Genomic DNA, 288358 nt, shown 5'->3' with positions numbered 1-288358 from the left:
TTCCCCAAAGTCAGCTGGAGACTGTCTGGATGAAGCGTACAAGTAAATCAGCTACCTTAAGTCCGTCACCACTCTGGTCAGCAGAGTCTAAGGCTACTCTATTGTCTTCACCAGAGCCCTCTGCAAGGCAGGTTGGATTTGGCTGCATAGAACTCAGGTTGCTTTTACAGAATAAGGTGTTGGACAGGAGGTGCAATTGCAGGCAATACCAGAACGGATAACCAGAAAGCCAGAGGGGTGATCAACAAGCAGAGTTCAAACCAGGAGAGACTAAAAGTCCAAATCGCAAAACAGAAGTATACCACGGGTTGCAGAGGTCGAAACCAGCTGTGAGCAGAATATCCAAATCAGTGAGCAGAGGGTAAGTCTAAAGACAAAGCCAAAGTCCAGTTCAAAGAGTCCAAGAAGTCAAGGTGATTCAGGGTGTAACCAGGAGCTTGATCAGACACATGCATACACAAGAAAATCCCAAGCAACAATGAAAAAACTGAACAGACTCAAAGACTCCACCCTTGACCCTGATACGTTGCAGACAGAGAAGTAAGATTGGCTCTGCATCGCCAACCAGGGCCACCCAAAAGCTTGGCTAGTAGTCATGACAACCTAAAAGTGATGGACGTTTCCTAACAGGGGTGGTGGGTGGCTGTATGGCACTATCTACAAGGAGGAGGTGTGCGGCTGTATGGCACTATTTACAAGGGGGAGGTGGGGGGCACTGTCTACAAGGGGGAGGTGGGGGCAGTATGGCACTGTTATGTCCATGGCCGCGGACCGTTTGTTTTACTCACCCCCGGCGGCCGCAGCCATGGATCTTTGAGCGCTGGCTTGCATCTCCTTCCCAGGAGACGCCAGGGCTCACTTCCGCTCTGGCCCGCTGTGTCCCGTAGCAATCATCATCATCAACTGCCCATGATTCCCTGGACTATATAAAGGGCCCTGCCCTTCTGATCCTTGCCAGAGCATTGTTAGTGTATCCCATGTCAGTCTTGCAAATGGTCCCCTAGTGTTATCCCGTTCCTTTGTTACACGTGCTCTGTTTCCTGTATCCCGTGCCGTGTTCTTGTTCCTGAGCCTGTAGTGTTGGAGTCGTGTTCTCACTGCATTTGCTGTCGTCTGCCACATCCTGTGTCATCTGCCACGTCCAGTGTCATCTGCCTCATCCAGTGCCATCTTCCACGTCCAGTGTGATCCGCCACGTCTGGCGCAAACGTGCGGCACCTGCTGTCATCCGCCACGTCTGGCGTAACCTGCTGCACCCACCTCCATCGGTGCCAAAGCCTCGGCTACTGTCTGGACTATTCAGGTACCCTAGTGCGGGACTTTGTATTGCTGGGGTGCTCTGTTGTTTGGCCAGCTGCCTCCCCGCTACGGCGGTGTGGCCTAGTGGGTCCACATAGCCACAGACCGTGACAGGCACTATGTTTAAGGGGGAGGTGGGGGGCACTGTCTACAAGGGGGAGGTGAGGGGCTGTATGGCACTATCTACAAGGGGTAGGTGGGGGCACTGTCTACAAGGGGGAGGCACTAAAAAGGGCATTATACTGTGGGGGAGCATTATACTTTTTTATGGGGCATTTATTTTATCATGGGGGTGGGGCACTGACAAAAAATCTTGCATGGCGCCTATCCTAAGGCCGGCCCTGAGTGCCGCACATCCCCCTTGTAGATAGTGCCACATAGCCCTCCTTGTAGATAGTGCCACATATCCCCCACTTGTAGATAGTGCCACATTGCCCCCTTGTAGATAGTGCCACATACCTTCTTGTATATAGTACCACATAGCCTTTCTTGTAAATAATGTCACCTAGCCCCCCCCTTGTAGATAGTGCTACATAGCCCCCTTGTAGATACAGATGTAGCCAACTTTAACTTGATTCTGATAACTTGCTGCAGTGTGATATCACGCAACAAAAGCCATTGAAAAGTCATTGAAAAATTCAAGATAAGAAATCTAGACATTGTTTATTTAATGCATTAAAAGTCAAGATACTGCCACTCAGCTTCGGGAGTCCCCCCACGTAGATAGTGCCACCCCAACCATATAAAAAAATGTATACTCACCTAGCCCTGTTCACTCGACACAGCCTCCACAGCCTCCTTAGCAGCCTGAGGCCTTGCGTAGGCCTGCATGATGATCACGTCATTGCTCCGCCCTCCGTAGGGATCCTGTCCCAGCGCCATATAGGCTGCAGGCCTAATGTCTTGGCCTGTAGACTAGTAAACGGTTAGCTCTCTGCTCTGCAATAGTGTTCAATTGTCTCTGCATCCTAAGGACGCAGATACAATTACACATAGCAGTCGCCTGGGGCTATGACTGCCCGGTGTTATCGATGCAACCGGAAATTATATTTTATGTGTCGGGCCGGGTGGCACGGGCTCCCTCATGCCGCTATGGCTGCTACAGCGGCAGTTACACCACTGATATGTATATTTACATATGGATGTGTAACTTTTCGTTAATATACTATATCTAAGATGTCAGGTCAAATCTACATCATTTTCATGGACAAAAAAACATTTTTTATTAGTGTTTCCAAGTATAACCAGTAGGTGACACTGCAACACTAAAATATGTATAATATCTAGTAACCATTTTCTTCATCTTGTCATCATTTAACTACGTTGTCAGATATTATGTTTTCCATAAAGGAGTTGTCTCATGTGCCCTATTAGGGAGAATGGATGTCATAGAGGGGGGGTCCCCAGCTCAGGATTAGCCAGATCAGAGAGCTACTAACAAGCAACGGCTTTTGCTATGTCAGACTTGAGCTATCCATGTATTACATCGATGGCCATTGATTTAAATGGCCCCCATGTGATACTACAATTCCCCCGGCCCTGCCTTCACCTGATCTGTGGTAAGACAATCCTATTAAATTTATGATGCGCTGTTAAGAAACACTGGAAATTGTGCAAGATTTAGGTCAGATCTATGTAAATATAGCCTACTTAAAATAAAGGTTAGCCATTTTCTTAATATATTCAAGGGTAGACAGGGGGCCAGATATGACTCTGTTGCCCAAAGGCCCACACACACCTGTCCCCTATGATTTATTATAATTAGGAACCAGATGCAGCACTTGCCATTCAGGATTCTGGGTAAACATCTGTAAAATTCTAAATAGCCATACAGGTTGTGACTCCACTTTTAGCAAAAAAAGATATAATATTTTAAGGTGGGGACAACTCAATAATCCATCTTGACTGTTGAGTATATGAATCATTTTACATTATGGTTGCTATGGATACACTTTCACAGCTTTTTATATAGGTTCCTCATGCAATGTTTCCCTAGCAACAAGTCTGTCTCAGGTGAGATTACTCAGGTCTTCAGCTCAAGACCAAAGTGGCACTGAGGAAAAGCAAAAGAGCAGCAAAGAGTTTGACAGTTTTCAACCAATGTATTTTTCTGCATCTTACAGCTTTTCTGCTTTAACACCTTAACTACACAAATTCATCCCGTGTGATCCCGCAAAAAATAAAATAAAAAAATTTAACATTGCAGATTATGGGTGACATATGTCACTGTATGGCATACTTCACAGGCATCCATTTAATGTATATGTCATGGGCTTTTCCAAAGCTTTTCATGATGTCTATGTTAAACAGATGCCATTATAGTCTATGATGACGCATCCTTCACAGACTACGTTTAACATATACATCGGGAGCTTTGTCCGGCGTATGGGAATAAAACGTGATATGCACAGAGCCTAAGTTAAGGCATATGGCTATGATGTAATTTACCATACTGAGCTTGGTGGTCCTAACACCATACCTCCCAACCATCCCGGATTCAGCGTGACAGTCACGGATTCCGGGCGGTGTTTTTACGCTTTCCTGGGCGGCCGGTGGTATTTCCCGGTGTTAACTGTATCTGCGTCCTCAGTTGAATCCAATGCTCAAGCAAGGGACTGTGAGCTCCCAGTGTAAAGGCAGGAAGGAGGTGAAGGGAAAGTGAGCCCTAATCTACCCACCGCCCTGTCCCTGCCTACTTGCAACGACCCGCCCTAGGCGACGGGGTACAACTGGGCGGCGGTCCCTACGCTGTCTAAGTGCACGGGAGAACAAACAGGGAACACGCAAGGGAAGGGGCAGTAGCCCACGGAACGCCGCGAGGAAACAGAGCGGTGAACGAATAGTCAGGACCAGGATGAAGTGGAGTATACCAACGTGAGCACGGAGAAGGAAGCAAGCCAGGGGCAAGCGAAGCAGGTAAAGCGGAACTGCAGCAAGGCAGAAGCACGGCAGAAGCAGGCTGGAGCAAGCAGCAGTGGGGCCAGGAATCCAGAAGAATTACAAGCACTGAGGAAGAGAACACGGCAGGTAATAAAGGACAGGGGGCGGAGCTAACTCTGACTGACCAGGCCGCGATAGGCTCTCCCACTCCTGAGCCTGCCACCCTGGTTGGTGGGAGACGGTGTCAGTCTAACAGGTCTGGCCTCAGGTGTGGATTGATTAATCCCAGGAGTATACCTAGACGTAGTACCTGGCAGATCCCTAACACCCAGCTTCAGCATTTACTGTGTGAAGTGGCTGTGAGCCTCACAGACAGGCACGATGCAATGACGTCATCACGCCTTTCTGCAGTGAGCCATTTATAGTACGGAGCGGAGGAGCAGAGGGATCTCCTCCACTCGCCGAGAACTCCCTGGGCACAGCGCTACTTTAAGCGCTGAGCCCGGGGAAGCCCTTGATGAAACTGTCCATATATGGACAGTGATATCGGGCTGTCAACTATGGACTCCCCAGCCAGAGCCAGACTTCTGTCTTGGGAAAGAACTTGCGTTGCCGATGCTTTGGCTGAGGATTCCGGCATCTCAAAGTCCATAACATTGTTGTCCATATTTGGATAGTGATGTCAAGGGCTCCCTCCAGGACCAGAATCCCCGACCAGAGTGTTGCCAACACTCTGGCCAGGGATTCCGCTCTTAGACGGAGCCCTTGTCCAGGAGTGGAATCCCCAGCCAGAATGTTGCTGACGCTTCCTAAGGAAAACAAATTTGAAACGTGCGTCGAGGTGAGTCGACCAGGCACACTAGTCACTTTCATCCAAGTGAGCTTTCAGATTATTTTGCACAAAATCCTGGGGTAGAAATATATGTTTTTATTATCTCATTAGCTGCATTACTTAGTGGATCACAGGTTCCCATTTACATCCATTTGCACACCATTATGTTGCTTTTACATTGAGTTTGGTTACATGCATCATCTTTGGGGAACACACTGCATATCTTTCATGTGTTTAACTTGGCAGCTGTACAAATTTTTCCTTTTTTAACACATATTGCTTCCAGTGATACTTGTACTATATTGTTACATTATAAATTAGCTCTCTATTGCATTGTTATAACATTGCTTTTGTGCATTCTGGTCATATGGTTATCTATCACTTATTTTTACTCTTTTTTAATCATGTGTTATATTTATTATACAGTACATCTCCAAAAAAAAAATGATATTGTATTTGTTCAAAATCATGGTTCTACGAATCCCTTTTTTTCAATTTCGGTTGGATCTCTGGCTGGGGATTCAGCTCCTAGAGGGAGCCCCTGACATCAGGTGCCTCTCCAGGAGCGGACCCCTCGGCCAGAGTATTGCCAACTGTAGTAGTGATGTCAGTGGCTCCCTCCGGCCAACGCTCTGGTCGGGGATTCTGCTCCTAGAGGGAGCCCCTGTCCAGGAGTGGAATTCCCGGCCAGAGTGTTGCCGACGCTCTGGCCAGGGAATCTGCTCCTAGAAAGAGCCTCTGATGTCACTGTCCATATATGGACAGTGACGTCAGGGGCTCCCTCTGGAGCAGAATCCCCGGCCAGAGCGTTGCCGACGCTCTGGCCGGGAATTCCGCTCCCGGAGAAGCCACTGGCACCCCTGGCTATGGACAGTGATGTCACGGGCTACTCCTGGAGTGGATTCCCTGACCTGAGTGTTGCCGATGCTGTGGTCAGAGGTTACGCTCCTAGAGGGGGCCCCTGACGTCATTGGCCATATATGGAGAGTGACGTCAGGAGCTCCTGCTGGAGCGGAATTCCTGGCCACAGTGTGGCCGATGCTCTGACTTAGGATTCCGCTCCTAGAGGATATCTACAATATCTACAGGGGGAGTAGTGATATCTACAGGGGGTGGCACTATCTTCAAGGGCGTGTGGCACTATCTACATGGGCACTGTGGCACTATATGGGCACTATCTACAGGGGACACAGTAGCAGTATCGACATGAACACTGACTGCGTAGCAGTATGTGGGCACTGGATCTAGGGCAGCTAAGGGGGAGTTATACTGTATGCAGGCAGCTAGGGCGACATTATACTGTATGGGGGCAGCTAAGAGGGCATTATACTATATGGCGGCATTTGTGTGGGCATTATACTGTATGGGGCAGATATGGGGGCATAATACTGTACAGGGACATCTGTGTGGGCATTATACTGTATGGGGCAACTATGAGGGCATTATGCTGCATGGGGCAGCTATGGCGCATTATACTGTATGGGGGAATTTGTGTGGGCATTATTCTTTATGGGGCCATCTGTGTTGGCTATATGCTTTATGGGGGTAACGCCAAGGTTCTTCGCTTGGCAAATCAGCTGTTGGGCCGCAAGGGGCCCACATATCTTTCTTGCACCATGGCCTTCTGCTGTCTATGTCCGTTGCTGGCTACTAGTAGGAACTTCCAAGATATAAAAAAGTCTGGCATAAATTCTGATCTGTTTTAGGAGTAACATACAAATGACGAGCTAAAGGGGTTGTTCACTTATAATTTGTTTTATTAATTAATTTATAGAATAGGAAATCATACAGATTTCGGATATATATGTATTTATATCAGTGTAGTTGCCTTTGACTAAAAAATAAAAATAAATGTTATAGCCCACAGATTAGTTCATAGAAATGCACCCATAGATAACTGAATGGACTAAACATGGCATCAGTCATGTGACCCACATCATGTGACCCCCTGGCTTTCAGGTAACACTATCCAGGTATATAACAGGTGAACAATAGGTTATTGAGGAGCAGAAGTTATAAAGTATTTCTACCTCCGCAACATCTCATCATGTCTGTCAGTGTCTGAGGAGCAGCTCTTACATGGGATTACAAAACATACCATTCCTACTTAAATATATAATAAAACTCTATATTATTTATTTATATGGAAATAAAGATAGACACAACACTGGATTATTTCGGCCTTTTTATTAAAGTTAACATAAACCATCAATTCAATTGTAACAATAAAACTTTTAAAACGTATTAACATGAGTTAACCCCGGCTAAGCCATCAGCTCATATTGCTGAGCGACTTACCCCTTTCAACAAAGGGGCCGTGACATCTAAACAAGACAAAAATACATAAGATAGAACAATAGGGAGGGAGGGCGGGCAGCGTCACCTCTTCACAGGAATATACCAGACGGTCTGCCAAGAACACTTCATATTCTTACCTTATATCTAGCCTGTCAGCTGATCAAAACTTGCCCCCCAATCCCTAACTGTTACCTTGGCCCTAACTTTAACAGCTGTGGCCCAATAGCAGATGTCACCTTGCAGACTGATCCGTCTGCCCTACAACCCGTGGGAAAAACTCCCGACAAACTACTCTAACTTCTAGAAGGAATCCACAAGGGTCCAGGTTTTGTTTTTTTGTATTTAACATTTGCCGTATGGGTACGCCATGGAAAGCCATGACTTCCCGCAAATTGCCGTATCCACTGGAGTAGCTATAGGGGTCGCAGCGGTCGCAATTGCGACCGGGCCCCGAAGCCAGGGGGGCCCACAGCCCCCCCGCACCACATCAATAAAAAGTTACTATAGTAACTCGGGCCGCGGGCCCCTGTTACTATAGTAACAGACTTTACTTACCTTCCTGGTTCCGGATCGCAGCGGCGGTCCTGACGTCACAGCGCTATGCGCCGCGCACAGCATCAAGACGACAGAACTACCGCCACGGCTGAAGAGGAAGGTAAGATTAGCCCTGACTGGCGGGGTCCGACTCCCGGGACCCGCCAATCAGCTGTTTTGAAGGGGCTGCAGCACTCGTACGAGAGCTGCCTCCCCTTCATTCCTGTCACTTCATTCCGGTCACACTGTGAATCGGTGTCGGCGATTCACAGTGTGAGCGAGTAGTGAAATGAAGGGGGAAGCAGCTCTCGTACGAGTGCTGCGGCCCCTTCAAAACAGCTGATTTGCGGGTCCCGGGAGACACATCAGCTATTGATGGCCTATCCTGTGGATAGGCCATCAATGTTTAGGGACTGCACAACCCCTAAGCCTACGATGTAGCAGGCATAGGGGGCCCATGAGACAGGATCACAGATTGTGTGATGCTGTCTGCTGGGTCCTGTATCTAAGCCAATCACATGGTAGGCTTAGATACATGGCTCATGTGTGATCCTGTCTGATGGGCCCTGTATATAAGCCTACCACACTGTAGGTTTGAATACAGGGCCCCAGCACACAGTAATCTTATACTGTATAAGATTACTGTCTACTGGACCCTGTATCTAAGCCTACGTTGTGGTAGGCTTAAATACAGGGTCCCACAGACAGTATCACACATGGGCCCTGTATCTAAGCCTAACACATGTATTACTAATAGTTTTTCTTGTGTGTTTTCTTACAGGTTCGGTCGTTGGACTACGGCGGATTCCAGGACTACTTCGATGACGGCTTTTTTTTTATTATCGATAAAATGGTTAATGAGGGTTGTGTGTTTTTTTTTTTATTTCAATAAAATATTTTTTCTATGTCTTTGTGTTTTTTTTTTAAACTATATCACTACCGCCTTAGTAATGGCCGCCGGCTGATTGACAGCATCCATTGCTAAGGCGGGGCTTAGTGTTAGCCGGTGCAGAGGCTAACACTAACCCCTTTATTACCCCGGTACCCACCGCCACCAGGGGTGCTGGGAAGAGCCGGGTACGATCCAGTACCTGACCATCTGTAGAATATGGCAGCACAATTATTTTTTTTAACAAATAGTTTTTTCTTTGTAAAAGGAGTAGAACATTAACCCGTTAGTGACCGCCAATACGCCTTTTCACGGCGGCCACTAACGGGCTTTATTCTGATGCATATGCCTTTTTACGGCACTGCATCAGGATAAGTAAACAGAGCAGGGAGCAGAGCAGTGCCAGAGGCAGCTGAGGGCTGGGGGCGTCCCTGCTCTGCCGTGTGAGATCGATATTAGTATCGATCTCACCCGTTTAACCCCTCAGATGCGGTGCACAATAGCGTTTTGGAGAGAGGGAGGGAGCTCCCTCTCATCCCACCAACACCCGGAAAAAAGATCGCCGAGTGTCTGTGTCTGCAATGGCAGCCGGGGGCCTAATAAAGGCCCCCAAGTCTGCCTGTAGTGAATGCCTGCTAGATCATGCCGGAGGCATGACCTAGCATATGCCTGTCCGTTTTAAACGGACAGGCAGTAATACACTGCAATACAAAAAGTATTGCAGTGTATTATAATAGCGATCGGAGAATCGCATATTAAAATCCCCTAGTGGGACTAGTAAAAAAGTTTAAAAAAAGTTTCATAAAGTTCATTAAAAAAAAAATGTGAAAAAAAATTGAAAACCCACTTTTGCCCCTTACAAACTGCTTTACTATTAAAAAAACAAAATAAAGTAAAAAAGTTATGCATATTTGGTATCGCCGCGTCCGTAACGACCCCGACTATAAATCTATTGGCTCTTCAAATATGGAGACACAAAAAGAAATAATTTTGAAAAAAAGTGTTTTTACTGTTTAAAAGTAGTAAAACATACAAAAACTATACAAATTTGGTATTGTTGCAATCGTAACAACCCGCTGAATTTGTTGTTTTTACCAAACGGTAAAAGACGTAAAAATGAAACCAAAAGAAAATGGAGGAATCACAGTTTTTTCCAATTCCACCACACATAGAATTTTTTTCAGTTCCCCAGTACATTATATGGTACTTTAAATGGTGCCAATAGAAACTACAACTCGTCCCGCAAAAAAACAAGCCTCCACACCACTCCATTGATGGAAAAATAAAAGATTTATGGCTCATGAAAGGCGGGGAGTATAAAAATGAAAAAACAAAAAATGGCTTAGACTTCAAGGGGATCCAAATGAGATTACAAACATCCCAATGAATACCTCCTGAGGAATTTATGGTGGGAATATTTTCCTGCCAGAAGAATTGGTAGATTAAGTCCTCTGCTGGGTGACCATTATCATTTAGCCAGATGTTTGTCAGATGTGATACAGTGAAGGAAATAAGTATTTGATCCCTCTCTGATTTTGTAAGTTTGCCCACTGTCAAAGACATGAACAGTCTAGAATTTTTACGCTTGGCTAATTTTACCAGTGAGAGAGAGATTATATATAAAAAAAAGAAGAAAATCACATAGTCAAAATTATATATATTTATTTGCATTGTGCACAGAGAAATAAGTATTTGACCCCCTACCAACCATTAAGAGTTCAGCCTCCTCCAGACCAGTTACACGCTCCAAATCAACTTGGTGCCTGCATTAAAGACAGCTGTCTTAAATGGTCACCTGTATAAAAGTCTCCTGTCCACAGACTCAATTAATCAGCCTGACTCTAACCTCTACAACATGGGCAAGACCAAAGAGCTTTCTAAGGATGTCAGGGACAAGATCATAGACCTGCACAAGGCTGGAATGGGCTACAAAACCATAAGTAAGACGCTGGGTGAGAAGGAGACAACTGTTGGTGCAATAGTAAGAAAATGGAAGACATACAAAATGACTGTCAATCGACATCGATCTGGGGCTCCATGCAAAATCTCACCTCGTGGGATATCCTTGATCCCTAGGAAGGTGAGAGCTCAGCTGAAAACTACACGGGGGGAACTTGTTAATTATCTCAAGGCAGCTGGGACCACAGTCACCAAGAAAACCATTGGTAACACATTACGCCGTAATGGATTAAAATCCTGCAGTGCCCGCAAGGTCCCCCTGCTCAAGAAGGCACATGTACAGGCCCGTCTGAAGTTTGCAAATGAACATCTGGATGATTCTGAGAGTGATTAAGAGAAGGTGCTGTGATCAGATGAGACTAAAATTGAGCTCTTTGGCATTAACTCAACTCGCCGTGTTTGGAGGAAGAGAAATGCTGCCTATGACCCAAAGAACACCGTCCCCACTGTCAAGCATGGAAGTGGAAATATTATGTTTTGGGGGTGTTTCTCTGCTAAGGGCACAGGACTACTTCACCGCATCAATGGGAGAATGGATGGAGCCATGTACTGTCAAATCCTGAGTGACAACCTCCTTCCCTCCACCAGGACATTAAAAATGGCTCGTGGCTGGGTCTTCCAGCACGACAATGACCCGAAACATACAGCCAAGGCAACAAAGGAGTGGCTCAAAAAGAAGCACACTAAGGTCGTGGAGCGGCCTAGCCAGTCTCCAGACCTTAATCCCATCGAAAACTTATGGAGGGAGCTGAAGATCCGAGTTACCAAGCGACAGCGTCAAAATCTTAATGATTTACAGATGATCTGCAAAGAGGAGTGGGCCAAAATTCCATCTAACATGTGTGCAAACCTCATAATCAACTACAAAAAACGTCTGACTGCTGTGTTTGCTAACAAGGGTTTTGCCACCAAGTATTAAGTCTTGTTTGCCAAAGGGATCAAATACTTATTTCTCTGTGCACAATGCAAATAAATATATATAATTTTGACAATGTGATTTTAGTTTTTTTTTTAAATATAATCTATCTCTCACTGTTAAAATTAACCTAGCCTAAAAATTCTAGACTGTTCATGTCTTTGACAGTGGGCAAACTTACAAAATCAGCAAGGGATCAAATACTTATTTCCTTCACTGTATGTGTTAATGAGGTCTTCCGAGATCCCCCCAAAAAAAGATGATGAATCTATTTTTTATTCCTCCACAAAAAAATACTACTTACCATTCCTTGCGCGCTGTTTGTTTACATCAATGTTTGTTTACATCAATTTGGGGGGGTAGTTTTTTCAGCTTCCTGCTGAAGCTACATTTCCCTGCATGCCTTGCACGCTCTAAGGAGTGCGCATTAGGCTCCTCCCTCTTGTTCAATGCGTGTTAGATACAGAATATAACAGAGAATCGTGAATACACATTCCCCGCCAGTAAACGAAGACGCCCACATAAAGAAACATAACTAGTGACATGTCGTATACTGAGCTAGGACTATTGGCTCCTAAAACATGTGATTAGTATACGGCACGGTACTGGAGGATGCAGAAAATGGGACGTCTCAAGTCACATGACCAGCTGGGAGAGTCAAGAATGGGAGCACTTTCGGATTGTAAGAGTAAGATGTGGGAATCATATTCCCTAGAGAATATGGGCCATTGTATTGTTCTGCTGTATTAAACGTATGCTGTGCCTTTAAATGCTATCGTTGGACGTATTGCATTTTTGAGATGTGGTTGTGCTATGGTTTTTATAGTTATGGACTTTGTGCAGGAGAACCCTGGTGTTGTCTGACAGACTTCAGAGAGTATTTCTGAAGCAATGCCAAAATCGATAAACAGAAGAGTGGTCATTTATGCACGATAACACAGATACAAGTCAGGGTAGGCAGTGATCAGAAGTCAGGAAACAATTCGGGTAAAATCCAAAATAGCCGAAAACAAACACCTTCACAAATGGACAGGATCTAAAGAACCTTGTTGCTCAGACAAGTTGTGGCAGTTCTGTGTAGGTTAAAATAATCATGGGTGATCAGACACAGGCTGAGCGTTGACTAGCTGATATAGGCCTGTCCCTTTAAGATGTAGCAGAATTTGTGCGCACGCTGCTATGGAGAGGCCGGTGCCAATGAGACAAGTAGAGGGACGACCTCCACACAGGGCCATTCTTCCCCTGCAACAATATTTTGTTGCAGATTTTCCCCATGGAATTCAATGGGGACCTAAAACCTGCAACAAACAGTCAAGTGTTGCGACATTTGCTGCGGAATCGCAGCAAATACGCCGCAAAAATCGCAACTTTAAAAAAAACAAAAAAAAAACCTTATACTACCAGTCACAGGCTGCAGAGGTCTCCTGGGATGAAACGTCATACAGGCAGGCCGGCTAATGCTGCAGTTTTCTGCAACGGACATTCCGGCCGAAAAACTGCACTACAATTTGGTGCAGATTTTCGCCCGAAATTCCCCGAGCCACCGGGGCGGATATACTGTGTACCTTTATGCAGCGTATCCGTCCCGTGTGAACTTACCCGAAGTTGCACTGTTCCAGAAATGATTTGACAATGTCAAAGTTTGTTAAGACACAGCCCATTGATAAGAGAAATTGTAACATCCAGTTTTCAATATTTTCATACATTTCCAGGAAGAATATCGGAGAAATGGCGCATCACAGACTTATTTTCTTTGGAAATTTTTTTTTTTAGGATTTCCAAAAATACAGAACACAACTTATCAATCAACTTGCGCACAAGTCACAAGGCAGTTTCGAAACATAGTTGGAGAATAAAACGAGTAATTAAAAAATTGTGAACGCTGGAATTCAACATCATATATCCAGGACAGTAGAACAATACAATATAAACTTTAGGCGAAGAGGTCACCTGATACAAAACAAGAGCAGGTCATGAATCCAATATTGTGGAGGTTCCAAGGAGGATACAATGAGCTTCCAAGCAGGAGTTAGACCAGCCCAGAGAGGTTTATTAGATTCATCCTTACAGAGGACAAACCATGGCTTCCAAAGAAGTTTTAATTTGGGGTGTGTACGCAACTCTAAGTGCGACAATTTCTCCTTTCTCGCTAATTGAGACATTTTTGATCTGAGGAGGAGTAATAGAGAACCAATATAAAGGGATGATGGATTTTGCCATACTTAGAAGGTAGAGCCATAGGATTTTGGGGAAAACCTTAGGGAGTGATGGCCAAAGGTTTAAAAAAATCATATTCAAAGTAAGGGGATAAAATGACGGCAAATGCGAGACACCAGAAGTTGGACTTGTGTCTAAAAGGGTACAATCTTCTCACAATCTTTATATGGGAGTATTTTGACGACCCAAAACAGACAGCTGCTTGGCACAAAACACTACGAGGTCATAGACAGACATGACCGGGGATATAGAGAGTGGGATATGCAATCTGGCACGTACTTGATGCCAGATAGTAGTAGTCACAGGTAAGCGGGATATTCTTGATAAAAGGTAAAGAACAACGCTTATCCAGCCACAACAGAGAGCACAACACAGATTTCTAAGAAAAGATGACCAGGAGGTGGAAAATAAGTATTTTCTAAAACAGTCATATCAGAGGGAGAGCGAGAGCTGACAAGTCCTCTTTAATCTTAAAGGAGTTGTTCAGTCCTAAAAAATTGATGGCCTATTCTCAGGTTCAGCCATTAATATCTGATCGGTCGGGGTCCGAATACCGGCACCTCTGCCGATCAGCTGTTTCAAAGAGGCCTCAGCGCTCATACGAGCGCTGCTTCCCATTAATTTTCTTTACTGCTCACGCAGTAAATCGCCGACACACTTGTAGCAGAGGTCCATAGTATTACTCATTAATTTCAATGGGAGAAGGCTGTAATACTATGAACCGCCGCTACAACTGTGTTGGTCATTCACAGTGTGAACATTTGATCGGTTGTTGGGATTCGGACCTCGACCCATCATTTATTGATGTCCTATCCTGAGGATAGGTCATCAATTTTTTGGGACTGGAGAACACCTTTAAATAAAGAAGGATGTAGCCAATTTTCATCCCCCAAGATCATAGTGTTTTATCCTTTGTTTGATCACTTTAGTTTAATGAAGTTGCCTCAATAGAATAGAAGATATGCCCTGCAAAGGACCTTCCCTCTAATAGCCAGAATGGAGAGCCCCTAACAAAGGGGGAATCTCACATTGGAGGAAACAGCCCAGCAGAGTACATGGTCGGCCACTGATATCCCAGCCCCTGCAGGATTTAGGATTTATTAATTAACACTAAATAAAATAAGCGCTTTATCTTCCTAATATAAACTTTATGCCGGGACTAAGGTTGTCGAGAGGCCACATTCTTCACGAAAGGTTACACTTGCATACAAATAAAATTGTACAATATATTTTGTGATTTCTTTTATGAATCTTTGGTTCATTTTTGCCACTAGTTAAAAAAATAAAAATAAAGAATAAAGATCTTAAATGTTTTGGACAGGCTGCGCAGAGCAGTATAAACACATCAGAGATTCTGCTTAGCATCAAAGTCTTTGGAATAAGTTAGCTGCCACAAACCAGAGGCCATCCTGGGAGCAGAGACTCCCTGGGGCAACCTGATTTCCGCTCAGTGCACTGGCCTTTCTCAAACCGGAATGGAAACACATAACATTTTGACTTGGACTGAGGCATGAGGGAAAATATTATCTGAGTCATATCCACCTTATACAATAAACATAGAGATATTTTATAAATTGTGCAGTTCCATGGAAAGAAACCTCAAATAAAGACTAGAATTGAGGTCTTCTGTTCTTCAAACTTTTCTCCTTGATCCCTACATTTAATGGAGCCGGGAGCTTCATGGACTTGTGAGATAGTTGCTAAGCAGCTGCATGAAATGGTTGTTTGTGTCACTGAGGGCGCTGAGCTGCTGTCTGAGTTTTACTATATTGCACTTACAGCATTCAACCAGCGGAAGGTAAGTGGGGTTGGCAATCTATCAAAACATACAGTAGGAAGATTCAACATTAAAGTTACAGAAGAGTTTAAACATTTTTTTTTTATAAAGTTGTCTGCATCATTTAGTTGTTATCACTTAAAGGAGATTTCCACTTTGGACAATTCCTTTTTGTATGATGAATGTTAAAGGGGTATTCCCAAAATCCTAAATGATTACCTATTCACAAGATAGGTGATAATTTTCTGATCGCTAGGGGCCCCACTGCTGGGACCCCCACCGATTGTGAGAACAGGAGTCCCGAAACCCTTAGCTCCTCCTCACTGCACTCCCCATAGTGATGAGGAGCTTAAAAGTAGAGGCAGTCGAGCATGCGTCAACCGCTCTATTCCACTGTCTTTGAGAATGACGGAAACAGCTGTGCACTCTACTCTGTTGTTTCCGTCATTCCCATAGACTTTAAATGGAGCAGCAGCGCTTACTCAACTGCCACTCCATTTAATGTCCTCCTCACTGTGGTTGAGCAGTAAGGAGGATCTGGGATTTCGGGTATCCCCGTTCTCACGATCAGTGGGGGTCCCAGCGATCAGAAAATTATCACCTGTCCTGTGGAGATAATTTATGATTTTGGGATAGCCCATTAAGCTGCTCACAATATCCTGCAGCTGGGACTCCTCAGCAATCAGCTGTAATCTGTGGGAAACCCAACAGCAAGTGTTCACTTTTCGGGCAGCGCCACCGCAGGAGAAATGAAACATGACACAGTTCTCATTTAAATCAATGGCCTGTCTGTGTAAGACAAGGGTATCCCATGACCTCCAGAGTGAAACATGCCCTTATAGCTCCTCTCCACTCTATTGATGAAAGTCCTGAACAGGTGACCGTCTCCTTCAGGCTTCATGCACACGAACGTAAAAACGCCCGTAATTACGAGCCGTAATTACGGCCCGTAATTACCGGCTCATAGACTTCTATTGGCCATGGGTACCTTCCCATATGCTTACAGGAAGGTGCCCGATCCGTTGAAAAATATAGAACATGTCCCATTTCAGGCCGTAATTACGGCACGGGCAGGCCCATAGAAGTCTATTACGTAATTACGGGAGCGTTGCTAGGCAACGTCAGGAGATAATAACTGTCCAGGGTGCTGAAAGAGTTAACTGATCGGCAGTAACTCTTTCAGCACCCGAGAGAGTGACTACCACTAGAATTATTAGTATTAAAAGTTAACTTACCTGCTTCTTCTTCCAGTCCGGCCTCCCGGGAGGACGTTTCATCCCATGTGACCAATGCAAGCCAATCACAGGCCAATCACAGGCTGCAGCGGTCACATGGACTGCCGCGTCATCCAGGGAGGTCGGACTGGATGTCAAAAGAGGGACGCGTCACCAAGACAATGGTACGATACTTCTTTTACTTTCAATCGCTGCGGAAACTCTTGCCCCTTCTCTCTTTCCAGCACTGATAGAGAGAAGAGGCTGCCGATTAGTGCAGAGAAAACGGGTACGTAAATACAGGTGGAATACGTGTGACACTGAACCCGTATTTAAGGGCACGGGTCCGTAAATAATGGTGGAATACGGGTCGAATACGTGTGACAAAGGACCCGTATTAACGCCAGTATTTACTGGAGGAAAAAAATACGTTCGTATGCATGAGGCCTTAAACTCAGAATTTCCTTGGGGATTTGAAATGGAAACAACCCCTTTAAGTAAGAAAAAGATGAAAGATAACGCCCTGTATTATTGTTGGCAAATTATAACTATTCATAATTTACTGATTTTCTTTCCAACCATGTATTTAAATGGAATGATAAATGTCTGTAACAGAACCTGAAGTGCTACCTTTGTCAGCCTTAGGCGGGATTCACACGAGCGTGTGCGTTTTGCGCACAAAAAAAATACGCAGTTTTGCGCGCGCATAAGGTACTTAACAGCGCTGTGTGTCAGATGCGTATGATGCGTGGCTGCGTGATTTTCGCGCAGCCGCCATCATTATGACACTCTGTTTGTATGTTTGTAAACAGAAAAGCACGTGGTGCTTTTCTGTTTTCAATCATACTTCTTACTGCTGTTGCGCGAATCACGCGCGTCACACGGAAGTGCTTCCATGTGCTGCGCGTGATTTTCACGCACCCATTGACTTCAATGGGTGTGTGATGCGCGAACAACGCACAAATATAGGACATGTCGTGAGTTTTACGCAGTGGACATACGCTGAGTGAAACTCACGGACAGTCTGCACGGCCCCATAGACTAACATGGGTCCGTGCGAGGCGCGTGAAAATCACGCACGTTGCACGGACCTATTATACGTTTGTCTGAATAAGCCCTTAGGATCAGACCACTGGATATTCTTTTATTTGGATATATGTCCAGATTTAAAAGGGTCCAATTACATGTTCATCTTTAGGCGATAATTCACATGCCTGTATTGTGTTTTTTTTCTTTTTTCAAAAATAGGAGTAAGGGCTTATTCAGACGAACGTATAATACGTCCGTGCAACGCAGGTGATTTTCACGCGCCTCGCACGAACCTATGTTAGTCAATGGGGCCATTCAGACAGTCCGTGATTTTCACGCAGCGTGTGTCCGCTGAGTAAAACTCACGACATGTCCTATATTTGTGCGTTTTTCACGCATCACGCACCCATTGAAGTGTGACGCTCGTGATTCGCGCAACAGCAGTAAAAACTATGAATGAAAACAGAAAAGCACCACGTGCTTTTCTGTTTACAAACATAAAAACAGAGTGTCATAAATGGCGGCTGTGGGAAAATCACGCAGCCACGCATCATACGCTGCTGACACACGGAGCTGTTATGGACCTTTTGCGCGCGCAAAACGCCGCGTTTTTTTCGCGCGCAAAACGCACACGCTCGTGTGAATCCGGCCTTAATCTCATCAGAGAAGATCAGAAAACACATGTTTTACCACTATGTGATAAAACCCCACCCCACCCCCTCCAGAAAATAAATAAATCCAATAATTATAGCCATAGAGCTACACATAGACTTGGCAAGACTGCTGATTGTTTATATCAAAAACTTCAGGTACTCCAAAGACTTAAGCCATTTTTGGTGTATGCCATGATCGTGTCTGATTCAGACACAGCGGGCGATGAACAACTGGAATTTATGCTCTCGTCCTCCTCCAGTGACTCCTCACTACCGAAATGTGTACACATGAAATCATGTTACAGGCGTAGACTAGGTCCATTTTGTATCGCCGAGGCCGATTGTAATAATACGTAATTTAAAGTCATTTTGATGTGACATTCCCTAGCTCACACAAACACGCGCCCACACACATTTAGGATTTTACCCGCGTGATACATTTTGGGTAATGCTAAGACTGGCGGTAGCCGATAATGAAGATGATAACTTTAAATTTGAATATCTCAGCGAAAAAAAAATCCTATCTCAAAATCGCCATTGTTTTCGTATTGAAAAGAGCTTTCAAATGAGCCCCTACTCGACCCCCCCCCGTGCCATTTAAGATTTTGCTGCCCCCGCACACCCCACCACCCTCAAGGGGTTTGCCGTTAACTGGTAGATTTTATGACCCCATTAAATCCCACCAAATTTCAACCGTTCAAAAGTTATGAGGGTGTTCCGGAACTTTTGGTGGGCACTGTATACCAGTGCGACACTTGTCCCTCCAAACCCGGACTCTGCATAAAAGACTGCTTCCAAATCTACCGTACCTCCCTGGATTAAGAATGTGTTACTTTTAAATCCCTCACCCCCCATCCCTTTATCTTTCTGGTCTTTTACCCATTTTTAAAATTGAACACTGAAAAACCCTATAACTAAACTAAAAAAAATCTCATTATATTCCGATGAATACCTAATACTTTAACAAATGTGTATAATCTGCACTATTTTTTTTAGGCCTATGCTGGTGCCAAAATATCATCCAAGTAAAAATAAGGCCCCAAAATCCTTGTGGTGCTTCTTCACTTCCACGCATTGATATGTGTCCACACAACAGATTTGGACCACTTTGGGGGTATTTCCGAACTCAGAAGAAATAGCTCAATAGATGTTGAGGTGCTTTCCTTCTCTTACATGCTCTGTGTCTGAAAAATCTGTCCTATAAATGACGCATTTGTGAAAAATTGAAGATTTTAATTTTAATGCCAGATTTCCACTAAATGTAGCAAAAAAAAATAATTGGGTCACTTATTGGGGGATTTCACCATACTGGTACCTCAGGGGCTCTGCATGTCACCCGAAAACTGTGCCAGCAAAATATGTGCTCCAAAATCCAAATGGTGCTGCTTCTCTTCCCCACCCCGTCATGTGCCCATACAGCCGTTTATGACCACATATGGAGTATTGCCTTATTCAGGAGAAATTGTGTAACAAATTGTGTGGGGCTTTTTCTCCTATTAACCCTTGTATAAATGAAAAAATGTGGGGCTAAAGCAACGTTTTATTGAAAAAAATGCAATTCTTCATTTTCACCACCCAATGTTTATAACTTCTATGAAACACCTGTGGAGTCCAAATGCTCACTACGCCCCCAGATAAGTTAGTTGAGGGGTTTCGTTTCCAAAATGGGGTCACTTTTTGGGGGTTTCAAGTGTACTGGTACCTCAGGAGCTCTGCAAATGCAACATGGCACCCGAAAACCATTCCAGGAAAAACTGTGCTCCAAATGGCGCTTCTTCCCTTCTGAGCACTGCCGAGTGGGCAGGCAGCAGATAATGGCCACATGTGAGGTATTAGCGTACCCAGGAGAACCTGCTAACAATTTATGGTGGTGGTATCTTCGATAACTCAAGCTGGGCACAAATTATAATCACCAGCGGGCACCGCCCATGTATTGCCACATAAACTACAAGACTACAAAAATGAACCAATGGGTATGTATGAGGCAAAAAATAAAAAACTATATCTTACAAAAATATATTTTATTAGAATTACATGTACCACATAGACATATAAAATCATTTAAAATAGCAAAACCATGCTAAACCTAAGCTCAAGGGGGATGTCACCCTGATAAGTGACTGGACTAAAGAGCCCTCACAAGACCACCTAAAAACCCCTCAGATGCCATAGCAATAACATAGACATGAAATACAAATGATGTTGCATCAAACCGTTTGAATCAATTGAAGCATAAGGAGGGATTCACATGAGCGTGTTCAGTCCGTGATATACGGTCCGCCACATTTCCCGGACTGCGCACACTGCAGGGAGCCTGGCTCCTAGCATCATCGTTATCTATAACGCTAGAAGTCGCTGCCTCGCTGCGGGAAAACTGTCATGTACTAAAAAAAAAAATTTCAGTACGGGACAGTAGTTCCGCGGAGAGGGGATAACTATGATGCTAGGAGCCCGGCTCCCTGCAGTGTGCTCAGTCCGGGAAATGCGGCCGACCTGCGGACCATATATCACGGACTGAACACGCTCGTGTGAATCCGGCCTAATAGTGACACATGTCAGATTTGAAAAATGGGGCTCTGTCACGAAGTCCAAAAGTGGCTGTGGCGGGAAGAAGTTACTATTAAGTCAAAAGAAATAAAAAAATATAAAGGATAAAAAGTCTGAGAGATCTCCAGAATTCATAAATTTTGGATTTATTTACCAAAGAGTATCTGGGAATCTCTGTTCAGATTGTATCATACGTTAAATAAAAGTTTCAAGACATGATCACCTTTTATATTTGTTTTACTTTGGAGATTCTCTGTTCATCTTGCTATTGATAAGCATTACACAGATCCAGAGACCTTATGAGTGGATGTATTAGGACTATTAAAGGGATTCTCAGAAAATTGCCTATTGTTTACAGCAACTATTTATGTTATAAATACTTTTACAATTTTATTTTTGTTTTCAATGTTACCATTTTTGTTTAAAATAGAAATATCCTGAAATATTGCAATTTTCACACTGGCCTGTCCCTCAAAATAGAACTTTTCTCTTTTGTAGAGATCACATTTCAAAATTGGATTAACAATTACGTAGATTTGCAAATAATCTTGGTTATTTGAATGGCTAAAATGAAATAATGAATACCTTAACTCCTTAAAGGGGTATTTCCATCTCAAAGATCACATTTAAAGGTGTTCCTTACGTGAAGTTATGAATACCTGCCATTATATTTATTTTTTTGTTCCGTTCTTGAGATATTGTTTCTGTTGTATCCCAGGTCCCTTTGTGAGTTTACAATCTGTTTCCTATGGATAAGACCACCGCCGAGATTCTGAAGCGTTGGCCGCGCTTGCGCAGATGCTACTGAACAGTTTGAGGAGTATGGCCGGGTTCTCGGAAGTGAGCATTTGAAGAGCATGCGCAGTAGCTCCTGACCCGGCCCCCTCTCTGCTGTGCTATAGAAGTGAATAGGACAGCTCTCAGACATGCGCAGTAGTCAGAGAGTCGTCCTATTCAGAAGTTCAGCTAATGTCTGCATATCCCAGCTAAGACGGAGCAGAGTCCTCAGGGCTCTGAAGCACTGATTTCTCTATATGAAAATATAGAGATAACAGTGTAAACTTTGCAAATTAAGCTCATAGTAACGGCCCTGATAACGGGCTCTGCTACAGTCATCTCCTCACGGACGGACGTGCAGAGATCAGCTGAAACAGCTGCTGACCGGAAAGTCCACACCACCAATGTTTATTACTGACGTTATTACACTGAAACAGGAGATGGTAACGAGAGGGGAATGGGAAACCTCCTTTACCATTCCTGTTTGCACAGAATTGTACCCCATGATGTTGCATGTAGTAATATTCATAGCAGCAGTGTCGGGAGCGCGCGCACATCTACAAGCAGTGCTGTGATAATATCACAGCGCCACTTGCTGGATTTGTACAGAAAAGGGGTTTAGTACCGCCCACTAAGTCAGAAAACCCAGGGAACGAGGAGCAGAACCATGCCATGAAAAAGTGGAAAAGGAGAGGTACGAAAACATTATGAAGGGGTATAACATGTTTATTTTTAATATACAATTAGTTTTGGGGAAGATAATTTTTAAAAGTGAAGATTGGAATAACCCTTTAAGGATGTGGACTAGTTGGCATGTTCAGGACACAGCCCCATTTTTCAAATCTGACGTGTCACTTTATGTGGTGATACCTTTGGAATGCTCTCCAAAATCCAAGCAATTCCGAGACTGTTTTTTCGTGACACATTGTACTTTAAGTTAGGGGTAAAATTTCGTTGATGCATTGAGTGTTTATTTGTAAAAAAAAAAAACACCAAAATTTATGGAAAATTTGCAAAAATTACCATTTTTCAAAATTTAAATGGATCTGCTACTGAGACAGATAGCAAAACCACGCAAAATAGTTATTAGTTTACATATCCCATATGTCTACTTTATGTTTGTATAGTTTTTTGAACATCCTTTTATTTTTCTAGGACGATACAAGGCTTATAACTTTATAAATGTATCACATTTTCAAGAAAATGTCAAAAGCCTGTTTTTAGGGACCAGTTCAGTTCTGAAGAAGGCTTTGAGGGCCTTATATATTAGAAACCCCCTATAAATCACACAATTTTAATCCCTTCCCAACAATTTTCAGATTTTCATTTTAGTTTTTTCTTCCCCACCTCCCAAAAGCCATAACGGTTTCATTTTTCCATCGATATAGTCCTGTGAGGGCTTGATTTATGCGGGACAAGTTGTAGTTGTTTGTAGCACCATTTATTGTGCCATATAATGTACTAGGAAATGGGGGGGAAATTATTTGTGGGGTAGAAAATGAAAAAAACAGCAATTTCTCCATAGTTTTTTTGCGCTTCGTTCTTATGGAATTCACCGTGCAATTAAAGTAACATGTTAACTTTATTCTGCGGGTCAATACGATTACGGAGATACCGAATATATATATATATATGTTTTTTATGTTTTTCTACTTTTACAAGGAAAAAACTAAGTGTAAAAATAAAATTTATTTTGTGTCGCCAAATTCTGAGAGCCATAACTTTTTTATTTTTCAGTGTATTACGTGGTATGAGGGCTTTTTTTGCAGGATAAGCTGTAGGTTTTAATGATACCATTTTGGGGTACATGCAACGTTTTGATCACTTTTTAATCCATTTTTTGTGGGAGATGAGTGATTGTGGCGTTTACATATTTTTTTTTATGGTGTACACCGTGCGGGTTAAATAATGATATATTGTAATAGTTCAGACTTTTACAGATGCGGTGATACCAATTATGTTTAATTATTTTTTTTTCAGTGCTTTAGGGGGAAAATGGGAAAAGGATTTTTTTTAAACTTTTAATATTTTTTAAAAAAATGTACATAAAAAAACAACTTTATTTGACTAATTTTTACTTTTTTTTATTATTCCCCTAGGGGACTTCAACCAGCGATCGTTGGATCGTTTGCACTATATACTGCAATACTAATGTATTGCAGTATATCGTCTTTCTGACAGTCTTCCCTTAAGTCGTGCCAGAGACAGGGCTTAATAGGAGCACAAAGATAGCAGACCTGGGGGCCCTCATTAGGCTCCAGGCTGCCATAGCAACCATCGCTACCCTGCAATTGCATTGCGGGGGGGGGGGGCGCGATGAGCTGCTAGAGGGGTTCGCCCTCTCTTTCTAACGATTTAAATGCCACAGTCACTATTAACCACGGCATTTAATGAGTTAAATGAGCGAGATCGCGCTCGAGCGTGATCCCACTCGTTACTGTGAAGTGACGGCTGTAACATACAGCTCACACCCGCATTGTACACAGCCGACACTCCTACCCAGCTATGATGTAGCCATATGTCAAATGTTGGGAAGGGGTTAAAAACTGTACCCATCAAAGTATTCAAAACAGCATTTAGAAAGTTTCTTAACCCTTGTGTCACAGGAAGTAAAGCAAAGTGGAGGTGAAATTTACAATTAATTTTTTTTTGCTGAAAATATGTTTTAATCCATTTTTTTCTGTAACACAGAAGGTTTTACCAACGCAACTCAATAATTAATGCCCAGTTTCTGCCGTTTTTAGAAATATCCCACATGTGGCCCTAGTGTGGTAATGGACTGAAGCACAGGCCTGAGAAGTAAAGGTGCACCTAGTGGATTTTGGGACCTCCTTTTTATTGAAAATATATTTTAGGCACCATGTCAGGTTTGAAGAGGTCTTGTGGGGGCAAAACAGTGGAAACACCTCAAAAAATACCATTTGGCAAAGTGCACCCCTCAAGGTTTTTTGCTGAATTTAGTAGAATGAGACCGCTAAAATGAAAATCTATATTTTTTCCAATAAAACCTAGAAATTGTAAATTTTTACAAAGCATAAAGGAGAAAAAACACCCCAACATTTGAAAAGCAATTTCTTTCGATTATCGCAATACCCCATTTGTAGTAACAAACTCCTGTTTGTACACAGAGCAGGGCTCAGAAGGGAAGGAGCACCATTTGGCTTTTAGGGCTCAAATTCTGCTGGAAAGCAAAGCCTCTGAGGGACCAAATCCGTGGAAACCCCCCAAAAGTGACCCTATTTGGAAATCACACCCCTGAAGGAATTTATCAAGGTGTATAGCGAGCATTTTGACCCCACAGGTTTTTTGTTGAATTTACTGGAATTAGGCCATGAAATGTAACATTTTCTCTGATAAAACATGGACATTTTAAATTTTTACAAGGAATAAAGGAGAAAAATTACCCTAACATTTGAAAAGCAATTTCTCCCAGTTACGGCAATACCTTATAGGTGGTCATAAACTGCTGTTTGGAGACACGGCAGGGCTCAAAAGGGAAAGCAGCCCCATTTCACATTTGGAGCTCAAATTTAGCTATTTAGCTGTCACATTTGCAAAGCCCCTGCGAGGCCAAAACTACATCTTTCTAGGAGTATAGTGAGTATAGTGAGCATTTAGACCCCACAGGTCTTTTGCAGAATTTATTCGAATTAAGCCGTAAATATGAATATCACAATTTTTCCACCAAAATGTTTTTTTCATTTTTACAAGAGATTAAGTAGAAAAAGCCGCCCAACATTTATAAAGAGTACCGGAATACCCCACATGTGGTAATATACTGCTGTTTGGACACACGACATGGCTCAGAAAGGCAGGAGCGTTATTTGGCATGCAGATTTTGCTGGATTGATTTTTGGTCGCCATGTCGCATTTGCAAAACCCTAAGGTATCAAAGTACAGTGGAAGCCCCCAAGAAGTGAACCCCATTTTGGAAATTACACCCCTCAAGGCATTTATTATTGCCTGGACATATGACAGGGCTCATTTGGGTGATTTTCAGAGCATTGACCTACAGTTGCAGGGCTCTGAGGTCAAATAGTAAAACAATCCCCTTACGTGTGACCCTTATTTTGGAAACTACACCCCTTAAAGAGGCTCTGTCACCAGATTATAAGTGCCCTATCTCCTACATGGATTCCCTACTGGAGCCATGCTTGAGAACACAAATGACATAGCAGCTGAGTTTTGCTCCTTTTATCAATCACTGAACAATCTACGTCCTGGAGAGACACCGAAAAAGCTTGCGGACAGAACCATAATGGTTGAATCTTTCCTAGATTCCCTCTCTCTTCGTACCTTCTCTAATACACAATAAACCCTGCTCGAATCCCCTTTTACAATCAATGAACTCAGTGACGTGCTTTCAAGTATGACCTCTAGTAAGTCCCCGGGACGCTACGGTCTTCCAGCCTCATATTATAAACAGTTTGGAGACATCTTGCTGCCATTTTTCCTCAAGTGTGTAACTCTCTTAACGGTTCTCAACATTTCTCACCTCCAACACTCGAAGCGCATATTTTGATAATACCAAAAGAGGGAGCCTTCACTATGCGGTAGTTATCGTCCCATATCACTTTTGAATGTGGATGTTCAAATATATGCCAAAATCATAACTAACAGGATGCAATCATTACTAGCATTCCTGATTGACCCAGAGCAAACTGGTTTTGTTAAGGGTAGAGAGGGTAAACACAACACTATGTTATCCATCTGATCCAGTACACCAGGTCGAGAAAGATTCCTCTGGTTCTATTGTCTACTGATGGAGAGAATGCCTTTGACTGGGTTGACTGGACCTATATGTCAAGGCGCTTTCCCGTTTCGGCTTTCCACAACTCTTCATTCACAAAATCGTATCTCTGTACACTTCCCCACACGCCAAGTTTAGAGTAAATGGACACCTATCGCGCCCCTTCCAGATCAGGAATGGAACAAGACAGGGTTGTCCACACTCTCCCCTCCCTTTTGTCCTCACAATTGAGACCTTGATCCAGAGTCTGCTTCAGGAGCCACTTCTTACAGGGGTCTCCATTGGTGACCGAGTGCATTCCACAGCTGCTTTTGCTGACGACTTGCTTATTTTCATCACTAACCCCTCCACAGCTCTACCCCGACTTAAGGAGATATTTACCCAATTTGGTGATTTATCCAACTTTAACATTAACTCTAGCAAGTCCGAAGGCCTCTGTGTCTCCTGCACTCCGGCTCTGTTAAAGTCTCTGAAACTAATCTCCCCCTTCCTACTGCATTCGGATAGTATAAAATACCTAGGAATTAATTGACCTCCCTCACCTGATCACTGGTATCAAAGTTATTACGCACCGTTGCTCTCCGATATTAAAGCCACTATCTTGTCTTGGTAAATCCCATATATTTCCTGGATTGATAGAACCAACTTACTTAAGATGGTCATTCTCCTTAAACTCCTCTATCTATTCCAAACTCTCCCGATTCCCCTTCCAAAATTTTTTTTTTTGCTGCCATTAGACAACAGTTTTCTAAATACATCTGGAACAATACTAAACCCAGAATAGCATTTAGCACCCTTGCCCTTCCTAAACGCTCAGGGGGGATAGAACTTCCGGATATCGAATCCTACTACCACTCCATACAATTAGCCAGGATAACTGAGTGGTTTGATCACACTTCAAGTAGACTTGGGGTTCCTGTGGAGGAGGCTACCATAGGCATCCCCCTTACCTCCATTCTGTGGCTTGACAAATCTAATGCAGCCCCTTTTTTGTCTAGTAACTCTCTTACCTCTGCTTCCTATCAAACATGGAAAAAAGACGAGGGGATTAAATCCCTGCACCGAATTCCGTCTCCCCTGATGACGGTCCGAGACCTTGTGCAGTCACAGACTGAGGGATTTGGAGATTGTTCTGCCATTCGTAAAGCAGCATCCTGCAGCACATACGATTTCATACTGATTAACGGGGCCGTTCCTACCCTCCCTGAATTGAGTTCTCAGCCTGGATTCTCGTCATCCCTCAATTTTCTCTCTTACTTTCACCTCAGAAGGTGTTACCTGGGAGCGCTTAGGCAGGGACCACTTGACTGCCCGCCATCTTGGTTGGAAAAAACCCTCCTCCTTCGCCAACCACCTAAGAAGGCTATTATACTATACTATAACAATCTCATTAAAGTGAATGTGTCACGAATTAAAACTATTTTTTAAGTAAGTTACTTATTTTTATTATATTGTTTACGTTTTTTGCGGCATTTTTTTTTTTCCCACACGGTGGGAAGTATTATAAATTAAATAATAATTTTACATGTTTTCCTATGTTGGCCACCAGAGGGAGCACATCCCAGAATTACAGCAAGGTGAATAATGGAAAGCAAGCTGACTCACAGCTGCTGTAAATGTGGGAGGGAATTTCACCCCCCCTGCCTAATTTTGGCTACGAGACAGGAAAATGTGTCTTCAAATTGCTAAGCAGTGTCCGGCTCCCATTTTGGGAGTGCTTTTAAAATGTAGCTGGTAGAAGCTCTAGGACACACCAAATGGCTAATAATGATGAAAGTCAAGAGGGAAGCCCCTGTGGTGAATGACTTTTCAGTTGATAGGTTCACACGGCGTGTATTTGACACGTTTCTTTTACGCATTTTACGTGCCAACAACTGCATCAAAAAATGCTTGATTACGCTTTTCATTTACATAATTGGCAAAGCGCGCTGTTAGTACATACAACGCGCTTTTTTACACATGCGTTTTTAAAAAACGCGTTGTGTAAATAAAGACGTGTCGAGTAAATTCCTTTGCATGTAAAACGTTCCAAATGTTCCCATAGTCAATGGGAGTCCTAATTATGCGCCAAAAAGCGCACACAAAATGCATCAAAAATCACGCAAAAAAGCGTCAAATGCTTGATTAAGCTTTCCATTTACATCAATGGGAAAGCAAGTCTTTTTAAAAAACGTGTTGAGTAAACAAGAAGCGTTGGATCAATTCTTTGTGCCTAAAATGTGCCAAATGTTCCCAGAGTCAGTGGCAGTCCTAACTACGCGCCCAAAAACTTGAAAAAAGCACACACAAAAACTGCAACAACAAAAAAAATGCAAATAAAAAGGAATTGTGCATGGCCCCATAGAAATGAATGGGTCAGTATGCTATCCCTTAAAAAACCCGATAGCACACTGAAGCATTTCACTGAAGTGTGCTTGAGACCTAACTTTATTTTTTTTGTAGGTTCCGCTGGACCTATTGGACTACGTTGCAGGTTCGGTGGACTACTGCGATGATATACGATTTTTGTTTAAATAAAATGGTTAGCAAAGGATTGTGTGGGGGAGTATTTATTTCAATAAAAATATTTTCTTATGTCTCTGTTTTTTTAAAACTTTATTACCATGTTAGTAATGGCAGTTGTCTGACGACGTCCATTACTAAGGCTTAAAGGACGAGTGTCGCGAAAAAAAAATGTTTATAATAATTTGCTTTTAGTGTTCTATTCAAAGAAATTTTATTTATTTGTGTGTTTGTGTTTTACTTTCTTTCTTTTTTTCGAACTTTTTCTTCACTATGGGGGCTGCCATTTTTTTTTTCATCTCTGTATGTGTCGATTAACGACACATACAGAGATGGAATACGGCACATACATCCCCATAGAGAATACGAACGGGAGCTGTTCCATTCACTATGGTGTACGCCGTCTGTGTGGGAACGGCACATGCGCCGCTCCCATACAGTCCAAATGGAAGGTCTTCGGCCGAGCAACATCCGGCGCCATTTTCTTGTGGACCGGAATCCGCGGCCGGACAGTAAGATGACTACTTCCGGTCGCGGCTTCCGGACATGTGATTAGAAGCAGGGACTAGGAGCGGACGGAGCGGAGGGAGCGGTGGCAGCGGCGGCGGCAGGAGCAGGTAAGTTATTTCTGTGTATATACGTGTTTTAGTGTGTGATTACTGCTGTATGTAAGCCTACTACACTGTGTGTTCGCTCAAAAAATGGCGGCACACAGTGTAGGAGGTTTGAACATTCAATCCCCTCCTTTCTCCTGGCACTAGCCAGGATAAAGGAGGGGGGGGTTCTGAGAGCTCACTAGAGCGAGTGTGTCTTCTCAAATTTTGCAGCATAAAGCAATGTGTTGCTTTACCACATGCCAATGCTGCAATTTTGGGAATTGCTCCATCTAGTGACCAGCACAGGGAAATGTTATAAATTAGAATCTAATTTATAATATTTCCTGACTTGTGAAAAAATGTAAAAAATTAGAACAATGTCTAATCATGTATATAATAACTGTTTAACTAAAAAAAAAAAAATATTCTTTCTAGCGACACATTACCTTTAATGTTAGCCAGTAAAAAGGCTAATACTAACCCCCATTATTACCCCGGTACCCACCGCCACCAGGGGTATCGAGAGGAGCCGGGTACGATCACAACGCCCCCACAAGCACTGTGCACACAACCCCCCCACAGCTCTGCCGTGCACGCACACACAGCTCTAACATACACGCACACACACAGCTCTGCCACACATGCACACACAGCTCTGCCACATGCGCGTGCACACACACAGCTCTGCCACACGCACACACACAGCTCTGCCACACGCGCACACACACACACAGGTCTGCCACACGCACACACACAGCTCTGCCACACGCACACACACAGCTCTGCCACACGCACACACAGCTCTGCCACACGCACACACAGCTCTGACACACACAGCGCTCTGTACACAGACACAGCGCTCTGTACACACACACACAGCTCTGCTACACACACACAGCTCTGCTACACACACACACACACACACACACACAGAGCTCTGACACACACTCACTTACAGCAGGTGTGGGGTGGGTTCCGAGGGGGGGGTCACAAGAGGGGTTGGTCGTGAGGGTTGGGCCTGAGAGAGAGAGAGACAAACACACACACACCTTACCTGCATTGCGGCTGGTCTTCAAAACGACTCCAGCTTTACAAACCAGCTTCTATGCTGGGTCGCTCTGAACTTCACTTGCGCAGTACAGACTGAGACAGCAGAATCGGAGGATGCAATGAACGGGAGACGTTCATTTTGTCCTATGCACTGTAGCTGCCATATTCCATCTGTGTATGTGTCGTTAAGAGACACATACACAGATGAAATAAAACATGGCATTCCCCAGTAAAGTAAGAAAATGTTAATAAAAAAACATTGTGTGTGAAAAAATAAAAAAAGTCAATATAATATTTTATTAAATAAAAAAAATTATGACACCTTTCCTTTAAGATGAGTTCATCGGTACAGTCCTCCTTTCTTAAATCTTGGGTGGTGGAGCTGAATACTACTTTTACTGACAAAGACACCAAGGAGGTTTTTAGAAACTCCCTTGGGACTTCTAGATGTATTAAACTACAAGAATCCTAATACAAACTGACCTCTAGATGGTACAAGACTCCTTGGGTATTGAATAAAATGTTTAACGAAATCTCCCCTGACTGTTGGAGATGTCATAAAGCCCCAGGAACCTATTTACATTTATAGTGGGAATGTGAGAAAATATCCCCCTTTTGGGATCAGATAAAAAATACCCTTAATACCATTACTCATTCCTCTGTTGTTATTTGCCAACAAGCAGTGTTCCTAAATCTGTGGCAAACATTCCCAAGGGGGGCCCCAAGGAGCTATGGTTACAACTCTTTGCTGCCACCAAATCTTTGATACCGCTGTATTGGAAGACCGAAGCTGCGCCACCAATAAGCCACTGGCTTAGGAAGGGAGCGCAGCTTGCAAGAATAGAAGAGCTCTCGTATCTTGAGTATCACTCTCATGCCAAATACCAAAAGAACTGGGCACCCTGGTTTGCATTCTGTAAAAATTACTTGTTTAAACACCTTTGATGTGAAGACCCACCTATGTCTGACAATATCAATTGATATTTTGCTTTCGTTCTATTCTGAGACTAATTTCTAACAGACCCACACGACCTGGTGCTCTTGGAGACTTCTCCCCTTGTACGTTTGCTTTCCCTCCCCCCTTCCCCTTGACGTTCGGTGACCATGAAAAGACCATACACCATAACGTTCATACTACATTATTGATCTGTTTTTATGGTTTGTTTTGTCCATTGTAGAGATCACGCTTTGTACACACAAGTCTTCTAATTGTGAATCCTAGCAATTATTTGTATATTGTGTACACTGTTGCTCTTACACATATTATAATTACATTATTGCCTTTCTGTAAAACCTCAATAAAAAGTTCTTGGAAAAAAAAAGAGAAGGCAGATACTGTATTTTATCATTTGTGCCTCTCCAATAACTGTATACACAGAGCACATCTCTTCTTCAAACTACGCATTGTGCAGTTCCTCTGTTATTTTTCCTGGAAATCTATAACTAAATTGAAAACTGGATTCCGTTCCCTTTGTCAATGGGGTATGTCAATTTGCATTAACAAAGAGAATAATATTGCCCAGTTGTCAATTTATTCATAGATTTCCAGGAGGGATAACAAAGGAGCAGCACAAATCAGACTTCTAAGAAGAGATGCTCCAGAATTGTTATTTTATAGTGAGTACAAGTATTTACCAACACAAATACTTCAGGGGTACTGCCAGCTTCTTTTTAAACATTGTGCATGTAAGGGTATATATACATTTAAATACATTTAAACCTTCTGGCTTGTATACTTCAGGCGATAGCTCCCAAATAAACAGTGCACCCCAATCCCCACTCCCCTCCTTGTACACAGCACATCATGTATTTCTGATATTTTGACATTAGAACTGATATTCTCAGCAATTCACTTACACGGTGTTCCTTCAGGAACCTCACATGAGCACCCTTCCATTGTAGGCATCTACACTGCCTATGGGATGATCCCTCATCCCTGAAAGCAATTTTTAATTGTAGAATAAAGGAAATCATCCATTAATTCTTTAGCAACCATGAATACCCATGTGCATGCCAAAGATTTAAATACATGAAAAAGAAGTATATATTATTAATGGGAGGAAAATAACAACACAATTTTCATGGCATAATAGAATCTATAGAGCTCAGACTTGTCACTGTACAAAAGCAACACTGCCTGGATCACTCAAACTTACTTGTTGGATGAGGTAATTTCTTATTAAAGAGGCTCTGTCACCAGATTCTCAAATCCCTATCTCCTATTGCATGTGATCGGCGCTGCAATGTAGATAACAGTAACGTTTTTGTTTTTTTTTTAAACGTTCATTTTTGGCCAAGTTATGAGCTATTTTATATATATGCAAATGAGGTTTGAAATGGACAACTGAGCGTGTTTTTTTTCGTATGTCCAACTGGGCGTGTATCGTGTTTTTAACTGGGCGTGTTTACTTGTTTTACTAACTGGGCGTGTTTTACTATATGACCAAGTGGGCGTTGTGGAGGGAAGTGTATGATGCTGACGAATCAGTGACCAATCAGCATCATGCACTCCTCTATATTCATTTACACAGCACATAGTGTTCTTACTAGAACGATGTGCAGCCACATACACAAGTGTCCTGATAATGAATACACATGACCTCCAGCCTGGATGTCATGTGTACTCAGAATCCTGACACTTCTGAATCTTTTCTGAGATTCCAGCAAGAAGCGCGTAATCTCGCGAGATTACGAGGTAAACGAGAATTCGTTCCCTTGCTGGAATCTCACAGAAAAGATTCAGAAGTGTCAGGATTCTGAGTACACATGACGTCCAGGCTGGAGGTCATGTGTATTCATTATCAGGACACTTGTGTATGTGGCTGCACATCGTTCTAGTAAGAACACTATGTGCTGTGTAAATGAATGGAGAGGAGTGCATGATGCTGATTGGTCACTGATTCGTCAGCATCATACACTTCCCTCCACAACGCCCAGTTACTAAAACAAGTAAACACGCCCAGTTAAAAACACGATACACGCCCAGTTGGACATACGAAAAAAAACACGCCCAGTAGTCCATTTCAAAGCTCATTTGCATATATATAAAATAGCTCATAACTTGGCCAAAAATGAACGCTTTTAAAAAAGCCAAAACGTTACTGTTATCTACATTGCAGCGCCGATCACATGCAATAGGAGATAGGGATTTGAGAATCTGGTGACAGAGCCTCTTTAAGGAGACTGTCAAAATGTCAGCAGGGATACTACATTGTAACAGAAGTCCATATGCATGCACTGAAGGAGATCAATGTATCTGGGAGTGTATATATAAGACCTAAAACAACCATATGTATACAAAATTGTGCATTATACTAGAGCAGTGGTCATCAAGCTGTGGCTCTCCAGCCTTTGCAAACTACAACTCCCAGCATGTCTTGACTCAGAGGCGTAGCTAGGTTCTCCTGCACCCGGGGCAAAGATTCAGATTGGCGCCCCCCCCCCCAACTTATTTCCCGACATCTCCTTCCCCCTCGCCATGTTTGCTTTCCCTACCAATCAATGAGGTGTCATTTTTTTTCTCACTAATTTTTTTAATGTAACTCGAGTATAAAAGCATTTCTACATTTTACAAGCGATGTAGTTCTATAATGTAATTAACATAAAAATAAATTAAAAGAAAATAAATGAAAGAGGCCACACACAGCCGCCTGTAGCTAGTGCCACACACAGACCCTCTCTTGTAGATAGCGCACACACAGCCCCCCTTATAAATAGCGCCACACAGCCCCCCTTGTAGCTAGTGCCACATACATCCCGCTTCTCCCCTAGTAGATAGCGGCACACTACCCCCCCTTGTAGATAGTGCCACAAACAGCCCGCTGCCCCTTTGTAAATAGCGCCACACTCCCCCCCTTGTAAATAGTGCCACATTCCCCCCCTTGTACTTCGCGCCATACTGTGAACAGACCGGTGAGCGGTAGCCTACCGCTACCACTCTCCGCTCTGCCTGGTGTGACTTACCGGAGGAGCCGAGGAAGTCATTCGGCGTAGGCAGCGACGGAGTTCCTTCTGACTAGGGTTGGTGACATCCAGGGCCGGCCTTATCTTGGATGGTGCCCTGTGCGGGACTCTCTATTGCCGCCCCCTACACAAACCAAAAATTAACCACATATATGGACACGCTGAAACATTATATACTGTACTTACATACAGACAGATATTTAGACACACATCTGGAATATATACATACAGGTAAATATATAGATGTACAGACACATATACGCACACACCAGCAGATAAATACACAGACAGGAACATATACAAATACATAAAAGGCACAAATATACAAGCAAAAAGACACATTCACAAACAGACCCATATATACTCACACAGGCACATATGTACACAGCACAGATAATGTAGTAGATGTTACCTGCAGTCCTATGTAACACCACAGATAACACAGTGATAACTCTCTGAATACAGATAATGTAGTAGATGTTACCTGCAGTGCTATGTAATAACACAGTGATAACTCTCTGAGTACAGATAATGTAGTGGATGTTACCTGCAGTCCTATGTAACACCACAGATAACACAGTGATAACTGTCTGAGTACAGATAATGTAGTGGATGTTACCTGCAGTCCTATGTAAAACCACAGATAACACAGTGATAACTCTCTGAGTACAGATAATGTAGTAGTGTTGCCTGCAGTCCTATGTAAGACCACAGATAACAAAGTGATAACTCTCTGATTACAGATAATGTAGTAGATGTTACCTGCAATCCTATGTAACAACACAGATAACACAGTGATAACTCTCTGAGTACAGATAATGTAGTAGTGTTGCCCGCAGTCCTATGTAAGACCACAGATAACAGTGATAACTCTCTGAGTACAGATAATGTAGTAGTGTTACCTGCAATTCTATGTAAGACCACAGATAACACAGTGATAACTCTCTGAGTACAGATAATGCAGTAGATGTAAGAGACAAACACATGCAGAGACACAGACAGAGACACACACACACACACACACACACACACACACACACACACACTGTAACATATACACATACAAACACAGAGACACACACTGTATACACACTACACACACATACACACACAGACACTCACCATGTCTCCTTGCTGACAGCATCACAGGTCAGGACGGGCTGTGGGCGGAGCTTCCTCTCTGCTTCTCGGCTGTTATGTGTTTGTAACAGCAGAGCACAGAGTAAGGCCCCATGCACACGACCGTAAAAAAAACTCAGTTTTTGCGGACCGCAATTGCGGTCCGCAAAAACGGACCCATTCACTTTCATTGAACGCGGACACCTTTCCGTAGCACTACAGAAGGGTGTCCGTGCCGTGGAAATGTTCCGGGAATTATGGAACATGTCCGTTCATTTGCATTTTGCGGGCTGTGCTCCCATACTTTGTATGGGAGCACGTCCCGAAAATGCGGCTGTCAGTCGGCGGCCGGCCGTGCCCGCAAACCGTGCCGTGATTGCGGGCACAGTTGTGTGCATGGAGCCTAAGAGGCAGAGCTGGGAGACTGCAGCACGGGAGTGGACCTGTCCCCTGACCTGAGTCATCTGACCTCATGTCACTGACGTGGGGTCAGGTGACAGGTAAGGTGACTGGACTGGTCCACTCCCTGGCCGTCACAGACCCCAGTCAGAGTGCCGCAATTTCCTGGCTGTTCCTAAAGCTGCTGCAGGTGTCCGACATACGGGGCGCCTATCAGCAGCAATCAGCTGCTCTGCGGCGCCCCCCTTACCTACCACCTAGTTGCGCCCGGGGCACATGCCCCGCCTGCCTCCCCCCCTAGCTACGCCCCTGTCTTGACTGATAGGGTATGCTGGAAGTTAGCCTCAGAAAATTATAGAAAGCAGTATGTACATGGCACTGTAGAAGCTGACATTTCACTTTGAAAGCTGTAAGACTATGGAACTCTCCCACCAACAGTTGTAGTTATTGGTATACGTGTAAAAAAAAGATATCAGCAGCACATTCAACAGTCCAAATAACCATACGGTGCATGCCGTGTCGAGCCGTAGCCACTCCAACTCCTTTAGGGCATGACCACACGTGGCGGATTTCCTCCGCAACTGTCCGCATCAATGCCGCACAGAATCTGCGTTGCAGATTCTGCTGCGGATCTGCACAAAATGTGCAGTAAATTGATGCGGACTAGCTGCTGCGGACTGCGGGAAAAGTGCTTCCCTTCTCCCTATCAGTGCAGGATAGAGAGAAGGGACTGCACTTTCCCTAGTGAAAGTCAAAGAAATTCATACTTACCGGCCGTTGTCTTGGTGACGCGTCCCTCTTTCGGCATCCAGCCCGACCTCCCTGGATGACGCGCCAGTCCATGTGACCGCTGCAGCCTGTGCTTGGCCTGTGATTGGCTGCAGCCGTCACTTAGACTGAAACGTCATCCTGGGAGGCCGGACTGGAGACAGAAGCAGGGAGTTCTCGGTAAGTATGAACTTATATTTTTTTACAGGTTGCTGTATATTGTGATCGGTAGTCACTGTCCCGGGTGCAGAAACAGTTACTGCCGATCGCTTAACTCTTTCAGCACCCTGGACAGTGACTATTTACAGACGTCTCCTAGCAACGCTCCCGTCATTACGGGAGCCCCATTGACTTCCTCAGTCTGGCTGTAGACCTAGAAATACATAGGTCCAGCCAGAATGAAGAAATGTCATGGCAAAAAAGCAAGACGCATCCGCAGCACACATAACATGTGCATGACAGCTGCGGACTTCATTGCGGAAATTAGAATCTCCATTGAAGTCAATGGTGAAATTCCGCCATGAGTCCGCCACTGCTCCGCAACAGACAGAGCATGCTGCGGACACCAAATTCCGCTCCGCAGCCTATGCTCCGTAGCGGAATTTTACGCCTCGTCTAAACGAACACTGCTAAAGTAAAGTGTAAGTCAATGGACAAACGGCTCCGCTGCGGATTAACGCTGCTGAGTGTCCGCAGCGGAATTTAAGTGAATTCCGCCACGTGTGAACCCAGCCTTATAGTCTCAAATCCAAGGAGTACCATGGCACACGTTTTTTAAAGTATCAAAAAAGAGAAAAAACATTAATTTAATATTACAAAAGCTAAGTTTCGACCCAAGTGTGGGTCTTTCTCAGAGAAAGACCCACACTTGGGTCGTACAGACGCTTTTGTAATGGTGAAATAAAAGTTTTTTCACTTTTTGGATACTTTAAAAAACGTGTGCTGCGGTACTTCTTGGATTTGTATCGGTGTACCTGTGTGATCATTACATGCCCAGGAAAGATTTTTAATCCTATGACAGCAAGCAGTGCATGTACATATTAAATGCAAGCACAGAACTTGAAAACTATAAGGAATCGATACAGAAAGTATATTGGAAAATTGTACATCTTTTTATTATACAACCAATAAACTTTGTTTTCTGAAAAACTTTAATACCCATTTAACACGTCAGATACATTTAAAAGCTGTAACATTCAAACACCACTAGTGTTATGTACCTCAAAAGAAGTGAAGATTGGGAGTAGAATGGTAGATTTACGAACCCTAGAAAAATGTTGCCTGCATACTCCTGGGTATGAGTAAACACAGGAGTGGAGTGAATAGGACAATATGCCAGGAGCCAATGTAAAGCGGCTTTCACTCATGGACTGGCATAGAGTCAAATCAGAAGATACCTGGAGCAGAGACTAGTAGACAGCAGTGGCTGGCACTCACAGACTGGCAAGGCATAACATCTGAAGCAAAGAAATAGCATGAGCAGAATATGGGGTCAAGCAGGAGCTGGTACTATGGAGTGGCACTTATGAACTGGTGAGGCGTATCAGCTGGAACATAGAGACAGCCGGAGCAGAGTTCCTTGACAACAGTAAGGTCAGGGTCAAGCTGGGTAAGTAAAGTTAATCCATCTGAGAAATAAAAAAAATTCAGGAACACAACACCATGGAGCTTGTACAGCCAAAGTACACTAAAAGGCTTTGGTTTAAGGGTAAGGCCACACGGTGCGGCCACGTTGCGTTTATGTTGCGTTTTTAAACCGCATCAAGTCATTTTTCAATAGAAGTCAATGGTGAAATGTTTGTTATGGACAGACTGCTGCTATTATATTACAATGTGTTTTTTGTGCAGTTAACCGCATCTTCATAATGTCCGACTGCATGCAGTTAATGACCGCGCTTCTAATGTTGTTGCTGAACTGCTTGTGTTTTTACTAACAGTTCTGCAATGCATTGTAATGAAATATATACAATAGTTCATTAGAAGCACCTAACAATCTTCAACACCAGTGAAAACTATGTCCATAAACTACGTGCTTAAAAAAACGCAACAGAACTGCAGCATTACAGAGACAAAAAATTCATGCAGTTGGCCGTATGCGGTTTTCAAATGCATCAAAACCGCAACAAAACCGCGTCAACAATGCACCGTGTGGCCTTACCCTTAATGTGCTGTATCCTCATTCCCCGTGATCTTTTGCGAGGTGGCTTTCTCCCGTGGTTCAGACAACAATGGATTGCGGAGTGGTAAGTATTGCGAGAACTAGTTATCTCCAAATGGCTTTTGATTAGTGGTCAGGAATAGTTTGTTGAGAGGTAGGGGGGTCTGCCTAGGTATTGAATATGCAATTTGAAGGATAATGGCCCCCTAAACACCGTTCTACCTTTCTCGGTTCCCGCTGCCTCCTGGGCTTCTTCTTTATTGTGAAGAAAAAAAGAGGGAGAATTGATCCAGCGCTTTTTGGTGATTTAAAAGGGAATCACTGTTCCCACTTTTATTATAATAGAAAAGGGATAAAATGTAAACAGACGCAGTAGCGATGTGGTTTCAGGTAGTATGTGCTGGAGCCTACACGTTTCAAACACTATCAGTGACCTTACTCATGGCTAGTATTCGTTTGTAGTGTGGGTCTCCTGCGTTTATACTCTAGATCGCTGGTTAGGGCAGTATAGTGCAATCGAGCACCTGTAGCAATTAACGGTGCGTGTAGAAAAATAACCCTTGGTAGTCCAAGTTGATCCTATGTGTGTGGTACATATGCAAAAATTTAATATACAAATATTTGAGAATGTGCCTATTACATAACTGTACGGGGATCTGTACAATAGGAGAATATATAGAACCAAGTGTAATATTCTCTTGAATATACTGTGGATTACATTTTGAAAAAACGCAGATCAAGTGGTCTTTTGGCATAATGCCCATCTGTAATAAAGTACTAACACCCCAAAAGACGCACACGGCAATGAATACGATTAAAAATTCACATACAGTGAAGGAAATAAGTATTTGATCCCTTGCTGATTTTGTAAGTTTGCCCACTGTCAAAGTCATGAACAGTCTAGAATTTTTAGGCTAGGTTAATTTTACCAGTGAGAGATAGATTATATTTTTAAAAAAAACAGAAAATCACATAGTCAAAATTATATATATTTATTTGCATTGTGCACAGAGAAATAAGTATTTTATCCCCTACCAACCATTAAGAGTTCAGCCTCCTCCAGACCAGTTACACGCTCCAAATCAACTTGGTGCCTGCATTAAAGACAGCTGTCGTAAATGGTCACCTGTATAAAAGACTCCTGTCCACAGACTCAATTAATCAGTCTGACTCTAACCTCTACAACATGGGCAAGACCAAAGAGCTTTCTAAGGATGTCAGGGACAAGATCATAGACCTGCCCAAGGCTGGAATGGGCTACAAAACCATAAGTAAGACGCTGGGTGAGAAGGAGACAACTGTTGGTGCAATAGTAAGAAAATTGAAGACATACAAAATGACTGTCAATCGACATCGATCTGGGGCTCCATGCAAAATCTCACCTCGTGGGGTATCCTTGATCCTGAGAAAGGTGAGAGCTCAGCCAAAAACTACACGGGTGGAACTTGTTAATGATCTCAAGGCAGCTGGGACCACAGTCACCAAGAAAACCATTGGTAACACATTACGCCGTAATGGATTAAAATCCTGCAGTGCCCGCAAGGTCCCCCTGCTCAAGAAGGCACATGTACAGGCCTGTTTGAAGTTAGCAAATGAACATCTGGATGATTCTGAGAGTGATTGGGAGAAGGTGCTGTGGTCAGATCAGACTAAAATTGAGCTCTTTGGCATTAACTCAACTCGCCGTGTTTGGAGGAAGAGAAATGCTGCCTATGACCCAAAGAACACCGTCCCCACTGTCAAACATGGAGGTGGAAACATTATGTTTTGGGGGTGTTTCTCTGCTAAGGGCACAGGACTACTTCACCGCATCAATGGGAGAATGGATGGAGCCATGTACCGTCAAATCCTGAGTGACAACCTCCTTCCCTCCACCAGGACATTAAAAATGGCTTGTGGCTGGGTCTTCCAGCACGACAATGACCCGAAACATACAGCCAAGGCAACAAAGAAGTGGCTCAAAAAGAAGCACATTAAGGTCATGGAGTGGCCTAGCCAGTCTCCAGACCTTAATCCCATCGAAAACTTATGGAGGGAGCTGAAGATCCGAGTTGCCAAGCGACAGCCTCGATATCTTAATGATTTACAGATGATCTGCAAAGAGGAGTGGGCCAAAATTCCATCTAACATGTGTGCAAACCTCATCATCAACTACAAAAAACGTCTGACTGCTGTGCTTGCCAACAAGGGTTTTGCCACCAAGTATTAAGTCTTGTTTGCCAAAGGGATCAAATACTTATTTCTCTGTGCACAATGCAAATAAATATATATAATTTTGACTATGTGATTTTTTTTTTTTTTGATTTTTTTTTTATATAATCTATCTCTCACTGGTAAAATTAAACTAGCCTAAAAATTCTAGACTGTTCATGTCTTTGACAGTGGGCAAACTTACAAAATCAGCAAGGGATCAAATACTTATTTCCTTCACTGTATCTAGAAGAAAAAAGTCAGAAAGATGGAATATTTAAATTGTTTGCTACATGATCAGAAATTACGAAGTGGCCCGGGAGGCAGCGGGAACCGAGATAGGTAGAATGGGTTTAGGGGGCCCCGTTCTAGAGATAGGTGTGTGTCCCAGAGGTGGGATATGTGGATATGCCATAAATGTCCCTGATGGGCAAACCCCTTTAAAGTTCCTGGGCCCCAATCTGTACAAAATCCCCTACTTACCATGTGTCATTTATAATACTGGTGTTTTTTTTTTTACGTTTCAGAATGGCCTGCTACCTCTGCACCCCCATAACTATGCCCATAGATAAATGGTACTACTTTATTGGAGTGCATGAGGCATGTCTATTTTTTATTTTCCTTGTCTGGTAATCCTATCCTCTGGTATTACTTATTAACTATAAAACATAAGGTAATTAGCAATGATGATTCGGTGATGGGGCCTCTTGTGAAGAATGTCTTGAATTATTCATTACTTGTCATGATAACCATAACCCCCCACTGATCGATCCTAATTATTTTGATGGTAATCCCTTCCCTGTCTCCATTTAGCAAGTGTAATACACTGCCCAAATCTCTGGGTCACTAGTTTCCACCTATTCTAATTAGACCATGCATTTCATACTTCTTACACATAGATTACATATCTGTTTAATTGTTATATTATTTTTATAGAGCAGGCTACAAAATTAGGCCATTCATCTGGTATGAGAGACAATGTTACAACATTTGTGTGATTGGACAACCAATGTAGACAACAAAACAATTTGGATCCACATTAACTAAGACTGGCGCCACTCTAAGTAAAGGAGGTAGTTGGAGTGATTGGAATGTGCACACCTCTAAACCTCTTACCGCCACAGCCTATTTTGGCCTTTCTGACAGAGACCCACCTTTCAAATCTGACGTGTGTAACATTATGCGTGAATGACTTTGGAGTGCTTTTACTTATCCAAAGCGATCCTGAGATTGTTTTCTTGTGACACATTGTACTTTATGGTTGTTATACATTTTGGACAATTCATTCTGTGTTTATTTGAAAAACACCCATATTGATCAAAAATTCAGAATAATTAGCATTTTTCAAAACTGGAATTTCTTTGTTTGAAAGAGATAATCACACCACACAAAATAGTCACCAGTTTATAAATGCCCTATCTCCTACCTAATCTGATCGGCACTGTAATCTACATAACAAGAGTGGTTTTTATTTTGAAAAACGATCATTTTTTAGCACGTTATGAACAATTTTAGATTTATGCAAATTAGTTCTTAATGACCAACTGGGCATTTTTAACTTTTTTCCAAGTGAGCATTGGGGGGGTAGAAACACTGGCACCAGCACCAAGTTAATAAGATGATGTTTTAATAATAACAGGGATATGTACAAATTAAGTCTGCATCCAGAATTTTTTTAGATTAGATGGAAAAACATGGAACTGATATTCTGCTCAGCCATAATGATCAATACCTATTTCTTGCCAACTGAGACTCCATTCCAAGTTTTACGCCAATATCTCTTCCCCTGCTTCTAGGCCTTCAATCAGACATTTGATTATGACTACTCCACATACGTCAACATCCTGAGTTTCACACTACTGGGTTTGTTTTTTACATTTAGTTGACCTAAATGATATATTTGACGTTTATAACATATGCATTCTGACCAATAGACGAACACAGGTTACGGTGGATTGCTGGGAAGTACAAATTAGTTTACTGGGTGGAAGCGTTCATGATTAAAAGGGAATGTCCAATGTATTTAATATTAGTTTCATTAAAGGGGTTGTTTGACTTTATCAACTTACCCCCTATCCACAGTATAGGTGATAAGCGTTTGATTGCAAGAATGGGGCTCCCGAGTCCACATTCCCTATGGGACTCTATGGAATATAGCCAAGTATAGTGCATGCATGGCGGAAATGATTTATAAATATGTCACACAGCAGAAAATGACACTTTAAAAAAAATAAAAAATATGGCAAAAAAGGCAAATACATTGATAAATTTATTTCTTATTTATTTTTGAACTTTGAAGCTATGATTATTATTTTTTAAAGCTTTCCTGGGGCAGCCATGTTGGTGACACTCACTTCCCTCCTGTCATGTCTGTATGGACAGTGCAGCAGGGTATGTGTGCTTAATGGCAGCTGCAATGGTAATCAATTGATATAGAAATGTCACCGATTATTACAGTCTCCAGGAAGAAATGGAGTACAGTCCCCTCCCCCAGAGACCAGTGCTGGGCAGATGAGGGGGCTCTGGCCCAGCACGCAGTTTCCTGACACTGGCCAGCATCAGGAATTAATGCAGCGACGTCTGGAGGCGAAGAGAACCAAGGAATAAGGAGTGGTCAGTAAACGCTATGGTCTGATCTGAGGTCTGATTTTTTTTTTTTATTCTGATCTAGGGTCTGACTACATTTCGGGGTTAGGGTCTGATTTATTTAGGGGTCTGGTCTAAGATCTGAAGTAATTTTGGCGTCTGGGGTCTGATTTATTTAGCGGTCTGCTCAAGGGTCTGAATTAATTTTGTGTTCTTATCAGAGGTCTTTATTTAAGTGTCTGATCTGGGGTCTGATTTATATAATGGGTCTTTTCTGAGGTCTGTATTAATTTTGAGGTCTAGTTACAAAAACGAATAATGAAAAAAAATGTTTTTCAAAACAATATTCGTACCGCAACATGGTGCCATCCATTCTGCAGATGGCCAGAGCTCCTCAAGCCTGATGAAGGAATCTACGTAGTCTAAAACGTTTGTTTTTTTAGTTTTGTTTTGTTTTTTTGCTACAATGCCGCTTTGAATTTTGTGAAACCCAAATAAAGACTAACCTTTAGAACCACAATCAAAAGTCGCAAGTGCTAGTTATCCAGATTAATATAATCTAAAGATACATGTAATTAGTAGGTAATGAATTTAGGTAACTAACCATTTTCCTTGTGCCGTATTTACTTGCAGGGCTAATTCACATAAACAACAATGTTCAGTTTCATGCTAAAAGTTTTTTGTAGCTGGGGGGTATCACCACTAGAGGGCACATGCAGTCAATGGCATGTTGTGTAACAATAGCAATGTGAGTGTATTTTCTCATAAGAGGTGTGAACTGTCTTTGTGACAGTGAGTCAATATCACATCTAATGACACATGGGAGCTTACACCAGTGTTGTAGGAAACTGTTGCCATTACTTATGTATACAATAACATGCATACTAAGAATGTGTTTTGTTTTTTTTACCTGGATACATGGAAACCGAACATGTTAAGCCGATACATTTACAAGCTGCACAGGTTATAATGTATCTCTGATCTATATATTTATGCCCTACACTGACCTTTGTACCTAGAACAGCAAATTAAACAACCTGGTAAGTTGGATTGACAAATTTGCTTGCTAAGACTGGCTTTTAAGTTTTTAATAATACCCAACATGCGGCAAATAGTGGCATCCTACTGTAGATGTAATTAACATCTTGTACTATCTGCTCTGACTTCAGCAGAGAACAGAGGACGCCTCTTCCTGCTGTTCTGACTCTTGGGCAGCATTTCATTATAATTTAAATGTCACTTCCTTAATTGTGAGGAAGTCTTTACTTTATCCCTCCCACTAATTGCAATGCACTTTGAATGTAATTTATTAATCATATGTTGAAGGAGCAGAATAGAAAGGAGTCCAACTGTTATGTTGTATTTTTGTAAGAATAGCTCTAAAATGTTTAACAACAAAAAAGACAAATAATACAAAAATTCATGCGTTTAGCCAACACAAATACATGGTCACATATATACATACATACATACATAAATATAGAGATGTAGCAGATCTGACTTTGTAATTGAACTCTTCAGAGCCGCATGGTTTATGTATTATAATATTTTAGGTATTGCACTGGGTTTATCTGCCTTAAACACCCAGATAAAATATGTTGAATTCAAATGACACACCCAGTTCTACTACATCTGAAAAACACAGCTCTGCTTCAATTGTTGGGCAGGAGGTGTCTGGACTATAGTTTTGATGGCAAGTCTGCTGGAGAAATACATGAGGTTTAACAGGGTTTTAATGCACAGAGAGAGGGGATGTAGGCAAGTTGTTAGCAACAGTTTGCATTAGGATTTGAAGGCTTCATTCATTCTCACCACCCTCCCTGGTAGAGACAGATGGAAGAGTCCTTATGATAAAGAAGATTCCTGGCTGTGTATGTGTTTGTCTCCACCTCCCAAGCTTGCTGGGGCTCCACCTTAGCCAAACAAGTCTGTTCTCACTGCTCAGTTCAGCACCGTGAGCTGTGGACAGCTCCCTCCACCAACACAAAGGCGACATTCAGCACCTGGGAGTGCTGGACAGCGACACCTGCATCCTGCTTGGGACCACTTTCTTCTCTCTTCCCTTTCCTTGCTTTGACTTGCTGATTCGTTTGGAAGAAGAATAAAATAACTTAGAAGAATAGGCGAGAACAGGTAAGAGAAGCTTATTATACTCCACAGCTCTTGTATTGTGCGATTATAGGAACATGTTGCTGATACATTTTGTATTTAGAAAATATAAATATTTGTGGCATTGATACAATGAAAGTATTATATATCACCACATATTTCTTTGCCAGCAATGTATGGAATCCAGCCTTATCCTTCTATTTATGGTATAGTGTAGGATGTGTGTTTTAAAATTAACCCATGATTGTAGTTAACCATATCAGTTGAATTCATTTTGCTTTCTATATCAAGGTAAAGGAATAGAATTGTGTATGTGTATTAGAAGTGTATTTGTTTTTTTAGAATATAAGTTAAAGTTATTATTCCAGGGAAGTGACAACATGGCAACATGTGGCTCCTCGGTTCTTGAACTACAAGTCTAAGCATTTCCTTTCAGATAAAGATTGATGGTCATAGTTTGCATTATAGATAAAGATGCTGGCAGATATGCTGAGATTTGTAGTTCCCCATTGAGTGATATGCAGGTTGTCTGCCCCTAAAGTGTGATGGTAGATGACTTTAAATAAGGTGTGGCTTGGAGGTGATATTAAACTGCGATTATCATCACATTACAGAATTGAGCATGCGTTAAAGAGTATTGCCATGTATACATGTAGTAGATCATGTGAATTTTCATGCCTGACATCATTAGATGGTGGTTAGATTATATTGCTGCCTTGTAAGATGCCTTTTCCTTTATGTCAATTTCCTATTCTCCGGTGTATGAGTTTTAAGAGTTCAGTGAAAACGAACAAGTGATAATCAAAGTTTGTTGCTTGTTGACATCACAGTCATTAACCCCCCCATGTGTTTTTGCTGGAGCCAAGTCTAATGTATTAATATTAATGAGCTCAAGATGATTCTTATTTGCGTTGTACTGATTTGAGGTGAATGCTTATGGAGTGATATTACACAAAATGCACTTCTTAACGTGTAATCTCAATGATCTTTACATATTCGGATAATAAACACCAAAGCGCTATTGTATGACTCTAAATGGGAAAAGTCCTGTCAAGTAGAATCACAAGGGAATGCAAAGGTAATGGCTAAAATGCTATTGTTAATATTCAATTACTATCAGTCCTGAAAAAGAAAGCTGAAAAGTCTGATTAACCTTTTAAAGAACGTAAATACTTTTCAAATGCAGGAAAAAAAAGAGTAAAAGCAAAAAATAGCAATAAATATTTAATGGGTATTTAATGGAGTAATCCTGCCAAGCAGCAACAGTTCTATCCAGAACACACTTGTGGAAATGACTGCTCCTCAATATATCTCTGTGTTTTCTTTTCTGTGTATGGAAGATGACTTGCTGTAGTTATTAATAAGAAGACCTCTTTGTACTTGATTGGGTTAAGCTTTTGCATTTTTCCGCGCCTGTGTGCATTCATGAACTGTTGTTTTCAGGTGTATTGCTGTAAAGCGAACCAAACAATCACTTGTTTATGAGTTCATGGTGAAAATTGCTAGCAGATATCTCAGTTATCTCATTTGTTACCATGACTCCTCTTGGGTATGTAGAAAATTACACATTCAAATCTTAGATCTGACTAATGAAAAATACTATTGTGTCTTGCTACCCAATACTGATTTCGGTTAATACAATGGATTGTACAAACATTTTGTGCATTATATAATAAGGAGCGATAAATGTACAGTAATAATTCTGACATATACAATGCACACTATAGAAGTCATATGAGACTCCCAGGGGGGATTTATGCTTCTTATAGACAGATTCTATTTGTTATTCACATTGCAACATGGTATTCAATGAAGGCTGTATTGGTCCCAATAGAATCTCTACAATTCCAATGATGGCACTTACAGGCATTCATTAACACATTATGTTTCTTTGTGGAACAACTTATGATCTGCCATGTTTAAATATACTTTTGCAGCATACAGGAAACCAAAACCTGTTCAATTCATTATGTAAGTCATCATAGGGAGAGATTTGTTGGATATTCAATTAAACTCGGGGAAAATCTGTCGAGTATTGGACAAGGAAACACATTGCATTAATACACTTGAAATACGTAGGAAGAGAAAAACATCCTTTGTGCTGTAAATGAGTAAAATAAATAAATAATTACAATACATAAAAATGGGCTGTGGACTTCTCTATCCTCTGTTGTATATTAGAGAGTTTCTTTTGAAAAGTTTGCATTTGGGCATTTGAAGCTCTTTACAGTCAATCTGTTGTCTTTTCACTACTTGCCTTAATTATTGAACTGAAATAAATATGGTGTTTACATACATAGAGGGGAATTTATAAACGGAGCTGGCGTAGAGTTCACTTTGTGTGTCATAGCAAGGTAGAGGCCCGTGGCAGGCTCCGTACCACCCCCCCCCTGATCAGACTATGGTCCCCTTCCCCATCGGACAAAAAAAATATTTAAAAAAAAGGTATACTCACCTTACCGCATCTCTTCGATTTTACACTCCAGATTCATGCCACAGCCCATACATGATACTGATGGCGGGCAGCATCAGGACGTTGTATGTGATATAGCATTCAGGACCTTGAGTGTTGGTCGCATATAAGTCCCTGACACTGCTCAGCATCAGGACCTTGTATGAGCCGTGGTATGCTGAGGAAGACTAAGAGGACCCGGTGGAAAGAAGCAAATAAGAGCGGTGAGAATAAGTTTTTTTGTATGTACGATCGGGAGGGGGGAATGGATGGCCCATTGCCTTGGTTGTTACACCACAATTATGGAACATGGCCAGCCAAAAGCTGCAACACATTTATTAAGCGGCATTCAACTACTAATAAATGTGTTGCATTTTACTCCAACAAATAATTTATTAATACTTGCATATGAACTGCCAGTCTTAGTAAATTTCCCCTAATGTTTTTGCTTATATTTGTCCTTAAGAAATCCCTAACCTTCCTTTTAATAAGGTGCTTTGATTAGGAACTTTTCGTAAAGGGGTTATGTGGGGACCAAAAATGATTAGCAGTGTACTCACTGCAGTATGTGGGTGCACTCACTTACATACATTCTGATCCCCCGTCGCGCTGATTCTGAGATTTTCCTAGATTTTTATACTGCTGCTGAGGGATCGGAAGTCAAGTTGCACAGCCTTCTTGGATGACGATACGACTCTTCGTCACATGAGTGGCCCCGTTGTACTCTATGTAATCGATGTACTACTGCTACTGCTTGTACATAGAGTACAGCGGGGCCGGTCACATGATGAAGAGTTATATAATCTTCAAAGAAGTCTGTGCAACTAGACTTCCGGTCCCCCGGCAGCGCTATAAAAATCTATGAAAATGGCAGAATCAGCGCGACTGGGAACTGAAATGTATATTAGCGATTGTGTACTCACATACTGCAGTAAGTATACTGCTAATAATTTTTGGTCCCCACATAAGCCCTTTAATGAACCCTGCTGCGCTGTCCACTATTTACTATGATTCAGCTCAATCATGACCTTGGGTTATCAACCTTAAAGGGCTGTCTGTTTAAGAAATCAAATTTCTGATTACCCTATATAAGGGAACTTCTAGGTAAAAGAAGGGGCTTCTCTGTTCAGGTCACTCTTCTATTAGCTGAAGTGGAGAGGGGATACAAATGGAGTCTCCCACTCTGGAGAACCTGGCACATCCATGCATTACACGAACGGGCCATTTATTTCAAAAAAGGACTGTGTAATACAGAATTTCTCCTTTGGTGTTGCTGTAGCAGAATTTAACACTTGTTGTTAGGTTCCCTAACAGATTTGAACTGATCGCTGGGGGTCCTAGCTGCAGGGCACCCTGTAATCAGCTTAACGTAAGAGGATCTTCCAACAAAAGAGTATTTTCCTAAGTGAATAACCTCTTTAAGCTACTCATATCTTTTGGAAGCAGAAAAAATACAAAATGTGGCCCTCATCTATCTAAACTCTCCAACAGAAAGATTGTCCTTGTGGCTTATAGCAACCAATCACAGTCTCAATTTCATTTTTACAGATTAGATGCTAGAGGTTGCCAATGAGTATTTTCTATGAGAAAGAAATAAAAATCATGATAACCATATTGGTATGTAAAACCACCTATATATCGTATATTTTTTAGGTGGATCTGCAAAGAGTGTAGCCTGTATGGGAACTGCTCACCCCCCCCCCCCCTGAGTTCGATAAGAGCTGGCTATACACAGGACACTCATTGAAATACCAGCTATATCCCCGACCTCATACACATGATCACCATTTGTGCATGCTTATTTCAGTGAGGAGAGGAAGACAAACCACTGCCAGAAAACTGTATCTTCTAGCAGAACAAAGAATTGGAGATATTTAAATAAAACATACTCGATCCTCAGGAGGCCCCTATATATATATATATATATATATATATATATAAGACTGTAAAGATGTATGCATTGATCTCGCTTCAAGTATAAAACTAAAGTTTGTCCTTTACACTTTGAAATTTATTGACGTACCTGAGTAGCAGTCACTGATTTCAGACAGTAGGCGTAACATAATCAATGATACATGTGGCATGTTCAGCTACAATACATAGGATTTCACTTTTGTATTCCCCTTGATCATTAAGTTGTAATGCAATAAATTCCCATATACAGTCAGTATTAGGTTGATTTCTCCTGTTATAAATGTTATTTGCTAAATAAAGGGTGAATTATGTTGGGCTATAGCAATGTGTCTTCAGTTATAAAGAATTATTAAGATAATAGCATTCATGCACATGGCACTGCTGCATGCACATACCCTGAACAGTGGTACATGGAGCCCCTGTGAGTACAATATACGGACCTTTTGGCCCTCAGTGTGCCATTGTATGGTGCCTCCATGAAGGCCCCATACAGCATGCAAAAGAACATGCCACATTTGTTTTCCTTAGGGATTCACGTTGAATCCGTGGGTAAAAAGTAACCTCTCTCTGTATCCATATTAAGTGGTGGAACATAAAGCTAACAGTACACCCTGTACCAGTCATTGGGCATTGTATCACGGATCCGGACTACGTTCATGTCTGTGGGATGTGTGTAGGGTGGAATTTAGGATTTTGAAAGCTATACTTATAGGTTTTATTGATGTTTACTGAGGTTTTGTGATGTCATTTTTTGTATCTACTTCATGTTAAAGATTTAATTAACTAATCAGTGTCACATATAACAACTGTCAGTGACGGTAATGTACAAGTTGCTTGTTTTAACAGACAAAACATATCACTTTGATTATTTTTTATTTTTTTTAATATTTATTTGTTTTGCTCTGCTATTTCTGAAGCAACAGATTCATTTAGATATACAATAAATGACATTATATTTACCAGGCAAACAACACAAGTACAGATGCATGCATGATTGTTGATGTTATACTGACTATTTGAACATCTGTGTGTACATAGTAAATTAGCATTTATGATATTACGATTTCCAATGTAACCAGATACATAAAAACTAGAAATACATCTGGTCCCTAAGGAAGATCTCCTAATATTTATCCCACAAATCTCTGTTCTGTTAACCTATGAGTTTCTTGGAAAATAAAATATAATTAAATCACTGGTAAATACAAGTCTGTGAGTTTTCCTCTGCCAAGTTGTTAAATGGATACTAACTTTTCAAACATCTTATGGTAATCTAATAGTATACCTGATATATATACCAATTTTGCAATTTAACTACTGCTGAAATTTAGTTGTTTTATCCATGTTGTGTCTTCCTTCCTATAATCTGTTGTCCACTCCCTGTTGTCAAGCAAAATTAATTCCTAGTTACAGAGCAGAGGAGACGGGGGGGGGGGGTGTTTATTTACTGCCTGCCCATAGAAGTCTATAGCGAAGGAGGGGCAGGTGGAGTGAGCAGCGAGATAGAAGAGATACAGACATGCTGCCCATAGAAGTCAATGGAAAGGGGAGGGAGGAGCAAGAGCAGAGAGAAAACACAGGCTGCTGATAAGATTTATATGTCACCCCAGTGCAGGATTATCAGCTACATTGCTCATTACTGCTGTATAATGTCCTCCATGATAGCAGTTAGCATTCGCCCACTAGCTCAGAGAAAACTGAGAATTAGAGACAGAGCCTGCAGTGGGGAAAACTGCTAAGCAATGCCAGATACAAATCATATAATGGCCAGAAATAGTGTTATTCCTCATGTACACACAAATGGCAGCTTATTCTGAAAAGTCACCTGAAAAGTTAGGTATGCTTTAACATTCTAGTAAAAAATTTTTTTTTGTGTTTTGGAAAGCTGGATGGCAAACAGCATTGCCATTATTACAGCTCCAAAATGCAATACATTTCTAAGCGTACTTGTGCTTTACAGCATTACAACTTATAGAGGCCCCATCACGAGACAGATCTTTTTAGATCAGAATTTCTATTAGAACCATAAAATGTTCTACGAAGTACTGGCACTGAAATGTAGTGGGTCTTATTTACCAAAACGGTTTAACAGAGAAACTGGCCTTGATGCCCATTGCAGCCAATCCTTTTAGACATTTGTGATAAATGAGGTCGAGTTGTGTGCTATATGTCCCACTGATCAATTTTAAGTAACAAAGGAGGTCATGTGACTGACATCCCTTCAGCATGACAGCCTGAGTGCTGTTTTAGGGTGCAGTCATATGTGGCATAAATATGCAACAGTAATTCCACAAATGACGCAATTTGTCCTACATTTTTCAGTGCGGAATTTCACGTAGCATTGAAGTATAAGATAAAATTCTGCATTCAAAATCCGCAACACATACAGGAAACGCTGGGGAGCGTATTTCCACAGCAGCTGAATTCTGCACGGAAATTTACGGTCAGCCATGTATGTGTTGAAGATTGTATTTTCACCCATAGGAACACATAATGTAAATGTCCACAGCGGAATTACGCCACATGTGACTGCAATCTTATAAGTGCAGATGCACCCCATTAGCTAAACTCTAATAGGACATTACCCTAATTGAACAAAATGAAAAGTCTATTTTGTATGTCAATAACTGCATTTTTACCTGCAATAGCCTTTGAATCCACGCAGGGGTTATGTTTCAGAGTTCTTAAATTAACATATTGTTTCAGAACATTTGAAAATGGTAAAATGTACTATAAAATAAAATGTTTTTTGTTTTTTTTGCCACTTTGCTACCAATTGAAATGCTACCTGCTGGTTCCTTTAGGAGCAATTATTCAAAGTGCTTCTGGTCCTTCCATAAAGATGAAGTTGTGAGTCATTTGGATTTTTAATGTTACATTTCCATGTTGCCCTAGAATGTGCATTGCCATCCTTTTAGGTATGACTGACAGGTAGAATTAATGATCCCATTGAGATGCTTCAAGCAAAAAAAACATTCACATATACTCATGCATGTCTCTGTATGTCTAAAGTATCAGGAATTATAACCGTGGGTACAGTCACGATGGATTGAAGACATGGTAATTGAATACAACAAAATCTAATAAAATCTTTTAACATTTTTTGTGCCAATTAAAGAATCTTCCTAATGAAATTATAGATAATCTGCAGTTCATGATATGCTGTGAGACGGAAAACATAGCTTGTGTTTTATTTAATAGTAAATAATCAATGTCTAAAGTCTCCCTTGTATGGATATTTATTATTGCCTTTATTCTATTTATTATATCAATCATGAATCTGGAGACATTTAAAGCATATAAGAACAATATATACGTAGTTGTACGTCCTATATACACTTTGTGATATGACAGATCTTCTGTGGATTGTTCAAAAACAAAACCCTGTTGACTGTTGACATTTTGAGACATATAGTAATGATATGTCTAATAAATCTTTGCTAACAAAAATAAATAAATTGTGCAGGGATGGGAAGAGAGTTAGGCAAAGTACAGTTGTAGCCGTCTTTACCTTGACTTTTAAAGCATTAAATAAACAATGGCTAGATCCTTTATCTTGACCTTTTCAATGACTTTTCAATGGCTTATGTTGTGTGATATCAGGCTGAAGCAAGTTATCAGAATCAAGTTAAAGATGGCTACATCTGTAAGCAGCCACCTAGGGTGCCATTGAGTGGGATAATGGGAACAATTTACGGACTACAAACAACGCTCAGGAAGCTGTGTACATGTTGCTGATAATGCCATAGGTGCCAGGGTCCAATGAGCACTTCTCTTTAGTGCATGGTGTGGGAATGGCACCTGCCACACAGGAGTAGACTTCCACTAGGCGACACGTGCCCACTGTAAACTTACAGAGAGAAGTGGCTGATTGAAGAGAGCTTTATTTTCCCTTCTTTAGATTGTAAGTTCCTACAAGAAAAAGCCTATGTGACTTATTTACATAAACAATCCATGTCTCAGCTGTTTCCAGCTTCCCAAATCCTTCTTTTGCCTGACATACCAGTCTACACCAGTGGATTTAACAGTGAAATCAGTAAGTGATCATAGTATTTACCTTGATGCACCCAACTAAGGCAAACACATGTGTCAGTACAATGTCTTGTATACCACGATATACAGAATGAATCCATTTACATGAGTCTGTGACCCAAAAAGAGGAGCACACTTGTACACTCAGTTAACTTAGTTATTAGTATTTTTTTGGATTTGGGAGGAAGCGGGACAATCAAAAGTAAACCCACACAAACATGAAAGGAATATATCAACTCAATTCAGATGTTGCCTTGGTGAAATTTAAACTGAAAACCCAGGTGCTGCAAGGCAACAATGTGAACTTCAGAGCCTCCATGTCATCGTTTTTAGTTTTTTTTAAAATATATGTTAAATAGTTTTATGTAGATTAATTGTTTATTATCTAACTTATCAATGGCAATAATTTTTTTTAGAATGACATATATTTTTGCGTTTCTTACACACATCTGTTCATAGGGGTACACCTTCCTAAGCGTTGGATTTAAGCCCCCATACAAATACTATTTCATCTTGTTAGGGCAGAGATACAGACTGTTGTCATTGTTATCCTTGATTCCTCAAGCAGCATGATTATCCTTGATTCCTCAAGCAGCATGGTTATCCTTGTTCCTTAGGTAGTATGGTCATCCTTAGTTCTTCAAGTGCTTATGCTTAGTTCCTCAAGCAGCATAGTTACCATTGGTTTCTCAAGTTGCATTGTCCTCCTTGCTTCTTGAAGTAGTATCGTTATCCTTGTTCCTCAACTAGTATGTTCATCCTTCGTTGCTCATGCCATTATCATAGTTATCCCTGTTTCCTAAATTGCATTGTCACAATTAATTCTATGGTAATATGGACATCCTTGTTTCTCTAGTAGTATGGTCATTCTTAGTTCCTCATGTGGTCACCCTTAGTTCCTCAAGTAACATGGTTACCCTTGATTTCTTAAGTTACTCTGTCACCCTTGGTTCCTAAAGTAGTATGGCTATCCATGTTTCTCAATTTGTAGCTGCGCATTACAAGCAAATGAAAGCCTTGGCGTCCCATTGTCATGGTGATGCCACGACTCTGGACAGGCCAAAATGCTTCCCGGCGAGCAAAAGGAATGCAGCTGCAGCTCGACTCGGCTTTCGGCTGACACAATTAGTATGATTTGCCATGGTTCCTCATTATCCATATTTCCTCAAGCAGCATAGCTATCCATGATTTTTCAAGTTGCATTGTTAGCGTTGGTTTCTGAAGCAAAGATGTAGCCAAGTTTATCTTGACTCTGATAACTTGCTGCGGCGTGATATTACAAAACAAAAGCCATTGAAAAAGTCAAGTTAAAGTTTCTTGCCACTGTGTATTTAATGCATTAAGAGTCAAGTTAAAGATGGCTACATCTGTAGTATGGATGTCCTTGTTCCTCACGTAGTATGATCTAGGTAAAAAGCATTTGAAATGGTTTTTTTTTTCTTTTAGTGCCTTTCAAAATATTTTAACTTCATTTGTATACTTTTCTATTATTGGTTATGCAAAACCCTATTGTTTAACTCACCGGGAAAATGTACTAAATGGAATTGCTACATCTAAGAAAACAGTGGTATTTGTTTTATAAAGTCACTTCACTTGTCTTTTCTAACAAAATAAACTAAAGGTTAAAATATATCAATTTGCAACTCATGTAATATATTTTCCTGCCACTTTTCACAATCAAGCATTGTTTTTATTCAGTTTAATCTAAATAACATTTTGAGTTATTATTTTATATCTGGCCACAAAGGTCTGACACAATAATAATAATAATTCAACTGGTTTCACTGTTTTATTAGAGCCAATATCCATAGTTACACTGGGGACAGATTACCATTTTGAGATTTGTTCCTTGAAATGAAGCATTTATGATCAAATCATCAAATGATTCCATGGTAGAACAAGCAATTTATCATAAACTAATGTGTTGCTTTTGTTGGCAGCCAGTTTTAAACTGTACGGAGAGTTTTCCATATAGTAGAAGCTGTATAATAGAAAATACATGTTCTTTCCCAAATTCGTACTTCTAAAAATTATTATTAATAATGAGTTTTATATCTATAATATATATATACAAAAAGAAATAAGCAGCACTCAGCATCAAAATCCAGAATGGTGATGGCCGGGTGCAAGCAGGCAAACCCGATCCGAGGATTTTAGAGTATAAATAGAAGAAATCGCTCAGCACTCTAATAAAGCAAAAGGTGTAGTTTTATTCAGTCAACACAGAGCAGCAACATTTCCGTCCTACTATGGGACCTTTTTCAAGCATGGTGATACATCAACACACATAGTACATAAAGTATGTGCCTCATTTACATAATGAGAGATCATTAAACAAGCGAACATTCAGATATTGTACAAATATAAAAAATTCGAAAAAAAAGCATCCAGTACAATAATATAATAGTTTGACAGTGTGAAATATCCAGTGCTAAAAATATAAACGAACATTAAAAATAAGCGTCTATAAGCTTGATTTACACTTAATGAAAAATGCTACAATGTGTACAGGGATTGGGATTACAAGGCCACTCACCAATCTGGGAAGTTGTATGTAAATCCATGTTTTCAAGTTTGCGGCTAACATTCATGTGATGTCTAACTACCTGGCATCCTCCAGGCAACACCGCGCATACTCACGTAATCACAACGGAAGTATCTCATTGCCTAGCTATGTGTTGACTGAATAAAACTACACCTTTTGCTTTATTGGAGTGCTGTGGGATTTCTTCTATTTATTATATATATATATATATATATGTGTATATATATATATATATATATATATATGTGTGTATATATATATATATATATATATATATATAAAAATTATTTATGTCTTTTAAGACAAAGGTGTAGCAATAATGGTTGCAGAGGTTGCAACTGCTGCTCGGCCCCTATGTATGAAGACACAGCTATAAGTAAGACACGCAGAGGCAAGAAGGCATGCTAAATTCGTAAATATAGTGAAACAAAGTATCACACTGTCCCTATATTTCGACCATACAGTATAATCAATATACACACTCCAAGAACATACTTCTTAAGGGCTAGGCAATGTTTAAACAAACATCCCCCCATAATAATGCAGGCAACTCCATAAATATATGAACTATACCAAAGAAACAGAGCATATAACCATATGTATATAGGAATATAGCAAATTGATTTGACAGACAATGCTAAAAAAAAACATGAATAGACAAGGCTCTAGTGAAAATATATAGTACATTGGAGCGAGACCAAAAATGTGGATGGTATGTATAAGTTAGAAGGCTGTTGTAAGTTCACACAGAATATACGATTGATCCCAAATGGGTCTAAGTTTTAATAGATTCTAATCCCACATAGGTAGCTCTAATAGGAGGGGGGGGGGGGGAGAAGAAAAAGTGCCAGTGCAAAAAAGTGTACTTCAGTGAACAGCCTTACCCATTACAGCAGATAGGAAGAGATAACTCGCTCGACCACAACAACCCCAACACATGTTTCGCAAAGATGTGCTTCCTCAGGGGCTATATACTTCGACCATACAGTATAGTTTCTACAAAAAGATGCAACCTTGCGGCTATTCTCTTGAAGAATTTGACGCAACATACCAGTTCCAGAACATTAATACCATAAGCACAGAATTGCCAATACTATTATGCCTGACACACAAAATACCTATAATATTTTGCCAGGCACCTAGTACTATCAATAATATAATTGCAATCATATAACAGTACCCACAGAATCATTTTTGCTACATTGCCCATACAAATATGTGAGCCAAAGAATGGCTCAGTCATACCAATGTAGAAGCCGCAGCAGTCTGCTGCATACAGAAATGCCACCCAGAGTGCATCTACAATACAACACACTTATCCCCTTTATGGACTTGCATTGCTCCCTACTCCCCTAAAGAGAACTTACAGGCGAAGCCAAACAGCAACCAAAGTGTAAACTATCTCTTTAATCTCCGCAATCAGAAATCAGTTCTGGAAAATGCACGTTTAGCAGAAACGATTGCCGATTTAATGCTGCTGCAAGAAAGAGTCCTGCAAGCCGCATGAGCTACTTTAAATTAATGCTAGGGTATAATATTAGGGCATGACAAGGTATTATGAATCATAGGAGTGAGGCCATATTGCAAGAAAAAGGGTTGTCAGAAAAAAATAATAATAAAGCTTTTTGTGGATTTATTTAATCTTACCATTATTATCAATCCCCACTATTGAGTGGCATACAAAGAGGAGAGGGAGATTTAACTGGGTCCTTCTCATTAGGGTGCAGGTTTTTGCCACCCAGGACAGAAACCCTGGTGTTTATTTCCCCCTCCATGCCATTTCCATGTTCCTTGGGCCAATTCCACACCCCTTGTCTGATAAGAATTTAGTTCCTCTGGAAACGAGTGTAGCGGCCACCACCGCACCTCTCTCTCCTCTAATCATCCTCTTCACAGTACTGCTCCATTCACTCCAGGCTGCGGTATGGCCTCCACCCACACAGTGCCATCTATGCTACATCTACTATTCCTGGTACTACTGAGGACAGCTCACACTACTAGTTACTTAAGTCTCTGCAACTGCTGTCCTTGGCTCTGGAGTAGCAGCATGCACTGATTGGTCATCTTCAGCACCTGTTGTTTTCCTATATAAAGCTCTCACTCTCAGTTTAACTTTGCCAGAGCAATAAGGTTGCTCCCTCTTAAAGCCTTGTTCTGTGTCTGCTGTTTTTGATTTATTGGACTACATCATCGATTATTCTTGCTTGCCTCCTACCTACCGACCCTGGAATGTAATCCCTACTATTATTCAGTACCGCTGCCTACAACTACCGCTATGGATCTGCACTCTAGACTGTACACCTAAATAGTAAGTGCGCCATTTGTCACTTTTATTCCGTTGGTTATTTATCGGCTGTTGTATCGAGAGACTATTTAGTGGGTTCAGCGATCAGGGGATTCCTCACCCTGAAGACCAAGACCCTATACACGGGTTGGAGGGTGAAAAGCCGAGAGTCCCCTGGAATCTGCTCCCTGGTCTAGTCACCAGAAATACCGTACGACACGGTGGGTTCACTATACCCCCTGCCATCCAAAATTATTATTGCTACGCTATATTGGACAGAGACCGTCACAGTAAGAGTCCTACACATGTTCTTGACACTGAATAGTATAGGGGATGGGATTAACCAAGGCTGGGCACTCTTTCTCCAAGGGCCCCAAAGAAGTCACATGGGCTGGCCTTGCTTCCATTCCAATTCTATTTCCTCTCTGAGTTTCATTAATTTCCTCCTTCCTGTCTCTCCCTCCCTACTATTAGAACACAAGTACAGTATGTATAGGTAAATACGTAGAGAAGATTGAATATTGTGGGACAAATAGCCCTCTATTTGTTCAAGTAACTACATTTTCCACATAATGAACTGTGCTGCAGATTTCAACTCATTCCTATTGCTATAAAGCCATAGATTTAAAACGGCTACAAATCTTTTGCTTCAATCTCATTGTGTCTGAAAATGATGGCCTGCCTGTAATAACTACCACTTAAATGGGAATCTGTTGCGCTAGATCCTTGTAGCACCTAAAATAGCCTTAATCTCTAGCAGCAAGCAACAGCTGGAAGATGACTGGCAGAGAGACTCAATATCTACATGCAATTACTGGGACTCTCACTAAACTGTGTTTGTACATGATTCATACAGTAATAACTGGATGGTTTTTAATTCTATATACTGTAATAGCTTTGTGACTATTTAAACAAAACACCAATTCAAATCTTAACTCTTTTACTGTCTTTATGTCATCTTTAGCTGGGGAGGAATGTTATGTTATTCTAAACCCTTTTCCTTTAATGTTTTTAAATTAGAATACCCTTTTTATTTCCTTTCATAATAGAAAAAAAATCTCATTAATTCAATACCTACCTTGAAGGCATCTTACCGTTGAGAACACATTTGTAGATCAGGAACACTTGCAACACGAACTTTCATACTATAATCATGATAGTAAAAGGCAGCTGAAGCTCCGTGGCCCCAATGCTAAACACACTCCTCAACATTGAAATTGCAACGCCAAGAAGGGAAAATCAAGGTAAGGCTATGCAAATCGAAGGAGTAGCAGATGTCCCTAAGATCTTCAAATTATCAATTTTTTAAGCACCTAGCTCCAATCTGTGGAATGTGGGAGAGGCGTAAAAGACAGATTGAAAGCAAAGTTTCTTAGCCAAATGAAACCTCGAAATTCGGATTAAGTGGTGTGGGATGATTGTGCGATGCCCCCTGTTCATCAACGTGCCAGTTATCGCAACTTGTCACAAACTGATAGGGACAGAATCCTTGGTTTATCACTCCTACGCTACGCACCTAGGCCAATGTGTTAGAATTGTATAATGTTGCGTGTCCCGGATGTTGGGAAAACAACAACGAATGGGAATGACAGCAAGAGGTGCGCTGAGGCAAACCTCTGATTGGAAGAATGGCTCGTAGTGATCCATTCTGTACTGCAAGTAAAATTGGACGTCACATCCCAAGCCTAGGGCGGCAACCAGTGTCAACACAAACCATCAGTAGGCGTTTGCACGACATTCGGCTACGAGCCAGAGGTCCAGCTACTGGTGTTCCATTGACCCCACACCACCGCTCTCAAAGGCTATTATGGTGCACAGCAAGACGGCAATGGAGGCTGGAATGGAGGTCTTTTCCTCCTCTAGTGATGAGCCCGCTTTTGTCTTGGATGCAATGATAGCCGGAGATAGGTCGAGAGACCACGTGGGAAGAACTATGAAGAGGCCTTCACAAGTGAACGTCACGCCGTTCCTACTCCTGGGATTATGGTGTAGGGTGACAAAGTACGGCAGCCAGATCCCTCTTTTCTTCATGTCAACTTGGCGTTACATTGATTTGGTCGTGAAACCAGTGGTACGGCCATTTCTTCATAGTGTCCCAGAAGCCATTTTTCAACAGGACAATGCCAGGTCGCATGTTGCTCATGCTACTGTGAGCAGCCTGCGTGGCCTAAATGTGCTACTATGGCCTGCAGCTTTTCCGGACTTGTCTCCCATCAAGCACATCTGGGACGTCATTGGTCGGAAATTGCAAAGGGAGCTGCCAGCAGCCAATCTTGATCATTTGCATGCCCAAGTGCATTCATCGTGGCATGACATTACCAAAGAAAACCATTAATAACCTCAATGATAGCATGCCAAGGCATGCAAGTGTGTGTATTTCTGCGTGTGAAGTTTATACTCTATACCAAAAGTATCAAGATGTTTGGATTATTTTGTTTCCTTTTTTTATCATTTGCATCTCATTAACATGTCTACTGATCTTGTAATTTCCACAATTCCCAAACTTTTCCTTCATGGTGTTGCAATTTCAATGTTGAGGAGTGTATGTGTTGTGCCCGCAGTCGCTGACCAACGGCACGTCATACTCACCGGCAGCTGCGACCGCAGGACACTTGGAGCTTGCCAGCATCTCCCTCCCCGGAGACACCAGCACACACAGCTGCAGTTCTCTACTGCCACCCCTAAGGTGCGAGCGGTCGCTTAGGGCCAGGGCATTAAAATGTTCCATACCCAATCCCAATGCACCATGGACTATAGAATGGATTCTGCTCTCTTCCTCCTTGTCTGAGCGTTGTTGTGTCTACCCATACTTGTTTTGCAAATGGTCCCTTAGTTGTATCCTGTGTTCCTGTATGCTGTATCCAGTATCCTGTAATTGTGTTTGTTCTAGTGCTAAGTCTAGTGTCTGAGTCGAGTTCATTATCTGTGCCAAGTGTCTGCCACACCAAGTGCTCCCACCCCAAGTGTTTGCCACGCCAAGCGTCTGCCAAGTCAAGTGTCTGCCAAATCTTTTAGCCAGGTACTCTTGTCCAAAAAGACTATCATTGACTAATGTTTGTTCAGCTGCTACTCCGTAGTGGCCTAGTGGGTCCGCATACCCCTCAGCCATGATAGTATGCAGGGGTGGGATCCGGCTGGTTCGCCACGGTTCTCACGAACCGTTTGTTAAAATTACAGCGATTCGCAGAACCGGGATGAAGAAGGAACCCGGAAACCAGTCTAATGCACTCAACTGTATCTGCGTCCTTAGGACGCGGATACAATTGATTTGTCTAGCGCTGTGTGGTGAGGCACATTCGGCGATTTAGTAATGATGCAGTTGGCGCGATTGCATCATTGCGCCGCTGCGTTGTTCCGCAGGATGAGGCCTCGAATCGCTGGAGGACGGCGCAGGAACAGGTACAGGTAAGACTATAATGTTTTTTTTTTCTTTTTCTTTTACAGTGGGCAGTATTGGGGGCACTAAATCTACTGGGGACTCTATAGGGGGCCATATCTATAAGAGGCACTAAATCTACAGGGGGCACTAAATTTACAGGGGACCCTACAGGTGGCACTAAATCTACAGGGGACTCTATAGGGGGCACTATCTATAGGGGACTCTAAAGGGGCCAATCTACAGGGGGAACTATATCTGCAAGGGACTCTACAGGGGGCACTATCTACAGGGGGCACTACATCTACAGAGGACTCTATAGGAGGCCCTATCTACAGGGGCACTATCCACAGTGGGCACAACCTTCAGGGGACTCTACAGGGGGCCCTATCTACAGGGGCACTATCTACAGGGGGCACTATTTACAGCCTGTAGACTACAGGAGGCACTATTTACTGGGCACTCTATGGGGGGCACTATCTTCAGGGGACTCTCGGGGAGAAATATCTACAGAGGACTTTATGAAGGGCACTGTCTACAGGGGTTCTGTGAAACCCATAGCCGCGGACCGTCGGGATTACTCACCACCTGACGGCCGCAGCCATGGATCAGTGAGCGCTGGCCCGCATCTCCTCCTCAGGAGACGCCAGCGCTCACTTCCGCTTCACTCTGCTGTGTCCCGTAGGGTGAGCGCGCACGCTCGTGCCCGGCCTTAACCCGTTAGTGACCGCCCCATAGTGTTTTTTTATGGCGGCCACTAACGGGCTTTATTCCGATGCAATAGCCTTTTTACGGCGATGCATCGGAATAAACAAACAGAGCAGGGAGCCATTAAATCTCTCTGCTCTCAGCTGCTTTATTATTAACAATCAAAATAAAGTAAAAAAAGTTACACATATTTGGTAATGCCGCGTCCGTAATGACTCCAACTATAAACATATTACATCATTTAACCCGCATGGTGAACATCATAAAAAATAAAATAAAAAAAACATGCAAAGATTGCTGTTTGTGAATCCAGCCTTAAATTTTTTTTTTATAAAAAGTGGTCAAAAAGTCGCATGTACTCCAAAATGGTACCAATACAAACTACAATTCGTCCCGCAAAAAAAAGCCCTCATACAACTGCATCGGCGAAAAAATAAAAGTTATGGCTCTTCAAATATGGAGACACAAAAACAAATAATTTTTTTCACTGTGAAAAAGTAGTAAAACATACAAAAACTATACAAATTTGGTATCGTTGCAATCGCAACAACCCACTGAATAAAGTTATTGTGTTATTTATACCACACGGTAAACGGCGTAAATTTAGGACGCAATACGTTTGGCAAAATTGCAGGTTTTTTTCTATTCCCCCCCCAAAAAAAGTTAATAAAAGTTAATCAATAAATTCTATGTACCCCAAAATGGTGCTATTAAAAATTACACCATATTTCTACGGCAGCTGTTGGGAAGGGGTTAAAGTGGTTGTCCCACAAATAAATATTACATTTCTCTGTTACATCACACGAAACAATTTTTCAATTGGAATAATTACAAAAATTAAAAAGAGCTGGTACTGGACACATTAGGTTGATCTTTTGAGAGGCAATTAAAAGAACACCAGGGGCGCCTGTAACGTCCATGGCTGCGGGCTGTCAGCGCCAACTTCCCCCTGACAGCCGCAGCCACGAGTCGGCAAGCGCTGGCCCCTGCCTCCTCCTCAGGAGACTCCAGCGCCGGCATCCACTCACCTCTGCCAGATCCCGTAGCGTGCGCACGCACGCTCGTGCCCGCTCTTAGAGGGGCAGCGTGCGCACCGGACCTCATGGATGAACTTTGAGCCGTGAGTACCCTGGACTATAAGAGGGGTCCAGCCCCCTAGTTCTATGCCTGAGCGTCGTTGTGTTCCCTAGTTTGTCTATGTGATGGCCTCCTAGTGTGTTTCCTGTTCCAGTCCCAGTCCCTGCACCTATACCAGTTTCCAGTTCCTGTTCCTAGCAATCCATACCTTCCTGGTCTAGCACTGTGCTGTGCCAAAATCGTGCCGTGCTGCATTCAAGTCTGATCTGCTTCACCTCGCCTGACGTCCGCCTGCTACCTAAGTCCCAGCCGAGCCTGCCATGCTGCTGTCTGAGCTGCCACAGGTACCTATAGAACTATAGACATTCACCTGCTCCCTGTTGGCCAGCTGCCTTACCGTCAAGGCAGTACGGCCCAGTGGGTCCACAGACCCTTCGTGACAGCGCCATAACAAGTATGTAACAGCAATATTTAGACACATAGTATTTTTTTTTAACAGTTCGAATTGAGAATAATGTAATATGTAATATGTAATAATAATATTCAAGGGGAAAAAAAAAACCTTTAAATTGAAGTGTCCATGATCAGCAAATAATACGACACTCTGTAAACAGCCTTAGATCATCAACATTGAAATTTCGATGCAACAAAAGTTCAGTTTAAAAAATGATAAACAGGAGGAATTTGTAAAGGCAAGTATTACTAATTATTAAGTTTTATTATAAGACATTTTGGGTGAAAACAACCACTTGTTTGTGTTATTTATTTCTGCATTTCTTTTTTTATATCTACAAGAACTCCGTAGTACCTCCTCACAGGCGGGCTGTTACCATGTTACCAAAGACTTTTCAATGGTATCCAACTAAATACCAGGAGTTTTCGAGCAACCAGCCTTAGATGACTAGAACCAAAAGGAAATTGACAACAATAAAACTATTTATTATAGCAAAAATATATTATCAACTGTCATAATTTTAAAGCCTATCATTTTAGTTAAAATTGGAATGCTTTTGGGATACTTCTGTAGACTTGGGCCTTGGATAATTTTCTAATTTGCACACCATCCAAGTAGTATATTCTGTAATAACGGGGAATTGGTACTAGGTGAGTTCAATGTAACCTCATTACAAAGATTACTCCGTTCTGATCATTCCCAATCATCAATATTCTTCTAAAGATATAATTTACTCTTGACCCTGGAAGTTTGTAACATGCTCACTCTAGTTTTTGATCTGTTAAATTCTCGTTCTTCTTGTCCACAGGGATTAATATTATTAAATAGCAATTTGAAAGCATTAAAATGTTGTTAGCCTAATCGTATCTACTACAGAGAAAGAAAAATAATTGGAAATAAAAACGTAATGATGAGAAGAAAGGAGAGAACCAGTAGGAATTTAGTTGTGTTTTTATGTATTTGTATAGCACGTTTATATGTGTTACCTCTTGAGCAGCAGCGTAATGGTGGGAGGTTCAGCAGTTGCCCTCTTACATGGGCCCTGGAGCCTGAGCTTGCCTAATATAAAGAGACCGATACTATAAAATGACGCGTGATAGTTGGGGTCCCTGTTTCAAATATTGCATAGGGGCCCATTAGCTCCAAGTTATGCCTCTGCTCTGACAACAATAAATTATGTCCGCCGCCACTATTTAGTTAAACTACATTTTTCCCAGAGTGATTTACAATTCCTAGTAATAATCTAATTGATATAGGTTTTAGAGGAAAACAAATCATACTTGGAGGTGCAACAGGTTGTCTGTCATTTCATTACCAAATAACTGTTTTCTATACATGAACAGGTCTGCCATAAGAAGCATGGATTTTCTCCCACAGGAGAAGATTTTGAAGAGAAGTCCAAGAAAAATAAGAGGTTTTAGGTTTTCTAACAAGAAAGTGCGGGACCTTGTGAGTTAGAGTGCCTGGACAATAACCCTGTGTTCCTGTGCTAGACGTACAAAGGAAACCCCACTTCCACTCCACATCTTAAGCAAAGTGGAGAAAATTATTGATCACACTTTTGAGAAATTTGACATTTAGTTAGTCAATCAGTTGAGTGTCTCATAGTAAGGCCTCTTGCACAGGACCCTATAAAAACTCTATACAAGTTCCAAGTTGTATGGAACCGTAATACGGGACCCTTAGAAATATATTGACTACATCTTTATGCCTCTATATGATATTGAGAGATTTTTGTTTTTCTCATAAATTCATGGGATTGGTAAGAAAAAAAATTGTGCCATATTATATTGGATGCTGTATTACAGAGGTATTTAACCCTACATGCATTGCTTCTAGGGGAGAATACCTCCATAATATGGTGCTAATTCTCTCTCAGGGTCATGATTAAGGGCAGGTAAGTTGTATGTACCAGTGAAATGCTGCGCAACTGACTTTTTGCCATCTGTTATTGTGGGGTCCTCAACTGGCAGACCGTAATCCGAATTTAATATTTCAGTGGCCGGGGATCCACCTGGATGCCAGTTGTTTGGACCAGTTGCATGACCGCGTGGATCCCCGGCCACTGCAACATTCAATTGTATCTGCGTCCCCAGGATTGAATACTATAGTGGAGCAGGCAGCTATCCACGTTAGGCCTACAGCCTATAAGATGCAGGGACAAGAACCCTGCACAGAATGACGTCACTACATCGTGTTGGCCTATGCAGGAGTCCTGTCTCTGCTTCTCGTGGGCTGCAGGTCTAACATGGCTGAGGAAGCTGTGTAGCTCCATTCGTTGCAGGAACGGAGCTAGGTGAATACAATTTGTTTTATTTATTTGAGGGCACTATCTATAGGGGATGTGGCACTATCTACAAGGGGGTGTGTGGCACCATACACAGGGGGCTGTGTGGCACTATCTACAGGGGGCTGTGTGGCACTATCTACAGGGGGCTGTGTGGCGCTATCTACAAGTGGCTGTGTGGCACTATCTACAAGGGGCTGTGTGGCACTATCTACAGGGGGTACTGTAGGGCATGATCTAGAAGTGGCATTGTCTGGCTGTATCTAAAATTGGCATAGTTTGGAATTGTCTACAGGGCGCACTGTGTAGCAATTATCCACCAAGGGCACTATGTGCGGCACTATCTAAAGGGGGAACTGTGTGGCACTCTCTATAAGGGGCATTGTGGCAGATAAGCCTTGGATTTCTGCCACAGATCTGCGGGTCGGAATTGCCCAAGCCGAATCCGACTCGTATGAATATAGCCTTACTGTTGGTGTTCAGCTCGGACCTTCAGCTGACGGCAGACGAAGGTAAATGGACCTTCGCTAAAAGTAGTTGAGTACCCCTGATCTATTACATGTGATGTAATGTAGCACATTCCAAACTACAACGTATTGGCCACAGATGCTCAGCGAGCAGGGAATACAGTGGCCTCCTTTGAGGAGTAGTAGTTCAGTAACTGATTAAATGCAAAAGACCACGTATTCCAGCCACTGAGATTATTTCTGTTGTATTGTTTATATGAGCTCAGATGCTTGTCTACAAAATAAGCTTCAATATAGCACATAGGCTTATTTCTCTAATGCACTGATAACAGAAAAAAACATCGTAGCAGCAAAGATCCAGCTGTGCTATATTTCCATCAGGCCTGGAGGATAAGCCTTCCTTTTCTCTTGATCTAATTTCCTTACTTGGGTGATGGATGGGATTTAGCAAGCTGTGAGTGGGTGCATGGGTGTGGCGAAATAAGTCCTCTATATTAAATCTGTTATTATTACGTATTTCCAACTATTGTGTGTCCCTGCAGTCACAGCACATCCTCCATTAAACTGACAAAGGCTCTGCGCAATATCATGCAGAAAAGACCCATAAAATTGCTGGAGCCAGGTATTCGTGTGGCTTGTATGCAATGAAATAGCAGGGACCCTGTCAAAGACTTACTTATATCGGTAAGTGGCGCGCGGTGAAATAGCAGGAACAACACAAAGTACTTAGCGTGCCAATTTTCAATTAAATGTCAGGGAGCAGAAACTGTAAAGAGACAACGACTATTCCTTTATCATAAAATAGCAGGACGCTTGTAAATAGTTAGTCCGTTTAGTGGCAAAGTGTTTGAAAAGCAGCAGCATTTTACAGTCTGTGTGAATTAGCAAAATATGAATTGTTTTCTATTTCTTTCTTAAAATAGTCACAAAAATCTGCTAATTGATGAATTCATACAAATTCATTGGGCAATTAAAGGAGTCGCAATGTCCTAATACAGTGTTATTATCAGAACGGCGGCTTTTAGCACACAATACAGATGCACGCACGCCGTCACTGGACTCTGGGGTAGTGGAAACGTGTTCTCTGAGTGGATGAATATCTGACAGTCTGATGGACGAATCTGGCTTTGGCGGATGCCAGGAAATTTGCTACCTCATGAGAATGCATAGTGTATACATAAAAAATTTGGTGGAGGAGGGATAATGGTCTGGGGCTGTTTTTCAGGGTTTGGCCGCTTATTTCCAGTGAAGGTTAATGATAGTACCTCAGCATACAAAGACATTTTAGACAATTGTATGCTGCCAACAATGTGGCAACAGTTTGGGGAAAGCCCTTTCTATCCCAGCATGGTTGGTCCACACTACATGGCCAGACCTCTGTGCAGAAAGCAACTGAGATATTTTTACTTTAACTTTGACCCCAGAGATGCGGTTACAGTAGACTAAGGGCCCAGGCACACATTCATATCTCAGATTTGTGTTGCACAGATCCATAATACAGCGCTCAAAGACTACTGTGGTGCTATAATATACCAATGTATGCCTCTGGTATAATATGGAGGCATGCAAAGGTTTGAATCCATGTGAAGCTATGAAAAAAAATAAATAAATCCTGACATGTTACATATCATACCATATTATGGAGCTATTCCATCCTAGGGGCACTGCTTTCAGGGTAGAGTATGAAGCCTCATGGGAGCATCATATGGAAAGTGAAGCGGAGTGCATGTGGGCCCCTAAAAGAGACCCATAAGGACTCTATGTGCTGCTGCACAGGGTACGTGCACATGGTTTTGCTGTGTTCAAATGCCCATGTGTCATGTCCATGGATGCGGGCCGTCAGGTTCACTCGCCTCCTGACGGCCGCAGCCATGGGTCGGCAAGCGCTGGCCCCAGTCTCCTCCTCAGGAGATGCCAGCGCTCACTTCTACTCACCTCGACCGGGTCCCATAGGAACTTTATTGCTAAATTAGCCCATGAGCACCCTAGAATATAAGAGGGGCCCAGCCCCTTCCTGTAGTGCCTGAGCGTTGTTTGTCGTATCCTAATTTGTCTAAGCAAATGGTCTCCCAGTGTTTTCCAGTTCCCAGTATATCCAGTATCCAGTATCCTGTATCCCGTGCTATCCTGGTCAAGTGCCGTGCTGAGCTGAGGTCGTGCTGTGCTGTATTCCACGCCTGTCCTGCTACTTCACGCCTGACGTCTACCCGCTGCCTAGTCCCAGCCGAGCCTGCCTTGCTACTGTCCGAGCTGCCACAGGTACCCTATATGAACTATAGACTTTGACCTGCGCCCTGTTGGCCAGCTGCCATACCGCCAAGGCTGTACGGCCCAGTGGCTTCACGAACTTTACGTGATACCATGAAGGCCATTTGGAGAACATCTTCTATATCTAGTCTCCTTTAGACCATCTGGTCACTGGGGTCCCTGCTGCTACATAATGATAGCAGCATACGTATTCTCAGCCTTTGGTAAACCTGTATATTTTAGACATTGCTCTCTCATTATTTTATTCTGGAATGTGGAAGTAAAGGACTTGTAGACCAGAGCCAGTATCTTTATACATCTTTGTGATTAACTTAGTGTGCTGGATGAAGGAAATGTTTGGGGCAGAATGTCAGACTCAAAGACACGATGATGACTGAGAATGCTGATGGAAGTTTTCAGGTCTAGTGGGGGTTTGCTATTTTACCTTTTTGACCTCCTTCTAGAATCTGTTTAATCATCTGGGAAATGTTGTTTTTATCTGTTTGACAAGAATAGGAGATAGATGTCAATTTAACTGCAAGCAAAATGGTCAGAAAAAGGAAGCAAATAGAATCAGTGGTGAAACCGTCACATAAACTGGTCAAACCATGGTTATGGGGATATCGTGATGCTAAAAGCCATTCCCCATATATAGATTTATTTTCTGACAAGGAAGGTTTCAAGAGAGGGTGACAATGTCTCCGTTTTTCCTCTCTAGCAGGATTGACATAGCTGTGGGAGCAGAGAAGGAGACGGGGAGACAAGTATTACCCAAATATGGGGGGGGGGACATCTATGTCCACTCTCCACCATGTGTAACCCTAGAACCATAACCTGATTTTTCTTCATGTTGCACAGTATTAAAGAGAAAGTATTTTATAATCCACTGGTACTAACTTAAAATGCATTGTCTTATAGTAGAGCTATTGGCCTGAATTCATTCTCTGGGTTTTGTCTGAAAGAATCAACACCATATCCACAGAGATGTCCCCAAGCATAATATGAATCGGCATCCGAGGACGACTAGTGTGTCCACTTGCTTTGAAATTCATAAGTAATTAATCTCACCCAGAAATTGTCAGAGGGCATTCAGGGATACATTTAGATCTTTACAGACCATACATTCTCAAAGCTCTATGTTTTGTGTTAATGTTGACTCTTAGTAAATCTAGATCTTAGGTATCTCAAGTGTCAAATATTCAGGTGTTGGTTCTTATATAAAATACAACAATGCAATCTATTGGTGCTTTGAGGTAAAAACACTCCTTGAAGCTTTTCTCCCAATTAAGAAGCGCAGAGGCAGCTTCTGCTTACTCCTATACTATTACCTGACTGTTACTAGACACTATACAGGAGCCGGGTGCTCTACTGGGCCATCAGAAGTAAGAGTCAACAGGAAGGATGTTCATTAACACAATGTCCATTATGTGTGTAAGTATGGTGGAATTGTTCAGGTGTAGTACAGTATGGCTTTGTTATTTATGTAATTTTGTATTTGTGTAGAACGGATAAATGGAAAACCGAAGTACCCCATTATACCCCTATTGATCCAGGGGATGTTAACAAATTTTTGGGTTCATGACGTGGATAATCTGCCCTAAAAAGGAAAAATTCCCTCCTGACCCCGTGGGGCGATCAGTCTGGATTAACATTCAAACAAGAATTCTATACATGGACAGAGGAGCTAACATTATTTTGTTCTAGGAAATTATCTAAGCCCTTTTTAAAGCCATCTACTGTCCCTGCTGTGACCAGCTCCTGCGGTAGACTATTCCATAGATTCACAGTTCTCACAGTAAAGAAGGCTTGTCGCCTCTGGAGATTGAACCTTTTTTCCTTCAGACGGAGGGAGTGCCCCCTTGTCTTTTGAGGGGACATGAGGTAATTATTTTAATCTTTCCTCATATCTAAGACTCTCTAAAACCCTTAGTAGTTTAGTTGCTATTCTTTGTTTTTTTTCCAACTCCAGGGCATCCTTTCTATGAACTGGAGCCCAGAACTGAACTGCATATTCTAGATGAGGCCTCACTAATGCTTTGTAAAGTGGTAATATTATATCCCTGTCCCGCAAGCCCCTTTTAATACACGACAATATCTTGCTGGCCTTAGATGCAGCTGATTGACACTGCATGCTATTATTTAGTCTATGATTTACAAGTACACCCAGATCCTTCTCAACAAGTGACTCTCCCAGTATAGGTCCCCCTAGGACATATGATGCATGCAGGTTGTTAGTTCCCAGATGCATCACTTTACATTTATCCACATTAGACCTCATTTGCCAAGTGGATGCAGAAACTGAAGAAAAGTGTATCCAAGTCGGCTTGTACTTTGTAAGCACCTTCCATAGACTGAACTATATTACATAGCTTGGTATCATCAGCAAAAATAGAAACAGTGCTATTAATCCCACCCTCTATATCATTAATAAATAAGTTGAATAACAGTGGTCCCAGCACTGAACCCTGGGGTACACCACTTATTACCGGGGACCATTCAGAGTAGGAATCATTGACTAAAACTCTCTGGACACAGTCCTTGAGCCAATTCTCAATCCAATTACAAACTATACTTTCTAAACCTATAGTCCTTAATTTACCCATTAGACATCTATGGGGGACAGTGTCAGATGCCTTTGCAAAGTCCAAAAACACTATATCCACAGCGGCCCCTCTGTCTAGGCTTCTGCTCACCTCTTCATAAAAACAAATTAGGTTAGTTTGACAACTTCTGTCCTTCGCATTAAAAGTGACAACCATCATGAATGTACTATTTTCTATAACATACTCCTGTATATAATCCCTTAAGAGCTTAATATTCTCCCCATGATGGATGATTAGCTTATTGCTGTATTAAGAACTAAGTTCTTTAAGAAATCTAGGATGTAACCCATCTGGTCCCGGAGCCTTGTTCACATTTATTTTATTTAACTTAGCTCTGACCATACCTACATTCAGCCAATTCAGTATATTAATTAACAGCACTATGTAACAGCACTGGCACTGCCTACATCAGCTACTCTTATTTTTCTGTGTATTCAGAGCTAAAGAACCCATTTAGAAGCTCTGCCCTTCTCTTCAGCCCTTTGGCCAACTCCCCAATACCACTATTACAGGGTCCTATACATTGTTACCTTGTTTGTTTGTTTTTCATTTATATACTTAAAGGATTTTTTTAAATTTGTTTGCTATCTTTTGTGTTTTGCTGCCGTTTTTATTTAGTATGTTTGCTGATTTTTATTACTTTTTTTATAGATTTTATTAAGCTCTTTGTAATTTTTAAAGGTTAAAGCTAAACCCTCAGATTTGTATCGTTTAAGTGCCCTTTTTTGTCATTAATTACTTTTTGTTACACTTAGTGTAAGTCAAGAGGGGTTTAATTTTAGTTTATACAGTTGTAGCCGTCTTTATCTTGACTCTTAACCCATTAAATACACAGTGGCAAGAAACTTTAACATGACTTTTTCAATGGCTTTTATTGTGGGATATCACGCTGCAGCAAGTTATCACAGTCAAGATAAAGATGGCTACATTTGTACTTGTTACCTATACGAATAAATTTTGCAGTATAATTACCCAAAGTAGATTTTATGTACTTCTATTTAACATTTGTTCCCAGTCTATGTTCTGAATTGCAGCCCTCATCCTGGGGAAATTGGCCTTGTTAAAATTAAGGGTTTTTGCCCTCTCAGCCTGTGTTTGTTTTTTACAGTATAGGTAAAATGCAAGTACGGAATACAAATAGTGACCTTCCCAACAAGCTCTGCATTGTTAGAAATGACCGGATCCAACAGCGCGTCACCTTTAGTCGGGTCTTCCACAAACTGGCCCATAAAATTTTCCTGCAAGAGTTGTAGCAGAACCATGGCACCAATTTATACCTGGGTAATTAAAATCGCCCATTATCACTACAGTACCAGCCTGTGCAGTTCGCACCATCTGTTTATATAGCTGACCTTCCATCTCCTTATATTGGGGGGGTCTATAGATTACACCAAAAATATATTTTTCAGTGTTTACCTCCCATTGTAATTCCACCCAAAAGGTTTAAACCTCCTCACAATCTTCACCCACTAACGTCTCTTTCACACTCCCCTTCATATCACTTCTCACATACAGACATACACCACTGCCTTCATATCACTTCTCACATACAGACATACACCACCACCTTTCGTATTTGTCCTGTCTTTCCGAAACAGTGTAAAAGCCTGTAGATTTACAGCCCAGTCATGTGAAGAGTCTGGCCATGTTTCATTAACTCCAACTATATCTATATGTCCCCCCAGTACCAAGGCCTCAAGCTCTCCCATTTTTCTTTCTAGACTTCTGACATTTGTGAAGATACACATTAAGTTGCCTTCCGATTTTTCACATTCAGTATCAGGAATGTGATTTTTTTGAAATTGTGTCGAAATATTTATCTTCAATATTGTATAGTAAGGCTTCTTTCACACTAATGTTAGTATACGTTTACCTCTCTTCTGTCAGAGCAAGAGAGGGTCGAAAGATTAAACGGAAAGCAATGGTTCCGTTAAAATAACCATTGATTTCAATGGTAATTTTTTCGTTTCAGTCGCTTTTCAATAGGTTTCTGTTTTTTTGCATGGAAACAAAAGTTCTGCAGACTGCACTTTTGTTTCCATTAAAAAAAACGGAAACCTAGAGAACGGAGACAAACCGAAAGCAACTGAAACAAAAGATTTACCATTTAAATCAATGGTGATTCTAACGGAACTGTTGCTTTCCGTTTAATCTTTCAATCCTCTCTTCCTCTGATGGAAGAGAGGTCAACGTATACTTACGGTGGTGTGAACTTAGCCTAACACATGGATCTCATTATCCTGTTGCCTTATCCTCCCCCCACAGTCCATTTCTCCCCTCACCAATATAGTCTGTCCCTTCTCTAATCTAACTACCTCTTTATTTTCTACAGTGACCTCCCTTCTCTGCCCTAGTTTAAATACTCCGCCACCCCAGCTAGAATTCTTTCCCCCAGCACAGCGGACCGCCTTCCATTTAGGTGCAAATCATCTGCAGAATACAGTTTGTACCCCAATGAAAAGTCAGCCCAGTGCTCTTGGAACCTGAACCATTCTCCTTTACACCAAGACTTAATTAATGCATTTAACTCCAAGAGCTCCCGCTGTCTTTCCTTTGATGCGCATGGCACAGGCAGTATTCCGGAGAATACAACCATGAAGGTCCTTCCATTCAGCTTAAAATGATCCTTAAAGGGTTTACATTTAAAATAGTGACATGTCAGAAGTTTTGATCGGTGTGGATCCGAGCACTGAGACCCCCACGTTCACTAAAACGAAGAGGCAGAAGCACCTGATAGACTTTCTATTGAGTCCGTACACCGCTCGCTCGACATTCCAAGGAAAGCCGATCAGAAACTAAGTGGCCCGAGCACATCTCCTGCTTCGTTTTAGCGAATGGTGGGGGTCTCAATGCTATGGCCACGATCGATAAAAATGTCTGATATGTCACTGTGACATGTCAAATGGTTTTTAAATGTTTAGTTATCCTTTAAGGCTCCTCCACCTACCATGTATTCTATCGTTTGTTCCCACATGTACCCCCGTGTCATGAATCCCCAATACGAGAAAATCCTATCCATATAGATGAGACGTACTGTAGATAAAAAAACAAAACTTTCTGTCCGTAGTATTGGTCCCTGAGTTCTATTGGCTGTTAAAGGAAAGGATTTAGTTTTGATAATCCCAGACACCAATATTTTTTGCATTTTCTCCAAGCAGCTACCAATGGAATAAGGTAAAAGTTGGCATGAACAATCTTTTCACATTGCTGTGAAAGTTAACTGTTCATTGCAGCCCTGCAGAGTGTATTGTTTGTACAGAAAACCATTTTTATCCCATTTCAATATTGGACCCCACTGCAGCTACAGCGTTCGTATTATGTCAGAATAGCTTGGGATCAAAGGGTAACAATAGTATTCACATTTCAGCGTTTGAAATACACATTCAGCTTTCCTGCCTCTGTCTTCTTTTTGCAATGCAGTTGATTTAAAAGGCAATATTGGAAGGAACATAATAGCCATTATGATCCTTTGATTTCTAACCTTTTATGTTGTTGAAACACAGTTATAGCCATTTACTACAGCCATTAGTCTGCACTCTGTCTGTATTTCTCACATACAAAGAATGGTGGCTGCTGGCTGGAGGAGCTCCAGCCTACAAAGATCAGTCTTGAAGTATTTGATCTAGGGTTCTGACATTCTCCTGGTATTTATATTATAAATTTTTCTGTCTTAAAAGGGTTGTGTGGGATTATGAATCATACTGTATATATCTGCCCCCCCCCTCCTCCCAGCAGTGAAATGCACTGGACACCAGTATGTTAAACAGTAAGGGTTTACCCACAGCAGCCGTGTCCGTATGTGACACAGCCGCAGTGGAGAAATCCTTTCCGTGCAATGTTTGAGATGGAAGAGGGGGGACAATGTATGGACCGAGCACCGTTGCAAAGTTTAACTTTGTGGAATGTCGAAGGGAGAGGTTGATTCTGCAACCAGCACGCACGTGCCCCAGGGCTCCTCCACCTTCGGGAGTTAGGGGGCTCCACCAACCAACCAACTCTCCCTGCCCAGGCTATATATCTAGTATTTTCTAGTTACGCACCTGGCAGTTACTATTTATATGAGTAGTATATACACCTCTGATCTTTGGGACCCCCTCCCCCTGGAAAACAGGGATTCCCTATGGCTGTTTTGGAATCCTATCCTGCCGAGAAGAAGTGGAGATGCATGCGTGTGGCTCGCTCTTCTGAAGTCTAAGGGATCCACTGGTTTGGATGTCTCCATAACTCTCATAAACTTTAGTGAAGAGGTCCGCACACAGGTACGGTCGCCTCTTCTATAGGTGGCTGCTATAAGGGGTTAGGTTGTCTGGGTTCCAGAGTTGGAATGAAGCCACAACCAAATTGTTTGCCCATGGGCCTCCGCCAGTCTTGAATACGCACTGCCCACAGGGGTAGTCGTTTAGCTCTCAGAGGGTCTTAAATGAGAAATCTTCCTAGATATGCAATGATACATGTATCACTGCAAAAGTAGCCAGACTGAAAAAGATGTGACACCTGGATCGATTTTTTTAATTACCTGAAAGAAGAGAATAACTAAAAATAGGATGATTCTTGACAATGTATGACAATAAGCACTTTATTAAAAAGTGGTTTCCAGCATCAGTATACTGGAAAAATGAGGCAGTTAAGTCACCAGTTCAAGCCTAGTGCTGGTTATCCCAGACCAAGGCTACATATTGTTGGGTATTTATGGGATACAGCCTTTTAATGTGTATATTCTAAGCTTAAAAAGCGATCTTTGTTATAATTTTTTTTTTAAATATAAAGGTCAATCTGTGTTTTGTGGCACTTTATAATTAGTTTTTATTAAGAATTATTTTTATTTTCTGTGATACAACTGCTTTCTGTCCTGTATACTGAGCAGCTGTATTGTGTGCTAAGATCTGATCCGTCAGGTCCACGGGCCTGACAGGTTCAGTGTCAGCGGGTCCTGCGTGTCTCTGTTATGAACTTAGATGTGATGGATAACAGGTGGATCCTGTGTGTTAGGCACCCAATACCCGCTTTCACTGAACCCATTAGTCCTATGGACCTGACGGATTTAGGTCTTAGCGCACGATACATCTGCTCTGTATGCAGAGTACAAAGCAGCTGTATCTCAAAAAATAAAAAGAATTTTTAATAAAAACGAATTAGAAAATTGCACAAAACACACTGAGCTTTTTATTTAAAAAAAAAAAGCTTTCAGAGGTTTACATAGCCTTTAAATAGGTCTTTGGGCATTTGCTTGGTAAAGAAGTTTGGCTGATAACTAATAAGGCCAGGGCTACACTGAGACTTTTTGTAGTGCTACGAATTGATTCTAACTGTGCTACAGTCCACAAGTTTGCATAAAACTCAATGTATTTATTTGGACGCCATCTGTAGCTTAATAGTTAAAATCAATCAGTAATGCTACATAAAGTCTCAGTGTAGTCCTGGCCTTAGCCTTGCTAGATTGCTTGAGATGGAAAAATGATCCGAGGATTTATTCTGATCGTCATATTTGGTGCTAGGAAGGAGTTTGTCCCCTTATATGAGGAAATCTGGCAAGTACCTCATAGGGACTACTACATGGACTGTCGTCTTTTTACTATTCATATATTTGTATCTATATAACTATGTAAGTTAAATATGTAGAAAATAGTAACTCAAAAAAATGAAGCACTTCCATAGATAGTGAAAAAAGTAGAAAATGTATTCACCACATGCGCGACGTTTCAGCCCTACTCCATGGGGCCTTTCTCCTTTCTAGAAAGAGTAAATATAATATGCATTAAGCAAGCTTAAATGCTTTCTTTCTTTTGGCAAGTGCAATTCATATACTTTATTTATAACCTTTGTTACAAGCAATTATCTTCTCTGTATTTCACTATCATCGGAGCTGCTTGAATGACTGATACGGAATATTTGATGGTAATTTATACCTTCCTCTCTTTCTCATCATAGTAATTAAGTGAAATGCATAAAAAAAACATGCCATTAAGGGTAAATTGTTGAGCAGGTGGAATATTTTGGGGGGATAGAGTGAGTTAACTGGTGGTAAATACGATTAATTTTTTTTGTATATATAATCATCCTTATTTTATATACATGAGTCACCAAGGAACAATATGGATAAACAAACGATGCAATAAAATTGGAAATGCACAATAGGTATTACCATTAGTGTTATAACATGCTTATTAGTCATGGACGTGCTTTATTTTATGCTTTTTAAGCTGTACTTACAGGGAACGTCACTAAAGGCAACCAACCATCTGCTGGCCACAATCCTGACTCTCTTATTGCTGGTAAGAATTCCACATACATAAAGAGGCTTATACTTAAAATCTGGCTCTAGCACAGATATAAATAGAAGACACAATGATTACTTGTCTTCAGAGTCTTAAGTCAGAGGCCTGTAGATTGTTCTGTAGAGGGTATATGTGGGTACCCAGGGCTGGCCTGGGTGGGGGGGGTTTAACTGTGCAGTCACACGGGATACCTTCTGTCCCTCCTGAAGCGGCCACCATCGATGTCTTGCGAGTTGCAACCATTAAAAATCGTAATATTATATATTAGTATTTAGCTTACTTTATGTATGTTGCTGTTATTTGGTCACTGTATATTGGTGTTATTAGAGCACTCTATGGTAATATTTATTTAGGTAGTGTCTGTCAATGCTGCTCAGGCACTGTACAGTATATTCATTTTCAGTGTATGGCACTGTTATTTAGGTAAGTGTATTGCTTTATTTTGTCAACTTCTGGCCCTGTTTACATCACGTTTCTTGCATATGGTGAGCATATACGTTTAATGTATGCACTAAAAACGTAGACAAAAGTATGCTATTTTATACATCTAGGCCTTCTTTACTTATATGTTAAATGTATAGGCATACAATCATATATGCTTGTGTACGTTGTTTTAAAATAAAAACCGTATACTTATTTTTTTTCTGTAAGTGAACCCTTTGTACTATTTTTGGCACCTGCTGAGAGGTGGGCAATAAGGTTTTTTTTTTCGTCACTTCTCCAAACAAGGAATTACAAATGTACTGTGTTGCTGTATGCCAAATTAGAGTTCTATGTTTGCATACATCATCCTTACACGATAAAAGTTCCGTCACATGTACCGTTTTTTTAAAAGACAGAATACTATTGTAGACTATGCTAGTCCTTACTGTAAAAAAACAGTATGCCGATGTAAAGGACTCCAAACGTAGTGCAAAGGATACCCGTTTGACCCATTACTGTCCATGGATACGCCAAGGTAAAAGTTTGAATACTTTATTTTCTGATATTCGAATGTATATGTTTGGCGTATGCAAGAAACATGATGTGAGGAGGGCCTAATTTGAGCACCATACGGTAACGGTTCTGTTTTTTAAAGGGGTTTTCCAGTCCCTAAAAACTGATGGTCTATGGTTCGTATAGGCTATCAATAGCTGATCAATAGCAGATCGGTCGGGGTCCGACTCCCAGGACAGATCAGCTGTTTAATAGGCTGCCTGTCAGTTTTACACTGATAGACATAATACACTGCAATACCGAAGTATTGCAGTGTATTATGTAACCGATTAAACAATCAGGTTTAATCAATTAGGTCAAGTCCCATAGCAGGTCAAAAAAAATAAATCTGAAGTTAGAAAAACAAAAACAAAAAACCCTTCCCCCACCCCCTACAAAATGCTTTATTAAGGAAAAAAATTTACAATATAAAAATATGTAAACATAATTGGTATTACTGCAATGACTATAAAGGTAACACATTATTTATTCCACACTTTGAGCACTCAAAATAGTGCCAATGAAAATTTCTAGTTATCCCGTAAAAAAACAAGCCCTCATAAAGCAGTCAATATTAAATAAAAAAGTTATCACTCTCAGAATTTGGCGATAAAAGAAAGTGTTTTTATCGTGCAAAAGTAGTAAAACTTAAATTTTAAAACAATATAAATTTGGTATTACTGTAATTATAATGACCCATAGAATACAGGTAGCATATAATTTATACCGCATAGTGACCCTTATAACCAAAATGGAAAAAATATTGGAATAGTTTTTCTTTTTACATACCCCCCCCCCCCCATATCTGTAGCCAAAAATGATGCCACTATAAATAAAAGTCACCCGCAAAAAAACAAGCCCTCATACGGCTTAGTCGACTAAAAATTTTTAAAGTTATGGGTCTCAGAACGCAGTGATGAAAAAACTAATAAATTCACTGCATCTTTAACCAGTTCAGGACCGGGCTATTTTGTGCCTTCAGGACCAGACACCGTTTAGCCATTTTTAGCACTTGTTAGGGTATGTTCACACACAGTAGCAAAATACGTCTGAAATGACGGAGCTGTTTTCGCCTGAATATAGCTCCTGATTTTCAGACGTTTTTTAACAACTCGTGTTTTTCGCAGCGCATTTTACGGACGTTATTGGAGCTCTTTTTCAATGGAGTCAATGAAAAACGGCTCCAAAAACGTCCCAAGAATTGACATGCACTTCTGTGACGTGGGCGTCCTTTTACGCGCCGTCTTTTGACAGCGACGTGTAAAATAACAGCTCCTGGGAACAGAACACTGTAAAACCCATTGCAAGCAATGGGCAGATGTTTGTAGGTGTAATGGAGCCGTTTTTTCAGGCGTAATTCGACGCGTAAAATGCCCGAATTATGTCTGAAAATAGGCCGTGTGACTATATCCTTAGTTAAACAGCTATAACTTTTTTATTTCTTGGGCTAGCGACATGATTTTTGCGATGTTTTTTTCGTAGACAATGCAGGTTTTTTTATCATTTAATCAATTATACACATCCTTTTTGCTATTTTAGAATTTCTAGGCTGAAATTTTGAAAATAATAGTAAAAAAATATATATGCTTTTTTAAATTGTCAGCTATTTTTTTCTGGCAATAATATGGTTTTACCCTAAAATAGACTTTTATTTGTGATCGTCATTGTCTAACGTAAATTTCGATATATAACATGTCTATTTCCGGGTAAATGGGTCAGGGCTAGCATTATGACAATTGATTGGCGGGGGGAGCGTTTATTCTGGGTTGCTATTTTATGTGTATTTATTATTACGTTTATTTACTTTTTATTTTTTTTGTATTATGGGCTGTCCCTCAAAGGTCAGAAAAGACTTTTGGGAGACTTTATTTTTTATTTTTTATTCTTTTACACCATGTTTTTCCACTGTAACTGGGACTGTACAGCAGCCGCGGTTAAAGGGGAAATCAGCCCTCCTATAGTGACTATTGTCACTAATATGGCTGTGATGGGTCTAACGGCATCCTGGCGATCATGTGGTCAGTCACATAATCAAAGGGACGAACATCTATTCTATACATAGCACTCATTAAGCGCTGTGTAGAAACGATCTGAGAAGATAGCTGCTTCTATCTTCTCCTCAGGGTCCCTGTCAGTCACTGACTGCAGGGGACCCAACACTCAGCTGCCCAATCACTCGAGCAGCCAGCTAAAACCCGCACCGTAAATACACTATGGCGTGGTTTGGGACCCCGATCGACGGACGTTTATATACAGCCGGCGGTCGGGAACCGGTTAGGGCCCAAAGTAGATGTGTCCTTAGGGGGGTATTCCCTGTATCCAAAATGTTCACCTAGCCACAGAACCCCAGCAGTGAGGAGGAGCTTGAATTGAGCTGAGGTCGAGCATATGCCCGTCGCTCAATTCAATGTCTATGGGAATGATGAAAACAGCTGAGCGTTGCTCCTTTCAATGTCCTTCTCACTGCGGTCAAGTAGTGAGGAAGAACAGGGGGTACTCGACCCACGTTCTAATGATCAGTGGGAGTCACAGCAGTCGGGCCCCTTGCAATCAGAAAATTATAAGCTATCCTGTAGATAGATCATAATTTTCAATTCTGGTAGAACCCATTCAAGGGGTCCCCTATACAATCCTAATAAATCTATGAAGAAGTAATGTGTATGCAGTGAAAGGGATATCCAGCTGGATAAAGCAATAAAATACAATTTTGATATCTTAAGTGGTCTATCAGATAAATCCAACATTTATTTATGGCAGATGTGGCCTGAAACTGCCTTGGGTCCCGGGCTTCGGTGTCTAGAAATATCATCATACCCGGTGTCTTGGTTTCCCTTTATGTGAGATGCTCAGTTGATCATGTGAGAAGGTGATCTGTTCTATTAGGATGCAGTCACACGCAGCAGATTTTGTCGAAGAAATTTCTGCAATCAGTTCTCTTCATCTGAATGGAACTTGCAGAAATCCATGCACCTGCTGAGAAACAACCCCAACCAGATTAATGGAATTTATATTAATTCGTAGAAATTTCTGCAACAAAATCTGGTGCTTTTGACTGCACCCTTAGGGTATGTTCACACGCCCTATTTACGGACGTAATTCAGGCGTTTTACGCCTTGAATTACGGCCAAAAAAACGGCTCCAAACTGTCTGCAAACATCTGCCCATTGAATTCAATGGGTCTTACGGTGTTCTGTGCAGACAGGCTTTTTTTTTTACGCGCCGCTGTCAAAAGACGGCACGTAAAAAGACACCCGCCTCAAAGAAGTGCATGTCACTTTTTGGGATGTAATTGGAGCCGTTATTCATTGACTCCAATGAAAACCATCTCCAATTACGTCCGTAAGAGACGCCACGAAAAACGCGTGCACTTGTCAAAACGTCTGAAATTCAGGAGCTGTTATTGCCTGAAAACAGCTCCGTAATTTCAGACGTAATTGGCGTTGCCGTGTGAACCTACCATTACAAGCTTCTGGCAGGGTGCGTAGTTGGCCCTATCATTCATGTGAGGCAGAAGAGGATCTTATGGACCCTACCAGCTGATTGTACCCTTTGCCATTATCCAGCTCTTCAGCTATCTCCTTATTTTGGGACTGACAAGATGTGTGTAACATAATATAAAAAAAGTAACAAAGATGAATTAGGTTCCTGCAGGAATAGGAAAATAATAATCATGATCATAATAAAAACTGAACTATAGGTCACCAGGCAAGAACAATGTTAACAGGGACAAATTAAGAGCAAATTTGAACTGTATTTCTCTTATGGACACCTGAGTGTCTTTGGATATTTATATAAATGGTCCGATGAGGACCCCGGTTCAGTGTTGAAACGTGTCATCCTATTGAAAGCTGAAACTACGACTAACAAGTTTAATGACCTCTTTATCTTGATGAAGTAGCGCTACTTCCCAATTTTTCTGAATTTAATGCAAATTGAGAGTCCCTCCAATACTTACATATGCATGCCGTTGAGAAGTGACAAAGCGTGGGTGCAAACGAATGAAAGAACTTGCACGTTCTAAAAAAGCATTTCATGGTGTGAGATGAAGAACAAGAGTGGAAGTGGTGGGGGAGGGGGAAAAAAGAAACATTCGGTTGGGTAAAGATAGAAATGTGAAAAAATTGAGAATTAGAGCTCAATAGTAGAAAACAATGGGCGAGTGAAGAATAGAGAACACAGTGCTGCATGAAATGTTTTGTATAAAAGGAAGCTGGCAGATTAGAACATGATGAAGTCCTTTTTAAACCTTGTAATAGTACATGAAAGGCGGCTATAAGTGGGGAGACAATGCATTCTCTGAACTTATTAGCTGTGAAAACCTATTATAGGGGGAAAATAACAGAATTAAGATTCTTTCATGGTACAGACTGTCCTTTCAGAAGAATGGGGAAGGGAAAAAAGTCAGAACACTGAGTCATTTTAGCTATGCGCTAATTGCTGAAATACATTAATAGTAACAGACCATGTCACTTCTTATATGTTGAACTTGGCTTCTGTGCAATCAGAAGGAAAGAAATGGTTTAGGAGAAGGCTGTAAGGCAGATCACACCAGCCGTGCAACCAAGAAATGTAATATGTGGATTCTCTGGGGTGAAAGGAATTATGGGTAGACAGGAATGATAATAATGATGTTGCCTAAAGAGGTTTCATTTGTGATCATGGTTCTACAGTAATCCTGAATGAGTGTGCAATGTTTTCTAGGGCCATACAAAGAGGAATGAGGGACCCCTTCCAAAAATCTAAATCGGGGCCATCCATCATGGTGCTGGGTGACGCTATCCAGGACAGAAGTAGGAACAGGGCAGAGGGAACAGCTAGTATAGTCTAATACTTCACTGAATTAGGAATAGAACTAGCGATATCCAGTCTGGTTTCTTCAATATTGCATTGGTCAGTAATAATTACATCAGTGTTTGAGTGGTTAATTCATAGGGGAATTTGTGTTTAGAGTCTATCCTGGCTCTTTACACATGTGATTCAGAGCACAATCTCTCTGTAAACTTTTATTTATTTTGTGCCCTTGGTTAAGATTGGGGTAACATAACAAAATCTTCATATGCTAAAACCAGTGGAATTTTTTATTTTTTCGAGTATATAAATTAGTTTGCTCATATCAAATTCATCTGACTAATACATAAGTTGACCCAAAAGAATGACTCTCTGGAGAAATACATAATCCTGCCCTTCAGTTTAAAAATTACTCTATAGGCCACTTCCTATACATGATGTAAGGCTAATGCCAACCAATCACCACTGCCCCCCCTCCCCCTACAATGTGCTGTAGTTTGCACACTGCTTGTGACATGCATGCTGCTGCACAGGGCACAATCTGCAGCCTCTCCTGTGTCTTTTCAAGTGTGTTAGACCTGCATCCAGCATCGTGCTCACAATTTGGAATGATTTATATAATAACTATAGTTTCTAGTAGATAATTGTGATTCGGCTACACATTCATATGTGATGCCTGGGCAATGCATCATGGGACATATAATTACCAGAGCTGCTGCTTGCATTCACTGCTTTCTACAGTCAAGACAGTGGACAGAAACTAGAATATCCTCTTCTAAAATTAGATTTTGGATGGGGAAAATAAAAGAACACTTATAATGTGGGCTAGGTTCGGGAGTATTGGACCTGATTTTTTTATGTGGGTGCTGGAGATTCTTTTAAACATGCAGATAATATATTTATCTCTATCCATAGCTTTGTGAACAACAAATAAACTGTATTAAAACACACATATTATATTTTTTAAATTCTACACATATTATCCGGTAGTATTGAAATGCATATGAACAGAAAAAAACCAATACAATACTGTGCCAATCAACACATATATACCCTTTGTGCCCCGCACAGCACATAATATACACATTATTCCCAGTACAATATATAAATACTTCTAGATTAGAAAGAAAGCCTATTCCGACAGTAGACACCATAGTGAACTCCCAGGATCCTCAGCAAGCAATTGCCTGCAGATATAGTCAAACATAACACCATGTAGAACGCACTGAACCTGTCAATCTTCAATACTTGGGAATCAATTCACAGTTGCTGTAGATTTCATGGGGAACATTGTTCTCCTTTACTTTTATTAAACAGTAGGATGCATTATAGATTTTTCATGTAGGCCCTGCATGGAATGTACTAAATTCCTATCATAAAGATATTTAAAACAAGGAGTATAAGTATGTAATATAATTGATATGTTCATTACACTTTGGTAACCTGCAGCGTCGTGAGATGGAATTTAATAGAATCTTATCACTTATTCCCAGTAGGCAATGTAGTTATCTTGCAGATCTCAGACAAAAAGTGTTCTTATGCATAGAAGCATACAGCAATTATTCGGTTATCCTTCCTTATGATATCTCATATAATTTCCTATAGCAGTGGCTCCTATAAACGTCCATATAAGAGCGGCACATCGATGTAAATTGCTATTGGAAGAGCGTATCGTAATGATCAGTAAGCAGTGGACTCATTGTGTCCAAGTGATTGGCAGTGACTATCCTGGGGTGCAGTAATATAGAATCTGACATTTATCAGGGAGCATTTCAAGCTAATTTCCTAAGGGAGCTGCTGACCCAATAAAGATGTTTCATTGATCAAATTGATACATTTGATTTCAGAATCTGTAAATAGAGCAGAAGAAATAGAATTTGATAACCTACTGTATCAAGATGAAGCTGTTCTATAAAAGAGGTGTAACTCGAAGCTCCTAGGCCCCAATGCAAAATATGTAATGGGTCCCCCCACCTACCATGTATAATACTGGTGTCTTCTTATGCGGCACAAGGGGCTTTGGGCCCAAATAGGCACCAAGGCGGCTGCACTCACTCTAACTATGAACCCGGTTCAATTCCTACTGTACATACATGTAAGGATCTAGTCACACCATATTTGAATTATACATTTGAGTACATGTTCTTTTTCTTTATAAAAACAAAACAAACGTCTATACAGTTTCAGGTCTCCATGATTTTCATTGTAAAAATAAAAAAAACGCATAACTTTATGCAGTTTTGAATAGCGTGGTACATCACACTTTTAATATTGTCAAGAAACAATATCCAGATGTTTACCTGTCTATCCTAGACCAAAACCACACTCTTTTAACATAGGTTTAGCCCATATAAATATTTTTGTTTACTAACTAACTGTATCCTACAGACTTAAATATGGTGTGAATAGGGACTTGTTGTTTTGCAATGACAGAATGCAGCACTTCAGTTCAGGCTGTGCTGGGACTTTGGAGAATGTTTTTTTTTAGATCTGAAGACTTGAAATACATATAAACATAATACTTTTACTCAAGAAAGACTGAAATATTCATAACACTACCATGAACTGGAATAGAGAATTCTCCAACATGTTCAAACATAGTCCTGATACTTAGGGGTCTACTAGGATATTTGAATAGACTTCTTAAGACATATATAACTCATTCAACAGTGGAAACAGTTGTGGCAAGATTAGAGTTCTAATCCCGTACCGCCTTGGCGGTAAGGCAGCTGGCCAACAGAGTGCAGGACAATGTCTATAGTTCGTATAGGGTACATGTGGCAGCTCGGACAGTAGCAAGGCAGGCTCGGCTTGGACTAGGCAGCAGGTAGATGTCAGGCGAGGTGAAGCAGGTCAGACGTGGAATACAGCACGACACGACTTTGGCACAACACAGTGCTAGACCAGGATGGTATGGAAATGCAAGGAACAGGAACTGGAACAGATACAGGAACACACTAGGAGGCCATCACATAGACAAACTATAGGGAACAACAACAATGCTCAGGAATAGAAGCAGGGGGCTGGACCCCTCTTGTAGTCCAGGGTACTCACGGGTCAAAGGTCATCAGAATGTCCGGTGCACGCTGCCCCTTTAAGAGCGGGCATGAGCGTGCGCGCGCGTACCCTTCGGGATCTGGCTGAGGTGAGTGGACGCGAGCGCTGGCGTCTCCTGAGGAGGAGGCTGGGGCATTGGCTGCCGACTCGTGGCTGCGGCTGTCAGGGGGAGGTTGGAGCTGACGGCCCGCAGCCACGGACATTACACATAACTATTACTGGTTGCACACATTATGAATAACTTTTTGACTGTTTTCTTAGAGGAATGTCCTCATATCTTTGACATCTTTAGCTTTGTTTTGTGAGATTATTTCAGTCAAGGAATCTTTTGTATTAACTACAATGCTTCCCAACCTACTCTCCAAAAGAAGTTGTGCACATTTGTATATGAGATACAATGGCGAAGTGTGGATTAACACACTTGTTGAAAAGAAGTTGTCTAGCACTGTGGCCTTTATTCAGACCTTGACAGGATTATCAGATTTCTTCAATAGGATAGGATAAAAGTATATGTCTCTCTGCTGCAGAAAAGCAATCCAGAGACAACCTCTGCTGTCCTTATGACCTCCTCTTCTTAAATCATCTGGAATTCTCTACCCCAGGCCATTCAACACTCATCCACTCTTGAAGGCTTCAGATGCAACCTCTTCAGACAGTAATTTCTCGAAACCTTAAAGGGGTTGTCCGAGATTTAATGACTTTGTGTTACTGCATGCAATTTATAAATGTAAATACATTTGTAATATACTTACGTTTTCCAAAGTGGCCCCGTTTCCAGATCCTGCCGTGGGGTACTTGACGGGTGATGTCACGCTCTGCTCTGGCTCTGGCCGCTTTGTTGATCTTGCATTCTTTTGTGACGTGTCGTATACCCGGCAAAGAATTCAAGATCAACAAAGAGGCCAAAGCCAGTGCAGAGAGTGACGTCACCCGTCAAGTTCCCCACGGCAGGATCTGGAAACGGGGCCACTTTAGAAAACTTAAGTATATCACAAATGTATTTACATTTATAAATTGCATGCATTAACACAAAGTCATTAAATCTCGGACAACCCCTTTAACTTCACTACAACCTCCTCAAACTCTTGGGATACAATTGTCTATCAAACACAGTCTAAAGCAGTGGTCTGCAACCTGTATCTCTCCAGATGTTGACTAACTACAGTTGGAGGGCGTTTGATATCTGCCTGGATGTCACAGGTTGTAGACCATTCGTCTAAGGCTTGCCAATGAGAAAGTGAGAGGTTTCATCCAGTAACCTAAAAAATTTGGAAATGTTGGAAAAGTATATCTAAGACGGCAATTTATGACATGGTAGCTTGAGTATTTCGAGCAACTGCAAAGCCCCTTTTCGATCAGTTGGATTTCTTGATAACATTTGAAATTTTCAATATTCCCAATCTTTGTGGTAGCAATATTAGTGAGAGCTGCGTAAAATAGACCGCACAATAAAGAACAAGAGTAACATACACTATATGAACAAAAGTATAAGACACACTTCTCAATAATTAAATTTCGGGTGTTTCACTCAGTCCCATTGTCACAGGTGTATAAAATCAAGCACCTAGCCATGCAGTCGCCTTTGTAAACATTTGTGAAAGAATGAGTCATTCTAAAGAGCTCACTGAATTCCACCGTGGTACTGTAATAGGATGCCACCGAGGTAACAAAATAGTTAGGGAAATTTCTTCTCTTCTAGATATTAAACAATCAACTGTAAGTGTTATTATTGCAAAGTCTAAGTGTTTAGGAACCACAGATATTCAGTCATGAAGTGGCAGACCAAATAAAGTTACAGCGCGGGGTCACAAAGTGCTGAGGCGCATAGTGAATAAAAGTCGCCAACGCTCTGCTGACTTTATAACTGCAGAGTTCCAACCTCCTAGCATCAGCACAAAAACGTCATGGCATGGGTTTCCATGGCTAAGCAGTTGCACGCAAGCCTTACATCACCAAGCACAATGCCAAGCGTCGGATGAAGTGGTGTAAAGCACGTCACCACCGGACTCTGGAGCAGTGGAAACGTGTTCTGTGAAGTGACGAATCATGCTTCTCTATCTGGCAGTCTGATGGACGAGTCTGGGTTTGGTAAATGGAAGGAGAATGCTACCTGCCTGACGGCATTGTGCCAACTGTAAAGTTTAGTGGAGTAGGGGTTGTATTCAGGAGTTTGCCTAGGCCCTTAGTTCCAGTGAAGTGAAATCTTAATGCTTCAGCATACCAAGTCATTTTGGGCAATTGTATTCTGCCAACTTTGCACAAAGCAAGGTACATATAGGCATGGTTGGTGAGTTTGGTGTGGAATAACTTGACTGGTCCGCACATAGTCCTGACCTCAGCCCCATCCAACACCTTTGGAATGAACTAGTCCAACATCAGTGTCTGACCTCACAAATGCTCTATTGGATGAATTGGCAAAATTCCTCACAGACACTCCAAAATCTTGTGGAAAGCCTTCCCAGAAGAGTGGAAGCTATTTTAGCTGCAAAAGGGGGGACCAGCTCCATACTAATGCCTATGGATTTAGAAGGAGATTTCATAAAAGCTCCTGCAGCTGTAATGTGTAGGTGTCCCAATACTATTAAGTATATAAAGACCCAAATTACATTGTGGTGATTCCAGGAAAACACAGCAAGGCTCAAGAAAATCAAGCCCCCTTGTCTGCCAGCTTGGGGATCTCTGATGGTAGGTAATGGATAGTGGGTTCAGTAGATTACTGTAAAGGATTTGCCAGACACAGCTTCTGTGTCGACGCCCGTGGGCAATCAGTCTGCACCTGCACCTATGTCTGTGAGACTGACTCCATCTTCCACCACTCAGGATGGCAGGCTTAGGAGTGGGAGAGCCTATCACAGCCTGGCCAGACGGAGCTAGCTCCCGCCCACTGTCTATTTATACCTGCCTTTCCTGTTCCTCCTTTGCCTGTGATTCTTCTATGCTTGTTTCCTGGCTTGCTGCAGCTTCTTGTACTACTCATCCTCTGCTTGATATTGACCTTGGCTTTCTGACCACTCTCCTGCTCAGCGTTTTGTACTTCGTTCTCTCCCGGTTTGACTCGGCTCATTCACTACTCTTGTTGCTCATGGTTTCTCCGTGGGCAGCTGCCCCGTTTCCCTAGCTTCTGTTTACCCTTGTCTGTTTGTCTGTCTTGCACTTACTGAGCGTAGGGATCGTCGCCCAGTTGTACCCCGTCGCTTAGGACGGGTCGTTGCAAGTAGGCAGGGACTGAGTGGCGGGTAGATTAGGGCTCACCTGTCTGTCTCCCTACCCTGTCATTACAATTACTTTATAAACTGATCCATCATAATGCCATAGTTCCATAGATGCTATACACACATGTTGTACAGTCAAAAGATAGCCACAAACTGCAAGGCTACCTATAGTGCTACTGTATCTCTTATGATTGGGCTGTCGAGAAGGACTACTTTTACTACTTTCTTCCCTACAGGCAATCTGGACTTCATGCATCAACATGTCACACAGAGCAGAGAGTAGTAAAATGATGTGATCTTCTAGCTCTTGAACTGCTTGAAATAGTCACTAACTTTTCAATAAATTGCATAAATCAATAGTAAAAGTGAATATCAGAAACTGCGATATATCTTATTACAGAAAAGTCCCTCTTTTTCCATTTATCAGGCTCCTTTTCTCATCCCCCTCCTAACTGTTCACTCACTCTAAAGTATCTGCTTTTTCCATCTTAAGACAAGGACTCAGCTCACTGAGGGATCAGGTTACATCTGCCCATAAAAGTCTATGGAGAGGGAAGGGGAAGAGGGAGCAGACTGAGAGGGAGAGGCAGAGACACACAGAGATGCTGCAGATTCTGGTAAGAGTTTTACATCACCCAAGTGCTGGATTCAAAGCTACACTGCTGTAACGTCTATGGCCACGGTCCGTCGTTTGGTCGTTAACCTCGTTGGCCGTGGCCATAGACATCTTACCTCGCTGCAGCGTCATCCTCCTGTGAGGCGCCGGCACTCACTTCCGGACCTCGAGCGTCTCCGGCGGGCCCGCACGTGCACGGCCTTAAAGGGCCAGTGCGCACATTTTTGCAGGAAGTCTGAAATCTAGCCCAGGATCACCTGGGCTACAAAAAGGGCTCTGTTCTCTTGCTCTTTGCCAGAGCGTTGTTTACCATCGTTTGTCGTGCTTATGGTCTCCCAGTGTCTTCCAGTTTCCCAGTGTACCTTGCTCCTGTATCCCGTATCCTGTTTCCGTGCTACCTGTAACGTCTATGGCCACTGTCCGTCGTTCGGTCATTAACCTCGACGGCCGTGGCCATGGACATCTTACCTCGTTGCAGCGTCGTCCTCCTGTCAGGCGCCGGCACTCACTTCCAGATTCCGAGTGTCTCCGGCGGGCGCCCGCGCTTGCACGGCATTAAAGGGCCGGTGCGCACATTTTTGCAGGAACTTTGCAATCTAGCCCAGGATGCCCTGCGCTATAAAAAGGGCTCTGCCCTCTTGCTCTTTGCCAGAGCGTTGTCCGTTACCCATTGTTTGTTGTGCATATGGTCTCCCAGTGTCTTCCAGTTTCCCAGTGTACCTTGCTCCTGTATCCTGTATCCCGTATCCTTTTTCCGTGCTACCTAGTGCTATTGCCGTGCTGTGCTATTGCCATGCTGTGCTTCAGTCTACACTTGATCTGCTACGCCTCACCTGACAACTTCTCGCCGCCTGGTCCTGGACGTGCCTGCCTCGCTACTGCCTACGATTGCATCAGGTACCCTCGCTGAACTTTTGAACTCTGTACTTACCTGTTTGGCCAGCTGCCATCCCGCTACGTGGTACGGCCCAGTGGCTCCACACCCCGCATCGCGACAAATGCTCATTACTGCTGTATATTTTCCTCCATACTGCTGCTTCTTCTGAGGGTGTGCTACAAAGAGATAGGGAAACAAGATGTTCTCTTATTTCATCCACTAGCTCAGTCAACACTGAGAATTAAAGATAGAGCATGCAGAAGGGGAAAACTGCTAAAAAAAAAAATGCAGAATTCAAGTTATATAATGGCCAGAAATAGTGTTATCCCTCGTGTACACAAATATGACAGATTTTCTTAAGACTCACCAGAAAGGTTAAGTACACTTTTCTGTTATGAGGGCACTGTGCCTGACACTAATGGGGGTAATGTGAATGGTACTTACTGTATGACTCCACTGTGGCTGTCACTACTGCAATTTAGCATCTCCTCTTATTGGGGCTCTGTGAGGGCCATTGAAAAAGGCGGGGGGACCACATACAGCATACAACAATACATTAATCCTCTATCTGATTTCTGGGAGGAGGAGGGATCTGGCATTTTCTTGCAGTTCATACAGGAGGCATCTACTGCCTTACAGATTGCATGTCTGGGATCTACAGTATCGTGGCCCTACGTTAGCAACTGCATGAAAATTCCTTTAATCCGGCATTAATGGGACTGGCAAGTGATGATGGTAGGTAAGGATCTATCAAATGTTTGGGTTTTGACTAGTTGTAGAAAAATAATTTAAATTATTTACGATACCCAGGTAGGCAGATTAAAATAAAATGTAACAAAATGTGTGTATGTATGTATGTATATATATATATATATATATATATATATATATATACATATGGATATGTATGGATATCATATGGATATATGGATATAACTTAGGCCCCATGCACACGACCGTATTTTCATCTATCCATAAATACGGCTCCGTAACTCATCCATGTATACGGATGGGTCCGTAAATACAGTCTTTATTGCATCCGTATTTGATCCGTATATACGGATCCGTAAAAAAAAGGGAGGCTGCAAATTATGTCATTAGCATGTTGCATAGAAACGCTTCCGTAAATATGAACGGTTTACGGATGCACATCCGTAGCCGTCCGTATTTACGGAAGCACCCATAGGCTTCTATGGGAGAGTCTGTGCTGTAATGACAGGAATAGGACCGATTCTATAACTTTTTTCAGCACAGGCACCCATCCGTAAAAATACTGAAACTTGTCCAAGGCCAATAGAAATTATTGGGTCCGTAATTACGGATAAAATATACAGTCGTGTGCATGGGGCCTTATCTGTCATTACTACTTCGTTTTATCATTATTTTTTAATTTGGTCATGTGAAATTTCAGACTATTTTGTAGTTCTGTGTGGGAAACCAATGTCAGACTATCAGAATTTCTGGACTATCGATTGGCAGATTAAGGGCATGAACAGACGTGGCGGAATTGCTCTGGAATTCCGCTGCGGAAATCCGCAGCGTACACGTTTCTCCATTGCTTTCCACAGATTTTTAGTTAGGTTCGTTTACACGTTGTGGACAATTCCGCTGCGGACTATAGGCTGCGGTGCGGAATTTGGTGTCTGCAGCATACACTGACTGTTGCGGACTTGTTGCGGACTCATTGCGGAATTTCTCCATTGACTTCAATGGAGAGTCAAAATTCTGCAATGAAGTCCGCAGATGTTATGTAGATGTTATGTGTGCTGCGGGGCGTATTGGTTTTACTAACATGACATTTCTTCATTCTGGCTGGACCTATGTATTTCTAGGTCTACAGCCAGACTGAGGAAGTCAATGGGGCTCCCGTAATTACGGGTGACTACATGTGTACACCCATAATTACGGGTGACTACGTGTGTGTGCACCCGTAATTACGGGAGCGTTGCTAGGCGACGTCAGTAAATAGTCACTGTCCAGGTACTGAAAAAGTTAAACGATCGGCAGTAACTGTTTCAGCACCCTGGACAGTGACCTCCGATCACAATATACATCAACCTGTAAAAAAAATAGAAGTTCCTACTTACCTAGAACTCCCTGCTTCTTCCTCCAGTCCGGCCTCCTGGGATGACGTTTCAATCCAAGTGACGGCTGCAGCCAATCACAGGCCAATCACTGGCTGCAGCGGTCACATGGACTGCCGCGTCATCCAGGGAGATCGGGCTGGATGGCGAGAGAGGTACGCGTCACCAAGGCAACGGCCGGGTAAGTAAGAATTTCTTTTACTTTTACTAGGGAGAGGGCAGTCCTTCTCTCTATCCTGCACTGATAGAGAGAAGGGAAATACTTTCACCTCAATATGCAACGGCTAGTCCGCATCAATTTAATGCCCATTTTAGGCAGAGCCGCAACAGAATCTGCGACGCAGATTATGTGCGGCATTGATGCGGACAGTGGCGGAAGAAATACGCCACATCTGGTCATGCCCTAACGCTACATGCACACGTTGCGTATTTTGCTGCAGAAAATATGCCCCGAAAACCGCAGCAATACACAGGAAATTTGCAGGTAAAAACCACACCGGATCGTGCGTTTTTTTAATGCGTTTTTCGGTGCGTTTTTTACGTTGTGATGTGTTTTTCAGCGCATTTTCATGCTGCGGATTTTGGTCCAATTTAACACAGCACTAGGCAGATATAATTCGCAAGCAGAAACGCAAGATAAATTGACATTCAAAAACCGCACCGCAGGTCAATTTCCTTCCCGGAAAATACTGCAGTGTGTGCATGAGATTTCCTGGAATCTCATTGACTATGCTGGTACGGTATTACGCTGCAGATTTGCCGCACGCAAATCCGTGCAGAAAAAAACACACGTAATACGCGTCGAGTGTATTGAACATATTTAATTTATGGACTTGTTTCTTTTTCCTTCAGGCAAATATTTCTTTATTAGGGAACCTTTTTAGGTAACACAATTTCTTACTTTACGCAACTACGATAAATCACTTTCTTTCATGTGTTCGCTGTGCTTTGGTCTTAAAAATAACTGATCTCTATGATGCCGGCCTACGTACTTCAAAAAGCAAAACAAACCATACAAAGCCATCAAATACAAGCAGTGTATATACATTTCACAGCGATCTACATTCTCCTGGCCAGTAATTAAGCCCTGCTTGTTTCTAGTGTTTAAGGTTGCCATGGCAACTGGAATTTTTCTCAGGCCTACATACTTATGCTAACAAGTCCACCCACGCCGGCACTGGTAATAATAAATAAATAAATACAACTATTGCTGAGGAAACGGCGAGAATGGATTCCTTTTTTTGCAGACGTCTCATACACTTGTTTTCACTTGTTCTTTTTTTTTAATTTGATCTTCTATTTCATTTATGATAAACACTTGGGACATATATAATAGATGGAGCCTAAAGTCGACCATAGACCTAATCCACGTCAGAGTGGAGTTCCTTGGGCCGACCAGAGGAGATTATTCTGAGGGCCCACCCTCCATCTATATAGAAGATGTATATGTCCACCTTCCATTTCATCATAGTCCTTGTTATTATCATTGTACACATAGGACATATAATCAATAAGGTCTAATAGGTCATTTGTCAATCATCCCATAAGAATGACAAGTGATTGGCTCCAAAGAGCTCCAAAAGGGGTTGACTTCTGCTGGAACTTTAAGGCCCATTATTATGTCAGAGCCTTGGCCCACTGAAGGATCCTCTGGTTCTCTGGTGGGCCAGTCCAACCCTGGACCTAATAATGTCCAATAATAGCTAAAAATGTGTCCCGGTGACAACAATGGCTGCGCCTGGGATAGCAAAATGGCTAAATATTATTTTTGGTCATTAGGAAAATGTATCAGACATGTTTTAATGGTCATTTTATTGTCAGTCAGTCATAATCCTATGTAAACTTGACAAGTATATGGTAATCTGATGAGTCAAGAGCAATAATTAGTGCACATACTGGCCATGGATTTTCTATGTACGAACAAACTTCTAAAATTACTAAATGTCACTAAATTGTCCATATAGGATAAAACTGGACTATTACAAGTGATGGTGTATTGCTATGATATGCCATTATTTTTTTATTTGCTCTAACTGACAAGGCCACCGCCAATTCTCACAATGAAGGGGCTGCAGCGCTAGTTAAGTGATACTCCCCTTTAAAGTTTTCCCCATGCACAGTAGCGCCACCAACTGTGCAGCAAACTGCAGCACAGCCCTATTCACTTATACTGTGTTGAACTGTGTTACAGCTCCCTCCAAAGGATCAGCAAGAGTGATACTATGCAGGGAAAAGTGAAGGGTTTTTTCCCCCTTTTTTCTTGGGATTGGTGGGAGTACCAGAGGACTGACCCCCATCGATTCTACTATAATGGCATATCCTAGGAATATTCCATTATATGATAATAATCCATCTTTGGAGGAAATTTACATTATTGATTCTGTGCCCTTCTCACACAGTTGGTCCCCAGCATCTCTTTCTGTTTACAAACTGTATGTGATGACAGGAAGCAAAATGACATAATCAAACACCGGTGATTGCCTATAGTGGTCATACGATGTTCTCTGGACGTTATATCATTGTGCGCAGTGTGTAAATACAAAATACAGGGTACCGGTGTGGATAAATAACACGGAAAAGCCACAGAATGAGTGTATATTCCAATTTGTACATTATATTTTTATATTTTCTGTATCAATTTCTCTCAGTTGTCAAGATCTCTGCTTGCAGTTATGCAATAGAGATCTTCATTGTTTACTTCCAGGGGATATATAAATCTCTCCATGTCATGTGATGGACACACCGGCGCACGGCTCGTTACAGTTTTAGTGCAGTTATCAGAGCGGTGTCTTGTAACGGGCCGTGTACCTGTGTCGATGACATGACCAAGAGAGAATGATATCCCCTGGAAGTAAACTATGAAAGTTCCTATTTAATGACAGCAAGCATAGATCTTGAAGACTCTGAGGTACTGCTAAAGAATCTATCATGGGAAATTAATAAACATTTCATAATGCAATAAATAAGCTTTATTGGCTGAAACCGTGATACTCGATCTGTTATAGTGACAAATGGTCTATTAAGTTACTGCATAAATAAAAATTCCCCAATATAATATTATTATGATAATATGGGAGCATTGTGATAATACTTTGCTAGACTCTTAAGGCCCTTTTACACTGGCCGCTACATCGTTGATCGGCACTCATTTGCTCCTGTCACAAGGAGCTATGGATGGTGACGAGTGGTCGTTACTCCGATCGCTCGTCCCCATACATTATTATTATGTCGGCAGCAAGTCTCCGTTTACACATGGAGAAGTTCTGCCGACAACGATAATATTTAACTTTTTTAAAAGCATACGATCAGCAGATGATCGAACGTTTGTTTGTTCATCTGCTAATGGCTGCCCTTTTTACACAGGGCAATTATCGGGAATGAGCGTTCTATGAATGCTTGTTTGCCCGATAATCGCCCAGTGTAAAACCCCCTTTAGGTCCCATGTACACAGGCTTGCCCGTAATCACTGCCCATGATTGCAAGCATGGCCTCCCTCTGACGGCCGCCAGAATTTTTTTGCTGTGCTGCCATACAAAGTATGGGAGCACAGCCCGTAAAATGGAAAAGATGGGACATGTTCCGTTATTTTCTGAACATTTCTACGGCCCGGGCACCTTCCCATAAACAAACGGGATGGTGTCCGTGCACAATAGAAGCGAATGGCTTCGTAATTGCGGATCGTAATTGCGGCCCGCAATTACGGATTTTTCTACGGTTTTGTGCATGGGGCCTAAGGGATTAAAATCCTATGCTTCTACTGCAAACCCATCATCACATTGCCAGACTATGGGCTGTTGTAATACAGTCTGCATCTTCTGACCATGCTGCAGGACAAGTGGGCAAGTTTGCTCCCTCCTGCAGCCTTCTAGGTTATTATTGCACCAATCCTGCATCTGGATGAAAATATTCAAATAATACCATTATAATTACATTAGGTCATTGTTATTTATCCCTATCTATCTATCTATCTATCTATCTATCTATCTATCTATCTATCTATCTATCTATCTATCTATCTATCTATCTATCTATCTATCTATCTGTCTATCTGTCTGTCTGTCTGTCTGTCTGTCTGTCTGTCTGTCTATCTATCTATCTATCTATCGAGATATATATAGAGATATACATATATCTATCTATCTATATATATATATATATATATATATATATATATATAAATAAAAAAATCCATAAATAAAAAAAAAATATATATACTATATAGTATATATTTTAATTTTTTCCCAAAGACAAATGCAATGTTACTGTTAAGGGCAGAAAGCCTCTTATGGTCAGACAATTTCCGTATTGATGACCGCACCTTTATCTTTTTTTTTTTGTTTCTGTGAGGTTTTGTATGTTCACTTTTGCCTAGTCTTTGAAGTTGATGAGGTCAACCCAGTATACAAAAATAAAAACATCTAATTTCTATTACAATAATTTTACCTCAGTAACCAGTATTATTTACTTAAGGAGCCTCTGTCACCACATTATAAGTGCCCTATCTTATACAAAATGTGATCGGCGCTGTAATGTAGATTACAGCAGTGTTTTTTATTTAGAAAAACAATCATTGTTGAGCAAGTTATGACCTATTTTAGCTTTATGCTAATGAGTTTCTTAATAGACAACTGGGCGTGTTTTACTTTTTGATCAATCAGTGACCAATCAGCATCAGTGTCCTGAAAATGAATATACATTAGCTCCAGCCAGGACATGATGTGTATTCAGAATCCTGACACTTCGCTAACACAATCCCGACACTACGGCATAGCAAGCGTAATCTCGTTTGAAATGACAGTTTACAACGTAATCTCGCGAGATTACGCTTGCTGTGCTGTAGTGTCGGGATTGTGTTAGCGAAGTGTCAGGATTCTGAATACACATCACTTCCTGGCTGGAGGTAATGTATATTCATTAGCAGGACACTGCAGTAATGTTATAGTGTTAGTATGTGGCTGCACATAGCGATATAGCTATATCGCTATGTGCTGTGTAAATGAATGGGGAGAAGTGTATGAGGCTGATTGGTCAGTGTCATACACTCCTCTGTACAACGCCCACTTGGTCAAAAAGTAAAACACGCCCAGTTGTCGATTAAGAAACTCATTATCATAAAGCTAAAATAGGTCATAACTCCGTCAAAAATGATCGTTTTTCTAAATAAAAAACACTGCTGGAATCTACATTACAGAACCGATCACATCATGTACAAGATAGGCCACTTATAATGTGGTGACAGAGCCTCTTTAACAAAATAAATTTAAAAAAAAATTAGTATTATTTACTGTTGCACTTTCAACCATATTTGCAAGATCTCCTACACTAGCTTCTATGCCATGAGTTACAGGAGATCTTGCAGACCTGGCTGAGGTTGAAGTGTCCATGTATATAGTTACTGAGTTTTGTATAGAAAGAGAACTGAGGAACCAATGCTTCGCTAACAATGAACCTCAGTTGTGTTTTTCACACCACACCAGGACGTTACATTTGGATTATCTGTGTTTGTGACGAACACGTAATACTCTCTAGGGAGGTTTGTGTAGCCCAGATCTTCATCGTTGCCCGTGGCACAGTTTGACACCTAAGGCCACTCACATGATATTACACTAGTAGAATTGTATTGCTTAAGACATGATGACTGTAGTGGCCAGTAAGTGGGCACCCGAGAATGTCACATCCCAGGCATAAGATTCAATGTTAGCCATTATTTCATGAACATTATAATTTATATCTTTTTAAATACACCTAAAATAGCTCTAGGATATAAATATATATGGCCTAAGTTAGAGAAGTCGTAAATATCAATCAATGAAGAAGTATTAACTCTGTCTAACCTTGTTTCCTCTAACATCAAAATGATCGACTCAAGCCTATAAGTAACAAAAATATCACATAATGAAACACATTTGTCACGAAAAATGTCTACACTTAGAAATCCATGAATGAGGACTATGGTGGTGAGGCCCATGCGAGCGTTCATTACAGAATTGCACTGAATATAGCCATTCATTCCTGCATCCACTGCATCATACAGAGTTACCCAGGCTGTAGCCATAGACATTTCACATCACAGAACGTCTCACTGACTGGTTTCTGGAGGTTAAATATAGGATTGGGGTGTTTTTTTTGTTTTTACTTGCCCTTAAATTGATCTCCATGGTTTAGGTCCCAATCTTGACCCATTGATCATGTTAATATACCGTTTCAAATGTAACAACCATATGGACACGGTTGTCCATATGACCCTACTGTACCTGCTTTGTGAATTGTATAATGTTGTTGATGTGCCTGGAATAGTATAAAAGAAATCAAGCGGTTGGCATACCATTGCTGATTATGGCATACACTCTTGGGCAGTGGTCTCCAGTTGTTGCAGAACTACAACTCCCAGCATGCCCTGACAGCCTGAAGCTGCTATCCAAACCCATATTGCTCATATCTGCTCAGTACATGATGTGTATTCAGAATCCTGACACTTCCCCCATAGACGCAATATATTCCCCCATAGACGCAATATATCCATGGTAGAATAATACAGTCAGTGAGGCAGCAAACAATTGAGCTCTATGAGAACCTATGTGTGCCTCTGTATGGTCATATGTAGGGATGTATAGACACAGCATGGGTCCATTGGTTATTATGGGCTGTGTATTTATGATCTGCACTTGTATGTGGGCATGAGTCTTAGGGGCATGTGTTGTAGAACCACATAGAGATCAATGGAAGTCTTGTAGTAGAGGGCTCCTATCTGCTGCAAGTTAAAGTGTGGCATTGCCAACAATATTTGTCCCCCTTTTCATACTGTAAGCATGTTAGTTGCTGTAATTATGTCATATATTGTTGTATTCTGGTATATATTCCCACATGATTTGATGCATTACCTTTCCAAGATATTTGTTTCCAGCTGTCTTTAAAAAAGTGTTTTTAAAAAGGAGCTGGTTTTAGAAAATTGCTGTGGAATATCGGCTTGTCCACCTGCCTTGACATTGGACATTTACAATGGCCAAATTATGTTAACCTAATGGAATTCCTTATTTTGATATTACTTATTAAGTAAACTAGAGGACATCAGTAGGTATTACTCATCTTGTATTAAATTACAAAACTAATAGCGTGGTTAAAGCTAAAGCGTCTTCTTTTCATAGATGACAGAGGTCCGGAATTGATGTTAATGTTAGTCAGAGGAATTCTGTGATCATTCACGTCCTTCGGAACTACAACTTTCAAATCAACAGGAAAAGTTACTCCAGCCAGACTGCTTAACCCATTTTCCTTAATTATTCTTGTAATCTGTTCATACAGATGGAGCAGAGCTTGGCATTTGGTACAAATTATATTGATATCCTGAGGTGATATTTGTTGGTTTTTTTTGGGGCCGCAAGTAAACCTATAGTATTGACAGTGTAAAAAACATATTCGGGTCTGCTACATCTGTAATATCTATCTATCTATCTATCTATCTATCTATCTATCTATCTATCTATCTATCTATCTATCTATCTATCTATCTATCTATCTATCTATCTATCTAGCTCTGGTATACACAGTTATTGCTATAGACATAGAATGAATCATGATAAACCACCCTAAGTTGAGATTTGGTTGTACGGGATACCTAATATACCAGCAAATCCTGGCATATAAGTGATGTCAAGATGCCAACTCAAGGTTTCATATTGTACATACTTTCTTGAGCATTGACTTAAAGGGGTTGCCTCACAAAAAAAAACCTTTTCAGATGGAAGCCCAGCATAGGTCTGGGAGAAGTTTCCATTGGCTATATACAGTATAGACATTTATAGTATTACATGACAGAAATTCACAAGTAAATGGCCATCCAAGTAGTACATGGACGGCTAAAGTCTGCGGGAGGCAAAGACACTGTTAATGTCTTTCCGCTATGACTCAGAAATAATTTTTCTTTATACTTTTAGATCCACTCTTGGCTTTGGTTGAAAAAGCTGCCTAAAAAATGACACCAAAAAGTTAATGCGTGAGTCCTGCCTAAATACTGGTTGACAAAGGAGAATGGTAAGTTTCGTTGTAAAAAGAAATTAGCTGGGGAATCCTCTTAAAATATTTACTGAAGAGTTTTAGGTCAAATTGCAATTGTTGCCTTGTTAACAATTCCCAGTTTGCAAGTGGGTGACATACGGACATCAATCAGTCTAGTGCAGGACAAAGATCTTAGGACCTTAAGCCGATAATAACACTGACTGATAAAGTTACAAGGACACAAGAGGGATGGGAGTGTAACAGCCAACAAGGTAGAGGTTAGTGGTGTAAAGGAACAAAATAATATGGAATGCCCACGCCTTTGCGCCACGAGATCTACTCGATCATCAACTCATTTATTAGGCCTAAAATGCCAAATCAGTATAATCCCATTTAGGCTCTTGCAGTCCTAACAAATATACAGTACTTACTTATTTCATGTATTGTAAGCCCCATGTGGAGCCAAACAGTAAAAGAAGTGGTATAGGAAAAGAAGGTGCGGGATTTGGATGAAGCGGCTTCTGATGCAGCAGCTTGCATAAGGGAAGAGGGGAGAAAATGGAAAGGCGTTAGAAGGAAAAGTGCATATATATATATATATATATATATATATATATATATATATATATATATATATAGCTTAAAAATGCTTACATTGAAGAAGTGAAACGTTGCATCTGTTGGGTGAATAAATTTCACTTTTCTTTTTTCTTTGAGTGCTGCTTCCGTGCTCTCATTTATTGCTATACGTAATATGGGGAGAAGTCACTCCTACCATTTGAAGCCTAGTACCGACTATTTGCGTGGTTTTCTACACAGGTGCTGCTCCTATTTTGCTCTTTTTATATATATATATATATATATATATATATATACACTACCGTTCAAAAGTTTGGGGTCACCCAGACAATTTTGTGTTTTCCATGAAAACTCACACTTATATTTATCAAATAAGTTGCAAAATGACTAGAAAATATAGTCAAGACATTGACAAGGTTAGAAATAATGATTTTTATTTGAAATAATAATTTTCTCCTTCAAACTTTGCTTTCGTCAAAGAATGCTCCATTTGCAGCAATTACAGCATTGCAGACCTTTGGCATTCTAGCTGTTAATTTGCTGAGGTAATCGGGAGAAATTTCACCCCATGCTTCCAGAAGCCCCTCCCACAAGTTGGATTGGCTTGATGGGCACTTCTTGCGTACCATACGGTCAAGCTGCTCCCACAACAGCTCTATGGGCTTGAGATCTGGTGACTGCGATGGCCACTCCATTACAGATAGAATACCAGCTGCCTACTTCTTCCCTAAATAGTTCTTGCATAATTTGGAGGTGTGCTTTGGGTCATTGTCCTGTTGTAGGATGAAATTGGCTCCAATCAAGCGCTGTCCACAGGGTATGGCATGGCGTTGCAAAAGGGAGTGATAGCCTTCCTTATTCAAAATCCCTTTTACCTTGTACAAATCTCCCACATTACCAGCACCAAAGCAACCCCAGACCATCACATTACCTCCACCATGCTTGACAGATGGCGTCAGGCACTCTTCCAGCATCTTTTCAGTTGTTCTGCGTCTCACAAATGTTCTTCTGTGTGATCCAAACACCTCAAACTTCGATTCGTCTGTCCATAACACTTTTTTCCAATCTTCCTCTGTCCAATGTCTGTGTGCTTTTGCCCATATTAATCTTTTCCTTTTATTAGCCAGTCTCAGATATGGCTTTTTCTTTGCCACTCTGCCCTGAAGGCCAGCATCCCGGAGTCGCCTCTTCACTGTAGACGTTGACACTGGCGTTTTGCGGGTACTATTTAATGAAGCTGCCAGTTGAGGACCTGTGAGGCGTCTATTTCTCAAACTAGAGACTCTAATGTACTTATCTTGTTGCTCAGTTGTGCAGCGGGGCCTCCCACTTCTCTTTCTACTCTGGTTAGAGCCTGTGTATGCTGTCCTCTGAAGGGAGTAGTACACACCGTTGTAGGAAATCTTCAGTTTCTTGGCAATTTCTCGCATGGAATAGCCTTCATTTCTAAGAACAAGAATAGAATGTCGAGTTTCACATGAAAGCTCTCTTTTTCTAGCCATTTGGAGAGTTTAATCGAACCCACAAATGTAATGCTCCAGATTCTCAACTAGCTCAAAGGAAAGTCAGTTTTATAGCTCCTCTAAACAGCAAAACTGTTTACAGCGATGCTAACATAATTGCACAAGGGTTTTCAAGTGTTTTCTAATCATCCATTAGCCTTCTAACACAGTTAGCAAACACAATGTACCATTAGAACACTGGAGTGATGGCTGCTGGAAATGGGCCTCTATACACCTATGTAGATATTGCATTAAAAAACAGACGTTTGCAGTTAGAACAGTCATTTAGCACATTAACAATGTATAGAGTGTATTTCTGATTAATTTAATGTTATCTTCATTGAAAAAAACTGTGCTTTTCTTTCAAAAATAAGGAAATTTCTAAGTGACCCTAAACTTTTGAACGGTAGTGTGTATGTATATATATATATATATATATATATATATATATATATATACAGATATACTGTGAAATCCCGCCAAAGACCACTTCTTTGAGAAGACCACCCTGGGTCGAGAACAGATTTTTCTGCGTCGGATTTTCAATTACATTATATCACATTTTACCACATTATTGTGTGGTCGTCTCGAAGAGATTTTACTGTAATCAAAATGGTGTGTGTTGAATATAGTAGGTATATAACAGGGACATACATAACTTACGTGAATGTGTATTGAACAGAAGTGTATAAAATGAACAGTCTTGAGGCTGCTATCAAGCACTTCAATATAAAATGTATGTACATTCAGACACATTGCACAGCAGACGGTGGAACCTGAGCTGTGCTGACCATATCATGGAAGGATGAACATTATTCCTTTATCGTCACATTCTTGCAGGAGCATACATACCATAGGGAAAGACTGTGCAGCTGCTATGTGGCTTCTGAAGAGGGGGCCTAGACCAGGTTGGCTTCATGCCTTATTTTAATGGGTAGTGGGAACCTGTGCAGGAATCATGTCTCCGCAGGCCCTAAATTATTAGGCTGGGTTCACACGACCTATTTTCAGACGTAAACGAGGCGTATTATGCCTCGTTTTACGTCTGAAAATATGGCTACAATACGTCGGCAAACATCTGCCCATTCATTTGAATGGGTTTGCCGACGTATTGTGCAGACAACCTGTAATTTACGCGTCGTCGTTTGACAGCTGTCAAACGACGACGCGTAAAAATACAGCCTCGTCAAAAGAAGTGCAGGACACTTCTTTGGACGTTTTTGGAGCTGTTTTCTCATAGACTCCAATGAAAACAGCTCCAAAAACGGACGTAAAAAACGCTGCGAAAACGCAGTGAAAAATGCAGCGAAAAACGCGAGTTGCTCAAAAAACGTCTGAAAAGCAGGGGCTGTTTTCCCTTGAAAACAGCTCTGTATTTTCAGACGTTTTTGGTCACTACGTGTGCACATACCCTTAGGGTATGTGCACACGTAGTGACCAAAAACGTCTGAAAATACAGAGCTGTTTTCAAGGGAAAACAGCCTCTGATTTTCAGATGTTTTTTGAGCAACTCGCGTTTTTCGCGCCGTTTTCGCAGCGTTTTTTACGTCCGTTTTTGGAGCTGTTTTCATTGGAGTCTATGAGAAAACAGCTCCAAAAACGTCCAAAGAAGTGTCCTGCACTTCTTTTGACGAGGCTGTATTTTTACGCGTCGTCGTTTGACAGCTGTCAAACGACGACGCGTAAATGACAGGTCGTCTGCACAGTACGTCGGCAAACCCATTCAAATGAATGGGCAGATGTTTGCAGACGTATTGTAGCCCTATTTTCAGACGTAAAACGAGGCATAATACGCCTTGTTTACGTCTGAAAATAGGTCGTGTGAACCCAGCCTTAGAAAAAAAAGCCCAAAGTCTCCCTGTCTTAAGTGGTTAGGGCTGTGTTGGTGTCAATCAGCAAACAGATGGGGTCCCAATATAATCTTCGCTATGGAGCCCGCTTTCCTCTATATACGCCGATGCTTGCTTGGTTGGGAATTTCTGTAGAAATGGATCCACTGTTTTTAAAGTCTTAGTGGCACTAATGAAACAAGTTTACCAAAGTTACAGATACATTTTTTTACCAGTTTCACTGTCAAATCACAGTTCAGTGAAATGCTGAAAAACCTGATCTGCTTTTCCACAAATCACATCTCTTGGGAGCAATTTGTCAGTGACCACAAGACTAGGTGTACATGTACAGGAACAAAACTTCTTATATGAAAGCCCTGCATGCATAGGCTGTCATGGCATAGCTCCATTTAATAATTTTATTTTTCAACAAGACCATTTTAGGCATTTTTTTAAAAAATAAAAAAGGTTTAACAGAAGTAGTACCCTGTTTTTTAGCCAGTGCTGGTGTTGCTGAAAACACACATCAAAATCTGCCTCAAATCTGTCATTTTTGAATAGGATAGCAAATTTAAATTGCATCACTCATCTGTTTAAAGAGAACCTGTCACCTCTCCTGACATGTCGTCTACTTTAGTAGATACAGATGTAGCCAAGTTTATCTTGACTCTGATACTGTAACTTGCTGCAGCCTGATATCACACAACAAAAGTCATTGCAAAAAGTCAAGTTAAAGTTTCTTGACACTGTATTTAATGCGTTAAAAGTCAAGATAAAGATGGCTACATCTGTACTTGTATTTCCCAGGAAATAATAATTCTGGAAAATATTTTCTTAGAACTCTACGTTGTGCCATTCTTCTGTTATTCCTCCTAGAAATTGATGAATAAATTGACAAATGGGCGTTACTATTCCGCTGTGCCTCACATATTGTCAGTTTCTGTAGGGACACCCCTCCCCCAATTGGTAACACCCAGTTGTCAATGTATTCATAATTTCTAGGAGGAATAACAAAGTAACGATACAACAAAAAGTTCTAATATAAGATGCTCCAGAATTGTTATTTCAGTGGGAATAAAATTATTTACTAAAACAGACGAGGTAGATCCTCTTAAATTTCACTTATGCTTTTGGAAACAAAAACCAAAAAAAAAACGCATAACACTTCATCAAAAAGACATGGTTTTCCCACCATAGGAATAGATGGCATATCATATGTGCCGGGTTTCCCACCAATCCTTACTATGAAGGGGATGCAGTGCTTGTTAAGAGCTGTGGCTCCTTAATGGTGTTTCATTGCACACGAGGCCCCGATCCACCCACTGTAACGCAAACTGCAACACCGCCAGTTCCCTGCACAGTAGGTGCCCAAGAGTGATCCTGTACAAAAGAAAAGCCAAAGGAAATTCAGTTGCTTCATTCTCCAAATTGGTTGAGGTCCCAGTAGTCGGATTCCCACAAATCATAATGTTATGGCAGAACCTTGCAATATATCATCATATTATAAGATGGGAAAGACCCTTTAACGAGTGTCAGCAGGACATTGACATTTTACTAACTGGCACCTTCATCAGACTGCTACAATCAACACATGATATAGTATGATGCACCCCTGGCAATGATAATAAAGGGCACTCCATATTTCTTTTTTCAGGTCGACTGCCTATTACCATGCATTCTAGTATTTTTTAGCTTCTGAAAATTAGATCTACAATTATTTAGTAGGCACATTTTTCTCAGTAGGATCTGCTGCTGATCTAAACAGATTGAAAATCTAATGATAAATTTATATCAGTTTTGCATGATTGACCATAATGATTGAAGGCAAGGGATCATGACCAGTCCTTTAACTGGTTCCCGACCGCTGGCTGTGTATTTACGGCCGACGGTCGGGGTCCTTAAAACCTGCGCGTTGACTATTTACGGCGCGGGTTTTAGCTTGCTGCCCGAGCGATCGGGCAGCTGAATGTCGAGGAGAAGATAGAAGCAGCTTTCGCTTACTAGACCCAGCTTACTAGACCCAGCACAGACCTATTAGTGACAATAGTCACTATGAGAGGGCTGATTTCCCCTGTAACTGGGGCCGCTGTGCAGCCCTAGTTACAGTGGAAAAACATGGTGTAAAAGAATGGAAAAAAAAAATACCAATTCCCCCAAAGGTTTTTTCTGACCTTTGAGGGACTGACCATAGTAATAAAAAAATAAAAGTAAAGTGCACATTTTTTTTAATAATAAATACACATAAAATACCCACCCCAACAAAAATGGCGTGGTGGCCAATCATTGTCGTAACGCTAGCCCTGAGCCAATTACACTAAAATAGACTTAAAATATATAAAAATTTACGGTAGACCATGACGATCACAAATAAAAGGTCTATTTTCGGGTCAAACTATGTTATTACCAGAAAAAATAGCTAAAATGTACTATTATTTTCAATCTTTAAGCCTTAAAGAGGCTCTGTCACCAGATTTTGCAACCCCTATCTGCTATTGCAGCAGATCGGCGCTGCAATGTAGATTACAGTAACGTTTTTATTTTTTAAAAACGAGCATTTTTGGCCAAGTTATGACCATTTTTGTATTTATGCAAATGAGGCTTGACAAAGTACAACTGGGCGTGTTTACAGTAAAAGTACAACTGGGCGTGTATTATGTGCGTACATCGGGGCGTTTTTACTACTTTTACTAGCTGGGCGTTAGGAATGGGAGTGTATGATGCTGACGAATCAGCATCATCCACTTCTGTTCGTTAACGCCCAGCTTCTGGCAGTGCAGACACACAGCGTGTTCTCGAGAGATCACGCTGTGACGTCACTCACTTCCTGCCCCAGGTCCTGCATCGTGTCGGCCACATCGGCACCAGAGGCTACAGTTGATTCTGCAGCAGCATCAGCATTTGCAGGTAAGTAGCTACATCGACTTACCTGCAAACGCCGATGCTGCTGCAGAATCATCTGTAGCCTCTGGTGCCGATGTGTCCTCGCTCGTCCGACACGATGCAGGACCTGGGGCAGGAAGTGAGTGACGACACAGCGTGATCTCTCGAGAACACGCTGTGTCTGCACTGCCAGAAGCTGGGCGTTGTGGAGAGAAGTGGATGATACTTCTCTTCAGAACGCCCAGCTAGTAAAAGAAGTAAACACGCCCCGATGTAACACACATAATACACGCCCCGATGTACACACATAATACACGCCCACTTGGACTTTTACTTTAAACACGCCCAGTTGGACTTTAGCAAGCCTCATTTGCATAAATACAAAAATGGTCATAACTTGGCCAAAAATGCTTGTTTTTTAAAAATAAAAACGTTACTCTTATCTACATTGCAGCGCCGATCTGCTGCAATAGCAGATAGGGGTTACAAAATCTGGTGACAGAGCCTCTTTAAAGAAATTCTAAAATAGCAAAAAGGATGTGTATAAAAATGATAAAAAAAAGAAACCTGCATTGTCTACGGAAAAAACATTGCAAAAGTCACGTCGCTAGCCCAACAAAGTTATAGCTGTTTAACTAACGTGTGCTAAAAATGGCTAAACGGTGTCTGGTCCTGAAGGATCAAAACAAAAAAAAACAAAAAAAAAACGATTAGGACAGACCTTTTAAAGACTAATGTACATTAGCATCAGTTTGAGTCCCATTGAAAAAAATAGCATTCATGTATGGATTCGTCATTATCCCGCAACTGTGAATTTAGCCTCATGCACACGATTATATTAGTAATAGGAATCCGTAGCCTGCCAAAGATCCATACTGTATCTCCAATTTGCTTCAGATATCATACAGGGACACATGAAGGTTTGTTCTCATAGAGCCAATATGAATCTGTAAAAAAATGTGGTACACTCCATCATATACCGTATAATGAAGCTGTTCTCCCCTAAATGGCACCATGTGGCAGCGCACAAGGTCCCTACGGGGCAATAATATGGAGCTGTATGGACAAGTGCACCACCTGTGCGTACAGCTCTAGAGCCATTAGACAATGCTGTCACTTCACCACTAGATGTGATGTCAATATGGATGACTTGGCACAACAGGGCATATTGGCACAGGTTTGCAAGAGTGGCAGACAGGGGCAACCTTTTTCATAAAGACCAATGGGTTTGTCGATGTATTTATATTTCCAGCACATTACCATCCAGGCTTAAATAAGACTCCATCCGACCCATGATGTGTTAACAGGAGTGGAGTAGAATTCTGTGAATGTAGGTGACCAATAAATCTTATTAGTTTATGGACTCCTCTTCCATCAGTCACAAAATGTATTGCGCCCTGCTTGCCAGGTATAGTTGGTTGATAGTTGTTATTACAATGGATAAAATCTGACAGCAATTGCCTTAGAATTTTCCATTTACAACAAAACAAACAAAATATATTTTCATGTAATGAATGCGTGTCGGCAATTCTTTGTGCCTGTGGTCTCCTAAAAGAGAAACTCCAGTTATTATTCACTAGCTTTTATACCCGGCGTTGCTCGGGAGGTTGACTTATGGTATAGATGGCGTCTGTCAGAGCGCCATGCGCATGCGTCAGACACCGGCGCCATGTTGCATGATGCGGGACTCTGCGCACGCCCACTGCAGCACGAGAACACCCCCCGCGCACGCGCCAGGGCCACCCCACATCGTGACCCTCCGCACATGCCCAATGCGATGGCCGGGGGCAGGACCAAGCACCACACCTCCCGTACCAAGTGCGCATGCGCCGGGGCCGACACCAGGAGAAACACGGCGCGGATCCCTGCGCATGCACAGTACGATGGGCGCCAGACGATTCAAGTCCAATAACAGAGGAACGATGCAGTTCCAGGGAAAGTGAATGTGTGTAGTGGTGTATGCGATAACCACAATGTGTGCCCCGCTTATAAATAATAATAAATGGTACATAAGAAGTTTGTGTTATTAGAGGTTGGAGATGATAGAAAGAATCCATAACCATAAATATTATGTAGGAATAAAGACAACTTCCCCCTTGGCCCATCCTGTTAGTATCATCCATTTTAAACCAATGAAAAATCAGGCTTCAAACAAACTTTTGAAAATATATATAAGAAAAGAGAATCATACACACTCCCTTATAATGTTTGTCCCAAACCTATTTGGTAACCACGGCTGAACTATGCTCGGGCTGATGATTCGGTTAAGAGAGTGGGTCACCCACGATTCTGCATTGAAGATCTAGTGGCCACCTTCCACTTCCAGACAAGAAGATACCCACCTGTCCCCAGAGCTGGATTGTGGGTTTCTTAATTAGCATTTTTAAATCTCACAGTTTTGAAGGGAGCATTGGTGGAAGTGGAGGGATAACAAGCAATTGACTCTATGTAGGGGCCCATATATTAATATTGTAACAGAGCCAGTGGAGCTTAGTATCATACATTAGCAACACAGCCACATATCACGTATCTCAGGACCCTCTTGGTTTGAAGCCAGTAAACCCGTATACTTAGACAGTAAGAACAAACTGGATCACTCAATGAAAGTTAGCAAAATATGGAGAGTTCATAAAAGCCTATATATATATATATATATATATATATATACATACAAACACAGTACACACACACTGAATCGCTGAATGGCTGCTTTATTAGAGACACCCATCTAGTAATCTATTAGCGCGTTGAATCCTCTTTGCCATTCAGAACCGCAATTTGTCGTGGCATAGATTTCACTAGTTGTTGACATAGTTCTGCAGGAACATTGGCTCATGCGGACAGGATAGCTTCTAGCAGTTGCCGCTAATGTTTTCTTCTGCCATAGGGTAGACAGCTGCCAAAAAGGGATGAACTTAGTCGGCCACAATGCTTAGGAAAGTCAGACTTTTCAAATGTCCATCCACAGGTATTAGAAGAGCCAGGGTGGTCCGAGAAAACATTCCCCACACCAGCACTCCACCTCCACCAACCTGAACTGCAGGACGGGTTCATCGATTCACGCCGCTTACGTCAAACTCCGTCCCTCCCATCCGCAGTGTGCCACGCAAATCTGGATTTATCTGACCAGACAATATTTTCCACTGCCCAGTGATCTAATGTTTGCTCCCTTTTGCCCACTGGAGTCTTGCTTTTCTGTTTACCTTAGACTGCAATATCACTCAAACTGGTCGTCTGCGGTTTCAGCCCATTCGTGTTAAGGAACGACGAGTTGTGCGTTCATGTTAGTTGGAGCACCAGCGTTGTATCCGGCTGCAATTTACTTGACTGTGCACCGGCTCCTCGTCAGAACGATTCTTGACATCCTCCTCTGACCTCTTTCGTCAATGAGTTGTTTACGTCCTCAGGATCCCCTTTCGCTGGATGTTTTTCCTTGATCATACTATTCTCAGTATACTCTCCACACCATTGCACGATAAAACCTCACAAGGTTGGAAGATTTAGAAATACTGGCCATGGCTCGTCTAGCCCCGATGACCATGCCTCCTTCAAAGTCACTCAGATTGCTCGATTTTCCCATTCTATTACAGATTCACACTGAAAAGTGCCCACTTGATTTTTTGCTGCCCTCCAGGGTCACATGTCTAATTTCCATACAAGGAAGCTCTGATCGTTAAAGGGCCGGTGTCTCTAATAAAGTTGCCCATCAGTGAGCCAATATTTCATGCAAAGCAGCAAATGTTCACTTTCTGGACTATCCATCTATCTCCAGTTTACATCACATTTTATTCTCCATACAAAATGAAGCAGGAAACACGTTGAATTTTTGTAAAAATTTTTTAAGAGGGATAAACTTGTTAACCCTTTGTTATTAACTCAGAGGGATTACAATGTCAATCAATGAATAATGCTTGTTACATAATACCAAACACAGACATAGCAGAGCTGTATTTGTCATTTAACTCAATAGGGCTGTATTGTTTGTACATTATAACACACTAGTTAAAGGGGTTCTACGTAATAAAGAAATGGTGGCCAAAGGCTTTTATCAAAATGGATCAAATTTCTAATATACACCCCAACCCGCTTCTAACGGTCTAATTCGTCCACAGGGATTCTTGGTGACGGGAGTTCGGCAGGGGAGTTTTATGAAAGCAGGTTCTGGTTTCATCCAGAGAACAGAAGTGCCTATTCTAAAGCATACAGGGTGTGCTCATACAGCTCACATACATGTCATACAGCTCACATACATGTCATACAGCTCACATACATGTCATACAGCTCACATACATGTCATACAGCTCACATCCATGTCATACAGCTCACATACATGTCATACAGCTCACATACATGTCATACAGCTCACATACATGTCATACAGCTCACATCCATGTCATACAGCTCACATCCATGTCATACAGCTCACATACATGTCATACAGCTCACATCCATGTCATACAGCTCACATACATGTCATACAGCTCACATACATGTCATACAGCTCACATACATGTCATACAGCTCACATACATGTCATACAGCTCACATACATGTCATACAGCTCACATCCATGTCATACAGCTCACATACATGTCATACAGCTCACATACATGTCATACAGCTCACATCCATGTCATACAGCTCACATCCATGTCATACAGCTCACATACATGTCATACAGCTCACATCCATGTCATACAGCTCACATCCATGTCATACAGCTCACATCCATGTCTCCCAGCTGGAGAGCCACTTCCGTAGCTAATGCATCACATTCACATGCACATAATGCATTATGATATCATAATGTTCCATATGACAAACTCAGCCCCACTTCACCTGACAGGCTCAGCTCTGCTGCATCTGTATATTCTTTTTTTTATTATTATTATTATTATTATATATTGATGAAAAGGGAAAAAAAATCATATAATCTGTTTTTCAGAGGTTGCGCTCCTAAACCGCCCACATTTTATGAATCTTCTGATAATATGGCGGACAGAGCATAAGCTTGAATAGCCAGATCTGTAATGAGTGAAGGAAAGCAATATTTAATAAGAGACATTGCATGTGCCTTCTAAGTGGGACTGAACCTTAAAACCCTGTGAAAACTAGAACAGCTCTGGGGATTGAAGTTGATAACATAATTGGATTCCTCCAGTCGTCTCTCATCTCTTGCTTCTTCCTATGTTGCTGCTTCCTTGTGTTTTTCTTTTTTCCTTTTCCTTCCTATAAACACTCTTTTTCTTTTGTTTGTATATGATATTTTTTTTTCCTTTTAAGTTTTTGTAACAACCTTGTTCTATTTGAGAAAAAAAAAATAAAGATTTTTTTTGGCACTTTAGCTCTTTTTATCATCTTTGAGCTGACAGAGAATTGTGGGAGAGTGGTTGCCTAGCAACCTCTCCTCCTCTTAGCTGCTTCATAGCCAATGTCTTAAAAAAAGAATCCACTGGTAGAGCAGAATGTCTCCCCGCACGAAGAATCATAAGACCCAGCCGGGAACTGTTTGTGTATAGAGATGTCGGAGACGGTGTGACCACCTTATATATCATGTCCATTACGAGCGCCATAGTTATCATTTGCATTCCCTATATGAAACACGGTGTCATGTATCAGTACATTTGTTATAACTGTGACCCCCCCCCCTAAGTGTGCAACATTTTCATGAAAACACAGGAGGTGTACATTATACCAATGACTACTGTAGAAAACCCGTAATACAAAAGGAATGTTGACAAGTATTTGTAAAAAATATTCTAAAAAAAATATAAGTGTACTTTACCAAAATTTGAAACCTAAGAAAAATGCGGAAACGTTTGCTGAATAATAGATTATTCACCCATGGTAAAGGACATGGCCCTCCTTCCGTTTATTACCCTATAATGTAGTAGATGTCTCCTGGCTTTCCCATCATAGAAATATATGGCATATCCATAAGATATGTCATAAATGTTGGCTGGGTGGAGGCTACGACAAGGAACAGAAAAGTGGCCACATATGTGTCTGACTCTCTCTTTTCAAGTCTATGGGCGTTACATCAATAGCTGCGGACAGTAAAATAGTGGTGAATGCGCTGAGGTAGCCGTGCTGAATAAAGTGAGTGCCACAACAAATTACTACAACTTTTTAATGTTATTATATCAGTACGAGGTTTGGTGTGCTGCGGTTTCCTGGGCGAGATTTGGTGTACTGCGGTTTCCTGGGCGAGGTTTGGTGTGCTGCGGTTTCCTGGGCGAGGTTTGGTGTGCTGCGGTTTCCTGGGCGAGGTTTGGTGTGCTGCGGTTTCCTGGGTGAGGTTTGGTGTGCTGCGGTTTCCTGGGCGAGGTTTGGTGTGCTGCGGTTTCCTGGGCGAGGTTTGGTGTGCTGCGCCATTCCTGGGCGAGGTTTGGTGTGCTGCGGTTTCCTGGGCGAGGTTTGGTGTGCTGCGGTTTCCTGGGCGAGGCTTGGAGTGCTGCGGTTTCCTGGGCGAGGTTTTGTGTGCTGCGGTTTCCTGGGCGAGGTTTGGTGTGCTGCGGTTTCCTGGGCGAGGTTTGGTGTGCTGCGGTTTCCTGGGCGAGGTTTGGTGTGCTGCAGTTTCCTGGGCGAAGTTTGGTGTGCTGCGCCTTCCTGGGCGAGGTTTGGTGTGCTGCGGTTTCCTGGGCGAGGCTTGGTGTGCTGCGGTTTCCTGGACGAGGTTTGGTGTGCTGCAGTTTCCTGGGCGAGGTTTGGTGTGCTGCGGTTTCCTGGGCGAGGCTTGGTGTGCTGCGGTTTCCTGGGCGAGGTTTGGTGTGCTGCGGTTTCCTGGGCGAGGTTTGGTGTGCTGCGGTTTCCTGGGCGAGGTTTGGTGTGCTGCGGTTTCCTGGGCTGCTTTTTAGTTATGTCAGTTCTGTCCAGTTAAATATATGTGTTAAAGGCATTACCTGAACCAAATAATAAATACATCATGCTGTGGAAATCCTGACACCCACATGGGAAGATTTAAACCAATTCTATATACGCTGCTGCCTTTTCTTTGGATACAAGATAGATACATATTTGAATCCCTACTTTAAAATATCCTTTTTTCTGGCCAGGAGACATAAATCTCTTAAATCTACCTTTACTCACCTCATAGTCAGAGCCAGGGAGGCAAAACAGATGCCCTGCTCATTAAACAAAGTCTAGCCATGTCTTTAAATCCTTCCTGTTCTCTTCTCTTGCTGATTTATGTCCCTTTTCATTTTGCCTATGTAAGTAGAGGACAGGACAGATGGCAGAAGCTTAGTTTAAAGTGATGTGCATCCATTAAAGGAACCAGCCCCGCGCAGTGATTACACGCTAGCATGGAGGATTACTTCACAATGACAAAGGATTTCTTGCCTAATTGTTTTGTTGGGGATACAGTTGTGCGCTGTTTTTATTGCACTGAAATCACTTGATGATCGCAGAAATTCAAGGTTCATTTTAATACAGAAGGAATCCAGAAAACATACATACAATGAAATGGTCTAATATGGATTATATTATAAATCAGGTAATAACTGATAATAAGGCTGTGTATAGATAAGGGCATGACCACACGTAGCGGAATTGCTCTGGAATTCCGCTGCGGACAGTCCGCAGCGGAAATCCGCAGCGTACACGTTTCTCCATTGCCTTCCACAGCTTTGTGGTTGGGTTCGTTTATACGTTGCGGACAATTCCGCTGCGTAGCATAGGCTGCAGAGCGGAATTTGGTGTCTGCAGCATACAATGGTTGTTGCGGACATGTAGCGGACTGGTTGCGGACTCATTGAAGTCAATGGAGAAATTCCGCAATCTAGAGTCAAAATTCTGCAATGAAGTCCGCAGATGTTATGTAGATGTTATGTGTGCTGCGGAGCGTATTGGTTTTACTAACATGACATTTCTTAATTCTGGCTGGACCTATGTATTTCTAGGTCTATAGCCAGACTGAGGAAGTCAATGGGGCTCCCGTAATTACGGGTGACTACGTGTGTGCACCCGTAATTACGGGAGCGTTGCTTGGCGACGTCAGTAAATAGTCACTGTCCAGGGTGCTGAAAGAGTTAAACGATCGGCAGTAACTGTTTCAGCACCCTGGACAGTGACTACCGATCACAATATACATCAACCTGTAAAAAAAATAGAAGTTCATACTTACCGAGAACTCCCTGCTTCTTCCTCCACTCCGGCCTCCCGGGATGACGTTTCAGTCTAAGTGACGGCTGCAGCCAATCACAGGCTGCAGCAGTCACATGGACTGCCGCGTCATCAAGGGAGGTCGGGCTGGATGCATCAATTTAATGCCCATTTTGGGCAGAGCCGCAACAGATGCGGACAGTAGCGGAAGAATTCCGCCACGTCTGGGCATGCCCTAATAGTACATGGGATTTAGTAGCCCTATTATAAATTGTCAGGATGTTAGAAGTCACCAAGGGCTTCTGTAACCATGATAATTTATGAGTTTAAGGCCTTATTCACACGAGCGTGTCCGATTTGCGTCCGCTAAAAAATAGGCTGTTATTTATTCATATGTTTCTCTGTGTTGCGTCAATGTGGTTTCTGGGTGTCATCCGTTTTTCTTGTCCATGTTTCTCCTCGGCAAACACTACCTGGTTTTTAGAAAAAAATATGGGAGGGTTCCTCCAGCTCAACTTTGCAGATATGCTGAGTCACTCAAGCACGGATCCCCTTGTCGGCACACGTGAAAGCACAGGAAGAAACAAAAAAATGGATCCAGCGAAGAGTCTGTTTTGTTCTGTTAAAATATAGGAATCTTCTTCCAAGTTTTATTTAGGCGAAGGATAAAACATGTGCAGTGGAATGTGAATAAATTCCCAAATGTGCAATAGAGGGATAGAACAGCAATTGGAGCGGTGCCTACGCGTTTCTGACGCTGACTGCGTCCTTAGTCATGGCTGCTACCTGGTTTTACTTTTCTTTTTTTTCCCTGCATTTCTTTAGCAACAGATGCACCCACAGACTTTAATGGGTGAGTCTGATCTGCAAAAGTTGACCAGAATAGGACATGCAGTGAGTTTCAGGCAACAGACACATGCTACATGAGAAAACACGGATGTGTGATAGTCCCATTGAATTGCATTGGTAAGTGTGCAGTCAGTTTTTTAAACTGCGCTCGTGTGAATAGGGCCTAACGGTACAAGGCACAGGGCATGGCACTATGGGCGTTACATAAATAGCTGAGCAAAATACTTGAATGGAAAGCACTGTGGACATACTTATCCAATTAATTCACGGGACCCCTGTGAGTGTCCCAGAGGTGGGACCCCAGTCCCACTCCAGGTAAAATGGACCATAGAGTCAGCCAGAATGACTCACTAGTGTCAGTCAGCACCCACATTGTCAGCCAAGGTGCCTTCCAAGTGCCAGCCATAGCCCTCTAATTGTATGCCAGAATGCCCCCAGTGCCAGTCAGAATTCCCCCTCCGTGTCTGTCACAATGTCCACTTATGCCAGTCACCACCGCCATTACCAATAACTACTCGTTTGCAAACATTCTGCCCCGTCATTGCCAACCTCAATGCCCCCCAATTAGCAGCTACAGCCATAAAATGTACCACCTTCCTGTTCCTGATGCACTGTGATCTCCTTAGTCAGCGGCCGTGGACATGCAAATTCTTGTGCCAGAGGGAGTGCCATAAGAAACTCAGGAGTAAGACTAGGTGAGTAATGGCTACAGAAAGAAGGGACCTCTCAGTACAGCACCATTTCACTTTCAAGTCAGACAGTATGGTTCAGTTATACAGATTTCATTCACAAACCTCTGATTTACACACTGCATTGGAGAAAGTTCTAGATACATGTGTATTGACTGTATATTTCATTTTTGCACTAGTTCTCCCCTTCTATGTATTCAGTACCCATGGTCTCAGTAAAGTGTCCCAAGTAAACGGATGTAGAGGGCATGCTTTAAGAGGCAGTCCTTGATTTCACGATCACACTATGACACCTTTTCCCACCGTCAGTAAAGAGATCCAAAGAATGATTTACTGCAAGTTATAGATGAGAGACAACGAAAGAGGCTTTTTCTGGGCAACCATTTTATAACAATTTACCATATTGTTATTATAATACTAGATAGTGAATAAATGTAATATATTGCCTTAAAAGTAAAAGAAAAAAGTACCTACACATACAGCAAATGTTCTGCATTTCAGGTAAACTCCCTTTCATGTCCCCTTGGAAAACAGTAACGTTTGCTCATCTGTAATTTTCTATTGTCTAGACTCATATACTGGTTTAATAATATAGGTCAATAGGATTTGAAATTCTTAGGGGTTTAATATACATTTTATTATAATTTGAAAGCGAACAAGAAGGTAATTAGAGCAAACCTTGCTGACAGTGTTTAACTAGAAAGAACTTGTATATGTCTGTCCTGAGGCAAAACTACGTTGTATGCACTGCTATGGGGTCATGTACCTAAGGGGCTGCCTTAGGCCCATAACTCACATGCATGATTTTATGCATTTTAGTTAATTATGATTTATAGAGTGTCTGTGCGTACATTATATATCTACACATAGTTTATACACTGAATGGCCACTTTATTAGAGACACCCATCTAATAGAACATTGGACCTCCTTTGGTCTTCAGAACCACAGTAAGTTGTCATGGCATAGATTCCACTAGGTGTTGAAATCGTTCTATAGGAACATTGGCTCATGCAGACAAGATAGCTTTTCGCAGTTGCATCAAAAGTTTTCTTCTGCCCTAGGGTAAAAAGCTGCCAAAAAGGGATGAATTTGGTTGGCCACAATGCTGTGGTAAGCCCTACTGTTCAAACGTCCATCCACAGGTTTTAGAGGACCCAGGGTGTGCCGAGAAATCGTTCCTATTACATTAAGAAGAAAAAAAGCACACAGTCTGAATGTTCCAAATAACCTTATTGGTTTATTCACAACATATGCAAGAGCGACGTTTCGGCTAAACTTAGAGGCTTGAGAAAGGCTCTGGGTTGAACCAGCAAGGTTATTTGGATTGTTGAGGCTATGAGCTGTTTCCTTCTTGATGTATTGGACTTGGCTCTAAAGGACTGATACGGTAACGTACGTCCTTTAGTGGATTGTGTGCAATATCCCCATTTGTAAAAGAAAACTTCTCCACACCATTACTTCACCTCTACCAGTCTGAACTGGTGACACCTGACAGGAAAGGTTCATCAATTCATTCTGGCTCTCCCATCAGCAAGGTGTCATAGAAATCTGGATTCATTTGACCAGGCAATGTTTTTCCACTTCTCAGTGACCCAATTTTTGCGCTCTTATCCCATTGGAGTTTTGCCTGTTTTCCTTAGACAGAAATGGCATTCAAACTGGTCGTCTGCTGTTCTAGCCGATCCACCCTAAGGAGCGACAAAGGAGCACCAGCATTGTATTTAGCGGCAATTTTCTTGACTGTGCACCGCCTGCTCATCAGAACGATAATTGACATCCTCCTCTGACCCCTTTCATCTATGAGTTCTTGACGCTCACAGAATTACCTGTCACAAAACAAACTTTTGTGTCACAAGATGTCGTTCTGTGTCACAAAGCGATATTCTGTCTCACAAAGTGGTATTCTATGACGAAGAAATGGTATATTATGTCATGAAATGTTACCCTGTGTCATCTGCAAATACTTTATGTTCATTGCACAAGAAACAAGTCACAGGCCATCCTAGTGTGATTAATCACGTTCTCTGTCTATATTTCATAATAGAAAGCAAGAAACTAATTTAGTAGCAGACTGTTAGCTTGAGGAATCATTGGCCTCAACGGGGATGCTAGTATGTATGGCATTTGACCAGTAAGGCCAGTGACTGGCTGCAGCCGTCAGGTGGATATACGGCAAGACATCGCTCCAGGAAAACAAAGACTGGCTGCAGCCGTCAGGTGGATATACGGCTAGACATCGCTCCAGGAAAACAAAGACTGGCTGCAGCCGTCAGGTGGATATACAGCAAGACATCGCTCCAGGAAAACAAAGACTGGCTGCAGCCATCAGGTGGATATACGGCAAGACATCGCTCCAGGAAAACAAAGACTGGCTGCAGCCGTCAGGTGGATATACGGCAAGACAAAGACTGGCTGGACCACCGGAGCAGCTGCCCTGGAGCAGCGGGAGATCCAACAGGTGTTTTTTCTAATTTTATAATATATCCTGCAGCCAGATTTTTTTTTTAAACCTTCGTACACAATTTGTGGCGTATTTTGGCTTCCCCATTGAACTCAATAGGGAAAAACCGCAAAAGAATCCTTACACTTTCCGCAGCAGAAATTGGCGCGCTACAGATTTTACTTTTTTTTTTAAAAAATTCATCAACTTTGATGTTACTATATTCCATTGCAGATTTAACATCCACAAATCTGGACGGAAAATTCCGCTATGTGAGTCTGGCATATTTGGTGTGTTCTCCTGGCTGTAATGCTTAGAATCGCTTGACGCCAACGTGATAAGGCCCAAACCGTATATATTGGTCCCAAACATTATTTTCATAGGTACAACAGTACAATGTCTGGACCAATGCTGTTTATGTTTGCATGTTTTATCCTTCCTAATATCATTGTTTGGAGACAATTTAATTTATTTACATTCAGTTACCTGTAATAACATTAGGAGTTTTCTATTATTTTGTGTAATCATCTTCAATACTGCGTTCCCTTCACTATAATTGAATTAGCTGCAAAAGTTATTTAAAAAATGAAGTCCCAGTCTAGTTGGATAATGTGCACCTGCCAGGACCATTGTGTACATAGGTAACCCTAGACTCAGATATTTAACTGTGATCAAACACTCTCAAATTTACCTTTAACTTGTAAACACACAAGGATATTGGTAAAAATATTTGGATCACAAATGTCCACTTTGGCTAAGTGGCACTATTTCAGATGAAAATAACAACAACCCACACCTATCTAGTGAACAGGGACCACTGCATCAAGGCAGAAAATGAGGACGCCAAAGTCTAGTGTAATAAGCGTGTGGCCCATAGGGACCATCCCTCCCTACTACGCCATTCCTAAATTGGTGAAACCACTCTTTTTTCAATAACTTTTCTGCCTTTTCACGGCGGTTATTGATGTTGTATTGTCTTGCACTTTACTTTTTTTTTTTTTTTTTTTTTAAATGTCTATCAGTGTGATTGGCGCAACTTTCAAAATACTTTTTATTAAAAATTATTTTTACTTTTTGAGATACAGCTGCTTTGTATTCTATATACAGAGCAGCTGTATCTAGCTCTGAAACCAGTATCTGTCAGGTCCGCGGGACTGACGGTTTCAGTGAAAATGGGTCCTGATCCACCTGTACTTGATCACATCTAAGTTATGAATTTTCAGACTTAATTGCTCGTACTCGCGTTTTTTGCGGCGTCAATTACGGACGTAATTGGAGCTGTTTTTCAATGGAGTCAATGAAAAACGGCTCCAATTACGTCTCAAGAAGTGACATGCACTTCTTTGACGTGGGCGTCTTTTTACAGCGGCGCGTAAAAAAAAACCTGTGCGTACAGAATATCGTAACCCCATTGATTTCAATGGGCAGATGTTTGATGGAGGTTTGGAGCCGTATTTTCGGATGTAATTAGAGGCGTAAAACGCCCGAATTACGTCCGTAAATAGGGCGTGTGAACATACCCTAACAGCTCGATTCTGAACCCATCAGTGCCGCCGACCGGACAGATACAGGATTCAGCGCATGATACAGCCACTCTATATACAGGATACAAAGCAGCTGTATCTCAAAAAGTAAAAATAGTTTTTAATAAAAATTATTTTGAAAGTTGCACCATTCACACTGATAGATCTTTTTGTTTAAAAAAAGAAAAGGGAAAAAAAGGATTTCAAACGTGTATATAGACTTCAAGTATATAGGTAGGATATGTTTCTTTGCAATATTTGGTGTTTTTATGTATTATTATGTATTTGGTGTTTATTTTGCAATTACATTACATTTTTTCTACATCTGGTACTGCACCTATCTGTAGAAGAGGGGCCGCCGCATCCAGGCAGAAGATGATTGGAGAGGTGGTGGCACTTGCTCCGCTGTTTATGTAACTCCTATAGAAGTGAAGGGAGAGAGCCGAGGCAAACACCTTAATGCGGCATCCGTGGCCGTCTCACCAAGCAGTACTAAGGTGCGGAGGACCCCCATTCTACAGATAGGTGCAGCTACCAGAGGATATATCCTGATAATATGCCATAAATGTCTGAATGGAGAATACCTCTTTAATGGAAAATATACAGCCAAGAACCATGAGTAACCTATACACTTTCCTGCCAGTAGAAGACATTTCCAGTGGTTGTAACTGATCATTTTGCCATCAGAAATACATTGATTATCTCTCTGACTCAATATATGCAGAATCAGAAAGATTATCTCAGTACCTATGGCCACCTTTAGTAAATGAGTACTTGATGTAAATGGAGCTTTTCCCAGCAATCGTCTTCATATTCACGCCATCCAGCCATTGTTCTTATTAAGTCATCTTGTTATCCCACCATGTTTGAGAGGTAAATAGTTCCCATTCAGGGGCATTATCACATCACAGCTCTTCGGCTGATGTGTTTGCCTCTAGCAACCCGACAAATAAATGAGCAGGGTATTGAAGATTTCTTCCAGTAGCAACAATCTCTCATCTGAATTATTGAGGACTCGTTAATTTAACAGAAGAATATAAATTCATCCTCTACGAAGAACAACATCTGGGGAGAAAATATCTTAAGAAAGATTAATCAGTTGGCGATGTCATTGTGCATTTACTGTGACTTTGATTTAATTTCTTTTATATTAAACCAGCATTTATCTTTATTATGAGCTGTCCAGAGTCTCCGTGTCACTATTTCCATGTAAAGGGTATCATCCTTTGGGCAGTGGATTTATTACATGCTGTGCCTGGGGAAACAATGGGATTTAACCCGTTTTCGATTTGTTCTGAAGATATTGGATTAGACTGTAGTTGTAAAACATGTAATAATGAAGCTGGGAAGACAGTAAATTATAATGGATCCGGGTGCCTACGGGACTCTTGGGAAACCTATAGGAATGTATATATACACATAGAGGGGAATTTATTAAGACTGGCATTTCATATGCCAGTCTTAATATAAATAAAGTTGGAGTAAGATACGTCACATTTATTAGGAGTGTCACATCTTTCAGCCGAGAGTGCGACCACGGCCATGCACCATCCATTCCCCCATTCCCATTGGACATACTGCAAAATAAAAACTATGTGTACTCACCTTACTTCTTCCCTCAGGCTCCCTCAGCATGCTGCGGCTCATATAAGGTCTTCACGCTGCCCGGTGTCATGACCTTGCATGAGCCGCAGCATGCTGAGGGGACCCGGAGGGGAGAAGAGGAGGGGTGAGGTGAGCATTCATTATTTATATATTTTATTTAATTGTCCGTGGGGAGGGAGACGGGACAGTAGACTGTTTGGGAAGGTACAAGGCCCGGCATAGGTCTCTACCTTGCTACGCCCCAAAGAGTGAAATCTATGCCAGCTAGGAGCTTGAGTAGATTTCCCCTATAATGCATGCCAGTTTTCTGGCGTAAATTATAATAAATTTATCGAGGCGATGTAGTCCCATCCATTTTAAGAAGCCATGCCCCCTTTTTACAAAAGAGGCGACGGAGGGGTAAAAAGGACAAAAGTCATAACTTTCTATGCAAATTGAGCTTTTTTGGCACTTTTGCAACTTTTCTACGCCAAAAAACTGGCGTAGGAAGATTGATAAATTCCTCCCATAGCGTTAAGATTATGCGAATTGACAAAAATATTTGTACACTGCATACTTTGCACATTGCATGATAAATTTGGCGCAATTGACAAGGTATGCTGTGCTAGGATGTACACCATGTTTGGGTTTCCATTTGAAACAGTCCGCTGAACGTATGCCCCATATACAACTGTATGCCTATACTTGCCAATACAGGTGTACTGAAAGCATTATCAACTGCGCTCTGTTCAGTTAAAGCAACAGTACTGTAAACTGACATACTGGTCAAGCATATGTCAAAAGGTCACTCTTTAGGCATACGTTTTGCTATTGAAATCTATGGGTACAATAAGCGTATAGGTCGGGAGATTTTTCCGGTTTATACGCTGGACTTTCATTCCCAAATGTAGTGTGAACATAGCCTACAGCACACTTCTCTTCCTGACACCACACTTGGAATCCCTATACTGTACGTCTGACGTTATGCATAGGGTGGTGTGAATACATACTGACCTTCATTGATATATTGTAGGAAGCTTGCTAGACAGGAGAAAGATCTCTGGTTCTGATGTATTTTACTGACTAAGGATCATCTAAACTGAATATGATTATATCCATCTCTCAGCTGTGAGCAGAACATGATCACAAGTTTTCAGCCTTTGTATGTAAACAAGTATATTTCCTTCCACTGACAGCAAGCAGTTGTCTTCAAAATATGCAGCAATGCTGCAGGAGAAATTAAGCATTACACAGCACTTACTGAAGTCTGTGTAGTGTGTGGATGAGTTGGGTCAACCACAGGGTATGATAATAGAGGGGGCCTAAGCAGTAGTGTAGCTAGCAGGGTTGCAGGGGAGCCGGTGGCCCTGAGCCCACCGAGATAGTGGGGCCCAAGGCTGGTTCCCCAGAGGTGGTGTGTCCCAGTTTCATCTGTATCTGCGTCCTCAGGATGCAGATACAGTTGAATCCATTGCTGGAGCAAGAAGCTGACGGCTCCTTGCTCCAGCATTCACTGTGTAATGCCAGCTACAGCTGTGAGCGGATCAATGCAGACAGGCGCGATGTAGTGACGTCATCACGCCTGTCTGCGCAGAGCAACACACTGCACTTGACGGAGGAGCAGAGGGATTCCCTCTTTATTTTTTTTATTAGGCACTATGGGGCATTATACTGTGTGGTGGCAGCTAAGGGGGCATTATAATTTATGGGGCATTATACTGTATGTAGGTAGCTACGGGGCATTATACTGTGTGGAAGGCACTATATGGCACTATACTGTGTGGGGACAGCTATAGGGGCATTATACTGTATGGGTACAGATATAGGGGCATTATACTGTATGGAGGGCACCTGAGGGGGCATTAGTCTGTGTTGGGAGGCACTATGGGGGCATTATACTGTGTGGGGCAGCTATAAGGGCATTATACTGTGTGGGGCCAGTAAGGGGTCATTATACGGTGTGGGGGCCACTAAGGGGTCATTATACTATGTGGGGGGCACTAAGGGTTCATTATACTATGTGGGGGCTGCTATGGGAGCATTATTCTGTGTGGGGGCAACAATAGGGTCATTATCCTGTGGGGGCAGCTATAGGGGCATTAGACTATGTGGGGGTCCACACGGTTGGGACTCTCAAATGTGTTTCGCCCCCTTGTGCTAAACCCTTAGCTACGCCTATGAGCCTAAGTGAAGGAACAATCTCTATTAGATCCAAATGCTCTAATAGGGCATATAGAAGGGTGTTGCCTAAAGCCCAGTTCTTAACCTGTGGTACGTGTATCTCAGAGTGTACGCACCATATCTCTATAGGGTACTAGCACTGTCCTCTCGCTGTGATGCAGCACAATCTATAATCATAGACCTGGGGGTACTTTGATGTCATTTATTTAAACAGGGCGTATTACAGACGTTGAGAAACACGGGTCTAAAGCCGACAACCCTTAAAACCTTAAAGGCGCTCTGTTCTGTCTGTGTTTGTGGGTCTGCAGTTGCTTTTGACCTCCATTCATGACCTTCATCTGCACATCTAGAAATAATGTGTTATCAGTCCTTTTCATGGCATCTATGTTTTCATTGTTACCTTCTGCGTTTTAATTTGTGGGTTTCCTTTTCTTGTTTCCTGAATGAAAAATTACTATGGAGATTAATAAAAAGTTCTACAACGGTCGCACATGATGGAAATGAATGTTTTGTGTGTATCCAATTATATAAAGATTTTAATATTTAGCAGAAGAGGTGGTTATGCAGCATGTATTAAATATAATGTATATATTTTTATACTTTTAAAATACCCCACAAATAAGTGTCCCCTAACAAGCCAGGAACATGCAAAACAATATAAAATAGCTCCAATAATAATATGATGGAACAGTCTTACCACGATTCAATTGTCATGATGCTTGTTGCCAATAGTAACCACCAACTTGCTGTCCCTTTTACTTTCCTTGTTATACCCATGCACTCCTAAAGCTGATCCAATAATTTTTTGGGGTTTGTGATGCCTCATGCACACAACAGTGTGCCCTGGCAGGCCGAGTCCCGTCAGTGATCTGTGGAAAGATAGGACATGTCCTTTCTTTTCACGGATCGGAGAATCGGGTCAGTTTTCACATACCCGATTCACCCGCTAAAGTGAATGGGACCGTGAAGACTATCGGGTGCCACTCGGATGCCGTTAAAAACAGCCCAAGCGGCACATCGGTTATGTGCAACTGGCATGACAGTTGTGTTTATGGGCAGCCTAACACAGGGGACAATCAAAAGCTTTACCAGAACGAGGGCCTATTTTGATTTTGCTATGGGTAACCCCCTCCCTACAAAACATATGTAGAGTACATAAATTCAATGAGAATTTTATAGAGAAAAATATACCAAAAACCCAAGAATAACACATTTGTTACTGATCCTTGCCACTTCTAGCCAGCACTTGGAAGCTCATGTGTTGCAGCTGCCCCTTCTGTGAGTTCTCATGTTAAGAGCCTGTTTCCATGTCAATCAGTACTTGTTCTAGAGCAATTCCCGAGTCCAGGGCCAGCTCAGAGACTGTATCCAAGAAGTGACAGGCAGACGAAATGGAAAAATCTCATCACGCTGCTATGTAAACGTCCGAGTGAGCAAGCAGAACAAAACCTTTACATGGAAGAGAATGTACACGCTGAGCTCCAATCACTGGTTGTGTCATATCCACGCACTACAACGTACCCTATAGTGGACACATGCCCCAGGGTTTAATCAGGCTGAAGTTTATTGCACAATATTAATGCTGGCCATCATGCATCAGAAAATGATTAATCTGGACATAGCCTGACGCAATGGGGCAGTTTTATTAATAACGTCCTAAATTTAGACAGCTTAGAACTAAAGTTGATGCGCCAAATTAATCACAGTGGCTTATGCTGGATGATACACTTGGTACATATTTAGACACTTTTGTCTATCTTTTTGCCTCCTCCTGGTTGGCTTACTTTAGAACAACTTTTTTTGCACAAAAAATTTGGCCTTATATGGCCGGCTTTAAGTCACCCCCATTTCCATCGAAACCACTACCCTTTATCGGACGAAACGCAAAAAAATTCTAAAATAGTTTATAAATGTGGTGCATGGAATGTGCTCTAGAATTCTGGCTGAATATGGGACAGAATTCTGGCTTATTTTGAACATTACATCTGCCCCAATGTGTTAGAAATTATTTCAAGTGAAAATGCTCTTTACCAATGATCTAATTTTTACTTTAGAGAAAATATTTAATATACTGTGGTGTATATAAAAGTGAGGTGGCCCTATATCAAAGATCAAAATGGACCCTCCATTATGGCACCGGTTTTGTCACCCAGGACATAAGGTTCTGGTGTTTCTTTTTCCCTGAGGCTGGGTTCACACGAGCACATTAACGTCCGTAATGGACGGACGTATTTCAGCCGGAAGTCCCGGACCGAACTCAGTGCAGGGAGCCGGGCTCCTAGCATCATAGTTATGTACGATGCTAGGAGTCCCTGCCTCTCCGTGGAACTACTGTCCCGTACTGAAAACATGATTACAGTATGGGACAGTTGTCCTGCAGAGAGGCAGGGACTCCTAGCGTCGTACATAACTATGATGCTAGGAGCCTGGCTCCCTGCACTGAGTTCGGTCCGGGACTTCCGGCCGAAATACGTCCGTCCATTACGGACTGAACATGCTTGTGTGAACCCAGCCTTATTACTCTCTTTCCATGAAGCTTTGCCCCATATCCACATCCTTGTTTGCTAACATTGCAGTTCCTCTGGAGAGGGGAGTTCTCATCACCCAGTGGCAGTTGGGACGGACCAGGGTTGGGGCAAGGGTCCCATAGAAGCCATATGTCTTTATAGAATATATGCATTTGTTTAAACATAGATTTCCAACAGTTATTCTTTGCTGTATTTATTTTTTTTTTGTGTACCTGCCACCCGTACACTTCGAGCAGTCATCCATAGCTTACGCTTGCCTGGGCCAATTTGTAGTATTCATTTAATATAGAGGTGTATGTGACTGACAGAAACCTATGGCACCGGTAATCTTATCTCTATGGGAAACGATAGATAGACAGACAGACAGACAGACAGACAGACAGATAGATAGATAGATAGATAGATAGATAGATAGATAGATAGATAGATAGATAGATAGATAGATAGATAGATAGATAGATAGATAGATATTACAGTGTTTCCGTTTTGCCTGTGATGTGCATAAGAACAGTCTCTTTCCGCCTGTGTTTCAGTTGTCTGGAGGTTGTCCTCTTATTATGACATCTGCAGTGATATGAAGTGATTCATCTCTGTCTCTCTCATTTGACTTTTTGAAGATGGCACGGCGATCAGGGGATTGATTTTCTAATTATATCAGTATAAATCTGTCGGAGGTCTCCTCATTGTGTGCTGATGGAACCACCGCACTGGAAAGTGCATCTGCTGTAAACAGGAATCTGCTTGGCACATGGGTTGAGACTATAATTTTGTAATTGTATATCAGCCACTGAAAGCATATCAAAGAATCCTGACAGAATCTTATGGTCTGTTCTTCACAATCTAGATTCTGGTTATTAGAATAAGGATTAAAGAAGTCACAGGGATATAATTGTCTGCCTGAACCCTTAATTAAAATCCAAATGTTAACTTTATTCCTATGTTTTCTGTTTTTCATTCTGATCAATTACTATTTTAAGAGAATCTGGTTTCTCTCCTGACATGTCTGTTTTAGTAAATACTTGCATTCCCCATGAAATAACAATTCTGGAGCATCTCTTCTTTTTGGTGTGATGTTCCTCTTTTATTCCTCCTGGAAATGTATAAATAAATGGATGACTGGGTGTTCCCATTCCCCTTGTCAATATGATGTGCCTACATAGTCTCACACTGTCATCACAAAATGGACCATGTCAGAGTGCGCAAGGACCAGGGTAATGGTAACACTTAATTGTCAGTTAATTCATACATTTCCAGGCGGAATAACAGAAACACACCAAAGAGGCACACATTTATTTAATTATTTTGTGCCACTGAAAATGAAGAGGGTAGTTTACGAGAGTGGCACCTAACTTAGTAAAAGGCACACAAACCTGTGCAGGACTCCCCTAGAGAAACGATATTTTTAGAGAACACGAGTATGAGCGATTGGCCCAAGGGTCATGAAATAAGGGGGGAAATAAATATCAGGCCTTTCTGTACTGAGTGGCAAACCACAATGGGTGTGCAGTTTGTTCTTTATGGTGCTGTAGTTTTGGTTTAGTACAAAATGCAGGGGGGTCAGGTGTTACATCCAAAATACAGACTGTTATACAAGAGTACAATATGCCCCTCTAAATAAATCCCAACTCAGGACTGTCAGTTTACATTGAATTAATGCAGATTGTAAAATACAACAATAGGTATAGAATCATGTGATCGCTATGTTATTGGATAATGGAATATCAACATTTGTTCCATCCATCTGCTCCACCCAGGAATATTTTTTATTTTTTTTGCAAATCTATATGAGCCCTACCTCTTTGTGGTCCCCTTCGCAGGACAGTTTTGCAAATGAGTGGTATGCCTATGATGTAAGTATTCGCCTATCTACCAGCCTAAGGTATGTGCCTAAAGCGACAGAATCGAGCAGAACTATAGACTCTCCTTCATGCTAATACATTATTACAAGTGCTAAATAATCTAAAAAATACACAAAGACATAAAATGCTGCATAATCCCGGCACATGATGGTCTTATTATGTGTATTTCTCTTAGGTTTACTTTCCTGTCCACACAAATAACCAGCGTGATGTCGAGCTCTCCTGCGTCTAATTTCACAGTTTCTAATGCTGGAGGGAATTTACATGTAATGTCGGCATAGCTCCACACTTGAGTCTTTATTTTAACACATTTTCTTTGATGCAGCTAATGATTTCATATCTGTTTTCATTCTCTGCCAAGTGGTAAAAAAAAAAAAAGTCTGAAATTTTAGCACATATTGCAAAAACGTAAAATGTGAGATGTTTGTTAGCAATGTCATTCATTAAATATTTCTGAATGATGCAATATAAAGGCTCCAACATCAACGATAAAACCAAATAATATTGTTTATTAAAGACATAATGTAAAATCGTTGTTTCTTTTGTTTGTTTTTTTTTTTAAAAAAAGGCTATCTGTGTGATTGGTGCAACTTTCTAAATACTTTATGTTAAAAATTATTTTTACTTTTTGAGATACAGCTGCTTTATTTTCTGTATACAGAGCAGCTGTCTCTAGTTCTGAGACCTGAATCCGTCAGGTCCGCGGGACTGACGGGTTCAGTGTGAACGGGTCCTGACACTGAAACCGTCAGTCCCGCAGACCTGATGGATTCATGTCTCAGCACAAGATACAGCTGTTCTCTATACAGAATATAAAGCAGCTGTATCTCAAAAAGTAAAAATAATTTTTAATAAAAAGTATTTTGAAAGTTGCGCCAAACACATTGATAAACATTTGTATTAAAAAGAAAAAAACGATTTCAAAGGTGCACATAGCCTTTAAACTAAAAAAATATTTTATGAAAAATTCTGGCCTGAAGTAAGATGCAACAAGTCTATTGAGAGGCGCATGCATAGAAAAGTTGGTAAATTCCCCCCACAGGGTCTACTGATCCATGATACCTACCTGTAGGAACTCTGTACAGGGTCCATTCACATGACTTTGCACTATGATGTCATAGGACAAGTAATACCAGTTGTATCAAATATACATTTGAGTCTCAGCTGCTACTATTTTTCTGACACTCATCATTTAATAGGTATTCCGAAAAATTTTGTGAAATGTGACCTACAATTTGGGGGTTACACAAGCTACTGTCCTGTAAATTTATTATGTGTAATTTATTAGTATACTCTGAATAAATCAGCTACAGGCAGAAGTATTCTTAAAGGGGTTTTCTCATAATCACTATTTATCACCTATCCACAGGTCTGCTGGGACCCCCACCAATCATGAGAACGGGCTTACTTGCTGTTTCCGGGAGCCCCATAGGAATGGAGCGGTAGCGCGAATGCTCAGCCACCGCTGCATTCATTTCTATGGGGCTGACGAAGATATCCTGTGGATAGGGGATAAATATTGATTATGAGAAAACCCCTTTAAGTAAGAGAAGGGTTTCCATGGACCATCAACAGACTGCAACCTGAATCCCATAGACAGACTATAGGAAGCAACCTATTGTTTGTCAGTGGGCTCCAAGAAAATCCCAAGGAAATTAATTTTCTCTTTTCTAGCATTGGATTTCCTAGTGAGAGTATATTAGGGAATTGTAGGTAATGGAATTCCCTAATATACTAGCACGCCACATCAGAAGTAATCCTCAAGCACTGCATGCTTTATATTACATAACGTCGATTCTAGAGAATCATCTCTATCTGAATATGAAGGCTTTGAATGCTGCAGAAAACAAAATCACAGAGATGCCCGCTGTGAGAATAAAATGTAATTTCCAATCTAGACAGGATCTTCATCGCATGTGCACAGAGATAGAATTGTGTTTGTCATGTTAACAAAGTATGTGTTATCGCTACAAGACATTACTGGGGCAGGAAGAGGATATTTCATTCTTCTCATCTTGTACTGTTAACATATGATTCTGACTTCACAGCTATGGATAACAAACGTAAGTAACCAGTTAACTGCCGCGGTGTGGGTCTGTAGCCATTTAAAAAATATAAAGTCTTCAGACAAAAAATAATTAACCTAAAAACATGTAATGTCATTACAGAAAATGAAACGTGTTAGTTACTGGAAACAATCCATTTTTGTTTTTAATACTTTGGAATACAGTGATTTAGGGTTTGACTGACCCGCCCTGGGTGCCAGAGGCATTACTTTAAGCTCCTGGACCCCAAAATCTGTAAAAGGGCTCCCCACCTCCCATGTGCCATTTATAATACTGATGTCTTATGTGCCAGAGGGAATTTTGGGCCCCCTTAGGAACTAGGGAAACTGCTACCGACTATAGCTATGGCACCACTAAGTTCCCAACAAGATAATGCCCCTTAAAGAGGCTCTGTCACCACATTATAAGTGCCCTATCTCCAACATAAGGAGATGGGCGCTGTAATGTAGGTGACAGTAATGCTTTTTATTTAGAAAAACTATCTATTTGAAACCACTTTATTAGCGATTTTTAGCTTTATGCTAATGAGTTTCTTAATGCCCAACTGGGCGTGTTTTTACTTTCGACCAAGTGGGCGTTGTACAGAGGAGTGTGTGACGCTGACCTATCAGTGACCAGTCAGCGTCATACACTCCTCTCCATTCATTTACACACCAGCATCGCGTTCTTACTAGAACACGATGTGCAGCCCCATACACACACATTAACGTAAATCAAGTGTCCTGATAATGAATATACATTAACCTCCAGCCTGGACGTCATGTGTATTCAGAATCCTGACACTTCTGAATCTTTTCTGTGAGATTCCAGCAAGCCACTCGTAATCTCGCGAGATTACGATGTAAACGAGATTTTGTTTCCCTTGCTGGAAATCTCACAGAAAAGATTCAGAAGTGTCAGGATTCTGAATACACATGACGTCCAGGCTGGAGGTAATGTATCTTCATTATCAGGACACTTGATTAACGTTAATGTGTGTGTATGTGGCTGCACATTGTGTTATAGTAAGAATGCGATGCTGCTGTGTAAATGAATGGAGAGGAGTGTATGACGCTGACTGGTCACTGATTGGTCAGCGTCATACACTCCTCTGTACAACGCCCACTTGGTCGAAAGTAAAAACACGCCCAGTTGGGCATTAAGAAACTCATTAGCATAAAGCTAAAAATCGCTAATAAAGTGGTTTAAAATAGATTGTTTTTCTAAATAAAAAGCATTACTGTCACCTACATTACAGCGCCGATCTCCTTATGTAGGAGACAGGGCACTTATAATGTGGTGACAGAGCCTCTTTAATGATATCTGGCTGAGCAGGGGCGTAGCTAGTCAAGGGTCAACTGGGGAATGGGTGATGGTATCGGAGAAGTGGGTGTTAACAAGTCAATCTGTCTTGGCCAGGGTATTTAGATACAGTGTTAGGGGAGCAAACTAAATCTTTGCCCTGGATGCAGGAGTGCCTACTGTATGTCTCCCTATCACTTGTTTAATCTCCACATATACGGTACAGTAACTACTGCGTAAGCATAAATACATACATTGATCATCAGAGATATTGTGATTATTATCTGGCTACAATTTATCCTGTCTGCCATGTCCCCAGATGCAAAACCACTATTCTGTAATCTTCTAAGAATAATAATAAAATATTTTCATATTAAAAATCAAATTAAGAGTAAAATACCTGGCAGCCTGCTCCTGTGCATTTGCTTCTCTGATACCTCCTTCTGCATTTTTTGATGCCTCCTTCTCCCTTTCAGTCAATGACTTTGTGTCACTGGTGACGACATGGTCTATACATGTAATAAACACAGTATCGGTGGTCACCGGTAGTGACAGTTTGGAGTATTTCACGTAAAATATTCAGGGTGGCCCATGACAGTGTTGTTCAGTTCTTATGTTGTCATGACCAGCAAAGGCTTGAGCTGCATCCTAATAGGGAAGATCTGTAGAACCGCGCAGTTCAGGAACGTGAATCTTGCAATGCATTTATAGCTTCATGTTTTTGGGCGAAGGAAGGCGTTTGTGTTTGAGAGCTCCGTCCTTCCATGATTTTAAATGGCAAAGATGGTAATGGGACCCAGCCTAGAGGAGAAGGGACACAAACCCCAAAACTTGCTCTCGGAATGTTTTGATTCTCCTGTGAGCTGGGCTCCTTTTCCATAGACAGAACTCCTGAACACAAGAGTTCATGCAACCTTCGATGTTAAAATAATGCTTCTCAATTACAGTCCTCAACGAACCCCTACAGGTTGATCTTAGTTTCATATTTACAAAGAATGCTGTTCTAGAACTGGTCTGGCTTCTTTAGATGTTGTTTGGCAAAGTCTAATCTGGCCTTTCTATTTTTGATGCTGATAAATGGTTTGCCCCTTGTGGTGAACCCTCTGTATTTGCTCTCATGAAGTCTTCTCTTTATGGTAGACTTAGATACTGATACACCTACTTCCAGGAGAGTGTTCTTCACTTGGGTAGGTGTTGTGAAGGGGTTTTTCTTCACCATGGAAAGGATTCTGTGATCATCCACCACTGTTGTCTTTCGTGGACATCAAGGCCTTTTGGAGTTCACGAGATCACTGCTCTTGTTTTTTTTCAAGAATGTACCAAACTCTTGATTTTGGCTACTCCTAACATTGTGCTATCTCTCTGATGGATTTCTTCATTTTTTTTTTAGCCTAACGATGGTCTGTTTCACTTGCATTGAGAGCTCCTTTGACCTCATGTTGTGGGTTCACAGAAACAGCTTCCTAATGCAAATGCCACACCTGGAATCAGCTCCAGACCTTTTACCTACTTAATTGATGATGGATTAAAGAGGGAATAGCCCATGCAGCCAATTAAATAGCTTTGAGATAATTGTCCAATTAGCTTTGGTCCCTTGAAAAAGAGGCAGCTACATATTAAAGAGCTGTAATTCCTAAACCCTTCCTCAAATTAGGATGTGAATACCCTCAAATTAAAGCTGAGTCTGCTCTTTAAGTCCATATTGATAATATAACTGTATATTCAATATGTTTTGGTAAACAGCTAAAATGCCTAAACTTGTGTCACTGTCCAAATAATTCTGGACCTTACTATGTAATCCCTATTGTTACAACTGTAAACTATACTATACATTGGGATTTTTCATGTTAAATGGCATTGTTTTAAAGTGTTATAGGCTGCTACGATTCATTGTACATGTATGGTTGTTTAGCCTCTTTTTACTGCCTGGCATCTATTCTATCACATTTGTGGCTATCAACTCTGTTTTATATATGTGTTTTTAGATCGGTAATCTAATAAAATGTATGTATTTTATATTCAACATTGGTGGAAATAGACTCTTTCTCTTTTGTAGGTCGTGTGTTTAAACGGTGAGTTCCCATCACTTACTACATGTGCAGCTTTGGGTCGTATGGGCTGCCCCCTAATAGATTATATTTTCATCAATATGTGACCACTGTTAAACAATGATGTGTGTGGCTTTGGTTGTCCTCTAGATGGGTTGTGTTTCTTTTTTTTTTAGCACAGTGCAACATGTGAAATGTTATATGAAAAATATTTGGTGTGAGCAGCAGGTGGGTCAGATCAGGGAGGTCAAAAAAGCTAGAGTAAAATATGTAGCAACCAAAACTTTCTTGAAGTGAAAATGTTTTTTAACAATAAATATATACATTTAATAAATTGAAGTTTTCAAAGTCTGATCGTCACTGGGAATGGGTAGCTGGAGTGAATATTCGGATGTGTGATGGTAACTGTTGGATCACTCCTATCAGCCGCGTCAGACTGGGGTTCCTTGGGCCCACTAGAGAAATTGATTGAGGGCCACCCTCCATATTTACAGAACATGTGCATGTTCACATTAATTTCATCTTTGATGTTATCGTTATCTAATATGTTATTTGTAAATCAAATATATAAGAGATAGTTTCCAGTGGTCTTCAAAGTCAGCTCCAAATCAAGATTTCTACTGCCGATACTTTGGGGGAATGTTGTATTAGGGGACCATTATCGTGTCAATCTGGGCCTACCAGGGGATCCTCTGGTACTCTGATGGTTTAGTCCTACCCTGCCTTCCAGCTTATTAGGACAGTCATAAATTCAACTGAGAAGTTATTAACCCCTTTAGGACGCAGCCTGTTTTGGCCTTGTGGCACAGATGATTTTTTCAAATCTGACGTGTCACTTTATGTGGTAATAACTCCGGAACACTTTTACCTATCCAAGCGATTCTGAGATTGTTTTCGCGTGACATATTGTACTTTATGTTAGTGAAAAAATTTGGTCGATAAATTCAATATTTATTTGTGAAAAACTTCAAATTTTAGCAAAACTTTGCAAAAATTACCATTTTTCTAAATTTAAATGTGTTTGCTTGTAAAACAGATAGTAATACCACACAAAATAGTTACTAATTAACATCCCCCATATGTCTACTTTATGTTTGCATCATTTTTTTTCACGTACTTTTATTTTTCTAGGACGTTACAAGGCTTAGAACTTTAGCAGCAATTTCTCATATTTTCAAGAAAATGTCAATAGGCCATTTTTTCACGGACCAGTTCAGTTCTGAAGTGGTTTTGAGGGCCTTATATATTAGAAAGTCCCCATAAATCACCTCATTTTGAAAACTGCACCCCTCAAAGTATTCAAAACCACATTCAGAAAGTATTTGAACCCTTTAGGCGTTTCACAGGAATTAAGGCAAAGTAGAGGGGAAATTTACAAATTTCATTTCTTTTGCCGCAATTCATTTGTAATAAAAAATAAATCTGTAACACAGAAGGTTTTACCAGAGAAACACAACTCAATATTTATTGCCCAGATTCTGCAGATCTTAGAAATATCCCACATGTGGCCCTAGTGTCCTAATGGACTAAAGCACCGGCCTCAGAAGCAAAGGAGCACCGAGTGGATTTTGGGGCCTCCTTTTTTTAGGAATATATTTTAGGCACCATGTCAGGTTTGAGGAGGTCTTGTGGTACCTAAACAGTCGAAACCCCCCAAAAGTTACCCCATTTTGGAAACTACACCCCTCAAGGCATTTTTCTAGGGGTATAGTTAACATTTTGACCCCACAGTTTTTTTGCATAATTTAGTGGAATTAGTCTGTGAAGATTAAAATCACCTATTTTTCTGTGGAAACATAGAATTTTTTCATTTTTACAAGGAATAAAGGAGAAAAAGCACCCCAACATTTGTAAAGCAATTTCTCCCGATTGGGGCAATACCCCATACGTGGTCGTAAACTGATGTTTGGACCCACAGCAGGACTCAGAAGGGAAGGAGCGCCTTTTGGATTTTGGAGGTCAGATTTTGCTGGATTGGTTTTCAGTGCCATGTCGGGTTTGCAACGCCCCGGAGGGAACAAAACAGTGGAAACCCCCCAAAAGTGACCTCATTTTGGAATCTACACCCCTCAAGGAATTTTTCTAGGGGTATAGTGAACATTTTGACCCCACAGGATCTTTTTTAGAGCTAAGGTGACCAAAAAACAACGATTTTGGCACTTTCAATTCTTTATTTCTTACAGCGTTCACCGTGCGCAATAAATTACGTTTCACTTTATTCTGCCGGTCGGTACGATTACGGTGATACCATATGTGTATAGTTTTTTTTAAATTTTTGCTGCGTTTGCACAATAAAATGACGTTTCTATAAAATAATTAATTTTCTGGGACACGCTATTCTGAGCCGTAACTTTTTTATTTTTTCGTCAAAAAGGCTGTGGGAGGTCTTGTTTTTTGCGGGACGGGTTGTAGTTTTGATTGGTACTATTTTGGGGTAAATGCGACTTTTTGATCACTTTTTATTCTATATCTTGGGAGGGGTGGTGACCAAGGAATAGCGATGCTGACATTGTTTTCCGTTTATTTTGTTTGCGGCGTTCACCGTGCGGAAAAATTAACATTATAGTTTCATAGTTTGGGTCGTTACGAACACGGTGATACCAAATATGTGTACTTTTTTTTTAACGTTTTCATTTTTCCCTATAATAAATGACTTATTATAGGAAAACAAAAACTTATTTTTACACTTTTATAAAACATTTTTATTAACTTTTTTTTACTTTTTACACTTTCTTTTTTTGTTTATTAACTTTTCTTTTACTTTTTACACTTTCTTTTTTTGACCTGCAGCTCTGATCGCTGCTAGAATACATTACACTACCTAGGTAGTGTAACGTATTCCAACTGTCAGTGTGACGTCACAGTCACTCTGACAGTTGGTCTACGAGGATCAGCAGAGGCTGATCCTCATAGGCTGACATACATGGCAGACCTGGGGGCCGTTGTCTGGCCCCCGGGTGCCTTCACAAGCATCAGCAGCCCCCAAGATTGAATGGGGGCTGCTGATGTGCTACAAACCCCCTACATGAGGAGATCGCAATCGAGCCCCACATGTAACGGGTTAATTGCCGAAATCAGCGGCGATGAGCCGCTGATCGGCAACACTGGAGTGTCAGCTGTCGGGGACAGCTGATCTCCAAGTTCCCGATGCACACTGTCGCCAACAGTGTGCATCGGGAACGACACAGTGACTTCCTGTCACTCTGACAGGAAGCCTAACAGGACCAGCCAAAGGTTGGTCCTGATGCGCTTCCGTCCATGGCAGACCCGGAAGCCATTGTTTGGCTTCCGTTTGCCATACTATGGGCAAACCCCGCGATTTCGGACCGGGGTCTGCCGATATGTTAGAAACCCCCTTAAATTCGGCGATCGGGTGCAATCGCCGAATTTAAGGGGTTAATTCGCCGAAACCAGCGGCAAAGGACCGCTGGTCGGCAAGAGTGGAGTGTCAGCTGTCGGCGACAGCTGACCTCCCGGTTCCCGGAGCACACTGTCGCCGACAGTGTGCACCGGGAAAAACTCAGTGACTGTACGTCCTCGTGCGCTAAGACACTGGCAGCAGGGACGTACAGTTGCGTCCTGGTGCGCCTAGGGGTTAAAATATATAAGTAAATAAATAAATAATAAAACATTAAAAAAAAAAAAAAAGGAATAATATAATAAATAAAATCCACTAGAGCTCAATATGTCACAATCATGACTATATTGCTTTGTCTTGACATGAAAACAGATCTTGTTTTGAGGATTTTCTATGCAAGGCAGTAAGGCTGCGTTCACATCTGTGTCAGGGCTCTGTTCATGGGTCCCATCGTAGCTTTCCGTCAGGGCAACCCATGAACAAAATCCAAACTGAAACAAACGGAAAACCATAGGTTTCGGTTTGCATCACCATTGATTATATTGGTGATGGATCCTTTGAAAATGGTTTCCGTTTGTCACCGTTGTGTAAGGGTTCCGTTGTTTTGACAGAATCAAATGTGCAGTGGACTATGATATTGCTTCCGTCAAAACAACAGAACCCTTACACAACAGTGACAAACTAAATCAATGGGGATGCAAACGGAAACCTATGGTTTTCGTTTGTTTCAGTTTGGTTTCCGTTCATGAGTTCCCCTGACGGAAAACTCAGATGGAACCCATGAACGGAGCCCCGAAGCAGATGTGAAGGAAGCCTTACTGATATAAAGATAATCTTCAAAACTCAACCTGTACGAGAATGATGGGAGGAAGAAAGTATGTAGAGGGCTTTGAATAACTCAAAGCACACCACATCCTCTGTAAAACATGGTGGAGGCAGTGTGATGGCATGGACATGCATGGGTGCCAAAGGCACTGGGTCACTAGTGTTTGTTGATGATGTGACTGAAGACAGAAGCAGCCAGATGAATTCTGAAGTGTTCAGGGATCTACTTTCTGCTCAGAATCAACCAAATGCAGCAAGGTTGATTGGTCGTCGCTTCACAGTACAGATGGACAATGACCCAAAACATACTGCGAAAGCAACCCAGAAGTTTATAAGGCAAAGAAGTGGAATATTCTGCAATGGCCAAGTCAATCACCAGATCTCAACCCCTTGAATTAAACCAGAAAGTCTACATTTCAATTACATCTCAGTTGTTTAATTTCAAATCCAATGTGGTGGCATGCAGAGCCCAAATCATGAAGATTGTGTCACTGTCCAAATAATTCTGGAACTAACGGTATCCATATAAGTAACTAAATCACAAATCACTACTGAACAGCAACATATGAGATGAATACAAGTGTATAGTGAACACATAAAGTGCCAACAGATACATATATCTTACTCATTAGTATGTCGGGACTAAAAAGATGCATGGCGTCACACCCCCAGACGAAGGCTCCAAGGTAGAAACGCGCGTTGGGGTGTGACGCCAGGCAGTTTTTTAGTCCCCTAATGGGTAAGATATATGTACCTGTTGGCACTTTATATGTGTATAGTGCCACACAGCGCTTCCCCCTTGTATATAGTGCCACACAGAGCCCCCCTTGCATATAGTGCCACACAGCGCCCCCTTGTATATAGTTCCACAAAGCGCTCCCTCCTTGTATATAGTGCAGCACAGCGCTTCCCCCTTGAATATAGTGCCACACAGCGCTCCCACCCTTTTTTGTAGTGTCACACAGCGCTTCCCCTTGTATATAGTGTCACACAGCCCTCCCCCTTGTATATTGTGTTACACAGCACCCCCCAAAAAACATAATTATAAAACAAAATATTGTACTTACCTTGCCCCGTTCCCATGATGGACAGAGAACTACACATCCTCCAGACAGGACGCATGCGCAAACCAGCGTGATGCAGCAACGTCATCACGGCGGCTTGCGCAGGGAGTCTTCCCAGCACCTTATAGGCTGCAGGACTAACGTGGCCTGCAGCCTATAGTATTCATTTGTATCTGTGTCCTGAGGATGGAGATCCAACTGAATGTGGCTATCGCTCGCACCGGGGCCCCCTCCGGTGATAGAGACGCCACCGGGCATGAGGGGGCCCGTTCGGTTATGTGTGGTTCGGGCAAACTGCAATAATGATGATCCACCACTGCGTATAGCACCTGTGTATGTGTAGTGCAGAGACACATAGACAGATGCTAATAAAGATGGCTGCCTCCACAAAAGTATTTTGTATATTAAAATAATTAGAAAAAAAAAGGCCTATAACTTAAAGGCCTTTATAAACGTCATATTATAATATAAATATATATATATATATATATATATATATATATATATATATATATATATGCGTGTGTGTGTGTGTGTGTGTGTGTGTGTGTGTGTGTGTGTATCAGCGTGATTGATGCAACTTTGTAATTACATTTTATTAAAAAATATTTTTACTTTTTGAGATACAGCTGCTTTATATCCTGTATCTAATGTCCGTGGTCGCTGACCACAAACTCCTTCCATCCAGTCAACGCCCTTCTCTCCAAAAATGTCTGCACATACGGCCGTCCTGTTCCACGGTGACCACCAGGGTGCACTCGCGAGCTCAGTCCAGACTTAAGAAGTCAGAGCGCACGCATGTGGGAGATTAAGTTGATTGCTCCCAGAGCACCCTGGGCTATAAGAAGGTCCCAGGCCCATCCTCCCATGCCTGAGCATTGTTGTCGTATCCTAAGTTTGTCTTGCAAATGGTCCCCTAGTGTTTCCTGCTCCCAGTGTTCCCTGTTCCTGTATCCTCTAAGCTGTATCCTGATCTAGTGCCGTGCTGAGCTGTAGCCATGCTGTGCTGTATACCACGCCTGTCCTGCTACCCCACCTGCTGCCTAGTCCCAGCCAAGCCCTCCTTGCTACTGTCCGAGCTGCCACAGGTACCTTATATGAACTATAGACTCTGACCTGCTCCCTGTTGGCAAGCTGCCATACCGCCAAGGCGATACGGTCCAGTGGGTCCACGAACCCTACGTGACACTGTATACAGAGCAGCTGTATCCAGCGCTGAATCCCGTATCTGTCAGGTCAGAGAAACTGACGTATTCAGTGTCGCCGGTCATGCGTGTCTCTGGCACGCAGGATAGAGCTGTTATCGATCACATCTAAGTTCATAACTTCAAAACTAAAACTAAATTTCAAAACTAAAATTAAAAAAAAGGTTTTCAAAGGTGTACATAGACCACCCATAGAGCTCTCAGCAGTCAGTCAGACAATCTGACCTCCCCTTGCAATATAATAACTACTGTGGGCTCTATGGGGAGGATAATACTGCAAGGGGGTCTATCCATCTGACTGCAGAAAGAGGGCTCTAGGAATAATCCCCCCATCTCCAATGGAGTCTTCAGTAGTTATTATACTGCAGGGGGGGGGGCGTTGAGCGTCTAACTGACTGCAGAGGGCTCTATGGGGGGAAATTATTATCCCCCCCATCAAGCCAGCTGCAGTCAGTTAGTTGATTAGACCCCTCCCCATTGCTGCATAATCCCCCACCTAGCGTCGGCTAATGACTTTAATGTTAGTTGGAGCAGGGGGACGAACCGGCAGCCAGTACCACTAACCTCACCGCCGGTGACCGCCCTGCTCTTCTCTTCTAGGTTTGTGAAGGCATCGCTCTCCTGTTCCTCCCTGGCGGTGCACGCAGCACCAGAGAAGCATGTCCTAAACACTAGCAGACGTGATTAACATCTGCTAGCTAACAGTATCCCGGCCAAGCCCGCCCTGAATTCCCTGCCCCTTCTCCCCATCTCCGCAGCGGCAGTTAGCAGCACTAGCACGCTGCATAGTTTTTTAAGATTATGTGTGTATAATGTGGCCGCCCGAACCGCCCATATGATAATCCGCCACTGGACTGTATTCCCGAACGGGGAATCGGCAGTCTACTGAAACTATATGTATATTAGTAAGTCTCCTTATCTCATGGATTTAAATCCTTGGCATATAATTTTTTGCAGCTGGATAACCCCTTTGAAACATGCTACAAATGTGATACATGAGCTAGATACATTGTGAAAATATGATTATCTATAAGGCCAAAGCGCTTAAAATGAATAACATACTGTCATTTTCAAGGTTCATCGTGCCCTTTTTTCTCTAAATTCCCTCATATACAAAGATGTTAGGTGGGTAACCTAAGTGCCCGCTTCCCCTACTACAGCTTATGGACTGTGCAAACTATTCTTTAAAGCATCCTGGTTCTTCAAGGGACTGTCCGGACACTAGATGAGTTGTAGATGTTTTTGTCTTGTAGGTCCCTGGAAAGGCAGGCCGCAATGCTCTAAAATTGTGTAGTGCTGTAATTAAGGAGGCAGGTGGCTGGAGTGGTGACAGACGTGGAGGGAGAAGCTGACAGGCCCCAGAAGAGCTTGTTACTGGTAGATGAGGGAGAGTGGTAACGCCGATATGCTGCACAACCATGCTGGTAGGAGGAGAGATCAGGAGGGGACATATAAGGGGATGTTTTGGCGCCAATGGACGGAGTGAGCAAGAGAAGCGCATGGAGTACAAGTATCACAGGGTCCATGGAAGTTGTGTCACGGGGCCAGAGGATGGTGTGGACCCACTGGGTTACCAAGGGATTTGACATAGGGCTAAACTAGGGAGCAAATTTTAAGGGATAACTAAGTCTCCCTTAACAAGGACTGTCATGCTCAGGCATGGTACAGAAACAGCAGACAATATGCAGGGTCAGTTATAGCGCAGATTGGGGCAAGCAGCAGATGGACACTTACGGTTAGTAAAGCCAAAAGTCGGGGCATGTGGAAGAGGATCATCACGGTTAACATGCAAGGGGTTAGGGCAGGCAGCAGTCCGGAATGGTCAACACTTCAGTCAAGAGGTCAGTAACAAAAAATGTAAATATAATACGATACAGGATACAACAAGCAAGCTAGTGTAGAACCTCATTTCTCAGTAATTGGAGAGGAGTGGACGGAACCCTTTTATAGTTTTGGGAAGATGGATGGACACACTGACCCTTTGAAAAGAGGAGGGTCAGCACATGTGGGGACCTGTTATTGCAGATTTGGTGAATCAGGGAAGCTTGTCTTGCTGCAGTAAGGCCGTAGAAGGCTGGAGGTTGCAGCTACTGAGGTGGATGCCAGTGGGGGACCCAAGCCTATGCGAAACTGAGGCAGAGACTGCTGTGGTATGAAGTGTAGTGGGGGGGGGGGGGCAGAAGTCAGGGGCAGAGGAGAGCTGTCAGACTACATATAGACTAGTACAGAGAGAGGCATGTGTCACTGTGATTAGTTTCTGCCTGTCTGGTCTAGTTTTATAACTTTAAGACATTATTAATAAATATCACCCTATGTCTATATAGGGGATTTGGAGCTCTGTTTCAGAAAATAGAACTCTGACTGCTATAACGATATATTACAACGTTAATACTCCAAGAATTTTAGACCTATTTATAGTAAAAATTAAATTGAATGGTTGATATGGTGAAGAGATGTGAAGTATGTAGAGCCTATTTTAGCATAGAAAAATATTTTTTGCTCTTGAATCAAGCAAATTTCAATCAAAACTAACCCTTTCCATTCAGCACTACATACAGTATAGAAATGAACACATTGGTTCTATAGAGCTGGATGTGAGTCCGTAAAAGATTGCATCTTTCTCCTCTATATTTTACACTCTACTCATCCATGGGTGTCAGAGCCCCTTCCTTTTCTCCCTGGAAGCAGAAGATGACAGAAGAATTTTGAACACAAGAAAATGACTGTACACATGTCACCTACAGTCAACAATAGCCAGTTGAATAAGCCGTTAAAATGTCATTTCTAATTCATACGCAGCAGCTTTCCGCCTTGGGATGTATCTCTGATTAGAGCGACTGCCATTTATGTGAATCCTGATGTTCCATACAAATCATGTTTTGTAACTGTACTTTACCTCCCTTTAAGCTCTCTTTTTCCTGTTATTTATAGGCACAGGAGAAAGTAAATGCACCCAACATCCCTATATATTGAGGGTGTTCATTGATGACCATGTCACAATAAAATAAAAACAAATAATTAAAATATAAACGTACATAGACATGCATGAAAATATTTCTCAAATAAAATAAAATATTTGCATTAACAATATTATTCAATTATCGTTAAAAGAAAAACGTTTGGTACTGATCAAGTTGAGGAGGATAGATGTCAGCCAAATGATTATTGAGACTAAAGCTCTCTTATGCTTTTATCCCACTTAATGGGTTTGTGTGCCTTAGACAATCCCTGTTCATATGTCCTGTTACGTCAAATGAATGTAATAGAGCGGGGTGCGCTGTTTAGGACCCTCATCTATTAGCCAAGTACGAGAATAACTTAAATGGGTTGTCCAGTTTGGGGAATGTTTTTTATACTGATGACCTATATACCGGATAGGCTTTCGGGGCCAATGGTAGCAGTATTTCTCAAATAGCGCAGTTTGTGAACTGTTCGCTGCTGTGGTAAAAGTGTATTGTGAGTGAACAAATGGCACCATTGGGAATAACCGACGTGGTAGCACCACATGCCATTTATGTGAGAGGTGAACGTCAACTATGAAGGTGCGCGAGTGTCGAACGACACGCTACAGTGGAGCAGCTCACCGTGAAATTCAACCAGGGGGCTACCAGATGAGTGTCTAAAACAGTTCAGCGAACCCTACTGTGTATGGGGCTCTGAAGCAGATGGATGGTCACTGCTCCTATGCTCCTATGCTAACAAAGGTCCATCGGAATAAAAGGCTTCAATTTGCACGGCAGTATACTAATTGGATCACCGATGATTGGCAAAGGGTTGCCTTCACCGATAAGTCAGGTTTTCTGCTTCGTAGAATGAATGGAGTCTGGTGTGTCAGTCGAGAAACATCAGAGAACAAACACCCTGCTACCATCGCTGGCGGAACACAAGCTGGTGGTGGCAGCGTTATGGTCTGGGGAATTTTTTCATGGCAATCTCTGGGCCCATTCTTCCATGTGGAAGGCACTCTGAACAGATTTGGGTACGAATACATCGTTGCAGATCACATCCACCCATACATGCTGTTTGTCTTCCATGGGGCAACCAGAATCTTCCAGAAAGACAATGTGACCAGTCACACGGCTAGAAATGTCTGACAGTGGTTGGAAGAGCACGAACAAGACTTCCAAGTATTTCCTTGGCCCCCTAATTCGCCAGACTTGAACCCAATAGTGCATCTGTGGGACCACCTCCATCGTCTTGTTCGCTCTATGGATCCTCCTCCATGCACCCTCTAGCACATATGGAATGCACTGCAGTAAGCATGGCTCCAGATACCTGAGACATCCTACCAGCACCTTATTGAGTCACTCCCAGCCTGTCTAGCTGCTGTCCGTGCTGCACACAACGGTTACTCTGGATATTAGCTAGTGGTCATAATAATGTGTGTTGACTGTATATATATATATATATACATATATATATATATATATATATATATATATATATATATATATGCAGGGCCGCCATCAGGGGGGTATTAGTCGTTAGTCGACTGCGCTATTGATTCCGTCGGAAAACCGAAAACCAGCCGGAATGGTGACGAACGGAAACCATTAGCGATGTTTCCGTCACCATTGAGATCAATGGTGACTGAAACGGAAGCTGTGCTGTCACTTTCACTTTCCGTTGCGGGGTTCACCCGACGGAAACCTGAGACGGAACCCCGGAACGGAAGCGAACGGTGATGTGAACAGGCCCTAACACAAAAGTTTTGTATTTTTTTAAGCTGGTTCACAAAAAAAAAGAATTCCAAATTCTACTGGACCAACTGCCTATTTAGAGACAGGCAGCAGCTGCAGGAGCGACATCATAAGTGTAGGAACACACTAGGCGGACATGCTGAGTAAAACTACACAGCTTATCCGCCCCGGTAGCCGCAGGGAATTCTGCCAGCAAAACCGCACCAAATAGTGGCGCAGGCTTCGTGAGGCATTTCCGCTGCGGGAATCCTGCAGGGAAAAAAAAGTTTAGACTTGCCCCGGCCGTAGTTTAGGTGACGCATATCTCTCTTCTGAACGTAGCCCCGCCTCCTGGGATGACGCTGTAGACCATGTGACCGCTGCAGCAGTCACATGGGATGAAACGCCATGACAGGAGGCTGGGTTGCGCTAAGAATAGAGGATCGCGTCACCAGGACTACGGCCGGGGTAAGTCTAAACTTTTTTATAAATGTAAAAAAGTACCTTTTTTTTTTCTCATTTGTGATTTTTACGGCAGAACCGCAGCATTTCCGCAACAGAGGAGCAGCGATTCCGCAGAATAAATTGACATGCTGCGGCTTAGAAAAAACCACACTGCAGGTCAATTTTTTTTGCAGCGTGTGAATGAGATTTGTTCAAATCTCATCCACTCTGCTGCGACTGTAATACGCTGCGGATTTTCCACAATAAAATGTGTTGCATAAAATTCGCAGTGTTGATGCCTAGTGTGTTCCTACCCTAAGGCCGGATTTACACAAGCATGTGATTTTTGCGCGCGCAAAAAACGTGGCGTTTTGCACATGCAAAAGGTCCATAACAGCTCCGTGTGTCAGCAGCGTATGATGCGCGGCTGCGTGATTTTCGCGCAGCCGCCATCATTATGACACTCTGTTTGTATGTTTCAATGGGTGCGTGATGCGCGAACAGCGCACAAATATAGGACATGTCGTGAGTTTTACGCAGCGGACACACGGACTCACGCAGCGTGAAAATCACTGACAGTCTGCACGGCCCCATAAAGTAACATAGGTCCGTGCGAGGCGGAGTGAAAATCACGCGCGTTGCACGGACGTATTACACGTTCGTCTGAATAAGCCCTAACAATAAGGCCCAGTTCACAGAGTTTTTGGGCCTTGATATTGACTCGGACACTGCGTCAGAATCAGCACCAAACAACTTCCAAAACCGCCTCCCATTGATTTAATCTGAAATCAATGGGAGCCAGTCGCGGAAAAAAGAAAAAGCAGCATGTCCTTTCTTGCCGCGGTTCCGCCTCTGACCTCCCATCGAAATCAATGGCAGGCAGAAAATGCATTTTTCGCTGCGTTTTTTGTCTTCTGTTCTCAATCGCCGCGGGCAAAAAACGCGGCAAGATAGTGTGGGCAGGTCAAAATCTGCCTCAAAATTCGGTGCGCGCTTCCAGGCGCTCGCGAGTGCGCACGCGCGGGAGTTTGCGGGTGCGCGCGATCGGTCGCACGGGCGGTGTTTGATGGCCCCCATGACGAGAGGGGGACCCCGCAGCTCACAACATTCTTTTGGTGAAAAAGACGGGCCCCATTGCAGGGGCCTGTTTTTTTTCTACCAAAGGCAAGTCACGGCAGTTGCCGGGCCCCCCTTTCAATTAGTTTTGGCCGGGCCCCTCACATCAGTACCCCTAATACCCCCCTGATGGCGGTCCTGGGTAGCATGGTATAGTGCTGGACTGAGTACCGTTAACAGGCGGTGCCACAGTAGGGGAGCCCAGAAAATGTAGCTGTATGGGGCCCTGAAATTCCTGATGGCCGCCCTGTATATATGTATATGTGTATATATATATATATATATATATATATATATATATAGTCCACATGCACATAATGAATATTACATGCGGACTTGCCGCGCAGGTTTTTCTGTGGCAAATCCGCAGCGTAATACAGTACCTTCAAAGTAAATCGAATTTCAAGTAATCTTGTCTACATACAGTAGAATTTATCCGCACATAAACTGACCCGCGGTGCATATTTTAAAATCTGCAGTATGAGATTGGACATAATTAGTAAAGCAAATCAGAGAAAAAAATTCAAAAACTCTTGTGTCTTGATGTGCCCACAAGCACTCTTCACTTATTATTATTTTGCCTCATAAGCCCATGTATTTTGGCAGTTAACCCAAGCATCAAAGCAGTAAGATACTGTGTATTCAGAAAGATGCAGCTTTGTAATATGAAAGGCAAATGGTTGTGAATCCAGAATAAATCAGTCAGAGCCTATTATTGTTTAACTCCTTTAGCATGACTGTGTAGTGTTCATTATAGGGGTTGTCACTTGGGACCCCCTCTGTTAGCCAGAGCAGAGAGCAGCTTGTAGCGGGCCCCTGGAGCTGAAGGAACACGGACAACAATGGAACAGATGTCGCAGGCAAAGATGGTGAATAAAATGGGTTTTACTTAGGCAGAATTTTTCTCACAGAGAGGCACACACTGTTGCAACGTTGCGCAATGCTATACACAGTAGTTGGCTGTCACAACCTGTTGTCTCACTCACAACATGCGACTTTCGGCGGCTTCCACCCTTCTTGGCAATAATCTGCCTCCACTTGAAAATGTCTGTGGCATCTGCCCTGCTTTGCCAATCTCATCACCACGTTTTGCAATCTCGGCGGCTTCCGCCCCGCTTGGCTATCTCTGCAGCTTCCCTTCTGTTCCTGCACCCCGATGCCAAACCCCACGTAATTATGTGTTGTGGAGTTCTCACCCCTACAGGAGCCACGTTCTACGTCTGCACGTAACCAGCATCTTACCAACAGTCAGAGAGGAGAAATTGTCCTTACACGCCACACCAACCCACACAAAACAATAAGCAACAAATAGAGGGAGAACGACATAGGCAGCAAGACACTCCACAATTTAAAGAGCAATACCAACCCCCTTACAAGCTGCAAACAGTTCATATTTTACAAGTGGTTAAGGAGGTTGTTGTGAGGAGACATCCCCCTCAACTGGGAGCCTAGACCAGTGGACCAAAAAATAAACAGCAAATTTAAAAATGGCAAAATAAAATCAATGGTTATATCATTTATATTGAAGCAGTTTATTAAAACATCTATTGGTTGTCTCTTTAAAATGTAACAGATGCATGCCGCTATTCATAGAAGCGTTAAATATAAGATATAGAGGCTTTGAAATTGGTTGAACAAATTGCAAGTCTGAGCTTTGGACCACAGTATATTCATGCTGTTTGCAGCGCAGTTACTCATACACCCATCTGCATTGTGTAAACCAGTGAGCTCAAGGGAAAACTGTACTTAGATGAGGTTTATGTGACTTCTTACTGGCTACCAGATCTGTAATATGTAATTACGCAATTTGTTTCATGATTGTATGTTGAGTATATATACTACTACAGAGGCGTACCATGAAGCTCCTGGGCCAAAATGCTTAATCTGTCACAGGCCCAGCTCACATTTCATATATAATACTGGTCATCACATGTGGGGCAGAGGGATTTTTTGGGCTTCCTCAGTCTTTCGGGCCTTTGGGAGGGTGCGACTGCAACTTCCTAATATAAAACACTCTTCCCTTTGACCCTGAAAGATAACTTTTAATTAGCTATCAAGACCTGACATGGAATAATCTAGATACTTAGAACAAGTGTCAACAATTCTCGCCAAAGATTCATGGCTTTTTGCTTTTTCTAAACCTGCATTTTCCCAGTGGAACTGTCATATGACAAATCTCCGTCCTCTACATGGCAGCAGAACAATGCATTGCAGCTTGTTCCATTACAGCTCACATCCTGTTCTTCTACTATACTTATCCATACACATCATTAAAAAGAAAACGTACAGTCAGTCCACCGTTATTAGATTATATATACTGCAGTTCAATATTATGAAGCTAACCGCTCAGTGATTTCCTACTGTGCATTATCTAGCTACCAAAATATATCTATCAATAGGGCACCTGCACATAGTCTGAAAACATATCCAGTATTTTGCTATAGTAAATTTGAACTCATATGGTTTAAAAACACACCAAGATAATTTTCACAGTCAAGGATGAAACCAATGATAACCCTAAATGTGTCGTCTCACTCCATAAAACCCCTTTAATTTGAGAGTGGCTGCCCCCAAGACCCCAGGCAAACCTCTGATTTTGCTGGAAGGGAAGATGGGAGATCTGTTTATGTCCCCTGTTGTATGCAGAATAACATAGCCGCCATTCGAATGAATTACCGTTTATGTACAACATGGACAACCCAAGCCTGCTAGAGTGAGACACTGCCTGTTAGACCCCCTTCACCTTTATAATATCCATACTGTATGTCCTTATACGTCATTTGGACAGGAGTTTTCCTAATGGGTCAACCCATTTAATATCTTGAATAGAGTTTATCAACACGAGTACCCCCAAAAGTCATGGTTTGAGGATATCTCATGAAAAACCACCTGTGGCAATGTAAGTTTCAAGGTTTGATGTAATGCTGATTTTATTTTTTCAACAGATAATGATTACCCTCTGAGATAGTTCCGAACCAAGTCATTTGCATGCTTGCAATGAATCTTTTTATTTATGGGACTCTTGGTTAATTTTAAATGAACCTGGGCTTTACAAAATATTAGTTCACTTACTATTTTTAATGAAATTGTTATGTCTATGACCAGTCTGTAACGGCAGCCATATTGGTCATTCACCAGTTAAAGACGCAGATGAACTGATGAGGAGGCAAGGGACAACTGAATAATCTATATGATTAGAAAACTAACAAAAATAAGTAAGGCTATGTTCACATCAGCGTTGGTTTCCGTTGGTTTTCGGAACCCATGAACGGAAAGCCAAACAGAAACTAAAGCTTCCGTTTGCATTACCATTGATTTCAATGGTAACGCAACCGTTGCAAATGGTTTCCATTGGTTTCCATTCTGTAAGTTTTCATTTTTCTTAGCAGAAACAATAGCATAGTTGACTACGCTATTATTTGAGCTAAAGAAACGGAAACCTTATGGAATGGAAACAAACAGAAACCATTTGCAATGGAAGCATTACAATTGAAACCAATGGTAATGCAAACAGAAGCTTTAGTTTCTGTTTTGCTTTCCATTCATGGGTTCCTCCAAAGGAAAGCTGCAACGGAACCCATGAACGGAAAAGCAACGCTGATGTGATCAGGCACTTATATATGATTTGGAGGAAAAAGGCAATGTAAATATTGTCCTTGTGTGGAATTGTGGCTCATTGTGTACAATTCAATTGATTGTTTTACCATAATTCCCTTGTAATGTTCCTAAGCATTATTAAAAAGTAAATAATATTAAAAGGATGCTCCAGGGGTATTACATACATTAAAAAAAATTACTGTAGGGCAGGTTTTATAGAAAGTAGGGCCCTGGGCAGCAAGCTTAGTAGGTCCCACTGCTTTAGTAATAAAAAAACTATGACAATGGCCAAATTGTAATGCTGGACGACTGGGTCAGAGCAACTCTGAAATGGCAGGTCTTGTGGGTTGTTCCTGGTATGCAAAGGTTACTGCCTACCAAAAGTGCTCAGAGAAAAGATAACTGGTAAACCAGCAACTGGGTCATGAGTGCCCTATACTCAATGATACTTTGCGGGGTGCAAGGCTGTCTACCACCAAAAGCACCTAGAATGGGTGTTGGGCATCAGAACTGGACCATGGAACAATGAACAATGAAAGAAGGTGGCTTGGTGTGATGAATCACATTTTCTTTTACATAATGTGATTGGCCAGGTGAGAGTGCGTTGCTTAACTGGGGAAGAGATGGAACTAGGATGTACTATGGGAAGAAGACAAGCCAACAGTAGAAGTGTGATGGTCTGGGCAATATTCTGATTGTAAACCTTGGGTTCTGGCATTCATGTGGATGTTACTTGGCGTGTATCACCTACCTCAAAATTGTTGCTGAACAAGTACATCCCTTCATGACAATGGTATTCCCTAATAGCAGTGGCCTCTTTCAGAAGGATAATGGGCACTGCCAACTGCAAAAAAATTTACAGGAATGGTTTGAGAAACACAACAAAGTGTTCAAGGTGTTGACTTGGTCTCAATCTGATCTGTGGGATGAGCTGGAAAAACAAGTCTGATCTATGGAAGACCCACCTCACAATTTACAGGACTTAGAAGATCTGCTGCTAACGATTTGGTGCCAGATACCACACAACACCTTCAGAGGCCTTGTGGAGTCTATGCCCCCAAGAATTAAAAAAATAAAAAATAAAAATATATAAATTATATATATATATATATATATATATATATATATATATATATATATATATATATACTCTACCGTTCAAAAGTTTAGGGTCACTTAGAAATTTCCTTATTTTTGAAAGAAAAGCACACTTTTTTTCAATGAAGATAACATTAAATTAATCAGAAATACATTCTATACATTGTTAATGTGCTAAATGACTATTCTAGCTGCAAACGTCTGATTTTTAATGCAATATCTACATACGTGTATAGAGGCTCATTTCCAGCAACCATCACTCCAGTGTTCTAATGGTACATTGTGTTTGCTAACTGTGCTAGAAGGCTAATGGATGATTAGAAAACACTTGAAAACCCTTGTGCAATTATGTTAGCACCGCTGTAAACAGTTTTGCTGTTTAGAGGAGCTATAAAACGGACCTTCCTTTGAGCTAGTTGAGAATCTGGAGCATTACATTTGTGGGTTCGATTAAACTCTCAAAATGGCTAGAAAAAGAGAGCTTTCATGTGAAACTCGACAGTCTATTCTTGTTCTTAGAAATGAAGGCTATTCCATGCGAGACATTGCCAAGAAACTGAATATTTCCTACAACGGTGTGTACTATTCCCTTCAGAGGACAGCACAAACAGGCCCTAACCAGAGTAGAAAGAGAAGTGGGAGGCCCCGCTGCACAACTGAGCAACAAGACAAGTACATTAGAGTCTCTAGTTTGAGAAATAGACGCCTCAGAGGTCCTCAACTGGCAGCTTCATTAAATATTACCCGCAAAACGCCAGTGTCAACGTCTACAGTCTAGAGGCGATTCCGGGATGCTGGCCTTCAGGGCAGAGTGGCAAAGAAAAAGCCATATCTGAGACTGGCTAATAAAAGGAAAAGATTAATATGGGCAAAAGCACACAGACATTGGACAGAGGAAGATTGGAAAAAGTGTTATGTACAGATGAATCGAAGTTTGAGGTGTTTGGATCACACAGAAGAACATTTGTGAGACGCAGAACAACTGAAAAGATGCTGGAAGAGTGCCTGACGCCATTTGTCAAGCATGGTGGAGGTAATGTGATGGTCTGGGGTTGCTTTGGTGCTGGTAAAGTGGGAGATTTGTACAAGGTAAAAGGGATTTTGAATAAGGAAGGCTATCACTCCATTTTGCAACGCCATGCCATACCCTGTGGACAGCGCTTGATTGGAGCCAATTTCATCCTACAACAGGACAATGACCCAAAGCACACCTCCAAATTATGCAAGAACTATTTAGGGAAGAAGCAGGCAGCTGGTATTCTATCTGTAATGGAGTGGCCAGCTCAGTCACCAGATCTCAACCCCATAGAGCTGTTGTGGGAGCAGCTTGACCGTATGGTACGCAAGAAGTGCCCATCAAGCCAATCCAACTTGTGGGAGGGGCTTCTGGAAGCATGGGGTGAAATTTCTCCCGATTATCTCAGCAAATTAACAGCTAGAATGCCAAAGGTCTGCAATGCTGTAATTGCTGCAAATGGAGCATTCTTTGACGAAAGCAAAGTTTGAAGGAGGATATTATTTCAAATAAAAATCATTATTTCTAACCTTGTCAATGTCTTGACTATATTTTCTAGTCATTTTGCAACTCATTTGATAAATATAAGTGTGAGTTTTCATGGAAAACACAAAATTGTCTGGGTGACCCCAAACTTTTGAACGGTAGTGTATATATATATATATATATATATATATATATATATATATATATATATATATATATATACTGTATATATATATATATATATTAGCACTTTTTACCTGAATGTTAATACATGAATATTGCCATACAATGATAAATAATACTTCCAACCAATGCACACACAATGCTGACATTTAGTGCTCAATTGATATTGCTATTATTTTTTGTTTGTTTCTGTTATTTATGTAGCTCCAACATATTCCGCAGGGCTGTACAGAATTTGTCCTCACATGCTGTCCCCAGTAGGGCTCACAATCTAAATACCCTATCTGTATATTCTGTATCTGCTATACAATAATACTGCCATATATTTCCCACATAGTACTGCCATTCAATGTCCCAAATGAAACTGCCACTCAGTGTCCAAATAATATTGCCATACAATGTCTAACTAGTGGAGAGGTTAATGGTAAAGTCTCTGGCAGAAAATGGGATCCTGGGCAATTGCACAGTTTGTCACCCCCTGAAACGGACCCTGAATGTATGACATATTCTAATAATAGAAGGACAACTATGCATTTGAAATGAAAAATAAGTATTCTGTACTTCCCCATTATTTACATTGCTAAGCAGCTCAATGGGTGGCACAACCATATGATTGACATATCTGCTCCTATTTTGTCACAGTCCTTTGTTGGAAGATCACTGTATTCAATGATCAGCTTTATACACACATACGTATGGGTAGCAGTGAGTGAAGGATAAAGGAATATTAAAAAGCGTGTGGTTACGGGATTGCATTGTTCCCGGAGGAACCACAGAAACGGTGCACAAGAAACTGTGCAGACCTGAAATACAACATATAACACTATATTTCTCTCTAATACTGATAATAAATGTTTAAAAGATGGGTGAGAAGCGCATATGCCGCAGAAATCACCAGTTACCCAGCGTGAAAGCGAATGGAGATTTGAGATCTCTGTGTTTTGCAATGCTGTCGGCAAGCCAATCTTCCATTCTGCCGGTGCAAGCTTCTTATAAACAATACCTAATTTTCAGATTTTGGAATCTGAGAACATACAGTAGAAAAGTAGGCATTTTCCCCTTGGCAGGATGTCTGTGTGGGTGGCTTGATGTGACAGCATGGACCATAGTTACAAATAAATTCTGCTCACAAGGAACCGCTGGTGTTTCCTTCACTGCCAGATTTAAGCAGTTATTTTGTGTCTTTGTGCCCCTTCTATACTTTTCTTCTATAATTATCTTCTTTTTACATGTAATCATCTACTAAACTGTTGCATTTAAAACAAACTGTTAGCAATCTCTTGTGAAAATCCTGTTGGCCATTAATCTGACAGATAAGGAAAAGGAACTTCTTTTATATCTGTTCTTTTTTTCAAAAAATTGCAGCCCTATCTGTTGGGCTAGTAACTAGATTTGCTGCGTACACTGTGCTGGATTTTACTAAATTTTACTTACAGGATTATTTGTTTTTTGCAATGTCATGACTTTGATATCAAGGTTTTATTAACATGGTTAGATAGTTTTAAAGGATTATGTCAACTGCACAAATACAGTACTTTACAATGACCTAGCTAGCCTTATATACTGTACATATAATTAGCATATATATATATATATATATATATATATATATATATATATAGACTTATTCTCAACATTCATGTCTGTTCGACCATGTGCTGGACAAGGACAAGTGATGTGCAATCTTCTTCAAATATGCCTTATATACTGTACATATAATTAGCATATATATATATTTTTATATATATATATATATATATATATATATATATATATATATATATATGACTTATTCCCAACATTCACGTCTGTTCGACCCTGTGCTGGACAAGGACAAGCGATGCGCAATCTTCTTCAAATATACTGGTAAGGGGAGAGAAGAAAACCTGGACCGCACATCCACTTTGCTATACTTGATTTATTGCGGCTCAGTAAATTGGAAAAATGTATAAACTTGAGTTTACATTTTGATCATACTGTATAAGTCCACTTGCCACTTCATGACAACCTCTTTTAAGTGGGTCCTACTCTATCAAGTGCAGTATCACATGGTAACCAGTGCCGCTATAACACAGCACCCAAAGAGGATGCAACCCAGGAGACCAACAGCACCCATGCTACCAGTCTAAGCCACCTTGGCTCTGGGTCACGTGCCCCCACAAATACAGAAATACAGCAACAAAGACCACCACACAACACCACTAAAAAACTCACCTTTCCTTGTAGTCTCAGTGGCCAACTGAGAACAAATAGGTAGAAACCCTTATGCAGTCTCCTGCTATTTAAAACCACTTGGGCCAAATGGGTGGAGTGCTGGTACCAGACAAAAAGAAATATATATTCTTCAAATATACTCTTGAGGTAGCTCATACAGCTGCTATTGAGACTTTGGAGAAAAGAGGCCCAGTCCAGTTGGTCCCAAGCCCTTTGATATGGAGTGGTAAGTACCTGCCTAGGACTCTCTACAAATGAACTAAATTGTTAGCAAACAGTAGGGTGGGATATTGGCCCAAAGGTCATGGAAGGGCACCAAGTCTTTCTGTTCTGGGTGGCAAAACTCTGACACATAATGGGGGCAAAGTTTAATCTTTGCTAAGGGATCCTTTGCTTTCTATGTATTCCATTGCATTTAGGACCATTCATGATGCCCAGACTTTCATAGATCACTTCTTCTGTGTCCTAATTAAGGTGCTGGTAGAGAGGGGCTGGTGTGGCATGTGCCCTGGGTGGTGGGCATCAGTGGGGCACCAACCCATTACTTTACCTTGGCCAGGTTATTTAGATACAAGAAATCAATATTTGTGAAGCAAAGCCCAGCTACAATTCCTAATGCTTCAAGATTGACTTATTTGAACTCTCAAAAATGTGGACAATCTTAGAACAATCAAAATTAAAATTGACTTTGAGACTATAATGACACAATACTGGACCATCTGGCATTTGGCCGAGTAAAGTTTCATTTTGGACTTATACGTATAAAATTGTTGTTCTATTGTTTAATGTTATCGACATTATGATAATTGATATTAAGCCCACAGTAATTATAAGTATATTCTTTGCTTATTAAATTGGTGTTTGAGCAATAACTAGAATAACACTTTCTATGAGACTTCTAAAAAAAAAAACGGTATGCCAGTGACAGACAGATCTTTAATCTCTTGGGAGGAATTTTCCTGTTAGCACCTGTGTCAGTGAGATGCTTATCAGATGTGATTAAATACTTCCCTAATATGTAATGAGCCAATATTTATTTTAATTTGTTATATTAGTATTTGACTATCCTGAAGAGAAATGTACTTAGCATGAATATCTCATACTGCTGGCAGAGGATTGCTATCATTTTGTGTTAAACAACTTGTTAAAAATGAGTTATGAAGTCATGAAAGAACATTTTGACCAGTTTTTAATTAAAACATCCATAAGACGACTGCTCGATTACAATACAAATGTGTTTAATTCTTCAGTATTAGAAGTAAAATGCTAATTTATAAGAATTGCAGTATTTATTTCTATAGCGAATTATTGCCATGTTTTGATGGACATTCTTGACTCCCCATAGCATGATGGGTATCCACCTGACTCCTCTTTTGGCCCGCCACTTCAGAATGGAATGGGCATGCAGGAGATAATGAGTGATGTCACCAGCTATGAGGTCCACTCCATTTACTTAGAGTGTGCTATGCATAAGCACAGTCCCAGACTACCGCTTCCCCATTTTGTTAAAAGGGAGAGAAAGTCATGCCAAAAGAAACAGAGGAATTAATGGAGTCAGACTACTGCTGGGATTGCATTGGCGGCTTTTAGCCACTAGAATTATCCTACATTGCTGACTTCACATCCAAAGTCACTTTCTGTCTGGGCAGGTACTTTTTTATTTAACTTTATCAGTAGAATAATTGGTTAAAATCCTGATTTTGCATTGTACATCCGCAACTCTTAAAGTGAAGCTCCATCTTTGAGCCACATTCAACCATATTTAAAGCGGATCTGTCACAATACTACAGTTGCAAGAAAAAGATTTCTGCATTGATTACTAATAAAAAACAGTCTGCTTATTATCACAATTATAGACAAACACAATCCAACTAAACTAATAATATACAGGGTGGGCCATTTATATGGATACACCTAAATAAAATGGGAATGGTTGGTGATATTAACTTTCTGTTTGTGGCACATTAGTATATGGGAGGGGGGAAACTTTTCAAGCTGGGTGTTGACCATGGTGGCCATTTTGAAGTCGGACATTTTTTATCCAACTTTAGTTTTTTTCAATGGGAAGAGGGTCATGTGACACATCAAACTTATCGAGAATTTCACAAGAAAAACAATGGTGTGCTTGGTTTTAACGTTACTTTATTCTTTCATGAGTTATTTACAAGTTTCTGACCACTTATAAAATGTGTTCAAAGTGCTGCCCATTGTGTTGGATTGTCAATGCAACCCTCTTCTCCCACTCTTCCCACACTGATAGCAACACCGCAGAAGAAATGCTAGCACAGGCTTCCAGTATCCGTAGTTTCAGTTGCTGCACATCTCGTATCTTCATAGCATAGACAATTGCCTTGAGATGACCCCAAAGATAAAAGTCTAAGGGGGTCAGATCGGGAGGCATTTATTCTGCAGTGTTGCTATCAGTGTGTGAAGAGTGGGAGAAGAGGGTTGCATTGGCAATCCAACACAATGGGTAGCACTTTGAACACATTTTATAAGTGGTCAGAAACTTGTAAATAACTCATGAAAGAATAAAGTAACGTTAAAACAAAGCACACCATTGTTTTTCTTGTGAAATTCTCGATAAGTGTGATGTGTCACATGATCCTCTTCCCATTGATAAAACTAAAGTTGGATACAAAATGGCCGACTTCAAAATGGCCGCGATGGTCAACACCCAGCTTGAAAAGTTTCCCCCCTCCCATATACTAATGTGCCACAAACAGGAAGTTAATATCACCAACCATTCCCATTTTATTTAGGTGTATCCATATAAATGGCCCACCCTGTACAAACAGTTGCTCTGTTCATGTTTTATTGAGCACATTCAGTATACATCCACAGTGCAGGATGAAAAAGTAAGTGAATGTGTGTATTAACCCCTTAAGGACGCAGCCTAGTTTGGGCCTTAAGGCTCAGAGCCCATTTTTCAAATCTGACATATTTCACTTTATGTGGTAATAACGTCGGAATGCTTAAACCTATCCAAGCGATTCTGAGATTGTTTTCTCGTGACACTTTGGGCTTCATGTTCGTGGTAAAATTTGGTCGATATATTCAGTCTTTATTTGTGAAAAATTGCAAAATTTAGAGAAAATTTACAAAAAAATCGCATTTTTCAGAATTTAAATGCATCTGCTTGAAAAACAGACGGTTATACCACCCAAAATAGTTACTAGTTCACATTTCCCATATGTCTACTTTAGATTGGCATCGTTTTTTGAACATTATTTTATTTTTCTTGGACGTTACAAGGCTTAGAACATAAACAGCAATTTCGCATATTCTTTAGAAAATTTCAAAAGCCTTTTTTTGAAGGTGCCAGTTCAGTTCTGAAGTGGATTTGAGGGGCCTATGTATTAGAAACCCCCATAAAACACCCCATTTTAAAAACTAGACCCCTCAAAGTATTCAAAACAGCATATAGAAAGTTTTTTAACCCTTCAGGCATTTCACAGGAATTAAAGCAAAGTGGAAATGAAATTTGCAAATTTCATTTTTTTCTGCTGAATTTCAATTTTATTCAATTTTTTTTTAGTAACAGAGAAGGTTTTACCAGAGAAATACTACAAAATATGTATTGTCCAGATTCTGCAGTTTTTAGAAATGTCCCACATGTGTGTCTACTGCGCTCGTGGACTAAAACACAAGCCCTAGAAGCAAAGAAGCACCTAGTGCATTTTGAGGCCTCTTTTTTATTAGAATATATTTTAGGCAGCATGCCAGGTTTGAAGAGGTGTTGAGGTATCAAAACAATGGAAACCCACCAGAAGTGACCCCATTTTGGAAATTACACCCCTCAAGGAATTCATTTATGTTTTTTGTTATCATTTTGACCGCACAGTTTTTTCACAGCACCTATTTGAATTGGGCTGTGAAATGAAAAAAATGATATTTTTTCCAATAAGATGTCATTTTTGATCAAAATTTCTTATTTTCACAGGGAACAACATACCCCATTTTGTTGCCCAATTTGTCCTTAGTGCGGCAATACCCCATTTGTGGTGATAAACTGCCGTTTGGGCCCATGGGAGGGCTCAGAAGGAAAGGAGCGCTATGTGTTTGTTGGAGTCCAGATTTTGCTGGATTGGTTTTCGGGTGCCATGTCGCATTTGCAGAGGCCCAGAGGTATCAAAACAATGGAAACCCACCAGAAGTGACCCCATTTTGGAAACTACACCCCTCAAGGAATTCATTTATGGTTTTTGTTATCATTTTGACCGCACAGTTTTTTCACAGCACCTATTTGAATTGGGCTGTGAAATGAAAAAAATGATATTTTTTCCAATAAGATGTCATTTTTGATCAAAATTTCTTATTTTCACAAGGAACAACATACCCCATTTTGTTGCCCAATTTGTCCTTAGTGCGGCAATACCCCATTTGTGGTGATAAACTGCTGTTTGGGCCCATTGGAGGGCTCAGAAGAAAAGGACCACCATTTGGCCTACTGGAGCTTTTCTGGTGCTAAGTCATGTATGCAGAAGCCCCTGAGGTACCAGTACAGTTGAAACCCCCGAGAAGTGACCCCATTTTAAAAACTACACCCCTTAAGACATTCATCTAGAGGTGTAGTGAGCATTTTGACCCCACGGGTACTGTGTAAAAGATAATGCGCAGCAGATGGTGCAGAGTGAGATTTGCAATTTAATATATATATATGCCATTTCAGTGTCCAATATATTGTGCCCAGCATGCGCCACCGGAGATATACACCCCTTAAATTGTAATGTGGGTTCTCCTGGGTACGGCAATACCCTACATGTGGCTGTTATCAGCTGCCTGGGCATACGGCAGGGCTCAGAAGGGAAAGATGAGGGGGGTAAGCTGTGCGGAGTGCATCAGGGTAAATTAAAAATCAAGGGATGTATGATACATTTTAAAACAATCTTTTATACAGAGCCCTGGTTTTTCGGGACACGTGTCACATTGGTATATTGTGTTCTTCCTTATCCCCCTCTTATAGCAGACTCTGCACCTCTTTTGACTCTTTCCCTTTCCACCGGTTTGGGGAACTTCTCCTGGAAAGTGTTGCCCTGGTACGATGCTGCGTGTGGCCCCGCTTCCAGAAGTACTGGGTGCCACCCCTTCCTGGTCCCTAAAGATTAGATCTTGAAATTCCAGGAAAGTTCCCCTCTGGCCTGCACATCGACGTAGCACGTACGCATTGTACAAAGCCATCTGTATGATGTGCCCGGCCAGCTTCTTATACCACACCGCATGGCGCTGTAGGGCTTCAGGACTTGATTTGACAAGTCCATCCCTCCCATGTACCTATTGTAGTCCAGGATGCAGTCTGGTTTGGGGGTGGCCTTTCCTTCATATATCCTAAATTTATAGGTATACCCTGATGCACTCTCGCACAGCTTATACATCTTCACGCCATACCTTGCCCTCTTACTTGGCAGGTACTGGCGGAATTGAACCCTCCCTTTAAAATGTACCAGGGACTCATCAATAGAAAAACAATTCTCGGGGGTGTATGCTTGGGAAAACCGGGCACTGAAACGGTCTAATAGGGGTCTCCGTTTATACAAACGGTCAAAACTGGGGTAATCTCGGGGTGGGCACGGCTCATTATCAGTATAATGTAAGAAGCGAAGTATTGCCTCATTTATTTATTTTTTTAGGTTCCAGTTCATTTCTGAAGTTGCTTTGAGGGGCCCATATATTAGAAACCCCTATCAAACACCCCATTTTAGAAACTAGACCCCTCAAAGTATTCACAACAGCATTTAGAAAGTTTATGAACCCTTTAGGTGTTTCACAGAAATTTAGAGCAAAGTAGAGGTGAAATTTACTCTTTTTATACCATTTTTTTTATAACACAAAAGGATTTATCAGAGAAACGCAACTTAATACGTATTGCCCAGATTCTGCAGTTTAGAGAAATATCCCACATGTGGCCCTCGGGCGGTAATGGACTGAAGCACCGGCCTCCGAAGCAAAGGAGCACCTAGCGGATTTTGAGCCCTCTTTTTTATTAGGCACCATGTCCGGTTTGAAGAGGTCTTGTGGTGCCAAAACATTGGAAACCCCCCAAAAGTGACCCCAATTTGGAAACTAGACCCCTTGAGGAATCCATTGTAGTTTTCTTGGGGTGCATGCGGCTTTTTGATCAGTTTTTATTCCATTTTTAGGTGGCGTGGTGACTAATAAACAGCAATTCTACTATTGTTTTTGTATACTTTTTTTTTTACAGCGTGCACCATGCGCTATAAATGACATATTCACTTTATTCTGCGGGGCGATACGATCACGTCGATACCAGATGTTTATAGTTTTTTTTTATGTCTTATGGCGTTTGCACAATAAAATACGTTTTGTAAACAATCATTCACTTTTTGTGTTACCTTATTCTAAGAGCCATAACGTTTTTATTTTTCAATCAATAAAGCCGTGCGAGGACTTATTTTTTGCGTAACGAACTGTAGTTTCAATCAATACCATTTTTCGGTACATGCGACTTTTTGATCTCTTTTTATTCCATTTTTTGGGAGGTGAAGTGACCAAACAATTGTGATTGTGGTACGGTTTATTAATATTTTTCTTTACGGCGTTCACCGTGCGGGATAAATAACAAAATAATTTTGTAGTTCAGGCCGTTACGGACGCGGCGATACCAATTATGTATAGTTTATTTGTTTGTTTATATATTTTTATTAATAATAAAGGAGTGATAAGGGAAAAAGGTGGGACTTTTACTTTTATTACTTTTAAAACTTTTATTTTCTTATTTTTACACATCTTTTTTTAACTTTTTTTTAACTTTATTACTTTGTCCCACTAGGGGACTTGAGGGCAGGAGGCCCTGATCGCTATTCTAATACACTGCACTACATGCGTAGTGCAGTGTATTAGAACTGTCAGCTACTCACTGACAGCAAGCATAGTGGGTCCTGACGTTGTCAGGACCCACTAGGCTTCCGTCTATGGCATAGCCGGACGCCATTGTTTGGTGTCCGGTTGCCATAGTCACCATCGCCGGCCGCTATCGTGTAGCAGGCCGGCGATGGCGGATTAACCCCTAAGAAGCCGCGATCGCTATTGAACGCGGCTTCTGAGGGGTTAATCGGCGGGGGAGCTCCGCGATCGGTCCCGGCACATTGAGCAGTGATAGTCTGCTGTCGGAAACAGCAGCTATCACAGCTCATGAACGCGCCCCGCGCGAACGGCGCCGTGTTTACTCCATGACCTACTATTAGGTCACTGAGCGCGAACGCTACAGTTAGCATGACCTAATAGTAGGTCATGGAGCGTTAAGGGGTTAATGACTTCTTCAAGACCTTGCTGGCAAAAGGTTATTCAATTAAGGAGATGAGATTAGAAGTGTGGGTTTCACAGGTGCTTTGCCCATTAAATAAAGGCACATAAAGCCTGGTTACTGATAAATCTGTTCTTCTCAAGAAAGATTGGTTAGCGCAAACCATGCATCAAGACAAACAACATTCAGAAGACGTGTTATACAGGCACATGAAGCTGGAAAAGGCTACAGAAGAATTGCTAAACACCTGGGTTTATATTAATCCATGGTTAGAAAAACTGTCAACAAATGAAGAAAATTCAAGACTGTTGCTACTCTCTCCCTAGAAAAGAGCATCCTGATAAGATCACTCTAATAGCTCAACGGGCAATCCTGGAAGAGGTGAGGAAGAACCCAAAGGTAACAGCAGGAGACCTACTCAATACTCTACAAACTGAGAACACCTCTGTTCATGTGTCCACAATTCAAAAAATACTGAACAAGAATAGTGTTCATGGAAGGACACGATAAAGAAAGATGCTGCTGTCCAAAATAAATATTGCAGCTCGCCTCAAGTTTGTCTGAGACCACCCTGATGTTCCACAATGCTTCTGGAAACATGTTCTATACACAGATGAGACAAAAGTGGAACTTTTTAGCACAAATGCACGTATTGAGGAAAAAGGACAGTGCACATCAACACAAATACCAACTGTGAAACACGGTGAAGGGAGTATCATGGTTTAGGGTTGCTTTGCTACCTCAGGGCCTGGACACCTTGTGATCATTAAAAGGGTTGTCCTCCTTCTGAAAACTGATGAGCTATCCACCGGATAGTTCATCAGTATATGATCAGTGCGTGTCCGACACCCGGACCCTGCACCGATCCGCCACCCTGGCTGCCTCCAGGCGCCGGACGATGTTGACAGAAGCAGTTGGCTCTGGTTAAAAAATAGCTGCAGAGCTGCAGTTCTGCCGAACGGATGCTATGCAGTGGTCGGATCCATCTGCTTCCGGGTCCAAATACTGCATCCCGTTCCAAACATCCGGTGCACGTAGGCAGCCGGAGTTGCGGATCATTGCGGGGTCCGGATGTCGGACACGCACCGATCATATACTGATGACCTATCCGGTAGATAGATCATCAGTTTTCAGAAAGTGTACAACCCCTTTGAAGTAACAATTAATTCAAAGGTGTATGAAAACATTTTACAGAAGTATGTAAGGGTAGCAATCCATGACATCAAGCTAAGAGATGCTGGATGATGCAACAAGACAATGATCCAAAGCACAGAAGTAAATCAACTAAATAACGGTTGAAAAATAAAATTTGTGCTTTGGAATAGCCAAGTCATAGTCCTGATCTTAACCCTATCGAGATCCTGTGGCGGAAGAGGGCTGTGCCCAGAAGGCATCCCAGAAAGCTTGATCAGGCAGTTGAAAAAAGTTTGATTGCTTTCAGTAAGAGAAACAAAATAGCAGTCTTGCAGATATGTTACCTTTTAATGACTAGCAAAAATAAACAATGTTAAACTGCAAGCTTTTGAGACTACTTAGGTCTCTTCATCAGGCATGGTAGAAATATTGGTGAACTGAAACACATTTGCAGGGAGAATGGTCTAAAATTCCTCCACAACATTGTGCAAATCTTATTTGCAGCTACAAGAAATATTTGATGGAGGTGATTAATGCTAAAGGGGGATCTACAGGTTATAAAATTCAAGGGTTCACTTACTTTTTTTCACTGCAATGTGGATGTTTACTTATTATGCTCAATAAAAGAAATGACGAGTACAACTGTCGATGTGTTATTAGTTTAGTTAGATTGTGTTTGTCTATTAGATAACAATCAGACCACATTTCATTAGTAATCAATGCTGAAGTCCAGGTAAGGGTTCACATACTTTTTCTTATGCAACATATTTTTGGACAGGTCCATTGTACTATTCATGAGGAGAGCGCTTCCCCAGCCTCCTTCTGCCCCACTCACTAGTGACTGATTACTGCCGTGTATCTCCATGTAAACTGCTGACCGCTGGAAGCCAATCCACATTCATTCTAAGGAACTAACCTGACAGAGATGTCCTTCTATTTGTGTGAAGAGATGGGCAGACCTATTATGAACAGAATTTAATAGATACAAATTAAAATATTGTTCTTTAGAACCATTCAGTAATTTTTGCATTTTACCTCACACAATCAGGATTTATTTTTTTTTGTACTAAGGCCAGTACTGATGGCGGGTTCATAGAAATGAAGTGGTTCTCCTATGACGGATCCCCAAGAGAATGAAGGAACAGCTTTTTTATATGTTGCTCTTTTGTGTAGTCGTTCCTCTGTGTATCTTTTATTATATTTCTTAGTAGTTTTTCCTCTGTGTAGCTTTTATTATATTTCTTAGCGTGATACTTGCTCTCTTACAGTGACGGACATAGACATACTGTAAGAGCCATGTGCAAGAACAGAATGTGGGTCTCCTACTGGCCAACAGATAATTTGTTTAAATAATCCAGGCACTGGTGTAAATTTCTCCAGTATATTGCAATCCACCAATAATTGAGAGTTGAGTGAATCATCAACACAGTTCCTAACATGCAATTTAGTATACTATAGGAGGAAACCCTTTTTTAAATGATGTTGGCAGCGCTCCTTGCTTATAGGGCTCTTGTGCAGTTGGGCAGGCTGCCCATTCTGCATGTCTGCCTTCTCCCTTAATTGATACTACGCTTATAGTGGAGTAATTCAAGTGACTAGAAAGATAAAAATTGCGGACACTGAATCAGCATCTTTTAATCTATGTATGGATTACCGTAGTTAAGGTGCGAGTACGTCTGGGACCCGCACCTATCTCTAGAACGGGGCTCCCTAAACCCTGTGCTACCTTTCTCGGTTCCCGCTGCCTCCTGGGACACTTCCTGATGACATGGTCGGAAATTACGAAAACAGCATAATTTGCTGAGCTACACTGTTTTCATAACTCCCATAGAAGTGAATGGCAGTTACAGAAACACCAGATTAAAAAACATTTGTAACAATTTATATCCAGTCTGTCTCCAGCACTTTTTTTGCCCGACACAAATTTCACCTACACTGGGTTCTCCAGTGGGGCCCTGAGTGTCAAAGCCGTTGCCTGGTGCAGATTCGTTCGGTTCAGCCGTCTCTGCTTCGGTCATTGGCAGGATTGCCGAGTCATTCTGCTGTATTTTCGGACGTCTTCAGCAAGGAGGAGGCAGAGACATTGCCTCCACATCGGGAGTACGACTGCCCTATCGAACTGATTCCTGGTGCATCCCTTCCCCGTGGTAGGGTATATCCTCTCTCCTTTCCAGAGACTCTGTCCATGTCCGCCTTTGTGAAAGAGAACTTGGAGAGGGGCTTCATACGAAAGTCTTCCTCCCAGGCAGGAGCCGGGTTCTTCTTCGTCAAAAAGAAGACTGGTTCTCTTCGTCCTTGTATCGACTACCGAGGTCTCAACCAGATCATGCTGAAGAATAAATATCCGTTGCCACTGATCTCTGAACTGTTTAATCGTATACATGGTGCCAAGATTTTTCTAAACTAGACCTGCGTGTGGCTTACAACCTAGTCTGGATTCGCCAGGGTGACGAATTGAAGACTGCATTTAAAACCAGTGATGGACACTATGAGTATCTAGTAATGCCCTTCAACATGTGTAATGCTCCCACGGTCTTCCAGGAATTTGTTAATGACATTTTCCGTGACCTCCTCTATGATTGTGTTGTGGTCTATCTTGATGACATCTTTATTTTTTCTCCAGATCCTATGACGCATCAGAGACATGTCCGTCAAGTTCTGCTACGGTTAAGGGAGAATCGTCTGTACACCAAATTGGAGAAGTGCGTGTTTGACAGAGATGCTCTACCCTTCCTGGGCTACATCGTCTCGAATTGAGGTCTCGAGATGGATCATGAGAACGTAAAGTCTGTCTTGGAATGGCCACGTCCTCAAGGCTTGAGGGCCATACAGCGCTTTTTGGGATTCGTCAATTTTTACAGGCAATTTTTTCCAAACTTCTCCTCACTGACTTCTCCCATCTCTAACCTCACTAAGAAGGGTATGAACGCAAAGGTGTGGACTCCCGAGGCAGAGTCCGCATTCAATAGCCTAAAGTGTGCCTTCACTTCAGCCTCTATCTTCCATCATCCGGATGTCTCTCTGCAGTTCTCGTTGGAGGTGGACACATCCTCTGTCGGTGCTGGTGCACTCCTGTTTCAGAGAGGTCCCAAGGGCAAGTCAAGGGTATGTGGATATTCTCTTCCGCAGAACGCAACTACTCGATTGGGGATCGGGAGTTACTGGCCATCAAATTGGCTCTGGAAGAGCGGAGACATCTACTAGAGGGCGCAGCTCATCCGATCCTAATTTTTACTGACCACAAGAATCTGACCTACCTCCAGACGGCCCAATGGCTGAACCCTCGTCAGGCCAGGTGGTCACTGTTCTTTACCAGGTTCCAGTTTGAGCTCCATTATCGCCCGGCCGACAAGAATGTGAGGGCCGATGCCTTCTCCAGGTCTTTCGAGACGGAAGACACCATAGAGAGTCCACAGAACATTATTGATCCATCTTGCATTGTCTCTGTCAATCCCCTGCAAGTTGGGGACATTCCACCAGGGAGGACTTTTGTGCGCCTGGCTGATCTTGGAAGAATACTCCGCTGGGCACACTCCTCTAGACTGGCAGGTCACGTGGCGGTATGTAAGACCCGGGATCTGATTGCTCATCATTTCTCGTGGCCCACGCTGCCCAAGGACATTATGGACTTAGTTTATTCCTGTTCTGTATGTGCAGCCAACAAGGCTGCTCACTCCAGACCTGCTGGTCTGCTCCTTCCATTGCCTGTGCCCAATGCTCCCTGGCAGCATATAGCTATGGACTTCATCACGGACCTGCCTCTCTCTGCTGGATGCAATGCTATCTGGGTGGTGGTGGACTGATTTTCGAAGATGGCCCACTTCGTGCCTCTGACCAGTCTTCCTTCTGCTCCTCAGTTGGCCAAGCTATTCATCCAACACCTGTTCCGCCTGCACGGCATGCCGCAGCATATTGTGTCTGATCGGGGGGTTCAGTTTACTTTGAAGTTCTCGAGAGCCCTCTGCGGACTCCTCAGTGTGAAGTTGGACTTTTTCTCAGCCTACCATCCTCAGTCCAATGGTCAGGTCGAGAGGATCAATCTTGGAGAACTACCTACGCCACGTTGTGTATGTGTATGTGGGACATCATCTCTTTAATTCTATTTTCTGTACACGATTATGGGGGCAGCCATCTTGCCTGAGCAGCTGTTAACAGCATTTAGAAATATGCTTTACAGCAGCCACATGGATCATAGGACCCATTGACTTCTATTTTTCTAGGCATGCTCTATGACCTGTGCAGAGGTCATTGTGCAGGGAGGGGAAGGAGGGGAGCTGTGTCCATCACCTATTATGAATGGTGGATCCTGTGTTTTCTATATATAGGTGTTACCTGTCAGTTTAATCTTGCCTGTGATGATAATGAGATGACTGCTAAGAAGTGATCTCTACAGAACAGGAAGTGACAGTATATTATGAGGCCCAGTGGCCAGAGTAAAAACTGCAAGGTTTTATGATTTATTTTTTTTGAACATAGATAATGACAAAAAAAAATAAAAAAATACCCAAAGTTCTTAAAAAATATGTTTAACATAAAAACTTTATTTTAACAATAGGTATTTTTTTGATGACACCTTTCCTTGAAAGGTGATGTATAGAAAACCCATTTACAAATACCCTATTAGAATCAATAGAGGGGATCCACTATTCAAGATCTATCAGTCACATCACAAAGAGCACCTCTTTCTCTCAACGGATGCCATGTAATTCTTAATTTTCCCTGTGATGGTGCTGCAAGGGAATTGAACATTTGATGCAAGGTTCCAATGTGGACTATAGCTGGTCACTGGCAGTTCCAGAAGTCGGACACCCTGTGATCATCTTCTTTTTTATAGGACCCTTCTAACAAAAACAGGATTTTGCAATGCAGGAAACACCTATAACATGAAAATTATGAAGTTACGAAACTTGTCCTGTGTTTAGCTATTCTCTAATCATACCATACATTGTTGGATAAGACCGAGACGGACCGTGCAGTGTTAATAGAATTATTTCTTGTATTGTTCCAAACCACTGGACACCTATATTTACACAGAACAGGGAAGCTGCGCTGTGCAGTGATCTAACAGGATTTTGGACAACAGAACTTGAGGCATTTAACATTTCTAGTTTCTGCCAATGTAACCATGTTAACAAATGTAATATGACAAGTTGGGAGCTGCATTTTGAAAAAAAGGGCATGTATGTTATATGCTTCTGCACATCGTATTTTCCTGTTGCTGTCCGCTGCCTTCGGGATAATACTTTTTAAAATGATCATGATGGGTATGAAAAAAAAAAGTACTCATATGTATGTATTTTAATTGCTTCAATGCATCTAAAAAAGAAAAAATTAAGCAACTTTGTAAATGGTTTTGATTATAAATTTCCTATTTTGTGTCTATTGCGTCTATGCACATCTATGTGTTTCCATGGTTACAAACTACACACCAACCCTGTGTAGACTGATCCTGCACTCATACTCCAGACTGTCTTCTACTTCTTGCTAACCTATTGAATATATGTTGGAAAGCTGTAAGAGACAGATGGAATGGAGTATGACTGTAGGCTCAAACTACAAATTATTTGTTTGTAACCTGTAACCATGGAGACACATAGGTCTGCATAGGATCTACAGACAAAAACAATAGGATATTTTTAATTTAGACTATTTGCAAAGTGGCTTCATATTTTATTTTAAAAGCATTAGAGCAATAAAAAAAATAGTTTTTTTGCAGAGGCGGATACCCTTTATGTGAAGAAAATCAAATTTTCGTAGAGGGCCTGTCCACATGTAAATTAAAATTTAACTAAAATCACCTTCATGTACAATGCTATATACAATATCTAAACATACTGGCAAGTTATTGGTGACTAAAATTGTTTTATAATAGTTTTTTTTCACAAAAATTACTTACTAGCTACCAACTGGTAATTCTCCCTAGATATATACATGCTTTTTCCTGGTGGTCCCTCATCCTTGAATTAACATAATGTCATCTACTGACCTGCTGGTCTCTCACATTTTACAGTAACTTAGGACACCTAATTTTAAAGATTAACTACTGTTACGCCGACGGCGGGTGCTGCTCCTACCAATAGTCCCACCGCCTGGCGGCCGTGTTCCTCTGTTCTGAGTGGCCACTGTTGTCTCCATCCTGGTCTACTGCTCGCTCTTAAAGGGCTAGCACAAGCACATTTCCAAAACCTCCTAAACCAATCCCTCTAGCTCTAGGACTTTAAGGCACCTCCTCAGAACTAGTTGTGTACTACAAAGGTTCCTGTTTGCATCCTGTTACTAGTCCGCACTTGATTCCTGCTATCAGCTGTAACCAGCTATCCGCTACCAGTCAGTATCCAGCTACCCGCTACCAGTCTGTACCCAGCTACACTCATTCTTTCTATGACCATCCAGGATAAGAGGTCATTGTAAAAGAACTGATCCCTTTAAGTAAGGATTTTTGTTATATACCATAGTAACAGTAATATAGAGAGGTCAAGCTCAACTTCTCCCTCCCACCCAAAACACAAAATGATGGTCTGGAAAGATGGTTGTTATCACCATGGAAATAAGTTTCCATATTTTCATTAATCAGCTGGTTTGAGAGGGTACATATTCTAAAATCAGTAACTAGAATTCATAAGTCTTCATTGCAAAGTCAAGAATGAGCCGCCACCACTTAGCTGACAGTAAACATAACTGTAGTAATGCAATAAAGCAGCAAAAGGCCTCATCACATGGCCAAATTATGGCTTAGTTTTGTACAGAGCCATAAGGGGGCACCCATAGAGGTGCATGGGGCCTTACTGTTCAAATCTGACAGAAAAATTGGGCTATGCTCTATTGGATGCCGTATGTATGGAGCTATCGCTCTCCCTCATAAGGCACCCGACAGAGCATGGTATGGCGGCATGCAGAATCTCCATGTGCTGCTGTACAGCCCCCTGCACGCATATCTGTCATGCATAAGGCCTAACTCACATAGGAGTGCTAGATATCAGAAAGCTCAGTGGGTTTCCTCTCGGCCTATGGACCCCACAGCGGATTCTATGGCTGCTGCAACTATACTTATGTCCTTGTCTAAAATTCCACACATTGTAAGATAAGCACTCTAACGTGCACCCACTAGTTTATTATTATTATTATTAGGCAATCATTTACAAATAATTTGGTTATAATGGGAGTGATAGACCCCCTCATAAGTGACTCGCAAATCGAATGTCCATAATTGAAGAGTCCACTAATGCTATCTTCTGACATGCCTATAGAACTGGGGTCAAATCTTTATCCTGTCAGGTGCCCAATTTATTATCGTTTATTCAATGAAATGATTGACACGATGCCCCTGGTTCTGGAGCAGCTGATTATTCTATTATGTTGATTTTTCTACTTGAAGCTACATAGGTTATAGCTTCTCATAAGCAGATGTGACCCAGTGTTTTGTTGACATGTTTGTGCCTGAATGTCTGGTTACAAGACAGATGTATACCTAAGGGATGATACATTTACAGAAATAACAGAACACAGTAGTACAGTAACAGATTTCTGCTTACAATTAAATATAAATATAGCTAACAGACTGTAGAAAAAACAATAAGAAATAAGTTAGTAATACAGTTTACCCTATAATATAATGACAACATATAGCGTTGCATCGCTATTTAATGTGTACCCTAAGGCATAATCCAAACAAGTCATCAATAGAAATGAACGAATTTTGCAAAATTTGTTTACGGTCCGAAATTTGCCGCAAATCACGATTGACCTAAAAACTCGTGTCTGTCTCTCTGATGCCTCCTAGGACTGTATTTAACCCCTTTCAAGCTATTTAAAGGGAACCTGTCATGTCAGTTTTCGTACCTCATCTGCACTCTGTGCCATGTACACTGTGGTAAAGATTGTTGTTTCCGATTAATAGTGTTCTGAAAGGATGCTCAATACCTTCAGTTCTTACAAATTTTTCCCGCGCTGTATGTAAATGAAGTGTAAGAAGTCTGCTAAGAGTTTCAACTTTCAGAGGAGTCCGGTGTATTCATGAGATTTGGCTGATTGTTACGGCTGCCTTAAGGATGTGCTCATGAAATCCCGCGCATGCATTAATGATTATGCTCCGCGTTGCAGGTAGAGATATAAGATGTTGTGGTGAGGGAGGAGTGGTACTGCATGGGGAGGGGGGATCACAATGCAGGGTGATGAGTCGTTCTGTAATAGGATAGGGAGTAGAGCTGGACTGCCGACACCTGTACTTCCTGGCTATGAACTGCACGCACCGACCAATGTAAGCCACGGTGGAAAAGCTTGGTTATAGCTCAGGTCTCAGACTAAGCTCAGTTGTAAATCAGCCGCGACTAGTGGCTGTAACTTACATTATAACCATAAAGCTTAGCAGTGGGAAAATATTAACTCGATGAAGCCAAGCAGGAAACACATTTTTACTGGGCAGGCGTGGAATTTGCGATTTGTGCGCTGCAAATCTGTACTCTGACAACCTAGACCAGGGGCGTAACTAGGAAAGACTGGGCCCCATAGCGAACTTTTGACTGGGGCCCCCCCTCTGCTGGGTATCACACAAACCCCCCCCCCCCCCTTGTAGATAGTGCCTCCCTATAGATTCCACCACACAGCGCCCCCCTATAGATAGCACCATACACAGCCCCCTGTAGATAACGCCATACAGACCCCCTCTGTAGATAACGCCATACAGACCCCCTGTAGATAACACCATACAGCCCCCTCTGTAGATAACACCATACAGACCCCCTCTGTAGATAACGCCATATAGCCCCCCCCCCAAAAAAAAAACGGCCTATAGTTTGTCCTACAAAAGACATGCATCCCCTATCCACAGGATAGGGGATACATGTGTGATCGCTGGCAGCGATAAGGAGAACGGGGGACCGAAAGTCCCCCGAAGTTCTCCATGACTAACCTCGGACTTCTGGCGTCTGCGCAGTTCAATAAAAATGAAAGGAGCGCTGGTCACGCATGCGCACAAGCGCGACCGGCGCTCCATTCATTTCTACGGAGCTGCCGACACAGACCCAGGAAGTCCGAGGTTTGTCATGGAGAACTTAGGGGGGACTTTCGGTCCCCCGTTCTCCTCATCGCTGGGTGTCCCAGCGATCCCACATGTATCCCCTATCCTGTGGATAGGGGATGCATGTCTTTTGTAGGAACAACCCCTTCAGTGGCGTCGCGCTGTAGCAGCCATAGCGGCTGCTATCGGAGCCTGCGGCCATGGGAGGGGGCCGTGCCGGCGGGTGCCACGGGCCCCCTCATGCTGCAGGCCCCGTAGAAGTCGCTACGGCTGCTATAGCGGTAGTTACGCCACTGCGTATAGGTTTGTACGGCGTAAAACTACAGCTCCCAGCATGGCCGGAACAATGGTAAGGATATGCTGGGAGATGCGGTTTCACAAAAAAAAATCATACCACCCATCATCTCGCTGCAGATCATACAGTGACTACAATACTGATTAGAGGCAGAATAAACATTTACATTAAGTGACTCACCGGTGACGTCTCAGATTCTATTTCTTTTCTTCTCCCTCCGGTTCGGACATCTATGATGGATTTCTCCCGGCCATGACCCATTTCTGCAGTTTTCTGCTCAGATGTCTTCAGCTTCTCACTTTTAAAACATTTCTGCACCTATAAACGAAGTTAAAATTCTCAACACATCTAAATATAACTGTCACACACACACACACACACACACACCGTGCCCCCTGTAGATAGTGACCTACATAGAAGCCCCTGTAGATAGTGCCCACATATGGACTCCAGAGCTGCAATGCAATAGTGCTAACCACTGAGCCACCATGCTGCCCTACATATAGCTTCCCCTATAGTTAGTGCTCCACGTATAGCCCACCTCTGTAGATAGTGTCTCACATATAGCCCACCTCTGTAGATAGTGTCTCACATATAGCTCCCCCTGTATATAGTGTCCCACATATAGCCCACCCCTGTAGACTGTGCACTACATATAGCCACTCTGTTGCTAGTGCCCCACATGTAACGCACCCCTGTATATAGTGTCCCACACATAGCCCACCCCTATAGAAAGTACCCTAAAAAATAGCTCCCCTATAGATAGTGCTCTACATATAGCCCACCCTTGTATGGTGTCTCACATATACTGCCCCACATATAGACCCCCCTGTAGATAGTGGCCCACATCCCCACATACAGACCTCCCCTGTAGCTAGTGCCCCACATATAGACCCCCCCTGTATATAATGCCCACATATAGACCCCCCCTGTATATAGTGGCCCACATATAGACCCCCCTGTATATAGTGGCCCACACCCCCACATATAGACCCCCCTGTAGCTACTGCCCCACATATAGACCCCCTATATATAATAGCCCACATAAAGACGACCCCCCCATTATAGATAATGCCATTCACATTTTTGAGGAAAAAAAATAAAAAACTTGACATACTCACATGATCTTGTTCCCACGCTGTTCACTGGCGATGCAGACATGCTCTCTTCTGAGCATGTCTGCAGGAGCTGAACGAGCGTCCTCCAATGACGCTGATTGGCGGGGCAGAATGACTTGCCCCGCCAATCAGCACCTTCCAAGCATGGAAGCGGCGCGATGATGTCATCGCGCCGCTAGCCAATCAGTGTCATTGTAAGGCACTGGATGGTCAGGCACGGAACATGCCCGGCCATTCAGTGCTAATACATGTATTTGGCTGCCGCTAGCACTGGGGCCCCCTCCGGTGCTAGCGACACCTACAGGCATGATGAGAGGGCCTGTGTAAGGCTCGGCGGCGCGGGCCCCACAGTAGCGGCGCTACCGCTGTAGCAGCCATAACGGCTGCTAGCGCCGCCACCGGGCATTTGGGTGGGCGTGTCGGCTGGCGGCACGGGCCCCCTCAAGCCCCGGGCCCCGTAGCAGCCGCTACTGCTGCTACCGCGGTAGTTACGCCACTGACCTAGACCTTACAGTGTCTGTTGTAGAATACAGTTGTCAGTCTCTCAATGTAAGTCTATCAGACACGTTGAGGCTCTCATAGACGCATTAAGAGCTTGACTTCCGGCTTCTACAGCAGAGTCATGGTAAGTCAGGGTCGCGGACCGGAACGGTGTAGTGGCCCGAGAAATACAGCACTAGGCAAGTCAATACACATCTGTACATTACTCTACATTTACATTTGCAAACGTAGGGGGGTGGGACGGGAAAAAAAAAACAGAGTGCTTTTTAAAGAAAAACTATACTGGAACAGGATGGTTATAGTGATTTAATTTTTAAAAGTCTTCATGGGGTATAATTAAAATAGATGTAACCCAAAGAAACAATATGGTTATTCATTGTTAAGAATATGGTGAATTGTGACTGTTGAATATGACCCTTGTAGATATGTGACTATGCCAGAATCTGATGGGGCACTGCATCCTCTCACTCTGTTTTGGAACAAAACAACTTAGTTAAGCCAAGAATTGGCAAAGTTGGCATTTGATCAAATCAATTTTAAATGAGTTTTGTCACTATGTAATGTCTGATATTGCCTGTACATGTTCCCTCTGAATTGTATAGTGTTGCGGAATATGTTGGTGCTATATAAATAAAGATTATTATTATTATTATTATTATTAATATTATTATTAAATCAGCGTTTCCTTCAGTTCCATTGCCACAGTTATATAAAATCCAGTCACTAGTCATGCAGTCTGCCTTTATTAACATTTGTGATAGAATGGGTCGTTGTAAAGAGATCACTGAATTCCAGCGTGGTTCTGTAATTAGATGCCACCAGTGCAACAAGTCAGTTCGTGAATTTTTTTCCCTCCTAGATATTCCACGATCAACTGTAAGGTTTATTATTGCAAAGTGGAAGCGTTTAGGAACTACAACAACTTAGCTACGAAGTTGTAAACCACGTAAAGTTACAGAGCGGGGTCACATAGTGCATAAAAGTCGCCAAGGCTCTGCCTGCTAACTGAATAACTGCAGAGCTCCAAACCACCTCTGGCATTAACATCATCGGAAAAACTGGCATGGGTTTCCATGGCCGAGCAGCTGCATGTAAGCCTTACATCACCAAGCACAATGCCATGAGTTGGATAGAGTGTAAAGCATGCCACCACTGGACTCGGGAGAAGTGGAGACTTGTTGCGTTTTTTTGCGTTTAGACCCTTGCCGTATGTCCAAATAGCAGTTTACAACCACACATGGGGTATTTCCCTACTCAGGAGAAATTGTGTAACACATTTTGGGGTGTCTTTTCTACTGTATTCCTTGTGGAAATTAAAAATTATGAGCTAAATCTACAGGTTATTGGAAAAAAAAATATTTTTTCATTTTCACGGCCCAATTCTAATAAAATCTATAATACACCTGAGGGCTCAAAATGCTCACTACACCTCTAATTTAATTACTTCAGGGGTGTAGTCTCCAAATTGGGATCACACCTGGAGAATTTCTACTGTACTAGTACTTCAGGGGCTCTGCAGATACGACATGGCCCCCAGAAACCAATTCAGCAAAATCTGCGCTGCAAAATCCAAATGGTGCTCTGTCCCTTCTGAGCCCTGCCGTGGGTCCAAACAGCAGTTTATTACCACATATGGGGTTATGACTTAATCAGGAGAAATTGCTTTACAAATTTTGAGGTGTTTTTTCTCCTTTATTCCTTATAAAAATTAGAAAATTCTGTTTTTTTCCTGAAAAAAAAGTCTCTTTTCATCTTCACAGACTAATTCCAATAAATTCAGCAAAAAATCTGTGGGGTCAAAATGCTAACTATACCACTAGAAAAATTCCTTGAGGGGTATATTTTCCAAAATGGGGTCACTTTTGGGGGGTTTCCACTGTTTAGGTCCCTCCAGGGCGTTGCAAACGTGACACGGCATCGAAAACCATTCCAGTAAAATCAGAGCTCCAAAATCCAAATGGCGCTCCTTCCCTTCTGAGCCCTGCTGTGGGTCCAAACAGCAGTTTATGACCACATATTGGGTATTTCCGTAATCGGGAGAAATTGCTTTACAAATGTCGGGGTGCTTTTTCTCCTTTATTCCTTGCAAAAATTAAAAATTTCTATGTTTTTCCAGAAAAAAAGTAGATTTTCATTTTCACAAACTAACTCCAATAAATATAGCAAAATATTTGTGGGGTCAAAATGCTAACTATACCCCTAGATAAATTCCCTGAGGGGTGTAGTTTAAAAAATGGGGTCACTTTTGGGGTGTTTCCACTGTTTAGGCACCACAAGACCTCTTCAAACCTGACATGGTGTCTAAAATATATTCTAAAAAAAGGAGGCCCCAAAATCCTCTAGGTGCTCCTTTGCTTCGGAGGCTGGTGTTTCAGTCCATTAGCACACTAGGGCCACGTGTGGGATATTTCTAAAAACTGCAGAATCTGGGTAATAAATATTGAGTTGCATTTCTCAGGTAATACCTTCTGTGGTACAGAAAAAAATGTATTATAAATGAAAAAAAAATGACATTTGAACATTTCAGCTCTACTTTCCTTCAATTCCTGTAAATACCTAAAGGGTTGAAACACTTTCTGAATGCTGTTTTGAATACTTTGAGGGGTGCAGTTTTCAAAATGGGGTGTTTTATGGGGGTTTCTAATTTATAGCGACCTCAAAACCCCTTCAGAACTGAACTCGTCCCTGAAAAAAATAGCCTTTTGAAATTTTCTTAAAATGTGAGAAATTGCTGCTAAAGTTCTAAGACTTGTAACGTCCTAGAAAAATAAAAGGATGTTCAAAAAACGATGCAAATATAAAGTAGACATATGGGAAATGTTAATTAGTAACTATTTAGTGTGGTATTACTATCTGTTTTACAAGCAGATACATTTCAAATTGGAAAAATCATAATTTCTTCAAATTTCTCTAAATTTTGGTGTTTTTCACAAATAAGCAATGAATTTATCGACCAAATTTTTTCACTAACATAAAGTACAATATGTCACGAGAAAACAATCTCAGAATCAATTGGATAGGTAAAAGCATTCCCAAGTTATTACCACATAAAGTGACACATGTCAGATTTGAAAAAATGGGTCTGGTCCTCAAGGCCAAAATGAGCTGGGTACTCAAGGGGCTAAAGAAGGGCATAGACAGTTTTTCCATTTAGAAATTTTGTACGATTCTTTGCAACCACCCTTGGACAACCTAAAGAAAGCATTATAAAGGGGCTGTCTGGTTTAGAAAATGAAAAGTGTCTCTTAGGCCTTATTCACACGCGTATTGCGCGCGCAAAAAGCGCTGCGTTTTGTGCGCCTAGCTGTTCCGTGTGACATCAGTATTTGGTGCGTGCCTGCGTGATTTTCGCGCATATGGCATCGTTATGACACTCTGTTTTTATGTTTACAAACCTAAAAGCAGGAGGTGCTTTTATTTTTTCATTCATTTATTTTACAACTGTAGTGCGAATCACGCTCGGCACACGGAAGTGCTTCCGTGTGCCCTGCACGATTTTCACGCACCCATTGACTTCAATCATGGGAAAAACGGTATAGGACATGTCGTGAGTTTTACGCAGTGGACTGATGTCCCCATTGCTTAACATAGGTCCGTGCGACGCGCGTGATTTTCACGCGCGTATCACGGACATAAAAGACGTTCGTGTGAATAAGGCCTTAGTGAGTTCTAACTTAATTCTAACTTAATTGATCGGGTCTCCTGTTGAGGACCCTCATCCACTAATAGATGGGATCGCCTGTTGAGGACCCCCATTCAGTAACAAGAGTGAAGAATGCCTGCACAGAACATATCTCACTCTGGAGGACCCAGCATGTCCATGAAATACACAGACAGCCCATTTTAGTGGACACTGTGTAACGCTTAATTCCCCCTGTGGTGGCGCTGCAGGGGAATTGAACACTTGCTGCCAGATTTCCTGTCATTGAACAGTCTATCACTAGGGGTCTCAGCAGCAGGACATCCAATGATCAGCTTATCATCAGCAGACCCTTCTAACAAAATAAATTGACCATAGCGGACATCCCCTTTAATTAATAGATCTTGTATGTAAAGTGTCTTTTTATATATGGAAGTAGAGCTGAATTGCTCTGTAATATTTAGTCTTTCCAGCAGCTTTGCAGCAAAATTCTAACTTTAGGGTGTGGTAATATTACAATAAGTTGTGCTGCGGCCCTGAAAAAAAAGGTTGGAGGAACTCCCAAAGAAAGTAAAATATCTTTCTGTGAAATACTTTTATTTGACTACAATTTTAGAATTGAATAAACTTCTTCAAAAGGTTAACATCTAGGAAGTAGCAAATATCTTTTTTTTTAATTATTACTATCGTAGGTAAAATATTGTACTTTGGGAGTTAGATGAAAACACAAACATGTCAATGGATAAACTTTACCAATGGTGGCTATTACACGCCACATTGGTGAACAGGCTTGGCTTTAAACGTGTCTAATGAAAAGCTTGTGGTGGTAATGGCTGGACAGTAAGTTCTTGGTTTGGCCTGAAAACAACTCTAGACTCCTTAGATATCTCAGTTGTAGTTTTGGTTTGATCTTTGGTACCTCAACAGCGTACTGGTTGCCTCTTGGTATTGTGAGGACTTTTGTGTCCTTGTTGGTGGTTGCTATATTTCAGACACCTAGCAGCTCTAATGGGTCCTCAAAAGTTTTTGGTTATATGCCTAGATCTTAGGGTCATAGCTCTAGTAGAATTAGCAGTCACACCCAGGCCCTGGTGTCTGAGCGGGCTCGAGGCCCCTCTACCACATCAGAAGACGCCAGTGTTATAAATGACATATAGTAGGTGAGGGCCCTGTTACAAATTTTGCATTGGGGCCCAGGAGCTTCAAGTCATGCCTCTGCTGGAACGTCCTCTGACTCCATTATTAAATATTGTGTGGAGGTGATTTTACATAAAACCTGTGCTCATTGCACTACTGAAATTAAAAGTTTTATGTACTTGAGTTCTTGGTTTTGATTTGGGCCATTTGCTTGGGATTAAAAGAAACTATAAATCCAGAATTCAAGTGTGATATTTTAGATTTTTTGATAGGAAAAAAACAAGACAGGTTTACATATTTGTCATGGGCAATTGATAAATTATGTGATTTTATAGATGTTGTTGTTCCTAAGAATTTACTTAGTAGCACTGGATGTGTTTCAGGGGCTAGGCGTCATGTATGTCTTTTGGTCTGAGCCAAGTCTTCTCCGTCTTGTCTTAGGAGATCAGTTTAGTATTCAACATAGTATTTGCCTGGCACATAATTTTGACAGATGTCTTATGCAGGATGTGTCACATCAAGAATGTTGATTTTGACGTAAACCGATAGCCAGAAATGTTTTCGGCACCACAGGACCAACATTATTATGACTCAAACACTGAAGGAAACATGGTCTGAAGGTAATATATAATAAATGAAATGGGAGAATGCTAGCTGATAAAAAATAGTCCCCAAAAAAATGTGCATATACAGTACAATGATGCATGAGGGAAAATATTGATTTATGTTTAAAGACTTGTATTGGAGGACAGCTTCGTTGCACTTTCTAGCAACAAGTCAGGTAGCAGGGTTCTAGCTGTTAATTAAAAAGAATTTTGCAATATATGCATATAGGGAGCAAAACTGAATTTGTCATTTAAAAGGTTTGTCCAGAATCGGAAAACGGGTCAGCGCAATCTCTATCCATGGGGTACATCTGGTAATACAGAACCGTCCTATTCAAATAAATGGGGCTGAACTGAAATATCAGACACAGCCCATGGACAAACTTGGTGCTGTTTTTGAATTATTTTTCTCATCCTAGACAACTCCCTTTTTTTTTTTTTTTTTTAATGCTTACTGTGTTAATAGAGATAATGTTGTGAGATAGGCCTCATGCAGATAGCCGTATTCTGAATTTGTGATATACGGACCGTATTATGGCCCTGTGTGACTCCATTTTGATGAAGGGGCACATGAAGGTTTTTACTGCATGAATTTGTGAGAAAAAAAAATGACATTCTATATGGAAGGCACCATACAGAGGCACATTATGTGCTTATGGCTCCATGATCACGTCATCGCTGCATCACTGAAAACAATGAACGGTGGGGAGAAACGGAGCAACTGCGCTGGAACGCTGGGTAATCGTATGGTGAGTATTGGCTCTTTTATTGTTTTATGGCATCCCCCCCCCCCTTTTTCAAAACTTAGAAAACCCCTTTAACTCCTTCTAAAACAGAGCTCCAAATCCTTTGCATAAACATAGGGGCATATTTATTAAGCACTCTATGTCAGATTTTTGGTGTAGAAAAGTCACAATTTGCGAAAAAAGTTTTTTTTGTGTACAAATTTTACAACTTGTCTTTTTACGCTGCCTTCGCGACTTTTCCGAAAAAAAGGGTAAAATGCCAACAATACGGATTTCCTTTACTTGTAATGTAGGATCCGTGAACAGGAAACTTGCTGCACTCTAGACAGAGGCTGACGTACAACCCATTAGCGCATCATGACTGCCAGTGTCTGTAGTCCATTGACAGAATAAAGCTCTCCAAATAGGGGTAAAACAAAGTTCTATCATATCTCCCATCCCTTGCCTTTCTCCCATCGCTTGGTTGGACTTGATGGACATATGTCTTTTTTCAACCGCACTGACTATGTAACTAAATGCTCCTAATGGCCAATATTAACATTGTATCATCTGCACTTTTCCATCATTTTCTGAGTGGTTCCAAACAAGAGCTAGAAGATGAATAAAAATATATGCTAAAAAAATATTTGTGTAAATCATAGATTAGATGTTGTGATTGGACAATAAATGGCACATGCAGAGACTATAAAACAAAAAATTGACACGGCGGAAAATCTGTGGACAGATATTATCTATTTTCCATAGAACATTTAATGGTTGAGTTATGTCCTGATGTAATAATGTATCGCTCACCATGGAGACACAGAAGCATCTGTTTCCTGTAATCGTGGCATCTCTGAGGTGACTGTCTGGAAGCCATGTCATGATTTGTAAATAGCAGCCACCGCTACCACTGGGGAGTCTCTTGGATCACAGGGAGGGTTGCTGTGGAGATGACTTGTGATGATGCAGCCGGGATGATGATTTTTTTTTTTAACTTACAAATATTCTCTGCATTGAGATTTCTTATGTGAACTACAATAATTTCACTCTCAATATGTTAGAGTTACTGACACAGATTATTATGAGCTGATTATTTCTCTAGCATTCTATTTTCATTCATAAAAAGTCATTGGGCTTACTGTACCCTTTAAATTTGACCTATAGTATCAATCTAAATTAAAAGTCATGCAAAATTGTAAACACATATACATTGCATTACTTACCATATACAGACCCTGATTTACAGCCTGTATTATATTCCAGAGCTGCATTCACTGCTCTATTGGTTGCTATTGGAATCTGTCAACGAGTTTGTTGACAGACATGTCCCGAGCAGCTTAGGTCCTATAATGCAGAGGGACAGTTAGTTTCTACTTCATCAGAATATTGAACAGAGGGCTGGTGTAATGACTTCACCCAGAATGCATATTATTAAACCAGCTCTGTGCCAACATTGAGACAGTAAGAAATGCTTGGAGATTCCAGTTCTGAAGCCAACGGAATTGTGAATGCTGCTCTGGACTATAATACAGGCTGTAAATTAAAATCAATACAAGATAATGGAATGTAATTACAATGTTGCTCAGACTTTTATAGAGGTTAAAGAGATTATCTAATAAAGATTTTACTTTTATAAATTGAAGCTGATTGCTGTTGGTCCAGCGCCAGAAAGCTTTATTAGTCGATGAGCTGTTATCACTTGGGGAAGCTACCAAATGTATGGCCAACACATAGATGGGTCATGTCTGTAAGGATTTAAACCCAGAAACTTCTGTATCCCAGGCTGTAGATCTATTCATTGAGCTACTGGTGATGCAGGACAGCTCCACTGCTAAATCTATCGTCTAGGTTCTCCTGATTCTTGCCTCTAATAATTCATTGCCTTGATTACCTGATTGGCCTCACAACTTTGTCTTCTTATATAAGGCTGAAACTTGTACTTCCTTCTTGCTAGACTATTGATCTTCCTGCCTTAGGGTATGTTCACACGGCAGCGTCCGTTACGGCTGAAATTACAGGGCTGTTTTCAGGAGAAATAAAACAGCTCCGTAATTTCAGCCGTCATGGCATGTTGAGGTGCTTTTTCGCTGCGTCAATTACGGACGTAAATGGAGCTGTTTTTCCATGGAGTCAATGGAAAACGGCTCCATTTAACGTCTGAAGAAATGACAGGCACTTCTTTGACGCGGGCGTCTATTTACGCCCCGCCTTTTGACAGCGGGGCGTAAAAAAAATGACCGTCGGAACAGAACATCAAAAGACCCATTCAAATGAATAGGCAGATGTTTGCCGACGCTATTGAGCCGCATTTTCGGATGTAAATCGAGGTGTAAAACGCCCGAATTACGTCCGTAAATAAGCCGTGTGAACATACCCTTACTCTACAAACTGTTGCTGCTTATTTGTGTACCGATCTTGGACTGTTACTTGAATACTCTTAGGGTGAGGACACACTGTATTCTTTCTGGAACCCACAGGGAATCTCGCCCCAAAAACACCCCAAATGGTGGTGCAGATTTTTGGGTAGAATTTCCATTGTGGAAACAGTGCTAGAAAAAAAAAAGGTTAATACTTACCCTTGGGCATTGACTAATGACGCGTCCCTCTGTTCTCCGTTCAGCTCGGTCTTCTAGGATGACGCTGCAGTCCATGTGACCGCTGCAGCCTGTGATTGACTGCAGCAGTCACATGGTTTGAAACATCATCCCAGGAGGCTGGCCTGGACGGAGAACAGAGGAACGCGTCACTATGACAATTCCCGGGGGTAAGTATTAACCTTTTTGTTATTTTTAAACCAAAAACAAAGGTTTTTTTTTTTTTTTTTCTGATTTGCGTTTTTTGCATCAGAATCACAGCTTGTGTTGCAAAAATCGCAACATTTGCTATTTGTTGCAGGTTTTACCTCCCGATTGAATTTAATGGGAAAAACCTGCAACAAAAGAGCAGCGATTCCACAACAAATTGACATGCTTCGGATTAAAAAATTGCACTGCAGGTCAATTTATGAGCAGTTTCTCCACAGAGTGTTTCTGCAGTAAGTGGATGAGATTTAAAATCTCATCCATTCTGCTGCTACTGTAATACACTGCGGATTTTCCGCAATTATATTAGTTGCGGAGAATTCACAGTGTTTACCTATCCAAGTTGGGCCTTATCTCAAAATACATTAAACTAAGTGTAGCCAAATAAACATATTAACAAACCTATAAAGGCTACCACTCCACAATGATATCATATCAAAACCATGTTGTAAAGGATCTGCCAGACACAACTTCTGTGTCGACGCCCATAGGTAATCAGTCTGCACCTGCTTCTATGTCTGTGAGACTGACTCCATCTTCCACCGCTCAGGATGGCAGGCTTAGGAGTGGGAGAGCCTATCACAGCCTGGCCAGACGGAGCTAGCTCCCGCCCTCTGTTTATTTATACCTGCCTTTCCTGTTCCTCCTTTGCTTGTGATTCTTCTCTGTTGGTTTCCTGGCCCTGCTGCAGCTTCTTGAACTACTGATCCTCTGCTTGTGATTGACCTTGGCTTTTCTGACCACTCTTCTGCTTTGCGTTTTTGTACCTCGCTCATCTCCTGGTTTGACTCGGCTCGTTCACCTCGCTTGTTGCTCACGGTGTTCCCGTGGGCAACTTCCCCATTTCCCTGGCTTCTTTGTACCCTTGTCTGTTTGTCTGTCATGCACCTATTGAGTGTAGGGACCGTCGCCCAGTTGTACCCCGCCGCCTAGGGCGGGTCGTTGCAAGTAGGCAGGGACTTAGTGGCGGGTAGATTAGGGCTCACTTGTCTGTTTCCCTACCCCGACATTACACATGTATTCTTTATTTGGATAATGCATATTAAAACATCAATAATTAATGAAAAGTAAGGGAATATCACACACAATGGGGCAGATTTATTAATACTGTGTAAGTTTTAGACAGCGTAAAATGCGCTAAATTTATCAAAGTGGTGCATTCTGTATGATAAATATGGCGCATCTTGCAAGACATACTAGACTTTTCTCTTCCATATACCATCTATTAGTTGGCTTAGCTTGCTCCAGTTTTTTGCGCCACAATTTTGCCACATTTTTGGCGTACGGTGTCGCATTTTAAGCCAAGCCCCTTTCCAATAGATGATGGCTCCTTCCCGATAAGCCACGCTTCCATGTTGAGCGTGTCTGGAAAAAATGGCTAAACCAGTTAATAAATGTGGCGCACAGAATTCTGCCACATTCTGAATACTAAATCTGTCCCAATCAATGTAGTGTCCATTTGGTCATGTACAGTGAAGGAAATAAGTATTTGATCCCTTGCTGATTTTGTAAGTTTGCCCACTGTCAAAGACATGAACAGTCTAGAATTTTTAGGCTAGGTTAATTTTACCAGTGAGAGATAGATTATATTTAAAAAAAAAAAAAGAAAATCACTTAGTCAAAATTATATATATTTATTTGCATGGTGCACAGAGAAATAAGTATTTGATCCCCTACCAACCATTAAGAGTTCAGCCTCCTCCAGACCAGTTACACGCTCCAAATCAACTTGGTGCCTGCATTAAAGACAGCTGTCTTATATGGTCACCTGTATAAAAGACTCCTGTCCACAGACTCCATTAATCAGCCTGACTCTAACCTCTACAACATGGGCAAGACCAAAGAGCTTTCTAAGGATGTCAGGGACAAGATCATAGACCTGCACAAGGCTGGAATGGGCTACAAAACCATAAGTAAGACGCTGGGTGAGAAGGAGACAACTGTTGGTGCAATAGTAAGAAAATGGAAGACATACAAAATGACTGTCAATCGACATCGATCTGGGGCTCCATGCAAAATCTCACCTCGTGGGGTATCCTTGGTCCTGAGGAAGGTGAGAGCTCAGCCGAAAACTACACGGGGGGAACTTGTTAATGATCTCAAGGCAGCTGGGACCACAGTCACCAAGAAAACCATTGGTAACACATTACGCCGTAATGGATTAAAATCCTGCAGTGCCCGCAAGGTCTCCCTGCTCAAGAAGGCATATGTACTGGCCCGTCTGAAGTTTGCAAATGAACATCTGGATGATTCTGAGAGTGATTGGGAGAAGGTGCTGTGGTCAGATGAGACTAAAATTGAGCTCTTTGACATTAACTCTACTCGCCGTGTTTGGAGGAAGAGAAATGCTGCCTATGACCCAAAGAACACTGTCCCCACTGTCAAGCATGAAGGTGGAAACATTATGTTTTGGGGGTGTTTCTCTGCTAAGGGCACAGGACTACTTCACCGCATCAATGGGAGAATGGATGGAGCCATGTACCGTCAAATCCTGAGTGACAACCTCCTTCCCTCCACCAGGACATTAAAAATGGCTCGTGGCTGGGTCTCCAGCACGACAATGACCCGAAACATACAGCCAAGGCAACAAAGGAGTGGCTCAAAAAAAAGCACATTAAGGTCATGGAGTGGCCTAGCCAGTCTCCAGACCTTAATCCCATCGAAAACTTATGGAGGGAGCTGAAGATCCGAGTTGCCAAGCGACAGCCTCGAAATCTTAATGATTTACAGATGATCTGCAAAGAGGAGTGGGCCAAAATTCCATCTAACATGTGTGCAAACCTCATCATCAACTACACAAAACGTCTGACTGCTGTGCTTGCCAACAAGGGTTTTGCCACCAAGTATTAAGTCTTGTTTTCCAAAGGGATCAAATACTTATTTCTCTGTGCACAATGCAAATAAATATATATAATTTTGACAATGTGATTTTCTTTTTTTTTTTTTTATATAATCTATCTCTCACTGGTAAAATTAATCTAGCCTAAAAATTCTACACTGTTCATGTCTTTGACAGTGGGCAAACTTACAAAATCAGCAAGGGATCAAATACTTATTTCCTTCACTGTATATAGATACCCAATATAAAAACACATAAAGGTTGATCATTATAAAGTGCAAAAGGTAGTAAATAGTACATAAATGCAAAGTTATATTGCTAAAGTGTTAAAGGATCTTCCTTACTATGATAGATATACCAAGCTATTAAATCAATACATAAAAATGTAACAGAAGGCATACAAACCTAGTAGGCTACCTCTTACCAATCTTCTTAAAGTTCATACATGGAATTTGTAGGAACGGGAAGGTAACAAACTGCAATAATGATAACAACAGTATTTTGAAAAAATCCCAATATATAAAGCTACAGTATATGAACAATTTGGGGATTTTCAGGCTAGCGTCGTTTGAACCTCTATGTTACTATGTGATGAAGGGATTAAACAACTGGCTCAATCTGTCTCCATTAATTTTAATTTTAATAAAAACATAGGGAAAACTGATGAGAAATGCATCCGTTGTCCAATCCCTTCCACACAAATTAACACATACAGGTTCAAGAGACGCTAGTGTAAGGGCTCATGAACATAGATTTATGATGGTGCCCTACAACCTCGAAGTTATAATAAAGTACCCATAGCAGACTATGGTACATACGGTACCACTTAAACCATATGGCGGCAAACACGGTGCCTGTAAGGCTGGGTTCACATGACCTATTTTCAGGTGTAAACGAGGCGTATTATGCTTCGATTTACGCCTGAAAATACGGCTCCAATACGTCGGCAAACATCTGCCCATTCATTTGAATTGGTTTGCCGACGTACTGTGCCGACGACCTGTAATTTACACGTCGTCGTTTGACAGCTGTCAAACGACGACGCGTAAAATGACTGCCTCGGCAAAGAAGTGCAGGACACTTCTTTGGACGTAATTTGAGCAGTTTTTCATTGAATTCAATGAAGAACAGCTCTAAATTACGACCGTCAATGACGCCTCGCAAAATGCGAGTACGAGCAAATACGTCTGAAATTACGGAGCTGTTTTCTCCTGAAAACAGCTCCGTAATTTCAGACGTAAATGCAGTTTACGTGTGCACATATCCTAAGAGTGTGAGGGGGATTTCCTCAACCCCCTAAGAGGACTTTAGCACGTATATTGTATATTTGTATATATACCAGAGGTATGTTTATTTATGCACCGTGCCTTTATGTGCTGTGATTTCATCCCCTAGGTGACGTTCCACTGGAGGAGTGGGCTCCTGTGTTCTATTTATGTTGTGCTACTATTGTGTTTATTGCACTATAGCGTTACTTTTCAATTTCCGGGATGTATGGCCCAGACACTATCCTGGCTAAATTTCTGCTGTGCTAGAACAGTGCCAGGACGTTGCAGTGTGCCTGCGCTGCGTCTTGCCGCTGGGGGCAGCACCAGTTCTATGAAACGGCTGCTGTTCCTGCCAATGTTAATCACTATTCGAGTGGAAGAGTGGAGAAAACTAGCTGTGAAGTGAGCTGCTGGCAGTGAAGTGAGAATTTGCTGTGGGTGTGAATAGGGTCCTGGAGCATCTCCATGAGTGTGCAAGTGTCGTTTGAGCTGCGCAGGAACCCCCCAACATGTGCCAGCGTGCAACAACTCGGCAGACCACTTGTAGTCTAGCTGGCCTGAAATTGTGAGACCACCCCCTGCATCAAGGAATGACGCCTTTTGTGCTGTCCAAAATTGCGAATGCCAGCCATCATCTACCTGCTCAGTCATGTTGTACCAAGTGACTGTACTTCTTGCTGTGGCCAAGTAAATTTAAATTGCCGCAAAATCTCCTGGTATCCTTTCCATCCTTGCCTTGACTCCCCTACAGGGGCGATGCTCCACCCGGGCTTCAACCTTACATGCCTAGCTAGCCCTGTACAGCGATGTAGCCTTATTCATGCACAGTTAGACCGTTGTGCTTTGTAGAGAGAGACCTGACAATTAATTTGGCATGTTGCAGATGAGTAACTTAATTTTTTTTTTCTTTACTGTCGGAAACCCATAATATAAATATGTCTATATCATCTTCATATTCAGCTTTTTTTAAATCTTTGTACTACAGAAAATATATGATCTTGACCTATATAACTACATCTACTAACTGTCTCATGTGTTTTCCAGTAAGAGCTTGTCTATGTTCAGGTGAAAATCCATTTTATATTCAACAATTCAATTTCTTTCCACAGCTCAACAATGAACCAGGAGCGTAGATCTGCCGAATATGCATCTGAGCAGACAACATACACAACGGCCTTGCCGGAGCCCCACCAGAATGGCACGGATATATCAACCAAGCACAATGCCTTCTCCGACATGAAGGACAAATTTATGAATGAACTGAGCAAACTACCAAGTAAGGTTTTGTCTTGGGTACATTTTTCTGCTAGGGAAAGTGACAGCCAAAAATGTTTAGCCTGTGACAGTCGTGGTCCTCCGTGAGCTGTAAGAATCAATGCATCTCCATTTGTCCTGGAGGAGAGATTGTCACATTGAATTGTTACGGCTATATAACTTCAAGGGAAATAACGGTTGTGAGGGAACATTAATCACAAATTCTACACTAGCAACTGTACCAAAAGGTTATTAAAAGGGTATGTAGGTGCGGAAGGCTGAGGTGTTCAATGAATTGGTAACATGGGTAAGTGGAAGCGTAGGCTTGTATTACATCTATCATGAATAGTGCACATCCTATTGACATACTACAGATGTAGCAATCTTTAACTTGATACTTAACACTGTGGTAAGAAACTTTAACTTACGTTATCATGGATTTTCAATGGCTATCTGTTGGCCTTTGTGTTAGGTGATAAGTTATCACGCTGCAGCAAGTTATCAGGGTCAAGTTAAGGATTGCTACATCTGTATGGTAAAACAAAAAAAAAACAGCTTTTCATTTTTATCTTCAATATCTGTGGTCCGCAACTTGTTGCTCCCCAGCTGCGGCAAGACTACAACTCATAGCTTGTTCTGACAGGCTGGGAATAGTAGTTGTATAAAAGCTTAGAGACAGATACTGCTCTATGCTAAGCGTCGGATGCTTGGCTCAGTGAGTAAGATATTCTGCAGATGTATGAAGCCAGACAAGCTTTATGCTTTTAATAATTCATCAATACATTCCAGTTAATATGGCTTCTACTGAGAACTGATTTGAATTATCTCCGTTCATTAACAATTGATGTTGGCGATACACACATGTTCAGGGCCTTGCCATCCTGTTTTATTCACCCTTATTCTCCTTTTTAATAATACATACGAGGTGAAGGTAATATGAGGATTATAATGTCAATGATGGATGCATACTTACTAGAAAGAAAAATGTGAGACGAGAAATGTTGATAAAGATTGTGTCCTACATTTATATTGCACATTTTCTGGAAATTGTACTTACCCAGATAGATGTGGATATATGAGAGATAGATAGATAGATAGATAGATAGATAGATAGATAGATAGATAGATAGATAGATAGATAGATAGATAGATAGATAGATAGATAGATAGATAGATAGATACAGTAGCGTAACTATAGGGGTCGCAGTTGCGAACGGGCCCCTATAGTTACCCCTAAGTAATGGGGGCCCCTAAGTCTGGGGGGCCCCCATTGTCACACAGCGCTGACTGCGTTGATCCCGGTTACGTCAGATACAGTTGAATTCAATGATGGAGCAAAGAGCTGACGGCTCCCTGCTCCAGCGTTCACTGCGCCATGAGCCATGAGAGGCTCGGCGCAGACAGGCGTGATGTATTGACGTCATTGCGCCTGTCTGCGCCGAGTCACTCATAGCACAGGCCAAAGGAGAAGAAGGATCTCCTCCATTGGTCGTGGGAACGGGGATGGGTAAGTAATTATCTAATATATATTTGTCAAGGACATGGTATCCGAGGCACAGTTAGCTCCGCCCACAGCCCGACCTGCAAGAAGCCTGTGAGGAAGGAGATGTGAGTGTTCAGTCTGTCTGTGTGTCTCTGTGTTTGTGTGTGTGTGTGTGTGTGTATAAGTTCCAGTATGTGTGTAAATGTGCCTTTGTGTGTGTGTAATTGTGTGTCTAAGTGCCTATAATGTATCTGTACAGTGGCATAGCCATAGGGGTCGCAACGGTTGCAGACCCAAGCCTGAAGGCCTCATTGCCACACAGCGCTGACTACGCTTCCAAGTATATTTGCGTCCTCAATGGCTCGGCACAGGCAGGTGCGATGTAGTGACGTCATCGCGTCTGTCTGCGCGGAGTCACTCACAGCACAGACCGGAGGAGAAGGATTCTCTACCCGACGGGGATAGGTAAGTAATTATTTTATTATTTTTCTATTAACTACATACATATGGGGGCATTATACTGGGTATGGGAGGGGGGCTCCTATTCTAGCTGCTGAGGGGGCATTATACGGTATGGGGGCAATATACTGTATAGGACAGCTAACGGGGCATTATACTGTATGGGGGCATTATACTGTATGGGACAGCTATGTGGCATTATACTGTATGGGGCAGCTATAGGGGGCATTATACTGTATGGGGCATTATACTGTATGCGGCAGCTATGGAGGACATTATACTGTATGGGGACATTATACTGTATGGGACAGCTATGGGGGGCATTATACTGTATTGGGGGCATTATACTGTATGGGACAGCTATGGGGGCTTTATACTGTATGAGGGCATTATACTGTATGTGGCAGCTATGGGGGGCATTATACTGTGTGGGGCATTATACTGTATGGGACAGCTATGTGGGCATTATACTGTATGGGACATTATATAGTGTATGGCGCAGCTATGGGGCATTATACTGTATGGCACAGCTATGAGGGCATTATAATGTATGGGGGCATTATATTGTATGGAGTGCACTATACTGTATGGGGGCATTATACTTTATGGGGCAGCTATGGGTGGCAATATAATTTGGGGGCAGCTATGTGGGGCATTATACTGTGGGGGCAGCTATGGGGGCATTATACTATGTGGGGGCATCTACAGTGGCATTATACTGTGTGGGCATTATACTGTGTTGGCAGCTATGGGGGGGCATTATACTGCGTGGGGCATTATACTGTGGGGTCAGCTATGGGAAGCATTATACTGTGGAGGCATTCATGGGGTCTGTCAAGCAAGGCGGCTGGGCATAGCCGTGCGCAGGCGTCTGGTGATGTTGGGAAGGGGTAGGGGGGCCAAGCTAAATTATTGCACCGGGGCCCATGAGCCTTTAGCTACGCTCCTGTATCTGTATGTGTATGTATTTCTACATGTGCATCTACTACATTATCTGCACTCAGAGAGTTATCTGTAAAGGATCTGCCAGGCACAGCTTCTTTATCAACGCCCATAGGTAATCAGTCTGCACCTGCTTCTAGGTCTGTGAGACTGACTCCATCTTCCACCACTCAGGATGGCAGGCTTAGGAGTGGGAGAGCCTATCGCAGCCTGGCCAGACGAAGCTAGCTCCCGCCCCCTGTCTATTTATACCTGCCTTTCCTGTTCCTCCTTGCTTGTGAATCTTCTCTGTTGGTTTCCTGGCCCTGCTGCAGCTTCTTGTACTATTTGTCCCTGCTTCGTATTGACCCTGGCTTGTTCACTACTCTCCTGCTCTGCGTTTGGCACCTCGTACTCTCCTGGTTTGACTCGGCTCGTTTACTACTCTTGTTGCTCACGGTGTTGCCGTGGCAAACTGCCCCGTTTCCCTTAGGTTCTGTGTTCCCTTGTCTGTTTGTCTGTCCTTCACTTATTGAGTGTAGGGACCGTGGCCCAGTTGTACCCCGTCGCCTAGGGCGGGTCGTTGCAAGTAGGCAGGGACTGAGTGGCGGGTAGATTAGGGCTCACTTGTCTGTTTCCCTACCCCCATCATTACATATTTTTAGACCCAGCCCTATAGGTAGCCAAAAAGTTGAATCTGGTAAAAACTAACGCCCATCGGGCTTGTCTCGGGTTTAGCCTCCGGGCAGATTCTAGGAAAACCAGATTCTTATGGTCGGTAAGGACCGTTACCTGGTGCCTAGCCCCCTCCAGGAAGTGGCGCCACTCTTCAAATGCCCATTTAATGGCTAAGAGTTCGCGGTTGCCAATATCATAGTTACTCTCAGTGGGCGAAAAATTCCTGGAGAATTGGCACAGGGACGGAGATGGGTGAGGGACCTGGTACCCTGGGACAAGACAGCCCCCACTCCCACCTCGGACGCGACAACCTCCACGATAAACGGCTCCATTTGGTTGTGCTGAACCAGCACCGGGGCCAAGATAAAGCACTTCTTAAGGACCTCAAAAGCCTGGACAGCCTCAGGAGGCCAGTGGAGGAGATCAGCACCTTTGCGAGTGAGATCCGTAAGAGGCTTAGCGATGACCGAGAAGTTAGCAATAAATCTCCTGTAATAATTAGCGAACCCCAGGAAGCACTGTAACGCCTTCAGGGAGGCAGGTTGGACCAAAGGCAGGTATAAATAGACAGAGGGCGGGAGCTAGCTTCGTCTGGCCAGGCTGCGATAGGCTCTCCCACTCCTAAGCCTGCCATCCTGAGTGGTGGAAGATGGAGTAAGTCTCACAGACCTAGAAGCAGGTGCAGACTGATTACCTATGGGCGTTGATAAAGAAGCTGTGCCTGGCAGATCATTTACAGTTATCACTGTGTTATCTGTGGTATTACATAGTACTGCAGGTAACATCTACATTATCTGTACTCAGAGAGTTATCACTGTGTTAGCTGTGTTGTTACATAGGACTGCAGGTATCATCTACATTATCTGTACTCAGAGATTTATCATTGTTTTATCTGTGGTGTTACATAGGACTGCCGGTGACACCTACTACATTATCTTTACTCAGAGTTATCACTGTGTGTAGGGCTGGGCGATTTAAAAAAAAATCTAGATTTTTGTCAACCCTACAGATGATTTTTTATTTTGATTTATGATTTTTTTTATTTTTTGGAGTAATTAAGGAATTACTGTGCATGCAATTCCCTTATCTCCAAAAAGTACCAAGACACAATTATTTTACATAAGAGAATTGCAGGCATAGTTATCCAATAATATATATTGGTTATCAGGATTGTTCCTTAGCCGCTACATGTGATCACGCTCACTTATAAAAGGGACAATGTTGATAATCATCATATATATATTTGGCTTAGAGAATAAAAAGAGCAACTATGAGTGCATAGGAACGCCAGGAACAACGAGAAACCAATTCCCAAAACAAGGCGTTAAGAAGGCAAAACCCTGAAGTCAAGCCTATAATGAAGAACGTCGTTCTCAAAGAGCATTATACTGTGGGGGGTAGCTATGGGGGTATTATACTGGGAGGGGGCAGGAATGGGGGGGTGTTATACTGTGTGGGGGGCAGCTATGGGGAGCATTATACTATATGGGGCAACTATGGGGAGCATTATACAGTGTGGGGGCATTAAACTGTGGGGGCAGCTATGGGGGGCATTATACTGTGAGGGCAGCTATGGAGAGCATTATAGTGTGTGGGGGCATTATACTGTGGGGTCAGCTAATGGGGGCATTATACTGTGTGGAGGCAGCTATAGCAGACATTATACTATGTGGGGGCAGCTATGGGGGGCATTATACTGTGTGGGGGGCAGCTATGGGGAGCGTTATACTGTGTGGGGGTGTTATACTGTGGAAGCAGCTATGGGGGAATTATACTGTGGGGGCATCCATGGGGGCTGGTGGGCATGGTGGCTGGGCATAGGTGCGTGCAGGTGTCTGGTATTGTTGGGGAGGGGTAGGGAGGTCCAAGCTGAAGTCTTGCACCAGGGCCCATTAGTCTTTAGTACGCCCCTAGATAGATAGATAGATAGATAGATAGATAGATAGATAGATAGATAGATAGATAGATAGATAGATAGATAGATAGATAGATAGATAGATAGATAGAGCCCCACCAAGCTGTAAATAGTCCAAACTAATAGAAGACAGCACCTACCTTATTCACCCATGCAATGTTCAATCTATGTCTTAAACTGGCATGAAGATTTCTTCCAGCTACTATATGATCCACCTTGGCAGAGTCTTCCACTCAGACATCTTTGACTCACTGCTTTTGCATCACATGTCCTCCATGACAGCCACAGGCTGCTCCTCATGACGGTCAGATATGCCTCTCTAAGGTTCCAGCGTACTATGTCCCCCCCGGCAGACGCAGATGCCGCCAGGCCAGCCACAATCCGCTACGTATATAAATATATAGATGTCCCCATAACCAGCCACAATGCCCCCAAGAAGTCCATTTAACACCGGCCCCAGAAAGATACAGATACCTACATGCAGCCACAATGCCTCCCAGGAGTACCAGCTACAGCCACCAATGCCCCCTATGACAACCACATTTGCCACTACAGATTCAGCCACAATGCCACCCACAGATTATTTAGCCACAGAGCCATCCGAGAGTTTCAGACACACTTGCCTGTCATGACAGCCACAGATGCCCCACAGATCCAGGCTCGATGCTCTCCCACACATACAGCTACTGTGCCCTATTTCTAACCGGTGGTTGAATATATATTTTTCCAAATGGCAAGAGGGTACTTTTTGTCATTTTTACAAACAATTGCTGCAAAAACAACAGCAAAAACTGGACGTGTGAACACAGCATTAGGAATGAAATGCCTCTATAAACTGTATATATGTGCCTGTAGACAATTCCTGTATTACACCATATCCCTGCTAAATGAGTATTCATGCTATATTGGTATTGATGGATCCAGTTTTACTCACAATAAAAATAAACTACTGCTCAGACAATTTTCCATAAAGCCGGAAGGAAATGATCATACAAAATAATATAAGCACTAACAAAATGGCACTCATTTTACAATAATTCTGCGATGATGCAATTATAGTAACTACAGGAGCTTGTGGAAACAGGCAATTATATTTTCCAGGAATATTATGAAGAAATAATTGTTAAAAGAAGGTTGGTAATAGTTTAATTATAGATAGTGGAGTAAAGGTAAGAAAAATTCTCATATTAATATTTTTCCAAGGTTGCTGCAGAGGAGCAAAGAATAACGATTCCATCATTTCTCAAAATTATCAAGACCACTGACAAGAGAATCAGCAAATTATGAACATGCTAGCTGCTTTGCATAATCAGGCTGTGAATGGTTTGGGCCCCGGGAATGATCCCTTAAGGATGCGGCCTAGTTTGGGCCTTTAGGACGCAACGATTTTTTCATCTCCGCATTCCGCGAGCCATACATTTTTATTTATCTGTCAACGTAGTCGTAAGAGGGGGTTTGGTTATTGTCGGGCGAGTTGTATTTTTAAATGTCACCATTTTGGGGAACCAATAATGTGTCGTATAAATGTAATTTATTTTTTCAGGGGGGTGTAGTAAAAAACAGTAATTCCGTTATTGTTTTTTTTTTTTGTTTACGACGTTCACAGTGCAGAATAAATAACATAATAGCTTTATTCTCTGGGTTGATACGAATATGGCGATAACAAATGTATACCTATTTTTGATGTTTCGCTACTTTTGAACAATAAAAACACTTCTTTTTAAAAAATAATCGCCACATAAGAGCCGTATCATTTTTATTTTTTCCTTGACGTAACTTTGTGATGGCTTATCTTTTGCAGGACTAGTTGAAGTTTTTATTGGCACATTCAATTGTTCACATTTTATTTTGTTTTTTGAGCAAAAACAGCAATACTGGATTCGTGTTTTAGGTTTTTATTTACGGCATTCAACGTGCAGGATAACATTTTATTTTTTACAGTACTGGTTGTTACGGATACGGCATACCAATTATGTGTATTTTGTATTTTTTTCATTTAAACATTGTTCATCCCCTTACAACACATTTTGTAATGGAAATAAATGTTTTTTTCCTTTAGGATTTTCTTCTATTTTTATATAAACTTTTTTAACAGTTTTTATTAGTACCTCCACGGTACTTGAACAACCGATCTCCTGACGGCTTTAACAATACAACGCAATACTTCTGTCCTGGCAACCAATCGGACGGAGCCCCCTCCCTCTGTAAAACCACTTAGGGTTGTGTAAACCTGGCCATCACAGCAGTGTTTCGACTCTATAATACTATTAACGCTCGTCTGCACGATAATCTTCCTGTGTAAAACCCACTTAATTGTGAAAATGGTCCCCTGAAAATAAGCTGATCACAAAGTGTCCCCCAGCTTTGACCCTCAGAGATCAGCTGCAATCTGTGGGGAAATCTAGCAGTAAGGCCTTATTCACACAAACCTATTTCTCATCCATGTGCTGTCTGTGTGGTTTTCTTCATGGAGATTATGTACATTGAGAGAAACTCACTGAATGTCCTTTTGTGGTCCGTTTTTGCAGACCAGACTCGCCCAATAAAGTCTATGGGTGCGTGAAAAAAACTGAAATGCAGATCGAATCCAATAGTAGATCTAAAAGGAAGGGAAAGTATAAAGGAAGGAACAATTGCGTAACAAAAGTGCGACCTGGCCCAGAGGGGAAGGGGCCCACCGCGGATACCCTCAGGCTTTCATATTAGGTGGTCTGTGCCGCTCCTCATACAAGGTCCTGATGCATGGGCAACATCAGGACGTATGCTTTGCAGCACAGGCCAGGTCTAATGTGGCAGCCTGAGGGTATCTGGGCAGGCCGTATACGGACAAGAGAAGATGGAAGAGTGTTGAGTAAAGGCTTTTTTCCTTATTGTTTTATCTGGGGCTGGGGGGGGGAGGTTGATCCGAAAGGTTACGCCCCCGGGAATGACTGAAACTTTTCCTCTTTTGGATACACTTCTAACTTTGGCTAAAATGTGCAGTGCTATAATAGGGTACCCATGGAGGTGCATGGGTCTTAATATTATGTGGAGGCATACCAGAGGTTTTTTTACAGTTGGATTCCATGGCATGCTTCATCAGTTTCCCAGTTCTTCAGTTCAGTTTGCAGATATAGTTGGCATTCAGTAATAAAATATATGGCACACTAATCAGTCATGATCACTTTTTCAACAAAAATATGGCGCACACTTTATCATGCAGCATGTTTTTTTTTACTCAATAATTATCATAACTGATTGAAAAAACTGATGCCTATTTGCATCCGTTCCAGGGTCGGACTGGCCCACCAGAGAACCAGAGAATTCTCCCGTGGGCCCAGGCTTTAACACATTAATGGGCCTTAAATGTCCAGTAGAAGACAACACCATTTGGAGCTCTTTGGAGCCAATCACTTTCCACTAGGATCTATTTCTTATGGGATGATTGACAAATTACCTATTAGACCTTATTGATTATATGTCCTATGTGTACAATGATAACAACAAGGACTATGATGAAATGGAAGGTGGACATGTACATGGTCTATATAGATGGTGGGTGGACCCCTCCTCTGGTGGGTCCAAGGAACCCCAGTCCGACGCTGATCAGTTCCATCCATTTTTTCATCAGCCAATCATACCTATAATGCATTATGTGAAAAAAAAGAAATGTTATGATTGCCCTGATGAGCACTGATGCAATTGATGGATTTTGGCATCAGTTCGAATCCCATAAAAAAAAATTTTTATAAACTTTTAAACCTACTTTGGCCCGTTATTTCTCTATGCTTTTTGGAATAATTTTTTTTTTTCAAAATTGTAAGTTGTCCTTTCATCTGTTCCCACACAGTGCCATAATAGTACTTCACTAGCTGGAGCGCAGTCCGTCAAAAACATGTTTCTCAAAAAAAATGAAACGTTTCTGAAAAGTGTAGATAAAAAATATACACTTATTTGGTATCATCATGGCCGTAACAACCTGTACAATAAATTTTCAACATCATTTAAGATGATCGATGTACGTCATAATTTTTTGTTATAAAAACTGCAGCAAAATAAGAAAAATTCTACCATTTGTGGCCACATTTTTTTAAATCTAAGTTGAACCCTAATGCATATATCCAATAAATAGTCCATCAATAAAGTACACTTTGTCCTGCAGAAAACAAGGCCTCGTATAGCTACATTAACCAAAAGATTAAAAAAAGTTATGATGACCATCAGAATGCAAAGAGACAAAATCAAAAAATTGTTCATTGTCCTTAAGGTCAAAAGGTGTGTATTCTTGTGTGTGACAACAAGCAATCTTCTGTGGAAATCTGATGGAATCCTGGTAAGCTCAAATATCTGGTGTGCTACGTCTAATAGAGTTACTAATGAACAACGTGCACAATTTTATAGTATTATGTTTTAATTAAAAACAATGATAGTCAAATTATCAAAAAATCAGTTGAAATTTTTTTGTTCTGTTGATCACGTTAATTGCATTCCTTTCATTTCTGTTCTGCTTCATTCCATTTCAGTCTTTCATCTGTTCATTTATGCATTTTCCATTCTTTTCTGTTTGCTTTCGTTCTCTAACTTTAAGATCATGCCAGGAAAGGTAAGTACTCATACCACCGACCCTATCTCCAGAATAGCCTTTACATCAATCATTCTGTTTGTTTTATTGATTATATTTTATGTGTAACAAGGTTCGGGCCGGTTCACATCAGCGTTCGGGTTCCATTTTTCTATGCTATTGTTTCCGTGAAAAAAACTGAAACCTTATGGAACGGAAACAGACTGAAAGAAACTGAAACAGAAGCATTACCATTGAAATTACTAATGGTAATGCAAACGGAAGCTATAGTTTCCGTTCAACAATTTCTCTGACGCAAAGGCTGAACGGAACCGATGTGCGGAACCCAAACGCTGATGTGAACAGGCCCTTTACTGGTTATCATGTGTTGTCTTCTAGTCTCTTTAAAAAACATGCTTCCCCCTACTAAATCCATGGCAGGCTGTGACAATTATGTACAGTTCTCCACAAAAGTCTATATCTAAGATAGTACTCACTTGTACTATAAAAATGATAGATAGATAGATAGATAGATAGATAGATAGATAGATAGATAGATAGATAGATAGATAGATAGATAGATAGATAGATAGATAGATTAGATAGATTAGATAGATTAGATAGATAGTGAAGAGACCGCAGACTCCCAGAAATTGGTACCCTTTTTCTTGAATCCCGTTTTATCGACTATGCCTCCTTCATATAAAGTGGCATAAGCAGAAACCTTCGGTCAGATGTATATGTCCGGAAATTCTCCTGGCGTATATCTTTGAGGGAAGGCTTAAATGAAGCGTAAACAGCTCTGCTACATTTTTACTTTAAAAACCTGTTTGCAGGACCAATATTGGGGCAAACTAATTTTTTTACGGACTGCATTGGGAATTTTTTGAACTGTAAAAGAAGAATCCACAAATTCATTTTTTACTTCCAGTGAGTACAATTCTGTCCATGGTCATGTGATGGACACACAAGTGCACGGCTTGTTACAGTTACAGAATGTGTATCAGAGCTGTGTCTTCTATCAATCCCAGCCCCTCTGTGACCATCACATGACCATCGGTATTCACTGGAAGTAAACAATGAATGTTCCTACTGAATAACAACAAGCAGAGATCTTGAAAACTGTGAGGAATTAATACAAAAAATATATATTGAAAACATTCTAACTTTTAATTTGACAAAAAAATAACATTAATTTTCTGAAAGTGGAAACCTCTTTAAATATTCTCTGCTAGATAGAGTCTATTTATAGGGCATCTGATGGAAAACACTGACCTAGATGTAAACTGTTTTAGGAATATAGTAATCCCAAGTAGCCAGAATGCAGGAATAATAAACGACAGCACGTATGTCACAGACAGGGTTAACACAATGACGACAGATCGTACATCATGGTTACATGCCAGCTGGATATCTTCTTTTCCTGGAATAAAAACAGGATGTTTTGCTAACACCTAAGTAATTGGTAACATTCAACAAAAATGATACAAATATGGCTGACACGTCACTTATTCTGGAACATCCGTGCTGTGGAACATGAAATGTCACCCGCCCACGAGGACCTTGCAGCAATGTTTTCCTAAATGATACATTGTGACTTGGATTACGATGTTTTTGGAAGATAAAGATGCAATCAAAATAAAGCACCAATATCTTAATTGTCCAAGCAAAGCACCAGAAAATATATGTAATGAGGCGGAGTATATTTATATATGATCCCTGGTGACCCAGTGTTTATATAGACGGTGCTTAGTGCTTTGAGGCAGATACGCCCTGTCCACCTTTCAAGTGATATATCCAAGTATCTAGAGTTTCCTTAGTTGTTTGTTTTATTTCCAAAGATGTAGATATTAATTGTAGAATTAATTAAATTATTTATGAAGTGTTCTAATATACGAATAAATTATCCACTTTTTTTTCCCATAAACTGCGTCACTCAGTCCATGGGTTGTGTCAGGTATCGCAGCTCAGCCTTATTGAAGTGAATCGCGCCAGTCTTAGGTCACTTGTGTTCAGTGTTCACCTGTTTGGTGCATTGGACTAACCCCTTTCACAAATGTCCAACTGGCACCAAAACATCCAATATTTCCATCTCCAAACAGGCGCCAGTAGTGGTGGGAGCTTGTTCTCCACACGTTCATATACAGATCAAAACATATCTTCATGTACTTTAACCTTGTCCTCCCTTGATGGTCACCTTTTAGGCCTGAGCTGCATGCAGATAATACGCTCAGCGATGTTGCGGGTTATCGCAGCTAATGGTACCCTATAGGGGGCACATAAGATCACATGTATACACGCTGATTCATGCGTCCATGATTTTGGATCCCCCAAAAAATCCAACATTGTGTATGATTTATTAATGTATTTACGCCACTTTTCTGGTGGAAATACATTGAAAATCATGCCATTAGGGCAAATATCATATATATGAATCTAGTACGCAACTTTTTCCGACACAAGAATGTAATTTACGATGGATTTCTGACACTTTTCCCTTTTCATGTACAAGTACCCAAAAAAGCCTGCCCTCAGTCTCAAATGAATCAGTCAATAGATTGCTCTTTCAATTTTTTTTCATTTTTTTTTTACAAAACACGTGTAACATATGCATTTTGGATAAATATTGATCCACAGTGAATGTGTGTGAAGAGTTTTACAAAAATCCATGCAAGGTAGTGAGCAGAAGATATTTGTGCACCGACCTTTAGATGAAGAACTGTCCTACTAAACCAGCAATTACGAGCTTCGGCCTTGTCTAAGAAAAAGATCACTCGGTCCATTCAAGTGTGTCTGTAGAGGCGACGCAGGCTGCACCGGTACCGTAAACCTAAAGGTCCTTTTACATTGGCCACTTATCGGGCAAACGGGCGTCACAGCTTGTTCGTTCCCGATAATTGCTCTGTGTAAACAGGGCAACGATCAGCCGATGAACGAGCAAACGCTTGCTCCTTGTGAAAAGGAGCAAACATGCCGATCAATTAAATGTCTTGTTAATCGGCGCCCATTTACATGGCCCATGTTGGCCATTTACGTGGACCCTAAGGCAACTTCTTGAAGTAAAAATAAAGAATAAATAAAAAGAGTAAATTCACTTTACAGCAGATAAAGCAGTGTCCTCTATGCAATCCACATCTTGTCCAGGTTTTTAAGTCACATTAAAATGTTATAATACACAGCGCAGTGCATATAATTTATTGTTTAAATGTTATAATTCTTTCCGCGGGAGGAAAGGGGAAAACCAATTCCGTTATATTTTCTCACGGTTTATCTTTTTTCTATAGGTTGTTACAATTGTGGCGATAGTATATATCAATTTTGTATTTATTTTTTCCTTTTTTTTTTAAAGTTAATTATTTTAATTATAATTTTTTTAACTTTTTATTTTTTTTGGGCGGGGCTTATTTATTTTATTAAATCTTATTGAACTTGATTGAACTTTTTTTTATTTGTCGCACTAAGGGGCTAGGAGCTGCGATCCATTGCTTACATAATGCTTTGGAATACTTAGTACTCCAAAGCATTATTGCCTGTCAGTATTAGGGTATGTTCACACGTAGTCAACAAAAACGTCTGAAAATCCAGAGCTGTTTTCAAGGGAAAACAGACCCTGCTTTTCAGACGTTTTTTTACCAACTCGCATTTTTCGCGGCGTTTTTCGCGCTGTTTTCGCGGCGTTTTTTACGTCCGTTTTTGGAGTGTCCTGCACTTCTTTTGACGAGGCTGTATTTTTACGCATCGTCGTTTGACAGCTGTCAAACGACGACGCGTAAATAACAGGTCGTCTGCACAGTACGTCGGCAAACCCATTCAAATGAATGGGCAGATGTTTGCCGACGTATTGGAGCCGTATTTTCAGACGTAAAACGAGGCATAATACGCCTCGTATACGTCTGAAATTTGGCCGTGTGAACATACCCTTAGGGTATGTTCACAAGCTTAACAAAAAAAAGCTGAAAATACGGTGTTGTTTTCAAGGGAAAACAGCTCCTGATTTTCAGCCGTTTTTTAATCAAACTAGCGTTTTTCACGCCGTTTTTTTACGGTCGTTTTTGGAGCTGTTTTTCTATTGAGTCAATGAAAAACGGCTCCAGAAACGGCTCAAGAAGTGATATGCACTTCTTTTTATGGGGCGTCTTTTTACGTGCCGTTTTTTGAAAATGAGGCGTAAAAAAAGGCCCCGTCGGAACAAAACGCTGTATTCCCCATTGAAATCTATAGGCAGATGTTTGTAGGCTTTCAGCTTACGATTTTGCAGCCGTTTTTTCCAAACGTTTACGGCCCGAAAACAGCTCCTGATTTTCAGCCGTTTTTTAATTAACTAGCGTTTTTTCCGGCCGTTTTTGGAGCGGCTTTTCTATAGAGTCAATGAAAAATGGCTCCAAAAATAGCTCAAGAAGTGACATGCACTTCTTTTTAGCGGGCGTTTTTTAATGCGGCCGTTTTTCAAAATGGCCCTGTAAAAAAACGCCCTGTCGGAAAAGAACGCTATTTTTCCCATTGAAATCAATGGGCAGATGTTTGGAGGCGTTCTGCTTCCGATTTTTCAGCCGTTTTCCGGTCGTTTACAGGCCGAAAAACTGCCAAAAATAAGCCGTATAAACATACTCTAAGGGCATGCCCACACGTGGCGGATTTCCTCCGCAACTGTCCGCATCAATGCCGCACAGAATCTGCGTTGCAGATTCTGCGGCGGATCTGCCCAAAATGTGCAGTAAATTGATGCGGACTAGCTGCTGCGGACTGCGGTAAAAGTGCTTCCCTTCTCCCTATCAGTGCAGGATAGAGAGAAGGGCCAGCACTTTCCCTAGTGAAAGTAAACAAATTTCATACTTACCGGCCGTTGTCTTGGTGACGCGTTTCTCTTTCGGCATCCAGCCCGACCTCCCTGGATGACGCGGCAGTCCATGTGACCGCTGCAGCCTGTGATTGGCTGCAGCCGTCACTTAGACTGAAACGTCATCCTGGGAAGCCGAACTGGAGACAGAAGCAGGGAGTTCTCGGTAAGTATGAACTTCTATTTTTTTGACAGGTTGCTGTATATTGGGATCGGTAGTCACTGTCCAGGGTGCAGAAACAGTTACTGCCGATCGCTTAACTCTTTCAGCACCCTGGACAGTGACTATTTACTGACGTCTCCTAGCAACGCTCCCGTAATTACGGGAGCCCCATTGACTTCCTCAGTCTGGCTGTAGACCTAGAAATACATAGGTCCAGCCAGAATGAAGAAATGTCATGTCAAAAAAGCAAGACGCATCCGCAGCACACATAACATGTGCATGACAGCTGCGGACTTCATTGCGGAATTTAGAATCTCCATTGAAGTCAATGGAGAAATTCCGCCATGAGTCCGCAACCAGTCCGCCACAACTCCGCAACATCCATTGCATGCTGCGGACACCAAATTCCGCACTGCAGCCTATGCTCCGCAGCGGAATTTTCAGCCTCGTCTAAACGAACACTACTAAATAGAAGTGGAAGTCAATGGAGAAACGGCTCCGCTGCGGATTAACGCTGTGGAGTGTCCGCAGCGGAATTCAAGAGCAATTCCGCCACGTGTGGCTTTGCCCTAACACTTACAGGCAAACTAATAGGCATTTACGTCTGGTAGACCTGAAGGCCTTTGTCAGACTGACATTGAAAGTCATCGGCACCCCACAATCACCTCTGTCAAACTTAATGCCGCGGTAGCTATTGCAGGCAGATTGGTTAGGCCCACCACGCTAATTTCCCATCGCTATGTTCATTTTTTCGGAGACGAGTGAATGGGGTGAGAGAGAGGGAGCCCTAGAACCACTTCCCCTGGGGGCTCCAGCAAACACAGATTCATGTCCTAAGGGAAAGTGGCACATTCCATAAAACGTGAAAAGGCAGCGATGTGACGGGAATCGGTTAACCAGCTTAATCACTGAAATGTTATGAGTTTCTGGCCATGAATTGGAACATCCTTGTTTACATCCAGAGGTTGATAACCCACACAGACCTAATGCATCACGGCTAAGCGTTTGTTACAATTGAATCTAGTCTAGACAGTCCCGTGTGAGCTAAACACATCCACAGCACAAATCTCTCTCCTGTCCAACAATGTATCCGTCTTTTCTAACATTTGTATTGTAAATCCCTTGACATCTGCTATCCCCACCACAGTTTCAGCCACTAACGCCCCAAGACTTGCCTTTGCGGTCCTATGCACGGGACCGTGGAAATGTAGTATAACATAGCGCACATATAAATGAATAGTACACAAAACGGGAGCCACTCTTAACAGCAGATCTGTGCCCTGGCTCTTAGAGGGTAGTAAAGAACAGGAGACACCCGCCCCTATATTACATCTATAAGTCCTGATGTGGACATAGAAACATAAAACCAGAAAACCCTTTTCAATAGTTTCTATTAAGATTCACTAAAGAACCAGGTTAATATATCATCTACAATATAGATTAATCTATCGCTCAGGACGTCAGTGGTATAGATAGAGGGCTTGTTGATTTTCCTCAACGGGTTTGGAGATAGGAGGTTCTCCATCTAGATTATTATGAAATAAAGACAGGAAAAAACATGCCTTCTGCTACTGTAATATCTTAAAAAGACAATCTTGAATAAAAAAAAAGTTAATTAAAGGCATATACACTTACAATGAATGATAAAATTCAGGCATTTAACCTCTATAAGTGGGGTAGAGGCATAACCACATTATAGATAGATTCATATTCTTATTTCAAAGACTGGGGCTGTTTGTGGTCCCGCCAAACTTTGCTTGCACAATCCACAATCAGCAGGTGATCCGGCAGCCGAATAGATGGCCTACAAAAAGACGTCAATGTCCAACCTGGAGTAGATGGGTGCAACCTCTGAATTCAGGAACTGTGCCCATATGCCTAGCTGCAGAGGCGTAGCTAGGTTCTCCTGCACCCGGGGCAAAGATTCAGTTTGCCCCCCCCCCCCCCAACTCTTTTCCGACATCTCCTTCCCACTCACCATGTTTGCTTTCTCTACGAATCAATGAGGTGTAACTTTTTTTTTTCACTTTTATTTTAATGTAACTGAAGCATAAAGCCATTTGTACATTTTACAAGCAGTTTAGTTCTATGTGCGGTCCTTGTTTCGCGGATCTGTGATATGCAGCCGTCTAAATGGCAAAGGATGTGTGCTTGAGTCCTTAGGCCTCATGCCCACTTCAGTCTTTTCATCGGGGTGCTCTCCGTTGTTTGAACTGATAGCACCCTGACACATTCATTTCAATGGCGCCATGCACACTTCCGTTGTTTTAACGGAACCGTGCCGCCGTTCCCTCAAAAATAGGGCAGGCAGGTCCTACTCGTTTTTGACGGAAGAGTCTCAGCCTTTGCATTGATTTGGTCCGTGAAACAACGGACTGCACAAGGAAGCCATCCGTGTGAGGTCAGTGATTCACGGAACCATCATAAGCGGCCGTACAACGGCCGAGGGAAGTGTGCACGAGGAACAACAGTCAAATCCTTCCTTCCCACTAAATCAATTTATACAGAATCCCCTCACCCCACACAAAAACGACACACACACACACACACACACACACACACACACACACACACACACACACACACCTGACAGCTCCCCCTACTTGCACATACACAGCTGTGCTGTACTTATTAGTCCGGAGCTCCGTAGAGGGATCTTCATGTTGTCAGCGGTCACACGTTGCAGACAGGAGGACAGCTGTGTGTAAGACGGCTCCTCCCCAGCCCTCTCTTCCTCCCATCCTCCCTTCAATGGTGTTCTCCTCACAGGCAGAGTGTATGGCCGGTTGCATTATATGACATCACAGGTGATGCCGCCCGGAGCACACACGCTCTGCCTGTGCAGGAGAACATCATGCATTACATTACACAGCTCCCGAGACTCCTGTCCCATGCGCTGCCCAGCTTTTAAAACAGCAGTGGGTGGTCATGCCACTAAACGTCTATGGGGGCACCGGCCCAGAGGGCACATGCCTCCACTCCCCTTGTCGGCGCCCCCCTTTCTTCCCTTGTAGTTGAACCGTGGCACATGCCCTGCCTGCCCCCCCCCCCTCGCTACACCCCTGCCTTGCTGTCAGATGAAAAGATGGGGGTGAGGGGAATATAACATCTTTCTGTAGAAAGTGTAGTCAGAGTTTGCTTAAAGAAAAGACCTCAAACTGAATGAATAATGATGACTCAGTGCCCCACATTTACTAATGCTGTCTACCAGTGTAAACTTAAAGTGGTTGTCTGACAAAAAGAAAACACGATTTATTATTTTGGTTTTCTGAAATGAATAAACTTTCTAAAAGACAAGTATCGCGAGTTTTCCATCCCCAACGCGTGGACCTGCAGCTCTGAACTTCTGGGACCACAAAACCCCCCTCATAGCACTTTAATTTTTTTTTTTTTACAGCTACTTCTACTGTGCGGGTTAAATAATGTTATATTGTAATAGCTTGCACTTTTAAGGATGCGGCGATACCAATTGTGTTTGTTTATTTATTTATTTTTACATTACCTTAGGGGGGAAATTGGAAAAGGTTTTTATTAACTTTTAATATTTTTATGTATTTTAAAAAAAATTATTAAACTTTTTTTTTTTTACTTTTTTCATTCGTCCCCCTAGGGAACTTAAACAAGCGATCACTTGCACAATATACTGCAATGCTTATATATTGCAGTATATTTAGTTTTTTACCGGTTCCTATTTAATAGGAGCACAAAGATGAAAGACCTAAGTTCTTTCAGTAGGATTCAGGCTGCCTCATGACAACCATCGGCCGCCCCGTTTTTCTAGCAGATTAGGTGTCACAGATGCTATTCCCCGCTGCAGCTAAGTGGATAAATGGCCAGGATCCGAGTTTTCTCTGATCCCAGCCATTGTAGTGAGGTGTCGGCTGTAACATAGAGCCAACACCCGCTGAGTCCGCTCAATACTTCCCCTTCCCGGCTATAACGAACTGTATGTCAAATGCTGGGAAGGAGTGTCCGTGCACTTTAAAGTCAAATCTACACCAGCTACGCCCCCCCAAAGTGGTTTATCAATGATTCGTGTGAAATTACTATCTTAGCTTTGATTAAATTGACGTGTTATATTTAAATCAGCGCAAATGTAAACTCCCGCACCTAATAGCACTTTTTTGTGGTTACCTAATAAATGTATGCAGTATTTATGTGTAAGTGAGCCGAGCTGCCATGGATATTCATGTAATAATGAGCAGGGTTACAACATGAGCCAAGTGCAAATGTAATATTGATCTCTGTTACCTAGTTTTATGATGTGTGATCCACGTCTGTGTATAAAACGGTCTTGTGTTAGGTTTATAATCATTATTTTCGTCTGGAAATGAACTCTTGGAATATTAGTCGTACAATATTAGAAAAATTAGCAGTTCCCACCACCGATCTATATGACCCTGCATAGATGATATGTTTCATGATTGAACAATTAGTAAATTGCTTTAATTTGTATTTCCTTCTTATACCAGTTCCTCCATGGGCTCTGGCCACCATTCTCATTGTGGCTGGGCTGCTGCTACTGTGCTGTTGTTTCTGCGTCTGCAAGAAGTGCTGTGGCAAGAAGAAGAAAGGCAAGAAAGGAAAAGATAAGGTCAAGGCCCAAATTAACATGAAGGAGGTGAAGGACTTGGGGAAGAGCTACATTGATAAGGTATGTGTCATCTGCATGAACAGAATGTTTAATGATATAAAAAGTGTTCACATGAAGGGATCACTAGGGCACTTACATGAATATTTATCCAAAAAAAGAGAAATCAGTTTTGAATGACAGTTTTAGTGATATCCCTCACTTCATGTAAGAGCATTATTGACACAGTGATTAATATGTAAACATATATCTGCCCCTTCCACGTGTCCGCTATTATTACATATTTGTCATAATGAACAGTTTTATCAGACAAATAACGCAAATCATTTTTTTAGTTATTGATGTAGTGACCAGCAGGTTGTGGACCCACTGTGCTACTCTAACGGTTTGACTTAAGGCTACCTCTAAGGGCCTTGTCTAAGTAGCCTCCCTGGTATTCACCTTTTCACCCCCGTACAGAGATCTGGACTTTGCACTTTTTCTTTCTTTAAATAAAACAATGTATCGGTTTAAATCGGGTTTTTTCTTAAAAACAAACTGTACTTTTTGAGATACAGCTTCTATGTGTCCTGTATACATAGAAACCATATCTTGCCATCAAAGCCAAATCTGTCAGGTCAGCAGGATTGACGGCTTGACTCAGATAACAGCTGGATCCTGCCTGTCGCTCTAAGTTCATGAACTTAGATGTGATCAATAACAGCTGGATCCTGCTTTCTGCCGAGCCATCAGTGCAGCTGACCTGACGGATTCGGGTTTGACAACAAGATAAAGCGTCTATGTATACATTTAAAAAACATTCATAAAAAACTATTTAAAACTTGCTTAAAATTCCATAATAAATAGTTTTGTTAAAAAAAAAAAAAAGAGTGCAAAGGTTTATATATCCCTTAAGTTTTGCCTCAAGCATATCACCCATGTGTGACATTTATGGAACGTACAGCAAAGGTGGAAGTGGCATAACCATCAAGAAAAATGCTTGTTGAATGAGAGACGAATAAACATTGAACAGCAAAGCTACTAAAAAATGTAGAATTTAGCACCCCCGGCTAAATGTGGATATGCAGTTCAGTTAAAGCAATGAAGCGGCCACGCTGTGACTTTGTGTTTATTGTCCGACTCTATCCAAAAATTCTGGACAACCGTAGAAAAATTATATTCTTCTTCTTTTCTTTATTCTTCTAAATTTCTTTTGGATCTACAGTACATATACATGTTTGGGTTTGAGCAATAGCCATCATACTGAATATTCTAACTGTTTCAGCAGTAAGGTGCTAGCCGTTTTACTTGGCAGCCAGCAAAGTCTGGAGTGTTTCCAAACTACTTGTGTGCAAAAGGTATTTTCTGAACAAGAACTGAGCCATTTGTTGTGTTATCAGATGCCGTCTCCAGTTGGATGACTTCTGCTCTATGATACCCAGAGGAATGCCAGTTTTGTTTCCTCCTTTTCATCTATCATTGTGATGTCTCATTACTGTCACCATTTGTTAGACAGCAGTAAATTGGCAATATGTTGTGAAAGCTGCTGGTAGGTATAACGTGAGCCAAAGAATTCAGGTGCCGGGTCCAAGTTGTAAGTTGCTGCCTATGCAATTATCACCATGGGTGGTCATAGGACAGGTGCTCTGTATTACTATTATCATCCTGCAGTAACAATGCATCAACACTTAACATTTAGCTGTGCAATACAGACCAAGAAAAAATGCAAAGGGTCCTGTCCTGTCGAGGCATATAATCTAAAGAGTGAATGGAAACCAAAAAGTGTGGGTGGAATGATTATCTGGTAGGTAAATGCACTGATGACATAGGAAATTCAGATCTGCCAGGGAATATATTCACCGGTTATGTACTAACATAGAAACTGCTGAATAGTCCGCCATGAAGTGTGGCACAGAGGAGAGTTAGGGTATGTGCACACACAAAATAAAAAAACGTTTAAAAACACGGAGCTGTTTTCAAGGGAAAACAGCTCCTGATTTTTCAGAAGTTTTTTATTCAAAGTCGCGTTTTTAACAGCGTTTTTAACGGTTGTTTTTGGAGCTGTTTTTCTACAAAGTCTATGAAAAACGGCACCAAAAACGGCACCAAAAACGGCTGAAGAAGTGAAATGCACTTTTGAAAAACAGCTGCGTAAATAACGCCCCGTCAGAACAGAACGCCATTTTTTCCATTGAAATCAATGGACAGATGTTTGGAGGCGTTCTGCTTCCAATCTTTCTGCCTTTTTTCGGGACGTTTACGGCCCGACAACCGTCTGAAAACACTCCGTGTGAACATACCCTGACAGTCCCACAGAGAACCTCCAAGAGAAATCATTCTGTCAGAAACTTCTAGCCATTCCTAGCTGTCACGAAGGGTTCGTGGACCCACTGGGCCGTACCGCCTTGGCGGTAAGGCAGCTGGCCAACAGGACGCAGGTCAAAGTCTATAGTTCGTATAGGGTACCTGTGGCAGCTCAGATAGTAGCAAGGCAGGCTAGGCAGGAACTTGGCAGCAGGTGGACGTCAGGTGTGGAGAAGCAGGTCAGGCGTAGAATACAGCACAGCACAGCAACAGCGAGCACGACACTAGATCAGGATACAGGTTACAGGAACAGGAAACACTGGGAGCAGGAAACACTAGGGGGCCATTTGCGAGACAGACTAGGAATACAACAACAAAGCTCAGGCATAGAACTAGGGGGCTGGACCCCTCTTATAGTCCAGAGTACCCACGGGTCAAAGTTCAGGCACGAGGTCCGGGGCGCGCGCTGCCCATTTAAGAGCGGGCACGAGTGTGCTCGCGCACCCTACGGGATCCGGCAGTAGTGAGTAGACGCGAGTGCTGGCTTCTCCAGAGGAGGAGGCTGGGACCAGTGCTTGCCGACTCGTGGCTGCGGCTGTCAGGGGGAGAACGGAGCTGACAGCCCGCAGCCACGGACATGATACTAGCCCATCACATACATGCTCCATATGGTCTAGTTGCCTAGATTTGCTATGGTTTTCTAAGCCACAAATCACAGATTTTACAAAAAGTGTTAAGATCCCTCTTAATACAGGGTTGGACTAATCCACTACAGTTCGCAAGGTTCTTTTGGTGGTTCTCAGTTTCAGACACAATAATGGGCCCCCTAGGATATGGTTCTACAGGGGAAGGGAATGATGAATTAGTTGCATCCATTAGTTGGAGGCTGCCAGTTTAGTTATAGACTTTTCCAGCCGAACTTTGACTGAACCGCGGCCCCTACATGTGGCCTTACACTTAATGTTGTCTAATAATTTGTTAAGTCTTCTCACTCTTCTGTTTCTGGCCATGTAGGATCAGATATTCTGAAATGCTGGATTATAGGCATTTTATTGTAAGCATAACACAGTGGTTCACTGGGGGAAAGCCTAAATAAGACTAATAGATGAAAGTGGAATTCCACTATGTATTGTTGGCGTGTATTAAGACTCTGTTCACATCCCATCTGTGACATGCATTTGGCCTATAAATCTGGAGCACTTCTTGACATATTTGCCATGTGCTTATAAACTTAATTTGGCTGGTATACATTGGTATACCTTTTTTACTGTAATGGAAAGTGTAGCCGACTGTAGTTTCCAGTACAAAGGGACTCCACCAAAAAGTATATTGCGCAGTATATTTTTTCTCTTTTTTTTCTTTTCTTTTTTACAATGGGAGATATATCTTCTGCTCCATATGGAACATCTAGGGCATTTGCCCGGAGGCACACATTGACATGTCAGAAGCTATCGATGGTCCATGAGCTGTAATCACCACTTATTCGCAGAATGAAGCATGCTTGATGCCCATTAAAGTTCAAAACCCTTTTTTCGTCAATTGGTATTTACTTCGATCACAGCATATTAGGGTTTTTTGGAAACTAAACATTGATGACCAATCCTTAGAATAAGCCATTAATGTTTGACCAGTGGTGGTCCCATGCCGATCGGCAAAATAAGTGGACGCATTACACGCCCTTCATTGTTTACACAGGCACATCAGCTTGTCTGGTACATCAGTTCTGCCCCATTCTCTTAATTAATTCTCCTAATTCAGCAGGAGTTCGTGGGGCCAGACTTCCACGAAGCAAACATTGATGGCCTATCCTCAGATCCTATCCTATAAACTCAGTCACATTCAAGTTGGTATCCCAAGGACAGGCCATCAAAGTCCTGTAAAATCCCTTTAAGATATCAATTTAAGCATGCATATTTTTTAACAAAACAGACGTGGGACAAAATTTCCAACTTTTTTACGCCTAAAGTGGTGTAAACCTCTTGATGAATTCCCCCATTGTATTTGCAAAGTTTCTGAACATTTTAAGTAGATTTAAACTGTGAAATGATGTTCCATAGTGGAGCTACACTATTATTTGCTCATTATGGAAAAGCGTTTAGGACAAGTCCTTCAGCAAGGATTGTGGGTTAAGAATTACAGTACAGTACAGAATAATCTCTGTTATCAAAAGATGTTCTACACAAGTTACAATTATAGGCTAAAGTAGTCTTAAAACCAGGATTTCTGTCTATAGAAAATCTACTGCTGTACTATTATTTGCTTGCAGCCCCATCATGTCCCCCTGTTGTGGATGATAAGTAGAAGTAAGTGCATGTCTCACTATAGCTGCCAAATATCAAAGATAAATTGAGGTAAATGCTTGGCAAGGACTGACCAAATAAGTTACTTCAAATAGTTGTCTGTACAAGTACAGGTTACAAAGGGTTATTATGACAAAACAGACTAAAAAAATATTTGTCTAATAACTCTGTACAAAGAATTCATAATCAAAAAGAGAATCCTGCCCCCACCAAATACCTTTTTTTTGGGGTCAGTTTGTCAAAGTAACACTTTAGACCATACTTCTTATAGGGCTGTGTTCACACAATGTGTCTTTGTTCCAGAATTCTGCAACAAAGTACAGTACTGGTTAGGCCTCATGCACACGCACGTAAAAACGCCCGTAATTACGGGCCCATAGACTTCTATTGGGCACGGGTACCTTCCCGTTTACCTACAGGAAGGTGCCCGGGCCGTTGAAAAATATGGAACATGTCCTATTTCAGGCCGTAAGTCTATGGGGCTCCAGTAATTGCGAGTGGCTACGTGTGTGCACCTGGAATTATAGGAGCGTTGCTAGGCGACGTCAGGAGATAGTCCCTGTCCAGGGTGCTGAAAGAGTTAGCTGATCAGCAGTAACACTTTCAGCACCCGGGACAGTGACTACTACTGGAGTTAATAGTATTAAAAGTTAACTTACCCAGAACTTCCTTCTCCTTCCTCCAGTCCGGCCTCCCGGGATGACTTTTCATCCCATGTGACCGTTGCAGCCAATCACAGGCCAATCACAGGCTGCAGCGGTCACATGGACTGCCGCGTCATCCAGGGAGGTCGGACTGGATGTCAAAAGAGGGACGCGTCACCAAGACAACGGCCGGGTTACGTATGAACTTTTACTTTCAATCGCTGCGGAAACTCTGCATGAAAGGGCTGCCCCTTCTCTCTATCCATCACTGATAAAGAGAAGGGGCTGATGATTAGTGCAGAGAAAACGGGTCTGTAAATACGGGTGGAATACTGGTGACAACGAACCCGTATTTACGGGCACGAGTCCGTAAATACTGCTGGAATACGGGTCGAATACGTGTGACAAAGGACCCGTATTTACGCCAGTTTACGGGAGGAAAAAAATACTTTCGTGTGCATGGGGTTTTAATAAACCCAATTCACTCACAGTACAAGAAAAAAATCTGAGGCGGATTTCAAATCTGCAGCATGTCCTATCCGCTGCGGAAATGTTGCAGCTTGCCACAGCAGATATCATTCGTTGCAATGCAATGCTAACTTTGGAACAGATTTATAGGCCAGTTCTACAGCAAAATTTTTATGCGATGTGTGAATAACTTAGCATTAGAGGGGTTGTCCACATAGATCAACACCTTTCCATACGCTCCTGTTGCGGCGTGCACACGCTGTTCCCGGCCTCTTAAAGGGACAAATTCAAATAGTGCTCAGCTTATGTCTAGAACTCTCCTCTGTGCCGCAGCATTTGGCCTATTTGGTTCCTCTAATCTACAAAGGTCCTTCTTGGTTACGTTTCTCTGGTCCGACTCTTGACTTTGCTTTTGTACGATGCCTGCCCTAACCATGTGCTTGGGTATTCGTTCAGCAATAATTTCACCTGCCCTGACCCCAGCTTACACACGATTCTTATTTGAAACCCATCAGTAACTTTTTGGATCTACCACCTGTCTTTTGGCCTTGTGGCATATAATAGGGAAATGTTGATTTGTACACAACTCCCAAATATAAACCCAGTAGTTGCATTTCCTTTGCCTCAAGCAGTATATATCTTCATCTAGAGCTCGGCAGCATTGAGACAACCAGTCAATATGCTTTTTTGTGACAAACTGTTAGGCCTTGTTCACACAGTGCAGATTGACTGCAGATTCCACATGGATTTTCAAAACGAAAACCAGGAACGGAACCTAAACAGAAGAAACATATAAAGGAAGCCCTGTAGTGTCCCCACTCTTGGATCCAAGTCTGGTTTTGGCTTAAAAAGTGCATGCAAAATCTGCATCAAATCTGCACTGTATGAACAAGGCCTTAGGCTACGTCGACATATAGAAGAGTTTTAGACTGTGGATTTCACTGCAAATCCATAGCAAAATCTGCATGTGTTACATGTGGATTTTGCTGCAGATTTGTGGCGGATTTTACCCTATGCTTTGCAAAAGGTGAAATCCTTTCCGAAAATCGGCAGGATTTACACAATAGAATAAACATTCTTTTCCGCTACGTGTGAATGAGGTTCTGAAAACCCCATCCACATGTATTGTACTGTAAATTGCCGCATATTTTCGTTTCAACATATCACTTGTCACTATTTAGGGGGCACCACTGACCCTAATGCATTCAACCCGAATCCCACACTTGGTGCCCAAACCTTTGGAAGATTCAGCTATATTTTCTTGTTTATTGATTGTGCAGCGTTTAGTGGTGTTAAATTTGCACCTTACTGCAATAGTATGTGTACACTGTATTATTTGGGCAGTATACAGTATAGTACGCCATAATGAAGGGGGGAGGTGTGTCAATAAAAAGTATTCAACATGGTATCGTCCAACCTAAGGCCTGCCCTGGTTATCAGAAGATAAACCATAGAATACTGTAATCGGTGGTCTCAAGCTTGTCAACTAACTCCAGGATCAACTCCTGGGAATATGTTTTTCCTGTGACTGCCATTTACAAACCACAAATAATGCAAATTTCCTAATACATGAACTTGTACCCACACGTTAGGCCCCATGCACACGACTGTAAAATCACCCGTAATTACAGGCCCATTCATTTCTATGGCCGACGGACACCTTCCCGTATGTCTACAGGAGGGTGTCCGTACCGTAGAAACCGGACGAAAAAAATAGGACATGTCCTATTTTTTTATTTTACGGACCGTGCTCCTATACTTTATAATGGGAGCAAGGCCCGTAAAAACGGCCGGCTGCCCGCGGCCGTCCATGCCCGTAATTACGGGTCGTAATTACGGGCACGGTCGTGTGCATGGAGCCTGACTCTTAGGGCGGACTAACACGAACGTGATATACGTCCGTGAAACCAGCGTGGTTTTCACGCGGCTCGCACGGACCTATACAAGTCTATGGGGCAGTGCAGACAGTCCGTGAGTTTTGCGCAGCGTTAGTCCGCTGCGTAAAACTCACAACATGTTCTATATTTCTGCGTTTTTCGCGCATCACGCACCCATTGAAGTCAATGGGTGCGTGAAAATCACGCGCACCCCACGGAAGCACTTCCGTGGGACGCGCGTTATTCGCGCAAAAGCAGTAAAAGAATGAATGTAAACAGAAAAGCACCACATGCCTTTCTGTTTACAAACATCCAAACGTAGTGTCATAATGATGGCGGCTGCGCGAAAATCACGCAGCCACGCACCATATGAACATGACACACGGAGCTGTCAAGTGCATTTTGCGCACGCAAAACGCCGCGGTTTTTGCGTGTGCAAAACGCACACGCTCGTGTAAATCCGCCCTAATCTATTTGCTAATATTTTAATCATCTCCAACTATAAAGCTACAATAAGTAAAATCACGGACATGCCGACGGAACCCATTGAAGTTTGTCCATTGCACAGCAGAACCATTGCTTCCGTTATTCCCTTGTTCTGCTTCTCTGATGGAGCAGAACAACGGAATGTCACAATGCAGGTGTGAACCAAGCCTAAGATATAAATAAGTCTTCAAGAAAGCAGCTATCACCAAAACAATGCAAAGTCATTTTCTCTCTCTACCTCTCGCTCTACTAAAATTAAATGCTTTTTGGCTGTGAAATCCAAATGTTTCTTGCGAGACATCATACTGTTCCTTGACACTTCATTTCACAAGAGGCTTCAGCAATTGCTTCTATTTGAAAATGAAATTATTTTTTTCTCCTCCTCAATCTTGATTTTACCGGATTTCTTTCATTTTTGAGAATTCCTTAGAACAATGCTGCTCATACAGTACATGCTCATTAGTCACTCCGACTGTCACTTGTGATCTCGGCTACCTTCCCTTTGTCTTCACATCTACCTGTCATCTCAGATTGTCTCATTTTCCTGTCTAGTTGCGTTCTCTTATGTAAAAAAAAATGTAAACATTTTCTTATTCGGTTTTTTGCCGCAAAGGAGTGCATTGTGCAGGCAGGACTCTAGAACTGTGAAAAGCGCTTTACGTAATCACTTAATTGCTTTATATCATATGACCCCGGACTAATGCGCTCTCTAAGCTGAGCAATCTGCGGAATAAAGGGTTAAAAGGTTAATGGGGAGTCTTGGCTGAAGGTTTCATTCACAATCTGATGCTTTTTCCCCAGCAAGTTCATTCTTTAAACCTTTTCTAGAATTCTCGTCTTTTAGGGAACAGCGTCAGTTCCTGACCAGATCTGGGGTTATTTGTATAATTAAAAATATCACAGAATTCACCAAATTTTGTTGACAAATTTCAAATCAACAGGAAAATCCATTGCTCTTTTGACTGTATTTTTTACAGTATATCACATTAAAGCGCGTGAAAAAGAAGTGCATGTCACTACTTGAGCCGTTTTTCGAGCCGTTTTTCATTGACTCTATAGAAAAACAGCTTAAAAAATGGCCGTAAAAAAACGCAACGAAAAACGAGAGTTTGATTAAAAAACAGCTGAAAATCAGGAGCTGTTTTGCCTTGAAAACAGCTCCGTATTGTCAGTTGTCCGGCAGCGAGGCAGGGACTCCTAGCGTCGTACATAAGTATGATGCTAGGAGCCCGGCTCCCTGCACTGTGTTCGGTCCGGTACTTGCGGCCGAAATACGTCCGTCAATTAAGGACGTAATTAGTGTGTGTGCACATACCCTAAGAAGCAATGCATCTAGGTGAGAATACCACAGTAAGGGCACGGCCAGACGTGGCAGAGTTTTTCCGCTGCAAATGTTGGTGCAGATTTGGGGCAAATACGCAACGAATCTGCACCAACATTTGCATATTTGACAGGTTAGGCTGGATTTACACGAGCGTGTGCATATTTTGCGCGTGCAAAAAACGCGGCGTATGATGCGTGGCTGCGTGCTTTTTGCACAGCCGCCATTATTATGACACTCTGTTTTTATGTTTGTAAATAGAAAAGCACGTGGGGCTTTTCTGTTTACATTCATAGTTTTACTGCTGTTGCGCAAATCACGCGCGTCCCACGGAAGTGCTTCCGTGTGGTGTGCGTGATTTTCACGCACCCATTGACTTCAATGGGTGCGTGATGCACGAAAAACGCACAAATATAGGACATGTCGTGAGTTTTACGCAGCAGACTCACGCTGCGCAAAAATCACGGACTGTCTGCACGGCCCCATAGACTAACATAGGTCAGTAAGACGCATGTGAAAAGCACGCGAGTTGCACAGACGTATTACACGTTTGTGTAAATCCGCCCTAATTCAGACGTTGCAGAAAAGACAGCGGACTTGCCACTGATTTCAGTTTTTGCATTGCAAAGGCTGAAATACACAGTGAAATTCCGCTTCTTCTCCGCAACAGACAGTGCATGCTCCGGAGGGAAAATTCTGCACCGCAACCTATGGTCCGCAGCGGAGTTTTCCGCAATGTCTGAACTAACTTGCCTAAAAATGTATTGAAACAACTGTAAAAAACGGCCGCTGGGGAATTCCACTGCAGACTGTCCGCAGCGGAAATTCAACAGCAATTCCGCCACGTCTGGCCATGCCCTTATACAGCATCCAATTAAACATTGCATCAATTTTATTCTGTCCGAATCATGCAGAGTCTGACAAATAAAATACATCTGTATGCCACCTTTTGAAGCGAACACTTCTATAGACACTTCTGTGGACGCTGTACTACAACTCGGAGGTTATACGAGTACGAAGCAGTAATATGGCCATATGCATAAGGCTTAGATACAAATGAACAGATATATGACATCAAGTATATGAACTCACACTAAGGGCACCTTCACACGTGGCGGAATTGCTGTTGAATTTCCGCTGCAGACAGTCCGCAGTGGAATTCTCCAGCGGACGTTTTTTACATTTGTTTCTATACACTTTTAGGAAAGTTAGTTCAGACATTGAAGAAAATAACTGTGCGGAAATTAGGCTGCGGTGCAGATTTTTCTCTCCGCGGGATGCTCTTTCCATTGCGGACAAGAAGCGGAATTTCACTGCGGATTTCAGCCTTTGCAATGCAAAAACTGAAATCTGTGGCAAGTCCGCTGTGTTTTCTGCAACGTCTGAATTACCTGTCAAATATGCAAATGTTGGTGCAGATTCGTTGCGTAATTGCCCCAAATCTGCACCAACATTTGCAGCGTAAAAATTACGCAACGTGCCCTAATGACGTTACATGTCGGTTACAATAAAACAATTAATATAATGCGTCTCCCATTAACTTCAACAGAAAAGGAAAAACAAGACAATTCATGTAAAACTGATCATGATGGGTTTGGCATGTGTTTGTTCCATATAAACGAATAAGATTTGATTATTTTGTTCTTACCCTTAAAAAAAAAATATGGAAAAATAACCCCAATCGGAATCCATTACGCAGATGGCCATAACACAGGAACATTTTAACCACTTGGCGACATTTCACCTACATTTATGGCACTGACGCTATGTAAATAGCAACAAGTGCCTAAATGTATGGCATAAGGATGGTGCAGTCGCAGGACCTGTGCAATGGTCGTGATCGGAGGTAACTCAGATTCCAGACAGTTAACCACTCAGATGCTGTGGTAACTAGTAACTGTCGCATCTAAGTGGTTAGACAGAAGGAGGGGGCTCCCTTTGTCACCCCATCGGTGCCCTGCGATGTGATGGCGGGGTGCCACTTGTCTACCATCGCAGTTAGAGGCCTAAGGAGGCCACTACGTCTGCCATGCCTATCAGAGTCTAATAAGCTGCCAGTTTTACACTTGAAAAGTCCCTAGTGGGACTGGAAAAAAAAAAGTTTAATAAAATGTTCAGAAAAAAAAACTTGTTTCCCTTATAAAATGCTTTATTATGAAAGAAAAGAATATTATTTAAAAAAGTCCACATATTTTGTAACACTGGAACCACAAAGACCGGTACTATAAAGCTAACATTTTATTTATCCTGCACGGAACTATTCATCCCCTCCCAGAAAAACAATAAAACGTAATCAATAAGTCATATGTTCTGTACCTTAAAATGGTAGCAAAGAAACCGGCAACTTGTCCCGTAAAAAACAAATCCTCATACAACTCTGTCAATGGTTAAAAAAAAATATCACAGCCCTCAGAAACTGGCGACAAAAAAACGAAATTATTTTTTTTAAAGTGTTTTTCCTGTGCAAAAGTTTCTGTATTTTGTTTTTTTACTAGTAGAAGTGCACCTAAGGGCATGGTTACACGGCTATTTCCGGTATATTCGGAACGGAAAATACTCTGATTATGCTCCAACATATGTTAAAAGTGCCTAAAAATAGTCTTCTATTGTATTCAATGATAAAAAGCTATATAGTTAATACAAGAATTCATGTTATGCCTTATAAAAATAATCCTTGAAATAAGAAGTGCGTGGCGTTTTTCAAGAAGATTTTTAACATTTCCCATTACAATGGCAAAAATTATTCGAAAATACACCTCTCTCCTGCTCCAACAACGCCTGGCTTTCAGAGGCCGATTTATTTATCAGTCTTCTTTTTAGGGCAAAGCCACACGTGGCGGAATTGCTCTTGAATTCCGCTGCGGACACTCCGCAGCGTTAATCCGCAGCGGAGCCGTTTCTCCATTGCCTTCCACTTCTTTTTAGTAGGCTTCATTTAGACGAGGCTGAAAATTCCGCTGCGGAGCATAGGCTGCGGTGCGGAATTTGGTGTCCGCAGCATACAATGGATGTTGCGGACCAGTGGCGGACTGGTTGCGGACTCATTGCGGAAGTTCTCCATTGACTTCAATGGAGATTCTAATTTCCGCAATGAAGTCCGCAGCTGTCATGCACATGTTATGTGTGCTGCGGATGCGTATTGCTTTTAACATGACATTTCTTCATTCTGGCTGGACCTATGTATTTCTAGGTCTACAGCCAGACTGAGGAAGTCAATGTGGCTCCCGTAATTACGGGAGCGTTGCTAGGAGACGTCAGTAAATAGTCACTGTCCAGGGTGCTGAAAGAGTTAAGCGATCGGCAGTAACTGTTTCAGCACCCTGGACAGTGACTACCGATCCCAATATACAGCAACCTGTAAAAAAAATAGAAGTTCATACTTACCGAGAACTCCTTGCTTCTGTCTCCAGTCCGGCTTCCCAGGATGACGTTTCAGTCTAAGTGACGGCTGCAGCCAATCACAGGCTGCAGCGGTCACATGGACTGCCGCATCATCCAGGGAGGTCGGGCTGGATGCCGAAAGAGGGACGCGTCACCAAGACAACGGTCTGTAAGTATGAAATTCGTTTACTTTCACTAGGGAAAGTGCTGTCCCTTCTCTCTATCCTGCACTGATAGAGAGAAGGGAAGCACTTTTACCGCAGTCCGCAGCAGCTAGTCCGCATCAATTTACTGCACGTTTTGGGCAGATCCGCCACAGAATCTGCAACGCAGATTCTGTGCGGCATTGATGCGGACAGTTGCGGAGGAAATCCGCCACGTCTGGCCATGCCCTTAAAGGACTGATATATTATTTTCCCTTCCGCTTATATTCGTCATTAAAGGGGTTTTCGGCTTTATGTAAAAAAAAAAATGTAATGTCTATTTCAATTACTTACCATTAGTAATATCTCTGCTTTCCGTGAATAAATGGAAATAATCAAGTCCATATCCAGAGAGTGAAAACATACAGTAAAATGAAATGATTTGTTTCTGTGCAGGTGCAACCAGATGTTGAAGACCTGGATCCCTCTCTACTAGATGAAAAAGAAGAAAAGCCACAGGAAAAGTTAGGAAAGTTACAATACTCCCTGGACTATGACTTCCAAACTGGACAGGTGTGGATAAATAGTCTTCTGCCTATGGCGGTACTAAGGTTTCAATAGTGATGGTTCTTTAGATCTATTTATATTAAGAGAACATTTACATATTTATTATGTCTAGCCATATCAGAAGTCTATACAGAGATCCTGTGTAGCTGGCAGGCACTGTGTATATTGGGGTTCGTATAATGGGGAAATGTACCAAAACGAGTGCAAAGGAAAAGTGAAGTAGTTGCCTATAGCGACCAATCATAATCCACTTCTCATTTCTCAGAGTCCCTTTGGAAAATGAAAGCAGTGACCTGATTGGTTGCTATTTGCAACTACTCCACTTTCTCTTTGCCCCTGTTGTGAGACATCTCCCCAATGTGTTATAGAAATGAGGGGGAGGGGCGCAATTCACCTTATCTGCCCAAAAGGCCACAGCAGCTTGTTATACCCCTGCTCACAGGAGTTTATTTTGCCTTAGGTGCGCTCACACGTGGTGTACTTGCATTGTATTTCCGCAGCGTAAACCTATGCTGCAGAAAACTTTACAATGTATGCCTATGGGCAAATTTATTCCGCAATGCCAGAACTAGAGAAATCTGTCTGTGTTGCAGAATATTTTCGCATGCCAAGTGTGAGTGCACCCTTACACCTTAGAATGCTCGTTCAGCCGACAGCTATTCCTCCTGACACCCCCAAACACATGCACGTGCGGCCAAACGTGTAGTATCAATGGGGAGAGGGGAATAAGCTGTTGCCAGACAGCTCCCGGGTGGCTAATCTCCTGTGAGAACAAAGGATTGTACAAGTTGAAATCCAACATTCCCAATTCTTCTTTCCACCAACATCTTGGAAGGTGGGCCAAAATTGGCTGGTTTTGGCTGAAATTCATCTAATGTGTATGGGCACCTTTTGACCTTGTTCCCACAGTGCAGATTTTGCATGTATTTTTTAAGTCAAAACCAGGAACAGAACCTAAACAGAAGAAATATAAAAAGAAAAGCCCTATAGGTCTGCTCTCCTGGATCGCATTCTGGTATTGGCGTAAAAAAATCTGGCAAATCTGCACTGTGTGAACAAGGCTTTACAGTTATTGGACTTTTTTAATCCTTACCTTCTATGTAAATATGAAACTACATTAATCTGAATGCCAACTGTGAAATCATACACCAGGGAGCGAATGCCAGACTCATAGTGGGGGTGTATTCACACAGTGCGGTTTTGCAACGTTTAGTTTTTTTTGCAGCGTGGCTGAAAATCCATGTGTTTGTACCACGATTTGCAGCGGTTTTCCAGTTAGCATAGAAACCACAGCAACTTGTGGTAAAAACGCATGCAGCTTTGCAGTCTGGTTTTTGGCCGTGCGGCAAAAAATCACGGCAAAATCGCACGTTGTGTATACAACCTTGTTGCTTGAGTAGAAGCATTCCTAGAACTGTTTGTACTAAGTGACAGACGGTCTGTAGTTATATTTGTAGTTCTTTAAAATACCAGATAGTTTTCCCATTTTGCATGAATATACGGTATGTTCTTACATTACAATAAATAAAACAATTGACGAATATCAATCTGCCCACATCCCCGTAAATTATTATTACAACAATCCCACAACTAAAGAAAAGATTTCTGATAATAATAATAATAATAATAATAATAATAATAATAATAATAATATATTATAACAAAATATTAAGTAGCCACTGTTCTGATTTAAAGCTTGAGACAACCGTAGCTCGGACATTAATCTGAATTTGGTATTTTCTTTTTCTCCCCAGCTGGTTGTGGGAATTATACAAGCTGCAGATCTACCTGCATTGGACATTGGTGGGACTTCGGATCCCTACGTCAAAGTATTTCTCCTTCCAGACAAAAAGAAAAAGTATGAAACAAAAGTGCATCGCAAGACTCTTAATCCAACCTTCAATGAGTCCTTCACCTTTAAGGTAAAAAAGAGTTGAAAATTTGCAATCATTAAATATAGTCAAATGTACACAATTTTATAAGGGATTTGATTGAGGATACACCTGAATAATATGGTGTAGTGAGCCTGTTTCTGCGATATCTTGGCATGCTGTTATTAATTTTATGCATGAAAAAAACATTTAGAAACTTCCCCCCCTCTATGAACCATAAGGGTATGTTCACACGGCTTATTTACGGACGTAATTCGGGCGTTTTACGCCTCGATTTACGTCAGAAAATACGCCTCGATAGCGTTGGCAAACATCTGCCCATTCATTAGAATGGGTCTTACGATGTTCTGTGCACACGGTCATTTTTTTTACGCCCCGCTGTCAAAAGGCGGGGCATAAAAAAGACGCCCGCGTCAAAGAAGTGCCTGTCACTTCTTCAGACGTAAATGGAGCCGTTTTCCATGGACTCCATGGAAAACCAGCTCCATTTAACGTTCGTAATGGACGCAGCAAAAAGCGCCTCAACATGCCATTACGGCTGAAATTAGGGTGCTGTTTTCTCCTGAATACCCTTAGGCTGAATGCATGCATTGCGTATTACGTGTGGATTTGCAGCGCGTATTTTTATGCGGCAAAGCCGCAAAGTAAGGGCTTGTCCACACACAATGAAATTGCTGCATAAAGTCAAAGGCTTTCCGCTGCAGAAAAACGCATTTCCTGTGTTTTTTTTACGGTAGAAAATGGTGCGTAAATTGCTGCATTTTTCCCAATGTTAGGAGATGGAGACGTCTCCTCTGAAAAACGCAGCAATTCTGAACACTTTCCGTAGCAGGAATTGACATGCTGCAGTCCGAAATATACGCACCGCAGGTCAATTTAGGCTCGGAAATTTACGCAACTTTTGGATGAGATTTGTTAAATCTCATCCACTATGCTGCTACTGTATTCTGCTGCGTTTTTTTCATCCGAAATTCCGGCCGGAAAAAATGCAGCAATTGCGCAGCGTGTGGACGAGCCCTTATACAGTACCAGCAAAGTAAATGAGATTTCAATAAATCTCATCTACACGGTGCAGATTTTTTTCTGCACGGAAATTGACCTGCGGTGCGTATATTAAAATCTGCAGCATGTCAATTTTATCTGACTAGTTTTACAGAAAAACGCACCAAAATACGCAAAATAAAGCCGCACCTATTTCTGCATCAAAATGTAAAAAAAACGCATCATAAGACGCACCATTAGTGCGTATACCTGCAGTTTTCATGTGCACTTAGCCTAAGGGCTTATTCCGTGTGACGGCCATTGTTCAATCGGGCCGTTCACATGGCTGTTGTTTGAACAGACTGTTTGAATGGTCCGTTGAAAAATAGAACATGTCACGTCTGAGTTTGCACTTACACTGCAGATTTACCACAAGGGAATCATTGCGAGAAACTCGCAGCATATTACACCGTGTTCCAAATTATTATGCACATTGGATTTAAGTGTCATAAACATTTAATTATTAGTTTTTCAATGAAACTCATGGATGGTATTGTGTCTTAGGGCTCTTTGGATCATTGTAATCAATCTCAGACACCTGTGATAATTAGTTTTCCAGGTGTGCCCAATCAAAGGAAAACTACTTAAGAAGGACGTTCCACATTATTAAGTAGGCCACAGGTTTCAAGCAATATGGGAAAGAAAAAGGATCTCTCTGCTGCCGAAAAGCGTGAAATTGTCCAAGGTATTGCACTAGGTATGAAAACATTGGATATTTCAAGAAAACTTAAGCGTGATCATCGTACTGTGAAAAGATTTGTGGCTGATTCAGAGCACAGACGGGTTCGTTCAGATAAAGGCATAATGAGGAAGGTTTCTGCCAGACAAATCAATAGGATTAGGAGAGCAGCTGCTAAAATGCCATTGCAAAGCAGCAAACAGGTATTTGAAGCCGCTGGTGCCTCTGGAGTCCCGCGAACCTCACGATGTAGGATCCTCCAGAGGTTTGCAAGTGTGCATAAAGCTATTATTCGGCCACCCCTAAACAATGCTCGCAAGCAGAAACGGTTGCAGCGGGCTCAGAAATACATGAAGACTAAATTTTCAAACCGTGTTGTTTACTGATGAGTGCCGTGTAACCCTGGATGGTCCAGATGGATGGAGTAATGGATGGTTGGTGAATGGCCACCATGTCCCAACAAGGCTGCGACGTCAGCAAGGATGTGGCGGAGTCATGTTTTGGGCTGGAATCATGGGGAGAGAGCTGGTAGGCCCCTTCAGGGTCCCTGACGGTGTGAAAATGACCTCTGCAAAGTACGTAGAGTTTATGACTGACCACTTTCTTCCGTGGTACAAAAAAAATAAACGTGCCTTCCGTAGCAAAATTATCTTCATGCATGACAATGCACCATCTCATGCTACAAAGAATACCTCTGTGTCATTGGCTGCTATGGGCATAAAAGGAGTGAAACTCATGGTGTGGCCCCCATGTTCCCCTGATCTCAACCCTATTGAGAACCTTTGGAGCATCCTCAAGCAAAATATCTATGAAGGTGGGAGGCAGTTCACATCAAAACAGAAGCTCTGGGAGGTTATTCAGACATCCTGCAAAGATATTCAAGCAGAAACTGTCCAAATACTCACAAATTCAATGGATGCAAGAATTGTGAAGGTGATATCAAAGTAGAGGTCCTATGTTAACATGTAACTTGGCCTGCTAAGTTTTTTTTGATTGAAAGAGCTTTTGATTTCTGTAAATATGACCTTCTGATGCTGCAAATTCAACAAATTACCATTTTAGTTCTCTTTACAACCTTTAAAATGTTTTGCTCTCTGTTGTGCATAATAATTTGAAACAGTGCATTTTGAATTTTTTACTTCTAAAAAAACATCTGTTATCATTAGGAGATTTGTTCAATAAAATTTGCATTATACTCCAACGGTTGATGGCTTGAAGATTATACTGACTGTCATTTGCATAGACTATTTAGGAAAATCAGCGAGAAATAACATTTGCATAATAATTTGGAACGCGGTGTACAGTAGCAGCAGAGTGGGTGAGATTTCAACAAATCTCGTCCCCACACTGCGGAAAAATGCCACAGAAAAAACGCACATAAATTGACCTGTGGTGCGGTTTCTTCAACCGCAGCATGTCAACTAATGCTGCATAATCACAGCTCTTCCATTGCGGGTTTTCCCATTGAATTAAATGGGGTGCTTAAACCCACAACAAAGTGGTGTGTATTGCGACATTTGCGGCGGAATCACATAGATTCCGCCGCAAAAAGCAAAAGTAAGCCAAAAAATAATAAAGTTATACTTACCCAGAGTTCTCTGCTTCTTCTCCAGTTCAGCCTCCCTGGATGACGTTGCAGGCCTGCAACGTCATCCTGGGAGGCCAGAGTGGATGTCAGATGAGGGAGGGGGTAAGTATGTGCGATAATTTACGCAGCGAATTTTCGCCCGAAAAAATGCACCACAGTGTGGTGCAGGATTTCAGACGACATTCCCTACGGTGTTCAGGATGGAAATTATGCGCAGGTTGACGCAGTGTATCCGCCCTGAAAACGCTGTGTTTGTTCCTACCCTAAGGGTATGTTCACACGCAGTGGTTTCAGACGTAATTCGGGCCGATAACTCCTCGAATTAGGCCTGAAAAAACAGCGCCATTACGTCTCCAAACATCTGCCCATTGCTTGCAATGGGATTTACGGTGTCAAAATACGGCGCGTAAAAAGACGCCCGCGAAAAAGAAGTGCAGGATACGTCTTGGAACGTTCTTGGAGCCGTTTTTCTCTCGAGAACACGCTGTGTGTCTGTGCATTGCCAGAAGCTGGGTGTTAACGAAGAGAAGTGGATGATGCTGATTCGTCAGCATCATACACTTCCATTCACAACGCCCAGCTAGTAAAACAAGTAAAAACGCCCAGATGTAACGAACACAATACACGCCCACTTGTACTTAACTTTAAACACGCCCAGTTGTACTTAAGAAAGGCTCATTTGCATAAATATAAAAATGGTCATAACTTGGCCAAAAATGCTCGTTTTTGAAAGAAAAAAAAAAAGACGTTACTGTAATCTACATTGCAGCGCCGATCTGCTGCAATACGAGATAGGGGTTTGAAAATCTGGTGACAGAGCCTCTTTAACTTCATTCTGCAGGTCAATACGATTACGGTAATACCAAATTTATGTTGTTTTTTTTAAATGTTTTACTACTTTTACAAGGAAAAAACAATTGTTAAAATTAAAATATGTTTTGTGTCACCATATTCTGAGAGCCATAATTTTCTTATTTTTCCCGCAATTGAGCAGTGGGCTTGTTTTTCGCAGGGTGAGCTGTACCATCAGTACAATTTTGGGGTGTAGTGACAATGATCAATTGTTATTCCATTTTTTGTGTGAGATGAGGTGACCAAAAACAGCGTTCTGGCATTTTACATTCTTTTTTTAACGGCGTTCACTGTGGGGGTTAAATAATGTTCTATTGTAATAGTTTGCACTATTAGGCTGGGTTCACACGAGCACATTAACGTCCGTAATGGACGGACGTATTTCGGCCAGAAGTCCCGGACCGAACTCAGTGCAGGGAGCCGGGCTCCTAGCATCATAGTTATGTACGATGCTAGGAGTCCCTGCCTCTCTGCAGGACAACTGTCCCGTACTGTAATCATGTTTTCAGTATGGGACAGTAGTTCCATGGAGAGGCAGGGACTCCTAGCGTCGTACATAACTATGATGCTAGGAGCCCGGCTCCCTGCACTGAGTTCGGTCCGGGACTTCCGGCCGAAATACGTCCGTCCATTACGGACATTAATGTGCTCGTGTGAACCCAGCCTTAAGGATGCGATGATATTTTGTTATATAAATTTTTTTTTGTTTTTTTACATTGCTTTTAGGGGAAAAGGGGGATATTTTTTACTTCAAATATATATATTTTTCTCCCTAGGGGACTTGTACCAGCGATCGTTGGATCGCATGCACGATATACTGCAATATATTTCGATTTTGACAGGCTCCTAGTAAGCCCTGCCTGTGGCAGGACTTATTAGGAGTACAAAGATGGAAGACCTGAGGGCCTTAATTAGGCCCCCAAGCTTCTATGACAACTATCAGCATCCCATGTTTGCATCACGGGGAGGCTGACGGGATGCCAGAAGCATCTAAGGGGTTAAATGAGCGGGCTAAACACTCGTTATAGTGAAGTGTCAGCTGTATCATACAGCTGACAGGCTCGTCTTATGGAACGGGCTCAGCACATGAGCTTGTTCCATACTCCCTCCCGACCTCCGCCGTATACGGCAGATGTCGGGAAGGGGTTAATGAGATTTAGGTTTGAAGCAAGGCTTTGTACTAACATAGAACAGTCTGTGTCACTCTTGTTAAAGCAAGTATATAATCAGAAAATCAAACTGTGTTTAGAAAGAAGTGAGATACGGCACCACATAGTACGGATCAATGTGGTAACACATATAGATCGGTGTGATGCATAAGTATTAAACTCACCTAAATGAGATGTGCTTTCTCAGGCACAACTCTGGTGAAAGCGTATGGTAGTCAATTCAGCTGCAGCTGTTCTTTCATCTGGCAGGTTTGTATATACGTGCCGCTGTGGATAATGTAAGGTATTCAAGTGGAATAAGGGAGAAATGGTAGTGCTGCTGAGGAACGATGCGATACAAAGCTTTTTATAATGATTGTTTTTCTTAGGGCTACGCGCTTCAACACCGAACTGGCGTGTTCATCGGGCCATACCGAGGAAGACACTAGTTCGGTGTCGAAACGCGTAGCCCTAATAACAGGGCCTAAGAGATTTTTTAAATTCCTGTGAGCAGGGCCTAAGAGATCTTCTAACTTCCTCTGTCAATTAACTTGCATTCATTGCAGCTACAATAAATTGCACACACCGTGCTGGGCAGTCTATACAGACATTACTGAAAGAGAGTGTAAGCCTCCAATATGACCACTTGAGAAAAGTATAAAAAAAAATAAAAATAAATAGCTACAACATTTAAAAAGAAAGAACAAACTTATTATTTCCCTTCTACATACTTGTTGGCAAAAGTGTTTTAGTGGAAACCTCTTTAGGCCAGATTTTCACAAAGCATCTTTAGGTGTAGTGTCTGCTGCAACTTTTGTGGGGAAAGCAAGGAACGCAAAAAAATAAGTCTAAAAACAAGCCGATGAAAAATGTGAAAACCCTGGCAAGTATGACTTCAGGGAACAATAGGGAGCAATGTTTTACCTTTTCCCTAGAGTTAGGCTTTAAAGGGGTTATCCAATCCCCAAAAAATGATGGCATATCCTCAGGATAGGTCATCAATATATGATCGGTCGGGGTCCGACTCCAAAAACCCAGCTGTTTTGAAGGGGCCGCTGCGCTGCCTCCTCTTCATTTCCTTTGTTGCTCCACAGTGCACGGTTCACAGTATTACAGCCTTCTCTTATTCACTTGAATGGGAAAAGGCTGTAATACCGTGAACCACCGCTACAAGTGTGTCAGCAATTTACAGTTTGAGCAAGTTGAAATAAGGGGAAACACTGTTTCATACGTCCCTTTAAAACAGTTCGGCAGTGGGTGCCGGGAGTCGGACTCCCACCGATCAGGTATTCCTGGTCTCTCCTGATAGGCCAACAATTTCTTAGGACTGGAAAACCCCTTTAAAATGTCCTAGTATTCATTACAAACTCCCTCTTATCTTATCAAGCAGATAGTATATTTTCTAATTTCCTATGCAGATGGCTCATGAGTATGGCCCTTCTCATTATTCTGAATCTTGTTTAGATTTTTTTTTTTTTTTTTTTTTTAACCTCGTTAGATTACATTTTACACTGGTTTTGCAGAAATAACTATTTGTTTAATATTTTTTTCTTCATTTAGATTCCTTATGCAGAACTTGGAGGAAAGACCTTAGTGATGTCAGTATATGATTTTGACCGATTTTCTAAACACGATGCAATTGGTGAGGCACGAGTACATATGAACACTGTGGACCTGGCTCATGTCATCGAGGAGTGGCAGGATCTGCAGTCTGCTGAAAAAGAAGAGGTAACTTATGTCATTTTATAGTCCATAACCGGTGTCCAACTCCAAACTGATATTTTATGATTGAAACATTTAAAAGAAGTTTGACATAATTTATATACAAGTTACCCAATCTTTATACCCAACTGAAGTTTATGGAGAGGTTGTTCCTATTTAAATCATTGGTTCGTATCATACAGTTTTTATTTATATATAAAGGTGAACATTGGTTTAACTCACTGTAGGCATGAGATGTGCTATACATATTATAATTTATGTAAAAAGTAATAAATTTGACTGCTTCAGTGAATTGTTTGTTCAATTCTCGTTCCCAGGCTTTGAGTTATGAGAGGGGATGATGTGAGCGTTGGGTGAGAAACAAGTGTTAAAATGTGGAGATGGTATGCGAGGGTGGATTGGAGGATATGCACAATTGTTCAATGTCAGTTAATGTGCGGTGGAGGTTTTCATGTTTTTTAGTAGTAGTGTAGAAAAGTTTCAAGTGGTTGTATTCATAAAACTGTCTAGCGGAAGGTGTGGCATTTGATAGTATTGTTGCCAATGGGAGTATAGAGGAGTTGGTCAAGACATGTGTAAAGTGGAGAGGACATTGGAGGGAACTACCAAGGAATGAGCGTTGGACTCGATCGGCAGGGAAATCTGGGTTATCAGTGTTTGGGTTCAGTGGGCCTAAGCTATCTATAAGGGATCTGCCTGACCTCGTTAAACATAGCATCATAAGGGTTTGTGATATAGTAAAGGAGGCCTGGAGTGTACCTCTTTTAAATAAATGCTGCGTCCAGGGGAGGGTGGAGAAAGCATTAGGACAAATGGCTTGGGCCAGGCGTACCCACAGTTTAGTCTTGGTTATGAATAAGGTCAAGGATGCGTGCATGGGCTGTAGCTAAATAATAAAGAAAGCAATCGGGCGACCGGAGGACTAGATAAAGGATCCAAAACAACTTTGAATATGGAGCCAAAAGGATTAAGGGATGAAGATGGGGATGGTCTGCAGGACGTACAGCAGTCTAGGGAGCAGGGTAATTTTCAAAATGTTGATTCTCCCAAACCAGGAGAAGTCCCATTTATTCCAAGTTGTCCGATCTCTTTGGAATGAGGCCAATAAGGGAATTAAATTAGACGAGTACATTTGCGAAAGATTGGCCATAATACGTATTCCTAGATAGGTTATGCCTTTAGAAGGCCATGCAAAGGGTAGGTTAGTTTTAAGAGTGGCAAACAAAGGGTCTGGTAGTGACACATTTAGGGCCTCTGATTTGGATAGCTTTATTTTAAATAGATATGCGGGTTCGTGAGATAGACCAGGAGGTCGTCAGCGAATGCAGAGAATTAGTATTCTACTTCCCCTATTGAAATACCCTGTTTGTCCGGATTGTCTTGAATAGAGGCCATAAGATATTCCATGACCAGCACATATAGAAGAGGGGAGAGGGGGCAGCCTTGCCTAGTGCCATTGTGTATGGTGAAGGGTTCTGACAGAGAACCGTTAATTTTGAACTGCACAGAGGGACACTGATAAAGGGCAAAAACTCTAGGAATAAAGGATGGGCCTAACCCTATATGTTGGAGGGTTGAGCGAAGAGCGGACCATGAGATTCTGTCAAAAATGCCTTTTCTGCATCTAATGAAAGAATCATTAGGGGGGCGTGATGAGATTTGACATGATGGATTATGTCTAGGGTCCTAAGCGTGTTGTCGCGGGCCTCCCTGCCAGGCACCAAACCCCTTCTGATCTGGATCAACCAAGGTGGGTAGATGTTTGTTTAGTCTGTTGACCAGGAGCTTGGCATACATTGGGGGTCTTTACCCTGTTTAGGGTGGACCGCGACAAGCGCCAGAGTAGAATTAGGGGGAAATATGACTTCAGGGAAAATTGCATTAAAAGATTTGAGCAAGAGTGGTGAGAGTTGGTCAGCCAAAACTGTAGAATTTGGCGGTATATCCATCTGGTCCAGGGCTCTTCCTCCCAGGAGGTCTTTTATGATATCGAGAATTTCTGGAGTGGAGAAGTCTTCCTCCATGTCCGTTATGTCTTATGCGGACAAACGAGGAAAAGGGGAGGGGGAGAGTCCTGGACCCCGGGTGGGGGGGTGGATAAGGACATAAGTTATAAAGGCTGGAGTAGTAAGTGTGTAAGTTTTTAGCAATATCAGGTGTAGTGTGGGCTAGAAGCCATTTTGCAGATTTGATGCAGGGTATATGAGATTGGGAAATTTGGCCTCTCATTGTTCTGGCCAACATGGTGAAGAATTGCACTCTGTCCCCACTTATTTGGACTCTGGAGCGGCTGCAAATTTTATTCTGCCTGACTTAGTAGATAGTCTCCGCTTGGCCATAGTTCCTCTGGAGAAACCTCTGGCGGTCGCTTCAGTAGTTGGGCAACCTCTGCCCGACCCAATCCTGTCTATCACCAAACCTCTGAGGCTACAGATAGGAGCCCTCCATTCAGAATTAACCCCATTCTGCTGGAACTGCCATGGCTTCGCCAACACGCTCCTGTCCTTGATTGGAATTCCCGAGAGGTCCTCCAATGGGGTCCCCGATGTCTTCACCGCTGTCTGCCTCAGGTTCGTCCTGTTTTCTCCACTACCTCTGTCACTCACTGGACTGCCTCCACAATATGCCTCCTTATCGTTCCTACGACTGTTCCTATTGAGTTGCTCCCTGAAGTTTCACCTCCTCATGGACAGGTTTATCCTCTCTCCTTGCCTGAAACCCAGGCCATGTCGGAGTATGTCAAGGAGAACCTGGAGAGGGGGTTCATCAGGAAGTCTACTTCACCAGCCAGAGCCAGATTCTTCTTTGTGAAGAAGAAGGATGGGATCAATCTGACCGTGCATCGATTACCGTGTTTTAAAGGGAATGTGTTGCCAGAAAAACATGTTTTTTTTTAAAGATTAAACATTTAGTGTGTGGGTGATTAAACATTGTTCAAATTTTTTTTTTTTTTTGCACGAGCCAGGAAATATTATAAATTATTTCTAATTTATAATACTACCCATTTTTGGTCACTAGATGGAGCTGTTCCCAAAATTGCAGCATTGCAACATTGGGTTAAAAGCCCTCGCTCTAGTGAGCTCTCGGCATCCCCCCCTCCTTTATCCTGGCTAGTGCCGGGATAAACGAGGGGTTTGAACCTCCTACACTGTGTGTCGCCATTTTTTGAGCTAACCCACAGTGTAGTAGGTTTACATACAGTAGTAAACACACAAAAACACGAACATACATTGAAATCGCTTACCTGCTCCTGCCGCCGCGGCTCCCTCCGGCCCGTCCGCTCCGTTTGCTGTCGCTGGTGCAAGTGCATAAATCCGGAAGCCGCGACCGGAAGTAGTAATATTACTGTCCGGCCGCGACTTCCGGTCCACAGGAAAATGGCGCCGGACGGCGCCAATTTCGAATAGGACTGTGTGGGAGCGGCGCATGCGCAGTTCCCACACAGACGCCGTACACTGCAGTCAATGGGACGGGAGCCGTTCGCAGTCCCTATGGGACTATGGCTGCCGTATTCCATGTCTGTATGTGTCGTTAATCGACACACACAGAAATGGAACAAAAAATGGCAGCCCCCATAGGGAAGAAAAAGTGTAAAAATAAGAAAAAGTAAAACACAAACACACAAATGAATATAAACGTTTTTAATAAAGCACTAACATCTTTAACATATAAAAAAATAATTTGTGATGACACTGTTCCTTTAAACATAATCACAGTTAAAAACAAATACCCCTTGCCGCTTATGTCCGAGCTCTTGGACCGGATTCATGGGGCCAAGATTTTCACAAAGCTGGATCTACGCGGGGCCTATAACCTGATCCGTATCCTCAGGGGTGATTAATGGAAAACTGCACTCAACACCCGAGACGGTCACTATCTCGTCATTCCCTTTGGACTGTGTAACGCTCCAGCGGTGTTTCAGGAGTTTGTGAACGACACATTCCGTGATCTTCTGTATGTCTGTGTGGTGGTTCATCTGTACATCACCTTGATCTGACGACGCATCAGAAGCATGTTCGCCAAGTCCTGTCGCAGTTAAGGGGTAACAACTTATACGCTAAACTTGAGAAGTGCGTATTTGAAAGAAAATCCTTGCCCTTCCTGGGCTATATTATCTCTGATCGTGGTCTACAAATGGATCCAGAGAAAGTGAAGTCCGTCTTCGAGTGGCACGTCCTCAAGGTCTCCGAGCCCTACAGAGATTTCTAGGATTCGCAAATTTTTATCGTCAGTTCATCCCAAATTTCTCGTCCCTTACTGCTCCCATCTCTGCTCATACCAAGAAGGGAGTGACCACTAAGGACTGCACCCCTGAGGCAGAGCTGGTATTCTCCAACCTCAAGAGCGCCTTCACTTCTACTTCCGTTCTTCATCATCCTGATGTAACTTGACAGTTTTCATTGGAGGTTAACGCCTCTTCCATTGGTGCCGGAGCACTTCTGTTTCAAAAGAATTCCAAGGGTAAGGCAATATCCTGTGGATTTTTCACCAAGCTCTTCTCTCCTGCAGACCACAGCTATTCCATTGGGGACTGAGAATTACTCGCTGTCAAATTGGCCTTAGAAGAGTGGAGAGACCTGCTGGAGGGGGCTGCTTATCCCATCATAACCTTCACGGATCACAAGAATTTCACATATTTACAGTCCGCACAACTACTGAAACCTTGTAAAGCCAAATGGTCACTGTTCTTCGCCAGATTTCAATTCCTACATCATTTCCACCCTGCGGACAAAAATATTAAGGCCGTTGCGCTGTCCCGGTCGTTTAAGACTAATGACTCTGACGAAAGTCCTCAACATGTTATTGATCCTTCTAGGATTATTGCTGTTAACCCTCTGCAAATCAAGGACATTCCTCCTGGGAAAATTCTTGTTAGTCTTGCTGACAGGAGAATTCTACACTGGGGACACAATTCCAACTGGCTGGGCACTCTGGTGTCTGTAAAACTCTGGACTTTATTGCTCGTCACTACTGGTGGCCCACGCTACCAAAATAAGTTTTGGACTATGTTTCTTCGTGTACGAACTTGGCCCAAAACAAGGCTAACCATTATAAACTGGCTGGCCTGCTCCTACCTCTGCCAGTTCCTGACACTCCCTGGCAACAAATCGCCATGAATTATATTACTGACCACCCTATTCTACTGGATTTACCATGGTCTGGGTCGTGGTGGACCGCTTCAACAAGATGGCACATTTTGTCCCTGTAACTGGTCTTCCCTCTGCTTCTCGTCTGGCAAGTTTGTTTATCCAGCACATCTTTCATCTGCACGGTTTCCCCCTACATATTGGGTCAGATCGGTGTGTAAAATTCACATCTAAGTTCTGGAGATCCCTGTGTAGACTTTTGGATATCAAATTGGTCTTTTCTTTCGCTTAACACCTGCAATTTAATGGTCACGTTGAAAGGATCAACCAGGTACTTGAAAATTACCTTCGTCATTTTATTTCAGTTCAACAAGACAATTGGGTACAGCTTATGCCATGGGCTGAATTCTCATACAACAACCATACTAGTGAATCTACTGCTTCTTCTCCGTTCTTCATTGTGTACAGTTAACATCCACGTGTTCCTCTTTTTTGTGCCAGCTACGTCTCAAGTGCCTGCAGCCAATTCTTCCTTCTGAGGTTTCCAACACATCTGGCAGCAAACTAAGTCCGCGATCCTTCAGGTAGTTGATCGCATGAAGAGATATGCAGATAGGAAAAGGAAAATTCCTCCTCAGTTTTCTCCCGGAGTCAAGGTCTGGTTGTCTTCCAAAAACATTCGCCTGAACATCCCTTCCCACAAATTCATTCCCTCTTCGGTTCCTTCAAAATTTTGCAACAAATAAACCCTGTGTCCTATAAGCTTCAGCTACCTCCTACCCTCAAAATTCCCAACTCATTCCATGTGTCCCTCCTAAAGCCCGTGGTCCTGAACCGATTTAGCAAATCCTCTGATTTTACAGTTGCTCTCTGCGGTTCTTCTGACATCTTTGAAGTAAAAGAGATCCTGGATTACAAGAGGGTAGGAGGAAGGACCTTCTACCCGGTGGACTGGAGAAGGTTTGGTCCTGAGGAGAGGTCGTGGGTCTTGCTTGATAAAGACTCCTGCTGGGTCGAAACGTAGCACTATTGATATTGGGATGTGTTAATAAACACTTTTTTACTTTTGCCATATGGATGCTGTCCTCAAGTTTTATGCATTTCCATCATGTCGGCAGCACGTCTCCCTGTTTACACAGGGATATGTGCTGCCGACAACGATAAAATTTCTTGCTGCATAAACGATACGATCACCTAACAAACGAGTTTGCTCGATCATCCTCTGATCATTTCCCTGATTACACAGGGCAATGATTGGGAACGAGAGTTCATATGAACGTCATTTGTCCGGTCACTGGCCCATGTAAAAGGTTCATTAGTCTCCTGGTATTCATCTCAGCCTACAAGCATGCTTGCTGACATTAAAGAGGTTGCCCCACAAGTAAATATTATTTTTCCCTGTTAGATCATGCAAAATATAACAATTTGAAAAATATGCTCCTGTGTCTAGATATTGCTGTTAAATACCTTTTATGGCACCCCCTGGTGTTCTTTTTATTCCTTCTCAGAACATCCACCTAATGTGTCTATTGCCAGTGGTCACATATGCTCAGTAGCTCATTTCTACCACCCAGATCCTCTTATATACAGGCGGCAAGAAGATCCCTGCAAGTGTGCAGGCCAGCTAAAAAGAATTGGTGCACTAGAAGCAGTGTGTATTAACCAGCACTGAACACATATGATGTGATAGCTCACGCTATCTGCAGCACAACCACCAAGTCTGTGTGTGTTCTCGCGGGAGGGAGCACAGCGTTAGCCGCCCTGACATTGTCCGCAGCTGATTGGACAGTGTCAGAGTGGAGACATCACACCCCCTTGCCTTTTAGTTAGTTAGAAACACCCCATTGACTGTTCAGGGGGTTATTTACATATCGGGCGCCAAATATAACGGCACCGATCTGTAAATAATGGAGGGAGTTACAAAAATAATTTTACAGACAGTGTTTGTGAAGCCTTTCCTATAATATGCTGCACTCTGCTGCACATGTTTGGGGAGGTGAAAGGTTCTCTTTAAATCAATGTGTTATGTGTTTTATACAGCTTTCAAATTGACTTTTATTAAAAAAATGTTTTTACTTTTTACTATACAGCTTCTATGTATCCTGTATACATAGAAGCTGTATGGTTCTCTTAGAGCCGAATCCGGCCGTTCAGCTGAATTGACGGCTCAGCTAAGAGCGGGTCCTGCTTGTCTCTGACATATAGGATCCAGCTAATATTCATCACATCTAAGTTCATAACTTAGATGTGATTGATATTGGCTAGATCCTGTGTGTCAGGGACACACAGGAGCCGATCTCCACCGAGCTTTCGGTTTTACTGGACTGACCGAATCGGCTGAGAGAATCCTATAGCTTCTATGTATACAGGATACATAGAAGCTGTATCGTAAAAAGTAAAAGAAAAACGCATAAAAGTAAATTTGAAAGTTGCTTAAAACACATAACACATTGATTTAATAAAAAATCAAAACAAAACTAAATTTGCTCCAAAGGTATACATAGCCTTTAGGCTTGCTCAGTGTGGCATGACACAACCTCTCCCAAAATTTACTTCAATAAGAAATTAGGCAATCAAATAACAAGAATGATCAGAAAATAGAACAATGCATTAAACAAATGTGAATGTAAAAACAAGCACTGTCCTTTTTTTGCATCCACTGTATAAATAAGTCCTAATGCATGCCAGAACGTGCCATTTTTTCATTTACAGGATCCCCAGTGAGTAATGATGCCTTATTTACCTTTATATTAATAGGCTCCCTGCGGAGGGTGGTTGCTGTATTATTTTCCCTGCGTGACATTAGGTTTTTCCCATATTTATTCGCTGTGTTATGACTAACTTTAGTTTAATCACCAATTATGTGATGCCAGCTGATTTCATAGCTTTCATGCTTGTATTCCAGGAAATTGTACTGAGGCCATAAGACATTTAATCTCATGCAGCAAAAAAATTTATTTACAGGTTCTTCTTTCTTTTAATTTTTTATAGATTTTTTTTATCACTAATTAGTAGAAATAATAGTGGCAGGAAAAGAAGAGAAGTTGGTGCAGTTTACATCATAGCCAACTTTAGAGTAATATAGTGACTAATATGTAGTCGAAAACAGGCATATTATGTGCTATGCTTACCTGCTTGCGGACCGCTCGACGTCATTAGACATTGGGCTGGTCTGGATTAGTGCAGCTGCCGGCAGAGATAGTTTAAACCATTTCTGCCTTCCTGATCGCCAAATACACAACATTCAACAAAACCCAGATCTGCTGTGCGGTGTATGTAAGGAGGCTGTATTTCCACCTCTTACTGGAGCTAATATAGCCCTTTAAAAATGATACATCCCCTATATGAAAATGCCAGGGAAGGAGGAACCACGTTAGAAAATATTTTTAGTGACACTTTGTGCTATTAAAATAAAAATAGAAAAAATGTGACAGACACATTTTGGCTTTATTAATTTTTTAAAATTTTTCCTTGATAACACAAAATATAAATTAAAAAAAATACTGATATAAGAATGGGCCAGAACATAAATCCCTATGTATCATAGGAGAAAAGGCACAAACATTTCTTATATAAGGCTATTCTTATTCTTGCAGTGATATTCTTTCCGTCAAAGCTGTTGGGACTGCCGACGGAGAATCAGAGTGGAGCCTCTGACGGCAGTGTGAACATAACCTTACAGAATGAGAAAAACTGTTATAGCTTTCAGACCTGCATTTACTAAAAAACAAAAAACCTCTGCCTGATCCTTAACAGGAGAAAATAGCCTGGTCTGGAACTGGTTAACTCAAAAAAATTCTGTAGCACCTCTTCTTAAAACTCTCATTCTCCTAGAATAACTGGGTGCTACACTTCTACTTGTCAATGGGGCCTGTCCCTATGCACTTTGACACTGTCCAATCAGTGCTGAGACTGTTAGACTGTGAAGGAAGACAAGGGAAATGATTATGCCCAATTGCCAATTTATTCATAAATTTCCAGGAGGAATGACAGAGGAACAGCATAACAGACTTCTAAGAAAAAAGGCAGCAGCATTATTTCATATTGATTACAAGTATTTCACAAAACATGTATGTCAGAAAGCTGACAGACTCTCTTTAAAGGGGTTGTCCCATTATAAAAATGTATCACCTATCCATAGGACAGGTAAAAGTGTTTGATTGCTGGGGTTCCTTTGCTGAGCCCCACACTTATCACGAAAACGGGGGTCCTGAGTCCCCTGGTTCAACAGAGCGGTCATGCGCTATTCATTCTCTAGGAATTGATGGAGATAGTCAAGTATAGTGTCTTACATAGCTCCCACAGAAAATAGTCTGGCAGAGTAAAACCGGGTGAATATGGTAACCATTTGTCCTTGAAGATGAATCTGTCCCTGAACACATCACGCATTACCACCCTGGAGACACAAGCTGTAAGTGCAGGACTGCTGGAAGTAGACATAGAGTCAGTATAGTGTCCGATGAAAGGATATAGGGTTTATGGTCTGTCAAAAATGATGTAAACAATTATCAGTTTTCGAGACCTTGCACACCAGGCACTAACGTCTGACCATGGTGTACCGTGTGACTTGTGTGGATTATCCGATGACCACATGCAGGTATTTTGGCTCTTCAAATCAGCAGATGAATGGAATAATACTCCATCAGAAAAAAGGTGACATCCGGAATGTCCCCTCCATTGACAAGAAACTCCTTGAAACATCATCAATGCTCCACACCCCTGTTCTGGGCTATGTCTGTTCTTTAGTGCACTAATATTGGTGGAGGTATAAGCAGTTTTATATCACTGTATTTTTGCTGCATCCTGAATTGCTGTGCCCCTTTAGCAAGAGATTTTTTTGAGTATCTAAATCTCAAATATGCTGTAGTTTGGCATTTATGAGAACCAGCACCTGCCTGGTCTTGACATCTGGACCGTTAATACCTGCTGTCCAATATTGCATGAGAATGTTTCTACCCAAAAAATGACATAACCTATTGGGTGGTGGTAAATAAATGTTTGCCTTGAATTCATTTTCTGATCTTGACATGTTAGTCACTGATCAAGTTTTTTACTTTCTGAAGTTGTATTGACTTTTAGATTTTCAAACAAATATCAGGTAATAGCAATAATCCCAGCAACAGCGTGTGCGCAGCAGAAAACATGGATATTCCTCAAGGGATAGAAAACCACCTATTGTATCAGTATTTTCTATTTATTGTTGAAATAAATCAGACGATTTTCTGACAAATTCTAGTATAGTCTAAATAGTATATACTAATATTTCATCTTGTTGACAACTGGGCTGCTACATTTAGAAGTCCAACTGTTACTGCACTTATGGAGGGAGGGGCATGAACGGGACCCCGCCCTTTATGATCTCGATGTGCTTTAAAGGGGTTGTCTCATCAAGACAACCATTTTTGATGTGCAAACAGCCCAGTAATCAGCTGATATCTCCAGAGGAATGTGTGGTTGCAAATACAGGTAGAAGTGTAGTATTACATTCTAACCATGTAATATGTGGCCAGAAAGAGTCTACCAGAGAGAGTGGCTTTGTCAGCAGCTCTCTGCTCTTGCTATTATTGGATGGGTTCTGAGCAGGGTCCTATGGAAATGGGTTGTCTTACAGAGCATTTTTATTGAAAGAGATAATCCTCTGAACATAAGCTGATGACAGGGTATCCCGCTGCTGGGTACCCAGCAATTAACTGTAATCCTCTAGGAAATTCAACATCAAGCGTTCAATACCCCTGCAGCCCCACCACAGGGGAAATTAAGAAATACATGGTGCCAATGGAAATCAATGCTCTGTCCGTGTAATGCACAGAGTTGCCCGGGTCTCCAGAGAGAGGGAAAAGTTGATTGTAAACCTGGTCATGCCAACTGTAGCTCCCATGTAATAATAGCACAGTGCCAATAGAATATTGCCACTTATATCACTTCCTGTAATGAAAAGAATATGTACTAGAAGAGAATATGTATTTCTGTAGGTGTCTATCTGCCAATGCATCCCCAACTCCTACAAAATCACCAGTGCATCCTTTTTATTCATGGTCACTGGTGAAAAAGTTTACTATTTTGAAAGAGTTTCCATGAATTTATGAACGGTTGTCATTGGTGCTTTAGTTGCTTTGCAGTATTCTAAATTGGCTCCCAATGTACTGACTTACAGTAAGGGTGAGCTTGTGGTGGACATAGTAGCCAATCAGAACAAGCAGAGCTTCAGAGTAAATCATAGCCTGACTCTCAGATTGGATAATAGGCAGATTTCAGACTACCAACAGACAATGCAGCTAAACTGCAGTCACTAATAACAGCTGAACCTTATTTAAGCAAATCTAAATGGCAGTAAAGCTGCCAACATTGAGGAACATATATAGCATGTAAGCATTAGGTATAGAGTTCTATAGAAGATGGCAGCTAAATAATGTCTGGTATAAAAGATGGTGATACTGATTTTAATTGATGAGCGTCTTTCCAATAAAATATCACATATATGGGTATTGGGGTCTTATTTGAGAATTTGAAGTCTGTAGTATTAATCTGATTTCCAGTTTGCTATTCTGTATTGTCATTGATAACCTCTGCAAAGTCTATTAAATACATAACAAAAAAGCTTTTTTTGGTACCTGGAAATGGAGATTATCCTCTGTCATTCAGTTTCTCCTGGGAAATAACTTATATTAAGAAAACTATGCACATCTTGATGCAATTTAAATATTGTCTGGCCTCTGGGAAATTTTACATGTCACAAAAGAAAGAAAAATCTTTAGAATATGGCAGGATTACCATTTGACTCATTTGTCTACATTAGCATTAGGAATATGACGTAGGAGATATGCATACAAACCAAGTGCCATAGTGCATAGAAAACCCCTTTGTCTAGAACAGGATTGGATCTCGTACAATGATATGAGGAGAGCCTTTCTCAAAATAAGCTTTGGGAGAGGCTTTCTGGAACTAACAGGACGGGAACTGGTCCATCTATTCTTGAAATGATCCTATGGCTAAGGATTCCAATAAGAACATTGTACTAGGCAAATGCTATTTAAGCAACTATTGTTTTATTTGAGTACGGCCATCATAGTTTTCCTTAATTTGAAGATATTTCTGGAGACACATCACCTCTATCATATGCAAGTAACAAAACAGAGACGCTTGAATAAAGACAGGGACGTCGGATTAAAGGCAACACCTAGCACATTCAGCCATCGTGGAGAACAGTATCTCTGCTTACTGTCGTGTGTATTTGAACTCTCATAGAAATGTCATTGCTGTTGGTGTTGACTGGTGATGATTATATCCACAGTAACCTCCGTAGTTCCTCTAAGTAGTCAGCAGGATGGTCTGGCCTATGTCAATGCATTATTATCAGATTTCCTGCTGATATTATTATAGCATTTTTTATGTTTTTGTTATAGCAAGAAAAGTTGGGAGACATCTGCTTTTCTCTGCGATATGTGCCCACCGCAGGAAAACTTACTGTGATTGTGTTGGAGGCCAAGAATCTGAAGAAGATGGACGTAGGAGGACTTTCCGGTATGTTGATACAAATATTTAGATATGAAAGATGGTAATACATTCACAAATAAAATGTTTTCAGTCCATTATGGATTTATAATGAAAGCCATGACGGGTTTGTTGTATGACGGACCCAGCGGTCAACTCAGATCCAATTGACTTTAATGAGTTCTTCAGGGTTCCATTAAGGTTCTATCATTTTGGAAGCAAGAAATTCACTATTCTTGCCATCAAAGTGACAGTATCCCCGACAGAGTCTCTGAACAGTAGTGTAAGCAGAGTTTAACAAAAATAAAAAGATGAGCCCTAGTCACAAGTTTAATGTACTTATTATTCCGATTCTATTCCTTAGACGCCTATTAGAGAACATGAACAGACTATACAACCAGTCTGTAGTTCCATGATATGTATGACCATACAAATGTGCATGATAACCTGCTGTGGTGGACTCCTGAAAATTACATAAAACACGTCATAATAAAAAATGACAAACTGTGCTGTTCTACTTCTGTATTGTACATGACAATGTCTTCACAAATAGAAATCCATTGTCTGAACTTGACTCTATGTAAAACTCTCTTGAAATGTTTTTTTATTTTTTAACTAGATCCATATGTAAAAATTCATCTGATGCAAAATGGCAAGAGGCTCAAAAAGAAAAAGACAACTATTAAGAAAAATACCCTGAACCCCTATTATAATGAATCATTCAGTTTTGAAGTTCCTTTTGAACAAATCCAGGTGAGTCACCATTTTGTAGAAAATATCTTTTTACTTACTACCTGAAAGTGCAGGTTGTTATTCACTATAGGACCTTCGATATCAGATTATTTAGGTACAATCATTAAACTAGGGAATAGCAATATAACGTTTTAATTCAAGTTAGTAGCTTTTGCACTGAATTTAATTTTTCATCGTGTATGACAAATCTTGATTATGGGAGGGGAAAATGTGTAATTTTGTGAGTACAGAATAACTCCATCATTAGGCCGATTTAGCTTTAGCTATTTAGCTTTTTGATTTATCTTTTCTTTACTCTTCTTCTTCTAAAAAGAAGGCTTTCAAACAATGTTTGGTCCTGGGACATCCACAGTCCTTAATTCGGCCCTGATGACTGCATATGCTCATAGAGGAGTGTTCATAGACATCAAAGTTTCCCTAATGTAGGCTTGCCAACTCCTCCGAAACGTCCATGAGACTTCGGAAAGAAGGGGAGATTTCCTAGACTCCTGGAAGAGAAGGAAAATCTCCTGAGCACCGCAAATACTTTTCTCTCCCCGTACCTGCACTCCCTACCATCATGACATTGTCTGCGGCGGTGCCCGGAGTGCTGGATTGGGGAGAGGTGAGAATCTACACTACCGTTCAAAAGTTTGGGGTCACCCAGACAATTTTGTGTTTTCCATGAAAACTCACACTTATATTTATCAAATGAGTTGCAAAATGACTAGAAAATATAGTCAAGACATTAACAAGGTTAGAAATAATGATTTTTATTTGAAATAATAATTTTCTCCTTCAAACTTTGCTTTCGTCAAAGAATGCTCCATTTGCAGCAATTACAGCATTGCAGACCTTTGGCATTCTAGCTGTTAATTTGCTGAGATAATCGGGAGAAATTTCACGCCATGCTTCCAGAAGCCCCTCCCACAAGTTGGATTGGCTTGATGGGCACTTCTTGCGTACCATACGGTCAAGCTGCTCCCACATCAGCTCTATGGGGTTGAGATCTGGTGACTGCGCTGGCCACTCCATTACAGATAGAATACCAGCTGCCTGCTTCTTCCCTAAATAGTTCTTGCATAATTTGGAGGTGTACTTTGGGTCATTGTCCTGTTGTAGGATGAAATTGGCTCCAATCAAGCGCTGTCCACAGGGTATGGCATGGCGTTGCAAAATGGAGTGATAGCCTACCTTATTCAAAATCCTTTTACCTTGTACAAATCTCCCACTATACCAGCACCAAAGCAACCCCAGACCATCACATTACCTCCACCATGCTTGACAGATGGCGTCAGGCACTCTTCCAGCATCTTTTCAGTTGTTCTGCGTCTCACAAATGTTCTTCTGTTAGATCCAAACACCTCAAACTTCGATTAGTCTGTCCATAACATTTTTTTCCAATCTTCCTCTGTCTAATGTCTGTGTGCTTTTGCCCATATTAATCTTTTCCATTTATTAGCCTGTCTCAGATATTGCTTTTTCTTTGCCACTCTGCCCTGAAGGCCAGCATCCCGGAGTCGCCTCTTCACTGTAGACGTTGATACTGGCGTTTTGCGGGTACTATTTAATGAAGCTGCCAGTTGAGGACCTGTGAGGCGTCTATTTCTCAAACTAGAGACTCTAATGTACTTGTCTTGTTGCTCAGTTGTGCAGCGGGGCCTCCCACTTCTCTTTGTACTCTGGTTAGAGCCTGTTTGTGCTGTCCTCTGAAGGGAGTAGTACACACCGTTGTAGGAAATCTTCAGTTTCTTGGCAATTTCTCACATGGAATAGCCTTCATTTCTAAGAACAAGAATAGACGGTCGAGTTTCACATGAAAGCTCTGTTTTTCTAGCCATTTTGAGAGTTTAATCGAACCCACAAATGTAATGCTCCAGATTCTCAACTAGCTCAAAGGAAGGTTAGTTTTATAGCTCCTCTAAACAGCAAAACTGTTTACAGCGGTGCTAACATAATTGCACAAGGGTTTTCAAGTGTTTTCTAATCATCCATTAGCCTTCTGACACAGTTAGCAAACACAATGTACCATTAGAACACTGGAGTGATGGTTGCTGGAAATGGGCCTCTATACACCTATGTAGATATTGCATTAAAAACCAGACGTTTGCTGCTAGAATAGTCATTTAGGACATTAACAATGTATAGAGTGTATTTCTGATTAATTTAATGTTATCTTCATTGAAAAAAAAAGGTGCTTTTCTTTCAAAAATAAGGAAATTTCTAAGTGACCCTAAACCTTTGAACGGTAGTGTATACGTCAGGTCTGGGGTCAGTTTAGCGCATAATAGTCTGGTCTGGTGTCTGTATAGGGGGATAGCAGTCTGGTCTGTATAGGAGATTGTTGTCTGATGTGGGGTCTGTTTAAGGGAGGGTAGTCTGGTCTGTATAGGAGATAATTGTCTGATCTGGGGTCTCTTTAGGGGATAGTAGTCTGGTCTTGGGTCTGTATTAAGGGATAGTATTCTAGTCTATGGTCAGTATAGAGGATAGTAGTCTGGTTTTAGTTCTGTACAGGAAAAAGTCTGGTCTGGAGTCTGTATTGTGGATAGTCTGGTCTGGGGACTGTATAAGAGGATAGTCTCGTCTGGGGTCTGTATTAGGGGATAGTAGTCTGGTCTGGATTTAGGTAGAGCCTGGACTTGGGTCTGCATTTAGGGGGAATGATCTGGGGTCTCTGTAGGGGATAGTCTGGTCTGGGGTCTGTATAAGGGGATAGTAGTCTGGTCTGGGGTCTGTATTCAGCAGGTTTCTGGCCTGAGGTCTGTATAATTGGATAGGTCTGTTATGTATTTAGGGGGGAGTCTGGTCTGGGGATGGTATTTAGGGGGACTCTGGTCTGGGGTTTGTTTAAGGGAATAGTAGTCTGGTCTGGGGTCTGCATAAGAGGATAATCTCGTCTGGGTTCTGTATTAGTGGATAGTAGTCTGGTCTGGATTTAGGTAGAGTCTGGTCTGGGGTCTGCATTTAAGGGGACTGATCTGGGGTCTCTATAGGGGATAGTCTTATCTGGGGTCTGTATAAGGGGATAGTAGTCTGGTCTGGGCTCTGTATTTAGGAGTCTGGTATGGGGTCTGTATAATGAAATAGTAGTCGGGTCTGGGCACTGTGTTAAGGGGATAGTAGTCTGGTCTGAGGTCTGTATTTAGGGGGAGTCTGCTCTGCGGTCTTTATTTAGGGGGTCTGGCATCTGTATTTATTTATAGGGGTTGAGGTCTGTATTTTTTTAGGGGGTCTGGTCTGGTGTCTGTAAAAGAAAAATGCAGCAGTTGCCCACAGCAACAATTAGATTTCACCTATCACAGCCCTGGAAAATAAATGCTGTGATCGGATTTGTTCTCTTTAGGAAACTGCCTAACGTTTTTTCTGCACCTACTCTAATTAATAAAGAAATACAGGGCACATTATAAAGTTGAACGCTATGTCAGTCTGAAAACGCAGAATAGCATGCCATGTAAAGGGTTGCGGCCTGGGAAAAAGAGGCATGGTCTGCAAAAGAGGCGTGACTTTAAAAATTCACTACGCGCATTGCAGTACCAAAGTCTGCGTGAAAGCTATTTCCAAAACTTGGCAAGTATGCCCAAATGACATCCGATTACACCAAGAGCCCGGTTGTTCCATTCGCTTCTTTTTTATTAACTCCTTGAATCAGTTCTGTCCGACTGGACAATAAAGTGTCCAAAGCTATTGCATGTGGACACTGTTCCCTTCAGGTGATGTTAGGAATCTCCATCCAAAATTTGGGGCTATGGTCCTCATGGAAGGTAATAGAATCCGAGAGGGGAAGGCAGAATAGCATCATGCCTCATGTTCTATGTGTATTATAGAAGTTAGGTCTGTCACAGGAGCTGTACAGCGTATAAAAGAGTATCCGGCACACCAATTTTGAAACAAAGGTGTTTTTATTTTGTTTTTAATGCCAGTGGCAGAGTGCGACGTTTCGGTCTAAGCGACCTTCATCAGGCACTGAGCCGTGCTTGAAAACTGCATAGACGAGCGCTAGTGGTGCTGATAGCGGCTGGCCGCTGTGTCATCGCGCTGTACAGCATTATAGACAGTTCAGATGTTCTGCTAACAGGTTAGCACCATCTCCTGCCTCCTAAACAACAGATTCTGTCCAAGGGCGCAACTATAGTGAGTGTAGAGATTGTGGACGTATCCAATCCCTGTCCCGTATGAGACCAGTACTATAAAGCACACATCATAAGTGCGTTACAAACTTTGATTTGGCCCTGGAGCTTCAAGTTACCCCTCTAAGAATGACATTGAATGACTTAACCATTAGTGATACTGTAACGGCTTGAATAACTTTATTTTTTTATCTCCACAGAAAGTGCAAGTGGTTCTTACAGTACTTGATTATGACAAATTGGGCAAAAACGAAGCTATTGGAAAGGTCTTTGTGGGCTGCAATGGAACAGGGACTGAGCTCCGTCACTGGTCCGATATGTTAGCTAACCCCAGAAGGCCTATCGCTCAGTGGCATACTCTACAGCCAGAGGAAGAAGTGGATGGCTCCCTTGGATTGAAGACGTCATGATGTCACTTCCTGTGTGTGAATGAGTGGAGGTGTCTGTGGGCGCTTGGTGGTACTTGTGTAAACAAGCTCTGCTCCACGCGCTGCTGTGTGTATATACTTGTTCAAAGCTGTAGCTGTGACATAGCTTTGAGAAACCTCCTGTTTCGTGGTTATTTGTAAATGACTAAAATATTTATATGACTTGGCCAAGAGGCAGTATCCTTTTTCAAAATATCTCAGCTGGTTTAGTATGAAAACGAAAATACTTGAACTGATAATTAAAAAAAAAAAAAAGTCTTTTATTATACATTATAAAATGTAGGAAATTCCTATATGCATTTTTACAACTAAAAATATTTGCAATTCTTGGTTTTTAGAGATTATATTTATAGTTTGACCAGTATAGCATTAGAAACTTTGCCTTAAAATTTCTATAGGTGAAGTAAAGAAGGTCAGAAGAGCAAATGTGTTGCTTTAAGAAATAATTATTCAAGCAGATTAGGGATGACATCATTGGTATAGCTGCCATGTGTTCTATGGTGACGGAAATAAATTGTTTAAGACATTTTATTTTGTACTGCCAGGAATCCAGGTTATTGGAAAATTATAGCTACATTAAATTGCTTCCTAAAGGGAATGAGTAACATAAAGAAGACAAAATAAATGTGAACATTTTATTTAGTTTCTTATTAAGTGTTTAGGATTATATATTTTCAGAAGAAAACTAAGGCCTAACTCCACAGTTAGTCACTGTATAACAGGGGTCTAGCTAGGGAGGAGTGCTGGCAGGGCCTCGGATGATGGGGGGGGGGGATTTGTACATTACTGAACACAACACTTAGATTCATCCCTGTCATTGAAAAAGCTATGATCATTTATCTACCCGCAGCTCATCCTTAGGGTTTGTTCACACGGGCTATTTTCAGCCATTTTTCAAGCCGTAAACGTCTCGAAAAATGGCTAAAAATGCGTGGGCTGAACGCCTTCAAACACCTGCCCATTGATTTCAATGGAAAAACGTTGTTCCGTTCCCACAGGGCGTTTTTTACGTGGCGGTTTTAAAAAATGGCGTGTAAAAAAAACACCCTGTAAAAAAGAAGTGCATGTGACTTCTTGAGCTATTTCTCATTGACTCAATAGAAAAACAACTCCAAAAACAACCGTAAAAAACGCCGCAAAATACAAAGATAACCCCTTTTAAAATTCAAGTCGCCCGGTGATCATCTGATCAGCGGGTGTGGCTTCTTTTCTCTATCCCCCCAATCAGCTTTTATCACAGGGGAAAGTCACGGCTGGCCATTCATTTCCCCTGGAACAGCCAAACAACAGCTGCACATAAATGGCCATCCATGTAAGGGCACATTCAGACATGGCGGAAGTGCTGTTGAATTCCGCCGCGGACAGTCCGCAGTGGAAATCTGCAGCAGCTGTTTTTTCATTGGTTTCTATACCTTTTTAGGTAACTTATGTCAGACGGTGCAGAAAATAACAGTGCGGAATTTAGGCTGCGGTGCAGAATTTTCGCTCCGCAACATGCACATTCTGTTGCGCAGAACCAGCGGAATTTCCCCAAAGGCTGAAATCTGCGGCAAGTCTGCTGTAATATCCGCAACGTCTGAATTACCTGACAAATATGAAAATGTTGCTGCAGATTCATTGCATAATTGCCACGAATTTGCTGCGGAACATTTTTGCCACGTCTAAACATGCCCTAATGGTCTAGCATATCGGGTGCTGCTCTTAGTTAGCGGCTGTCCATTCTGGCTCATAAAAAGGGGCCCCTAATAAGGCATGTCGTCATGAGACCACCCTTTTAAAATACAGATTTTGTGACTATACATTGTGGCTTAAGAATATGTATAACATTTTGTCATATACCATATTATCCACAGCAGTAAGATGCATATCTTCTCCATCATATCTTCTAGTGCAAGATAGCAATAAAATGATTACAATAGAATCATAAACATTAAACATAAGATGCGTCCTTCCTTACCTTTTCTCTTATCTCAACATATCCTGAGATGTGTGGCGCAAGATTCCAAGCTTTGAAAAAAAAATACATGATTTTGCGATACTCTGTCATGAGATGTCTATTCTATATGTGTCTATGTGTGACCACCCAGTGGGTGTGATGTGAATTGCAGCCTGTCAAAAGTTTTGCTAGCAAGTCACAGTATTGTATTGAATTTGTTTCATGAGAATCCTTAAGCAAATTTAAGCACTGGTAAGAGTGGACACATCTGTAGCTCATTTTGAATGGCCTTGAAGAAGTTCACCCATAAAAAAATGTTTTAACTCCACCTGTCATATTATTAGGAAGCATCTTTCAAAAAAGCTAAAGTCCATCTCAGGTCAAATTCTGACATCTCAGTTTTAGTTGGAGATTGTGCCTCCCAAGCCTACCATCTCTCTTGTCATTATGAATTGGCAACGTATTCCCAGTAGGCCTATTTATGGTGGGCAGTCCTACTCACTAAAGCTGGGACCACTAGAGTACCTGAAAAGACTAGACCATCTCCCCAGTACTAAAAACTAAGGTACACTGGGAAGAAAGACTTGAAGCCCGGGAGGGGGTGCAGTCAAGTCCTCAACGGTCACTATTTACACATTCTCTTTCGTGAACACAAAACTTGCATGTGAGCTATAATTTACTTTTAACTGAACGAACTGAATTTATACAGGGATTAAGTCTTTTGTTATTTTTACTCACAGAAACACGTTATATTGTACCTGCTACTCACTGCCACTTCCAATAGTGCTAATAATTAAGGAAAGAAACCGTTGGAAGGTTGAAGTTAAGAGAGAAAGGATTATGCCTCTTTCTACAGCTGTCAAGGGTATCGTTGTCTGGGGTGTCACTACAATAAATACATTACCACATAAGAGTAAAGGAAAAAAGTGTATTTGCTTCCAGATGACTGATTGTGACAATCAACATTCTACTTTGTTTTTCTTTTACAGTCAATGGAAGAATAGGACTGTATGGAAACAGTCAAGCACAATATGTTTGAAAGCAGGGAATCTTTACAATGGTCGAGTCCCCACTTGTTGCCTTAGTTACTAAAATGTGCAGATCTTTAAGCGCAAAAAACATCAGCTTTGTACCTATAAAGCAGATTTTTGCTCTTCTGGATCTCCTTTTTCATGTGACTCCTTTAGATTGTAAGCTCATATGCACGGCTGCCATCAGAAATATTTCGGCCCCCTACAGACATGGTCAGAGCCCCTTCAACTCCTTTCTACATCTTGGACCCCCTTGTATACTTTTGGTGGACACTCAGAGAAAATATAATACTTTTTTTTTTACCAAAAAGGGTCTGCTTTTTTTTACTTAAACAGTGGCACCCTTGTCCATGGGCTGTGTCTGGCACAGCATTCACTTGAATGGAGATGAGCAAGGGTGACATTGTTTCTGGGGGAAACAAAACAGACCTTTTTTTTTTCTAATCCCAATCTCTGTAAATTGGCCCAAGTTTTGCCTAGAAAATTGTGCCTGTCTATTTTATATAAGGAAAATCATGCACGTTCCCTGGAATCCTTACTGGGCAGCAGGCGAGACAGGACTCAAGGTGAAGCTAGGGCCTTTTTTTAGACGGGGACTCTGACAGCAATACCACCTGTACTGCCCTGATGGTGGCCCTGCTAATATGGGTAGGGAAATCCATACCTCAAATTTCAGGTATATATTGACTGTGATTTTGCTTGTACTGGACAAGTCATTGTTCTTTTCGGAAATCAAACATTTGCTACATAGGGCAATGTTGTACACAAAATGTTGAATAGCAGTTCATTCCCTGTTTTACTTCAATGTAATATATTATTTCAAGATCACCATTTATTAGTACAGAAAGTGTAAAGTGTTGCGGTGTGTGCAGTCCCCCATCAGCATTCAGGTGTACATATTGAATATCGACTCATTGTTTAACCACTTCAGATTTCACCATTTCAGGATATCAATGACCACCATGTGCTTATTTTGTCTTATGCCTTGTACAATATCAGAAGTTAGGCCCGATTCACACTGTTATACTGAACTGAAGTTAAAGGGGTTATCCAGAGAGCCAAAATTCAAGACCATTGCTTTTATAATCCTAAAATGATGCACTTGCAGTACGAATAGATTTCCTGTAACCAATATTTCATAGTCTGTCGAATAAAGTAGTGGTCCCATGAGCCCTGAACATGATGTAGTTATTTTTCTGAAAGCTGCAATGTGTCATCACAGCTTCACGTCACAGCCCACTGCCTTCTCCTCCTGGTCGGTGAATCTTTATGTCCCATCGGTGAAAGGGTCTGGCGTGTCTGTGCGTCACAAGGGTGTACTACAGAGGTGAATGGGAGGGGATACAAGTTAGGAGAGTTGGAGGGTATGGAATTGAAGCCGGAGGGGAAAGCGGAGGATGCCTGGGACCTGTAGGCTTTAAGCGCATGCAGTAAACCGGAAGCATGGGCATCATATTGTGAATTGGTATTTCATAAAATATTAAACTTTTTTGCAATAACGTTACATAAGCGGAAAAAAATGGTGTCTATACAGTAGGTGTTTTGGGACTTTTTTTTTTTTAATCAAATGCCGTTGGATAACCCCATTACAATATCATAGAACTCTGGTCTAAACTTGGTCCAGTAGTCCATGGAGTCCTGTGTACCGGCCGTAATATGGACGCTAAAATGCTATAGGGAAAACCACATATGCAAACAACATGTGCTATTTTGCATGCACTGCATGTGGTTTTCAATAGAAAACAGTTCTAGAACTTTTACTAGAAATGTTTCTGTAAAAATAAATAACACACAATCAAATACATACGTTTCTGCTGCATTTTCAGCACATTAGTGGTGCATTTAATAAAGGAACACTACAGAAAAAGCACGGATACATAGTGTAATGCCTAGTGCAGAGCCTGAGGAGGCGGAGCATGACAAAGCGATTCAAAGAACACTGCCCACTCAGGCCCTGTGCTAGGCATAACGTGTACCAGTTTTGTCTGGAGTGTTCTTTGAAGAACCTGGTCCACTATCTTCCTTCACTATCAAACTTTCTTACCACTCCAAGCAAAATGTCTATCATACAGTAATAAAGAGCCACACCAAGCTCCTTCCATAGTTAACATGCAAAATTTTGCACCCATGAATATGTGCAAAATTATTGGCACATATGGTTCATATATTTGGTTCATACAGTACGTGCCCTGTCTTAAATGACTATCGGTGTGTACACTGCATGCATATGCATCACTGAGTAAGGATTCCTCAAAAAAGCGGAAATACGGTTGTAATTTTGGACAATTGTTACATTTTATGTACAAAATCCAGTGGACCAAATTTTATCTGTTTTGATACTTTAGTATTACATTTTGTGATGATGATTTTGTGACACTCCTTTACAAGTTGTCTTTCTTATGGATATTCCTCTAATGTCATCGACTTCTGTGGGTCTGTTTTCCTATTTTTACGTTTGGACCTGTTTTTATGTATCTCTTTACCCTTCTTCCCATTTTTCCATTCACACAAAATAATCGCTTTGGGGATGGGGTGACTTCTCTATTCCTGTCCTAGGTGGCGCCAATCCCTCCAGCCCTTGACCATCTATTATAGATATATTGATTATTCCTGTACAAACCTCTTTTGAAAACTTTTACAAATACACAGCTGCCTAGCATTGTTCATATAAAGTTCTGGAATTAGTTTATCTGAAAAACACATCAATCCACCAAACCTTCTGGCACTGATGCCATCTACTTTATTAAAGACCCCATCCTTAAAACATGGAGTTTAGAGTTTTTACATTTGCTTCCTTTATCATTGGCCTCTTATATGGATTCTTGCTCTTCATCTGAAGACGATGTGTTACAAACAACTGGCCAAATCATAATATAATCCTTATATAAAAAAATCTCAAATTTGCTTACTTGAAATTTTCGTTCCCTTGAGTCCGAAGGCAGCACCCAGGGGTCAGAAGAAGACGCTTGGGTGCTGCCAAGAACGATAAGGAAATGAATAATTTCTGCATCAAGTGGACCACCGTGGATTAATCAACCAGAGCTTTTTGACCCATCTCTCCTTCTGTGGTTTTCTTGGAATCCTTCTGTTCTAGCAGTAAAGCTGTACTTTATAAAGGTTCCCTTTTGAACATATTTTAATATCAATGTATTTGAATGACGCGTTGTCTGTTAATGAATAAATGAAAGCTATATATTTAAAATGTGGTCCCTCGTTTTATGCTGCTTTGCCCCCCAATATACAGACCATCCAGGAATTCACAGGCAGTTGGTAACTCTGGTTCACACTTAATATTACTGGTGGTACGGGATGGTGCATAGGTAATGGAGGGGATTTATGGCAGGAAAAAATAACTATGATTTAATTCTGTTAAATCTAAATTTGTGCAAAGGTCTTTATAGAGGTCAGATCTCTGATACAGAGCTTCTAGTTTCCTGCAAATACATGCTGAAATTATATAAAAAATGTCTACCTGCAGCCACCACTAGAGGGAGATCACTGAATGGAGACCTGCGCTAAACTCCAATAATAAATCCATATGCCAGTGAGCTTCCCCTAGTGGCAACGACATTTTTTCTGGTCTCTGTGTACGCTAGGCTGCAGGGATGACATGCCATGTTGAATGATAACTCGCTGAGCTACGCTGTTTCCGTAACTACTATTCAGTTCTATGGGAGTTACGGAACAGCGTAGCTCGCATGCTACGCTTCTTCTGTAATCATTCAGTGGCCGGGAGAGTGCACAAAGCTAGAATGGGGATTAGGGGGCCCCATTCTAGAGATAAGTGCAGGTCCCAGATGTGGGACCCGCATTTATCTGACAGTTATGACAGATCCACATCCTGTGGATCTGTCATAAATGTCCTTCATGGAAAAACCCCTATAAATGCTGCGGTCGCTATTGACCGCGGCATTTAACTAGTTAAACGGCCAGGAACAGCGTGATCACTCCTCCTGGTCATTAGAGCAGCGTGTCAGCTGTAAAACACAGCTGACACCTGCAGTGTATCGAGCGGGATCAGAGCATGATCCCGCTAGAAACATCATCCCCCCCGCTCCATGATGTGCCATCAAGTCATGGGTCGGGAAGGGGTTAAGTAAGAAATAGTCAGGGGGCCCAGCGGGGCCGGGTCCCTTGACTGCCAACTATAAGACGCAGGGACATTTTATCAAGATTTATTCTTGCTAAAAACTGTGTCTTATAGTTCGAAAAATACAGTAACTAATTGATTTACAATAATTTTGTATTTTATCAAATTTAAAAGTTCATGTGGCCCATTTACCCGGCTGAATTTGAGACCCCTGATCTTCAATGAATACCCAATACCATTCTGCCCACCAAACCCATAAAGTAATCACACAGTAGGGACCAAATAGTAGTTCAAATGTGCAAGGCGCAGTGCTACTGTAATATATTTATCTCCCCTATTGTCCTAACCTGAGGACTGGTTGTGGACACTGCTCACTACCATCAGGACCAATGTGTGACATTACGGGACAGTGCCAGGAATCTGAAAATTGGATTTATACGGCAATGGCTATTCTCTCACTGGACAAGATGACGAAGAGGTAATGCATGAGTATTTCTGGGGAGCAGCTATAAGACTGAGAATGCTTCTACATTTCATGCAGTCTTGGACAACATTCTCTCCAAGAATCAGTCTGAGATCTAACTCATGTCTTCCAAATTTCTTATGGCAACTGTTGTTTTAAGGAAGAACAGTGCCTCATTTTTGAACAGGGAAACTTGAGACATTTTAAGACATCTTGAGACATATTGAATCGTCAGAAAAGGATAACCTTGTGTCCAATGCTACAAATTTGAAGTGTCTTTGCAAAAAGTTGGGCACATAATTTTACTTACGCTGTCGACATACAGACCGCTAACATTCAGTCCATGTGTACTATGTGCTGGCATGAATAAACTATTATCTTATGAGGTGGACTTCAGTTCCAGGACATTTATGTGAAGACCCTACTACTAATCTGATCACTTACTACATAGTTGTTGGAATAATCCCCTAAACTGATGCCAGATGGAATGGGCAGCGAGTGGGTCATGAACATAATAATAAAGATAAAAGTTCTTGGCTGGCATGTGGATTTCCTTTCTCCTTGTCCTTTTTCTGGAGCTTGAAGTCTGTGTTAGAAGTGAAGAGAGACTCATCTTGGGCATAGTCCATAAACTAATGTTTCTTTATCATATCAGTTATATGCTGCCTGCCGTTAATGAACCTTCTCATTGTCAGAAATGAGTGAAGGAAATATAAATTATATATAATTAATCTGGAGGGATTGGCCAGAATAACAGTATGCTTTAATTTATACTTTGGAAAATTGCAGTAATAATAGAATATCCAGTGATATGCTGACAAAGAATAATGAATATCTGCTTCACTCACGTGTCACCATGAGGTTTCTTTCATCCATGCCTCTGTAGTGAGGACACAGACAATGGTCTCATGTTCATTTCAGGAATAATGACATTATTTAAAGCCATGCAATACAACATTATCATTATCATGCTTGTCAAGTGTAAAACAAAGTGCAAACAAGATCCAATGTGCCCATAACAGATAAGACTTAATGCAGTGCCAGAATCCGTCGCACGACAGAGATCAGCGGCGCATAATGGACTATTTTTCACGTTAAATTTGATGGAATTTGCTTTGGAGGCTCAGGCGCATTTTAGTTTGCAGTGTTATTGTAGCTTTTATGTGGTCAGTGGCATTTTTTTCAAAAGAAAGCATACTCTAGGTGTGGTGTTTTTAGTTGTTTTTTTTTACAGGACTTCAAAAAACACCAGGACCGTGGAGCAACATGACCACTTGTTATCCATTGCATCTGGTAATTGTCATGGCATTGAGTCTTGAGATGATGTACACACACACACACACACACACACACACATCATCTCAAGACTCATTGGCATTTAAATTCAACTTATAACAATGCTATAATATAAGATTTGACATACTATACAATATTATAATATCAAATTAGATATACTATACAATACTATAATATATCATTAGATATACTATACAATACTATAATATAAGATTAGATATACTATACAATACTATAATATATCATTAGATATACTATACAATATTATAATATAAGATTAGTTATACTATACAATATTATAAGATTAGTTATACTATACTAAAATATAAGATTAGATATACTATACAATACTATAAAATAATATTTGATATACTATGCAATACTATAATATAAAATTAGATATACTATACAATACTTTAATATAATGTACAGTAAGATTAGATATAAAATACAATACTATAATATAACATTGGATATACTATACAATACTATGATAAAAGATTAGATATACTATACAATACTATAATAGAAGATTAGATATACTATACAATACTATAGTATATGATTAGATATACTATACAAGCATATAATATAACATTAGATATACTATACAATACTATAATATAAGATTAGATATACTATACAATACTATAATATAACATTGGATATACTATACAATACTATAATAAAAGATTAGATATACTATATAATACTATAATATAAAATTGGATATACTATACAATACTATAATATAACATTAGATATACTATACAATACTATAATATAAGATTAGATATACTATACAATACTATAATATAACATTAGATATACTATACAATACTATAATATAACATTAGATATACTATACAATACTATAATATAACATTAGATATACTATACAATACTATAATATAACATTGGATATACTATACAATACTATAATAAAAGATTAGATATACTATATAATACTATAATATAAAATTGGATATACTATACAATACTATAATATAACATTGGATATACTATACAAGAATATAATATAAGATTAGATATACTATACAAGCATATAATATAAGATTAGATATTGTAATGTCGGGGTAGGGAGACAGACAGGTGAGCCCTAATCTACCCGCCACTCAGTCCCTGCCTACTTGCACGGCCCGTCATAGGTGATGGCGTACAACTGGGCAACGGTCCCTACGCTCAATAAGTGCACGACAGACAAATAGACGAGGGTACACAGAAGCTAAGGGAAATGGGGCAGTTGCCCACGGCAACACTGTGAGCAACAAGAGTAGTGAACGAGCCGAGTCAAACCAGGAGTGTACGAGGTACCAAACGCAGAGCAGGAGAGTAGTCAGTAAAGCCAGGGTCAAATTGAAGCAGAGGTCAATAGTACAAGTAGGAACAGCAGAGCCAGGAAACCAGACAGAATCACTGGCAAAGCGCAAGAAATGAAGAGCAGGAAATGAAGGTATAAATAGACAGAGGGCGGGAGCTAGCTCCGTCTGGCCAGGCTGTGATAGCCTACGAGCCTGAGTGGTAGCAGATCGAGTCACTCTATCAGACCTAGGAGCAGATGCAGACTGATTAATCACGGGCGTCGACACAGAAGCTGTGTCTGGTAAATCCTTTACAGATATACTATTTAATACTATAATATAAGATTGGATATACTACACAATACTATAATATAAGATTAGATATATTATACAATATTATAATATAAGATTAGATATACTATACTATACAATACTATAATATAAGATTAGATATACTATACAATATTATAAGATTAGATATACTATACAATACTAGAAGATTAGATATACTATACAATACTATAATATAAGATTAGATATACTATACAATACTATAATATAAGATTAGATATACTATACAATACTATAATATAACATTAGATATACTATACAATACTATAAGATTAGATATACTATAATATAAGATTAGATATACTATACAATACTATAATATAAGATTAGATATACTATACAATACTATAATATAACATTAGATATACTATACAATACTATAAGATTAGATATACTATAATATAAGATTAGATATACTATACAATACTATAATATAAGATTAGATATACTATACAATACTATAATATAAGATTAGATATACTATACAATACTATAATATAACATTAGATATACTATACAATACTATAATATAAGATTAGATATACTATACAATACTATAATATAAGATTAGATATACTATACAATACTATAATATAACATTAGATATACTATACAATAATATAAGATTAGATATACTATACAATACTATAAGATTAGATATAGTATAATATAAGATTAGATATACTATACAATACTATAATATAAGATTAGATATACTATACAATACTATAATATAAGATTAGATATACTATACAATACTATAATATAAGATTAGATATACTATACAATACTATAATATAAGATTAGATATACTATACAATACTATAATATAACATTAGATATACTATACAATACTATAAGATTAGATATACTATAATATAAGATTAGATATACTATACAATACTATAATATAAGATTAGATATACTATACAATACTATAATATAACATTAGATATACTATACCATACTATAATATAAGATTAGATATACTATACAATACTATAATATAAGATTAGATATACTATACAATACTATAATATAAGATTAGATATACTATACAATACTATAATATATCATTAGATATACTATACAATACTATAATATAACATTAGATATACTATACAATACTATAAGATTAGATATACTATACAATACTATAATATAACATTAGATATACTATACAATACTATAATATAACATTAGATATACTATATAACAAGAATATAATATAAGATTAGAGATACTATAAGATTAGATATACTATAATATAAGATTAGATGTACTATACAATACTATAAGATTTGGTTGTATGGGTATTATATGGAGGGACAACAAGCTGCACAAGAAAATTTGAATACAGGAAACAAGACAAGGCGCACACAGTAACTCAGACTGTAGATCTGTCTGTTAATTACAGATGAAATAATGGCAGGTGGAACGATATTTATGAAGAAATCTCTTCAGTTTATGGTTCTCAGTCTCTATGGAAGATTTTTTAACTAATTATACCACAAAGTCAACAGTGCCATCTACAGGATAGTAAGATAACTACCTCTGATAACAGGTTGATTAAAATTGTATACAGTATTGTGTTTATTATTGGGAAAACATAAGGACAATTTAGCATTGTCACCTTCTCTTTAAAAGTGCGGTTGAGCTGTGATAAATATATGAGAACATATTCCCTTTTTAGAAAAAAATATAAAAGATTATAGTTTATCTCCACATTGATACTTCATGAACTCTACTGTGCTTTGTACAGTAATGGGAATTCTACCTCATCTGTTTCTGGGACAGAAAGTAGATGTCTGACAGTAACTATTGTCAGCCATAATAGCTGTCATAGGACTCATTCCTCTGTCACTAGGTCACCCAGAGGGTCTCATCCCTCTCTCTCAGCCCCTCTTTGGAGTCACGTGAGTGAACCATAGGGCTGGGTGCATACTGGGCGGATATGCTGCATATTCGTCTTGAAACCCACCGGGGATTCTGCTTAAAAAAAACACACTAAATTGTGGTTCAGTTTTCTAAGCTGAATCTCCGCTGCGGAAACCAGTGGTTAAAAAAAAAAAGAAAAAAAAAAAGAAGTTAATACTTACATTCGGGCGTTGTCATAATGACGCATTCCTCTGTTCTGAGAGCAGCCCGGCCGCCTGGGATGACGCTGCCGCCCATGTGACTGCGGCAGTCTTTCATTGGTTGCAGCAGCAGTCACATATGATATTAGGATTAGAATAAAGGGTTATTTTTCTGATTTGGGATTTTTGCAGCGGAATCACAGCTTTTCCAACGCAAAAATCGTAACATTTGCCTATTTGTAGTGAATTTTACCTCCCCATTGAATTTAATGGGAAAAACCTGCAACAAGAAAGTAGTGATTCCGAAGCGTAAATTGACAAGCTTCGGATTAGAAAAGCGCACCGCAGATCAATTTATGAACGCTTTCTTGGCTAATTTCTTCCGCAGTGTATGGATGAGATCTATATAGATCTTATCCACTCTGCTGCTACTGTACTACACTGGGAATTTTCCGCAAGGAAATCCATTGCGAAAAATCCGCAGTGTTTACGCTGTGTGTCCTTACCCTAACCCTTCCATCTCTCTCATTGTATATGGACACTTTTAATTAAATCCCTGCCTGATGTGAACTGTTTATTTGTCCATCGGAGACACGTCAGACACATTAAAAACCTTTAATCTGATTTATAGCTCACAAGGTTATCAGACTTTAATGATGAGATAGTGTTCGGCCGACAGATTATTATTTTTTTGCTCCAGCTGAGCACGTATGTTTGTTTCAATAGAATAAGCGGAATAAGGGCCTGTTCACATCAGCGTTAGTTTCCGCTGAGGGGTTCCGTCTGAGGTTTCCGTCGGGTTAACCTCTCGGCGGAAAGTCAAATGGAAACCTCGGCTTCCGTTTCCCTCACCATTGAACTTAATGGTGACGGAAACCTAGCTAATGGTTGCCGTCTGTCACCGTAGTGCAGAAGCGTAGCTAGATTCTCCAGCACCCGGGGCAAAGATTCAGTTTGGCGACCCCCCCCCCCAACCTCTTTCCCGACATCTCATTCCCCCTCGCCGTGTTTGTTTTCTCTACCAATCGACGTGTCATTTCTTTTTATGTAACGCGAGCATAAAATTATTTGTACATTTCACAAGCAATATGGTTCTATATACAACACCAGAACCAAGCTCAGTACATATATACAGCCCCAGAAGCAAGCGCACTACATATATACAACACCAGCACAAATACAGCTCAATTTAGTGCAACCCCTGCCGTATAGGTTTGTACGGCGTAAAACTACAGCTCCCAGCATGGCCCGAACAATGGTAAGGATATTGTAAAGGATCTGCCAGGCACTGCTTCGGGGTTAACTCCCAGAATTAATCAGTCAACACCTGAGTGTACATCCCTGAGACAGACACCAGCTTCCTCCACTCAGGCTGGCAGGCTTAGGAGTGGGAGAGCCTATCGCAACCTGGCCAGACTCAGCTAGCTCCCGCCCTCGGTCTATTTAAGCCTGCTCTTCCTGTCCATCTGTGCTTGTGAATTCTTTCCTTGAGGTTTCCTGGCCCAGCTACAGCTCCTGCTACTTTTGATCCTGCTCCATACAGACCCCGGCTTACCGACTACTCTTCTGCTTTTCGCTTTGTACCTCGCACTCTCCTGGCTTGACTCGGCTCGTTCACTACTCTGTTGCTCACGGTGTTTCCGCGAGCAACTGCCCATTTCCCTTGCTTGTATTCCCTTGTTTGTTTGTCGTGTTTGTCATGCACTTACTGAGCGCAGGGACCGCCGCCCAGTTGTACGCCGTCGCCTAGGGCGGGTCGTTGCAAGTAGGCAGGGACAGAGTGGCGGGTAGATTAGGGCTCACTTGTCCGTTTCCCTACCCCCCCCACCGTTACAAATTCACAAGCCCTATACCCAGGGGCGTAGCTAAAGGCTCATGGGCCCCGATGCAAGAATTCTTACTGGGCCCCCCCCCCCCCCCCCCCGCAAACTTCTCATGGCCGACGGTCCGCAGCTTTCAGCTGCATCGCTGGGTCTCCTAAGTGACCCAACAATGCAGTACTAGCAGCAAGGGCGTCACTAAGGCTGGGTTCACACACCCTATTTACGGACGTAATTCGGGCGTTTTAGCATTGAATTACGTCCGAAAATGCGGCTCAAAAGCGTTGGCAAACATCTGCCCATTCATTTGAATGGGTCTTACGATGTTCTGTGCCGACGGTCATTTTTTTTACGCGCCGCTGTCAAAAGGCGGCGCGTAAAAAAGACGCCCGCGTCAAAGAAGTGCCTGTCACTTCTTCAGACGTAAATGGAGCCGGTTTCCATGGACTCCATAGAAAAACAGCTCCAATTACGTCCGTAATGGACGCAGCGAAAGACGCCTGCACATGCCATTACGGCTGTAATTACGGTGCTGTTTTCTCCTGAAAACAGCACCGTAATCTCAGCCGTAACAGACGCTGCCGTGTGAACATACCCTCAGGGCTTAAAATGTCAGGGGAAATAGCCCCAATACATATGTGTCCGCCCAAAAAAAAGTGTGTATATGAGACAGCATAGCATATCTATAGCACTACGACCCTATAAACTATGGATAGGATTAGATACAGTGGCTCAGCAGACAGTATCACACAGGATAGGATTAGATACAGTGGCTCAGAAGGCAGTATCACACATGATAGGATTAGATATAGGGCCCAGCAGACAGTATCACACATGATAGGATTAGATATAGGGCCCAGCAGACAGTATCACACATGATAGGATTAGATACAGTGGCTCAGAAGGCAGTATCACACATGATAGGATTAGATACAGTGGACCAGCAGACTGTATCACACATGATAGGATTAGATACAGTGGCTGAGCAGACAGTATCACACATGATAGGATTAGATACAGTGGCTCAGCAGACAGTATCACACATGATAGGATTAGATACACAGCTCAGCAGACAGTATCACACATGATTGGATTAGATAGATACACAGCTCAGCAGACTGTATCACACATGATAGGATTAGATACAGGGCCCAGCTCGCTGACATTGCGTCTCCAGCGCTGGACCCAGGAAAGGTAAGAATAATAATTTTGCTTCTTTATGTGTTACTGATTATTTTTGTGTTTGTGTTTTTTTTACAGGTTCGATTGTTGGACTTCGGATTCGAGGACTTCAATGACGGGGTTTTTTTTATTCTCAATAAAATGGTTAATGAGGGTTGTGTTTTTTTTATTTCAATAAAATATTTTTCTATGTGCTTGTATCTTTTTAAACTTTATTATCACCGCCTTAGTAATGGCCGCTGGCTGATTGACAACCTCCATTACTAAGACGGGGCTTAATGTTAGCAGGTGCAGAGGCTAACACTAACCCCCATTATTACCCCGGTACCCACCGCCACCAGGGGTACGGGGAAGAGCCGGGTACGAACCAGTACCCGACCATCTGTAGTGACGGGCAGGCACCGGGGTAGCCGCAGGCTGGTAGTATTAGGCTGAGGAAGGCCAAAAACCGTGGCCCTTCCCACCCTGGTAATGCTGCCTGCTGCTGCTGTGTTGCATCTGGCTGGTTATGAAAATTGGGGGGGGGGACCCCACATCGTTCTTTCCCCAAAAAAAATTAAATGACGTGGGGTCCCCCCCATTTTTCATAACCAGCCAGATACAATAAAGCAGCAGCAGGCAGCATTACCAGGGTAGGAAGGGCCACTGTTTTTGGCCTTTCCCCTCCTGATAATACCAGCCTGCGGCCACCCCAGGGGCCGATCATCACTACAGATGGTCAGGTACTGGATCGTACCCGGCTCTTCCCAGCACCCCTGGTGGCGGTGGGTACCGGGGTAATAAAGGGGGTTAGTGTTAGCCTCTGCATCCGCTAACACTAAGCCCCGCCTTAGCAATGGATGCTGTCAATCAGCCGGCGGCCATTACTAAGGCGGTAGTAATATAGTTTAAAAAAAAACACAGACAGAAAAAATATTTTATTGAAATAAAAAAAAAACCCACAGCCCTCATTAACTATTTTATTGATAATAAAGAAAAAGCCGTCATCGAAGTAGTCCTGGAATCCGCCGTAGTCCAACGACCGAACCTGTAAGAAAACACACAAAAAATGATTAGTAACACGTGTGTTAGGCTTAGATACAGGGCCCATGTGTGATACTGTCTGTGGGACCCTGTATCTAAGCCTACCACAACGTAGGCTTAGATACAGGGTCCAGCAGACAGTAATCTTATACAGTATAAGATTACTGTGTGCTGGGGCCCTGTATCTAAACCTAGTGTGGTAGGCTTAGATACAGGGCCCAGCAGACAGGATCACACATGGGCCATGTATCTAAGCCTACCATGTGATTGGCTTAGATACAGGGCCCAGCAGACAGGATCACGCATGGGCCATGTATCTAAGCCTACAGTGTGGTAGGCTTATATACAGGGCCCACCAGACAAGATCACACATGGGCCATGTATCTAAGCCTACCATGTGATTGGCTTAGATACAGGGCCCAGCAGACAGGATCACACAATCTGTGATCCTGTCTCATGGGCCCCCTAAGCCTGCTACATCGTAGGCTTAGGGGTTGTGCAGTCTCTAAACATTGATGGCCTATCCACAGGATAGGCCATCAATAGCTGATGTGTCGCCCGGGACCCGCAAATCAGCTGTTTTGAAGGGGCCGCAGCACTCGTACGACAGCTGCTTCCCCTTCATTTCACTACTCGCTCACACTGTGAATCGCCGACACGGATTCACAGTATGACCGGAATGAAGGGGAGCAGCTCTCGTACGAGTTCTGCGGCCCCTTCAAAACAGCTGATTGGCGGGTCCCGGGAGTCGGACCGCGGCAGTCAGGGCTAACCTTTCCTTCCTCTTCGGCCGCGGCGGGAGTTCTGTCGTCTCGATGCTGTGCGCGGCGCATAGCACTGTGACGTCATGCCCTGCGCACAGCGCCTGACCTCAGGACCTCCGTTGCCATCCGGAACCAGGAAGGTAAGTAAAGTATGTTACTATAGCAACAGGGGCCCGCGGCCCGAGTTACTATAGTAACTTTTTATTGATGTAGTGTAGGGGGCCGTGGGCCCCCCTGGCTTCGGGGCCCGGTCGCAATTGCGACCGCTGCGACCCCTATAGCTACGCCAGTGCCTATACCTAGTCTACCCTGGTCCCTGACACCATTATGGAACCCCGTGAAACCCTGGCTCAGCAAATGCAGGGTCTCTCCCTACAGGTCCAGGCCCTGGCTCAGAGGGTCAACCAGCCTGATGCTACCTTGGTAGTTCCCCTCACCGCACCCCTTGAACCCCACCTCAAGTTGCCCGACCGGTTCTCAGGTGACCGGAGGGCTTTTCTCTCCTTTCGGGAGAGTTGTAGGCTTTACTTTCGCTTAAAGCCTCACTCCTCAGGTTCTGAGAGCCAGCGGGTGGGTATAATTATGTCCCGGCTCCAGGAAGGGCCCCAAGAGTGGGCCTTCTCCTTGGCTCCTGGCGCCCCTGAACTTTCCTCCGTTGATTGTTTCTTTTCTGCCCTCGGACTTATTTATGACGAGACTGACAGAACTGCCTTTGCCGAGAGTCAGCTGGTGACCTTACGTCAGGGTAAGAGACCTGTTGAGGAGTATTGCTCTGACTTTAGGAAGTGGTGCGTAGCTTCTCGGTGGAATGACCCTGCCTTAAGGTGCCAGTTTAGGTTGGGTCTGTCGAATGCCCTGAAAGACCTGCTAGTTAGTTATCCCTCTTCTGACTCCTTAGACCAGGTTATGGCTTTAGTGGTACGACTTGACCGACGTCTCAGGGAACGACAACGTGAACGTTTATGTGTTTTTTCCTCCGACTCCCCCATGATGCCTCCCGAAGTCCCGTTGCTTCGTTTCTCCCCTAAAGACTCAGAAATACCTATGCAACTCGGGGCCTCCGTGTCCACTCAACAACGTAGAGAATTCCGCAGGAAGAATGGTCTCTGCTTCTACTGTGGGGATGTCAAGCATCAAGTAAACAACTGTCCCAAGCGTAAGAATGCTGTCAGAGAGCTCCCGCGTCTAAGTGATCATCGGGGAGGTCACTTGGGCGCACAGGTATTTCCCGTAAATATGAAACGTACTAAGATATTGCTTCCCTTTCAGGTCTCTTTTGGTGGTAGGTCTGCTACCGGCAGTGCCTTCGTGGATTCAGGGTCCTCTACTAATATCATGTCTGTGGAATTTGCTATGTCTCTCGCTATGCCTCTGATTGATTTGCCTAAACCTGTTCCGGTAGTGGGTATCGACTCCACTCCTCTTGCTAATGGTTATTTTACACAGCATACCCCTGTTTTTGAACTCCTTGTTGGCTCCATGCATTTGGAGCAATGCTCTGTACTATTGATGCAGGGATTATCGTACGATTTGGTTCTAGGTCTTCCCTGGTTGCAGTTGCATAATCCTACGTTTGACTGGAATACTGGGGAGCTAACCAAATGGGGTAATGAATGTTGTACGTCATGTTTTTCTGTTAATTCTATTTCTCCCCCTAAGGAGGTGAATACGCTACCCGAGTTTGTTCAGGACTTCGCTGATGTTTTCTCTAAAGAGGCCTCCGAAGTATTACCGCCTCATAGAGAATACGATTGCGCTATCGAATTGGTACCAGGAGCTAAGCTTCCTAAGGGTAGGATATTTAACCTTTCTTGTCCCGAACGTGAAGCCATGAGGGAGTATATCCAGGAATCCCTGGCCAAGGGTTACATTCGTCCCTCTTCTTCTCCGGTAGGTGCTGGCTTCTTCTTCGTAGGGAAGAAGGATGGGGGTCTTAGGCCATGCATTGACTACCGTGGCCTGAATAAGGTCACGGTAAGGAACCAGTATCCCCTTCCTTTGATTCCTGATCTCTTTAATCAGGTTCAGGGGGCCCAATGGTTCTCTAAATTGGACCTACGGGGGGCGTATAACCTTATTCGCATCAAAGAGGGGGATGAGTGGAAGACTGCGTTTAACACGCCCGAAGGCCATTTCGAATACCTCGTCATGCCCTTTGGGTTGTGCAATGCCCCTGCGGTCTTCCAGAACTTCATAAATGAGATTTTGAGAAATTACCTGGGGATATTTCTTGTAGTGTACCTTGATGACATATTGGTGTTTTCCAGGGACTGGTCCTCCCACATAGAGCATGTCAGGAAAGTGCTCCAGGTCCTTCGAGAAAACAAACTGTTTGCCAAAATCGAAAAATGTGTATTTGGGGTACAGGAGATACCATTTTTAGGTCAAATCCTCACTCCTCATGATTTCCGCATGGACCCTGCCAAGGTTCAGGCTGTGGCTGAATGGGTCCAACCTGCCTCCCTGAAAGCGCTACAGTGTTTTTTGGGGTTCGCTAACTATTACAGGAGATTTATTGCTAACTTCTCGGTCGTCGCTAAGCCTCTTACGGACCTCACTCGCAAGGGTGCTGATGTCCTCCATTGGCCCCCTGAGGCCGTCCAGGCTTTTGAGACCCTCAAGAAGTGCTTTATCTCGGCCCCCGTGCTGGTTCAGCCCAACCAAAGGGAGCCATTTATTGTGGAGGTTGACGCGTCCGAGGTGGGAGTGGGGGCCGTCTTGTCCCAGGGTACCAGCTCCCTCACCCATCTCCGCCCCTGTGCTTACTTTTCTAGGAAGTTTTCGCCCACGGAGTGTAACTATGATATTGGCAACCGCGAACTTTTAGCCATTAAATGGGCATTTGAAGAGTGGCGCCACTTCCTGGAGGGGGCTAGGCACCAGGTAACGGTCCTTACCGACCACAAGAATCTGGTTTTCCTAGAATCTGCCCGGAGGCTAAACCCGAGACAAGCTCGATGGGCGTTGTTTTTTACCAGATTCAATTTTTTGGTTACCTATAGGGCCGGGTCTAAAAATATTAAGGCGGATGCACTGTCGCGTAGCTTCATGGCCAGCCCTCCTTCGGAGGAAGATCCTGTTTGTATTTTGCCTCCAGGTATAGTCATTTCCTCTATCGAGTCCGATTTAGTCTCTGAAATTGCTGCTGATCAAGGTTCAGCTCCTGGGAACCTTCCTGAGAACAAGCTGTTTGTTCCCCTGCAATTCCGGCTAAGGGTACTTAGGGAAAATCACGACTCCGCACTATCTGGCCATCCAGGCATCCTGGGTACCAAACACCTCATTACCAGAAATTATTGGTGGCCTGGTTTGCCTAAAGACGTTAAGGCCTACGTCGCCGCCTGTGAGGTTTGTGCCAGGTCCAAGACTCCCAGGTCCCGACCAGCGGGCCTACTGCGTTCGTTGCCCATTCCCCAGAGACCTTGGACACATATCTCCATGGATTTTATCACCGATTTGCCTCCATCCCAAGGCAAGTCGGTGGTGTGGGTGGTGGTAGACCGCTTCAGTAAAATGTGCCACTTTGTGCCCCTCAAGAAACTACCCAACGCCAAGACGTTGGCTACCTTGTTTATCAAACACATCCTGCGTCTCCATGGGGTCCCCGTCAATATTGTTTCTGACAGAGGGGTACAATTTGTTTCATTGTTTTGGAGAGCCTTCTGTAATAAGTTGGGGATTGATCTGTCCTTCTCCTCTGCTTTCCATCCCGAAACCAATGGCCAAACGGAGAGGACTAATCAGTCTCTAGAACAATACTTAAGATGTTTTGTCTCTGACTGTCAATTTGATTGGGTTTCTTTCATTCCCCTCGCCGAATTTTCCCTTAATAACCGGGTCAGTAACTCGTCAGGGGTCTCTCCCTTTTTCTGTAATTTTGGGTTTAATCCACGGTTCTCCTCCGTTTCACCTGGTTGTTCCAACAATCCCGAGGTGGAGGTCGTTCATCGGGATCTGTGCACAGTCTGGGCCCAGGTTCAGAAGAACCTAGAGGCGTCCCAGAGCATACAGAAGGCTCAGGCCGATAGAAGACGTTCTGCTAACCCCCTGTTTGTGGTCGGGGATCTGGTGTGGTTGTCATCCAGGAACTTGCGTCTCAAGGTTCCGTCCAAAAAGTTTGCTCCCCGGTTTATTGGGCCGTATAAGGTCATTGAGGTCCTCAGTCCTGTCTCTTTCCGGCTGGAGTTACCCCCGTCTTTTCGTATACACAACGTGTTTCATGCCTCCCTCCTGAAACGCTGCTCCCCGTCCTTGGCCCCCTCGAGGAAACCTCCTGTTCCCGTCCTCACCCCTGAGGGGGTGGAATTTGAGGTGGCCAGGATCGTGGACAGCAAGATGGTCCAAGGCTCCCTCCAGTACCTGGTCCATTGGAGAGGATACGGGCCCGAGGAGAGGACTTGGGTACCCGCCCGGGATGTTCACGCTGGGGTATTGGTCAGGAGGTTCCACCTGCGTTTCCCCAGTAAGCCAGGTCCACTTAGAAAGGGTCCGGTGGCCCCTCATAAAAGGGGGGGTACTGTAAAGGATCTGCCAGGCACTGCTTCGGGGTTAACTCCCAGAATTAATCAGTCAACACCTGAGTGTACATCCCTGAGACAGACACCAGCTTCCTCCACTCAGGCTGGCAGGCTTAGGAGTGGGAGAGCCTATCGCAACCTGGCCAGACTCAGCTAGCTCCCGCCCTCGGTCTATTTAAGCCTGCTCTTCCTGTCCATCTGTGCTTGTGAATTCTTTCCTTGAGGTTTCCTGGCCCAGCTACAGCTCCTGCTACTTTTGATCCTGCTCCATACAGACCCCGGCTTACCGACTACTCTTCTGCTTTTCGCTTTGTACCTCGCACTCTCCTGGCTTGACTCGGCTCGTTCACTACTCTGTTGCTCACGGTGTTTCCGCGAGCAACTGCCCATTTCCCTTGCTTGTATTCCCTTGTTTGTTTGTCGTGTTTGTCATGCACTTACTGAGCGCAGGGACCGCCGCCCAGTTGTACGCCGTCGCCTAGGGCGGGTCGTTGCAAGTAGGCAGGGACAGAGTGGCGGGTAGATTAGGGCTCACTTGTCCGTTTCCCTACCCCCCCCCACCGTTACAGATATGCTGGGAGATGCTGTTTCACAAAAAATAAATCCTATCATAATCAAACCACCCATCAACTCGCTGCAGATCATACAGTGACTACAGTGCTGATTAGAGGCAGAATAAACATTTCCATTAAGTGACTCACCGGTGATGTCTCAGATTCTAGTTCTTTCTCTCCATCCGGTCCAGACCTCTATGATGACTTCTCCCGGTCACAGCCCATTTCTGCAGTTTGCCGCTCACTTGTCTTCAGCTTCTCACTTTACCAACATTTCTGCACCTATAAATAAATATAAAGTTCTCATTATACCACACACTACGCCCCTAAATATAATAGTGCCATACACTGCACCTCTAATTATAATAGCACCATACACCATGTCCCACACACACACTGTGCCCCCTGTAGATAGTGCCTGCCATAGAGCCCCCTGTAGATAGTGCCCCCATATAGACCACCCCTGTATATAGTGTCCCACAAATAACTCCCCCTATAGTGCTCTACAGATAGCCCACCCCTGTATATAGCCCCCTGTAGATATAGCCCACCCCTGTATATAGAGCTCTACAGATAGCCCAACCATGTATGTAGCCCCCCTGTAGATATAGCCCACCCCTGTATATAGTGCTCCACATATAGTCCACCCCTGTATATAGTGTTTCACAGATAGCCCACCCCTGTATATAGCCCCCCCCCCTTGTACATATAGTCCACCCCTGTATATAGTGCTCCACTAGATAGTCCACCCCTGTATATAGTGCTCCACAGATAGCCCACCCCTGTATATACTATATACAAGGGTGGGCTATCTGTTGAGCACTATATACAGGGGTGGACTATATGTACAAGGGGGCTATATACAGGGGTGGGCTTTCTGTGGAGCAGTATAGGGGGAGCTATTTGTGGGATACTATATACAGGGTGGGCTATATCTACAGGGGGACTATATACAGGGGTGGGCTATATCTACAGGGGGACTATATACCGGGGTGGGCTATCTACAGGGGGACCATATCTACAGGGGGACCATATCTACAGGGGGACCATATCTACAGGGCTGGGCTATACACAGGGGGGCTATATCTACAGAGGGGGGCTATATACAGGGGTGGGCTATATACAGGGGTGAGCTATATACAGGGGGGCTATATCTACAGGGGGGCTATATCTACAGGGGTGGGCTATATCTACAGGGGGGCTATATCTACAGGGCTGGGCTATATACAGGGGGACTATATCTACAGGGGGGCTATATACTGGGGTGGGCTATCTATGGAGCACCATATACAGGGGTGGGCTATATCTACAGGGGGCTATATACTATATAGCCCACCCCTGTACATGGTGCTCTATAGACAGCCCACTCCAGTATATAGCCCCCCTGTAGATATAGTCCCCCTGTATATAGCCCAGCCCTGTAGATATAGTCCCGCTGTAGATAGACACCCCCCGTAGATAAAGCCCCCCCCCCCGTAGATAAAGTCCCCCGTGTAGACAAAGTCCCCCCCCCCCCGTGTAGACAAAGTCCCCCCCGCAGATACAGCCACACTTCTATTACAATTTAAAAAAAATAATAATAATTTCAAACTCACCTTATTCCCGCTCCTACGCTGTCCGGCAGCCATGGAGACCTGCTCTCTTCTGCGCAGGTCTCCAGGGGGTTGAACGCAGCGTTTATGAAAGGCGCTGATTGGCTGGGCAGGATGACTTTCCCTGTCAGTCAGTAAGTGCCTTTCATAGACGGAAGTGTCACTGGTACAAAAGGTACCAGTCGCTTCATTCGTGGAAAGGCGTTGAATGGCCGGGCACGGAACGTGCCCGGTCATTCATTACTTCTAATTGTACCTGTGTCCTTGCGACACAGGTACAATTATAGTGCAGGAGGAGGTGGCGTTGGCGCCCCCCTCTGAACTGCCCCCGGGCACATGCCCCGCCTGCCCCCCCCCTAGCTACGCCCCTGCCGTAGTGACAGGGTTCAGTAGTTTTGGATGGAATCAAAAGCGCAGTAGACTGCGCTATTGCTTCCGTCCAAATCGACAGAACCCTGTCACAACGGTTGAGTTCAATGGTGAGGGAAACGGAAGCGGAGGTTTCCGTTTGACTTTCCGCTGAGGGGTTAACCCGATGGAATGCTCCAACGGAACCCCTCAGCGGAAATGAACACTGATGTGAACAGACCCTAAGCCATTGCCAGACACCTGTGGCAGCAGTTTACCTTCCGCAGGAACAGATGATTAGGAATAGGTAAATCAGACGTCAGGGTAGAGTCAAGATGCCCCATTCACATAAGATTGTCCGCCAATTCAACTGAAACCAGTGGTTCGGCCACCTTTCATCTTATTTTGTAAACAAACAGAAAAATTAGGAATTCTGTGGGGTTGTTTAATTCCATAGTGGCATTTGACACTAACCAAGAGATCAGATAATAGCGCAGTACTGGCTCCCACATTACCTTATAATCACTTTTGGGAAATTGTAATAAATATAAATGAAAGAACTTTAAAAAACACTTTTTTCTTCTTCAATAGCTTAAGGCTGGGTTCACACGACCTATTATCAGACGTAAACGAGGCGTATTATGCCTCGTTTTACGTCTGAAAATAGGGCTACAATACGTCGGCAAACATCTGCCCATTCATTAGAATGGGTTTGCCGACGTATTGTGCAGACGACCTGTCATTTATGCGTCGTCGTTTGACAGCTGTCAAACGACAACGCGTAAAAATACAGCCTCGTCAAAACAAGTGCACGACACTTCTTTGGACGTTTTTGGAGCCGTTTTCTCATAGACTCCAATGAAAACAGGTCCAAAAACGGACGTAAAAAAAGGCGCGAAAACGGCGTGAAAAACGCCGCGAAAAACGCAAGTTGCTCAAAAAACTTCTGAAAATCAGGGGCTGTTTTCCCTTCAAAAACGTCTGAAAATACGGAGCTGTTTTCGTCACTACGTGTGCACATACCCTCAAGAGGCTCTGTCACCACATTATAAGTGCCTTATCTCCTACATAATGTGATCAGCGCTGTAATGTAGATAACAGCAGCGGTTTTTATTTTGAAAAACTATAATTTTTGAGCAAGTTATGAAACTATGTGCGGAGTACAAATGGACATAAATAGAGAGAAGTGTATGACGCTGATTGGTCACTGATTGGTCAGCGTCATACACTTGTCTTTACAACGACCACTTTGCAAAAAGGTAAAACACGCCCAGTTGTCTATTAAGAAACTAATTAGCATAAATCTAAAATTGCTCATAACTTGCTCAAAAATGATCGTTTTTCAAAATAAAAACCACTGTTGTTATCTATATTACAGCACCTATCACATTATGTAGGAGACGGGGCACTTATAATCTGGTGACAGAGCCTCTTTACAGAGGACCAGTCACTAGCTCCTATAAAGTGACTTAGTAGTCTCACCTAATAGATGCTGTGTCTGTAAATCCAGCGGTTTCTCCTGTACTTGTGTCCGAACGAAGACACTGTTGTTCCCTGCAAGGCAGTCTGGCTGTGTAGTCTGGACACAGTGGACAATGTAGTCACTTGATCATGGCTGGCTGCCTGCACCAGCCAGAAGGGGGCGCTGACTGTATACATATTTATAACACTCCCATTAAAATTAATGGAAGCAAAACATAAGCAGCAAGCTCCTTAGGCCATGTCTACACGACATATGTCCAGGCTCAAAATAAGAGGCTGATTTCAAGAGAACACAGCCTCTGAAAACGCTAATTTTCAAAGCGGTTTTGCAAGGGTTTTTGAAGTGTATTTTGAGTTGTTTTTTCTTAGCATCTTTTAATGGTAAATGGGAAAAGTCAGCTCGCAAAAAATGAGCGACATCCTACTACTTTTTTACGAAGCGATTCACGTGGTGTTTTTGAAATTCAGCAGCGTTAAAATACGCCTTGCATGAACTGCATAGTGTGTTTCCCATTAACATCAATGGGAATCTGTTTGCAGGTGTATTTCAAGTATGTTTTGGAGTAATACAAGCATTTTACACTCCGAAATATGCCTAAAAATATGCTGTGTGAACATGTCCTAAGTGGCCACTTTCAACAGCCTTTGTGGGAGACATGCCTGCTCTGCTATGTCCAGATTTCCCTGCTGAAATACCCCCGGACAATCCAGGAGAGTTGGCAGGTATGCCATAGAGCAGGGGTCTCAAGCACACGGCCCGCAGGCCGCATGCGGCCCCTGGCGCTGTCATCTGCGGCCCGCGGGCCACAAAGCCGCTAGTATCGACTCTGCTCCGAGACACTGGAATTCCCTGTCATCGCTGTCCACATATGAACAGCGATGTCTGGGGCTTCCCCAGAGCCTGAGTCCCGTGCAGAGCGCTAGCATAGACTCTGCTCCGGGACTCTGTGGAATTCCCTGACATTTATGTCCATATATGGACAGTGTGTCAGGGTCTTTCCCAGAGCGGAGTCCCGGACAGAGAGCGGAGTCCCGGGCAGAGCGCTAGTATCAGCTCTGCTCCGGGACTCTGTGGAATTCCCTGACATTTATGTCCATATATGGACAGTGTGTCAGGGTCTTCCCCAGAGAGGAGTCCCGGGCAGAGCGCTAGTATCGGCTCTGCTCCAGGACTCTGTGGAATTCCCTGACATCGCTGTGCATGTTTAGACACAGGATGTCTGGGGCTTCCCCAGAGCTGGAGTCCCGTGCACAGCACTAGTATAGGCTCTGCTCTGGGACTCTGTGGAATTCCCTGACATCGCTGTCCATATATGGCCAGTGTGTCAGGGTCTTCCCCAGAGCGGAGTCTCGGGCAGAGCGCTAGTATAGGCTCTGCTCCGGAACTCTGTGGAATTCCCTGATATCACTGTCCATATGTGGACAGTGTGTCAGGGTCTTCCCCAGAGCGGAGACCCGGGCAGAGCGCTAGTATCGGCTCTGCTCCAGGAATCTGTGGAATTCCCTGACATCGGTGTCCATGTTTGGACACACGATGTCTGGGGCTTCCCCAGAGCCGGAGTCCCGGGCAAAGCACTAGTATAGGCTCTGCACTGGGTCTCTGGGGAAGCCTCTGACATCGCTGTCCATACATCGATAATGATTATTGATTAGGAAGAAGGAAAAAACAGCTGGCACTGCTGAACCAGAATAACTTGCATAAACGGAGTGCATAGAATGGTTTTCTTATCTTTGCTGATTATAGCAGCCAAGTTGCCCGGAGGTGCTCATCGATCAGTACAGCACAATGTAGCTTGAAATGAAACAAGTAGAAATTATCGAGGCACTCACCGGATATTCAACAAACTTCTTTATTTCTGGATCTCGGTCAGGATGTGGAATTAGCCTACGGCCGTTTCACGTGTGTACACGCTTTCTCAAGGCCTTGTTTGTTGAATATCCGGTGAGTGCCTCGATAATTTCTACTTGTTTCATCGATAATGATGTCAGGGGCTTCCCCAGAGCAGGAGTCCCAGTGATGTCAGGAGCACAGCTGGAGTCCCAGGAAGAGCCTACTAGCGCTCTGCCCGGGACTCCAGCTCTGGGGTTGCCCCTGACATCTCTGTCCATATATGGACAGTGATGTCAGGAGCAGAGCTGGAATCCCAGGCAGAGTGCTGGAAGCGGGTCTGCTCCGGGACTCCAGCTCTGTGCAAGCCCCTGACATCACTGTGGCAGCATCTGCTGAGGGCACTGTGGCAGCATCTGCGTAGGGCACTGTGGCAGCATCTAGGGAGAGCAATGTGGCAGCATCTACAGAGGACACTGTGGCAGCATCTACAGAGAGCACTGTGGCAGCATCTACAGAGGGCACTGTGGCAGTATCTACAGAGGGCACTGTGGCAGTATCTACAGAGGGCACTGTGGCAGCATCTACAGAGGGCACTGTGGCAGCATCCAAGGAGGGCACGGTGGCAGCATACGGGGAGGGTATGGTGGCAGCTGCGGAGGGCACTGTGGCAGCATCTACGGAGGGCACTGTGGCAGCATCTACGGAGGGCACTGTGGCAGCATCTGCGGAGGGCACTGTGGCAGCATCTGCGGAGGGCACCTTGGCAGCATCTACGGAGGGCACTGTGGCAGCATCTACGGAGGGCAGTGTGGCATCTACGGCGGGCATTGTGGCAGCATCTACGGAGGGCACTGTGCCAGCATCTACAGAGGGCACTTTGGCAGCATCTACAGAGGGCACTGTGGCAGCATGTACAAAGGCATTATCTAGAGGTGTGTTGCATTATCTACAGAGGGCACTGTGGCATTATCTACAGAGGACACTGTGGCATTATCTACAGAGGGCACTGTGGCATTATCTACAGAGGGGTGTGTTGCATTATCTATAGAGGGCACTGTGGCAGCATCTACAGAGGGCACTGCGGCAGCATCTACAGAGGACTCTGCGGCAGCATCTACAGAGGACTCTGCGGCAGCATCTACAGAGGACTCTGCGGCAGCATCTACAGAGGACTCTGCGGCAGCATCTACAGAGGGCACTGCGGCAGCATCCACAGAGAGCACTGCGGCAGCATCCACAGAGGGCACTGCGGCAGCATCCACTGAGGGCACTGCGGCAGCATCCACTGAGGGCACTGCGGCAGCATCCACTGAGGGCACTGTGGCATTATCTAAAAAGGGGCTGAACCAATCTTGACATGTGTCTGCCAAACGCTGCTAACTGAGCCGCCGGACCGCATTTAGCGACACTTAAACTGGAAAACTGGATTGTTGAAATAAGCACGTGGAGAAATATCTCAAATTTTAAACCTAGCGGTATTATTATAGTAATGTAGTATTATTATAGTAATATAGTGTTATAGTAGTTAAAATAACTAATTGATTAACAATAATTTTGTATTCTATTAAATTTGAAAGTAATGCGGCCCGACCACTTCACATTTTTTCTATATGCGGCCCACTTACCTGGCCGAGTTTGAGACCCCTGCCATAGAGCAACCAACATTATAGGGGTTGTCTAATGATGACAACCCTTATTAAGGCATATAGACTTTAAAGAGGGGGTCCCCTGCTCAGTACCCCCTCTATGTGCCGCAATGGAGAGCCGCTTTGGTAGAACCATCATGATTTTGCATTACATGGATGCCCATTCATTAGGCCTGAGGGGGGCCAACAGCCACATAAGGAATTACCAGTGTTTATTCTCTCTGTACTGACACATCACTGCGTATATTATCATTGTATTGTGATGCTAGGATTTTTTTCTTTGTGCTGTAACTTCACTGTTGTCCTTAGCTTTTAGCTGTTATAGCACTATGTTTATTGTTCCTGTCCTGCAATATCAATGTGTGCAATAACCCTTTCCTATGGTTTCAAAGAGTTTACTATGGATGTACTATGACATCACTGTAATCATACCTCCCAACTTTCAAGAATCACAATTTTTTTGAGCCACGCCTATAATCCCACCCAAACCCCACCCATACACACCCGATTAAGATCACACACTATCATGCTCCCATAGTGCCTCCCACACAGTATAATACCAAATAGCTTCCCCCACACAGTATAATGCCCCCATAGCTGCCACCATACAGTATAACGCCCCCATAGCTGCCACCATACAGTATGAAGCCTACACAGATGCCCCCATACAGTATAATGCCCACACATATTCTCCCATGCAGTATAATGCCCATACAGATGCCCCCATGCAGTATAATGCCCAAATTCCCCAATACAGCATAATGCCCCCATAGCTGCCCAATACAGTATAATGCCCCCTTAGCTGACCCTAGTGTCAGTGCCCTTGCAGATAGTGACACAATGCCCATGTATATAGTGCCCATGTACCTAGCGCCAGGGTCCCCTGTAGATAGTGCCCCTATATAGTGCCACAATGTCCATGTAGATCGTGCCACACCCCCATGAAAATACTGCCAGCCCCCCCCCCCTCCCCCCTTGTAGATAGCGCCACTGAGACTACCTCTAGGAGCGGAATCCACAGCCAGAGCATAGGCCTGGGATTCAGCTCCAAGAGGGAAGCCCTGATGTCACGGTCCATATACGGACAGTAACGTCAGTGGCTACTCCTTTAGCGGAATCCCAGTTACCGACTCTGGCTGGGAATCCCCGGCCAGAGTCGGCAACGGGGATTCCACTCAAAGAATAGCCACTGACGTCACTGTTTATATATGACCAGTACCGTCAAGGGCTTCCCTGAGCACATCGCTTACAGTAGCGCTGTGCCTGCGCGCGCGCACGCGCACCACCCCCCCAGTGTAATCAAGCGTTTTTTTTATGTGGTTTTTGGCACGTAAAATGTGCAAAAAAAAACGTGACAAATGTACGCCGTGTGAACCTGTCAACTGAAAAGTCATTCACTTCACTTTCATCATTCTAAGGGTATGTTCACACACAATGTTTTCAGATGAAAAATCGGAAGCAGAACGCCTACAAGCATCTGCCCATTGGTTTCAATGGGAAATACGGCGTTCTGTTCCGACAGGGCGTTTTTTACGTGGTTGTTTTCCAAAAACGGCACGTAAAAAGACGCCCGCCAAAATGAAGTGCACATCACTTCTTGTGACATTTTTGGAGCCTTTTTTCATTGACTTTATAGAAAAACAGCTCCAAAAACGGCCGTAAAAAACGCGAGTTTGATTAAAAAATGGCTGAAAATCAGGAGCTGTTTTCCCTTTGTTTAGTAAGCATGTGATATACCCTTAGCCTTTTGGTGTGTCCTATAACTTCTGCCAGCTGCAGAATCACACCCAAAATGGCTGCTGGACACTGCTTAGCAATCTGAAGACACCTTTTCCTGGCTTGTAGGAGGGGGGGGGTGAGATTCCCTCCCACATTTACGGCAGCTGTGAGTCAGGTTGCTTTGCCTTATTCACCTTGCTGCAATTGTGGGAAGTGCCCCCCCCCCCCTGGTGGCCAACATAGGAAAACAGGTCAAATTATTATTTAATTTTTAATACTTTCCACCATGTGAAAGAAAAAAAAATACAGCAAAAAACGTAAAAGATAATAGAAATAAGTAACGACACTTAAAAAAAAAAATTTAATTCACGACACATTCCCTTTAAGAATAAATCATAGAACTATCCGATCATAGAAAGTTAGGGAAGATATGTTTCCATGGAAATGTGTCACATAAGCCCTCTATGTTTTTACAGTCTGGTCTCAGCACACTTAAAACTCTTTACTGTGGCAGTAATTAGCCTTATCAAAAATGATTACTGTACTACAGCAGTATTTCCAACCTAGAATAATTAGCATTTTAAGCTCTTGATGATTAGTCCAATTATAACGAAGTAGCACTACAGGGTCCAGCGTAACTATACTTTACAAATTACAAGTTAACAAAGGAAGGATACTGCACTTTTTTCAACCTAGTGCTTTCAGATGAGTAGAGAATAAAAAGAATATATGTGCAGAATATAAAGACTATAGTGCAAACGATTTCATTAATGCATTAAGCCCTGTCAGATATTTTGCAATCTCAAATTGCAGGCGCATGAAGGATGTAGATATGCAATTTCATATGCCCCCCCCCCCCCATAGGAACACTGTATAGTACGGGCGACAAGGCAGCGTGTATTTATCGCTGTGGAGCCAGGGTCTTAAAGGGGTTTGCCACTACCGAACAACTGATAACCTATCTATCAGATAGGTCATCAGTATATAATCGGTGCGGGTCCGACACCCCGCACCGATCAGCTTCTCCGGCTGCCTCCGGGCACCAGATGTCCATGCCGGAAACAGTTGGCTCTGGTCACAGAATAGTGGCCGAGCTGCTGTACTGCAGCTCTGCAGCACGGCCGCTATGCAATGTACGGAGAAACTGCTTCCGGCTCCGTACACTGCATAGTGTGCAACAACATCTGATGCCCACAGGCAGTGGATAGGTCATCAGTTGTCCGGTAGTGGACAACCCCTTTAGACCTCAGATATTTCGTTTGGTTTGCTCTTTGTTGTTGACATTTGTAGTATCACCATGCCCAGAACCAAAGAACTTTCTGAAGCCAGGAAAGACGGTTATAAATGCTTAGGAGTCTGAAAAGAGATATAAAAAGATTACCAAACATCAAACTTTCCACTGTTCAAATCATCTGCATTGCCATTACAAAGAGACTGCAAAAATGAAAGCTACATGGAAAGTGCCAGAAGGAAACCTTTGCCGTCCATAAAAAACATCAGGGCAAGGCTAAACTGTATCTATAAATGCCTAGGCAAACATCAGGCCTCATTTATCAAAACTTTCAAATAGTAAAACGGTCTCTGTTGTCCACAGCAACCAATTAGAGCCCAGCTTTCACTTTTCCAGTGCAGTTTAAGAAATTTAAGCGGAGCTCTGATTGGTTGCTAATTTTCAATGTTGTTTTACCAACATAGGCATTTAAGTAGGTATACAACAAAGAGACATGTACCTTTATATTATATTTCTTCCCGGTCATAGGAAGCGAGAAAGTAGTCCCTCATTGGACACATGATCACAGTTCAAGCAAGGGAAAGTATCTGGATTACTGCGGCCTGTAATGGTTCTTTGGACACAGAACTTTCTTGTCTCCAGGTCTGATCTTAAGGCAGGGGCGTAACTAGGAAAGACTGAGCCCCATAGCAAACTTTCAACTGGGCCCCCCTCCCCACGGTGCCACACACAGGCCCCCTTGTAGATTGAGCCCCCTGTAGATTGTGCCATACAGTCCCCCTGTAGATTGTGCCTACAGCCCCCCTGTAGATTGTGCCTACAGCCCCCCATAGACAGTGTCACAACCCCACTTGTAGATAGTGCCATACAACCACCCCCCTGTAGATAGCACCATATAGCGACCCCCCCCCCTACTGTAGATAGAACAAAAAAACATCATACTCACCTAGGCCCCGTTCCCACGACAACTGGAGCGAATCAACGCCGACAGCATCCTTGCGTAGGCCGGCGTGATCCAGTGACATCATCCCGGCCTGCGCTGGGATCCCGTCCCTGCACCGGATAGGTATGACTCTGGGAAAAGTTAAAAGTGGGGCCCCAAATTCTGAATTAGGGCCTGTTCACATCTGCGTCAGGGTTCCGTTGATGGTTCTGTCAGACCTTTTTGTCAGGGGAACCCGTGAATGGAAACCATAGATTTCCGTTTGTGTTATCATTGATTTCAATAGTAATGTTTCTGTTGCGTTCCGTAAGGTTTCGGTTTTCTTGGAGGAAACAATAGCGCAGTCGACGGAAACCAAACGCTGATGTGAACACACCAATATTGTATCAATAATGCACTCAATACAGAAGGCGGTGTGCAGAGAACTGCATCACTGATTTCTAGCGTGTCCAGGAGTGTTGTAAGCCCCAAAGCATATGTCCCCCCTCTGACACAAAAAAATTATTGACATACATGTACAGTTATTAAATCATACCACTATACCAGATGAAATATTACCTGCATACTGTTACTGAACACAACTTACTATTATAAGACCAATAATAACACAATATAAGGTCCAAGTAATACCGCCACACCATAACCTCATAGTGATTGAATAATACCCCCATACTGTTACTGAATAATACCTCCACACCATAACCACAGTGACTGAATAATACCCCCATACTGTTACTGAATACCCCCACACCATAACCACATAGTGACTGAATAATATCCCCATTCTGTTAATGAATAATACCAACACACCATAACCACAGTGACTGAATAATACCCCCATACTGTTACTGAATAATACCTCTATACCATAACCCCAGAGACTGAATGATACCCCCATACCATTACTGGATAATACTGCCACATCATAACCACATAGTGACTGAATAATACCCCCATACTGTTACTGAATATTACTGCCACACCATAACCACATAGTGACTGAATAATACCCCCCTACTGTCACTGAATAATACCGCTACACCATAACTACATAGTGACTGATTAATACCCCCATACTGTTTCTGAATAATACCGCCACAGCATACCCAGTGACTGAATAATACCCCCATACTGTTACTGAATAATACCGCCACACCATAACCATAGTGACTGAAAAATATCTCCATACTGTTACTGAATAATACCGCCACACCATACCCACATAGGGACTGAATAATACCCCATACTGTTACTGAATAATACATCATAGTATAATAACACAGGACATTATAGTATGAAATAATAACACAGTACACTATAGTATAGAATAATAACAGTATATGATAGTATTAGGGATGTACGATGCATCGAAACTTTGATACGGTTTCGATGCCGTGCACCCTCAAACGGTTCTATACCGTTATTTCATGTATTTCAATTCTATGCTGTGCGGCCGCATTGTAACACATAAATGTACGTGTAATACAGCCAATGCCCCGCTCCTGAGTCCTGACAAGTGCCTGCCGTCAGCATGATGTGATACGACAAGCGCTGCACTAATGAGCGGCGGCACTGTAGGCTGAACATGGCGGCCGCACTGCAAAACACCCCCATGTTCTGTCTTCAGTGCCTGGACCGCCGCTCATTAGTGCAGCGCTGGCTGCATCACCTCATGCTGACCGCGTGTGCACTTATTGTCAGGAGCGGGGCAACGGCTGTATTACACACCTCACAAACCTCTCATCTCCACCGTTATTCCCCTGAATGCTGCGATCAAAGCTGACCGAGGCATTCAAGGGGAAAGTGAGAAGGGGGGTGCCCCTTGAATCGCGTCACAGGTAATACCTGTGACGCGATTGAGAGACATACCATATATGGGCAGACAGCCCAGGGTCCATTGAAGGACCCCAGGGCTGTCTTACCATATTTCCTATCAGTACACAGGCTAATGTACCGGCATATAGATATATTCCGGTACACTAAAGTTTAAAAATAAAGTAAAAACATAAAGGAATATTAAATTAAAAAAATACACATACACCTTTTTTACAATAAACATTAAAATAAGTCTCAATACATAAAATATACACATTCGGTATTGGCGCAACCCTAATAATCTACACAACAACTTTTTTCCGTCATTTATGATGAGTACGCTGTTAAAAAAGAAAATAAAAACTGCTTTCTTTCACTTATTGTGATGAATTGTGCCTCCATGTGCCTCACATTAATAGTAATTAACCCCATTATGTACCTTACACATTAACCCATTATGACTGGGAAACATGATGGGGTTAATTACTATTAGGCCTCATTTACACGAGCGTAATATATATTACTCTATGGGGCAGTGCAGACGATGTTCTATAATCGTGCGTTTTTCGCGCATCACGCACCCATTGAAGTCAATGGGTGCGTGAAAACCACGCATGCCACACGGACGCTCCTGCGTTGCATGCGCGAAAATCACGCAAGAGCTGTTATGTCAATGCAAAAGAGTCTATAAAGCTGGACAAAGCAAACCCAAACCAGGAAGTGCCTGCGTTTCCACTGCGAGGGGGCAAGCATAGTGAGTGCCTGGAGACTGTGTCAAGGTAGCTTCCGGTTTGTGAAATCATCTTCTGCCATGCCGCGCGGGATGGACGTAGAGCGCCTCATCCTCTTTGTCCAGGAACATCCTGCAATCTGGGACACGCGCTCAGAGGCGTACCACAACAGGACGGCCAAGGAGGACGCCTGGGAGGTGGTCGCCCAGAACCTTTTTGAGCAGGAGTGGGAGAGTGGCCGAACCCGGGACCGCAGTCGGTTGGGTGAGTACCACGGATTTTCTGTCAATGCCTGTCATCCCTATAGAAGACCTAGGGCCCTGTATGTGTATTCTGCGCATTAGCACGAGGAACTTTGGTGGAGCAGGCGCATCACCGTGTCCCACGTCATCGGCACTGCAGGGCCCTTCATTTAGAAGTGAGTGGTGATAGTTCTGATGGTGTGTTATGTGTTTTTTAAATCCAACAGTCCAAGATATCAAAACACGGTGGCGGAGCTGCCGTGACCAATTTCGCAGAGAAATGGGTGAAAGGGGACGGCGCATCTCGCAAGCGACCCTATATCTATACCAAGCAGCTGATGTTCTTGAAGGACATCATGGAGATGCGCACGTAAGAGTTTATGCCTTTGCATGTGTCTAATGTGTGTTTGCCCATGTCCTGTTTGCCAACGTGTTGCTGTGGGCATTGTTCAATATTGTGTTCTTACGTTTTTTTCTCCTTCTAGAACCACCGCCAATTTGGAGGACACCGCAGAGGAGACTGACGTCGGCGAGTCTCTGCAAGAACCTCCTGCTCCCAATGTCCTGCCGCCCAGCCCAGAGCCGACACCCCAGGAGCCCGCACCTGGCCAGTCTGCAGGGGCCGTCGCCTCTCCAGCAGAGGAGCGCCCCGTGCGTGCCCGCACTCGCCGTGCCCGTGCTCCACAGCCCTCCACAGCTGCCCAGGTAGATACTAGTGTCCTGGAGTATCTAAGGCGAGCCGCTGAAGAGGACGGGAATGACGCGTTAGTTCCCCTCCTACGGCTGGTGCCCATGGACCGTATGGGCCGTCTGCAGGCGTCGATCGTAACATTGATCGACGCTTCCAGACCGCCCTACAATCCTAACGTCTGCTTCACGGCCATAGAAAAATGGCGCAGTTCAGCCATGCCGGCCACCACGCCCCAGGTGCCTGGCCCATTCCACCCTGTCCCCCAGATGCCACGCCCGCATCCGTACATGCGCCCTATGGCTCCCCACTTCCCTGGGCCAACATACCACCCCCAACATCAGCACCACTATGCTGGCGAGGAACAACCTACCCAGCTCCAGGTCCAGCATAGTGGTGCTGAAATGCAGGCGTATTCCTCCCCGGGCCACCAGTACCAACACCTATGAGTGTGTTGGTGGCATGAGTTTTGGACGCCACAGTTGTGTGTGGTGCAGGCCTGCCAACGTTTCGTTCTTTATAGTTTGTTGGATGTGTATTTAAGATACACCATGCTGGTGTTTTTCTTTTGATGCCAAATGTTTGTGTTGTGGACAAACACAGCAGTAAAAAAAGTATTGGTTAAATGGTTGGATTTCGTGTTGTTATTCATTG

The 288358-nt window shown here is 42.1% G+C and overlaps 1 protein-coding gene across 1 annotated transcript; it reads left to right on the top strand.

Moving 5' to 3' along the window:
- Positions 1-45655: 45655 nt before the first annotated feature.
- SYT5 (synaptotagmin 5) lies at positions 45656-257178 on the top strand. Its single transcript, XM_075839919.1, has 9 exons — positions 45656-46035; positions 191018-191184; positions 210631-210812; positions 224109-224225; positions 225974-226141; positions 232980-233147; positions 245632-245749; positions 246339-246472; positions 250782-257178. The coding sequence occupies exons 2-9, from the start codon at positions 191025-191027 to the stop codon at positions 250989-250991; spliced, it is 1257 nt and encodes a 418-aa protein (XP_075696034.1). The 5' UTR covers positions 45656-46035; positions 191018-191024; the 3' UTR covers positions 250992-257178.
- The last annotated feature ends 31180 nt before the right edge of the window (positions 257179-288358 follow it).

This window comes from Rhinoderma darwinii, chromosome 10 (genome assembly GCF_050947455.1).
Source record: "Rhinoderma darwinii isolate aRhiDar2 chromosome 10, aRhiDar2.hap1, whole genome shotgun sequence".
NCBI classification, from domain to species: domain Eukaryota; kingdom Metazoa; phylum Chordata; class Amphibia; order Anura; family Rhinodermatidae; genus Rhinoderma; species Rhinoderma darwinii.
This window is presented reverse-complemented; position numbering and strand designations above follow the sequence as displayed.

Coding starts and splice junctions, on each gene's coding strand:
- SYT5 (XM_075839919.1), top strand. CDS start 191,025: ATGAACCAGGAGCGTAGATCTGCCGAATATGCATCTGAGCAGACAACA. Junction 191,185..210,630: donor TGAACTGAGCAAACTACCAA/GTAAGGTTTTGT, acceptor TTCTTATACCAG/TTCCTCCATGGGCTCTGGCC. Junction 245,750..246,338: donor GGACGTAGGAGGACTTTCCG/GTATGTTGATAC, acceptor TTTTTTAACTAG/ATCCATATGTAAAAATTCAT.